This window comes from Balearica regulorum, chromosome 2, assembly GCF_011004875.1.
Source record: "Balearica regulorum gibbericeps isolate bBalReg1 chromosome 2, bBalReg1.pri, whole genome shotgun sequence".
In the NCBI taxonomy this organism is placed as follows: Eukaryota; Metazoa; Chordata; class Aves; order Gruiformes; family Gruidae; genus Balearica; species Balearica regulorum.
In genome coordinates, this window is record NC_046185.1 from 93506369 (window position 1) to 93759858 (window position 253490).

Genomic DNA, 253490 nt, shown 5'->3' on the forward strand with positions numbered 1-253490 from the left:
ATATTAAAACCTCAAGAAAGCCTACAGCAATTTCAATCTATTAACATGTAAGTTAGAAATATCAATCTTCTTTCATCATTCGGGCAAAGCATAGCTGTCATGCCATTGATTTATTGGTTGCAGTGAATGCATGTCCCAAATAGAAAACCAGGGGTGTTAAGGATCTTAGGTTTCCTCCTGTTATTCAGAACGCATCTTGAGAAAAGCTGTTCCTGTGCTTACAGAATAGCTGCTGTTTCCAAGACAGGAGATGCTCATCTTCACCCTCCACCAAAAGGTAGAATTGCATCCAGCACGTAAATCTGCCAGCATCTTAGTCTGGTAGCGTATTCATAAATACTGTCCTCAACAGCACATGCACAGGCTTGGTGCTCATTGGAACCAATGAGTTACTCGTGTGCATCTGAAGGTAATTGAGATTCTTTTCTGCGGGTTTGTTCTTAGGAGCCAAAAAGGTTGCATGATCTGGTGGGATTTTGTAAAATAGGCTGGTGTTACAGAATTTCCTCATCCTTTTGCCCAAAATAGCCCTGTAGTTTCCTGAAACATGTTTTTGCCATTTGGGGTTTAAAGCTTGCCTTCCACTCCACTGCTGTACTAGAAAAAATAGGTTTAGGTTTGACTTCATGTTCAGTCTTTTGGTGCCCCCAACATATGGTTAATGAAACCTCAGAGTGAGTTGCAGATAAATGCTGAGGATTTCATAGACCTGGGCCAAAAGGAATGTTAAAAAGCTGCCTGATCCATCTGATTCAGGGTATAGTTTGAGGTTTGGCATTCCCATAAAGAACATTTCATGAAAACAAAGAACCTTTAATGGGAATATTTGGGAAGACTGAAATATACTTTAATCAATTCTAGCAGTTTATAAAGGAATAAAACTAAGTGAAAGTCCGGGTCTTATCACCAAAGATTCAAATTCCGCAGAATTCAGTCTTGAAATCCGCTTGAAATCATGGGCATTCAGTTACCTCTGAGATAAACCTGCTTGACCTGAATCAGTATGTAAATTTAAGTTGGATTTTTATTGCTTCTATTTGTTTATTATTTAAATTGATTTATTTATGTTAGTTAAATTTACTTGTTTATATTAACTATTGTTTCAAAAAACCGACATCATTTCAACAAAGCACATCAGAAGATTATTTTTTTTTTACTCTAAATTAGTTCAACACTGATGTCTCTCACATAAAGGGACATGCTAAAGTCAAGATTGCTAAATCACATTAAGGATTAAAAGCAGTCTGTAATTTTACTACGAATAGTATTAGCAATCACAGTTTAACATCTGTGCAGTATATGAATCAGAAAGTTTTTATTTTTCTGTCAGAGAAAATGTGCAGTAAAATTAATTTCTCTCCAAAATATGTTGGAGACAGAACAATTCTTGAATGAGAAGTAAAATGGCAAACTGTTTCTCATTTTGTTTTTTCCTTTCAAATACGAATATTAAAGCAGAGCAGGTAGAAACAGTTTGTATATGTTTCCAAAAGATCTTACCATGTTGTCTGGCACAGGAGGTGTGTTCTTTGTTGATTTACTTTTTGATCTGGTCAATACTAAATATGATAAAGGTGATACGTTGGAAAATGAAAAGAGCATTAAGGCCCTTTGCAATCAGTAATGCAAAAGGTTCTTTGTTTTGTAGCTTCATGTCAAGGCAAACGTAAATATTTTTTTAACAGTGCAATTACTCACTGCAGTGTCTTAAACTCACTATTTCTACCACAAGTTATTACATTTCCTACAAAAATTGTGGAGTGGGTTGGTGTTTTGCAGGAAGGCACTGTGGCTGATCATTGTGTTGCCTTCTGGCCACAGATTTTCAAAGCCTTGAAAAGTTTCAGCTTGGCAAATGCAACCGAGGACATCCGCACTCATTTCCCTAACCTGGCCTTTTTGCAAATGGCAAATTTATTTATGTGTAGGGAAGGTGCTAGGTTAGATTAGGGGCCATTTTGTGATTGCAGTGTTTTAGTCTGCTGTGATGTACTTTTACATTAAGCCCAGATGTTATGTAGTAGATGTAATATAAATAAAATAAATGTGTTTCAGCTTGTCCAGTATTGGATTCCCTAAGCTCTGTGCAGATGCCTCTGCATAAAGAGCAAAATTCTTTTTGTGAAATGTGGTCACAACGAATGGGATTTTTAGAAGGTAAAATTACGTTTAGCTTTATTCTGGTGACTCTGAAGTCCACCAAAGAGTCCCATCAGCTTCAGTGGAAGCAGAATTAGGTCAAGAGGGAGGGTTTCTGACGGACTGATCTTAAAGCAGTAGCTGTTTTCTGTAACAGGTCTAACCTTTCTGCCTTCAGTCAGAACTGGCAGTCATACTCTGAGTTGCATGTCAGCAGTCTAAGGACTGCTTATTTTCTGACCTGTTCTGTGATACTTCAAAAGAGAAAGTGCTATGTCAGCTCCATTGCTTTCCTTCTGTTGTTTTTTAAACAGAACCTCTGGAACAATGACTCCTGCCCACGCGATCGAAGCTTTTCCTGAAAGCATTGCCCAATGTTATGGTTTGTTACAATCCATCCCCTCATGCGTTCACTCTGGTGCCCATATGGCCCTGTCGTTGTGTATTTGGACACCTCACAAATGTTTGTAAATAGGAACAAAAGCAATATTTCTTTGGTTTGGCCTGAAACATATCCCCAGCCAACAGAGGGCATAGGTGTGCACCAAGGCCAGCTGCTTAATTGATAATATGTGTACTCAGAGTTTTCTCTGAATAAGTATGGGTTGAAAGATAAGCCTGTGTTGGAATTGAAATATCATGAGGTTCTAGTGTGAGCATCACTCCTGAATAGCAGGAGTGCTATTCCCCCTTTTAAGAGAAACAGACTTGAGCATTGATTCTCCTTTCCCCAAAAGCAAAGCAAAAGTACGTCTACTACCTTCTATCCTCATCGATAAGGATCCCAGGATCAGGGGTCCATCATGAATAGAGGTCGAACACATTTTTTTCATCTGTGCTGTCAGTGTCCATAAACTGGAAAGTATCAAAGCTATTCCTGCATGTTTACGTTAGGTTCCTGCCACTCAACTGCACAAGCAGGGTGGCTCCTTTCACTCCCTGGGTCAAGGTTAGTGTTTTGAAAGCTGAGGGTTGTTGTGAGTTCTGGTTATACACGGCTGGCCTCTAAGTGTGATGTCTGCTTGTACGATATGCGGCTGTGAAGTGAGCCAACTGCATCTTGCCCAAAATGTTTTCCAAGCACAGATTGTGGAGGCCAAAACATTTTGGGGTTAAAAAAAAAGGCGGCGGCTAACATACTTTATAGAACCTATTATACACCATACTTTAAAAGTGTTCTCAATTCACACTCTAATAATTTGAAACCTTATTAAACATTGCATAGAAACCATATGAGGGGCCAAAAGATATCAAGGTCTAGAGACACAACTTTGAAAAACTCACTGCCTTTTTTTCATAACTCTAAAATATTTGAGCGTCTCTGAAGGGCACTTTTTAAAATTCTTTCTTCTTGCCACTCAAGCTTTCCTTGAAATTCGTATGAGTCAGAAAAATAATTTTGGAGAGTCTGAAAATGTAGTCATAAGATCTGGAAGAATAGCCACATAAAGCATTCTGCTAGCTTAAGTAAGATATGAGACAGAGAATTTTCAATGAGCCAGTTTGAGAAAAATGTTGAAATAATGAGTGGAACCTATTCTTGGATTTTCATTGTTATTATTATTACTATTAATTATTATTAGAGTGTATGCCTCTCTAGTTGCAGTTACAAAGGAGGATGCATTCAAGAGTTCCACCATGTCCGGGGCTGTACAGGTGAAACATGCATCCTATGTGTTAGTCTCAAGTCTAACCTTAGCATTAAAGGTATCTCTTCATGAAACATCAATGTTTTATCCTAGCACACCTTCTAGAACCCATGGTGCTTCATAAAACCTAGCAGTTCAGAGGCTATAACACAAAATTTCAAGGACGGAAAGTCTGAGTGCTCTCTGTTTCTGCCAGCAATAATTTCTACCTGTCTATGAGCTGCTGGCGGTCTAGACATTCATGGCAAATATCTTAGTCAATACTTTCGTAGTATTTCCCATTTCCTGTTTAAGATAGTAACCCTCTGAAATGATGCTCAGGGCTTATACACAGCTTCATTTCAGCTCTTAAATAATAAAGACCCAGGCTGTTTGAATTAATCCACACCGTCTTGGGTAAAATTAAAATAAATAATATAAAAATCTTTTTCCCTACCCTCACATAGTCTCATAGTCTTTTTTATTATTATTATTTTACATACAACCATATTTTGTTGAAGTTAATACAAAATTAAACCGTTGCAGGGCAGAAAACTTGCTGCCCCATTCTTGTGCTGCAGAACTTCCCGCCGTGGCACTTGCCAGCTCTGGTTTCCCATTGTAACAGGGGCTGGGCAGGCAACCGCATCATACGGTGTGAACTTTGCTCTGGCTGGCTTCACCTGATCAGGGCAGAGACTCTGTCCTCCTGCCCCTTCCCTTCTCCCCAGCAAATCGGTGTTTGTCGCTGTTGGCATGAACTGATGCACCCCGTGCCATCATGTTTCACCTATACAAAAGCATCGGAAACACCAGTACAACAGAATTTGCTCCAGTTGCTGTTAATAATGCTTTTCATCTATTTAGCCCTGCCACAGATAGCTGTTCAAAGTGGAAATCAGAGGAGAAGAGGAAATTTTGGTATGGTTTGTCTGGTTCCTTATGATTCCTTATAAATTCAGGGTGAAAAACCCATAAGTCATTTTGCTAGTTCAGTGTTTTTTGTAACGTGATTCAGGGACTGAGGCTGGGAATGTAGACATGGTACCATGGCCACGCTGGAGAGGGTGGCTCCATCTTCTGGGAGCTCAGCTTGAGCATCCACCACCAAAGCACTGTGAGACGTACTTACCATTGGACACATCCAATTCCCAGCTAAGCACTTCAGCATGTGCTGAAGCTCTTGGGTGACCAGGGAAGGATTATTAAGATTTTTAGGTGTGGTTATGAACTTTATTGAATCAGGCTGTTGTTTCCTATGTACTTTTTTTTTCTTTTTTTGGTAAGAGGAGCACGTAGGTGTCTCCTACTTTGTCCGTTCAGTTTGAGCCTGAGCACCTTTTAGAGCTGCTGAGCACTCTCCCTTGCAGGAAGATTCAATAGGAACAGCAAATGCAGAATGTTTGCAAAAATCAGATCTTTCCCAGAAAACAGCAAAAAAGAGCTGGCATTACTGAAAATTTCTGTCTTTAATGTATAAAACAGAAACTGGAAAAAACAAATCTAGCAAGCTCCACTCTTAGTGTACCAACACAGTATCTCTGATTTCAACCAGGCACAAATAAGCATGAGAGGATACAAGTTTCCTTGAAGCTCACTTAAGATAGCAAGTGATTTATCACCATCTTCAGGCAAAGTGGATTTGAATGAACTTCTGTGTGCCCAGTCATCATTTGGATTTGACTCGGGGCCTGCTGAGCTCCGGGGAAATCTTACTGACCCTCACCAGGTCAGGTTCTCCTCCTCTTAATGGGAGTTTTGCCTGCATTTAACTGGGAGCAGATTCAGGCACAAAAACTCCCCCCACACATATACAGCGTACTATAAATAGAATATACGTATTAGTGAATGGTTTAATTTCAGTATATATTTCCCAGCTCTCAAACAATGGTCTCATAAGAAATAAGACTAAAAGCCTTAATAACAGACATATGCTTTTGTAAATACATAAATAACATGTTTAAGTTATTCTTTAGCCATGTTTTAAGACTTGCCCTTTCTAGCACCCCAGCTTTCCAAGAATGTTTCTCAATTAATTGAAAAGAAGGGTGCGGTACAGCCCCGAAAGCCTTTTGTCCACCATATCCCAGTGCTTTCCTCCATTTCAGTGGTAATCATAGGTCCCAGATGCCGAGCTGTCCTGGGTATGTTTCCCCAACGAAAACATCTGGCTGCCTGGCAGAACCTTTCAGCCTGTTGCACTGACAGCTGTTAAGTCCCTTGGACTTGCTTCATGCTCCAGTAGCAGCACGGCTTTGCTATTCTGGGTCTGTCTGAGCAACCACGCTCACATGGATGCTGTTTGCCTTTGATCCTCATAGCTTAGCTCTTGGTCATTTTCTAGTTCTCTGTAGAAGTACAGATCTCTCCTTGGGATCCTTGGGCAGCAGTTGTCATGCAAAAAACATGCCAGCAGTCACCATGTACATGCTGTAGTGTCCTCTTTGGTGGGGACTCGTGCCTCAGCCCTACCAATGGGCTTTTCAAACACTGGTGCCACCTTTCTTTCCTAAAGTCCAGGTTGCCTGGATAAAGGCAAAGCTCCTTACCCCAGCCCTGGGCAGCCACAGAGGCAGGGTCTCTTCGTTGGGATGCTGGGAAGCAGAGGTCAGTCTGAAAAAGGCCTTGTCTGAGGAATGCAGCTAGGAACACTGACAGAAGCAAAGGAAGGGAGGGAAGTATTTTTTTTAAATACATACACGTGTACATATGTAGATATATTTATATTTGTGTGTGCCTGCATTGCTATCAGCTAACCATGCACTTCGCTGGCATCCCGAAGGCTTTGGGTCACCTTTGCTGTTGCTTCGAGCAAAAAAAGAGAGTAGAATTGACTGAAATTTTCCACTTCAGGCCTTGACTGGATTTTTTTCTCTGAAACCTTTAGAGGTGCATTTGCAGCTTCTTTCCTCACCACCTCCTATTTGCAACGAGCTGTAACAGAGGCGGGGGTGGAATATTACAAGCACCAGGAGCTGTGCTGGGTATGGAAGAAAGGGTTAAGGGAGCTGAGGTCTGAGAGGGAAGGTGCAAGGGAGTTGGAAGCTGAGCAGTATGGAGAACAGCCAACCATAGAAGAATCTCATCATTTTTGCCAATAAAGACTGAGGTGTCTTGTACCATGTTTGGAAACAGAGGCACATGGCAGGCAGCAGATAGGACGTGCTCTACCTTCACAGCGCTGCCGTGACCAAGCAGTTAGAATAAGAAAAACAAACTTTCTTCTTCAACCCTTCAGCCACCTCTGAACCCTGTTAGAAACCCTGTGCACAGCAGCCTTGTTGAAATCTTGCTCTGACACAAGTTTCTAGTCTGGCTCCAGTCCTCCAAAATACAGAGTCTGCTTAATTTTATTTGAAAAGTCCCTCAATTTTGAGCAATTTCTTATGCAAACAATGATTCCCAATAAAGTTTTGAAACTTCCCATGGAACACATCCTTCTAAAAGTATTCTGGTCATATCCCTTGCCTTTGATGGAAAAAGGCTACGGCTGTATAAAAAAATACCAGTCTGATTGGGAACATATTTGAGCCAACCCACATGCTAATATTAATCCGCACAACTCCACTGAACTGGCATAGCCTCTTCTAGGAAAATATAACCTAGAACTCGGTTCCTCACCGTTGCTTCTAGCAATCAAAGACTTACAGCAGTTCTCCAAGGATTTAGAGAATTGGAGCAGTGTTTCAAAGCTTTTGCCTGCTAGAGCATGAGATGCTCACATTTTCTGCAGGGATCAAGAAACCTAAAAGTCATGTTCTTCTGGAAATTTGGAAGAAGTTATTCACTGCCTTCATGTCTGTAGCTATGTAGTACATAAACGTCCACGCATGTACATGTACAGACACATCAAATGGGGAATGGATGTTGAGGAAGTTTGAATTTCCAAATATTACAGTGAGCTGGATGTAACTTTTACAAGCGATGGCACCCCACTCTTTAATCTACTTAGCGTCATTAGCTTTGGATTTGTGCCCAATTTCAGCAGGTCAATGCCTCACCAACTTAACCCCATCTTTATGTTGGCAATTGCTACCTTGACAGAAGCATGGTTGTGAATTTTCTCCAATCTTCTGTATGTTGAGAAATTCTGGACATAGCATGGGCTGACTCAAGTTTAGATTGCAACCATCACTCCTGGGGAAGGGGCAGAAATGTTTCTAAATTACAGCCATTTTATGAGCAGTCAGAAAGAAAGACAGAACTTCATATTCTGGAGGTCATCTTTTCTTATCTCCAGCATTGAAGTTCTACAACAATTATATGACTGGTTTTCTAGTTGAGACACAATAAAGCTATAACAGTGTTTTAGATAGATATGATATTGCCTCATCCTGTACAAACAAGTTGTATAGCAAGTGATATTATATTCAGAGCAAGTAGTTATTATAACTGAGAGCAGGAGAAAAGGTTGAACATGGAAAAGTTCATTATATTGCAAATGTCTTATTGTATTTACAGTGCTCTCGTATTTAATATTAAGAACAGTTTGTGTCGCAGTAGGGGAAGAATATGTAAATGTTCTAAATTATAGAAAAACGTGCAAGTAAATTGTTTTTTCCAAGCTCAAACAATTCTAGAGCTGGTCAGAAAATTAGAAAAATCTTTTTTTTTTTTTGTTTTGTTACATTTATTTTTTCAATTTGCTAGACTATTGTAAGTATTAACTGTATTATTGAATTTGTTCTTCTGATTAAAAAACTGTTAGGAAAGAAATCCCTCCTTAAAAAAATTATTTATGTAAGGCATAAAAATATATGTGGGGATGTGTTTATAAGTGTATATTTTCTTTACATGAAAAAGAAAACCAGCTGAATATTAATTAAAATATCTTGATTATTAAAATGCTCTAATTATTACCAGAAACACTGGCCCTGGTTCAGGAAAGTGTTTAAACGCATGTGGGTTTACTTTTTTCAGTCTCAGGGACTTTCCTGGGTTCTAGTACGTGTGCATAAGCATTCTTCCCAATTTCAGATCCTCTCCTTGATTTAGCATTGGAACAGTCTTGTCTCCACATGCAAAGAAACCCAAGGTTTGTAACGCAGGTTCCGTTAAAATACACCATTTCTGTAGTCTGATTCTGCAACTCCTCGCTTGGGGAAGCGAAGACCAAGATAAGTTCATATTATGCAAAGTTGCACGTTTAACTCACTGTTGTTTTAACCCCCCTGGAAGCTTGAGGCTGAAGTCTGTTTCCTTGCTGCTGCAGAAGCTTTTCTTTTCCATTGTGTGAGTGTCCTGGGTTGTTATTGCAGGGTTGTGATCTCGGGCTGTTTGGCTAGCTGTGTTTCTTTTCTAGTTTGAGTTCAGTGAAGCATTTGATCTGAAACAAAGCGAGCTATGTGTGAACTGAATTAAAAGAAGCTCAATTTTTTTTCTCCTGGTACCACTACATCCATAATTTCTGGGTAATATTTTGGGCTCACTATATGCATAATTTCTGGATAAATTTTTGGACACAGAGACACATTCCCCACACGGTAAATTCGCTGGTTAGTGGGGTTGCTTCGGTCCCCGCTCAGCCCGAAGAAATAGCCTGCAGTGCATCCCTCGTGGGAATTTGAAGGCAAAAAAAAGTGAAACTTCTTGCCCAGCTTGCAATCACGTTCAGCGCAAACCTCGCGAGCAGATTCACCTCAGCTCCTTAATCGCTACCTAAACGCAGGCGGGAATAAAAAGGCTGCGTGCGTGCTCCGTTACGGTGCCTTCGTGCGGGCAGCAGCCTGAGAAACCCCCATCACGGGGAGGGTTCACCCGGCTGCCCCTCACCCCCGGGACAGCCCGGCTGTCCCTCACGCCCGGCCCCGCCCGGCTGCCCCTCACGCCCGGCTGCCCCTCACCCCCGGGACAGTCCGACTGCCCCTCACGCCCGGCTGCCCCTCACGCCCGGCCCCGCCCGGCTGCCCCTCACGCCCGGCTACCCCTGACCCCCGGGACAGCCCGGCTGCCCCTCACCCCCGGCCCCGCCCGGCTGCCCCTCACGCCCGGCTGCCCTTCACCCCCGGCCCCGCCCGGCTGCCCCTCACCCCCGGGACAGCCCGGCTGCCCCTCACGCCCGGCTACCCCTCACCCCCGGCCCCGCCCGGCTGCCCCTCACGCCCGGCTGCCCCTCACCCCCGGCCCCGCCCGGCTGCCCCTCACCCCCGGGACAGTCCGGCTGCCCCTCACGCCCGGCCCCGCCCGGCTGCCCCTCACCCCCGGCTGCCCCTCACCCCCGGCTGCCCCTCACCCCCGGCTGCCCCTCACCCCCGGCTGCCCCTCACCCCCGGCTGCCCCTCACCCCCGGCCCCGCCCGGCTGCCCCTCACCCCCGGCCCCGCCGCCGGCACGTTCCGGAGGGCTCGCCTGCCCCCTGGCGGCTGCGCCGCCGCACCCCGCGCCCTCCCGCGCCGCCCGCCTGCGCTGCCCACATCTGCCTTCTGCATCGCCTTCCGCTTCTCTCTCCCCGTCATCTTAAAGCAATTCTAGGGCTCGGGCTCATCGCTTCACGAAGGACGACTTTTGAATCCTTGCGCAGTTGTTGGTTTGGGGGTTTTTGGGTTTTTTTGGTTTTGGTTCCCCCCCTAAAAAAAAAAAGCGTTAAAAACGCTTAAAATTTAAAATTTTTAAAAGAGCTTTTAAAAGCGTTTTCTATTCCAAAAAGATATGCAAAGAAGAAAAAGTTTAAAATTTAAAAGAAGTGAGCGTCTCCAAATTATGTCGCAGAGAAGGTAGCAATGCAATAGATGTCTGCTCTTAAGAATTCCTATTACGTAAACTCAATCATCGCCTTCTTTCCGGTTTTCTTTGAAAACACAGCAAAAAGCAAATATTCGTTGCTTTTCAGCACACCTAACCTTTTTGACACTCCGAAACAAAAGCTTTGCAGGTTTTCAACAGGTTTTGGTTTTTGTAAGAAAACAAAGAAAACTGTTGGAAAATTTTCAAAAGAAAGAAACTGATTTTTGAGTAGTTCAAATACCTGCGAATTCCTTGAATTAGGCGGACACTTTGTGCTCAGAGAAGGAGGAGGCGGAGCAACAATTAAAGCAAGGAAGAAGAAATTAAAAAAAAAGAGGAAATGTAGAAAGAAGTGAAATGATTAATATACCTCCATACTAAGATTTGTTTTACGGATGTATTCTGAGCAACCCCAAAGAAAGGATCTGGTTCTGTCTTTTTTTTGCCTAAGTCAGGAATGAATGGATTTACTCTGGGTGTTATATGGTGCTGATATTATGCAAATGCTTGCAGATCCAGTGCTGCTTTGGTACCCAGGACCTGAACACATCTTGTGTGTATAATGTTTGGGTTTAGTCTCGCATACACTAGTTTGAGTAGATTTGCCATATAACTTACGTGATGTGTATATAAATGAAAAGAGAATTAGGTCTTTTGTTTAGTTTAGTTTTTAATACAGAAAATCTGTAGAATTAAGCTGAAGCCAGTGGAATAACAGTGGATTTGCACTGGTGAGCACAACAGCAACATGTTACATGTCTTGCAAAAAAGCATCTCCCAGTTCTTTTTTTTTTATTTCTGTTCAGGATTACAAGATACATACAGTACGTGTAAGGAAGCCTTCCTCATCTGATTTAGCAGTGCCAATTTGTTATGTCGCCATCTCCTTCTACTTTTGAAGGGACTTGCTGCAAAGGAAATCCCACAATCTTGTCACAAATATAAAAATAAGTAACATTCCTACTGGATTCATGATCAAAGAGCTCAGTGCAGTTGTATTCTCACATTCTTATTTCTCCTTTCAATGTATTCCAAGCTCTTTTCTCTTTTTTTTCAGTCTGGAAGTGTTGTATATTTTTCATGAGACCTTTCTGACCAATTCCCACTAAATCAGGAAGGTGAAGTGAACATATCTGGCTATGTGACAACCTTCTTCTAGTGGATCGTTTGCAAATCTCTGCATTTTTCGTATGAAACTTCTAATTGTGTTAGAACCGCAGCACCGAAGTTACCTGATTTCTGCGCTGGTTTTTCATGCTGCCACAGTTGCCTGTCTGACGGAGAAGCGATTATAGCAAAGCAGCGATGGGCTCAAGCTGCAGCCTCTGACAGAGAACAACTCTTTCTCAGCCCGTATAAGCCCAAATCAGGTTTCCCATCCCCTTGTTGATGCCACTGGAAAGCTTAAACTGTTTGGCACATGTTCCTGTACGGAGTGCTACCCGCTGCTTGTGTGCTCTCCCATTCCCTGGCCGAGGTGCTCTCAGATGCTTTGTATGTACCCTGCGAATGCCACTGCCAGCTACAGCACTGTGGTTGGCTCTAGGCTGAGGCTACCAGCCTTTGAGAGGGGGAGAAGCAGGACTGTGTGTATGTACCCACAGAGGAGTAAAACTATCCATGAAAAGCAGGCAAAATGCCAAGCAGACGTTAGGGGGGTTCGATGCAGTTTTGCCTTTTCAGTTGTGCTCATGCCTTCTCACCAGTTCTCTTTACACCAAGTGTCTCCGCTCAATCAGTACTGTTATCTAAATGTTACTCAGAATTTGGCCCAAAACTATTTAAATGACTAAATTAGAAAAGTTTGTTTATTGGCAGCTGTACTTTTTTTTTTTTTTTTTTTTTAATTGTTTGCTTAAGAGATGGAGGCAGACTCTCAGTTCCTGGAAGTTATGGAGCTTCACTGTCTTCTTGTGGTATACCTTGTACTGAATAAGGATGAAACTGAGACCCTTTAGGTTCACCTCTGCCAGATCTCCCAGCTGGTGGGTTCCAGCTTCGTCCCTGTGAAGTGGGTAAGCTCTTATCTCAGAGATCACTTATGAGGCATCATGCTCACACCGCACAGATGTAAAGGATATCTCTGGGCACTAATAATTCTAGTTTTATGGCGTCTGCGTGTCCTTTGAGTTTGAAGAATTATAATCTTCGGTTTGTATTGCTATGAATTGTATTGCTAAGATTGGATTTTGTTTTATTAGGTAAGCTAAAATCCATGAGCTGTGACTTTCATAAGGCCGTAGGCTGTAAACACTATGCCATTTCATACCTGATGCAGACAAGGTATGAAAGTTGCATTTAGACAAGTCTAAAGCTGCATTAGCAGTATAGTTAGGCAGCAGAGGATGTGGCTGCATATAAGAAAGATGACCTTCAGGTCCTTGTTAGGTTTTATCAAAAATCAGGTGTGTGGCAGTGTTTATCTGCTTGAGGGTAGGAAGGCTCTGCAGAGGCATCTGGACAGGCTGGATCGATGGGCCCAGGCCAAGTGTATGAGGTTCAACAAGGCTCAGTGCCGGGTCCTGCACTTGGGTCACAACAGCCCCATGCAACACTACAGGCTTGGGGAAGAGTGGCTGGAAAGCTGCCTGGAGGAAAAGGACCTGGGGGTGCTGGTCGACAGCCAGCTGAATATGAGCCAGCAGTGTGCCCAGGTGGCCAAGGCCAACAGCATCCTGGCTTCTATCAGAAATGGTGTGGCCAGCAGGAGTAGGGAAGTGATTGTCCCTCTGTAGTCAGCTCTGGTGAGGCCGCACCTTGAGTCCTGTGTTCAGTTTTGGGCCCCTCATTACAAGAAGGACATTGAGGTGCTGGAGCGTGTCCAGAGAAGGGCAACGAAGCTGGTGAAGGGTCTGGAGCACAAGTCTTATGAGGAGTGGCTGAGGGAATTGAGGGTGTTTAGCCTGGAGAAGAGGAGGCTGAGGGGAGACCTTATTGCTCTTTACAACTACCTGAAAGGAGGTTGTAGCCAGGTGGGTGTTGGTCTCTTCTCCCAAGTAACAACCGAAAGGGTTGTCAGTCATTGGAACAGGCTGCCCAGAGAGGTGGTTGAACCACCACCCTCGGAGGTATTTAAAAGATAAGCAGATGTGGTGCTTAGGGACATGGTTTAGTGGTGGACTTGGCAGTGCTAGGTTAATAGTTGGACTTGATGATCTTAAGGTCTTTTCCAACCAAAACAATTCTATGAGCCTGATTCTACGAAGCTGTGCTCTGAGGAAAGTGGAGTGCAGGACGGAACCAAAGGTGACAAGGTTCTCTCTGCTCCTCATTTTAATCAAGTCTTCAAATAGAATAACTGTTTATTCTTGTCCGCTCTTGTAAGCAGAAAAAGTATTTTGGATCTTTAAAAAAAACCCAAATAATCCATTTCATACATAATTAGGTGAGGATCTATGAGGTACAGTGTGAAGAAGGTCAGCCTTGGCTGACTGAGCTGATTCCCTCCTGGCCTTAAAAACTGTGAGAAGTTGTGTGCTCCTAGTGATCCCTGATGGTGTTGATGAATCAAGTTAATAGAATTTTTAATAAAAGATACAACCACTGGAACTGAATCCACCACTGTTTTAAAACATGAAATAGATACTTACCTTATAAAGCTAGAAAGTGTTTGGTTGGTAGCCATGGCAATTTACAGGTGTTAAATTAGTCACAATGGGGTTGCCTAGTTCCCTGATGCAACAGAAATATTTTGAGACTTACAATGAAAAAAATTAATAAAGCCCTGCAATATAAAGAGTGTAAAGTTCAAAGAAGAACGGAGAGGGCAAAGTTATATCTGTATTTCTATGAAATTTCATAAAAAGGGATTTTACACTGCATAATACAACCTGCTGCTTCAACTGAAATAAGGGACTTGGTTTGATATTTTCATTAAATGCGAAGTATTTGTGGATACTGGTGGCAATTAGGTGTTGCAAATGCAGTCATCAGTCAACTGAGCATATAAAAAGGTATTTTAATAAAAAAATACAGTCACCTTGGTACCTGAATCTACCCTTATTGTATTGTATGGCAGACACTCTCTCCATTAGACTGCAGTCACAGGTTAACAAGAAGGGAAATTTCAAGGCATAGAATTAGCTACAGGAAAGCTCTCCTATTATTGAATGAATGCAATAAAGACACAGCAAAATTTACAAGGAAAAATTTAATAAAATATTGACTATAAAGGCTACAACATTCTATGTCTGCTTCGTAGCTTATATCCAAATCTATGCGTGTTCAAAAGTCCATGCAAATTGGACTTAATTTACTTTGCTTTTTTCCTTCTTCAGGAATATAAAGTGAGCACAATAATTTTCCTTTATTTTATCTATAAATGGTTTCCTAAATAGGAGCTTATGAAAGAGAAGGCAGGGTTAGGCTGTCCAGGATGTTAGACTGATTATGTCTTGGCAGGACCAGAAGAGGCTGACTCCAAGGGCTTGACTGTTAGCATCTAGCCAACACTCTGGGTTCCTAATCAGCTTAAGAAACATATGGACAGTGACAAGTAGACTCTTTTCCAGCTTTATTTTTGTCATTGCTGACAACTGCCAACTGACAGTTTTTGGTACGTTATTTATCTTTGGCTGTGTAGAGGGTTACTGGAATTGCCATACCCAACTCTGCCAGGGATCCCCAAGTTTCTGTGTTACCTTTCCATATTAAACAGCAACAACAACAAAGTTACTTTCACTGCAAATGTTTCTATTGTGAAATAAGAGAGGAAAAAAGAGAGAGCTTTTGAGGGAGGCTGTGCCTTCTGTTCTTTTTCTCGGGTAGAGCTCATAAGAGGTAGGAGACACAAATGGCTGCTCTCTAGATGGTTTTTAGGAAGGTAAAGATCCGATCCGCAGACACAAAACCTAAGCCGGTTTCATGTTGTGTCTCTCAGACCCATAATAAATTTAGCTAGCTGTAGTTTAACAGTTGGTATGACATTGCATGACCCCTCATCAGCGTGACAGGCTGGAGCTGGCTGAGGAGAACTGAGTTTGCCAGCTCCTACCTGTGCGCAGAACTGCTCTGCAGCTTGCAGCTGTGGTGCAGTCTCCTCTCTGGCACCCTTAGGAGGAGATGCGCCAGCTCACGGTAACCTGTTGATTGCACTATTGCAGACACTCAAACCCCAACTCCGTGTAAACAGCAATACACATATACCTCTTAAGCATCTTGAGCATATAAAGAGCAACAGATCCATCCAAATTGTCCCAGAGAGGTCTGGACAACATTCCTGGGTTAGAAGTTTTCCTGTGATCTCATAGGTTTCTGGAGGACCTACATATCAGGGGACCTGCACCTAGCTCGTACCGTCATGGGAATAAATTTGCCAGCTCCATAGGGATAACGTGTTAGGGGTAGTGGTAGCACATTGTCATCCACGGGCCCAGGTTTCGATGTCTTCTTCCGGAAGAAAAAAAGCCCTTGGAAGCCAAAGGCAATTATTGGCCCAAGGGAGGCACTGAGTATGAAGTGTTTTGCACAGTTTTGTTTCTGCATTAGTTTGTAGATGAATGGGGGAATAATGACAGGGAAAGATACGTAACCTCAGTGTAGACTGGTGCAAGCACTTATTTCTGAGCCTTATCTGCTGTTTCCCTGCAAGCTTCTTATCCTACAACCCATGGTGGTCCACAGTGAGTTTGCCTGTATACTCGGCCACTAGGCAAAGTGACTTCTATTTATTTTAAAACCTGTGGTGTTGGTGTGCCAGCATTGTCAGTGACTCAGGCAGTGATTAAACACAGAAGTATTTTTCCCTGCATTTATGAAACATAAAGATATTTGTTTTGATTCCATCACTGTCACCTCATTAGGCACCAGAAAAGTTAGGTTATACATTGAATCAGTTTTGCACTTGGTTTTGTTTACTTTTCATAAATTAACATGGTAATTCCCTGTAATAAAATTCTTCGTTTACACAAAGATATCAAAAGGCATCGTCCATTATTCTCCTTAATGTTACAGCTTTAGAATGTGCAGCGAAAAGCTCTGTTTATATTGCAGCTCGATGGAGCACTTACCACAGAGCGTCACATCCCAGATATGCTCTGCTTTAAGAAACAGCAGAGAAATGCCAAATAATGAAAAAACCCCAAAACACACAAACACACCCACCCAAAACCAAAAAAAACCCCACTTCCTCCATTAAAATGTCTCCCATCTTACTGAATTATCCTAAATTCTATCTCCTTCCATTTACATTCCTTTTTCTTGGTCTAGCATGTAGCAATGCGGTACACTCCGACAGACAAGAGGAGGCTGAGTTCTACCGGCTGCAGTGTGCAAAGGGGCTGCCCACAGCCATCAGAGCAAGAAACATCTGCAGCGAAGGCAGCGCAGCATTTGGACAGACTGCGCGCGTCTATCTGGCAAACAACTGATCCTTTACCGTCACAGGGCATGAAATGCCTTTCAGTCCCATTATGCTTTAGCAGGTTGTGGATTCTGGGTGCCCTTCCCTACTGATCTAAAGAGAGATCCAAGAGAAAATGGTCCGTGCTGCCTCTAATTTCTGATGCTGCTTGGCGTTTGCCAACATATTATTTCATTCTGCTATGCAACTGTTCCTGGAGTTGCAGGCTAAAGAAGAAATTATCCAGCTTACTCACTTCCCACATGTGGAAGTGAGGTATTGAGAGCAAAACAAAGCTTAGTTTAAGCTTCTGTTTCTTCTTTTCTCTTTTAGGACTGTTTATGTTTGCATGAGCTGCAGGGGAACTGGAAGTGTGCTAGCTGATCTAGCAAGGCACAAAGCCCCAACAAATATCTATGTGCTTTATTTGTGTCCTCTCTGAATTTTTTTGGGGGAAAAAAAGCAGCCAGAGAAACGGAAGGATCTGATGGATTAAAAATTCACTAGTGTGCTTTACACCAGTTGACATTCTGGCCTGTACTTGCACCAGACTTAGATGATTTTAATGAATGGAGAACACACGGCGGATGACATCCGGCCATGCTTTGCCATAGCATACAACAAAAGCATCTGCAAGAAGAGATCTTCTTCAGTGCAGTGATCCTATGATGATTCTTAAACAAGTACGCTTTACTGGGTATTAAAAAGGGCTTTCAACATTGATACTTTAAAAATCAGGAGGGACATTTTGAAAGCCCTTTTTTTTTATTTTGAGAGTTCAGAAAATTTTTGCAGAAGTTTTATGAGCATGTACGGAACATATACTGTTAGGAAGATGTTAAAAAATCTTGCAAATTTAATTTTGAGGATTTAAGTATAAAGATTATGGCATTTAAAAATAGGCTAACAATTAAACCTTTCATCTAAAAGATAAAAAATCTTGTCTCTTTTGTGCAGATGCAAAAATCTTGTGTCTTTTGTGCGCTGATTGATGGCATGATGACGAATAGTAAATTTTATTAACTTCAATATTATCACCCATTCAAGATAAGGAGCAATAAATTAGCTATGCTCCGGAAATCAACAAGTTATAAAGAGATTTATCACACTGTTTCCAACATCTGGTTTGCGGAGCACTGGTCGTACATCAATTACTTGCTGGCAGTCTTCAGCCAACACAGTGGGTTTGACAGTAGCCGTAATGCAGGACGGCTCTAACTCCTCCAGCAGACAGGAGTGGCGATGGTGGATGTGGAGGGCTGACCTAACTCCTGCAGCGGAGGCTACGGCTACAACCGCTGCAGCCCCGCCGGCAGCGCAGGCGAGCGGTTGAACTGCGACGGGGAGGGTGGTCGCTACAAGCAGATCTGAGATCTTCAGCCAGCTTAGGAAAAACACAGAGCAAGAAGTATTGGGACGTTAGGGAGGAACCATACCCAGGGAAAGCTCTCAGCACAGGAACGGGTTTTGGCAACCTCTTCCTGTGGAAGGAGCCTCTCCATCCCAAGGGTCGTGTCCTCAGGCTGGCCAGAGGCATGTTAGCAGGTGGCTGGGGCTGTCCTCCTCCACCCAGATGGTCCCACTCTGCCCTCCCACTTCCAGAGAGACTCCTCTTGCCATGAGGGCTTCTCGTTGGACTTGATCCCAAATCCACACAGTTTATGGAAAGATTCCTGCTAAGGTCAACTGCTTTGGTTTGAGTCACTACACGGAGGCGCTCTTGAATTTCGGGAGTTCAGAGTGGGGTCCTGAGCCTCCATCAGGTGTCAAGAGAGGTGGGTGGGGGATGGTGACAGGCATGGCGATGCCTGTGAAGGGCCAGAGTTGCTTGAACTCATTCTCTACCTCCCCCCTCCTGCATTTTAGGGATTTTTATGGAAAACACATTTGTAATGTATTCAATTGCATCTATGCAGGGGAGAATTAGATTGGCATAAAGGTAAACAACTGGCAAATTATTCATAACTCAAAATCTGCCCGATGCCTTTTTGTTCCAAAACTTTAGAAATTAGAGACTGCTCACCAGATGTTATAAAAGAAATTACTAATTTAACTGCTAAACTGCTAAAAGGCTCACTCTGGTAATATTTTCCTGCAGAAAATGTCTGTGTCTTGTTAAATGTTTATTGAATACTGTAATTATATTACATTTGCTGTTAAACGTTATTGACGTTTTTGAATAAAAAGGGGGTTTTCTGTTGGTTTTTTTTTAATCCAGGCAGGATCTATAATGTGAACATCTGGTTGCAGCCTAATGTGTGGCATTGAAAGAAAAAAAAAAATCTCCCCGCCCTCAAAGAAAAAAGCTTTCTGCCAATGTTTTTCTCCATGTATTATTTTTTCAAAGTAGCTCCGGCTTTTGTAGCACCAGCTATGATTAAGTACCAGGACTTTCTCACTATCAGCAAATGTTTAAAGGCAAGTGACCAGCAAAGCTTCAGCAAGCTGATGGCTGGTGAAGTAAGGATATATTTAGCAATGAACCAGCTGTTTCTTGAGCAATAACCCAGCTGTTTGGCTTGGAGAATACCTGTTAGAGTTATTAATCATATTAAAAAGTAGAAAAACCCTCCTGACTCTGGAAGGCATGAAACAGACATTTTAAGGGCTTTTTTAATAAAAAGGTGGCTTTGTCACTATAAGGAGTGCAAGGAAAAAAAAGGGAGGCAGAGAGGTTGGGAATCTTTTAGAAATATATAGGTATTTAAATAGATGTGCTTAATATTGCTGCCAGCTACCAACCAAGTTTCTTTTCCTCATTTAGTGGATGATGCTCTTGTACAACACTTGCAAAATGTATAATAGTGTTTTCCGTAGCCATTCCCTCCCCTAAATCCTTCTGTTGAAATACTGGGAAGGGTTCAGATGTGAAGTTGGCTAACTGCACCACTCTGCATACATTTATTTTTTTCCCATTTCCCAATAGGTAATGGAAGACAGAAATTTGGCTCCCTTCGGCCTTGGGACCTATCCATAACTCAAAGAATGTGATTTCTACTGGAGGCTAGAGTAAGGAATATGTATAAAATTCTACCATCTAGCTGGAATGTTAAAGACAGACTTTCTTTTATAGGGTTTCCCTGTCACGCAGTGGATTTCATCAAGAGAACCAGTCAATTACAGTATGCTTGTGCTGAACAGAAATGAGACACAACTCAAGTATTTAAATTGCAGCTTGTGCTATTCGTAAAGGTGTTGCTGGCTGGGAACATCTTCAAAAGCAAAAGTTTCCTTGTATGTAGATAGGGCCCAATTCTGACTGCTGTATAGGCATAAAAAGTAATTCTAGTGGCTCCATTGTTATTCCAGGTGGTCCTACGCTGCACAGCTGGAACCACCACAAGAAAGACCTATGTATGTACAAAGCACATGCTCTTTGGACAATGCATTAATTCACTAAGAAGTGGACAGATACATTTCTTTTGGCTAGGTTTTGGAGATTTTCTGACTTAGGGTATTTGAGTTTTCTTGTTCTTTATGTCTCTTTAAAGAATAAGTAAACAGAATAAAACTCAGATATTTTAAACATCCCAGACCTGAGCTACTTTTTTCAGCTGGAACTGAACACTGGAGTTTTTCTTAATCAGAATGCAATATTTTGGCCTGTCGAAATGTTTCATTTAGGGGAATCTGAATTGGAGAACAAAGACAATCTAGTGTAGTTACACTTTTTTATTTATATCATCAACTTTTATAAAGCCATCCATATGAACAGAAATCTATCTGTCAACAATGAAAATAGCTCAGACTTCCATCAAAGAATTAATTCATGCATTAAAGGCTACATGGACTATCATAGCTAAAATCTGCTCCCATTTATCATGGTTTACATTTTTTGTCTTAGAGTAATCTGCCTGTTGTACTGCAGAATGACTTGAGGGTCTGGCACCATTCCCCCACAGCCTCACATGATATAGGATGAATGTACACGCTTTTGGCCTGGGGCTGGACATACATCCCTCGCTTCACTGGATACAAGCTTACCTTTCTCCTTGCGGTCCCACGGCTTCTGCGCACTTGAGAAGGTTTTGGGAAGGAGGCAATTAGAAGAGCACACCGTGAGCTCTTCTTTGGCCACCGCCAGCATTAACCTGTCGATGACTCCATGGCATTTAGTAGACAGACCACTTCGGCAGCTAAGTGTGTGATAAAAATGTGCCTGGACTCAGTAAATATCATGCCAAGGTATCATGTCCATACAGACAGAGTTTACAGTAAGACAAATCAGCACCAAGATAATTGTATAGATCAATGGAATTATTCTTAGCTTGCAAAAGGTATTTGTGTTTTCAGATTCTCCTTCTCTCCCAGAACACCACCATGACCTAGCTTCCAGTTGTATTTTCACTGCAAGGGTTTCTTATAACTCAAAGAGAATTCAAAACTTGCATTGCAGGCAATGCAAAGGTCCACATTAATTTCAGGCATGTGGGTGGGTGGAGATTAAATCTGGTCCTTACATTCAGGACGCCAAAGAGTTGTGGTTTATCCTGTAGTGATTTATACACACTGGCATTATAGTACCTCACATAAAGCTAACATAAATGAGCCACGGAAAAGGATGGCGTAGAAAAAATACCAGTCAGTGAGGACTAAACCTTGTCTCCTTCTCACACTGCGTTGTTCCACATCTCCTTTCAGGGTTACAGGTTTCATCTGAGGCCGCGGGCCCCTGCGGCAGAGAAATGAGAGGGCAGAAGACATGCTTTTGCAGTGGGTACCAGAGGCCCTGGCAGGCTCAGTGAGAGTCTCCTGCTGGCTTCTGGAATGGGCATCAGCTACAGGAATAAAAAAATTGGTCTCAATGTACCACCATTACCAAGAGGTCTGAGATGCTGGCTGTTTGTCCATTTTTTTTCTCTCTTAGAGGAAAATTAAATGCTGGATATAATCTAACACTGCACACTGTGTTTCTGCAGCTCTAAACAGGATATGGGAACATAAATGGCTTGGAAAAAAGCCATCCCTTTCTCTGCAGGTAAGTGTCCATCAGTGCTGATACTGCACAACATTTTTCCTGGGTTGACAGTGGAATTTAAAAAGTGGTTTGTAAACTGAAATTTGTCATGTCAAGAGCTTATCAGAGGTTTTGACAGCCACCTGGGATTGAAAGGTCTTAATGATAAAAGTAACTTCTGAGATACTGCAGAGCTTCATGGATTGTTCAGCAGGGAATGGAACTACCAAGTTCCTGGAGACTCTCGTCTGATGCCTCCAGCAGGGACAGAGAGCGGTGTGAAGTGGCAGGTCTGAAGTACAACCCTGCTGACTGGATGCCAACTCACAAGCTGTGAAGCAGACCTCATCACGTCGCTGTCTTAGGTCTCTATCCTCTGCGTTTCCTAAAACCAATAGGAACACCATTGTCTGTGAAATATTGAATTGGATTGAAACTGGCCTGGGAGTTATTGGGATAGAAGGAAGAAGGAGGTCCGACCACACAGATAGCTCATCCCAGAAGATTCATTTCTTTAGGATGCCTCACTAAAAACACTGTTCTAATTTTGATGACATATAATAAACACGCACGTAGATATAACTTCTACAATTCCATAATTTCTTGATGGATTTTTAGATGTATAGGGAAAGACCCCATGTAAATAGTCTTCATATAAATTTTATTATAATATTATTATAGCGTAATTATTGTTATTAAATTATTAGCGTAATAAGTATTGTATTATAATTCTATTTATATTTGTATAAGTTATATTCATATATATGGATACACACATATATGCACATTATAGATGCGTGTATATATATTTTACAGAAAGATAAACAGAAAAACCTTGCTAATATTATCTACCTAAAAACACTAAAAAAAAGCAAAAAAGAATTTAATTCCCTAAGTGTAATTGAGAAAATTAGTTGTTTGTTGTTTCTCATCTGCCTGTTCTCATCTCCCATCCTGAAGCTGGATAGTCTGGGATAGTCTGCCTATGTGCCAGTCTAACAAGAGACAAATAGTAAAAAATGTTAAAAGTCATTGCCATAACATAATATTTTCATCATCTGTAAGATGTTATCTTTTGTGAAGTTAGGCATTCCAGCAAATTAACACTATATTCATCCACGAGAAAAATTTGAAACAATGAATTTATCTCTAGTTTTAGCCCCTTTTTGTCCCCATATTTCCAGGCTGATCACGGTTGGAATGTCATTTTGCAGAGCTTTACATTTGTGTATTGATTTCAAATGCACAGCATTTGCTATTACCTTCTTTTTCACTTGTTGCTGGCCAATTGAGAGCACTGCTTCTATTGCCTGGCTGGATCAGTGCACAAGAATTCCTTGTGAAATACTTAATTACATTAGAATGGGAACAGAGTAGTCACCAAATGGTGTACATTTATTTTTAAAAGACTGTACCTTAGTAACATTTATTAAATCTCTGCCTCCTCATCTAAATTCTAACAACATTTAATTAGTGTTCTTATTTATTTATTTACTTTTACAGAGCAAGGATATGAAGCTAGGCTTCAGGACCCAAAGCTTTGTCCTATGTACAGTTCCTAAGTGCAGCTGAATCCAAGGAAAAATATACTAGAAAGTAGAAGGTGCCAACTGGTAGGAGCTTTTTTCTCTTGGATAGTTTTTATTCAGGTATGTTTTTCTTTTCATGAAGAATTCAAATATGCTTGCTTAAGCAATGCCATCTGCAGGCTTTCTAAAGACAGTGATGTTGTTCTTTCAGGTCTCAATTCTTCAAAGATTTAAACCCATCCTAAATGTTACACTTTTGAGTTTGGTCCCATTGACTTAAACAGGACTACCTACCAGCCAAAGAGGTAAGCAGTGGGGTTGCAGTGGAAAGTCCTCGTTTGCCATCCTTTGCCAAAAGATGCATCAGAAAGATAAAATGAGCCATACAAATGTGCACTGACCAGCAAGATGTCTGTCGGCCTCCTAACTTCCCGCTGCTGGAGCAAAAATCCTGTCAAAAGCAGCTTGACGCGTGTGACACTGAGACAAAAGGAAAAAAAAAAAATCCTGTCCCCTTCAGTCTCTAGGGATAGCAATCCCCAAACTTCTTCTGAATCAGGAACTGTAAACAGGGACTCCTCTTGAACAGCGCACACGACAGACAGGTTTTGCACCTCTTTCTCCCAGTAAGCCTGTACAAGGGGGGCAGAGATTGTAACCTTGTAGTTCAGCTCTCTCTACAGTTTAACTTGATGCAGTTAAGGACTTTTTATTCTTTTTACCTGGAGAGTGATTCTATGCTCTAAATCTTGCCTATTTTTTCAACTATTTTAGTTAGTCTAATAAAAGATTACACCTTTCTCTACACACCTGGCCTTGTTATACCCTTAGACCATCATAGCTACAACTCTACTTATAAAACATGATGCATCTAAAAAATAACACATTTCTTATGAAGTTGAAGAGAAGTGTCAACATTTTTATAATCCATGAGTACCAAGAGCAAAAGCAGTATGTAGAAATGCTGGTGGTCTGATCCCTACTTTGTTTAAAAGGCAATAAAGACAGATTGTTTCTTTTAAGATGCTGCAGTCACTTTCTTTTCCTCAGTCATGGTACTAATCTCTCATACCACTGACAGTTCTGCTTGGGTCTGACTCCTTAAAAAGGACCTTATAAAGCTTTGTAAGTCCAAACCAGCTTTCTCTTAGTACTTACTTGTCCTTGTTAGAATCTTTTTCACCATATCGTGAAAAGTGAAAAATTAAAGTCAATTAGTCTTCTTAGCACTCTCAGCCATTACGCCTGTGAGCTAGGAGGACCAAGGCATGCATGAATACATTATTAACTGCATTAACATTGTAGTGTTAGAAGGAGCAAATGATACCCAATTCTTGAAGTCAATGGAGGGACCACTGGAAGTCCAGAGAAGGCGAAGCTGTTTATCCATGTTCAGTTCTTTTGTAGGCACTGGGACAGAGGCAAGTTTGCATCTGAAATGAAATGCAGTACACAGAATAAATATAAATCAGACATAATGTCAGAAAATGTGGATGGAAACAACTCTTCTTGCTACTAAAGCTAGTTCTGAGAGAAAGTCCTGCTAAAAGTCCACACATAAGATCTTTAGCATAGGGGTTGCTCTCTCCAGCACAATAGCATTTGCTGGGAAGGCAAAAAGAATTCAGTGCTTTTGGTCCATGATGGGAGTAATAGGAAGTTGGTGGAAGTTTAGGATGTTTCTTTGAGGAACAGGTCTCCATGACAGCTGGAAGAAAAGACATTTTTTGAATGCACTGAAATCAGGTGAGTAGAGAAACTGATCTCTGAAACCATCTCTGGTTTGGATGCTGCAGGTGTAAACCAAGACTGCAAGAATAAATGACATGTCTCTGGGTCAGGCTAGGCTTATGCTGTAGCTGAAGCACTGACTTCAGATAATCTAAGAGTAGAATTAAAAAATAAAAATAAAAATAATCTGTCTGTCTTTGTTTAGGAACTTGAGGCATGAACACTAAATCTGACCTAACATTAGCACCGCCTCCAAAGGTCCGTTCCCAACTGAATCATTCTGTAATTCTAAGTATGATCTTCTTACACTATAGTGTCTTTTGCAATACTGGTGAATTACAAAAATTTCCAAGTTAAAAACATTCTACATCATGAGGGATTGTTGTTGTTCAGCAGTTTATAGAATGGTGGCCTGGACACTAGCTTCATCAAATCATATTTTGCTATTTTATTGTGCATGCTCCCTATTGCAGAGTGGTTTTTTAAGTCTTACAACCAAAACAATTTGTTTCTGCAGCTTCTCATTTCCTCTCTTCTCTTTGTTTCTTATACTGTTTTATTGTATACACACACACACAAAATGAGCACCGCTTGCAATTCTTTGTTACTAACATCTACATGTCAACAGCTATCTGCCAGTTATGCTCTTTATAGGAACACAACTGTAGTCTTTAGAAAGTTAACGATAAGCCTCATTTATTTCTTTCAAGACTTGGAAGGACTTACAAGTCATCACAATGGGAGCTAGTAAAGACTATACTAAGCCAATATCAACCTGATGTAAGTATTTCTTTGACAGAGCCATCAGCCCTCAAACCATTATGCTCACTGCTTATCGTCTAGTATTACAAAGCTATTTTGGCTAGAATATATGGAAAACTATAGAAGTGCCTTTCACCTGATATTGTGATATTTTCATTCAGGCTTTTATATAGGAGGGTGGTCATGGCTATAGCATGGGGGAAGAAGACAGAAGAGCTTGCTTCATTCCCAGCCCTCCTCCAGATTTTCTGCAGGACTTCAAACAAGTCATCAGAGGTGGTGGAACTGGATGGACAGCAGAGAGTTGGCCAGAGTTCAGTATACACAAACTCTGCGAGGGTAAGAAATGAGGGAGGCAAAATTTTCTCTGCCTTGGGCACCTACTTTCCTTGCCTTAAAGTAATGGGATGTACTTTACTCTTTTAAAGATGATAATTAACTATCTTACAGTTACATCACTACAGTAAAGGAATGTTTTCTCAATTGCACTGCATCACTGTCTTTCTATGAACTTCTGGAGATAACTGCATGTGCCTTTTCCTTGTCTTTTTTTCCTCTCTCCTTCTTCTTTTCAAGTTATCCAGGAAGCTCTCAAGAATCTTTAGACCTATCACTCTAAAATGCATTGCATTGCCTGGCATCAGAAAGATAAAATGCCTGAATCCATCAAATTAACATTTCACCATTGACAGAATGAGCTGTATTGTTATCAGAGATTTACCTACTTACTCATTGCTATTGCTCGCATAAATATATACATGTTTTTTTCCTCAGTGCTTTTATAAACTTCCCAATGAGGTTGATTCCTTCTGCTGAAAGATTTAATTGTTGGTATACGTTTTCCATGGGAATGATGAAAGTCAGCTAGAATTACTGCTGAGTGAACTAGAGCGATCCAGGATTATGATGAATGGGAGTAGTGAATGATCAGTGACTGATGTAAGCAAAACGTTATTGAGTTTGAAGCGCCTCTAATTAGAGGGACATGATACTTCAGCTGAACATTGCCATATGAAACATGGGACAAATAGGATATTTGTCTTTAAGTACTGGAAGCTTTCGAGTGAGAAATGAGTTAATCACAAAATGGCATGTGGTTCTTACACAGCAAGCTAACTCACCCATTGCATAGCTTCAGCAGACGAGGTCTCATTTACCTCAGGGCTGAATTTGGCAAGTCAGAACTAAAACACTGGGAAATGTTCCTTCAGAGCTTGAGCTGACCCTGGTCACACAAAGTCCAGCCATCCCATTACAAAGTTTTGGTCTTGTCACTAATCAAGAAGTGACCCTTTTCTCCTACAGCTTCTCGTACCTGCTAGGCTCATCTCTGAAATACCTCAGGAAACATTATTCTGTGCTCAGGCTGCTGCTTGGAAACAACTTATTCGGCCCCTTGAATTTGAATCAATAGGTCATTTTTTTAATTATTTCTTTGCCCAGTACAAGCTATAGGTCACAGACTACGGGCAGTTATGTCAGGATATGTCAGGCGGCAGCTGGAAAGCTTACCTCTGAGGGCAGTATTTACAGAGCTGATGATCATACTTAAAAGGATGTGACCCATATACAGGAAATCATGGAGATGAAGAAACCCTGTTTTTCTAATAAAACTCATTTCTAGTGAAATCTAAGTGTTTCTGAGGCGTAACTCAAACCTGATTGTGGGCAAGAGTAAGTAATAATAGGACATCGCCTCTGGAGGAGAAACCAAGCAGGTCAAAGTAATTGGCTTTAATTAGAGGAGACGGAAAGTGGACACAATATTGGTTTTTGGAGGCAGGACATCAGAAGTGCAGATCTCTACCTCCTGTACAAAGCAGTATGTATAATCAGAGTATTGGTGGCATAGAGTGGACCTTAGGTTCACCCCAGTCCTCATTTCCTGAGGTTCTTTTGACACCACTGAAGTGTATTAAAGACAATCTTCTCTGGCAGCATTTCAAGAGAGAAGGGATATTATGAAATGCAGCAAGAGCGGAGAAAAATAAATGATCATCAGTAATGTCCTTTTAACACTGTGTGTATAGACAGGGAGTGCGAGCATGTGCACACATGTAAGTAATCTGGATTTAAACTGATTTTAGGTTAAATGCTGTCAGATGCACAAAATGAACAGAAAAAAAATGTTTCTGTTCTGCATTGTCCGCATTTGGGTAAGCTTGGCTGGTAACAACTCTATGTAGAGAAAAATACTAGAAGAGTGATTCATATTGGTGCTGCTCCTTTAGGAGAAATGACTGGTAACTGGTTGTGGTGTTTCACACAAGCTTTGTTACATCTCTTTCCTTTTGCTTCTCTAAAGGAAAATAGATCAGGGCCAGCACACTGTATATATTAGCAGGTTAACATACTGGGCCATACTTGCACTTTATTGTAAATGTTTTTGGTACTTCTTCTAAGTCTGTGTTTACCTTGGGTATTTTCTTAGTTCACACATGTGAAATAGCAGCTGGGACTTGCCAAAATATAGCAGTCAAGTGCTGTACATGTAGTAGCTTTAAAACTAACACAGGTGTCCTAGATCCCTTACGCAGAATAAACAGAAGCACACGATCAAGAGTGTGCCTAACTGCTCTCTTCTGGAAATGACGTGTCTTGAAATGCTTGATCTGACAATTGCGCTGGTCTCAAGAAAGATGCATCACATGGGTGAAATGCTGTGGATTTCTACAAACAAGTACAACTTTTTTTTTTTTAAAATAGAAATGTAGTATCATAACCTGAATCTACTGACTTCCACCCTTTTTCTGTTTTTTTTTTTTTTCATTTAATGAGCTCAGTTCACTCCTGGGTCACACCAGGAGCTGAAGGACAAGACCTCCATCACTGGAAAGACCACCCAGAGAGGAGGAAGCTGAGCTTGCCCAGGAGGGAGGTAAGGCAAGAAGGTCTCAATGGTTTTCCTCCAGAGCCCAAGGCATGGGTACCAGCAGCCTTGCTGGCAGAAGCCCAGGGGTCCCGGCCATGCAGACGGGGCCTCTTTCTTTTCAGTGTGAGTACACCTCGTTTCCTTTGCGCTGGCAAGGCGAACAAGAAAATACAAATGCAGGGAGATGCTTGGGTTTTTTATGGTGGCTTTTTCTTTTGTTGAGAGTTTTTGTTACCATGATTTTACGCTGTGCTGCTGTTTCTATATCCGAAAGAGAAATAATACAGGATATAGTACAGCAATGGCAGCTACTATACACAGAGGAGGAACTTGCCATAGGTCTGCACAGCTGTAGCCAACTGGGATTGAATAAGCACTCAAGAATCCCACCGATAATACGCAGGAGGAGTGGGAATTCAGGACAAAATTCAGGGAATTTTGTTCTCAGAGCAGTTTTAGCTCCACAAAGATGGCATACATAAAAGTGATATGCCTGTGGGGACACCTGTGCCATCTTGTTGCCTGCCTAACTGACTGGAAGTAGATATGCAAGCCTAGGCACGCAGAAGAAAGAAGAGCAGCTGGTTGCTTCTACCAAAGCAGTATTGCTTTGCAAGGATACCATTCAGAGTAGCATCCAAAGTATTGTAAGTGAAGACACGGACTTGGCAAGTTCACTCAACAGGAAGTTGCATTTTGCACAGTAATTTCATTGACCTACACTTTCTCATGAAAGTGTATGATTCATATTGTCTGTGAGGATAGGAATTAAGCTGTCGGAAAAGAACCGTCAATTCTCTGGAATCAACATACTCAGTTTAAGAATTTGTGAGACTGGACAGAGGTTTCCAATACTAAAAATATAGCTTATTTTGACAAACACATTTGCATTATTAGCTCTAGCATACAAGATCCTATGGAATTATCTGGGGTTTTGCTGTCATCAAAATAAAAGCTGGGAATTTATTTCTAATTACATCATGAAAATGTTTTCCATAAAGAGTATAAAAAAATCGCCTTAGAAAGGGTTAATTATGTAAATGTTCAATGCCAAAAGACTTGTTTTCCCTGCAGGACTAATCTAAACTAAACTTCAGATGTTGCCCATAGCTGCACTGGGTCTCTGTGCCTGAAAGGTTGTCTGCTTTTTCCCAGCTTTATCAGTTGATCTGATGAAAGATATTGCTTCTCCTCCGAGCTTACCTTGCTGTTTTTGTAGATATCGCAGTTCAGTAAATCTTACTGAGTGTTTTGTCCTGACCTTTCTGTAGAGGTAAAAGTGTCTTGGATTCAGATCTAGATTCCTGAATACTTTTCTTGTAGATAATGTATTACGTTTAGTTTTCCACATTGTGCCTGAGCAGGACAGGATTAGCACGGCATTAGTCGATTGCAGGAGGATCAAGGAAGTGAATTAGAGCTGCTTCACATCCAAGAGAGATGATGATCCCGCAGGTAAACTCCCCCACTTAGGGACGGGAGATGAAGAAAGCAAATTTAATGAACTGCTTTAAGAAAAGGGCAAAGCCACTCTATGTCCTAATTTCCCAGTATATTCCAGTTCTCCCTTGGGATAACTATATTTCAATACAATGCCTGCTTTCTTTTGAATATGATCCTTGAAATTTCTTGTAGGCCACCTAAAATGTCATGGCTTTTTCCTTCATCAATCAAAACATATTTTTTTTAACTGCAGGATGTTTGTTCAGTAGAGCTCGCTGTTTTTCTTTCATTGATTTTCTTTTTAACACACAGTTGTTGAAAACTTAATTTTGAGTTTAGTCAGCTTTGTTCAAGATGCATTGCTGTTCCAAGTAGAATTTGTGGTATGGTTTTTGCAGTCTGGTGTAAGGGACGTACGGCATGATGGATGATGTTTGGAATGAAAAGCTGGGTGAATACAGGCATTACCAAAGCTGCTCTCTTGATCTGAAAAGAGAAATCCCTTTCTTTGTTACTTCTTGATAAGGAATTTACAGCAACAGTGTTGGAAAAAAATTCCCTTTGAAAAATAAACACTACTTTAGATTTAGCAGTAAGATGCAGTTCATGATTTTTGTCTTTTATATAAAAACCTTGCCAACATAAAAACATTTTAAAAGGGGGGGGGAGGGGAAGGGGCTAGGGGGATGTTCCTATTTTGATCTTATAGTCACTTACTAATCTTTCTACGTAAAATTGGCACTTCATCCCATGGAAAATTTTGCTCCTATCTATATTACTGTTGCCCACCCAATGTCAGTAGCAAGCACTGGTTATTGCTACTTTTTTATTCCTCCTTAGGAAAGCCCATACAGTCCTCTAATGCCTGACAGATTAATTTGCTGCCTTAGAAAACTACATATAGTGACCAAAATGTATGGTGCTAAGCTTTCAGCAAGGCAAGAATGTGTTATTGTCATCAGATAATCTCCTGAAATTCAGCAATTTAGGGATTTTATCTTATTCTCAGATGGGGGAGAAAATGACCAGCTTGTCCCCAGGGTCCAGGGATATGTGGCAGAAGGGCTCTGTGTTGTGGCAAAACCAGATTTTAGGTAATATGGTGGGAATATTGTGTCACTAATTCATCCCCTCTGTCTTATTTGGCTGCTGGGCACTTTTTCCCCTGGGGATAATTTGGAGGAGGAACCACAGCTGATTGCCAGGGCGTTCCCTTTAGCAGTAGCGGAGGAGCACATACTCTCAGTGACTACTCAGTGTCGTACATTTGAGAGCTGTTGTCTATATTTGTACTGTTGGAAAATAAGCTGTAACTGCCTAAGCACAACACCAGTTTGGGTGGGCTTTAAGAAACCAGGAACTGTGGGCCACAGCCCGCTTCTCGTACCCGCTCTTGAGAGCAAAGTAAAACAAATTTTAAAACTGATTTCCATTGCCTCCATACTGTTAGCAACTGGCTTGCTTCAGAGAGGATATAGATGATGTTCTTTAACCTATGACTTTTGATCTGTATTCTTAGATCACTAAGAAAGCGAGCGTGGTGTTGGTAGGACTAATGTCACGGTATCAAGTCAGTGCATCCAAGGACATGGCAGAGCAGCCAGGACTGAAACCCGCTGAGCAGAAGGGATGCGGCTCTGTAACTGCAGGATGGTGACACGTGGGAACCTGTACACAGTTTTTCTTTGTGTTCCCTCTCAGTTGTGTGTGTGTATTTGAACATGAAAAGCATCATAATGTTTGAGAATAAAAGATACTAATGAAGTGGTATCTTTCAACACCACATCAATTTACATGCTTAATTTAAATACTGCAATTGTCTGCCCAGTGGCTTAATTAGCATGGCATGAAATTAGCATGAAAAACTGCAAGTCCCTGGTATAAAAAAATCAAACAAACGACCTTTTCCACAAGCACATTCTTGTTATAATTTTGAGAGGCTAAATCCTCAGCTAGTGTGAACTCACATAGCCCCCCCCCCCCCCCCCCCAGTTCCAGATGTTGTTTTACACCAGCTGAGAATCTGGTCCCAATAGCTTTATGCTTCCTGCCCTAATAGTGCTGCTTGGTAAAGAAGTGATAACGGCCTTACAAACAGGCAAAGCATTAGGTCATAAGGTCGTGGAGGTCCTGGAGGAGAAAACACAGCCTTCCAAGCAGTTCGTAGGCTGGAGAAGTCAAAGCACGCTGATCCAACAGCATAATCTTGAAAATACAGTGACAAATAGGAGAGTTAACTAATAGCTTCATTCTGAATTGCTGAGCACAGGCAGATTTGGCCTCTGTACCTGCAGAATAAGTTGTTGGCCGATGTGATTATCTTGCTGATAACACAGAAATCTGCCAGGGAACAAGCTGCACCTGAACCACCACTCCAGCCCTGACAGGTCCCCCCCACACCTCTCCCCTCACATCCACACTCTCCTTGCCCTCTCTCTTTCCGGGTGCTGGTTGCCTGTGAGGGGCAGGAATAAGGTGAACTCTCCGTCTCACGTGAGGAACTGTCACAAAGAGCTGGGAGCTTCCCAGGGGATGACACTGGTGGCTTCCCAGAGCAGCTCCCGCCACTGATTTCAGGAGGGTCCATTGCTGCTCTCCAAGAAATACATTTCTAGCCCATGTGGCTGTAGACAAAAACCTTAAAACCTAAATCCCCGACAGCTCACAAAAGAGGATAAATGAAAGGAACCTCATTTTTTTAAGTCAAAGCTGTTTGGCTTTTACTTTCTTGCTTTCCCTCCAGCCGTGGCTGAACCCCAGGGCTGCTGCTCTCTCAACAAGAGGCGGCCGCTGGGGCTGGCGAGCAGAGCTGGGGCGAGCTGGGCCTCTCCTTCCTCTCCTCTTCCCTCAGTCCACCCCACACCTGTGGGCAGGGGATGGGGTGAGAAGCCCTCCCGCACCACCCCACAGCTGCAGCGTGTCGAAGCAGAGGACGGGAGGAGGCAAGCGCGGAGCTGTGCGCACCAGTGCGGCGGGGACTGCACAAATGTGGCTGCGTGCTCTTGGCTGGACATCGCCAGACACGAGAACGTGCCGTTTCCCAGAGGAGCTTTTTGTCTGTGGATAAGAAGCCCAATGCCCGCTCTCAGAAAAGGCTTTCAGATGTACCCCCGAAGAGGAAAAAGGAAGTTTTGAAAGGTGGGATCTGAGGAGAGGAAGTGACTCATGGGCTCAAAGAGAGATGGGCAGGGAGCGACAGCCGGCCGAGGCAGCAGAAGCGATCCCCAACTGTGCCGAGTCGTGGGAATGGGGGTGAGGAAGGAGCCTGAGGCTGGCGGAGCCGAGCTCCAGCAACAGCTACAGTCCTACGCTCGCCTCCTGGGCATAGGATTTTTTAACACATCTGCCGCAGCCAGCTCCCAGGCCTTCTGGCGTGTCTGGCTGTGCCACACGTGTGGGTTTGGGGGTGACTCCAGCTGCCCTCCCCAGCAGCAGAGCCCCATGTCGAGAACGCGGCACCCCTGCCATGGGGTGCTGCCTTCCCAGCTGTGTGGGCACACCATCGCCCGCCGCAATGCTCCCGCCGTGGCTGCAGCCTTTCCCGGGATGGTCCGAAGGGGAGGAAGGGTAGCCGCTATTTGGGTGAAGAACAAGAGGGGTTTTGCCCTCATTTTACATTTTGCAAATAGCCATCTTTCTTCGCTTTAAAGCAGTAAGAGCAGACGTGGCTTGGGTTTTACGGGGTTTCATGAGAGATGAGACATGAAAGTCATGTTTGGGACTTTTGCACTGGCCCTTGCAGAGCTTGTTTGTCAGGGTGGACTTTTTTCCACTGATGGGATGCCCTCTTTTACCTGACTGGGGCATGAGCTCTTGTCCTGTACCCACTTCTGCACCTTGCAATCTCTGTAGCCTCTGGTTTTCTCTCCTAATGAGGAAGCTCTAACAGTCAGGACTTTGTGAAAACTAAACGAGGAATTTCCTGGCTTTCAAACAATTTCCCCCCTTAATTATGATGTTCTAATAATGTCTTTTTTTTTTTTTAATTAACTGATCTCTCCTTGATCCCTCATGCGGAGTACTCAAATAATAAACCGGCTGCAATTCTGTACTGTGTCTCCTAGAAAGGAAGCGAGGCCAGAGATAACATGATGTTACCTTTTGTTCCTTTCATTTATTTACTATTTATTTATCTTTAATGAGTTGTCCTATGGACCAAGTAAGGTGGATCAGATGAAAGTGCTCATTTTGCATGTTGAATTAGACCCTTTTTTGCTGAGATCAGTAGTGTTACAGGACTCACTCACGCCTGTAGTTGAGATGTGCACTGCAGGAATATTACCAATCCAAGTTTTACTGGCTTTTGCTCTGTGGCACTGACTAGTTATTTGTAATGTGTGTGTAAACAGAACTGCATATTAGTTAAGCACTTCAGGCATTGTTTAAAGCATCTTCTTCCCCAGAGGACTACAGAGCTAGAACTGGGAAAGAACTATTTCCTCCATCACTGAGGTCACAGGAGTGGAATTAAAACAAATGGTAAGACTTTGCTGTAAAAGCTGAAAATAATGCTCTACAATTACATCTGCAAAAGCTGTAGGTAATTATGTTCTGTGTGCACCTCCAGAACTGAAGTGTCACAAAGACACACAGCTTCTCACAGACAGCTTTAGCCAGTTATTAGTTGCAGCTTGGTTTGAAAAATGTTGCAATTAAAACCTGTGACTATTCATCAAGGGAAATATGTATGCAAGATGTCTTCTCTTCTGTGCCCAGAAAAAAAGTCGTGTGTTGCAGAGCCTGTCCTGAAAGTTAATAAGGGTTAAGATTCAGTTTTTGGCTACAGCAAATAGAGCTCATCTAATCTTCATTAATTTTACTTGGTTATTTAAAGAAACAGTGTTTTCATGTGTCAGGTCCTGCTATTGAATCTTACCTTTTGTCCAACTTCCTCTTAGGATTTTCTGTACTTTTAGCTTTTAATTTTTCCCCATATTTACAGAACTAGGACACGCATCCTGAAGATATTGACCTGGGAAGGGCAAACAGATGATATGCTACGTGCTGTATCATCATGCCAAACTTCTTGGGCTTTTCCTAGGATCTACTATTGTTTTAGTCAGACCCTACTGAACTTCAGGCAGAACCTTCATATCAGGTAATTATAGTACGGAATCATGACTTATACTTGATATTTTTACCCTTCTCTTTTACCCCTAATCGTTGGGTCTGATAAGTCCATTTGGACCATCTGCACTGTTCCTTACTTATTTTGTGTTCTAGTCAAGGTAATGCTCAGTTAGATCAGTCAGTGACGAGCTGATTGATAGCCAAATTGGTAGCAAGTCATACAGTATGTCAGTCCAGATTTTGAAGTACTTCTCTGCGATAGTCACTGCAATCACTAGGATTTAAGGTGTAGACACTCATGGGATCACCTCAGTGCTTCATGACACCGTGTCCCTCACTCTTTCATCCAAAGAATCAGCTCTTCCCCAGTGATTACCTTAGCCATCAGCACTTGCAAGGGAGTAGACCCTGGCAACTGTGTGAAGCAGCCCCTGAGGCCAACTTGTAAATAACATCACTTATCTTTTCATGCACCTGATGGTGCCACACAGATGCAGCAGCAAAGCACAAAAGTATGTTCCAAAATGATCGTGCATTTTATGGTATTGGGCTGCCTACATCATTTCATCCTCCCCTCTATTGTGTGTCTTTTGGCATACTAGAACTATTATGAGTTGTATTAATAATTGTCAGGTCCAAATTCAAGAGGCTCTTCTAACGTAGTTCTATGCGTATCAAGTGTCACTGTCCAGAACTTATACCTCTATGTGGATCTCAGTGAAGCAGCAATTAGCATATTTCTTTGAAACCCAAAGACAGCTTAAAATTCTTACTCCCATTTTTTCATTGCCAACCCCAACACGCCTTCACTTATATTTATGAGAGGTTATGGGCTCCCTCTGGTGGTTTTTGAAAACCAGAAAACTAGTAGAGAACACAAAAACAAAAAACCAAAACCCAGTAGTTTTGTGCATAAGTTGTTGTTGATCATTTGCAGAAGGCTGCATGCCTAATTACTCCTCTGTCTGTCACCACACTTGTTTTTAAGTTGAGCTAGTTTTTTTGTTGAGGCATTTTATTGTGGTGGTGTATCTTGAGAGAGGAGAAATGCATATTGATATATCAGAGAGCAGTGAGGTAGATAATTCTGCTAAGGGCCTGTGCTTTCATTAACGGTTTCACCAGCAAAACCTGCATGTGTCTGCTAGTTTTTCACCTCCTTCTTCCACTAGTTCTTCATCTTCTGCACTGGATTTGAAATGAGTCCATAGCTATTTACTGTAGCAAAATAGTGTGAAATTAGTTTTTCTTGGTAGTTACTGTGAAAATTAATGATAACATAAACAGAGAGTCATGCCCCGCTCTTAAATAGCCATTTTCTCAATGGAGTATTTGTACCTGGAGGCTGAAAGGGAAACAAAAAAAGAAAACATTGACATCAACAACGAGTTTCTCTTTCTCCCCAGGCTCGAATACAAGAATATGCCTTTTGCTGGTGAAAAGGGAACTTGTATAGGAATGTTCCACATTAATTCACAGCTAATTACAAACATACAGAACATGCAAGGTGAAAATTGCTTCTAATCATGTTCTGCTTCTGCGGAAGTCGGCGCTGGCTTGCAGGCGGTCTGGCGGCAGGCTAGAATTTCAGTGCAGGCGCACGCGTGGGGGCTGAAGCCCAAACTCCACAGCCGGGATGCTCGGATGCCGGTTGCGCATCTGCTGCCGGAGCGTTTGGGCAGCCAGGTGATGATCTGAGCCCAGGAGTGTCTCTGTGACAGTCCCCTCAACCTTTGCTATGATCACTCCCCAGTTTGTTTTTTTTTTTCCCAGGGCAGCTGAATGCTGGTCTGGAGAGGAGAACAGGGAACTTCCTTTGATCTGCAGGAGTCCAGAGGCATCGTGGTTAAACTTCCTATAGCTTTTCCTGCCTTCCAAAGTAGAAAAGCTTTGTTCCCATTGTGTTTGACATCAACAACAGTTGTAGGGAGGGCAAGAAGGGGAGGAGACTCAGAACTGAGAAAGAGTTCTACCTGTGCAAAGGTGTGTTGCTCTGTTCAAAATACCTCTGAATTACTGTAAAGTTTTGTCTGACTAATTTGATCCTTCTGTCCCATTTGATTAAAACTCAGGAAACAAATCAGTTGCATTAAAATAACATGACTTCCACCTTTTTTATTTTGATTGTATTAAGCAGATATTACTGGATAATTTGGTCACTGGCCATAGGAAATTGCCATTTAATTTAATATTAGCGTCAAATTGGGAGTTAGAAGAAGGCTCCAAATCAGCCAATGTCATGTAATAAGGGATGAGCAAAATCCTGGCCCCGTGACAAAAATGGCAATGCTCCCATTTTGTTCCATGGAATCAGGATTTTTACACCAACGACTTAACTAAAAGTCCCACTGTTCAACTTTGCATGTATAATTATATTTCTAAAATCTCTAGGTAGCTCCCATTAGGTGGCCTATTCCTTCTGAGGGTAAGTATTACAGTTTTGAGTTGCATGCTACAATTTTTTTTTCTCCTTTAATAATAATTTTTACCCCACCTAAGGAATTTGTTCAATATTCAAAGTCTCTGTCCCAAGTGCCAGCAAAGGGCTCAGTCCTGCAAGGTGCTGAACACTCTGGCTCCCATCCAGCAAGGCACTTAGGCATGTTCTCAATCTTAAACACGGGTCTAAGCCCCAGGACTTCAGCAAATAGAAGCTAAAGAGCTCAGTACCCTGCAGATGCGACCCCCAAACCTCCTCCTCATTGGTCTTATGCAGAGCTTCCATGGTTTTGTTATAGTAATATGGTAAGAATTAAGCCAATGGCATTTAAGGTATTGTTTTAAAAATACTGCACAAAGATAATACATGCTATATCATACAGTAGATCAGTTTTCAAACTGGGAAAATGAAGTTTTCTGCAAGCTTCAGCTCCTTTGTTTTTTTCGTACAATAGGGAACACTCTTGTAGCATCTTATGTGGTTTTGATTATAGTATTTGTGATTCTTTAAATATTTATTCTTCAGCAGTTAAGAAACTTGGTGAAGGGGAACTTTATAAACATTTATCATGGATCAAGTGTTCACGTGGAAAGGAAATGAGGCTCTCTCTTCCTGTAGGGAAGAAGTACCTTTTCATAAAAGCTGTGGCCTGAATTCGGCAGAGCTTCTTGATTCAGGACAATGATTGAGCACATACCCAGCCTTAGGCACATGTCCAGGTTCTTTAAAAGTTGTCCAGACTCCCCAAAACACATAAATGCTGCCCTGAGTTGGTGCCTCCTCCACTTGGCTGCCAACGGATCACTTCAGCGTTATTAGATGCGCCACTCGGCATTCACAGCACGCAGCTCACCAGAAGACAGATGAGTAAACTCTCCCTTCACCACCTGAAGGATTTGTTTGCTTTGTGGTGATTGGCAGTGATGTCATGTGAAATACCACCAGGCAAATTCCATTTGATTAAATAATTATCGCATATGACCAAAAAATGTACCATTATGTGCAAAAACAAATTAAAACTCCCCAAATTCTCTCCACTTCCTTCCTTGCTCTGTTAATTGCTCTTTCACAGGCAAGTGACACAATTACTGACTTTAAACTAAAAAGCTTCCAGGGTAGGTACAGTACTTGGAACTTAAAATATTCTCTGATGATTAAAATTTGTACACAGCTTATTTAAAACAGCTTCCCTGAGAAGAAGTGGAAAGTGCATCACTCGATGGACCCCAAGTCGTTTTCAGCACATTCAGTTCCACAGAATTTTTCCTAGGGAGGGGCTGGAACTGCAAGGAGATTGTTTCTACCTCCTAATGCAAATAATTAGGGTCTCCTTTTGTGTCCCAGTTTTTCCAGGGACACATTCTGCCCAGTTTTTCTACCTGGGCAGAATTCCCAGTGACTTTAGTGCAATTAGGACTGTTAAAAAGACTCGCGGGATAGCTTCCAGTTGAAAATGAAAATGAAAAAAGCTTCCAATGAAAATGGTGTGTACCTCGTAAATAAATATGATCAATCAGGTACAGGCACGGCTGTGATTTAAATGGGTGCCCGGGGGCCAGGGCAGCACAGCTAGGCACCGCTAGCTGCTTGCTGTGACACGGGATCACGCCCATGCTAGTAGTGGGATAAAAACATTATTAAGACTGCCTGCTGGTATTAAGATGGATGCACAGAGAAATCTTGGCCTCACAGAGGCTTATGGAAGACACACCATGTTCCCCACTTCCGCTCACAGCTACTCTTGTTTTGTGTGCTCCTCTGCCAGCCGCCCTCTGAAACGACAGACGAGGCAGCACATGGGTCTGGCTGGTGGGATAAGGGTCTCTTGTGATGCTGCAGTGCCACCCTCAGCTGACAGTCGCAAAATCAGTTGGATAGAGTAAAATAGGAGGAAGTTTGTAGAGAAAGGTTGGCTAGGTTCTTTAGCTGGACTGGTCTTTAGATTTCTTTCCTTTTGCATTTTGTTCAGGATGAAGGTCCGGCACAGCTCCTTCTGCCGTCAATGGGAACCCTTCCTCTGACTTGTAGAAAGAGATATAGTGTCATCTTAGGTCCTTTTCAGTTTTTCATTTTACAAAATGCTTTGTCCACCTCAGTCCTCAGACACCTTCCGCATACCACTTTGTCTGTAAAGGCTGTGCTAAAAGACAAGAGGTTCATTCATGATGCTGTGTGTGTCTGCTTGACTGGGCAATATTTCTGGATTCAGGGCAGATTTACTCTGAAAGTGGTATCACCTCACCTTGGCCAATATCTGTTGATGGCCTTATTCCAGACAAGCCTGACCTGTTGAAATGTAATGTTTCTCATGCTAGGTTCCCAAACCAGTGAGGCCGTTGCTGTTTCAGGTGGCTTAAAAATATGTGCACAGTTTGTACTTTGAATGTTTAATAAGCTTAAAACATGAAATATATAATGCAGCTTGAACTTTCTGGTGTTATTTCATCACCAAAAAAGCAAAGTCTTGAGGCTCAGCAATTGCCTTTGTCAGAATGTAAATTCCAGCATGTAATACCCAGGCTGTATGTTTCAGGAAATCAGTATTAACCTATTAGCATGCAGTTTTCCTTGGAGAAGAGCCATCTTCACACTGAGCCTGTATTCCTGCTTCAAACCTTCCTGTCACTGTTCCGTATCCACGACCCAGCCTAAGGCTGCCTTTGACGGTTCTTCAGCCATTTCCTGCATACTGCACTAGCACTAATTGAAAATTTGGGTGGCCTTGCTTATTTATTTTCCTGGAATGTAGTGGGTTATATTTTCATGGCACTTTCTCAGCAGTGCAACGTTTCAATTTCAAAACCGCTGCAATATGAGGAAAAGTACCCCCCAAAATTAAAAAAATAACAATAAAAACCAGCATACCTTTGATTAATTTTTACAGTAGTTCTTTTGTAAAAATATATAATGGAAAAAGAATTCGGTGTTGCTTTTGTCTCTCAAGATCAGAGGCAAGAGCAGCAATTTAAATATATGTACAAGATGATCACATGCAGACACAATGAGGCATGAAAGTTTAAATGTACAGATGCCATGGAAATGAAAAGATAATATAACGTGTATTCTTTGCAAGTCTTGCAGAGTTCAATAGCTACATAATGTGTGTGGAGGGAAAAGAGAAGCAGCCCCCCTGCACTCTCTAGGAAAATTCCAGCCATGTCTGGATGGGCCATTGGCACTAGCGCCGTACTTTGCCTCCCTGGATTTCTGCGGGAATGTAATTCTGCGGCAGCCAGGGTTAGTGTGTCACTGTTACCTCTGTGCTTGTAGGTGCACGTGCTTGGGTATGAGTGTCTGCGTTAGACTTCATGTTTTGACCAAATATTTTCCCCAGTCCCTCCCCAAAATTTCAAACCTACATACTTTTTTTTTTGTCTTGCCTCACTGTTTCATTTTATTGCATCTATTTTGTGTGTGCAAAAAGTACAGGTTGGTGCAACCAAGTCAACATTAACAAATAGTATCCTGTTTGTTTTTTTCCTAATACACTAAGTACAACTATTGAAGTCTTCTGGGAATCCAGTTTTGTTGCCTGGAATGCAGGCATAAGGAAATGTTTAACAACAAATATGTCATTAAGATGCTGATTTGTATCTTAGAAATTATTTGGAGGAAGTGATGGAGCCTGTTTTTACCTGCAGGCACACACCTTATTTGAATTTATAGATGTTTCAGAATGGAGACAAAACTGGAGGCCAAAAGGAAAAGAAATTTTAAAAAAGAAAATGTCTGCTCCTATTTCTGAGTTTTCAGGATGCCATTTTGGGGTTTTACCTATCACTCTGAAATTTGGAGACTTTTTAGTCAAGCACCAAACATTTTCTTGTAAGTTAGTAAAATAACAAAACGAGTAGGTTTTTGTTTGGTTTGGTTTGTTGTGTTGTTGTTGTTTGGGGTTTTTTGTTTTGTTTTGTTTTGTTTTAAACAGAGACAGTCTCAGATCAAACCATCAGCCCTAGCATTCCCACATTTCCATTTCCTTCTTTGAAAAGTCTAGATCACCCCACTGAGGAAGTTCAGATTTGGAGTGGAGCTCTCCAGCCTGTTCCAAATGCTATTTCCAAACTCCCTCACTATATGTTTCCCAGAGAGAAGGTTGATTTTGGCAGTTAAAAAGTGCCCCAAGCTAAGGGTAGTGTAGCAATCAATCAAAGCGCATCTCGCGTGTGCATCCTGTGCCTCGTTACAATTAACAGTGAATTCTGGCTCAGCTGGATGTTACAAATTCCCTGAAGTGTAACACAAGTGATTAAAAGAACACTTCCCTTTTTATTTATGGCTGGTTAATTTTGCCTTGTAAGTGTGAGCAGTAATCAATTAGGAAAAATGAGGCAAAACGGAAGAAGATGGCGCTCACCTGGCCTCATCTCTCCCCACTGAGGGTTTCTGCCCCTTGTCGAGGACGCAGCCACGCTGCCAGCTTGGTGTTTGGCACAACTGAGGCACGGCATGGGATGGGAGGGACTGGGTGGTGGGCACAATGGGCACTTTTAAAAGTGGGTTTGCTGCCCACAGAGGAAATCTTTGTTGTATAATCACCAGAGCATAATCTACTTTAGAAGATCCTTCCTCCGGGTTTGTTCCTTTACCGCTGGTGAGGATGGCACCATGGTGTGTTGGTTTTGGTGGTTATGCTCTGGAGGAGAAAACAGGTATTTTAGGTGCAGGTTGGATCTCTTACAATCGTGAACAATAACTAGTGACTTTCACATTTGCAAATGGCCATCACTGTACTAAATCCTCTAATTTTCATTTTGTATTTTCTCTTCAAATACTCCTTTAAAGAAAACAGCTGGATTTCTGTTAGATCATGACTGATGTCATCTTTAACTGCAGCTGATAGCTTTGGGAAATGGAAAAGGGAAATGGAAATTATTCTGGCCAGTTTTCGCATGCCATCTTTTTTTGTTGCTAGAAATACTTGCGCAAGAAAAAAAAAAAAAAAAAGAAAAAAGCCAGTCTAATTCTGCTGCTTGCTCATAACTGAATCGTGACACAGGTCCTAAGTGGGCAAATGCAAGGGTACCAGTGCAGAACGCCAGCCAGTACATAGCAAGAGCCAGATACAAGCCTGACGACAACACTGATAGTTGCACGGGGCTATAAGGCACATTAGGAACTTGCCTAGTGCATCCTGCCTCGTGAGGAACCACCGACTATAGCACCAGGAATAGCATCATTCCTGGTCGTGCTTTATCTGGCCAGTTCTTAAAGGCTTCCAGTGAAGGAGGTTCAGTCCATTTCTTAAACAACCCATCCCCATATTTCACTGCCCCCAGTGTTACCGTTCTTCCTAACACCTCGCCTGAATGCTCTTGGCTGCAGTGTCTCCTATTTATTGTCCTGTCCCTCCCAGATATAGAAAACAGACTCTTAATCACTGCTGTTGGACTTCTATCAGGCCTTCAGAAGTGGGTGAAGAGTGCCCGGAAGTTGGATCTGGATGTGCAAAACACAAGAAATAACAAGTAGAAACAGGACAGAATAGTCATTATAACTGTATTCAGATATTGACCATAATGTATATTTCAAAATGCACATCTCAAAGTAGGTTCTGAAAGTGTGTCTGACGGGCCCTTCTGAAAAAAAAAGCCCTGAAATCTGTAACTTGCTCGAGTAATTTTACTGCTATGACCATTCCCAGGACCGCAATAGGGTAAGACAGGCGAATAAAGTGAGTCGGGGTCTTAACTGTGGGCAGAACGGGACTGGGGGTTTATATAAGGCTGAGTCCAACAGGCTACAGAAGTGCATGCTTAACTTTAAGTATTTGAGTTCCGTTCTTTGGGTAAAGTGAATAATAGGCCTGAATGTGTTTTAAAGTTAATGAGAACACGTAAGTGCTTTCTTGGACAACAGCCAGGTGCTCAGCACATTGCAGGGCTAAATACAGATTTAACAGTCTAAATTTAGGCCCCTATGTTTTAAAACACTGACCAACATTCTTTTCAGAAATTTCTGTGGAAATTGCTGTAGATCTGAAGTCAAGGCCAAACACCTCTCTCATGGAAATGTACTTCTGCGTCTAAGAATAAATGTCAATAAGAAACATTAAAGACTAAAACTGTAGTTCATTAAAATAAAATATTGTCATGTATTTAATGGGTTTCGGATTAAGCTGTCTGATCTTGTACCTTTGATCATACATTTAGGGCACAGATCAAAATCCACATTTTAATGTTAATTGCCTCCCTGATATGTTAAAATAATTTTTGTCTTTAAAAGGAATTTCATAATTATATCTAATTGATGTAAAATGCAACCTCTTGCTAATAGCATACAGTTGTGATACTAATTTGAACATAAATTATCTAAAAAGTTAATTTTTGAAAGAGCAATTATACTTGGCCCAGATTGCACAGTTTAACTAACTGGTTTTTGGCATTCTTGTTCCCTTTTCCTCGGCCCTAATTTGTAATTTTCCCTCCCTTTTTCAGCATAAGAGAATTAGAGATCAGGAGGATGGAAAGAAGAAGAGAGAAGGAAATTTAGGGAGAAAACCATTTCCAGTCAAGAAGGGGTTTAGAAATAGATGGAATCTGTATTTGAATCATTAAACACAAAAAACCCTCACATAATTTCCTTTAAAATAGATGTGGTTTTGCAAGTATGTGTGTATGCGGTACACTTATTGTGTTATCAGACTTGGTTATTTATTGTTGCGTATCAATTGTCATTGTACTATGTACCGAACAGTTGTAATGGCAAAATGAATCTGTCCCCGAAGTGCATGCAAAATAAAGCCACGTTCCTGCAAGAAACTGCGCATGCACGTGAAATTACAAGCTGATTGGCACTCTGGTGAGCGAACATTGGTAGTGGCAAAACCCACCAGACCTTGGGCCGCTTGTTATGTCCTCTCTCCACAACCACGTGTCAGCAGAGCCACTGAATGAGGCATAGTGGGGGAAACAACTCGGTTCCATCAAAATGAGCCCGACTGATAATTAGATAACAGTTCTTTGCTACACAGGCTGATTTTCACTAGGATGCATCAGGAGCAGAGGTATGCTCGCTTCCAGTGGAGGGGAGCTGGGGTGTGCAGGCAGCGACGAACTGTCCCAGAGGTACAGCTCGACTCAGAATGGGAGATCCCATCCCTGCTCCCACCTCAACATGGTTTCAGAAGTATGTGAGAAAATATCTAATGAACAGCTTTTCCCTGCTCATCCTCAAAAGCACAGAAATGAAAGCAGTTTGGTCTTGTGGAAAAAAGGGATGGAATTTCACCTGGAATTTGAGGGACAAAAACTCTGAAATGGTCTTTGAAGTGTTGGTTTTGGTGGTGGGTTTTTTTTCCTTTGAGAAAGAAATGTGGCATAATTTTAAGTTGGCTTAGGTTTCAACCTTTTTCCTCCCCATTTATTGTTTTAAAATACACTCTGTAGATAAAGGTTGGTTACAAGAAGTATTTAAACTGATGCAACTTAGTAGTGACACATTTGACAGAGCTGTAGTACACAACATTCAGTATTCTTAGCTGCACAAAGTAATTTAATAATTTGTTTTGTTGGTGCTGTTTAGAGAAACAATGCCTCTGGGTCAGTAGTGCACAGATTCCTTGGACAGGCCTTGAAAGGGAAGAATCAGGGTGGTGTTAGCCAAGAAAATAAAACAGTGAGAGAATTTTGTGTACTGTTGGAAATGGTTTAAAGTGCAAAAGACTATATTTTTTGTTTGATGTGGAAAAAGTGACCGTACATGTTCTGGAAGAAAACTCAAAATACTGTGTGCATTAACTTATATATTGTTTCTCTTGAAGCATACCAGAAATCATCTGAGGGAAAAAAACAATCAGTAAGTTGTTTCTTTCTCTCCTGCCTTTCAGCTAAGATAAATATATTTCACTCCATAATGAAGTTTTCTGGCTTAAACTCCCAGGTAACAGTCAAAATGCTGCTAAAGTAAGAAAACTACACCTATTTGTTCAAAAAAGAAATAGAATTATAAGATTTAAGTATATCACTTCCTGGATGTTGGTTTCCCAACACAGATCCAGGTGATTTTCAATTTAGGAGGAAGCAGAAAGCAGGTGGGTTTGGGTGCATAATACAACACATGAAATCTGCTTGGAAATTGAAATATCTGTATGAACTTTTCACAAAATCTATGGCAGCTGCTAGAAGGCAACATCTGCAGGAATGGTCCTTTGATGGATCAAGAAAATAAAGGGAAGTGGAACCAATGAGGTGAAGAAAGGTTGTGCAAGGACTATAGATTTGTTGGAGCAGGCCAGGACAGGTTGGGTTTCTTGGCTGTGCTCCTGGTTCTACTGCCACGGCTTTGGCAAGTTACTGATCTCCACTTCAGAAGGCACCTCTCACGGGCATGGAAGCAGCCTTCTTAGTTTCAATCAGGCTTACAGTTAAGTACACATATTAAAAAGGAGGAGCTGGTGAGTTATAGATCAGGTAGCTTCAGTTTGTGGAAAAAAATCAAGCAAACCATCTGTAAGCACTGGAAGACAGACAGACAAGTAACGACGAACGTGGTTTTGTCAAGAACAAATCCTGTTGAACCAATCTGATTTCCTTTTACAATAAGGTAATGTGTGTTACACAAAGGTGAGGAGTATTAAAAAGTCACACATCTTCATTTTAGTAAAGCTTTTGGCAGCATTTCTCAAGAATAAGCAAAGACAATATGGTCCAGATTGAAAATCCCATGGGGTGAGAAAAAGCAGGGCTGAGGAAGAGTTAGCAAAATGGGGTCACTATCAAAATGGAGAGATGTATTGAAAGAGGTTCCTCGAGGGTCTATCCTGTATCTGATACTACTTATAAACATCTGAAAACAGAAGAGAACACATCTGAAAACAGAACAGAGACTAAGCATGTTACATTTGGAGAGGACATGAAGAAGAGAGCAGCTAAAAGTGTGTTAGAGAACAGAATTAGAATTCAGAGGGATTTTGTCAAACCGGAGATAGGTTTTTTTTAAGAAACCCACAAAAGACAGTATTCAATAGGTGCAAGTGTAGTTTATTAGACATAGCATCATCAGTTCCGCAGATAGAGGAAGGGGAAAAGTAAACAGGATTACAGTTGCATAGAAATAATGTAGAGTGAATCACAGGCTAAACACGAGTCACTGCTGTTACGCCGTTGTAAAAAGGCAAATGCCTATCGGGAAGGTGGGAACAGGAAGACAGCCTGCAAAACAGGCAAAGCAATTATTTTGCTCTGCTAACCCGTGGTAGGACTTCAATTTTAATTTTTCCTTTTTTAAAATCTTTTTCACCTGGAGCATGCTGGCTTGGGGCACCTCACGTATGACACTGAGTGACTGGAGAAGAGTGCAGTGGAGATCAAGCTCAATTACAAATCCAGAAAACATTAAAGATCAGGATGCTAATGGGACTGTTTGGATTAATGAGGAAAAAAACATGCAGGGGACAGAGCCTTTAAATATGTAAACGGCTGCTACAGGGAGGAAGCAAATAGTTGTTCTCTGGGCCCAGCAAAGACAGACATTTCACTAATGGACTGAAATTTCAGTAGGGGATATATTCAGAATACACATTAGGAAAAAGACCTTTAGTGGTAAGGGTAGGGAAACACTGGGAAAGATTGCCTGAGGAGACGGCAAAAGCCCCGTACTGGGAAGTCTTTAAGAACAAGATTGAAAAAACAGTTATGTTATAACAAAGGAGTAGTTGATGCAGTCTTAGGGCAAGGGAAAGGACTAGAAAGAGTGATTTCTTAAGGTCATTTTCAACCTCACGCTTCTTAGTTTTTTTTCTGTTCCTTATATTTCCCTGCTTATAATATTCACCTTCAGAAATTCAAACAGAAGTAGGGAGAGGTCTGGTTTGGACATTGACGTGTCAAAAAAAGTAAGGCAGCAGCTGTAAGCTTGAAGGCATTCAGAAAAGAGAACAATACTGGAAAGGCAGTTATACAATGCAGAATCAAAGTTTAATCCGTACAGTTTATCAAGAGAAGGTGAAAGAGTAAATCTGCTGTATTTTACAAACATTTTCAAAAGGAAGTTATTTATGTTAACAAGAAGCAGGCTTGCAATGGACAGATGCTGCAGCTAGATGAATTTACCTTTTCAAACAACATTTATATTTCTATCAGTTATGTTTTACATGTTAGGGTAACCACCGAGAAATCTTCTGAAGGGGCGTGATGGATTCACCATTTCTCCAACACTTTAAAATAAAATGAAGATATCTTTCTAAGAAACAACTACAGAAAGAGCTTGCGTTGGGAATGGCTGGAGGAAATCCTACAGCTTTCAATATTCAGGTTAGACAAGATGATCATAATAATCTCTCTTGGCTTTCAAATCTGTTTATCCAACTTTGTAGAGAGATGTAATGTTTACAGATCACTGTCAAATCTGCATAAATGGATTAGAAAAAGGCATGAATGAGCAATTACTCTTGTGATCTCTATGAGGTATAATGCTTACTATTTACCAGGTCATTATATTACAACTTGTCATTTCTTTCCTCAGTTTTAATAGCATAGATTAATCTCTTTAACGGCATCTGGAGTTCCATGGAGTAATATATTTATATTAGCAGCATTATATATGACAGCAAATATATATACTATATATTACGGTATATACATTATAAGCTATATATATGTAATAACAGCACTAGTTTTTCTCCTTTTGTTCTAAAGAGATGTGTGGGGCAGTGTTTCTTCTCTCCAGTGGGTCAAATCTACATTCAGTCACTGTCAGCTTTGTTCTGGAGTCGCTAAGGCATAGGTGATGGTTACCACATGGTCACCACACATCAGCTGGGAAAACCACCCACAGTAGATTCAACAAAGCACAGCACACAGAAAGTTCTTCATCGACAATATTGTCCAGAGCCCCTGCTGATCATAAGAGTACCGGATGCTGCTCTTGGCGACAGGAGGATTCGCCTGTGTGGATGCCCGTGATGAACCTACACACACCATTTCTAAGGCTTCTGTGGTTGCAGAGCTTAGGCTGGTTGCGCCGTTCTGACGGGTTCCCTTGGACCAAGATCTGGATAAAAGCACTGCTAGGCAGCTGTTTAGAAACAGCTTGTTTAAACCTCCTCATGGGGAGGCTAGATGACATTTTCAGAAGCACAAAGGCCTCATAGGTTTTTCTCACTTCAGCTAACATTGGGTGGTTGTCTTAAGATCAGGCTCCCTCTTCTTAATGATTCACCTCTTTAGGTTATTGGCATTTCCAAGAGAGGTGAACCAGCTTCACAACACAACTTCAGTCTGGCGCTGAAGTTTGTCACTTCAACTAAATCTAAATTCATGGTTGTTTACTACAAAATCTTCTGGGCAGACGGTTCCCTTTACGGACCCCCACTGAAGTCAACGGGCATTTTGGGCACAGGTATCCACTCCCAGAGGCCCTAGGGCAGGGCTGGGACCCAGGAATGTGGTGTGCTGGGTGGGGCCTTCGTTATCAACCAAGCCTTTCAAAGTCGTGGTTTTATTTGGCACATCAGATGACAGGCTTTTAATGAGCAAATGCAAACAAGCTATCATTGAGGAAAAACATCATTTTGAAATGGGTGACAAATAGTTACACTTTTTTTTTTTTTTAATGTGATGCCAACTTTACTTTTCTCAGAGGACTGAAGAGCAATCTTTCTGCACCGGATATTAGCGGAAAACTGGAGAGTCACTAGCAACAACTTTGGAAATAGAAAAGATAGATACCAAGCACTCTCATTTTTCCCCAGAGAGATGCTGTGTAACGTTTTACAGAGCCTAGAGGAAAGAGTCAGAAAAGCACTGTGTATTCATGTGACAAGATATTTCAGCCTACTAATTTAACTTGGGTTGCTTTAACCTCTGGAAAATAGTGATGAAAATGATGTTTCTTGGCCATGCTGCTTTTTATGGTGCTTAAGTTCTTTGAGGTTTTATGAAAGGTAATTTGTTTTCCTAGTAACATCCTGTTGTAAGTCTGATATGGCAAAACTGAGCAAGGGATTCTTCCTTCTGCATTTTTTCTCTCATTGCTTTTTCTCTCCTTCCCATTAAGATTTTGTCTGAACTTGGCTTTGGCAACTAGATTTCAAACAATCCTAGCAAAAAAGGGAAAAGGGAGATCTCCTGACCCTTTCCAAAAGGAAAAAGAACCTCTGTACAGAGGCATGCCAGGTAGATAGCCAGTTTGGTAAGAAAAATTTTTACATTTTCATTGGAAAAGGAGGACCAATCTGCATCATTACTCAGTGCTGACAGCACTGCCTGCCCACTGGTGCAGCGGCCAGAGAGCCTCAGTTCCCACAGCAGCCGGGTCCTGCTTCTGTCCACCTCCACGGCCCTTCCAGAAAGCCGCTTGCCTGGGAGGTCAGGCTGCTAGGGAACAACCTGGGGTAGGCAGCAAGAACAAAAGGCATTTTAGGGACTGACGGTGCTAACCCTACTTGGGGGCCTGCGGCCTCACCACAGGCCGTGGCCCTGGCATGCCTGACATGGCCAGTTGCACAGAGATCGGGCCAGAAGCACCCGCTTCGGGTTCAGCCACGGCAGATACACTTCATGCCATAGATTATTTAAAAGCGGTTTCTGGAAGAAGGGTGTGTGAAAAGCAGCAAGTCCCCCACACCACGGCTCCGGCCCCGACCCTACAGCAACCTGCAGAAGTGGTTTGGCTGGGGTGTTTCTCCTTCCCCCTCCCTTCCTCCACCCACCGAGGCAAGCGCCACCAGGCCTTCCCCTCACACCACAGCACCGGGGTCACAATGCTGCCGACACCCCTGGATGAGTTGCTGCCCGGTGGGATCAGGATGCAGCGCTCAGGAACAGTTTTACTATCATTATTTATTATTATGGTTGTTGTTGTCGTCTTTGTTGTTGTCACTATTGTTATTATGATTTTATTCTTCCCTTGCTACTCTTCCATGTGGGGCCCAACTCCCGCTGCCCCCACCGCCTTTGTCACCACCCGTTCAGGGGTGAGAAGGAGGGAGGGAGGGAGCGCTCGCGATCGCGCACGCGCAAGACGGTGCCGTTAAGGGGGCGGGGCTTGGGGGCACGGCGGTGGCCGGCAGTGTCTTCTCTCCCGTCCTCGATTGTTCTGCGCTCCATCGATTTTCTCGGGCAGCGGCTGGAGGTGCCTGTGCCCGCCGGACGCGGAGGCGCTGCTGGGAGCGGAGCTGCCCCAGGTGCCGGATACGAACTCGGCGGCGGCGACGGCCGGTGAGTGGCAGTCTGTGGCCTCCCGCCCCGCTCTTCCTCTGCCGGGCTCTGCGGAGCCGGCTCTCAGCGGGGCAGCTCCGGCTCCTTCCCCCCCACTACCCGGGGCGGAGGCCTCTCCCCTCCCTTCGGCCTCCCCCCTTCTTCCTCCCCCGCTCCCCGGGAGGGTCGAGTGTCACGTCCCAGGCCCCGCCCCTGCCGCGCGGGGGAGCGGGGACGGAACTGTCGTTAACGGCTGTTGGGGTGTGGGGGGGCGTCGCCGGTCTCCTGCCGTCTCGCGCTTGGCGGCCCCTCCTCGGCCTCCCTGGAGGCACCTGCTGGCCCCGCCCCGCCCCGGGAGTGCGCCGGTACCGGCCCGCCTGCGCCGGGATGGGCAGTCGCTCGGCCTCGCTCGTCTCCGTGAGGGCAGGGGCTGGGGGGAGGATGGCGGCTGGGTGCCGGGCCCCGCGAGCCGCCTGGGGAGTTGGGGAAGGGGAGGGCGGTGGTGACTTCCCGGCTGCAGCAGCTCGCTTTCCCTCCTCCCCCAGCCCCCTGACAGGGGACGGGGTACCGGCGGGGCGGGGGGTTTCCCGGTCACCTGTGAGCCTCCCCGGGGGAGAGCTCACGGTGTCCTCTGGGCGGGTGGGTGTCTGCCGGGTGACGGTGGCTGTGAGAGGTTATGCTCGGGCCGAGGAGCGCCATGTCCCGGCCGTGGGCGCCCGTGGGAGGGAGCCCTTGGCGCTGGCGGGGCTGGCGCCGCAAGCCAGCGGGCAAGGCAGCAATTCTGTGGCTCTTGCCTTTGTTTCTCATGGCTGGCAGCGGTCTGTCCGGAGCTCCTCGGCCCGCTGGGTTATGCGATGAGACGAGGATGGTCTAGAACTGTCTTAAACCGTTTAGCTTAATGAAGTGTTTGTGTGTGCTGGGTGGGGAGTAGAGGAAATAAGTAGGGGAGAGGTGAGGTCTGACCTCTGAAGAGCTAGTTACTTGCAGGTCTGACTTTTATTTTTTTAAAACTTTGCATTCAGTGGTACTGCAAAGTTTCAGAAATAACACCCCAAAATGAGTGTGTACTTACACAAGTACAGTAAGAAAGCATGTAGTAAGGAATGTGGAACAAATCAAAATGACATTTACTGGTTGAGAGATAATTGCTTTCATGGATATCTAACTGGAAGTGGTGTTACACTTCCTCTGTGATGGTTTTTTTTTTTAAAAAAAAACTTTCTACCCAGTTCTACATTTCTTCCTCACTTGGACTGCAGTGCAGTCCAGAAGGGTCTGTGAGCTGGATGACCAAACATCTTTCCTCCTTGCCTCTTCTATATCTTAACTAGCAACCTGAAAAGGATCTCTTATCAAGGAGAGTAGATGTCCAAAACCAGGGGTGATCCTATTTCCAAAAGGGAGTTTCCCATTCTGTCCAGTTTTACTGGCTTTCAAAATAGCGTTCCTTCTACACCATCAGCTTTTCCTTCTATTTTTTCCTCCTCCTCCCCTCCCGACATTTTTTCTATTTCCTGCAATTTGCTTGCTCGTTGAGGATTAACAGCTTCTAGCCATGCACTCAAAAGCTTTGAATTGAAAGCCAGTGAAGTATTAAGCCATCTTAGCTCTGACAGAACATCATATTAAATATAAACTACAAATATTCATTCTTTAAAGTTTAGTTTAAAACCGTAACCTCACTTCGACTTTCCAAGCTTTCTGATCATTCTTAAAATAAGTAAACATCTCTCTTCTCCTTTAGTGATTTGTGTGCATTTCATTATTGTAAGCTTTGTTTTGGTTTTGCTTTTGATAGTTGTCAAAACAGTTAAAGGACTTCTGTTTGTTATTTTAATGTAAACTGCAAATAAACAAACTTGTGCCTTAGGAAAACATGTCTGTTTTCTTCCTTTACCTTTTGCTCACCTGAAGAAGAAAAGTTCTATAAGTCTTGGTTCCCTAGTTCTATAGTATCTATCACAGCTTGCACTGGCAGCAAAAGGCGAGTCCTGCTGCTATCTTCTGTCCCATGGGTAGCTTAGTTTACGGTTTTTGTGATTTATGCCCACCCTTGGACAACAATGCTTTTACTTAGATGGGATTTCTGTTGTCTTAAACATCATTTAAAACAGGATGCAGTGATTTTCATTATACTGGTATGACTTATCTCAGTGAAAATACCATCAGTTTACATTGTAACAGCTAAGGGTTTTTTCTGTATGGAAAATGTTACTTTTTTTAGTATGTGTAAGAGGTGAAACTTTAATTAAAAACATGTTACCAATCAAAATTGTACTGTTGTGTTTTTTCTTTTTAACAATGTAAAGTTATCCTGTGTTTTCATGGCCTTCATTCAATAAATTACAATATTTTTGCAGACTTGATGAGGTACTTTAATGCTTTATCAGATATTAGTGCCGAGTAGCAGTCTAATGATAATTTAGTCTAAACTAATAATAATTTTTAGAATTCATTTGAAAACCTCTTAAAATTCTAAGTCATGAAAAGTCATCTTAAAAAAAAGGCGTCTTTTAAATAAAATATTTAACATCTTGCACTTTGAGTGGATATTGTGTGGAGAAACTGTTTCATCTTCAGTACAAAAGGTACTGTTCGTTAAGTATTTTTGAATCTGTAGTCTTCAGATCTTTTTTTTTTTTGAGTTGTAGGATTTCCTGTGAATATGAGCAGAGTTTTTTGCTAGCTGTTGAGAGTATTTGAGGCAAAACCAGACAATAAAGATGTTAAAATACGTAATCCACCAATTATTTTCCCGACGTCCTATTAAAAAGAAACTATCCACTGATACAGTCCATTCTTTATTATGCTTTTCCTCAAAATGAAGCTGAACTAAAGCAATGTAAGTGGGTTGACTAGAAAGGCAGAGGCCACTGACCTCTTTTAGTGATGAAAACTTTTAGATATGTTATGTTAAACCGTGCTTAATCAACGTCTTTCAATGTACTGATATGTTTGGCTGTAAATCCAGTAAGTCTTAAGCACTGTACTCGAAACTAAACATCAGTTTTGAGTTATTTTACTTCTGTTGATTCTGTTTTTCAATTGTCCTACTTAAAAGCCAAAACCGAAAAAAAAAAGAAGAGAGAGGAAAAACAGTAATTCTTGATACGATTGTGACAGAAGATTGGGTATGAAATGTGTTTTTAAAAATGTGAATTCTGACAACTATTGAAATTGTCTGTGGAATAATCTACAATTGAGTTTTGTCCCCAAGGATAAAACAGCCTTTGAAGCACAGACAGACACTACCTGTTTTGAATGGTTGCACATCACTACTTAGTTATGCAAACAGGCACAGAAAAATTTTCCGCTGGAGAAATTACTAGTACTTAATTTTACAGTGAAGGACTGGAAAATAATACTCAGAAGACTGTACATGTTACGGTGAACTTATTTTCTACATGAACGTTTCAGTAAGAGTGGAATCTGCTGCTGTACTTAAAAGTACGCTGAAGGTTCAAAATCTGAAAACAGCTAAATTAATATCTTTTAGCAGAAGTCAGATGTTAGCTCTTCAGCTTAGCTTTGACCTTCTGTCTTAGACCACCTACATTCTGTAAATCTGTGCTGTGCAACTTTGTCTTTCAAATTACTTTTCCCAGGGGAGAAATATGGTGCTTGGTAATGGGGGAAATCTTGTTTGTAAAGGTGCTTGTAGGATGAGGGATGATTAGACAGCACATGCATAGTGCAGTCACGTCGGAGTAATGTTTGATCTTTTGCGCTGAACGTGAAAGGAAAGGTCTGTGTTTACAGCTTGCAAAGTATCAATTTAAAAATAAAGCTGATTAAAATTTTTGTACCTTAATCTGAAAATTATTTTCTAGAATTCTGGTGAGTATTTCAGTTCAAAAACAGTTGGATTGTTCTCCCAGTGTCAAAAGTTGGAGGAGGAGGGAAGAGCAGGAGGAAGAACTCATTTGTGTGATCTCCTGGGGGGAAAAAAAAAAAAAAGAACCTGGAACAGTTTTCCTAGTAACTGAGTAATGAGAGAAATGCCTGCAAATAAGGATTAATTGTGTGAATGGTATGTTACACACTTTGCATAGGGGAAGGTAAGCTAAGTATTTAATATTTTAAACAACACTAGGTTAAACACCTTCCCTCCCTCCTATGGAAAAATTGTTTGTAATTGTATGTTTTATATTATTTTGGAAGTATTTAGTGCTTTTTCTTCAAAAGGAAGTTGATCCATGTAGCCTTTTTTTGATAACAGAAGTTGTTAATTAATCAGTGCAGACAGTATGTTCAGCATTTTCTACTGAAATGGGTGTGAAAACCTTTCTAACTTTGTTTGTTTTGTTTTTAAGGAAAACAAAATCCTGAGACACCAAGTCCTTAATGGGTCTGGTTTTTCTCTTGACCTTAAGGGAACTACAGATTCCCAGATTTTCAGTTTAATTCTCAAAGGCAGACCTTAGGTTATATTGTGCAGAAGTCAGTGGGGACTCTGGCAGTGTACAAGTGTCTGTGGATCAGATTACGATATAAATCAGTGATTTTTAGGTATATTTAGACTTGTATTTTTTCTTTCACTTCGTGGATGACCCAAAAGCAACGTACCCTGTATTTGGAAGTTCATCAAAAAGCCTGTAGTAGTTAAAGATTTAGGGCTACGCTGAGCAACAGTTCCTTTTTAAATGCCCACTTTTGTATTCAAGACAAGCCAAACTGATTTTCTGAGGTAATCCTGGAATGCCTCAATTAGAAAAGCAATGAGTTAAATTTTCTGTTTAAGAATTCTGTGAGTCTTGTGACACTTCGAATCTCACTGTGGTTTTGGCACATGTACCTTGCTTCTTGCTGGAAAACTGAACATTAGATTTTTGGCAAAAAGTTAAGAAGCTGTGCATATAGCTGATGGTTTTTTCTTGTGTTTCCTTTTCATCAGCATAGAAGGCAAGTTGTCTCAAAATACAACTTCACTACTCTGAAAGCATGATAGTTCCATACAGGAGGTGGGATTTTAGGTGGGTGAGTGGAAATGAAGATTGAGAGTATGTAAGGCTAAAACATGTCAGAAAAATACCTGTGCGTACAGGCTGTTGGACAGTGAAATACTTGACCGTGCGTTTGACTGTGTGATTAGAGAAAGATGCTATAGCGTATGGCTCAAGTGCTTCCCTGAGCAGGCGCCAGGACGAGGTGTTTAGGGAGAGAACGTGAAAAATACAGGAATCTTGGTAACTCAAGTACATGTATCATCTTTTAAATATTTTTGAAACAAAAGGAACTGCCAAAGAAGTCACACGGCAAATGTTAAATTTAGTGTAGCAGTCCTACCTACAAGCACCCAAGTTAAAACTTCAACCATGTGGACTGTGTGATTTCAGTGGTTACATAGTGTTTTTGTAAAGAATATTGTGTATGGTTACAGGGCTTAGCAAAAATCTGTGTTGTCCTGTTTCTTTTCTCTAGAAAAAAATAAACCTCATGCCATTGGGGTTTATTTTTCTGAACTTCTGGATCTTTATGAATGCATTTGCATAAACATATTTGAAAGTTTTTGGTGCTTGAAATATTGTTTTCAAATTTCTGTCTGTGAATAACATAAGGTAGAGGGATGGTGAGGGTATTAAGATTCTTTACTGTTTTCCTAATAACTAAAATAATGCACCAAATAACTTCAGAACAAAAGAGGGGTGAAGGGTTTAACTGGAGGACAGTAAGGAGAATGACTTCTAGATGAAGCAAACTTTACTGGATATTGGGGGTAGAAGCAGATGTAGGAAAGCATGTGCTTTGTGAGAATTTAGAAATTAATGGGAGATTTATGGCCATCTGTGATATGGTTTTGTGTAAAGCTGAGTTGACTTTTTTCTATATATATATGTTTATGTAGAGATGTTTAAGCTTTTTCTTCACAACGTCGCCAGATTATAGTGATGTGTCACGTAATAAATACAGAAGCTTTTAACCGAGTAGATGACTTAATTTCTGGGGAGTTGTAATGCAATTTATAATGAAAAGAGCAGAAATTTTGGGGAGAAACATCTGTGTTCAGACTTTCTTGAATTAAATTTTCTTCTACGTTATCACCCTTTTCTAGCCAATTCAGTATAACCAGGTCAGATGTTCAGAAAACTTAAATTGGTTTGACTTGAGTCTTGGTGATTAATAGGTGCTGTGACATTGAATATACTAGCAAAAGTGTTCATTCAAGAACTGGTATAAACCAGCATGTAGACCTAATTAATAAATTGGGGGAATAATTTATTTTCAGTGTGAAGTTGTGGAACTTTAAAGCTAACTTTTTGGAAATGTATTTGCTAAGATGAAATATTTTTAGGATTTTTTTCTTAAGGTTTTTTCCCCAATAAAAATGTCCTAATCTAAGTTTATAGGGCTTATATTGACATTTGGATAATTGTAGTATTGATGGTTTTGTGTAGTGGTGTCACTTGGAGATGTCATTGTCACTTAGGTAAATAGATTTTGAGCTGAGGTGAAAATGTGACTGTGGTTCTGGGCTGTTTAGACTGTGCATGGATTAAATTAAACTTGTGTGCTGGTGAGTTTGATGGAGCAGATATGTGTGTTCATGGTAGTAGAGTGGAGGGAAGGGAAAGTTTTTTTTTAAGTAGACTGACTAAAATAGATTTTTAAATTCTTCAGATATTTTAGTCAGCTTTTTCTGTTTGAACAGGTGATATAATAGGCAGATGAAATGATTTTCTGAACTAAAAGAAACAAAGAATTCCCCCCCGGCTCGCTTCCCATTTTAAAAGTCTCTGTTCATCTGTATTATAGATTAATGTTCTTTTTAATCTGTTTTTAGAGGTTTGCTATTTTTACTTTCCGCTGATGGGTCACAAACTCAGTGTTATATGTAGGCTCATTAATTTTCTTCAGGTTGTTTATGGTGTAAGATAGTAATGAACAAAACCTCGTTTTACAGTGGAGGGTTTGTGGAAGAAGTCAGTGTTTTGATGCTGTAATGGCGTTTGTGCAGTTAATTGTCCTTTGTGGAAATCTCTTCCCTCCTCAAATAAATAATGTACCAAAATTCCTGATGTAAAAATACATCAATATGTAGGTATGCTGTGCATCATAACTGATAAGGTGCTGGCATTTAATATGCACAAGGGAATGGTTTTGTACTAGTCTAGATTTTTTTTTTTTGACATGTGATAGATAGAAGGTTAATTGATGTTAAATGGCTGCTTTGTTAGCCCTTCATCAGCTACTAAACTAGTACAGGAGGAGTGCAAATCATTACTACAAAAGGCCAAGACCAGTATGTTTTCTTAGTGAGGTTTATAGGTCTTTTTTTTTTTTATCCCTCCTTCCTTTCCCTCCTTCCCAACTGCACAAAACATAACCAGCTGTAATGATAGGAGGAGAGAGCAAGCAGCTTTTCTAAACACACACAGACACACACTCGCACTCCTGCCCCCCTTTTTCCTCCCCATACCTCAGCAGAGTGACAGCTTCTAGATGTTGCGTGCGAGTGAGTTCAGCTGGTGCTGTGTGGTCTGGGTGTGTGGTCTCCAGCTCAACCGAGAGGCTGCTAACAGGGTGGATGAGAGAGAGCAACACTGTTTACTTTAATTTATTTCGGATGCCGGAACTGTGCCCGGAGTTTCTCCTGAGCTGGGTTCCACAGTTAGCGGTGTCAATCCCTCGCAGCTGCAGCCCGGGCTGCGACGGACGCTGAACTCCTCTGCCCAGGGTTCTCGACGCATCTGCCTGGGGTCCGGCCTTTTAATCCCTTGTGACTCAGAAATGTTAATGGCATCGCTGAGTGCTGTGATTGTTTTGCTTTCGTTCTGTCGAGATATATAGCCATGAAGATGTACCTTGCTGGGTTAAGGAAAGCAGGACCTCTGAGATACAATAGCCATACTTGCGTATTTCATCAGTGAAAGCAAAACTGCCGCGCTTACTCCTTGGCTACCCGAAAACTATAATCTCTAGTACGCCCTTTGTGACTGATTGGAATATTCAGGAGCCCTTTTAAAAAGAGAAGGGTATCGGATTATGTCATTTAATACTCCAAATATTTTATTTTTTTTTATTTGCCCTTTCATTACAAAACTTACACATCTTCCCAAATTGAAACTGATCTTGGCATGTAGCGTTGTCCTGTGGGTTAACATGTTTGTCAGTGTTAATGTTGGCTTGAATCAACATGCCGGATATGACAGGGCAAGACAAATGAGGCTTTGTTTTTCCTGTGTGATGGTGAAATTACCCCCGTTTTTCATGTTTGCTCATCTTTTCATTATAAGTAGCTTAGTGGTGTTTTGAAGAGTTTTTTTCCCCCTTAAATGTAAGATTCGTGAGCACTTCTTGTTTAAATTGACAAGTCCTCTTTTATTATTTAAATAAACATGCATAGATTCTTAATATCACTTGGAATTTCAGCATTGTTTAGCTTATTCACTTCCCAGTCTTTTCTGGCAGGCTTGCAGGAATGGACTTTATTATTAATGCAGTGTTGAAGGCTGTGGAAATTTTAGGGCACTGAAGATCTCCAGAGGGGTTAATAAATGTCAGTTATTTTCACAGTGCTGCTTTTTGGATGCTTTTAAATCTTGGTTTATGTAGATTGTCTGTCTGAATTTATATTGTTGGGAAGATAAAGCACAGAAAAGGTTGCAATAGTGTTTTTCATCATTTCGTAATGGTTTTGAGTACAAACATGTAGGGATCTTTTTGCTTTGTCGTCCTTCTTAGGGTCATTTGCTGTGTCCCTTCACTGACTGTCATAGTGTACTCAGGGGACTCTTTGGGTTTTCTAGTGAAAACAAATTATTAGATTTATTTAGTAGAAGCACAAGTTTGTGTAGTTTAAGGTGAAAAGGCCATCACCTAGGTTCTGGAATCTGAGTATTTATTGCTTGTTTAAAAAAGGGCATTTCATAAGTCTGTTCATTTGGAAAGCATTTAATGCTCTGATGTTAGTGTAGTAAGAGTACCTCACCTGCTGGTTTCAGGTTGGTTTGTTTTTTTTAAAAAGTAAACAACAACATCTGAGGCATACTGTGATTTGTACGTGGGTGATGTTTTGGTCATTCCTACTGTTCCTGCCTCAAAATTTTTAAAAATTGTATTCTGTCACACATATATGAGTGAGAACAAATAAATACTTGATACCTGAAGACTTGCATGCTTGCTTGTAGCTTAGACCTTCTCAGCGATGACAAATAGGCTTTTTCTTTCCTCCCTTCTTGACAGCTTAGATTCCCTTTGCTAGATGACCATGGCACTTGCATTGACCTTGTGTCTGTCTTCCTCCGAGAGAGTTCAGTGTCTGTGACAAAGTACTGCTGAAAACTTTAACTTAACTGAATTTTAAGTCACTGGAACCAACTTGCTATCTTCTTTTAGAAGTCAGGAACTCCTTTTGAAAACATTTCAACTGCCAGTTTTTCCACTGCTGAAATTTATAAGGTGGCACCTGATTGTTACTTGCCTTCCAAAGTTCCATGCCTTCATGATGTTTGTAGTTTTCCTTTGGGATTTCAATTTACCAGGCAATTTGATATCCTTAAATCCTGAACTTCTGTTGTATCCTTATTTCATATTCTGGTACTTTTTCCAGAGTGGTAAGCAATACTCTGCTTTACAGAAGAGATATGGTAGTTATTGGCATTTTACTTTGTGTTTCTTCTCTGCTTACCATTGAAAGTTGAATGGGGAAACTTACTTAAGAATTCTTGCTTTAAACCAACTGAAGGTTTACAAGAGTCAAAAAAGCAACTAGACTTGTATTTTCCCTTATGTTAGGCCATATTATGTTTCCTCAGTAGTTGTTTTTAGAGTGGCTTTTCTTCAGATAGAGAGTGAAGATGTCCCTCTTTAACAAGCTTGTAATGCTTAAATTGTCTGGTTTGTGGTTTTTTTTTTTAACCAAATCTTTGTGAGAGGACAGTTTATTTGAGAGTTCATGTATGGACAAAGATGATGTTTATGAAAGGCATTTTTCAAGATGGCTTTGTAGTAGGTGGTCTTTGCAGAGGCTTTCTAACTCCTTGCACTTTCATAACAAGAATTATGACAGAATAATAGAATAATATGGGCAAGATCATGAGAGCAGTCAAACAGATGTCATCCATGTTAAACTGTTGGGGAGATATTGCGAGGAAATGAAGTTTAGAAAAAAAAAAAGAGTGGGGGGCAAGTAAAGAGGGAAAGAGGCAGCTCTTAGTGTAGAAGATGATTGTCCATTGCAAAAAAAAAAATCATAAAAAAATAGTCTTGTTAATGCTTGTTCAGTGAGCCTGGCTCCTCAGAAGAAATGCCTTGTATAGAAAACTGTCTTTATACAATCTCCCCTAGTCTGTATAAGAACGAGTCTTTCAGTAAGAAGGCTGCTTTTTTGTATTATTATTATTTTATACATAACATGTATTTGTAAAGAATAGGACTTCTCTTTAGGGCACTGTATAAAATTGCAACAAAAGCTCTTAATTATATTATTGTATCTTTTCATGAAACAAAAAAAGTAATTATTTTTTCAGCTTTGCCTTGAAGATTTTTAAAAGAATTGGAAACTTGTTTTGGGCCACAGTAGTATACTGGCTAGGCTTCCCAATAAGCAGTTCAGTCATTTTAACTATTGATATGTTTGTCATAAGAAGGAGGAGAGGAAATATAAATGAGTTGAAGTCTCCCAAGCATTTGTTTGATATTTGTAGTAAGGACAGATTCCACAGAATTCCTTTACTTACTCTTTGCAATAAATGAAACCAATTGCTGTTTAAAAATAATAATAGAGCATCTCAGTGCTGTAGTGCTTTTGTGATGTGTTGAGATTTACTGTGGTCTTCTCATTCCAGTGAGGTATTTTAAAGCAATTCTGCACTAAGTATGGAAATACTTTAGAAGAAATATTAGACCTCAGGAGGCTCAGCATTTTTATTACATTTATTCAGCTCATCATGAGGGGAGATCTAGTGCCAATTTCTGAAATCCAGAAAAATATGCTGTAATATTTCTTTTGAGTTTTGGTATCGATTCAAACCAATTACCTGTGCGCCTAGGTATTTTGAAAGAAGCAGTGGCTGCAATGCAACAGAACCATAACATTTGGGGCGGGGGAAGAAAATCAATCAAATAATACCAAAGTAGCTTCTATTTTACGTGTTTTCCTCAAGAATTCTTCCTCTCCATGTTACCACTGAGTTCCTGAAGATGGCTTTTTACATCTGTGTTACTGATTAACATTCTATATAAATCTCTACAAAAATTGCTCGAAAGTAGAAGAGGTGTTTTATGTTGTCTTACTGGTATCTAGACAGATGCTGCTTCCTGCAGAAGGTGACTGGGTGTGTATGTGGGCACGTAACCCCACTGTTTCTTTACAGCTGGTGTATATCTTCAAGCTCTGCTGTGGATCTGTGAGAAAAGCTGCAAAGACTACATAGATAGGATGCTCTAGGTAAACTTAGGCACCTGATTCTTCTCTAACATCCTCTTAGCACAGGACTCCAGAGGAAACTTCAAATTCTGAAAGGTCTGAACTTGTGTGCATATGCATCTTGTAACTGTATAGGAAAAACCAAGACTTTCCCTGCAATTTCAGATTCCGATTGCTCTAAGTATTATTAGGTTTAGCAATGGGAACTGGGAAGCTCTCAGTGTGGGTGAGAGGAGAGCTGTGTGAGCCTTGTGACTCCAGGACTGGGGATCTTGACAGAAGACTGGGTCTTTCATTGTCACCTGTGGCGAGGAAGTGGCCCAACAGTAGTGCAGGTGGGTTGTCTGGACAAGAAGGCTCAGGGTAAGGAATGGGAGGTAAGGGGGAGGAATTACCAAGGCGTCCAGATTTGAAAGGAGAATTGGGATGTTAACACCTCTCTCCCTCCCTGCTTGAACTCATGGATAAGAAGTCAGAGGGAAAATCATCAGGATAGGGGCAGGAAATAGTTTGGCTGCAAGACTAGGACCTGGCCTCAGTTTTGAAGTGGAGACTGTCTGCCTCTGCGTGAGGGCATGGAAACTGGCGCTGGGAAAGGAATAGGAACAGGGCAGGAGGGAGGGGACTCTGCCTGCCAGAGCACAACCTTCTCTTCTGTAGCTGGTTTCTTTGTAATCTGCTGATACAGTCCTCCTCTCCTTCAGTGCTGTTCTACCCACAAGGTTATAGACTGCATCTGTTGACTACTCATTTCTCTAGCCTCATGTTGGGTTCATCTAAAAGGTTCCAGTATTTTACATACAGACTTGTAAGAGCATCCATATGATACTATATAACTGAATTCCTTTTTCATCATTTTGTTGTTTGCAAAAAACTGGTAAATTAATATTTTATTAAAAACCATAATGTAATTTTTCATGTTGTGAAGTCAACCAGTCAAGAAATATAATGAGGTTTGCCAGTTAAAAACACAAAACCAAAACAAACCACCTTAGTTCCAGATGTACATTGTATATTTTCTCATGGACTCTTACCAGGCTTCCTTCACGTACTGGATGTGGCTCACATACTGCAACTTAGTGTTCTTGCGTGTTCAACAGGAATCTACATCTCTTACTTATTGCATGCTCTTCAAAGGTAGTCTCAAAAGATCTTAATAGTTCTATGGTGTTCAGAGCATGTAAATGCCTCTTCCATATTAATGAATTTGTCTTCAAAATAGCTTTTGAGATGTGTGATAGCATTCCTGTTTTAAATATGTGAAACTGAGAAACAGACATTAAAGATCAAATGTATTTATAGATTTGAACTGTTTATTTAGAACCTGAATATTTCAGAGCATTGTGCAGCATTCCCTACATTCAGAGTACGTTTCACACAGACTTCAGCTGTGGCTGAGGGCTCTGAGGTTGGACACCCAGAAACTGAGAAGAAAGAATGTTAAAGTTTTATTATAAGTGAGAGAGAGATCTTCCTCCTTATTCCTGCTGTTCAGATTTCTGTCTTCATTTTCAGTGTGCGTTCCAACTTCACGAAGATAGAAACCGGTCAGTGGCAGCTTCTTTGATCCTTGGGGCAGATCTAGCTAGTAACACTGAAAAATTTGGGGAGGTTGTGTAGAAGCATGGTGTATGATGGTACAATTTTTCTATATGCGGAAGCAGATGAAACAGAGATAGCTTGCTTAATCCTGGTATTTCCTAACTGCAGGTGCTTGGAAACTGCAACTTTACTGCGGTTTATTGGTAGGGATGATTTACAGAGGTTCTGGGTTTCATGGACTTGACTATTTGCAAGTAAAAATAGGAAATATACCTCAATCCAAAATAAAAATAGGTAAGAGAAGCCTTATGAAGCTTGGCTTATATTTGACATATTTTTTACCAACCTGAACTTTTAAAATCATATGCCTAAGGTTTTTGAATACTGACCTGTTTAATCATTCCTGGATTTTCTAAGAAATAAAAACATTTCTTCCTATAGGTTGTTTCTGGTGTTCTTACCTTTCCAATGCAGATGAATTCCTATTAGAAACTGATCATAGATAACTTTGTAAAGTTCCAGAATACCAAATGAAATTTTTTTACTAGGAATTTTAAGGATGTTGTGTGTCTTAGTAGAATAATTCAAGAATCATGAAGTGGGATAGATGATGCAAAATTACCGTGAAAGTCCTCAAAAGAAACCTTTTTTGCCTTATGACTTCTGTAGGACCTGTTTACCTATGGGCGGGCTCTATGTTTAGTAAGTGTTGCAAATACGGAGAAGTTGGTGGCAGCTAATGTGCTTCAGGTTATACTCATCTGCTTCTCATAGCTGCAGAGCTGCAGAAAGGAAATGGCTAATAAGCCATAGGAATTTGTAATCAGTTGCATAGTAAAGTAAGTGTAGGCTGCATAACAGGCGTAGCATATTGGTGTTTGTATTACAGAGCTAGTTAAAGTGGTTGAAGTTGACTCTTAATTTCAGATGCAAAGGAATAATCTTCTGGAAATGCTTCTTTATGTTTTTGTTGATCTGTCGGGATATTATTTGTTTTGTTGATGTTCTCTGCTAGTGTAGTATCTGTAAGTAATGTTTTAATTTTCTCTGTTTTTTGTAAATGTTGATGCTTTATACAAATAAGTGCTGGGGGCTTCTTCCCATAGGACTATCTGTGCCAGTAAGTCTAATTTTGATGGGGAAGTTATCAGTTTATGTAATCATAGCCTATTACTTAGCTTAGCAATTCTAAAGTTTCTAAGAAACTGGTGGGCTGACCCTGGCTGGAGGCCAGGTGCCCACCAAAGCTGCTCTGTCACTGCCCTCCTCAGCTGCACAGGGGAGAGAAAATATAACGAAAGATTTGTTCGCGGGTTGAGATAGGGATAGGGAGAGATCACTCACCGATTACCATCATGGGCAGAACAGACTCAACTTGGGAAAATTAATTTATTACCAAGCACAACAGAGTAGTGAGAGATAAACCCAAATCTTGAAACACCTTCCCTCCACCCCTCCCTTCTTTCCAGGCTTAACTTCATTCCCGATTTCTCTCCGTCTTCCCCCCCTCCAGCAGCACAGGGGGACAGGGAATGGGGGTTGGAGTCAGTTCATCACACGTTGTCTCTGCTGCTCCTTACTCCTCAGGGGGAGGACTCCTCACACTCTGCCCCTGCTCCAGCGTGGGGTTGCTCCCATGGGAGACAGTACTTCACCAACTTTTCCAATGTGAGTCCTTCTCACAGGCTGCAGTTCTTCATGAACTTCTCCAGTGTGGGTCCCTTCCACAGAGTGCAGTCCTTCAGGAACAGACTGCTCCAGTGTGGGTCCCCCATGGGGCCATAAGTCCTGCCAGCAAACCTGCTCTGGCGTGGGCTCCTCTCTCTCTCCACAGGGCCACAGGTCCTGCCAGGAGCCTGCTCCAGCGCAGGCTTCCCACAGGGTCACAGCCTCCTTCGGGTGCATCCACCTACTCTGGTATGGGGTCCTCCACAGGCTGCAGGGGAATCTCTGCTCCACCATGGACCTCCAGAGAGGCAGCCTGGCTCACCATGGTCTTCTCCAGGGGCTGCAGGGGAATCTCTGCTCCGGTGCCTGGAGCATCTCCTCCCCCTCCTTCTTCACTGACCTTGGTGTCTGCAGGGCTGTTCCTCTCACATCTTCTCACTCCTCTCTCCAGCTGCAATTGGTCCTGGTGTTTTTTTCTTCTTTTCCTCTTCTTAGATACGTTGTCCCAGAGGTGCTACCACCGTTGCTGATGGGGCTTGGCCTTGGCCAGCGGTGAGTCTGTCTTGGAGCCGGCTGGCACTGGTTCTATTGGACATGGGGGAAGCTTCTCACAGAAGCCACCCCTGCAGCTCCCCAGCTACCAAAACCTTGCCACGCAAACCCAATACAGGAATACAATAATAACTTTCTAATAGAGGATTGAGTTAGGATCATTTGAATTCTGACATAAGTGATTTGGAGTGTGTGTATATAGTTTCATTAAGCATTTTGAGTGTTTAATATTGTCCTGAATATACTTTTCCTTTACAGTTCAGAACTAGAGCTATACTTAAAAAAAAAAAAAGGGAAGTACAAAGAAGGTGTAGGTGTTCTGTATTGTTTTATGACTATGTGGTAAAAAAGGCTTTGAGAGTGGTGTTCGATATTTACATTCATGTTTTTCTCTATCATTTTAAAAGAACAGCTTAAAAGATTTGAAATAATTTTTACATAATATAATTATTGTTTTTAAATGATTGTTTCTTGCTGAACAGATAAAAGCAACTCAGTTTTCAGTAACTGAATAGACATCATGTCTCGAGCACGGCAGCCCCCACTTGTAACTGGCATCTCTCCCAATGAAGGCATCTCATGGACAAAAGTGACAATTAGAGGAGAAAATTTGGGGACTGGGCCTACAGATCTCATAGGTAAGTTGAAAAAAACCCTTGTTTTGAGACTGTAGAATGTCACATTTAGGATATGATTAGAGATAATTTTTTTGCATGGTAGAAAGAATGCCCTTTTCACAAACATGCACTCAAATCCATGAAATCAGGGATGCTGCCTGATGTGTAACTCATCAGAATGACCATACTTTGCTAGATGAACCCTTAGCCTGACTCCACATCCTGCGCTGAACACTAAGGATGAATGCCTGTAGGAATGTCCTAGAAGAGGGTAGAGGTAACGAGATGCTCCTTTGTTACTTTCCCAGGCACTGAGAATTTCAGCATGGAGACTTGCCTGTCAGAAGTATTTTCAAGGTATTGGGAAAGTCACTGAGCATTGCTGTTACTTGAATTAGTGTAAAAGTCAATTTGCATAGCCGCAACAGTTATGATAAAGCGGGTTCAATGATTTAGCTACGCATTCTGTGAAGAACCATTTCCTTCACCGTTTTGATTTTTAACGTGGTGACTTCATTTGAATCATCATAGTTCTTGCATTGAAAGAGGGAACAAGCAGTTTTCTCTGATTCTTCTGACCATACAGATCTCGATCATCACTGCTCTGTTGCCTCTTTTCCAGGCTGAAAAGTCCTAGCATATTTAAATTTTCTGCATGTATCCTTGACCCTTCCTGTTGCTCTTCAGTGAATCTGTTTTGGTTTCACTACCAGTGGTGGGTGAACAATAACTTGTTACATGCAGTGTTCAGAGTGTTAATGCACTGTGGCATAATACTGTACTCTCACTTTTGTTTTGTATTTTTTCCGTAGGATTCTGTTTTTCATATAACTCTTACTAATGTTTTTCATTGTTCTGCTTATTCTAGTCCCATGATTAAATGCTTGAGGGTTAGTAGTCATTTTGAGCCTGTCATCTGTGAATTTGAGGTTTTGTCTATGTGCATCATATCGTTGTTCCTTGAATTTCAGCTGCTGTTTTATAGCATCTACATCACAATGCATTCACTCAGTCTCATAAGGTCTGTTCTGCATTTTTTCTAGTTTTTACATTCTGAATAAATTAATATCATCGGCAAACTTTAACCTCTTTGTGATTTATAAATATAGTGAACATAAGTGATTCCAGCACATACCCCGTGGAAACTTTCCTCAGTGAAAACACACCATTTACTGTAACCCTGTTTCTTTTAACAAGCTGTTTATCCACTTGAGGATCATATCCTATAGCTGCTTAATTTTCTTAAGCCTTTCGAGAAAGACTTTGTAAAATCTTTTGGAAATCCAAGTTAACTATAACAGCTGGAATTTCCCTTATTTCTTTTGTAAGTTAAGCATATGCGTACTTCAGTATTCATGTTAGAGACAATTTATCTAATTGGTTGTGGAATGATGACTCCTCTGAAGTCCATTGGAATTTTGTTTGGCTTTGCTAGAAACAGTGTTTCACTTCATGGCTGTAAACCAAGATTCCTGAATTCCACTCTTGGCCACCACAATGAACTTTATGGCCAAGCATAAGCTACTACAATTTTCCCCTTCACTTCAGTTTGCTGTCCCTCAAAAGGGGAAGTAGTATTTTTCCGGAGCTGCTAGATGAGGTTGGGGTACACTAATGAATCTTGATTGAGAAATAATCAAATACTTCATGATGTTAGAGGTGAGTATATTTCTGTGTATTTGTGTGGTTGATGTACTTCAATAACCTCATTAGTTCATTGGTGTAGTCCTCTTGGAAGCAATCAGTGTTAGGTTCTTGAAGGGAAGACGTTTCCTGAACTGTGCCTCAGTATTACAGCTCATTAACTGCTAATATTTTTGTCTCATGTTTTTTTCGGAGTAACTCTTGTAACACGTAGCTGCTAATAATCTCATGCTTTGAGGTAAAAATAAAAACATAAAAAATGAATTGCTTTATTTTTTTCCTTAGCTCAGTTCTCAGCTTTCTCCAGTAAGTGACTAAGGCCCCAGACATGTAAAGATTTCTTTTCATGGTTGAATTAGGCATGTAAATATTCCCTGTGACCTGAATGGAAATACTGGCAAAAGTGAGCCTTTGTAGGCAGGAGATTTAAACAAGTTTGAGTGAGGGTTTTATACAGTTTATAATCTGCTATTTGAGATGCATTAGAGTAAAATGAAAATAAATGCTTTTATATATAAACAGAATATCACGTAATAGAAGAATATACCTTTTCGTTTCATTTAAGAGAGCCTTCTTGTAATCTATTTGTATCTTTGAAACCAAATAAACTTTTTATTTGTAACTCTATAGCTCACAGTAGAAAAAGCCAAATCCAGGAGATACCTGCAACATTTGTGCTCTCAAGGCTTAGTTTGTCTTTTAAGACATTTGCAGCTGCATTTTATAGGCATTGTAAAATTGTCAATATATAGGCTTAAGCAAAATTGGAGTCTCAATAAGAGAATTACTTGTGCCTATTTATTGAAAGGCACATAAAAGCTATAACCCCAGTATGATATTCTCAGAGATCTTTGTACCATGCAACACATTAAAAAAACATTTTATTTAAAGGGAAGTTTTCTTGTTTTGGAGAAAAATATGCTGTATGTGTACTATCAAAAGGTCTCCTCCCAGCATGCCTTTATTTGTTTTAGAAATTGTCTTGTGCCATTACTATATTTAGTATATAACATGTTAACAGAGACTTTCTTTTACATTTTTAAGATACATACAAAGGCTGTTTCGTTCTATTTCAGAAGTGTTGGATCTTGTTCTCTGGAGAACTTTAGGAACCTCCAACGAGTAGAAAATAATTGATACAAGGATCTTCAAAACAACTGTTCAAAATTGTTTACCCTACTAAATTGCTGTAGCTCAGATACTCATTTTAAAGTATTACTTAATTTAAGTATGAATTCAGACCTTTGAAATTCTAGGGTGAAAACCTCTTTATGAATGGTTCAGACAAATTCTTTCAGTTAGTCTTAGTTCCTACTGCAATCTTTTTTCCTTCAGAGAAGTTGCTAGCATAAAATCAAAAGAAATGTAATAACATAACCTAAGGTTAAAACCCATGCATCATAAATCTGTGATTTTTCTTCCCCTCTGAAAAATAAAAACTGGCCTAGTTAAAATGTTGCAAATAAATAACATAATATGTTACATAATAACATTTTTTATTTAAAGACTTTTTTGTGCACGCATCCTATTTTCCCCCCACATACACTTTATTCAAACATTTTTAAAGAAACAAATGTACTGTTCTTGCTCAAGTAAAATTGCCTACAGTTGTGGTAAGATTCAGTGTCTTTCTGGTTTTTATTTTTTGGTTTTCACTTTCAAAATAGTTTTTGGCAGGGAGTAAGGCATTTTTACATCTGACAACCATGAAAACTGCCAAATTTGTCTGCTGTGTAATGTCAGAAACTTAAATCGTGAGAAAAAGTAAGTGTGAAGCTTTGGTATTGAGCCACATACACTGACCCTTTTCTGTCTGTAAGTTTTTTTTAAATTGGTCAGAGCTTTCTAGAAATTAAAAACATAATCCAAGCCAACAGAGGAGGAACTTCTAAGCCTGACTAATTTATGCTCCAGTACAACCAACACACTAGTACAGCCTTGTCCTTTTGGAAATGTTTCTGGGCAAGGGTGTTGCTTAAGAAGAACCTAAGGAAGTTGTTCTCCAAATCGATACTATGGAAATGAGGATCTTGCCAATTCTTCAGGACATCGAAACTCTGATTAGGAATATGGGAATTGTTGTTCTAGATCTGAGAAAACAATCCATGTCTTCCAGCATCCGGAGTCCTGATCTGACCAGAATCAATCAGATTGATCAGTCAGATTAATCAGTTGGTCAGACTGATCTGAGGTGAAGCCCCAGGAGCCTTGGACCTTACATTAAGGTGTACCTTGAATCCTAAATGTTAAGAGGTGTTCTTAAATACTAAAGCTTTTAAAGTTTTAATATGCTACAGTGTTTTCCTACGAGAGCGCTTCATAGCTAAATGTTTGTTGTGTTTTTATTTTGTAATTTGTCATTTGTACTTCTGTTATGACAAAGGTTAGAAAAGGAAATAGATGAACATCACATGACTATCCTTTCATGCAACAAGGGCAGTTTATTCAGCAGAATCATTGCATTGTGGATTTTGTACAGAAGTGATTGGAACAGAATATTTGTCAATTAATACTTTTTTGACCAAAACCCCTTCTGTGTCTGCAAAAGTACTGCTAAACAAAGAAGGTTGAAGAAACATTGTTCATTATGAATATTTTGCAGAGTTTCTTTATTTGCTATGCAAAGTCACACAGAGGGAACTTATCAAAGATTTTTTGCATGCAGTTTTGATGGAAATGTCATGTAAGTACAATACTGAACAGCAGTTCTCTAGTGTCTGGCAGACAGAAGACCTATTGTACAACATGAAGTACAAGTTGCAGTAGCCCATAACTGGTGGAAGAGATTAAAGTAAGCTTCAAGCAGCACTGCATGTCTCGCGAAGTAGCATTATGACAAAAGACCTTAAGTGACCTAGTGAACATCTGAAAAACGTATTCATGACTCTTTCACTGTAGCTGGCTATAAGGGACTAGAGAAGGGTCATATATTCATGTAAAACATACAAAGCATCATAAATGTATTTGCATTATGGAATTTCAAAAGATACTCCTAGTCACAGTAGGATATTTATCTTTTTCTTTTTTCCAGGTTTAACAATCTGTGGGCACAACTGTCTGCTAACTGCTGAATGGATGTCTGCCAGTAAAATTGTGTGTCGAGTTGGACAAGCTAAAAATGACAAGGGAGACATTATTGTTACTACAAAGTCTGGTGGCAAAGGAACTTCAACTGTTTCCTTCAAACTGCTTAAACCTGAAAAAATAGGTATTTTTCTTGTTCAAATTCCTATCTGTTTTCTTTGCTAAACAAATATATGACTGATTCTTTAAATAAAATGTATGTTTAAAATGGATCTACCTCAGGACAATCCTCAGTTGTCTGGAGAAAGCAGAGTATATCAATAAAATGTGCAAATATATACATAGATAAACTCATGGTATATGTGAAATTAATCCTCCTATCTCAGTATCCTGATAAATCCCTCAATGACTAATGAAAAGTAGCTCTTTATTTTTCTGTAAGGAGTAACATTAAACTTCTAAAATTTAAAAAAAAATCATAACAGATCCAGGAATTACTCTTTAAGTGTACTGTATCAATACAAAATATAAACCAGCTCATGAGCTTTACACCTAAATCCTGAGCTGATAGTTAATCCTTTAAAGAAAGTTGAGTCCTCAATGCCGTTTGTTATTTGTAATTCAAACCATGCTGCAAGACAGAAAGTCTTAAGTATTTCTCATGAGATGCTTAATCACTGAAATGATGTTGCCAAGCAGTCCAGGACCTCTGTTTAATCTAGAATCCAGTCTAAATACCCTCTGGACTGAACACATTTCTTAGAGAACACCTCCATTGATGAAGTTGGCTAGTTATCTTTTCCAATGCAGGGGTTCCCGCAAAAGCTATTGTAGACTTTTGTTCTCTGCGGTTCAGTGACAGTAAAATAACGCATAATTTCTCCCAAGCTGTACTAAGTTCTTAATAACAAAAAGATGAATCGAGTGCAAATGCTACACAGTGAAGCTTTTTGGGAGAAGAGAATTGATATTTTAAAAAACAAGTAAGTGTGAGGATAGGGGTGACTTCTGGTGTTGAGTATCTGATGGGTATGTTAAAGAAGGGCATGGCCAAGAGTATGGCTGGCTGCATTTTTGACTGAGGGCCAAGACTTACGGTGCCTCACCTTTATGCAGCGTCTATGCTAAGGCTTTGGAAACAAAGTTAGTCCTGTGTCCATGTGGCCCAAGGTTGGTTACTTACTTGGTTAGTGAATGGCACAGAGAAGGGATCTTCCCTAAAATATGCAAATAAGAGGACCTCTAGGTAATTGTTCATTTTGAAAGTAGTAGATGGCAAGGTTTGGACAGATACCGAAATACTTGAAGGAAAGAGAAATACTAATACTCCGTGATCAAGCAAATGCTCTTAATGTACATGAAACTGTGCAGTCTGTAAGAGGTAATATTTGATGCTCAGCCACAAATACCTTTTCAGCAGCTATAATGTAATTTAGCATAATTGCATCCAGGTTGTTTTGCCGTGTATCTTCTAATATACTACCTAGGCATGCATTTTATATTTATCAGGATTTTTCAAATTAATTCAGTATGTTAGAAGTTGATGGTGCTGGACCGCCCTTGTTGTTTTAAGGATCTGCACTTTGTTTTCTCTAGGTATCTTGGATCAGTCTGCTGTCTGGGTGGATGAAATGAACTATTATGACATGCGCACTGATAGGAACAAAGGGATTCCCCCCTTGTCCCTACGTCCAGCTAATCCTCTTGGTATTGAGATAGACAAGTGAGTACCAAATGCCTTTAATCCACTTTTTTAGTGGTTTTCTCTCTATGTGCCTCTGTGAATTCCAGAAAAGTTTAACGGTTTATAGGGCAGGGAAAGATTTAAAAATACATATTATTACCTGTTGGTGTGCTACTGTTTGGTAGTCAAAAGAGCTGTTGGTGCACATCCTATCCTGCTTCGTAATCCTCACTTTTGGATCATCAATTAGAACTGTAGATAATCTAAAAGCCTGATATATTGAACCTCAGTGATGTTTAGATTTTGAGGACTGGTAAATAACCTAAGGCTTTGGATTTATACATTGTAGTTATGGAATACTTACTGTTGCATTTGAGTTTCATGGGGCTTTTAAGGATGTTTAGATTGCTATCTGTTTCTAAAATTGCACTGTAAAATGTTATTTATTATACCACTAGTTTATTTGATTGAAATATTAATACTATTTTCCAACCCACAGACTACTTTCGTTCATAAGTATGGTGGAATTTATGACACTTTTTTCTGAAATAGAAACTTTATAGTGAGTGATAAATGGGATTAGAGGGCTTTAAATGGGACACTCTTAAGGCTCCAAACCTGACCGATTCCTAGAAATAACATCAGGAATAATATTTCTCTTGATCAAGATACCAGCTCTACCAAAAACAAAGGCTATTTAAAATTAAGCTATTACTTATATTCTAAATATTCTCTAAACTAAATATTCTCTTTGTCAGGAGTGCATTGGAGAAAATTTGCAGTGTCTGTTGTTATCTTGTTCTGATGGGGAAACCGTACTTCCCCAAAATCTGCATGGGATCCATCATCAGCTTCCCAGCCTCTGGCTGTGCATTTCTTTTCTAGTTTGAATATGTATTTTTCTTCAAAGTACTAACCCAATTTTTTTTTGTAATAAGCTGAAGATTTTGTCTCTTAAGTATTTTTCTCCAGCCTCTGATGTAACTTCTGATAGATAATTCTTTCATCTTCTCTAGTTTTCCAACCCTGTTAAAATGTGAATTCTGGGACTGTGGACAGACAGAAGGCTTCCCATCTCCCCGCCTCTCTCCCTCCCCATTCATAAATTAAAAAAACCCATAATAATCCTTTTTACCACAGTGCTGCACTGGCAACCAGCAGTGAATGGCTTGTTAGCTGATTCTCTGGAGTTGCTACATTTGCTGCTGGCATGGTTGCTTATGTAGGGATGGCCTGGATTCCTTCATCCTAGCTGTTATGTTTTTGCATTTGATGGTGTTTCTCTATTTGTTGCTTCCTTGACAAGTCTGTTTTCTCAGTCCAGATGACAGTCTTTCTTAATATTTTTGCCAGCTATTTATAAAAAATTATTGGTGATAAAGCTATTATCAGTATTTTTCATTGGTGATGATGCAGAGTAATGTGGGCTTTAGTAAAACTTTACCTACAGATGTTCTCAGATTTGCTTCTCCATGGATTTGGGCTTTTTTTTTTTTGATAGTTCTTTAATCTTCATGATGTATTCTATTGGCATTGCATAAAACTGAGTTTTTAATCATTCTTATGATAGCAAGTCTCTTTTAAAATGATGATAGATTAATTTTGTCTAGTCACTTTTTTCAATGAAGTACTTAATCTCAAAGCCCATATAATATGTTCTCAAACATTGTATGAAACAGTTGTAACTGTCATTAAAACTAATTTTTGCTGCTTTAATTCTGTATTTGTTGAACCCTGCAACAGCTTTTCCGTTATTTTATCTGAGATTTAAGTCAAGATAACTAGTTCTATTGCATAGTCCTCTATCCATGTGTATCTCATGATACTTCTTTCTGTAAATGCAATGGCTGTGATGCAGTTACTTTTGATTTGTTCTTATTTTAACAAAATTTCTAATGTAGTATTTGACTTCATGACCAAAATTGATAGTTCTTACAGTTAAGACAGTGTCAATGTGACAGATTAAGAATTATCTTCCTGAAACCTTAACAGCATTAGTTTAGGATTTGTTTAATTTAGAGTTATGTTTGGATGTTTGTTAAATAGGAAACCAGCAATATTATATTTTTAAACGTTTCATCTGAAAACATTAGGAAACATCATTTTAATGAAACCTCATATTGTGTGAAAAAGAAATGTCAGAAATATGTAAATACAGATAGAAAATAACCTTTTTGGGGAGAGGGGGGAATAGGGAAATATTTGGGCAAGCATAATACCGAGCCTAGTTCATTGATCTCCAAGTTCATTAGAGGTGAAGCATGAAGCTTACAGCAAGCACTGGTGTTGAAAATGACCAGGTTGAGAGAAGGAACACTAGTCAGTATAGCAAGTAATTGTATAGAGGGATTGAGGGGTAAATTGTGGAGAGGGGAGAGAGAGAGGGAAAGAGAGGAGAAGCCTGATTTGCACTCATTTGTTCTCCTGCCTTGCTAACAGTTGTTTGTTCATCTTTTAAAACACAGAACTGATCCAATTAGATAAGGGTTTTTTTACATTGCTATTACTTAGTGCATATTGTGTGTATGCTATGAAGTATTTCATTCACACCAGAAAACAGGTATTTACAATACTTTCAGATCTAGTTTTTTAGTTTTCAGAATGGAATAAAAACTGGTACAAAGCTTTTAGTTTTCTATGACTGTCTTTATACTGGCTTTCAGTGCAAAGTAAATCTGTGCCACCTTCCCCCCCCCCCCCCCCCCAAGAATATTTCTGGCTGTGGTGTAAGGCAGATGTAGCCAGAAACCCTTACAGAAGGCTTAGATAGCTTACAGGAAGAAAAAGAGTATACAGAGTGATCACCTCAGTCTGAGAAATGTGGGAAGTTGCTATGAAAATGCTGACGTTAACAGTGATGTTGCAGTACTTGGGGTGGTTTTAGCAGTTTCGAGCTGTTACAAGAGCAGGTTGGTAGGTTATGTCCTACCAGCGTAGGGTTCTTCAGGATATTGAACAGCTCTGGGAGAGAGTATGTGATTCCTGTTTCATAAAGGCACTGGTTGAAATCTGTTGGTGGAAAATTTAGATCTACATAAGATTTGTGAATGAATTGCTTGTTCAGATGTACCACATACTTTTCCCCTCCTGCATCACAAGTCCTGGTTTAATCAAAGGTTCCTTGCTTTCTCTACCTACTTTGTCAGACTAAAAAAAATCCATTCTTTGCCAAGCAGTAACAGCAGTCAGACCTAGTGGTGGTTAGAAAATTTTTGAATAGTGTTTGTTGTTGTGCATGTAGCAGAGGTCATTATGGTGGATCCATCTCGTACATGAAAGCAAATACTGACATGCTAAGTACATTCCGCATACTTCTGTATCCACCCACTCAATACAGATGCTTCCCTCTTCCCACGCCAGCTTCCAAAACAGTTCATCTGGGAGGAGGGAACAGATGATCTTACGCTGCCACCTAATGGTAAACATCAGCTTGCTACCATGAGAAGACGACGACGACTTTCTGGAGGCTTTGATATTTATTTATTTTGAAGTGGTTTGTATGGAAATGCAGTCAATTTCATCCTTGAATGTGATGGACTTGTGGAAACTTTTATCTCAGAGATGCGTTCGGAAAAATTGTGAAACCTGCAGGAGAGAGATGCAGTATATAGTGGTATATAGTCCTAGTTTTATGATGTTAAAAATTGTAGTAACACTTACTGCATGTAAGGCTGACGCGTCAGTTGTGGCTACCAGCCTGTAATCTCTTAGTAGATTTCTCTTATCACAGTCTGCCATCTTTCATATACGGTTGTCATTTTGCTGTCATATTTCTGATAAACTCAATGCTACTAGGGAGTAATTGCCAGAATGCATCCTTGTCTTTAGTTGTTGGAGAGACCTGTATTAACACCTTCTGATCTCTTGTGTTTAGTCTACTTCAGTGTCCCTTGTGCTGGTCTTCTTGTGTGCATGATTAACACAGTACAGCTGGTACAAAGCCTGCTTCTGGGAGTCTGACTGGTACCAGACAGAGGAGGGAGATGTACAGGAGCTCTGGCTGGAGCTTGTTTATGCTGGTTGCTATTCAGAATCTGTGTTTGTTTCAAGTTACTCTTTTTGACCTATAAACTCTTGTGGAATTGAGGTTCAAGTTACCTTTTGGTGACTGTATCCTGCCTGTTTTGGGACCCGCCTTTTATCTGCAAATATTGTCATATATGCTGAAAAGCATACTACAACGTTGTGGAACTCTGGGAGCTTTCTAATCTTTACAGAAAAATTCCAGTTTGCTAAGGTGTGTTCATAGTCGGGCTCTGTTTGTTAGTAACCATTGCATTTTGTTGCCATTACTCGCCTGTGACTGCTTGGAGGCTGTGGTTTCCCAATGGAGATTACAGCAAATCTTAAACCTCTGGAGAATATAAATGCTCTGTATATGCAAAAGTTCTGTAGTAGAGCTTCGTAAGAGCTGATACATGCTGTGATGTTAAATTAGATTTATTGAGTGTCAGGCTATACAGAACCTAAAGTTTGGGTTAGTGGAGGGGGGGGCTTGTATTGATGGATGCAAGTGAATTGATTGTACCCTGTGTGTTTTGAATCCAAAGTAAATGTGCATGCCCTTTATGTGGAAGCAAGGACCGCTACATCTAATACTGTGTGACTCTAATAGATACACTCAAAATATATTTGAGGGAAGTGAAAGTGTGTAGTGGCTTGAAACCAAGTTTATTTCTGTTATAGTTCTCATGAATATGAACGGTATGTGAAATCTTAATTACTTTTATATTTAAAATTGTTGCTTGTGGATGAATAACACTACTTTAAAAAGTTAACTGGAGGTCTAGTACCAGATCTGGTTCTGTTTTAAATAAAAAGTCTGTGTAGCAGAAAGTACTACTATATAAATGCAGTATGTTTACCTTTGCTGAAACTGTAAAGATAACAAAATACATAGAGTTGTCAAGGATGATAAACTACTACTTCTGAGGTTTTCTGGGTTCAATTTGTGGTTCCCAGTTTCTTTTACAGTGATTGCTTTTTAATCAATGATTAAGTATTCAGGGTTGCTTCCTGAAGTGATTCTTGTATAATGAGCAAATCAACAGGAAAATGATCAACAATTTAATTGCATGTCAGCATGGTCTCAGCTTTTGCTACTAGTTCATATTTGCCCCATAATATTGAAATGAGTAAACCAGAAATATTTTCTCAAGTCACATATGTGCTTGTTTGTAAGTAAACAGTAAGCAAGTTTTCATGAGAACAACTTCCAATGACTTATTTAATTTACTAATGGAAGCTAATGAAACAAGCTTGTGTGTATGTGGAGTCAGTCTCTTTTTAGATGCGTCTGGCCAGACGTTTTAGAAGTAAAGTTGCTTTCAGTTTGAACTTTTTAGTGAGCAGCTTGTTGTGAACACAGCTGTAGCAAGTCATTCCAAGCTCCCCATATCTGTTAGTGGAAAAACTACTGGTAAAATTTATGATAAAAATAAGGATACTACACTAGAGTATAACATATTGTTAACATACCGCACACATTCACATTCATGTTTCTACTCTGTTGTGACTATGTCTAAAATATGTCCACACAGATAAAAGCACCCATAAACGCATTGCTAATTTATGGTTCTGCACAAATACATCTGCTGGAAAAAAGCTCCTAATAACTTTTCAATGCAGACAAACATCAAACTGAAAAAAACTCCTTCATTTCTGTCCCACTGTCTGTGGGTAAAACTCATTTGCAGGAATTTATTACATCCCTAGCTAAATTATTGATCTTTATCTCTCTCTCTCTCTATATATATAAAAAAAACAGGGTTGGGTTTTTTTCCCCTTAGGAATTGTATCACTCATGCATAATCTTAAACTGTCGTGCGTATGCCTTACAATCTTGCAATCATAAGTAGCATTTGGTAATGGTATATTTGTTGAGTGTGTGTGCTTTTTGTATTGTATGTTTCTTTTGGCTTCTGAGGAAATATATTGAAGTTCTGAAAATATGAACAAAATTCTGCTTGTGTATTGTGTACATACACTTACATAGTACTTGCACTGAAGGTCTGAGCCTCTTCTGAGGTACCTGAAAATGTTTTATTGTTTTTGGTTTTTAGCATTAAAAAAATGTAGTTTACTACAAAGATGCCACCATGCGTGGATTTAATATAAAAGCTTTTTTGGACAGTCATGCCATGTATCACATGTGAAGTACTGTCTTGCAAATTCATGTGCCTACTGGGCATTTTTGACTACTTTGAATGAAAAATAAGATATCTTAAAATGTCTTTAAAGGAAGAATAAATCAAAACTTCCTTCTCCTTAAATCCGTCAGGGTTTTCTGCTCACTAACTGGCATTCATGAATTTAAAGGTCATTGGTAATCTTGAATCTCACTACTTGTGTTTACAAATTTATAAATTAGCATTGTCAGTCTTTCTTTGAACACAGAGAAATGCTGGGACCTTCATTTTTAGTTGCTACATTTGTTTCTCTCACTATTTCCTCCCCTCCTTCCCTTTTCATATCTGTCATCGCTTTTCTTTGCATGTCATTTGATTTTTTTTTTTTGGCTTGTTTTTAAAAAGTATTGTTTCATGCCCCTGCTGTAATCAGGTGCTACTGATGAAAGACTTCTGTGCCATGTCATTATATATGTAGGTCATTTGTACCTGCTTGTGCTAATGGCCATTTGGATACAAATAGAAACAACTCTTGTTTCTGCATAATTGTACTTTTTAATGCGCCTACCTTTAGATTTGCTTCACTTAATCTGCTGTTTGCTTTTTGTGATAAAAACAGCTTTAGTTATCTTGAAATATGTTCAGATTACAGAAAAAACAAAACTAATGAATCATTGCTTTCATGTCCATTCAAATGGCTTTTCATACGTATTAAATGTAATTTCAGTAGCTGACTCTCGATCGCTACCCCCACCCAGGTTTGATCTCAAATGCCAAATGTGGCAGGTTTGCATCTGTGTACAGTGTACTTCATATAGCAGAGCTCACCTACCTTGTGAGCATCAGAGAAGGATTTTACTGACTTTTGAGTTTGACATGGTGATCCAAAAATGACATAGTAAATTTTTAGGATAGAATAGAATATTTCAGTTGGAAAAGACCTACAGTGATCATCTTGTCCAACTGCCTGACCAATTCAGGGCTGACCAAAAGTAAACTTGTTTCTGAAGATGCGATGCAGCTGGTGGTAAAGAATAGAGCGGTGAGTGTGCCTGGTGATGTACTCAGACTGCATGGTGTCGTGAATATGGCCAAGTGTTAAGTGTGTGTCTGGACTGAGGGATGAAGATTGTTATGTTTTCATCAAAAAGCACTTTAAATATTTTAATTACACTGACTTAAAATAAATGGAATACATGTTCTGTATGAGTATCTTAGAAGCTACTTATAGTTTGAAAAACACTGTTGTAGAGAATCTGCTTTCACAAGGAATTAGCTTGCGTGCTATCCCTCTGCATTGTAGGACTGAATAAAAACAAAAAACCTTGCTGTTTCTCACTCAAGACTTGCCCACTTTTTCTTAGTGTTTTGTATACTATGAACAGACAGATCAGTGTATTCTGTTTTGCAAGAGGATGAATTTAACGCAGGATTTCTGTCAGGGTTTGTATATAATGGAAGTATGCTCTGTGTATTTTCCTTCATGTTTGTGTGGGACTTCTGCTGCACATGGACCAATAGACAATGATGGTGTAAGATCACTTACAAGCTGTCAACCTGGTGATGTCCTGTCATTTTAAAGTTAGGTGGGTACTGGTTCATGGCTTGCAGAGAATATTCTTTCTTATTTACTTGGTTTGGTGTACTGATTTTCCTGTTTAAAAGGTAGAGTTGACTTTGAGTACCTTCAGCATTAGTGGTCCCGCAGTTGCAGATTAGCAGTATCACTTCGCCTCTGTCTAGTCCCATTTTCTGAAGGCAGCAGTTCTCTTTCTTTAGAAGCATTTTGTACAGGCAGCATTTCTGTCATACGTGTGATGGTGAAATTAAAAATGTAAGATTAGTTTTACTTTATATTTGAGTCTTTCCCAGTCATACTACATGTGTCTGTCGTACCAAATTTAATTTCATGTTGAGTTTACATTTATATTTACATCTTGTTGGAGCATGATTTAATTTGTTAGGGTTTTTTTATGTGACACTTTTAATTGTAAGCTGTTCACCAGAATATGTCTTACTGAAGAAATGAATATTCATTTTTCAGAGGCAGATTTCCTCAAAAAGATTTAGAGGCACTGTTTCCTGGGATGAGTGCTGACTTCACCAGTGAAAACTTTTCTGCTGCCTGGTACCTGATTGAGAATCATTCAACAACAAGGTTTGTTGCTGTCAAATAAACAATTGTTTTAAATGCAAGTCATTTGACATTATTTTATTATACAATAGATGTGTCATTGGTGGTTGACACTTACAGTAATAGACTTGTAGTCTCTACTACTTGTGGTATTTCTGCTTGGCTAGAAACTTGAGTCAGCCAATCTGCTCAATGTATTTATGAGGAGAACTTAATTTTTAACCAGACCTAATTTATGGGCCCTTTTTTTTTTCTTTTTTCTTTTTTTTTTTCCTTTCTCCCCCCATGTCAGATGGAAGTTGTCTTGCTTCATGTTAAAGCCCTTTATGAATGAAGAAGTTAGACAGCATGACCTTGAGTGAAAACTCCAGACGTTAACTTAAGTCATGACTAGAGGCTCAAGATAAGGGCACTGAACAGAAGACTAAGAGTAAAACTGTTAGTAAGGAGAGTTAGCTTTTAGTCAACTCTTGTGGAGAATGGTATAGTAGAAAGAAGGTGGACAAGCCAGTAAGATTTTTGAGGTAAATCTCTTAAAATCTTGACCATTAACTTCTTCATTTTTAAATCTAGTTCGTAATATGTACTGAGATTAATGCATTAGGTAAATATATTTGTGCATGTATAACTGAGTTCTGAAACTTCTGTCTACTGGTGTTCAGATAATACTGGAAGGCATTTTTAGTAGAGATGATGAGCCTTTTTATGTTGTTGTTTTCAGCTAGGTATTCTGGTTAGCACTTTGAAGGGAAATACCGCTTTGCAAATTATTTTTTTTTTTTAAATAATGGTAGAAAAAGGTGTGGGTTAGTTGGGTTTTGGGGGTTTTTTTTGGGTGGGAGGTGGTTGGGTTTGTTTTTAGGAGCTCCAGAAATAACCATTAATCTGCTTGGGAAATACTGTAATTTCCTCTCAAAGTGATGGTAGATTGAAGAACCAAAACAACAGCAAAAGAACATTATTATCTAATACACACATAATGACAGCATCTTTTGAAATCAAGTAACTAAAAGAAGAGTGATTCAAAATGGAATGTATCTATCACAATCTGATAACTTCAGGGATCATAAGTTTTTTAAAAAAGCTGAAGAGGTAATGAAGTTGGAAAGAACAAACAGCTTTTGATGTGTTTAAGCAATTTCCTTTACATTTGGCCCTTGGACTGTTGCCATTTTGTCGCTGATTCGTGAGGGCACCAGTGATGCTGCCAAGAACGATGTAGAACAGATCAAGAGTAGTTGCAAAGCCCTGGGGACAAAGGTGAAGAACATGTGAGCCTGGGTATTTTTGGATTTACAGGTGAAGAGGAAAAGTTCAGGTAGTAGTGGATGCATCCTGTAGGTTCACAGCTGACTGTACCACTGGTTTCACAGGCAATGTTTTTACTTGTATAGCCATGGATCCATTACTAAAGAACAAGGACTGCAACTGAGAAATTGAATTCATTTGAAAAAGATGGGTGGGAGCATCTTTGCCAGCAGGTTTGCAATTTGGTGGCGACGACTTCAAACTAGGAGTATCAGGGATGCAGATAACAGCTTGCAGTTAAATGAAGGGACAGAGATCAGAGGGCTACGTGTGTGGTTCAGTGATGGGGTTGGGAGCACTGCTGGGAATTACAAAAATGGTTGGAAGGGACCAACCTCAAGTGCTTTTACACACTCACATGCAATTAAGAGGAGCCAGAGCCCCACACATGGGATTAGACAAGTATATCACTGGAATAGTGGGATAGCCCATATGCATGGGGTTCTGTAATGGATCGGAAGAGGTTTTCTGAAAATGATACTCGGGAAAGAAGAGAGGGACTTGACCTTTGTGTGAAGGAACACTTTGAATGTATGGTCCCTCTTATGGAGCAGGTAGCAGAATGGTTGAGAGCTTGTTCAAGAAGCTGGAAAGGGTGACATAGCAGTGGGATGAGGAAGTAAGCAAAATCTTCCTTAGGTAACTTGAGGAAGTCTCCAGAGAGCAGACCTGGTTCCTTTACAAGACTTTAACCTCCCTGATATTTGCGTGAAGGGCAGCAATCCAGGAGGCTTGTGGAGAGTTCTGGGAATGACTTCTAATGTAGCTACTAGGTGGGCAATCAAGGATGCTGCTTTCCTGAATCGGATTCTTGTAGGCAAGGCAGGGGACATAACAGCAATCATGAAATAGTTGAGTGCAAGGCCCAGCAGAGTACACACCTGGGGTTGGGCAACAGCAGTGCAGAAGACAATCTGTGTTTGTAACATGCTGTAAATACCAGTTGGCTATGTAGTACAAATCATCATCTGGGGTGTATCAGCAAGACTGGGTTATGTAAGATACGGGGATAATTATTCTGCTCAATGTTATTAAAGCCACAGTTGAAGCGTGCTGCCCAGTTTTGGCCACTGCTTTAAGAAAGATGTGAGACCTGAGCCACAAAAATAAAAGCATATAAGAATTGGTGGGTATACAGCTTGAATGAATTAGGTGCTTAGAAAAGAAACACAATTAATCCAGAATGCACGTTCTGGACATACGTAGTGGGTAGTTCAAGGATAGCCATCAATTGTTGTTGGTTTACCAAGAATAGAACAAACTAGTTTTGCAGCAAGGGAGATTTAGGTTAGACACAGATTAAAACCAATATTAGATTGCTTAAGCCCTGGGACAGCATAACTTGGGAAGCTGTGGAATGACCATAACTGGAGAGTGTTGAGATTTGATTTGACAGCTGTCATAAATGGCCTAGGTACATTTAAAAATGCTGTGGATCCAGAAAATGAATTAAATGACTTCTTAGAACTGATTTTTAACTTGTACTATGCCAGTGGGTCAGTACCTGAAAGTCTGCTTTCATGGACATTCAAGCTTATTAAGAAAAAACATTTTTAACACTTTGTCTAGTATCAGCTTAAGTTCTTTATCTTTCTTGGACAAAAAACTTTAATCGATTTGTGTCTTTGCACGTCAACAGTTTCAAGTCATGGTCCCCACAGTCCAGTGGAATAAAAAGTATTGATTTTTGTTTTTTAAATGAAAGCTGTTTCCATATTAGTTCAGTTTATATTGGTTTATAAAATCTAAATTTTTGAAGGTGGAAAAAGTGGTGTGAAACTCCATAGGAAGAATGACTCAAAGGGTAGGGTGAATCCAATTATGCTTTGACTCTAATTATAATTAGCTTTAAATAAAGAAGCAAAATTGATTTATTTTCTTTCCTTCCTATTTCAAAATGTGTAGTCTTAGAAATATTCTGGAATTGTAGAATTATTTGCCTCATATAATCTGTGCTGTTTTTCTGGAAACACACAGCAATGGTTTAGTTCTTGTCCTCTATGTAACCTCAGGTATTAGGAGTGCTAAATACGTGGTGCACTGATGTTTTGGTTAGCTTATGTCTGTTTTTTCCTTGAAGGAAGTTATTTTTAAGCAATCAAAATAGCATCTTTTTTTTTTTTTTTTTTTTACCCTGGCAATATCCTGACAAATATAAATAAACTCCTTAGACATACTGTTAGATCATCAGATAACATGAAACGGTGCTTAAAAAGAGAACTGTACAGATTTCTGTTAGTTTGGAAATGCTGCTGGTAAGTACTTCTTGTATGGCCAAGTAGACCAATCCAGCTATTGACTAATGTGATTTCTGATCAGCCGATGGAAACAGGAAATAAAATGTTACGACATCATCAGTATAAGAAGAAAAATGCCTGTAAGTGCACCAGTGGTTTTTTGTCTCCCAGCGGGTGGTGATAGCCTTCTCACTGCCTGGGCTACAGCTTGGTTTGTTCTTTTAATATGTCTTTTTTTATCACTGATTAAAATGGACAAAAGCTACTGGGGAAATTGCCTTATGTCTTAATTTCCTTACTTCATTGTTTCCCTCCCCTCTGTGAGGTATGGATCAGTTTTTCGTTTGATTCTTTTGTATTAGGGCGATGAGTTTGGCCTGCAGGTAGGAGAAAAGACCTTAAGGATTAAAATTATGAAAAATTATCTGAGCTTGTTTGTGATAGTGCTTTTATAATGAATCCAGTAGCATAACCACTGGGTTCATATTCATAGTCATCAACAAAAAAATGCAAGTATTGAATAACTAGTTGTGATGTAGCACTTCTAAAAATAATTGCAGCTGCTTGCAAAAAATAAAAATGTGAAATCAAATGTAAACTGGCAATAATCTAGAAATATTAGGTAACTAAGATAAAAAGAAACCTACCATACAAACAACAACAAGTTAGTGATTAATATTCCCCTATGAAGTCTCTTTCAAAACCAATTCAGTGGACTACATATAAAAAACATACTTTCATAAAGCAGGAATTTTTTCAGCTTTTCTTTATTTTTACACTAATGTTGTGTTCAATACTGAACTGTACATCCAAACCACATAAAAATATTGAAGGAATTCAGAAACCGAAAGTGAAAAAGCATTGTGAACTAAACTGCAGAGTTAAACAGATGTCATTATTAAAGAGACTTCTAACATCCCGGTAGTTAATCTAGTGTACTAAGTGTAGTGCAATGTACTATCACCTATTTAAGGCATGTACAGGCAGGTAGCTAAGAGCAATATTGCCTGTTTAGAAGAAATTTCTGAATTAATTTGTATTATAAAGAAGTCTGTTCCATCACAAGTGATAGGAGCCCTGCATTTAGGATTAAAACTAAAACCCAAAAACTTTTTGGACTAAAAGTAAATAATCAGTGTCGAGAAGCACACTTGTTAGCAATTACTTCATCCTTAATAGTTGTTGCAAAAGTAGCTGCCTTTATTGTCCAAGTAGTTTTTTCTGTTTATTTGTTAGGTGACCTTATTCATTGTCTGAATATTATGGGGATTTTCTTGTTTATTTTCAGTTTCGATCAGCTCAAAACGGCTGTTGTGAATTTGAAGAAACAAGCCAATAAGAAAAATGAGGGGAGTCTAGCTTATGTGAAAGGAGGTCTCAGCACATTTTTTGAAGCACAAGATGCTCTGTCAGGTAAAGATGCTCTGCACTTACTAGATACGGTATAAAAGAAAAGACAATGTCTACATGTATGGTTGAACTTAATATTAAAAATATTATTTTTCTTTGCAGTCTCTTCTAAAAGTGTATAATGAGTCCAAAATCTGTATTACATTGGTCATAAGCTGGGACTGGCTGACTGATTGTTGTGCTATATTTAGAAGAGCTGACACCAAATGTATTGGACAGGAATTGAAGGGATTTGATGAAACTATGATTTTAGACCACAAATCCAGAAGAAGAGAGAAAATGTTGAACTGGAGGTGATATTAAGAGAACTTACAAACTGTAGCAATGTAAAAACTTGATTTTATGATGCCTTTTCGCATAGTCAGACTGTAATGTTTACATGCATGTTCAATACACTCTGACTTGGGAAATCAGACGCCTTTATGTTCTGTTTGCTGTAGGGAAAATGCAGCACACTAGTGAGATTACCTTATTCATCTGTGCCATTTTTATGCATATCTTTATTTTTATATATATAAAAGCATTTTGTGCTTTAAGTGTGTGTATATGTACATACACTTAAAGCATAAAATGTCTCTTAGGCAAAAGCTCATTGTGGGCTGCTGTCGTAGCCCTGTCTAGTTAGGGACTGTGCTGGACAAGAAAGTGACAAAATATGTCAATAGGTTTGACACTACCGCTATGCTGTTCTCAATAGCTATTGTATATTGCAGGATTATCACTCCTGATCATTGATCCTGTCTTACAGGTACCACAGAGTAAGAAAACTTGTATCTACTCATAGCCTCAGCCAAGCTAGCACTTCTATTGGCTTTAGTAACACTGCTTTGTGGAAGTACCAATTTTCTCTTGACCCACTTGCAGGCCAGTCACCGTCTGATAGCCACTTCCATGTGTTGGGGGAAAAGGGAAGACCGTGCTGTTTCACCTGGTGGTCCGTCCATATTCCTGCCCCTGGCAGATTAACCTGTGACTTGCCCTTCCGATGACAGCATTTTCAAAAGTGGTTGATAGCTTTTGGCTACCTGCCTAATTTGGTAATTTTTAAGAGAACTTTTTCCCCAAATGCGGATGTACATGCTTTGGTAGGAAAGACCTCTTCTTGAGACAACTGAAGATTCTTCCTGTGAAGAATCTTAACCCCTAAGCATCTTTATTACCCTACCCAGAGCTGACTTTTTACTGATCAGTTTTGGAAAACCTTAACCTAAATCTAGATAGGTTCAATAACAGAAGTATTAAAGGATTTAGTGGAAATACTAAAAAATGTGGTGGTAGTCGTAGGAAAAGACACTAAGAAGAATCAGTATTCGGCATTCTTTAATTTTTGTTTTAAGCTGAGTTTTTATTAAATGCCAGGAAAAATTATAATAGGCTATTTCTTTGTAAGTCTTTAATGTCTTGAAAATATTGAAATGTTATTTTTTTTCATAAATAATTCAGACTGCTAAATAAACCTGAACAAATACTGGAATGTGACTTGTTTTTCACAATCAAATCGGCTTTGCATATACAGTATCAAATACTCTAAAAGATACAGAGTTCTGTTTTCAAACAGTTACTCCTATGGATAAAAAGTAGTGCTGCTGGGTATCCGTGTTATCTTGTAAGATTATTTTTTGGACCAGCAAAGACTTAGTGGGATTTACAGAAAGCTAACGCAAACCATAAATGTTGTGAGGTTTTAGAAAGACTGAACACAACTGACTGATTTTTCTCTCGTCCCATCAATTAAAGTGTAGGCTTCTTGCTTTTGGAGACCGATTTCCCCATAAATGGATAAGTCGGAGAACTAGTAGGAATATAAAAAATACTAATAAAATAATGATAGGGAAAGCAAACTCATCTATTGCACTAAATACTATGTTCTCAACTTTTTTTTTTAAAAAAAAGTAAATTCTAATAGATGTAGTAGTGTTTTGCACCTCTTATCTGTATCAGAGTGTTATTTTTACCTAATTAGAGTTAATCAGTGCAGTCCTTTAGGTAAATTGTGAACTGAAAATTTCAGATGACTCATGTGGTTCTTGGTGCCACTTTTCACCTGTAACCAAAATGGCTTGGTTTTGTCTTTGTTCCAGTGATCCCCCTTAATTGCTCAAAAGGAAGCAGACTTGTAGCTTGTGGTGTTATAGAGTGAATTAAAATTGACTAGGAAAGAATGGCCTTGATGCTGTTATAAATGAAAATTAGAGTGTTGAAGTCTTAATCTCTTAAAAATTCAAAGCTGTAACACAGGAGTTCAGGGTGCTTATCAATACAGTATTTCGTTTTTAAAATCTGAAACAAAATTCTTAATGAGGATGCAGTGCAGGTCACAGCTGCCTTCTGTAGCATTTTAATATGCATTTGTCTCTTGAAATTTCCTATTAAATTCACATACAGAAGTGGTTTTGATTCTTTTCAATCAAAACCCAACTTCTTGCATATGAATTTCAGCTTTGTGATGCAGAACTGCTTATTTGCCCTTTCTTCCCCCTTATGCAGAATATTTTTTGAGGGAGCATAGCTGGAAAAATTGCATATCTTTGGAAAGACTTGCAATAGGTACAATCTACATCTAAGTTGGATGTGGAGATGCTTCCAGAAGCAATAAGAAAAAAGGGTTGTCTTTGACACCATCATCCAGCCCTTCTGCCAGATATCAAAACTTTTCTCCAGAACATTTTATCGCTACAGTTTTCTCAAAGGAAAGATGACAAGAATTAAGTGTAAGCATTATTAGAATTGTTCTAAAGAAACAGCTCAGATGCAAAACTTAAAAAAACCCAGCAACCCAAACAACAACAACAAAACAAAACCGAAAAAACCCACCCTCAAACAAACAAAACCCCCGTTAATTCTTAGGCATGCAATGACGAAATTCAAGCTCTTTAACAGAAGAACATTAAATTTAAAAATCCCATTATACTCTGGCTATACAGTGTTTGTGCAAGGTGATATAACGGCACTTTTCTGTCCTTACAAATGTAAGGGTGAATTTGTGTGTCTTATTTTCTCCTTTCAAAAGGTGCAACTAGAATTTGTATGCATTTAAACACAGCTACATGAAGAATATTTCAAATCTGAAAGATTGTTTCAGCACAAACTCTTAAGTTTGTTCTACAAACTTGCAGTATTTGATGCTGAGTATACAACTGTCACAGATGAAAAGTGACTCAAGGGAAAATCATTATTGAATACTGTCTTCCAATATGATTTAAATTTCCTGAGCTGCTTCGTTTGGGTTTGGGATTTTTTTTTTTTTTAATTCACTTCCTCTGGGAAGATCTTAAAACCTAATGCATTTTCTGAAGATACATTTTTGTTGATGGGCAAAAATGTAGGCTCTCAATTTTCCCCTCCAGATATCCTAGAGTAGAACTTCCTTTAGAAACTGTAGGTCTGTTCCATTGTTGCTGAAGAATGGAGCTATCTGTGTACAGTTATTTCTCCTAGGTCTCCCTAAATTGGTACAGGATGTTGCTTTTTGTAGGAGGCTCACTTTAAGAGGTATAACACTTGCTTTACCAGGTACTTCATATTTGCACATCTGTTTATACCTGGGGGTTTTTTCACCTCATACACTTTTAACAATGTTTAACAATGTTTGTTTCAAATACGTGAACTTGATCTGGGAAACCCTGAATTGCTGATTATGGTGCAGCTTTTTTCATTAGCTGGGATCAGTAAGAGCAGTCTGATCTTAAGCATGCTATCAGGCTCTATTACACATTTAAATGAGTATTAATATTTTCACAAGTAAGCAATAAAAACCTTAAGAAGCTAGCCTGATATATTTATTGTATTTTGTGATTTAGAAACTGTTTACTAAGAAAATAAGAGGTCAAATAGGCCAGAATCTTTGCTTGTTTGCTTTAATTTCTTGGAAAATAGAATTGGCTTATCAGATCCTCATGTCTCTGCCTGTTAGCTTGGCTGACAGTTTGACAGTGACTTTGCTGCAGAGATGTTCAACAGGAAGTTTGTTTCGTCAGCAGAAGAGAGCTGGAAACTGAGCTGCGGGGAACTGGGCTCACCTCAACTTGACCCACTTGTCGAAGTCGGGGAGTTCAGCTGATTTATTTCCCATAATTCTAATTGCAACCTAGAAAGTAGCATTCCTAAAAAGCCTGCTGTTATATGCTTGTAGACATGTCGCATTTTATTCTCATGAGCAAGTTATGTCCTGCACAGAAGTCTTTGGAAAGCTAGAAAATTAATTTGCTTTGAATATACTTTTTCAGAAGTGCTCTTTACAAAGAGCCTTAGGCTGCAGAATTTCTTTTTATGTAAGTGAAAGGAAAAAAAGGGAAATGACCACTTCACTTGCTCAGTTATGCAAAACCATGCAAGTATGACATCCATATTGACAAGTAAAGAAGATGCTGTGTTGTCTTTGAAACACAGAGATGTTGAACAAATTTGAGATTTAGATATGACTCTCTAGTTTGTTGTGGCAAAAGTTCTTCTTGTGCAGTTACAACTACAAACACATCTTACATGATTTTCAGAAAAGAAATCTATACAAAGGAAGCACTGCTGACTATTACAGCTCTATTGCTTTTTGCCCTTTTCCACTCCTGTTCAGATGTGTGTGTGTGGCTTATGGGAATGCCAGTATGATGGGGAACTTAGGATGTGGTTAGCTTTTTGTCTACCTTACTTCATACTTACAGTAGAATAATGTTTACCTGGCTGAAATGATCCTATATCTATCTGGTCAATGCCTGATTTTTGTTGTTCTTTTGGGGTGGGTTTTTTCCCCTTCCTATAGGATATTTTTATGCTTCATCCTCTAACACCCATTCTAGGATGAGCATGTCAGTGATCCAGGATCTGATTGAGTATGAATAAGCATATTCTGTTGCCATTATGGCTGTTAAATTAATCTTCTCTGAAACTAAAACAGAAAAAAACCAAACCACTGGATCTATATTCAATTCTGAGTTAGACTGGGAATTTGAGAAACTAAAAACTGGTACTTGTCTGTCATATAAGTGTCCCTTTGCTTCTGGCTTTTGAGGAGTTATGTCATGTTTGAATTCAAAGAGAGTACATACAGCCAGTTTTTCATTAGTGATTCTGTTGGCAAACTAGACTGAATACTGTCTAACTTTGAAGTGGTTTTATATTGCTAGTTCTTATCTCAGTTCGCTCTCTTTTGTCTTTTTGTCTATTTGTCCAATGAAATGTTAGTCCATAACTATTTTTGTTAGGTAGTATGGCATCAGACTGTTATACCAGGTTTTGCTGTTGTCATGTTCCTGTTTTGTAACATATCTAATTCACAGTTTTGCTTTGCTTCGGTCTCAGATGCATTTTCCCAAATAGTATGAATTCTCATTAAACATACAGCTTTGAGTAAATCAAATTCAAACATAGGATTGCTGCTTAAATGTTATACAGCTGATTTGAAATGGCTAGAATAGCTGTGTTGAGAGCTCTGTGTGGTGTGTGACCTTGACAGGTTTGAGAGGTGGGCCCGCGCAAACCTCATGAGGTTCCACAAGGCCAAGTGTAAGGTCCTGCACACGGGTTGGGGTAATCTGAAGCACAGCTACAGGTTGGGCAGAGAATGGATTGAGAGCAGCCCTGCGGAGAATGACTTGGGGGTGTTGGTTGATAAGAAGGTCAAGCCTGGAGAAGAGAAGGCTTGGGGGAGACTTTATTGCAGCCTTCCAGTACCTAAAGGGGGCCTACAGGACAGATGGTGAGGGACTGTTTATCAGGGAGTATAGTGACAGGACAAGGGGGAATGGCCTTAAGCTGAAGGAGGGTCGATTTAGATTAGATGTTAGAAAGAAATTCTCTACTGTGAGAGTGGTGAGGCACTGGAACAGGTTGCCCAGAGAGGTTGTGAATGCCCCCTCCCTGGAAGTGTTCAAGGCCAGGTTGGATGGGGCTTTGGGCAACGTGGTCTAGTGGAGGGTGTCCCTGCCCATGGCAGGGGGGTTGGAACTAGATGATCTTTGAGGTCCCTTCCAACCGCAACCATTCTATGATTCTATGTTATCTTCCTGATCCCGCTTCAAGTTATAGAATATAGTATTTGCACGGTAAGAACAGCCTGCTACTATAGGTATTAATTTTCAATATGGTAATTCAAAGAGGAATTTTCAATGTAGTAATTTTCAATATGGTAATTCAAAATGCTTGAAAAAGAACAGGGCCATGGAAACAAACTGGCAAGGATAAACTAAGATGCTGCATGTATCGAACAGCATATCAGTCACTTCTGAGTAACAGTTTACGTGTATGTATGTGCCCCACAGTAGCTGCAAGTTAAAGATCATGCCTCCAGGTAGTCATGAAGCAATAGCTGAGGTATTCTAAGCTCACGGTCTAGCTTTCCAAGTGGATGCTCATGTCATAAGGCTTGAGTTATCCTTGTGCTACACTTGAACACAAAAGCTGAGTAAGAAGCGATTGCACTATCACTGCTACATATTTTGCCTTTATGTTGACGGGCCTTCTCATATATGCATAATGAAAAAGTAGGCATGCTGATTTAAGTTTGATTGTTGAAGATTTGCATTCTGATCTTGCAGTGCTAGGTAACAAGGGAGACATTGCAATGAGCAATGCATGCTGAAAGATGACCTGACAGAGGAGTGCCAGTAAAGTATGTCAGTGGTGGTAGGTAGCTTAGTCTCAGTCTTTCTCATCATGTGATGTCTATGGTCAATTTCTGTAGCAGACCAATTATTCTTTTAATGCAACTCTAAAAAAGCAAAAGTTCTGTGATCATGATTGATAAAAGGCTCAAACTTCCCTTTCGTGCAGGTTCTAGCATAGCATTGTCTAGTGGGTGTTTTTTTCAGTGTCTCAAGCAAGAAATGGTCTGATTTGAAAGTGTGAAATAGCCAGAGTTGTCTCAGTCCATAGTGAAATTTCTGTGCCCAAGCCTGTACCTGGTTTTATGCTGGTTTTTTAGCTTCTTTTAAGTCAGTAATTGTTTTGGAGATGTAGCTAATTACCTGCAGAATTTCATCAAATGGATGCAGTCATGGCAGCTTTTAGCTACTGTGTGGCTGTCATGTTTTATGAATTTGTGTTTTTCTGGTAAGTTAAATTTTTTTCTTTGCATTTGAAAAATAGCAAAGCGTCAGAAAGATTAGTTTTGCAATTGCAGTTTTCAAATAGCAAATAGTACAACTAATTGCAAGTGTACAAAAAATACCTACTACTAAATTTGAGCCAGACTTGACCTACAAGCCATAAAACCAGCTTAATTTCATGTTGCATCGTTCCATTTTGATTTCAATACCACTTTTAAAATACATGTAACATTTAAAAGCTGCCTTTATTTCTACCATTAGCTTTCATAGATCTAGAAGGTTAGTGCTGTGTTGGTAAAAAGAGAATAGCATATCCCATACTCTAAAATTCTGAAGTATCCTGGCAAAGACCTGGGTCTAGTCCCAGAATTTTTAGTGGATTTATAAGCAGAATAATAAAGTCTGTTTTCCTATCTATTTCTGAGATATTTGCCTAGAAATGTCACACTCACTTAAATATAAGCCTGTGTGAGAACAAAGTTATCAGACCTCACAATGTTGTTAGACTACAATTTTTGGTCTCTTATTTCCATAAAAGTCTACTCCTAGCACTGTGCTGTAATATTTTTTGTTGTATCATTTTAAGTCTGTTCATTTTCTTTGGTTTTTGCCACTGTGTTGGGTAAGCAAATTGAAAAAATGCTAGAGAAACAAAACACAGAAAGGCAATTAAAGACAATAGTACATTTACTTCATTACTCTGTAATTTTTCTTGGATTAGTAACGTTTACCAAAATAAAGCCAAGTTTGCCATGCAATTTGCAAAAATATCTAGAAATCTCAGGGAAAAAAACCCAAACCAAAGCAAAAAAACCCGCATTAGTAGTATTGACTATTGGCTGTAGGGTTTTTTTAGGTTTTCATATTGTAATGTGTTACCAGGTCTGTTCGTGACATGCTGTCTTTATTGCTTTGCTCATTATATACCGCTGTGCACTCCTGTTGAATCCATTCAGAAGATGGTTTTACCCTATGTAGGAGTGCTGTCCTCATCAATAACCTTCTTATGTTTTGTTCAAATTACAGAAAACGATTAATTTTTTTGATAAAGGAAACCAAAGGCATTCTTATTCATGCGTTGTCATGAATCCTGGCAGTGTGTTAACGTGTTCTTCATCCCTCTGTTACTGTGCTCTGGTGCCAAGTTCTTTATAGTTACCACATCGGATCTTCAGAATACTTTGCTAAGTCAGTCTTTCCTTTTTTGTATTTCTTTTCTTCTCTTATTTTCTGCATTTGACTAAAAGTTTTTGATTCATTTCAGGTACTTTTTTTCTTTAGCCATATTTCTGTGGAAATGTGTAAGATTTTCAGATATACCAAATGCATTTCTAGCCATCTTTTAATCAGAAAATGGTAGAAAGCTTGCACCTGTGCTGCTTTGAGCTGAGTTAGGCTGAGGAAATTTTGAGGATACCACTCTGGTGCCTGTCTCAAAATATGTTTTAACAAATGTCTAATGACTAAATCAAGAATGAAATTTGCAAGTCAAAAACTGCATGATCCTGACAAGGGTGGTTTAATTTGTTAGATTTACGGCTGCCAAGTAGAAAACCGTGTTCTTCCTTAGATTAAATAAAATTGTTTTCAACATAAGCAACAATGAATTAATTGCAGTTTATTTTACTACAAGGCCTGTACCATGGCTTATTTGCCAGATTGAACTTTTTGCGTGTGTTTTGACCAAAAATAACCAATTGTGAAGTATTCAGTCACAGTTTAGAGACTGAGCTCTAAACTTAGTCTCTTCACTATTATTAGTATCTCACTGCAGCTCTGAAGTTTGCAAGCCTTTAAATATTCTGACTTAGCTGGGAAACTTAAACGCTTTTGGCAAAGATAATACAAAAATAGAGTTAACTTTCTGGCCTTAGTTGAAGCATCTAGACCTAGCTTCTCATTTTTAGTTATTGTATGCTCCCTACAGTAAAGTTCCTCTGGAATGGTAAACAGGCTCTTCTAGGTTTCCAGCTGCTGTTCCAACCTGTATAGTTTGTATCAGGTGAGTCCAGGGTGACTGGCAATCCAAGAAAAAACCCTGTCCATCCTTTACTTCAGGCCTTCAAAGACCTAAAATTTTCTCCTTGCTCTTCTTACTGCAGCCAGTGATGTGTTGAGGGTGTGAAGTTGCATTTGAAGTTAATCTTGACTGCTGACTACTGTGAGAGGTGGAGGCTGGCTTTCCACCCACCCTTGGCCATGTGCTCCTTCCTCTTCTCTTGTATTGCAGCAGCACAGCTGAGGCAAGGTTTGGACAAGCTCACTGGTCAATAAAGAAGTGTCTGTTACTGAGTTAGTTTTCCACCACATTATCTCACTATGGTTGCCCTGCAGCTGTGTGATTGCTAGATCTAGCAAAAGGAAGCATGTGGGTGCAAGAGAATGGGGATTGTCCCAAACACCACCATCCCACCATTGTATGGGTTTAGTACTCCTAGATAAAACAATAATTTGAGTGTCTCTAAATTCCTTCCAATCAGATTAGGTCTAAAGATATTTATCTTGACTGCATGTAGTTTTGCTTGTCTAAGCTTTTAACTCAGAGACTTTTTGTCTGGTCCCCATGGAAGGAACATGTACTTAGCTTTTTAAAAATGAGTTGATGCAAACAAAGTAAGCTTGGACTTTCTGATAAAGCATTTTTCATAACATTTTTTCACTATGAAAACTGAAAACCTTTTTCTTTTTTTTTTGGTAACCCAACTTTGGTATACAAATGAATGCATTTATTGCTAAATCTGAGTATAGTGTATAAAAATAGCTTCAGTACACAAAGCAGCATGTTAAACATGTAGAAGAAAGTACATCAAATCCTCTTGTGTGTATACAGAGTAACTCAGGTAGTAGGTCTATACTCTTTTTAGTATGTCCTAAAATACCTATTTCAGACAATGGTCAAAAAATCCCTCCTGTTTTATGCTGTTACATACGTTTAATATGCTTTTTTGTGTACTCCATAGTGTTTTCCACCTTTCTGGAACCTAATACCTTGTTTTATTTTTTCCCCATTGGCATCTTTTTCTCTGTCTGAACATGCCTATGAATTGGCTTAATGTTATCATTCTTCCTGGCTTTACAATACTATTATTTTCACACTAAGAATCTCAAATACTTTATGCTAAGATGCTAAATTTAAGTACTACCAGTGTGAAAAATATTATCTTCCATCCTCTAAAAGGAAGATAAAAGAATAGTATTGCTATTGTATATTCTTACGTAAAGGAGATGAGAAAGAGAACTACTTTGGAGAGGAAAGCTGGAGAGAGGGACTGTTCACAAGATCATGTAGTGATAGGACAAGGGGGAATGGCCTTAAGCTGAAGGAGGATAGATTTAAATTGGATATCGGGAAGAAATTTTTCACTGTGAGGGTGGTGAGGCACTGGAACAGGTTGCCCAGAGAAGCTGTGAATGCCCCATCCCTGGAAGTGTTGAAGGCCAGGTTGGATGAGGCTTTGGGCAACCTGGTCTAGCGGAGGGTGTCCCTGCCCGCAGCAGGGGGTTGGAACTAGATGGTCTTTGAGGTCCCTTCCAACCCAAACCATTCTGTGATTCTAAGATGTGTTTTAAAACTTTCAGGAGCTGGTTAATGATCATGATACAATTTCTAAATAGCTGCATTCAGAATAAAAAACTACAGTTCATGACTTTTTTGAAAGTGCTAACATGTTAAATCATGCTTTTTCAGGACTTCTTGTTCTGTACGTTAACGGAAGTCTTCATCATATTTTACATATATTGGCAACAACAGGTGCTTTGATAGAGGTTTAGATGTTGCAGTTCAGTTTTGGAAGTTCTTAGGTGTGTCCCCTTCAGGAGTAACATTATAGCATTAATTGCTGACCAATTAACTGTGTAATTAATTGTTCAAAAATACGACATTTTAAAAATCTTTGAGGCAATATGTAACTAAGTTTTTTATCCACATCCATTTAGAAAGTATCTCTCAAATATGCTTCGTAGAATGATTTCAAAATACTTAAATTCAAATCAGTGCACTTTGCTGTTCCAGTAGTACTTGCCACATTTGATTTAAAATATCTGTTTATGTTGTGGTTGCTGTTCTGAACTTGCCTTTCAGTATGTAACATTAATTGTAGTACAGTGATTGGTTGCCCAGGACTGGAACTGATGTATATAAATGGAATAATATCATTAGAACTTTTAATGTTTTTGTTATAAAATTGTAGAGCTATTCTTGTAGGTAAGTGATGTCCACATCACATATAAAATATGTGCTGCAGTTAACCATATACCACCTTTTAAGATAGACCTCTGTTCCTTAAAATGAGCAAGAATCTGTTAGTTTTAGTTAATCTCATTTAAGTGTTGATTGTCTTAAGAAATACGGTGTCCTAAATGAGGGGTTTTTTTCCCCTCTAATGACTTTAATAACAAAAATAAAGATGCTCTTCCATTTTCAAGAAAGCAAAGCTTCCTGAAATTCTTTGTGTAGGATCAAGGGATTGAAGGGTCAAATTCAGATGTTTGAGAATATTGGAATTTTTTTTTTCTTTTTTTTCTTTTTTTTTTCTTTTTTTTTAATCACACACGCCCCCTCCTGGCTACACACACCACTGCCACCACCACCCCCCAAATCAAAATTCCTCCTTTGAAGGAGGCTGGAGACTCTCAAGGGCCGTCCTGTTTCAGAGCAGCCACCATCTCTCACTGCTTACAGTAGGACTGAGGCCACAGGGCTGCCTTACTAAAGGTAGTTTCTGTCCATGTTTGCTTATTCTTAATATGCATCTAGATAACATGGGCAAGTAGGCATGGCATTGTAGAAGAAACCAGCTGGCGATGGCATCTCTATGTGCACGTTATATGTAGTTTGGAGTGATATTTTAGACTAGCTTGAGTCTCACCCGGTGGGTTGAATTCCAGGTATTTCCTGGAACACATTAGGTATACTCACAGAGTGTACCTTTTAGTTTTGTTGCATCTTCAAAGAATCCCGTTGAAGGACTCGGGTTGCTGTGCCACGCAAACCAGAGCAAGATAAGCTGGGACAATTGGGAGACTGGTTTCAAAATTGTGTGTGTTTTAAATGAAAATATATCGTTACTCGCTTTGTTCAAAGCACTGAGCATCGCTGTTTTCAAGGGTAGCTTAGCTTCACTTCATTGTACTGAGAACCAGCAGTAAGCAGTGAGAGGTGTTTTAGAAGCCTTAATTTTATCTAAAGCAACAGGAACTGATGCTGACTTGATAATGTGGATTTTACATATATTAACAGATTAAAAATTTGAAAGGAAAATAATATTTTTTAATATTTGCTTTATATATGCTGTATGCATATATACAAGAACACTACCTTAAAAAAATAAGAAAAAAAGAGAGGAAAAAAACCCACTGATCTATGCCAGTGGTACTGAACAGAGAAGAGGAGGGAATGAAGGCTGTGTAAGATGGGGGAAGTAGAAGAAAGGAACATCCACACTCCATTCGCTGTTCCTGTTTCCAGAGTGATGTAGTGTAGTCAGGCTTTGCTGGTAAATTTCTCCTTTCCTGAAAAAGAAATTAGAATAAAACAACAAATTAATGCTGATACTGTGTATTTCCACGTCCATTAGTAATACCACCTGGAAACAAGAATTGGGGCTTTTCGCATTTTAGGACGGGGAAAAAAAAATAAAGCAAGCTCCCCTCTGTTTTCATGTTGTTTTGAGCAAAAGCATCACAATGTTTCTGTGTAATGGTTAATGCAGGATGTTGCTACAAGATACTCTTAAATTGTCTATTTTGAGAGTGCATTTTTATAGATGAAAAAAACTGGTAGGGGAGTGTTCCAGCACTCGATTTTGGTCATCCAAATTCCCCATGACTCTCTTTCTACACTTTAATTATTAGTAATTCCTTTTTGGTGAGATCAGTGTAAAAACTCTGCCTTACAAAGCCAAAGTATTTTGTGCTTAAGTGCTACTTAGTTTTCAAAATACTAAATTGAATTTGCACTTGTACTACCAGATAGTTAATTGGGATTATTCTCTCCACGCTTTTTTTTTTTCCTGGAGGGTTAATGTCTTGTTCAAGAAGATTCAGGAAGCCTGTGTCAAAGTAATGGTTAAAATTCTGCAATGTCTGGCTCTAAGCCCTGTCCTCCACTAGACTCTGCTGCCATGAAGCATGTTTGTATTTTTTACGTCTAACAAGAAAAATAACACTTTATTTTTAATTTTAAAAATGTTTAAAAGTGTCACTTTGATGTAATGTATTCCTACCTATTAAAATGTTCTGCATTTTAACTAGACACTTTATTCCAGCAATCCATCAAAAACTGGAAGCGGATGGAACGGAAAAAGTAGAAGGATCCATGACGCAGAAACTGGAGAATGTACTGAACAGTAAGTTTTGTCCTTCCAGCAGCAACTATTTATGGACTTTGGACTTTCTAACAAGCTTTAATATATTCCTAGGAATATGGTAGCATGTAGAAAACAGTACAGGCTCTCTTGCCTTTTCCTGTTTGATGGTAGTGATTTTAGGTGTGATAGTATACCTTTTGAAATAAGTGGCAGCTTTTGCCCTGACTTTCAGTGGTGTTCGCGATAGCAAAGAGAAGGAATGTCAAAATAAAGGAGTTCAAAGGACTTTAAATGAGTTCTGGTGGCATCTCAATTTTAAGTGTACAAAGAGAGAAGGAGCTATACGGATAGACAGAACTGTAGAAGGATGAGTAAAGCTAAATTCCAGGATTGTGAGAATTTTGAGCAAAAGAGGAAAAAAACAATTGAAACTGTTTGTGATAACAAGGTCTATGAACAGAATCTTTTTCACTTAGTGTGCTGCCATTTAGGCTACTTGGAATTGTCATTATTTTTAGAAACTTTGAAAAATTGTCAGTACTTTCTTTTCTGTTTCTCTGTATTAGCTGTAGGATTGCATTGAGACATGGCTTGAATTTACTGCAGTTCGGTATGTGTTTCATCAGATCAAAAAAGTTACTTTTTTTAATTCTGGGACTTCTGCCAAGATAATTTTACTTTGTTTCATTGTGATTTTTTTCACAGAGGAAGGGATGTTTCCCTTAGTGCTGTATCAATAAGCAGGAATGACATGCGGATAGCTGACTCAGTGTTGGAAAGTCTGAGTGTGTTTTATGAAATCAAGAAAGTGGCATGGAAGTTCACTGTTTTTCTTCTCTTGTATGAAGAAAGCAGTGACTGTATGTGTGTTTGTGCGGGGAGCACAAAGAAAGCAGGGGGTTTTGCGAGCAGCTCTAGCTCTTTTCAGTAGAGATTCATTAATGCTCACAATAAAGGTGTAGTTTGAACATTGTTATTCCCCCATTTTGTTGCCTGGAATGCAAAAAAAACCAAACCACAACCAAAAAACAAAAAAACCAAGAGTCACCAAAAAGCCCCAACTAAAAAACCCCACAAAAAACCTAACACAGACTATATAAAGACTATAGGGTGTGTCCGTGTGCAGAATATTTGATACGTACAGGGTAGGAGAAAAAACCATTTGCTGAAATTTCCCAGTGTGATCCCCAATGCTCTGGGCTCTGTATTTATGCCATGTCATGCACCAAGCACAGATTCCTTGGAGTGCACTTTCCCTTTGGCAAAACAGCGTGACAGATTTTAAACAACAACAACAAAAAAAAAGTTTCGGCCTGTGACATTTTCCTACATGCACTATTATGAGACAAATCTACCTATAATATATAATCGCTGTTTGATTTGATAACTGGTGGCTGAAATCTGTGTGCAGACTGTCTTTTTCAAGCTGGATCTGTAGAGGAACTTGTGCCAGGCACTTCAGAGTGGTATTAAGTTTGGCTCTGCTGTGAAAAGAATTGGCTGCTTTTCCTCCCCGTACTTTGCAAGTCATGATGGGTGGGAGGCAGGGAAGTAGGAATACAAGGATTTAAAAAGAGTAAATAATATTATGCAAAGTAGTTTAGGATCAAAGCTTTGTTTCTTGTCTGGCCATTGAAAAGCTTCCATAATCCACGTCTAACAGGGCCTGCTTTCAAAAATTACTTCCAATCTTTAGTTGAATTTTACATTTTGTGGACTGTAGGTGCGTATTGTGAGAGACAATTGGTGGTGTGACCTTGATTACAACGCCTAAGAATAAAGATATTTTCCACAACGTCTCCATGATTAAGTGTGTCAAATTATTGGATTGAAATGGCATGGGATAATAGAAGCGCAATCTGGTGTTACAGGTAGAATTATAAATGTTTGAAGTTTTTGTTAAATTGCTAAATTTAATTGTTCAATAAGCTGTTAAATATATATTTATAAAAACATATGGAGTGCTATAATGAATTTCACAAAGAAATGTATCTTAAGGGCGGTCAATCAAACTCCATTATGTGGTGTTTTTGTCAGACACACAACTGTTGGATAACTAGAGCTTTATTTTGAAGTAAAAAAATCTGCACGCAGTAGATGGATCATCTATTTTGAAAACATAGTCAACATACGACCTGAGTCTTTATCCATGGACTTTATTTTTTTGAGGTTTAGATTATTCATCAGTGATCAAGGGATAAAGATTGCTAATGTAGAAAGGATTTGGAGGGGTGGGAAGGAATAAATTTTACATATTTTTTTTAATTCTAAAAAGACAGACCTGTTCTGCATGAAGTGTTGAATTTCCTTTAGACACTGATGAGTAATTTGAAATATTTCAATGTCTGTGTTAAACAGAAAAAGTGAATTGAGGATTTCTGCGGCAAATTAATTCTTAATGATATGAAGGCGTGTAGTTTTAAACTAATGATGGAACTCAATCTGCTATTCCTGCAGTTGTCAATTACCTTTTAAAAACATTTGTATTGAATTAAAAAAAAAATGCTTTGTGGCTATAACTCTTAATTCCCAGATATAATACATTGCTTCTTGGCTGTTAAAAGAATGGACAAGAAACATATGAATTCAAACCAAACAAATGTTACTTACTTGAAGGATTTACAAAACAAGCATTTCTTATAACCTCAAGAGAAAAACCATACTTTATCAGTAGTCTCTATTTAAATGTCTAGCTAGCTGTTTTCATTGTATATTTCTCCTTAATGGATTAAAGTATTCTATGCTAAATAGTATGCAGTAGAAGTAGCTATCCTGACAAAACTTTTTTTACATCAGGGCTTCAAAATTTCAACAAAGTTTAAACATTATTTAGATATAACAATTATTTTACAAAGACTACTTTTAACATGAGCAGGCCACCCACAGTGTTGACTAGAGAAAATGGCATGCAAGCCACCCAGCGAGACTGATGTAATTTTTTTTCATCTTTGCTTAAAGTATAGTCACTAGACCAGATAATGTAGAAACTTCTACACGCAACGATCAAAAAGGCTGAAACAGTTCCTTTTTTTTTGGTTAATTAAAAATAAGCCACAAATTGAAAAATGCAAATATTCACATGCAATGTAAATCCTTCCTACTATAAATGAAATTCTATTATCCTGTGTTAGGAAATTACCTTTATTACAAAATAGAATGCTTTTTAGTCTGGGTAGAAAAGGTTTTAAGGCAATATTTAATGTATTTATTGAAGAATATTCACAGATAGTATAGTAACTTAGTTGCGTGAAATTGTTGACCAGGGCTTGGTCCTGGATGCAGTGAAGCCAGTAAGACTTTTAATGCAATGTGAAGACAATTTGTATTCATTCTGTTACAGTGACTGGCTAGTTAGACTTTTTTCAGTCATGCCGTCTTCTTTGACTGAATCATTGGTACTTTTAAGTGACTCAAATATTAACTATTGTTGTTAATTCTTAAGAATTAATTTGAAAACATGAAAAAATTGTTTGCAAAACCCAGTGATAACTCTTAAAGCTATGATGTTAATTAACGTAATGAAATTATACTTGTTAGAAAAAGAAAACTTTCTATGACTCTTTCCATATCCCGAGATGCATAATTTAGTTGTAAAATGTAGATCTGGAGCCAAAGCAAACTATAAAATATCTGCAGCAAAGTTAAGCATTTGAAATAGGAAAGAGTGATTATTTTTAATTGCACAAGGGTCTTACCACATTAAAATGCTAAGTGCTTCACTTTGAAATAGTATTTCATCGGTTGTAAAATGTTAACACAGTTGAACAAAAAAAGCATAAAAAATGAGCAATAATTACTCATTTGCTCTAAAAAAACCTTGAATGACTCATTAAAATGAGGAACACTTGTATGTCATTTGAACTGGTTGGTTACTCTACTTTTTCTTATTTTCATCCTTTTTAAAATAGGAGCCAGTAACACAGCAGATACCTTATTCCAAGAAGTGCTGGGTCGCAAAGACAAAGCTGATTCAACGAGAAATGCACTTAATGTTCTTCAGCGTTTTAAATTTCTTTTCAACCTTCCCTTGAATATTGAAAGAAATATCCAGAAGGTATAATCCTTTAAAAATACTTTTCTATTTGCTGAAATTGGTCTGTTACCTTTTTTGGTTTCTACAAGCAACAAACTTTTATATTTGTGTGTGGTTTTTTGTGATTTTTTTTTTTTTTCTTTTTAATAGGGTGATTATGATGTGGTTATTAATGACTACGAAAAAGCCAAGTCACTCTTTGGAAAGACAGAGGTTCAAGTATTCAAAAAATGTAAGACTGGGTTTTGTTATTTGCACTTTTTTTTTTTATATATATAACTTAAAGGCTAAAAAGCACATAAGCAGTCTAAAGAGCTTTATATGGGTTTAATATGGATTTTAATCCATAAAAATTATTGATTGGTAAGAACCAATCACTGTAAGCAATATTTCTGATAAGTTCTCTGAGTGACACATATACTATAAAATGTGAAATCACAGCCAATTTTATTTATTTGTTAAGGCTTGGTATTACTGGACATAAAAAAAAAAATTACCCAAAGTCACATTTTAATTTCTGTATCTCTCACTGGTGTGTTGTTGGAAAGACTTCAAAGTCCAATTTTCTGTTTTTGTAGAACTATTGCATTTAAAATTTTCAGATGTGGCTTGGTATAAAATGAGTTATATTGATTTCCACATTAACTCCAGAAGTGTCTGATGTCCTAGAAAAATAATTTTTAGTTCGTATCACTGCTGAAAGCACACATTGAATTTATTTCCTTTCCCTGCTCCTAGATTATGCTGAAGTTGAAACCAGAATTGAAGCTTTAAGAGAACTTCTGTTGGATAAGCTGCTTGAAACTCCGTCAACATTGCATGATCAGAAACGTTATATAAGGTAATCATTTGACTAGTGTCTTCATCAGACATATAGTGTTAGATGTGTATTTAAATTTGTTTCCTAAATAGGGTAGTGACTATTTTTACTATGGTTTAAATACTAATTTTAAAGCTCTAAATAGACTATTTTGAGATTTTATGATTTTATAAGCAATGGCAAGGGATTGGTTCTTGATTGTTTATTGAATGATTGAAAAAACAGTTCTTGAATGAGAACAATTTAATGAAAGATAATTGAGATTGAATTTAATTTTTTAAAAATCTTTAAGGCATGTTTAGATTCTGTTGCTTCCTCTAAACCATCATATTGCAAGCTTTGTCTGAAATGATCACTCACAGGTTGCAGATCTCAAAATAGATTCCTTATGAATTTGTCTTACACTTCAGCTTGACTTGGTGTTGAAATGAAATTATCCTGAGTCATATAATAGGGAGGTTTTAATCCAGACTGTCATTTAAATTTGGTTTTGGCTCTTTTATTAATCAATCCAAATAACGTAGTTCCTTTATATTTCATGAACGTGAACCAGTTCCCCAGTTTTCATGGAAATTCCTATCTTCTGTCATTCACAAAGCTGAGATCAAAGTCTGTTGTAGGCATACTGACATGAGTTGGTTGGACCTTCTTCTAGTGGTAGACCTTAACCTACTTTATAGCCCTTGGAGCCAGACTTTAGAGTGCTCTGGAATGTTTGATGGCTTTACTTAGAAAACTTTTGAGTTTTGGCTGTTACTAGAGCTCCTAGTGTGTCTTGACATTCTCAGCGCTTTTTTCAGTTATCTTAAAAGATGTAGACCAAATGCACTGTGTAAGAAGCATTCTTAACATTCTGACACCTGTGTGAGGTCATTGATGTTTTGTTTGTTCCCTAGGCCTAGTCGCACAGGACAAAGTGCAATATTGGTATATAGGTCCCCTTACCTTATGTTAATTTGAGGACCATGAGCAGTGTACACTTGTAGAGTTCTTCTCATTCTTCTGGGTGCTATATAAATATTGCCTATTTATTGGAATTACGTTTTAAGGTGAATAGTTAAGTGTTTTGTTTATCTGAAGAAGACATTACTGTTTCCTTTCTATGTCAATCTTGAAAACCTTAAAGAGCAACTTCTTTATCTAAGCCAAGTCTTATGACCTGTTCTAAGGATTCTTTGAAAGAGTCAGAGTTGTATATGTGTTTGATTCTGGGGTTTGGTTGTTTGGGTTTGGGGTGGGGTTTTTTTTTTTTTCTTAGTTTTTCTCTAGCCCCTTACCCTGAAGTATTGAATCTCTAAAAATATCCCAGCCTATGTTAAAGCAGACTGTGTTAATGTAACTACCAAATATATTCCACATGTAGAAGAGTATAATGAAGGAGAGCAGGGAGTGGACAACTGTGGAATAATTTAATTCTAATGAATTAACAGAATCCCAGCATTCAAAGCAATTATATTAATTTCACTATTCTAGATGTGCTAATGTGTTTATACTAGTGTAAATTTTCTGGAGGCAGGATATAAAGAAAGCTTTCTTCAGAGCACTTCAGCTAAGAGGAAATTAACAAAATCGTAATTGTAAAATTATTTGCATAAAACCTGCTATTTTTATGAAGTTTTTTTTCTTCCTTGATATGTTTTGTTTATTTGTCTTCAATGTCTAAGGCTGAGCAAGACCTGAAATACTGAGGCTTTTTCCCTCAGATATACAATGTTTATAATTAGGCTTCAGTTCATATTTTCCTCTCGTTTTATTATAGTATTTACACTGATAATTATTTTATACCTTTCAGAAACAGTTTACCATGTCACATAATAGCCAAATAGATGTATTTTGTCCAAGACCAGTGGTAATTTTATTTTGTGTCTAAGCAAAGACTAAAGTCCCCCTTAATGCTGAGGAATTACTTGAGCTCATAATTTATAAATGTCACCCTGTCAAAATGGATGGGTTTGTAATATTCTCATCCATCCAACCAATCCTACTTTGACAGTTTATTTTTTGAGTACTGCAGACAGTTCTCAAAGCAGACAGAATTTTGCAACACATTCCTAATTAACATTGGGTATTACTGTAGTAATACAGCTTTTGCAAAGGAGTTAAACATTCCCTACGCTGCTTAAGATAATAAATCTTCACCTTGAGCATCTTGAATTTTTGAATCTGTCCTGAGTCTCATTAATGCAAAATATAATGGAGCGCATTAAATAGTAAAGCAGCTACTACTTTTTGAAAATACTCTTTGGAAAGTACTGTTGTCAGATTGTCTTGAAAGCCATATGTTAGTCTATATTACTTCTGTGTTCTCCTGAAATCACAACAGTGAGCTTCTAATACTCGTCTCTCCCCAAAGACAGAGGGTGTTTTTCTTCCTCATATTAGAAGCCCCCATCCTTTTCATTCTCTCTCCCCTCTTTTTTATTTTTCAGACTGTGTGTGCATCCTAATGGAAGAAAAAAAAAAAAAAAGACCAAAACCCCCCCCAAAACAAAACAACCCGGAGCTTGGTTTACATTTGTTTGTGCATGCGTATGCTAAAATTAATGAGCCGCCAAAACTTAATTCCTTCTGTACTTACTTGTTAAGGTTACATGATGATACAATTGGGACATATAAAGTGGGAAGAAAAATACCATATTTTATGTGCTTGAGATGTCATCACTGATTCTAAGTGAAACACGAAGTACTGAACTGCATCCTTGGCAGATAAAGAGCTTGGTTTCCCAAGTACTTTTACTAGAGGAACAACTGAAAATACATATTAATGTAGTATTAAATAATTGTGGTTTTGTTTATTTCTACAAGGTTTTTTTTGATGGAATTTTGCTTCACTAAATGAGGAACGGAAAATGCAGAGCTTGTGTTTGCACTGAGTATGAGTGTATCTTAACAACTATTCTTGCATTTTTAAAATTATGTAGAAAAAAAAAGAGAAGAAAGTATTTCTTAGTATATCTTTGGTCTGCTTTCATGAGGCCTTCAGTGTGTCAAGTCAGAACTGTGATTTTTGGACTGGGTTTTACAGATATCTTTCTGATCTTCATGCGCCTGGGGACCCTGCTTGGCAGTGCATTGGTGCTCAACATCAGTGGATTCTGCAGCTCATGCACAACTGTAAGGAGAGCTATGTTAAAGAACAAAAAGGCAAGGATATATTTTTGTTTTATATATATATATTTGACACTTAGGAATTTGGCATTGCCTTTTATTTGACAAGTTTCAGTGTACAAATGATATTTGGGGTTTTTTCCCATCAATTTTGATAGCTTTTTTCAAAGTTGAATACTGACTTGTATTTTTTCTTTATTATAAAAACAAAACAGCAGTTGGAGTTTCTTTTTGTTTTAACTTTTAAGCTCTTTACATGGGAAAAACATTAAATTTCAGTCATTTATCTGAAGTTTACTGTGCTCTCGAAATACTTCTTTGAGGTCACATGAAGTTTGGATTGTTGTCTGAATCTGCCAGTTAGATTTCTTTGTCACAAGATATGCTGTTAGTATATGGATATGGAGGGCATTGGGGCATAGTGGAATAATATGTGAGTTCTTGATATGCAGTGAACGATAATACGGTGTTCTTTTGTTTGTTCATGTGCAGTTTCAAAATTCAGATTGCGCTGTTTGGGCACAGACCTCTGAGTTGGACAAATACATTTAGACAATGTTATATTAAAACCAGTATGAATACTCAGCTATATTCTTTGTCTTTGTTGCTCCTCAAAGAAATGTGTGCTCATAGGTATCGCTTTCAGGTGTGGCAGCAACTCGGCTACCAGTTAATGTGATTTATCACATTAGCGTATTTTCAAAAGGGAATAGGTGGGAGGCCGTTGACCTGGCATTTCTAGTAGTAAAATCTGAAAACTGGATTTTTAAATTAGAAAATTACAAGCAGTGCCTTGTTTCTCAAGAAGTCTTATCGAGTTTGCTGCTGTTTCTGAAATGAGTAGGCATATTGGAATCTGGCCTCTCTTGACTTATAGGTAACTCCCATGTTTAGTGCATGTGTATCCCAAACCAAATAACATGTTCTCTTCTGAGAAACCACAAAAATTTCACTGAGTTGGAACTGCTGCAGAAATGTGCTGTAAAATTGCTGCAGGAAGCTTAAGCTCTCTTTAGCAGAGGTTACGATCAGGTGTAGAGTTCACAGGGTGCAACGCGTTTGACACTTAATTCTAGCTTAAAGTGTGCACAGACCGTCTTTGTTCCACAACACGGTGCGGAGTGCTGCAGGTCCAACTGAAACACCAGGTTGGTTTCTTGGACTTTTGGTCAGAATTCAGAACACTTCCAAAACCTGCCCATCTTCCCTCCTCATCAAAAATCTTGAGATACCACTCCCACCCCCCAACAAAACTCACTTGTAAAATCACCCATGGTTAACAATTCTAACAATTCTTTTTCTCTGCTCACTTGCAAAATGTTAGATCGCGATCTCTCAGCTTCTTAGCAAGAAAAATAGGGGTGCGAAGATACTAAGTGCTCGAAACTTTGTTGTTGTAGTAGTAGTAGTCTGTATAATTTTTGATATGCGTGCTCCAGTAAATGAATGGAAAATGTCTCTAACTTCCTAGGCTTGTCTTGAAAATCTCAACCTGTTTGGTGTTTTTCTTGCAACAAATCTGCTTACCTCAGCCTTAATATCAAAGGGGCTATTATGTTAGCAGCTTTGTTTGGCTCACAGAAGGGGGAATTTAAATAACTTGAATGACCAGTAAATGCATGTATGAATAGGTAATACTTAGTGCATATATGAAACAAATGCTAATATATTTTCACTTTCATTAAAGAGCTCATCAAATTTCAGTAGGTTTTTTCCAGCCTTGTATGTGGTCCTTACTAATGTAGTTTTTGTACAGATTGTAAAATACTCAAGAATTGAGCCTAGTTGATGAATTTTCTTCTTTTCAAGTATCTAGTAGGACAAAGGAAGGATGCTAAATGGTTTTTTTCCTTTCAACAGATCTTTAATTTTAGCATATACCAGACAGGAGAAGGAGAAAAGAAAACTTGGAAGAATTGGTATTAACTGCCAAGTAGTACAATGCTGATTGTGATGAGAGACATGGAATGTATTTTGATCTATGGATGTATGGATGTATTGGATGTATGCTTTTCAAGCAGGAAGAGTGTGGGCTTTCACTCATAGATATCAAACTGGTTATGCAAGACTTTGAGGAATCTAATCAAATAAGTCAGAAATGTGGTTTATATGTTCATAAATTCACAGGCTATTTTTAAGAGAAAATACTAATAAATTTTCAAACATTAAAGTCCTCCGCTTAAAACATGTTTCCAAAAAAGATTATTTTGTATATGAAGCATTTGGAGGAAGAGGTGGGTTGCAAGGTTGATACTCTAATGAAAAGGGCATTAAATCTTTTTCTACGTCTCCCTTTTCAACAGGGATAATAGGTATTGTTTCTAGCAGATGGTAATCTTCATATTACGATGCTGGAATAAGCAGACAGCAATTACATTTCCACTTTGAGCAATACCAACATTTTCTGGCTATTCTTAGCTTAGTTCTTCTGCTGACTATGAATCTGTGGGTTTAAAGTGACTGAGTCAAAACTCTTCAGCGTGCTAAATTTAAACCTCAGTAGCAGATTGTATCTATTTTTGCATTTATGCACAATTTTTCAAGTCTCAACTGAGTTTGTGCCAAAGCATTTTGCTGCTAGTTTATTAGCTTTCAATGCAGAGCTGTGCCCTGAGTCATTACACATGAATTTTACTACCCAAAATGGATTTGGAATTAGACAAAAACCTTTGCTTTTCTTACCTGGAAAAGTCTTTGTTGAAAACTCTATTGGACATTCTGGACAGGATTTTTGTAGCTGGTTGTCAAACAGTAAATATTATCAAAGAATTTATTTGCTGGACACGATGTATTCAGGAAGGGAAAGTTAACATTGCAATTATTTGCTAAACAAACTAAAACCCAAACCTAAGTGAATTCTAAGGAGAACTTACTCTAAATTCAGTCATTGATATGACAAGCGAACAGTGTACTCTCAGTGGGACAAAATTGTTCCAGTTGTCTCCATACTACTAGGAGGTTGTAGTCATTTAGTCATTAAAACTGAAATAATTTCATTTTCTTATATAGAAATAGCATCTTCTCCTATCGTTTTTACGAGATTTAGTGACATACCATCTCATGCAGGCCACTAGTAATGGCAGTCAGGTCAAATCCCTAATATTGATAGAAAAGTAGATTTACTTCTTATGTCCTCTGTACGTTCCTTCTCTTTGTCTGATGATTGTTCTCTTGTTAGTAACTACTTTCAACTCTAAGTTGAAGAGTGGAGTGAGCTAATGCACATGCTGAGGTAGTTGAAGGTGCTATCAGAAAATTGTGTGTTAGAGGTGTATTTAAATACATGTTTATTTTGGGTTTATGTCTAAGTATATATTTTTGATTTAAATGTGAATCCTTCAGTCTCAGTAGTACAATCATATGAAAATGTTGTTTGTTTGTTTTTTTAAAAAAAAGCTTCTATGCTTGAATATTACTAGAGATTAACTCCATTTTGTAGAAATACTCTGTGGTTGTAAGTATGTCCTAGAACTGTAACATATCATAGCATAGTACAATCTCTGATGCAGCCTGAAAGAAGCAACTGTGGCAAGTTTATAGGGCTGTAATGGTCTTCAGGTTCTCTCCTGGAATTTGTTTCAGGGGTTAGCAGCAGTCCTATGTGTTTCAAATACTGTCTGTTTTCAGTTAATCTAACTTGTGTTAATGTTATTCCAAAACCTGAAAGGTGTATCAAGCTGTACTAAGCTTTGCCAAATAATCTGGCAGTGTGGCTTAAAGGCTGACAACTACCAACAGCAAATTAATTCAATTGGATGTTTCCTTTGATTTTAATAGATAATTATTAATCATAAAAGATGCAGTAATCTGATCATTAGTTAATTGGTTGCATTTATTTCAACAGGTACAAGTAGGATGGGGATTTTTTTCAAGTCCTGTGTATGAAGTACTTTACACATTTTAGAGTCTGTTTCCCTTGAGGAATATCTATGTGTGTGTATTAATGTACTGTTTCCCCTCAGTCTTAAACAACCCTGTTGGTTTGCTGATTAGTCTTGAATTAAGTAGATTAATGTTTCATTACATACTTGGATATGGCTGTTTTTACTCACCCATCATTGCCTTTAGCCTGTCTATCTCTTGCTGCGTAGCCATAGCAGACCTTCCTCATTTGTGAGGTAAAAAAAATGCAGGCAGATGATCCTCATATTACAAGAAACTGTTGGAATCCAAGCCCACATGTTTTAAGGAGTGAGTGAATGTGCATATATGACAGCAGATCAAAACTTTTCCTGCTTTGAACTACTCTACAGTATGAGCAGCCAGGACAGAGACCTAAGAGCATAGCCAAAGCCATAGTGGAAGCATGAGGCAGTACAGGGCCTGCCCAAATCATAAAGCTCCCGTGCTCGCGCCCTTACATTAAGCCATTCCCCCTTCTCTGATGGTCAGATTCTTCCATTAAAGGTGCAGCCATAGATACAGGACCCATGTGCAACTGACTGGAGCTCTGGCTCTGCTGATATAGTAATACTTTTTAAAAGTATGGATTTATTAACTTTTTGTGTTTATCTACCTTACTAATGGAATAGGCAGTTGTGCTCTTTTTTTTTTTTTAAAACAAACAAACAAACAAAAAACACAAACCCTTTTTTTTAATGGTTATGAAGCTATTTCCAGAAGCACTAATGGATTCCTTTCATAAATTTGATGTCATCCCACTGTTGCTGCCCACTGGCAGGACCTGAAGTAGGTAAAGCCAGTTTGGTGCTGTTACTTAGTATGTAGATATGTTAGAGGGAGGGACATACATGAGACTGAATAGACAGGAAAAAGAGCATTTTTGAAGGCCGTGAATATAAAGCTTAACATGAAAGAGCACTATGCTCACTCAAAACAGTATTTCTTAAATCTCTAGCAAGAGAGAGTTGAATGGTAAACTGAATTGTGCTGGTCTTTCATACCTTGTATTGGCGAAAGTCTGAATTGCTCCTTCTGATCTTTAAACTTATGATTGGTACAAGTCTGGGGACTATCAGACCTGGTACCTGGATAGTAAATGTTTTCCTTCAATTAAGATTTTACATATTTGTAATTTTTAACTTTACTTGGCAATTCCCCTATTATTAGGGCATAATCGTAGTTTTTTCCACTATGGTTTATGTTTCCTAGACTTGTTGGAGTACAGGAAACATGGGGGATATAATGACGTAAAATGACATGAAAATAAATGTAAATAAATGAGGTTTAGTTTAAAATTTGCCTGGGGCACTGGGCAGATAGCCAAAATGAGTTAAGCAATGGGATTCTTAACATGAGTATTAGAGAAAGAAGCTATGGAGGTGAAGACCGTTTGCTGTGTGGCCAATGGTTATTTGTTTAGATGTTAGTAGTGGTTTAGTAGGTTTCATAATCCTTTGAGCTAAAATGGATAGGGACTCTAAGCCAGTTATTGTCAAACTGACTGAAAAAGTCTTCATTTCTTAACAGGTCTTTCTGAGATATTACGTGACATTATTGCAAAGAAGCTATCTGTTAATATCCATTAGAAACAAACTGCAGATGGAAACACTAACACAGGTGAAGGGTGATCTTTCTGCTGCCGTGTGGGTTGCAAAATACATAATACACAACCTATTAAAGTTCCCAACATGGAGACAGTTCTTAAAACCGAAGTATGCTAGTTCAGCCACTGTGATTTTTGTTGTAGTTCTTATTGCTGGAAAAAAAATATACAATTTTCGCAGCACTTGGAGCATGATGCACAGCTCTCCAGATATCATAAAAAACCGTGCGGGGTTTTTCTGTGCCAGAGTAACAGCAGCTGTATGTGGTGTGAAGGAGAGATGGACGCGTAGACCGTGTTGCTTTTTCTTCTGTGTCACACTGAGATTCTATTCACCTTGCAATGAATGATCCATCTTTGTTGGATCAGACAGGCCGGCAAGGCTTATGTCAAAAGGGCCTTTTCAATTTGTTATCCTAGCAGCTGGTTCTCTTCCATTGCCTTTGCTTACTGTACATCTGGAAGAAGACTTCTTGCAGCTGGGAGCCATTTCATGTCTAAACCACATCCCCTGTCCATAGCAGAAATACCCCTTTGACAGCAGATGTCAAGCAAACCCTTAATGGGCTATTAATTAAAAATAAATAAATAAATTAATTAATCAGTGCTAAATTTGACACTGGATTTGTTTTTGTCTCTTACCACCTGTATCTGTAACTCTGCTGTTATTTAGAATTTTTAGTAGAGTCTGACGTGTTCAGAAATGCAGGGGGCATTCTTATTTTATATAATACTTTAAGTAATTTTTAAATATTATAAAGACAGTAAATATTGCAATTAAAAAGCAGCCAGTAAATACTGTAATTAAAAAGCAGTACAGGTACCTTAAAATCAAAATTGAAAAGATATTAGTACTACCAAAGATAAAGTGAAACTCTTTTGTGGCCAGCATTTTACCTTGGTATCTACTCTAGTCTTTTAAGTCCTTATTTGGGCAATTAAGTAAAAGTGGGTTGTTTTCAAAGTTGCTGATGATCTTAATGTCCACTGGAGCTAGTGCTAGTAAAATTATGTCATTTTTATTTATGTGCTGAGCTTGAAGTGTTTGGCTCTTGCTTTAGTATTTTTTTGGCCTGCAGGACTGACAATAAGACTTACCCTTAGGCTGTGGAATACTTATACCACTAGAAATGATAGGCCCAATTACCCTTTTTGTGGTAAAATGAAAAATAGTTTCATTATAAATATATTTAGTATTATGAAAACTAGCCTTAAGATTTAAAAAGCATTCACTTTTGAATGTATTCCACAAACATTTTTTCTATAAAGTGCAGCAATTTTAATCTTCTGCACTCATCTCTCTGCTAGAAATATAACCCATTTTCTTCCTGATGATCTAAAAATGTCCAATTTGTAATAAATGTAAGGTTAGAAGGAAAGAGTACTCAAGAAAAAAGAATAAAATGCAGTCATTCATCTGTTGAGCAGGTTAATTTTTCGGTAATTTCTCCTGTTCGCCTAATTTCTTGCCTAGACAAATTGAAATTCTCAGTGCGGTGTCCTTGAAAGGAATCTTACCCTGGTTGCGTCGGTGCAGGCTCCAGGCACTGTGTGTTTGGTCAACAAGCAACAGTGGGTGGTCAGGCTGTAGCACAGGACAAGGGCCCGCTGTGCACAGGAAAAAATGTTCAAAGGTGTTTAAGGGTGGTAAGGAAGTCTGCCACCCTTCAGAGAGTCCGGAGGCTATAGAGCAGCCTTCCCTCGCTATTGTAGCCTGTGAGAAAATTCACTGTAAGATACATAATGGATGAAAGAATACAGTAACTGTATTCACCTGGTTGCACATCTGTAGGGTCTTTTATTTTTAAAATTTAATCTTGCTTTTATACACGCTGTATATAAGCAAGTCTGTATAATGACTGATGTTCCATGACTTACCATGGAAAATCGCACTGAAAAACTCCTCAGCCTGAGCTTGGTCACTTGTTAACAATTTTCTTTGTCGCTGCAAAAAGTACTGGTACTGTATTATCCTCTGATCAACTAGCAGCTTTTGTAAAAAGCTTTAGCTGAATGTCACTGAAGTGATGTACAGGGCTGGCAGAATCGCAGAGCGGCTGAGGCTGGGTGAGGGAGGGGAGGCGATAGATGTGTGACTCCCACGAGAAACCTCTGCCTGTCAGACTGCAAGGCGGGGTGGGGGGGGAACCAAGCAGAGTTGTGGATATTGCAGAATAATTTTTACACTCAGTTTGGTATTAGTTTTGAAATAAGTAAGTAAAGCTGCTTTTAAAGATTTAAATCGTAGACTGGTTTGCAGCTCATGGAAAAATTCATTTTAGGCAAACTTCGTGTTAGTCGTCTTCTCACTGAGGCTGCAACGCACTGCGTGCAGGTAACATCTTGAAAAATGGGGTCAAGGTATGCACGTGAGCTATGGCACATAAGTACCCTGTAACAATTCCAGTTGCTTAGAGAAAACCTGCAATTAGGGGTCAGCACAGGTGACTCTTGATTTACCAGAAGTGAAAGCACAAATTAAATAAATGACCTCAAAAAGCATTGTGCTTTTTTTCTCTTTTTTCTTTTTTCTTTTTTCTTTTTTTTTTTTTCCAGATCCTTATTTTAGTGAGATCTTACTGCACTAGAACAGAAGAGGTCTGAACAAAACCATTGAACTATTTATATTTCGCACAGTATTTGAATGTTTTTGTTTCATTCTACATACCTTTAAAATATCTCTGCACAAAAAGTTGAAACCCAGTAAAATCCTCTTTAAAAAAATTTTAAAGCAACGTTAAAATCCTTAAAACTTCTTATTTGATCTTCTCATGATTTTGCAGTGGTAAATGTAGTAAGGCTTTAATTATACTTCTGGTTTGTCATGACTGTTTGGTAGAAGAAGAGAATGTAGTGCATTTATTTTTCCTGTGTTTCCTTGGTTAAATATACACTTGGCACTGGAGTCACTCACAGATATGCTCCATCTAGATGCTGTATTCTGGAAAAAAATACTTCTGTAACTTCAAAGATGCAGTATATTTTAAAAAAAATGAAGATCTGCCAGGAATGTATTGTTCATGCTGTTTATACAACATCTGAAAACCCGTTAGCACAGTAAAAAGTTAATTTCTTGAAACTTTAGATTGTTGCTGTGCTATATTCAAGATCTAGGAATGTAGAAATGGTACACAAATTTAATAACTAATAGGCATTAAATTATTATTTGGGTAGTCTATTTAGGTTTATAAATATTACTGTCTACAGTCCATACTGATATTAATTCATTGTATTACATTATGCTGCTAAATTTAAGCTGCTGGCTCCAGAGAGGGAACGAGTTGGGATGGGAGAAAAATTGTTTGTGGGTTAACTCTCACTTTCTTATAAGACCCATGTGTTAGTGTGCAGTCTTCAAGCGCTATCTTCTGGTCGGGTGAAAGCAAAATCAGCTTTGCTAATGTAGTCCAGATGTTTATTAGTCCTGAGGGTATATGTGCTGTTGTAGTTCCCTGCTGCTGTGTTATACTTGCTTGTAATGCTAGACAGCCAATTAAGAAATTAGTTCACGTTAAACTTTCTTCTCCTGGTATGGCTGCAAACTGATGATGTGGTTTTTCTGGTGGAACAAGAGAGTATTCTTTATGTGTTTTTTGTTAGTGGTGAATATATAAACCATTTGGGTGGCGTGGAGTTAGTGTATCAGCAGCAATACGGATTTTCAGGTTTTCAGCTACTTTAGGCAAATGGTTTTGATTGAACTAATTCACATTAAGACGTTTTGGTAAGTGTATCTGTTTTTCTGAATTCTGAGGTTTAATTGGCACTGTCGTTTTTAGAGACCATCTGTTTACAAGAAATTCTTCATGTTAACAAGGTGTTTGAAAGGTGAGAACCTAAATTCTATGTGAAGACATCAGAGAGGGAGGTTTTGATGTATCATGGCTTTTTCTAATTGTATTTTTTGTGAAAACAGCATTGCTGCACTCTTGGGTTTTTTTAGTATATGTTTTAACTAGCAGTGCCTGTGACAATTCTAATTTGTCCTACTTGGCATACATTTTTTTTTTTTTTGCCAAATAAAACACAGATATGTTGAATCTGAGTCAAATTATGGAAGCCCAAGAACAATGTGAGGCACTTAAAATTTCTCAGGATCTTCTATACAATTTTCTTTTTATTCTGGGTAGAATCTCTGTAAGATACCGAATGCGTGGGGTTTTTTGTTTGTTTGTTTGTTTGTTTTTTTAATCTGGAGAGGAATAAATTTGGGATTTTTTTAAGGTTGCTGGAATTTTTTCATAGAAGTTAGTTAATTCAAATTTACAACACTTATGATATGTTTGAGAAGTCGCAGGCGTTTAAATTGTAACTGCTGATGTGTGACCTTACACAGCTCTGTGCTATATGGATAGTTGCATAGTATGTGTCCATAGTTAATTATTTGCACTTGCAGCATACACATCTACTTAAAAAACTTCTGAAAGTGTTAGATTTTTACTTTCTTACTATTTTATATTTTTATATATTCAGAAGGAAGAGTCTTTCCCCGTATACTTGTTGTTCAAAGGCATTGTAGATCTTGTCTGTGGTGATGGTGGATAATACGCTTAAATCACTGCAGCGGATTCCATATTGCTGAAACCTCATCAGTTTTAAAGGTGTCGTAAAGATGAGTTGGTTTTAGTAAGTGATGTAGGACTTAAATAGTGAACAGAGTCATAATACAGACTAAAGATAGCACGAATGGATTCACCAAGTCAGTTAATGCAACGTGTCCATCACGATTGTGAATGATGTAGCAAACAGGATCTATTTACTTAGGCGTCTTATAGTATGAACAGTAACGAGATGAATGGAGGAACTGACAGTAGGCTTGGTAATGACTATGCCACAGTGAAAGACCATAGGAAATCTCCTTAAAAGCTACTAAAGAATTATGGAAGAACTACTACTGTTACCTGTTGGAAGTTTGCAATAAGTTTCACAATACTTAATATTGCTCTTTAAGCCCCAGCTGGGGAAGTAAAATGACTAGGTATCTCTTTACTGCCATACAGGTCTGTCAGCAGCATAAATTCAGAATAAATATTCTTCAAATCCTTTTTACTTTGTGTTAGGCTTGAATCAGAGTATTGCAGTGTTACGGCTGGTGCTCTTACTGTGTGGCCTTCTTGTTATTTTAAGTGAATGTAGGTATTGATGGAAAAGATCAAGCAATATAAACTCAAACACTGATTCTCACTACAAAATTCAGCATGAATTACCAGGAGAGGTTTCATCATGATACAAGAAATTTGTTACTGTGAGAACAATCAATTGCTGAAGTAGCCTCCCCAGGGATATGGTGGAGTCCCCATTGCTGGAGGTTTTCAAGACGCAACTGCGCAGGGTGCTAGATAATCTCATCTAGGCTCCCTTTCCCGTGAAAGGCTGGACCACATCATCTTTCGAGGTCCCTTCCAACCAGGGGTGGCTTATAATTTTATGAATTGTGATTCATTTAAGTTTAGCTGTTACAGTTCAGTTGGACAGTGCTGCTAAAATAATTTTTGATTGTTTCTTTCAGAAATGTATCTGTAAGGTGAAATGCATAAAGCAGCAATTTAGACTTTAAAAGAAATATTGGTGGTGTTACAGTACATTAAAAAATCATCATGGTCTGGTCATTATTATATGGTTGTTTTCCAAACCATCCATTAGACTCCAAGTATCCACCTCTGTTAGATTAGATCATTGCTTAGGACTTGCTAATAGTGACCGACATATGGACAGGCACCCAAAGAAAAAAATAATTATTTGATACACTGGGAAATATTTTGTGCATTTAGATATGCATAAGTACGGGGTGTTTTACAGACATGCACAAGCATACAGTGCCATTAGTTCATCTGCTTCACAATGATGGGTTCTTTCTACCTGAACTCTGTAGAAGTCAAACAGCTAAGTAGTAGTTGAACATCCTTAATTGCTTCAGCTGGAGGCACAAGAAACTTTTGCTGTTGAAAAGTATATTTACACATACACCGGAAAAAAAATGTGTGCCTTATCACTAATGGCATAGATACATATTTATCCGTGGCTTTCAAGCAACTAATTGTAGGGCATTAACTAAGGTAAAAACAGAGAAATGTAGAGACGAAAGAATGATATTTCCCACATAGTATTTGTGGGTTTTGGCTTTGCTACAGGAGTCAAGAGCGGTGTTATTGAATAGTGTTAATGTAGATGAACAAACAGGCTAAATAAGCGAGATTAAGATTATTTTTGCTAGATAACTTTTTTTTGTCTGGTATCATTTCAGAATTTAATTAGAATTCCACATGCAGCGTGCAACTTCATGTTAATTGATGTGCCAAATCATTATAACTTTTTTTTTTTCCCCCCCCTCTCCTTAGGCAACTCGTTGCTCCACAGCCCCATGTTAGACGTGGACAGTGATGTGCGTCCATCGCCAATTGGCCATCTTAGTCAAACTGCTTCATTGAAAAGGGGCAGCAGCTTTCAGTCTGGCCGTGATGATGGTAGGCATCTGTTTTATTTGGAAAAACAAAGCTGCAGTTCCCTATGTCCAGTGTGTGCTGTAGTCAAAAAAGTCGAAACAGAAATCCACATTCTGTGTGTTTGTTTTGGTTTGTTACCAAATGAAATTCTTTCTTCCCATGTGTTACCGTTGCTTACTAAAGGGGTCCTCTGTGTTTTTTGCAAGCAAAGAGCAGTTTGTAGCTGAAATCTGCTTCTTAAAATGTAGTCAAAGTAATAACACTCTCTTTTTTTTTTTTTTTTAAATACAAAACCAGAATTTTTTATTTTTTTTATAAGTAACCACCTACTGCCTACCACCTTTTGCTGCTGTTAGACCTTTTGTGTGTGTTTGCTAAGATGGCTCTCCTTGCATTTGCTCCTTCTGTGACTTCACGTATCTGGTCCTTGTTCTCTAATTCTCTAAGCCCAGAGAGGGAAACAGAAGTGCGTGACTAAGCTTGAGCAGTGTGTCCACAAACAGCTGAGCCCATGTATGTCGTAGGTGTTTTCAACACCCTTGTCCAAAACTACTTCATCTCAGGAGTCTTTCAAACATGACATTGCAGGAAACAGAAAACACGTTTTTTGCAGGATAGATCATTTCTTACCAAAGTACTTTTTTGCAGAAAGTGGGTTTTTACGAAGCACTTTTTGGCTTTGGTCAGCTTTGATGTTGCTCTTTTCCCAATTCTGTGGACTTCCTTGAAAAACCATCTATAAATATCTGATTTTTTTTGTGCGAGAAGAGAAATGAAGGGAATCTTTCAAGAACATAGAAAGAAGAATAACAAGAATTGTACATTCTTGTGCTGCCACAGTGTATCTTCACATGCATGACAGTTAAATTGTGTCACGGTTTGAGGTTGAATGTTTGTATTTCAAAATATGAATTATACGAACTCTTCAAAATATACATCTATACCAAGTAATTACGTTACTGTATTACTGTTACCCTTGTCCTTTGTCAGCCCAAACTTGCATGAAGTTGATTAACAAGTGTTACAGAGCAAAACAATAAATTGCTGGTGATTGTTGGATACCATCCACTAATATACATGCCACACTTAATGTAGCAAGCAACATCCAAAATCCAGTTTATTTTTCCCTTGTTTGAATTCTTTTGCATGTGTGTCTGCTTAAAAAGCTGCATCTGCAGAAGGCAATTTCAATTCAATTGGTTATCTGTGCTTTTAGATCCTTAGTTATGGATCCATAACCTTTTACAAACTGGAAAAGGTAAGTCTTCAGCAAGCTTTGCAGATTCTGTAGCCAGCAGTTTAAACTAAGATTCAAAAAAAAAAAACCTGGAAGATCTGAGCATCATAATACCTTAGGAGCCCAATCCATCACAAAGACCCTGGACTTAGAATGAGTTGCCTCCAAGTTGCGTCCATTGGTACTTAGGTGCACGTGCCCACTGCTGTTTAGGAGCAGCTTACAGCTCTACCATCCTTGCTCTTCTGAGTGGAGAGCCAAAGCAAACCAACCGCTTATGATACCTGTGCAGGAGCTGCTGTTCCAGATATGCCATGATGTGCTCTGTTTTCAGGTTGCTTGTGCGTCCTTTTGGTCTTTAGCAAATTTAAGGAATGGCATCTCTGGGGGTTTTTGGTGTTTTGGTGTGTTTTTTTCCCTGCAATGTGATTGACAATGCATGGGATTGTTTGAACAAATTACTTTGAATTCAAAACTGCAGCATTCAAATAACATTCAGCTCTTGCTTGAGCCATATGTTCATGAGGATATGTAAACAGTAGCTCTAGTTTCATCTTTAGGATGTTATAACACAGATTATAACAGATTAAATAGAATAAAAGAAAATTTCTGCTTTAATATAGGTTGGCATTTTCTCTTGCAAAAAAAAGTCAAAATATCCTGAATTTATGGCCAGAATGTCCTTTTGACGTGATGTGCAGTAGCTGCTTCTAATAATTATCTACTGTCTGCAGACCCTGGACCAAGGCAATCTCTGAAATAGGCCTGAAGTATGCTTCCTGGAGGGGAAAAGAATTTCATACCTGAAGTAAATCTGGGCAGTGTGTTTACAGTTAGGAACAGACATCCCTGGTTATAACCTTGGGTTGGTGTTGGAAATTTTGGCAAAGATGAGGTGGTTTCTTAAAGGAGCTGAAATCTTTTGGTTAGAATTTGGCGGTTGTTGGTGTAACAGAGCCTCTGTTACTCTAGCAGCATTGGCACAGCTTCCTGGTATAGTCACAGTCTGTGTTAGAGGAGTTTTTCTGCTATTGGGTCTAGACCAGTTCTCTGACAATCATAAACCAAGCTGGCAAAAGTAGTGCTCTGACATCCTATCTGTGTCCACACTATGAGCTTTGCTGGTTGAACTTTCATGAAGTTTTCGTGCGTCCTCAACAGATGCATCACTATCAGCAGACTTACACTTCAGTTATGACAGTCTCTTTCCAAATTTTGGGCTTCCATTGTGATTTTTTTTTTTTAATTTCATTTTCAAATACTAATCCAGAGTCCCTGTTATATTATCTGTATACCCTGTTTTGTTAAAACGTCGTAAGAAAGTTTCAATGGAGAAGGCAGATGGTTGTAGAAAAGTATTTCACTTTCCTTTGTTTTCTGTATTAATTCCTACCTTTCTTCTGCCCCTTTTCAGCTTTCTCTTTACCTTCTCCCCCACCACCTTCCTTTGCCCCATTTGATAAGAAACTGAGAAAAGTTATCTACTGCCAAACTGTAAGCTATTTTCCTGATGTGTTTTAATAGCCTGTGTACCAGACGTGTAAGTAGGTTCATGAAGTGAGAGATGCTGCAGTATTATATGTCATGATTGTGTTCTTCATCCAAGAATCTCAATATATACTTAGTGAGATGTTTATTGAGTTTTAGCAAAAGTGTTGGAATCTCCCCTGTTTTTCAGATAAAAGATTTTACCAAACAAATGGAAATGAAGAGGAGAGGTTGGCAACTTGCCCCAGGCCACAATGGAAATTTTTCTGAACTTTAAATAAAGCAGATATTCTAGTTCCCATTGTTTGCCTTGATTGCTAGCATATCCTAGCAGCCCTGTTTCTTCAGCGTACCACCTCATCATTTGAAACTTTTAATGTTACCTTACCTTTTAGAGTGGTTTGAAGTCAGAAGACTGGCTGAATGGCTTGTTAGGTGGATTGCATTAGATACCCCTACAAAGGGGCCTATTCTTTATATCCTGTGATAGTGCTGGCACCTTGTAAGCATATGAGAAAAGAAGAGCGAACTTACATGTGTACCAGTTGTGTCCACATATGTGGACCAAGCTTTAAATTTTTCCACTCCTACCTGAAAGGTTTTATATATACACTATATAGTCACTTGTGTAATACAAAGCAGTAGCAAGCTAGTAGTACATTTTTATTATTATTAATTCAAAGTTTTTTAATTTTGCTGTTTCCTTCCTATCTTCCCTTTTTAGCTTGGCGATACAAAGCTCCTCAGCAAGTTGTTTTTGTTGAAAAGTTGACAAAACTTGTTGTAAGTCAGCTGCCCAACTTCTGGAAGCTCTGGATTTCTTATGTGAATGGAAGTTTATTCAGTGAGGTATGGATTCTTCTGTATATATGACTTTTAAGTAACAAAGCTCCATAATAATTATGTTTGAGGTATTATATTTTGCTGGAAGAAGTGACTGGGCTTATTTTAATCAGGGAGGTTTATAAAACGGTATGTAGACTTTTATACATTTGAGAGGTAGTACCTTAACTTGTAACCTGTCTTGCAATACTAACCTATAGAAGTGAGACTCTTAATTTTATTTTTAAAAGAATAAAAGTATACAATGGAATTACTTAGAATTCTACCAGTGGTGTGTCTGTGTGTGTTCCAGATGCCGGAGTCACTATCTGTGTGGTTTCACCTCTTACTCATAGCTGGCCAGCCGCCCTTCATTGGTGATTTGAAAAAATAGCAAATTGCATGGGGGATATAGATATGTAAAGGACAGTCATACAGAAAAAAAAATATTTCCTTTCTTTGGAACAAGAGTACTCATTTCTTGAGCTTTAAATATTTGGAAGTGAGGATAGGATCAAGACCAGAGTGGCAAAATGCCCAAGGCCCCGAGCGGTGTGCACAGACATACTATAGGGAGTGTGGGCTGGAAGTGCAGTCAGCTTCAATCACCTGTGCTTCTAGTCCTTGCTCAGATGATTTGTTTTTTACAAGTTACATAAATAAAATCTTGATAATCCCAGAAGCGGGGGGGGAAGTAATGATTGATTACATGTGCTGTTTTTATGTGCACGCTATTAACAGATTCTGAAAGGATATATTTCATAATTAATATGGGTCATATGCAGTTTACCATCGTAATCATTACCAGATAAATACAATAGCTTTTGGGGTTGTGTTATTGCTAAAAATTGGTCACAGAATTACATTATTTTACAGAGAGTTCACTTCTGGTCCTCAAGCCACGTTATTTTTTCTCCAGAAGGAGAACTGTAGTGATGGCATACTCCCAAGGAGCAAGTCTGACAGACAAACACAGGATTGAAGTGTAGTGAAAGGCAGCGCTCTCAGTTCCATCAGCAGGTGATAAGGCACTAGTTCACACCTCATCTGCATAGCTATCACTGGGAAGTCCTGCTGACTCACTCGTTCTGGGTCCTAAAAAAACTCTGAAGACAGTCTGTAGAGAGATGCAGAGAGAGTTGGGATAATACAGAGCAGGTGGAAAATAAGCAAGCTTTTGGACTTGCATATTATTCAGATCAGCTTCTATATTGAACCTAAAAGTTTGTGCATCAAAAACTTCTCTGTTTAACTGTTGCTATATCATTTCATTTGTTGAGATTGGTTTTTATCCTGTCATGCTTACAGTGTCCTGCTATACTTAAATCCTTGTCACCATAGCTACAGTATTCCACTACAAAATTATCCCTAAAGCAGAACTACAGCCATAGCTATCTAATATTCTTTGGAGCTTTAGTAGAAAATAAAACTAATTAACCTTGGGAAAAGGAAATTTGGAAGCTTATTTTGTCATTTTCCTTTTCTCTAACTAAAAAATTAATTTCTCAAGTGGTCGTTCTATTTATTGCCGCTGACTGTAAATCAATATAACATTTTCATATGATGATACTAATAGGTACTATAGCTCTGTATATGTTGAACAGAATATACAGAGCATTATAGCTCCAGTGAAATAGATTCTATTCATCATCGTCATTTTACACGATAAAATCAAACAAAAGTTATGACATTTACTCATAACATTCAGTGAAGGAAGTAGAATCAAGAATAAACCTTAGTACTGTTGGCTTTAACAAAAATAATTGATTTTATAGGGAAATTGACAACCCTTTTATTTGACAACAGTACCATTGGAAATTAGACTTTACAAATTCACCTGTTATTGTGATTTTTTTTTTCTCTGAGTACAATGAGAAAGCGATTTCTAGAGAAACAGACACTTGAACTGTAAACAAGGTGGAGAAATTCTGCTCATGAAAATGACTGCAAGTGGAAAATGCAGTGATCTTATGTCATGTCTGAACAAAACATTGTTTCCATGTATTTAAAAAAAAAAAAAAAGAGGAGGAGGTAGTTTTCCTGTTAGTCTCTAAGATACATCTACTCTTCTTCTGTGAGGCCACATTCTGAGCTTGTAAGAAATTAATCCACATACATTTGATTTCTTCTGCTCCTTTGGTCCTTATGGAAGCCCCCCAAGTTCTTGGGGAGAGAGGAGGGATGGTGCCCTCAGTTCCTCTTGTGTGTTCTATGCCACAGTCAACTGAGGAAGAGTGGGAGGAGGGGGTGGCATAAGCCAGAAGACTTCTTCTGAAGCACCTAAGAATATCTGTCAGCACATCACATTCAAGACTCAAGGTTTATATGTTTTTCTATCAGAAACCATACAGACTTTAATTATCCATGAAGAATTTTTGTTACCGTGTTGTTTGCTATGTACTGTCATTCAGGAAGCAAGGTGATTGCTATGGGTTTTTTAAGAAAAGTCCTCTGAAAATGGTATAGAGGGTCATTTCAGCTTATTCAAGTCTTTAAGACATTTTAAAAATGTGGAAAGAAAATCCCCACATATGAATAACAATCTGTATTTATTTTCTCTTGTTCAGTTTGTAAGTTTTTTTTGGGGGTGTTCTTTTTAGTTCTGAAAGGTTAGCTACATGCCTTAAGATACTGTCAGTTAAAGATTTACGTGGTATTTTCAACAGTTTAAAAAGTTGAGTTCTTTGAATCACTCTAGGTGAAGTAGCATATGTGAGTAGTAACCGTTGGTCTTACCACAAGATAGTTTTGGTCTGTCTGTGCAGGAAAGGTTTAAGATTGGTCTTCAGCAAAACCACTAAGAAAAAAAAATATCAAAGATCTGTGAATTTTTTTGTTGTTCTCTAATCCAGCTGTAAAACAGTGAATTTTAAGTTGATACCTGAGGTTTAAAGGAATACCACTTATTTTCTTTTTAAGACATTAGGAGAGAGAAACGGGTATTATATGCAGTGATAACTCGAGTGTTGTTCTTATCTGAAACTGTGTAATTCAGAGTTTTAAATTACAAATGTTTCATAGCTATATATTTTCCAAAACTCTTAAGCAGTTTTATTTTTCTCTATTTTTTGCTCATTGAAAATTATTTATTTTACCTTCAAAATCTGAAATGCTTTAGCTAAAGAGGGAATTTGATAAATACAGCATTTCAAATTAATGACTTCAAAGTAAACCGATTCTCTTAACACTTTTGTCAGGTTATTACACTTCTTGTCCAGTAGATGTTGCTGTACATACATGAAACAGGAGATTTTCTAACTAAAATTCTATATCTGTACTTAACCCAGTATTCGAAGTAATTTTTTCAGTATAATTTACTCCACTGTGTTCTCAGTAGACTCCACAGAAGGCTAGAACTACAAACAGGAAGACTATTAGTCAAACCATGTTTTTTCTTCAACTGTAACTGTCTCATGCGAAGCGTACTCATGTTCCTTGGTTTTTAAAGAAGTGAACTGTCCATGAAGATGCTGATTACTTTGCAGAGTCTCTTTTACAGTTAGTTGAATTATTTAAAGAGCATTTTCAACAAAATGTTGTTCCTAAAAACAAACAAAACCCCCTCAACCTTCCCCTCACACGTTACAGTTCCAAATTTTCTTCATTCCAAGAAGTTTCTCCCACTTCACATCAACATCCTTCTCTGGGCAGGTTCCATGCTGATAAAATAGTTTCTTCTTATAAACTTGATGCACAGTTAAACTATGTAAGTTTGGCTGTCACTAACATTGCAGTGAGAATACTTTGACCTCATGAAGTTCATATTGCTTGAGCTATTCTTTTATGCTTGTGTGACTTGCGTCTGAAATACACATTGTTTCTCAAAATTAAACATTAGCACACTGACCTACAGTAAGTAGAGTTTATTTGTATATAGTCTTTGCTTATTGAGATGCCATGAATTAGTTTTTATAATTGCATCATAAACTCATCGGTTTTCACTTCTTCACTTTGAAACCCCCTTTTTCAGAATTATTTTAACAGTGGTTATGAGATACTTACACTTTTCAATTTTCTCATTTTCACAAGACTGCTGAAAAATCTGGCCAAATGGAAAGATCAAAGAAAAACGCTAGGCAAAGACAAAATGATTTCAAGGTAAGTTATGGGGGGGATAACTTTGCTTTCTTTCAGTTGTCCTTCATAGCAAGATACTTAGTGTCCCACCTTGAAAATCAGATTTCTTAAATCATCTGTGTGGCCTTATACCTCCTTCTCCTGTAGTCTCTACCAGGTGGAGCCACCTGTAAATCTTAGATTCCAAGCTGTTGTGTATAGCAAGTACATGGCTGCTTACATACATCGATAGAACTTTTTGCTTGATTTTTTCTTTCTTTCTTCTGATGCAGAAAATGATTCAGGAAGTGATGTACTCTCTGGTAAAACTTATCCGTGGAGCTTTGCTTCCATTCAGCCTCAGAGAAGGAGAATCAAGACAGTATGGTGGCTGGGAGATGAAATCTGAACTTTCTGGCCAGTGGCTAACACATGTTATCCAGACTGTAAGGTAAATAGATCTGGGGACCTATAAAATGATGCTATTCCTGGAATATGTGTGCTTTAAGACAAATTGTTTTACATATTGCATTAAAAACCCTGAGTAGTGAAAATGTTAACACTTTCAAAAATAAGATTATGAAAAAATTGCTTATAGCAGATTTAGGATTCTATGTGCAAGTGTAATTAATAATGTCTCATGATATAGCCTTATTACGTAATGATACATTCATTCTTTTCCATAGCATCTTAGGGTAACATTTGAATAAAATATTTGCCTGGCAAGGCATAGACACTCCGTGCATGAAACAGGATTTGATTCTTTAGGGTAGAAAGCAATTATCTGCTTCATTTGCTACATATCTTCCCACCTCTGCCAAAATGGGTGAAAATAGCATGCTTCTCACCATAGTATCATTTTTAAATCATAATTTACTTTTACAGTTGCTTTATGGAGGGTTTTTATGTCATTCTGCTTATAATTATGTGTATAAACATAGTAATGTGCACATAATTAATTAGAAAATGTTTCAATATACAGAATTCCCTTTCATTTGTCTATGGAGGATATAAGAATTATGATTATCTTTCGTAAATTTGAGTAATACCTGGATATGATTCCCTATTTTTTATCTGCAGTTTTCAAAGTAGGTAACAAGTAAAGCATAGAGGAAGAAAAGAAAGGCATATCATCACATATAGATATTCTTATTGAGGATGGAGCTAGCAATGATACATACCTGTTGTCAAATTTAATGCTTTCCCGAAGTCTGTTGTCAGTTACTTTATCTGTACTTTAACCATTCAGGAAAAAAAAAAATTCCATGGGAAGTTTCTTATTCTGGCTGACTTTTATGGAATGCTTCTAATTTGAGAAGGAACTGACTTGGCATTTGATGAAAAGATGTAAAAGGGCAAGGGAACAGGTTTTGGCATCACTGTTGCCCTTTTGTGAGAAGCAATCCAATGTCACTCAAATGATAAAATTCTATAATTTAACACTTGCACATCTGTAATATTGGCTTGGAAACTTAACTAACAGATTCCTTAACGGTTGGTTGTGCTTCAGAGTCCTACCACTCGAGGTGTCATCCAGGCTGAGGTTATAGGATACGTGAAGGCTTTTTTTCAAAGAATCTCCTTTTGCTTACTGCCCTGGTAATGAAAAACTGAACTGAGAGCTGGGGAAATTCTCTTTCCTTCCCACTCTTTTCCCCACCTCATGTTCTTAGTGATGCCTGTGCTGGCACTTTACTAAACTGAGCTAGACTTTAATGCAAAGCAGCCAGAAGTAGAGAAGAAAAGGGGCAATCTGGAGAAGAGGAACTGAAGATACCATGATAGGGTATGAACTCACCAGTGATGACCAGGTCAGAACTACCGCACTACTTTTGCAACTACTGCAAGTTCTTTTCTTTTCAAGCCCCCATACTTTGACAATTTAATAAATTCTTGTGACTCTCACCAACAATGAAGGTGGGCTCTTCTCATGAAGTCTATACATTGCATAAAAACCTTATTTGTTGCAAACCTACCTAATCGCTAAAGTCTTACTTTTATAGTTCCTAACAAAGTCATTATGAAGCACATGATAGAATTTTACTCTTTTCAGTCATCTCACAAATGATTTTTTGAGCAAAATACATTTTCTAATTGTATTTAAGAATGCTAAAACTTACATAATTAGATAACAAGGAGTTGGTGTTTATATGTATCATACAGCTTAAAGTGGGGTGGTTGCACGGTCTTTCTCTTGTACCCCATTCTGTCATTGCCCAGTATGAATTGGTCCCAGAGGATAAATTAGAGCTCTGTGATAAAGTGAAGCTGTTGTTGGCAAGACTTTTGCCTTTTTGTAAGGATAGAAAGGTGCGTATTTGTTAGGGTGAGTTATATCAGAAAAGATGGGTTTAGGGATGCGACAGCTGCATGCTTCCTTAGAATCAACTCTAAGTACAGGACTTCTGCGCAGTCTAAAGTCCCTTAAACTTCTCACAGATGGGTATTTACATCCGTTGTTTCCTGGATGGTTGAAATAGTGCAGATTTAGGTAATCTGCTAATTCAGTAACTGTGCTAAGGAGATAGCAGTCTGGTTAATGATGGCATTTTTATGGTTTATGCTTGACACCAGGGGTAAGGAACCAGAGCCTACAGATTCCAATTGGAAATGTTCCACTAATTACTCCAACTTGCTTGTGCCTTCCTACTGTTCTTTGGTATTTTCTAGTACCTTTGCTTTGCTTGGTATTGGCAGTAGCGCTAACAGCAATGACTGCATTTGAATTGCCCTTGCTTAAATATCCAAGAGTTGGATAAAAGCAGTAAACCTCACCTTGTGACCCAGACTGTGTCTGAGCACAACTGCAGCCTTTTAGTTAAAAGCCAAAATACTATTCCATGTAAGCAGCTGCTGTGTTGCTATATCTAAAGGGAAACATGGAAATGAATGTTTCCATCCTCAGCTATAGTAGCTGGTGATTTGTGCCTGGTCAGAGCTGGGAGCAAACCTGAATGAATTCACTCTTCGCTCCACAGGTGATGCAGCAGCTGTATTTGGCTCCTTAAATGTGTGTACTCTTGGCAATCTGATGCACAGCCACATCAATTTATAGTAGCTTGGTGGCTGTTACTGTTGTAATGTGGGTAAACAATATCTCAGAAACTACATTGTGGACCTAGGATTTGATCTAGTCATTGACATAAAAACAGCAAAAAAGCTATTTCTGCTCCAAAAGGATTATTCTTGGACCATAAGACAAGAGATGGGTGCAGAAAGGCAGGCGGGGTAGTGCAAGAGGATAGTGGGAAAAGTTGGCATGTTGCTGTGATACTATTGTAATGTTACAGAAAAATAATTATTTGCTTAATTCAGAAGCTTGCAAACACAGATTTAATCTTCTCTCAATGGGGTAATCAGTTTTCAAAGACTCAGTGTGGATGGAGCTACTGTATTCACATATACTGAAAACATCTAAAAAATTCAATGAAGTTATATAAGCTTATAAAACCCTGCAGTTTTACACTTAAGTCTAACTTTATTTGCTTTGCAGGCTTAGTTCTGAGTCTCTTACTGCACTCGAGATACCCAATGATATGCTTCAGATTATTCAGGATCTTATTTTGGACCTCCGTGTACGTTGCATTATAGTGACCTTACAACACACAGCTGAAGGTAATAAAAGGCTGCAGGTCTCTTTGCTTACTAACGTTATTTCTTTTGCCTCTGATTAGACCAAACCATGCTCTGGAAGATAACCATGTTTGTTACAGGTACTGTAATGGCAGTGGACTCCTCTGAGTTCTGTAATATCTCAGAAGAGTTCCTGAAGTATTTCACTTTTCTGATAGAAATGTGTGTTGTGAGTCTTTTCTTTCCTTATTCTCATGAATACAGTAGATAAGAGTTGTTTCCTTTGGGTTGAGACACTTTTACAATGCAAATGATTTATCTCATGATGCAGCTTTTCCATAGTGGAAAGACTGTTTATTTTCTTTTTTGAGTTATTCTATAAAGTGAAGAATTAAATAAGCAATGTGTCCCCCTCCCCCCCCCAAGAAAAAAAATCCACAGCTCTTTATGAAGTATTTTAGTTGTGTGTGTTTCAAGGCCTTTTACTAACATCATAATCCCCAGGCTTCCTACTGTGTACACAGCTTTTGCCATAAATGTCTGGATTGTCAAGGCCAGTAGCACATTCTTTAAATCTAATGTGACTCTATGTGCATCAGAGGCCATTCATTTTACCGTCTCTTATTCAACTCTGAAACTTGAATGTCAATGAAGTAAACCTTCAAGAAATAAATGTTTCTTTTAAAATTAGGGCAGATTCATCTACTAATTTGGTTAGCATGGTCTTTTCCCAAAAGACTAATTGCCTTCAATGTTAAAAAAATTAGGACTTTTTAATCGTACAATTTAATCAGGTTTTAATCTTTAACATATGATTCATTGTTATTTTGTAGGCTGACATGAAGCTAAGTGTTTTACTCAAGCCTTAAGTATGCTTAGTGCAGGTGACTATATTAAGCAAATTTTTAAACCTTTTGGTGACAACAAATCATAAGGCCTCTATAGTTAATTTGATATAATGTTGATATGAATTTTACTCTTGGCTCTTAATTCTTCTATTAAATCCCATTTCAGCATTAACATTATTTTTCTGCATTAATATCAAGCTAGTTGGCGATACAACTACATAGGTTGTCTTGTCTCTTTAAAACTTTATAGGGAAAGTATTACCACTATTTCAGATTTCACTTAAAGTATGGAGAAGTCTCTTTTGCTTTTCTTCACTTAGCACAACTGAGATTTTTTTTTTTTAATGGTAGGTGAAAATTTATTTATTTATTTATTTATTTTAAATTGTGACATGAGGCTGTCCTGTTGGACTGACTGCCCTCTGTCTAGGAATTCAGTGATTCCACGGATTTCCGGACTGTTTCAAAGGAAGGAAGTATCTAGCTCCAAACCATTTTGCTGACAATCCTTAGCTTATCAAATCTCTGTGAGCTATTGTTGTTCTCTGTTGAGCTGTCCACCTAGCTTCTCCAGTGCAGTCCAGAGAGCTCTGGTACGTGATTAATGATGAAGCTCTCGACCAAAAAGTCTTCTGTCTTACTAGTTTTGCCTACTTGTTGCATCATAACAATAGCCCAGTTCTTTGTTCAGAGCCAGTGCTTCTGCTTCTTAGTCCTGATTGCTGGCCACATACCTTCTGTGGTGGAAAAACTCTTGTGGTAGTCTGTACCTTAGATTTTTATTAAAGCAGATTTACTAGTCTATGTGTGAATGATTTTCCATTTAGTCTGAATATCTTTATTCATACTTTTCTTTCTTGAATCAAAAGAGATCAGTTTCCTTAAGATGCTGGTATGTTACATTGAGTGGAGAATAGATATCTCTTTTATCTAGCCTGTAACAGCAGCCACCTTTGACTGCTTCTTCTGTCCCCTGTCAGTGAAGCAGTTCTGTGTATTGGCTGTAGTATCAACTAGTATCAACCAGGAGAAGAGAAAAGATGTCTGCCTGTATGATGACTCTGATTCCATATTGTTGCACTGTGTGCCTTATGGGACACCTTTTTTTTTTTTTTTTTTTTTTTGGCATTGTTCTTTACCAGCTAAATCAAAATTGCATATGTTGAATGTGCAGAACTGTGCCAGTTTTTCTGGACAGGACCAGGTTAATTTGGCCCTTGGAGAAACTGTTATTTTTAGGGAACCAGTGAAAGAACAGTTAATGGATATTCTCATGGAGCCATGTAAATGGATCTCACGTGTAGTTATATCTGTAATATATGGCTCCTCCTGGACTTGAATCTCACCTCTATAATCTCTCAGAAATATGAGCTGCATAGACTGCCGATACAAAGTTCAGTCTCATCTCTTGTTGTGTGTTGTAGGTTGGTAAAGGTATTCAGATTAGTTAAAATTTTTAATAGAGCACTCTACCATTAGCTATTTAAATAGGACAAATCTGCCCACACACAGAGTTTTCTTGTTGTTTTATGATAAACACCGTGTACTCATGCTGGCCCTGAGAAGCAATCTGTGTTCTTTCCCTCTCGTATGTGATCACTGGTCATAAAGGTCATGAAAGCCAAATTATGTGAATGCTAGTCTAGACTGGGGGTTTACATGAATGTATTTGACTGGAATTTGGTGAGCAGTCAAATATGAAAAACAAATTTCTTTCTTTTGTATTTGTATTAGCTCAGAACAGAATGCAAAAGTGAACAGCCACAAAAAATGTGTAAAGGCTGACCAGTGCAACCTAAAGAATATCAGTTGAATTAAGTTTACTAAACAGAGTAATTATTCTGCACAATCCCTTAATACTTTTTATCCTCGCAAAGCCTATACTTCCATGATGTAGGATTGCAGGATATGACACCATAACCAAGCTTCTTAATTTAGCTAATTAAAGCACCAAGATAGTGAAGATACCTTTCAGCATGCATTAATTATCTTCTTTTCTTGGGTTTTGAGGAGAGATGGTAATTCACTGAAATCTTTGCTCACTTAAAAGGGAGTTTCATGATGTACAGATCAGGAATTTGTGTGTGAAAACCTGTATGTCAAAGCCCCCGCAAACTGCACACAGTTCATCTTTGTTCTGTTTATAAGTTGATTAAGCCCAGAAAATAGTGATGATGCAAAATGAACGCATCCATAGAGGAATTTTGTTTACAGTGCATGAGCTTTGGATTCACATCCTGACTTAGCTCCTGTTAGCTTCAGTAAGCCTGTAGAAGTTGGCATCTTTTGGGTAGCGGAAGAGTGCTTTTTGCGTGTGCCTTCATCTATTTTTGAAGAAAGTCTAGCACCACAGATCCTCAACCCTGAGTGGGGACACTGAGTCTCTTTTATAGTTATTAAATATTAATTATATGCTGTCCTTTCTGCTTTGCTAAAATGCTAAGCAATTGTTTTTTCATTTTTAATTAAGAGCTGGAGTATAATAGACTAGAGACTTGGGTTCTTAAATGCAGTATTTTATGTTGTGATTAAAAATTTACAAAATAAAAACAAACCCAAAGCCTTCACAATATTCCATTAATTTCAAGCTTTCCAGTAAAAGATGTGCTTCATGCAGCTCTTGCCATGTATCACAGATATGCTTCTCTATGTGGTGTCACCAGCATACCATGTACAAGTTCCATTCTTAGTCATTTGAGAATGCTGAAAGCTTTGAAGCTTTTAGTGCTATTTGCTTGTATGCTTAGTCATTGCAGTCCCAATGTCTGTGGTTTGTCTTTTCAAGTTCAAGGAGTTTTTAATAATGAAAATGAATACCTCCTTTCCTCCCTCTCTCCCTCCCTCCACACACAGACACACACGCACTCCCCCCCCGCCTTTGCTTTGTCTTACAGATGTAAAGAGGTTAGCTGAAAAGGAAGACTGGGTTGTTGACAATGAAGGTTTGACATCGTTGGTGGGTATACTTGTGTGTCTTGTAGACACTTTCTTTGGATTTTTTTTTTTTTTTGCAAGTGTAATGAAAGTGGTTTCCTATTCTCCAAAAATTGATTTATTTTAGACTTTCTCTATATGTGTGTGCATACATAGTTGTCTATAGGGTTGTGGGTTTTTTTAAATATGAAAATATAGGAAGATAAAAAAATACCTTTTTTTTTTTTGTTCAGATGGTTACTTATTTACAGTATTCTTAACAGATCCCATCACCAAACACAAAGGTGTTTCTTCTGTTTTTCCTTTTCCAAAATTTTTATTTGTACTTCTTAAACGGCTTTGTCTGAAGTAACTTTAAATGATAATGGTGCTACTAGACAGCAACATTTTTGAAGTTGCAAAAAAAAATGCAAAGTTAGTAATACAATAAAGTAACTTATTAAGTGTGCTTGGATAATCAGAGAAAGTTATTCTGATATTTTATAAGGGGTAGTACTGATTAAAAAATAAAAACCAAAACCCAAACAAACACCAGAAATAAAAGCTTTGCAGATTTGTGCCATGTGTTGACAGACAAAAATAAGTAAGATCAAAATAGGCATCGCAACTTTTCTACCTTAAGTAGGGTTATTTAAATGCATCAGTATAATTACTGCTGACCTCTGGTATGATTTTGCTGAGATAAACAATAACTTTCATTGTTAAGCATCTTATTTTAGGGATGGTTTACTGAAATATAAAATTATTTTTGAGGTCACAACAAGTTCAGTTCACATCAAAATGCTTCATAACTTAGTAGGCACACTACCATGGAATTGGTCTGTAGCTAAATAAATAGGTCACTTATATGTTATAATGAGAAATTGAACTGAAAAACAACTAATATAGGAGGTTGCCTACACACAAACAACAAATGACTTGAAACCAAATTCAGATAAATTAGTGAGATGCTTTCTGGAAATAAACAGTAATGAGTAATGCCTAAAACATAGCAAGCACGTTGTAGGTGTGACTTAAAAACAATCTGCGAAAGCAGAAAGGGCCTGTGGGAGGGAGAGTTGCTTTGTGTGTATTATCTAAGAGAATGCTCCACAGACCTTTTTTTCAGTTTTTCTTATTTGCTTCTATAAATACGTGTTTGAAGTTGAGTAGGAGGGCATTAAGCAATCACAATATACACATTGTAGGAAGGAGAGTTGTTGGGCAATTGTAGTCTTATAACCAGATTTACAGCTTCTGGTCTTGGTTTCAGTTGCCGCTGACTTGGGCAAGTCCCCTAACTTTTTCTGTTTTTTCACTTCTATTCATCTGTAAAATGGAGGGAGGAGGAAGGATCTTCCACAAAAGCTTCTGTTCCTTTATGCTTTTGCTGTGTCCTAACCCATCTTTGTTTAAAAATGCTTAAATCTTTCTTTGTGTTTCTTTTTCTTTAATTTAGAAAACACCCATGAATTTCTTGTGTACAGCACTTCCCTAGATGATACCTTTTGAGGCCATGGTTGAGATGTGCCAAATTTTAATGGTGGCAGTTGTCTATCTTCTGTCATAGCAAAGTTACTGATCTACTAGAGTAGAGTTCATTGTGGTAATACCACAGAAAAATTGTAACAAAAATTAACCAGTATAAACAAGGGCCAGACAGTCTCTTTGGGGAGTTTTAGGTTTAAAATGGAAACTGTATTTTAAGTTTGTGGGGTTGATAACCCCTTTAGCATTATATTCCAGGTAAAAGATACAGAAAGATGCAAAACGACTTTCCTCAGTTCAATAATATCCAAAGAATAATGTATCTGAACAGCTTTCTTATCCTGAGGTGTGATGTTTTATTATGTGGAAACAAAAACACAAGACCAGCACTGTACTGCTGTTCTTTTTCTTTTAAGTCAGTGCAAAAATAATAAATACAGATTGTCTTAGTGACTTTTTTCATGATTTTCTGGTTGCCATGCAGGCATCACTTTCATGATCCACCTCCATCCCAGCATTTACAGAATTAAAAGTTACTCCTAAGCCGAAAGTTGGTGACGTGCCATAAACTAACTGCTGGATGAAAAGCAGGTTTATATGGCTTAGAAGCCTTTTTGTCCACCTCTTTGACCCAAATCCAATAGGATAATGTGCCTCTTTTCTAGAGCAGTGACACCTCTCTGCTTCATGTGTCCCTGTAGAACAGCTTCCTGCCTGATATGAGCAGGCAGCCTCATTAAAAAGAAAAGGTGTGACTTAACAAGGAAGAGAGAAAGACAAGGAAAAACTGACTAATGACCCTGATGCTTTGAACTCATTTGCACTTTCAGAGTGTAATTGATACATGCATCAAGACATTCATACTTCAGGTTTGGAAACCTGAAGGTAAAAAAATAAAAGCCCTCCAAACCAGTGGGTTTTCTTCTTCCATGTGAAAGCAATTTCAATCCGTTTTTCTTAGAAACCTTTTGCTGAAATAAAATGTGGAAATACCAGATATCCCAGGTGAAATTCTATCTCAACTTAGATCAAAGGCAGAGGAGGGAGGGTGTCACAGGCATCTATAATGTAATTGTCAATATATGCTACCACAAACAAGCTATAAAAATCTTTCATGACACTTTTAGAGGAGGTTGTTTAGTGTAGAAGTCTCTCATTGAGATTAAAAAAAAGTATGTTGATCTATGGTAATAATTCTGTAGATAAGTACAAAAGTACATCACTACAAAAGGGTCTTCTGGTCATATATGCATCATGACCTTCCCACCCCCCCTTATTTGGGATAATTTGGAAATGAAGATCTTACCATACGGCATGGAAGTTTTTATATATTTGTGTAGTACATGTTTGACATGCTTATGTAAAGCTAACAAGTCATTTGCCTTTCAGCCATCCCAGTTTGAACAGTGCATTATCCATTCATTGCAATCTCTTAAGACTGTGCTGGACTGCAAACCTGGCGAGGCCAGCGTAAGTTTTGTTTGATTTATGTTTTTAATTTCGTTCTTTTTATGTAAATTACTAATAGGTTTCAGAACAAGAACTTTTAGGGGTATAACTTTCCTCTTCATTTTTTTCCATGTACACCTTTTCATTGCTGCTAGCTTTTAGAATTCTGTTTGTGTTTCCTTTGTCAAGGGACAGATTGGACCTATATTTAAATCTTTAAAGCTGTACTTTTGGAAAAAATGCTACAAATGTAATTTTCAGATAGAAATAGATATGACTTTATTTACATGAAAAAAAAGGAGGGGGGCAGCATTCCTAGGAGTTACTCTTCCCTTACTGTTGCATCCAATCTACTTGCAGAACTTGAATTCAGCTTTTTACTTCGTTAAACTTTATTCTAAATCAGGAGTGCTGATTGTCCCTATCCACTTAGTGCCTTGAGGCTCTGATTGATTGTGATACTGATGTTTTCTTTCAGGTTTCAGTGATCTAAGGAAGCTTAACATTTCCAAAGTCCCTTGGGCCCCTCTGTATGGGTATTGCTTCTCTCTCCTCCCTTATTTTAATTTTTATGGCTAGCTTGTCTAGTTTTTTAATGAAGATTATTCAGAAGAATCTGCAGTGCATGGTGAATCCTTCTTGTTAGGGTGCAAAGATCTTTGAATGTCCTGGGAGCTTTTGCTGCAGTTCCCTTAGCCAACAGTTATATGTATCACACATACTAGGTACTAGGACTTCTTTCCTTTAGCGTGTTATCTCCTCATGCTTGTCAAACTGTTTCCTGGGACTTGTATTCTCTCTCCCCATTTTTAGCATGGGGAAAAGTGGAATTTGATCCAGGAGAAAACACTATGTCCCAGCAGCCGTTCCTAGAATTGTGTCATCTCTTTAGGGATAGGTTACTCTGGCTTTCCTTGAGGATAAGGACATGTGAAGCTGTTCTGCTAAATTAATATGCTTGCATCTTCAGGTTTTCCAGCAGCAGAAAACACAGGAGGATGTCTGCCAGCTAAGCATTGGGATCATGCAGGTAACTCGAGCACTTTTAAGTGTGAAATTGTGAACACAAGTCATCAACAAAAATGTGTGCTTTGTACCCTGCCCACCTCCCAAAAGGTAGCTTAAGCTGATGACTTTCTTATTCCTCTGAAACACTCTGGGATGCTGAGAAATGTTTGACTTTAAAACTATGTAGAACTTACTCGCTGAATCTGATGATATCAAATCCTCAGGGGGTAAGTGACATATTCAAGTATTTTCCTGGTTCTGACTGTTCAAGATTTTACTGATGATTGAGAGACACTTGCTGAGCTGTCGTCATCTAACATCGATATACTGCAGTAAAAGGAGCAATGCTGATTTTCATCAGCTGAAGATCTTGCTTTTAATTTTTGTATCAGAAAGCAATATTCTTTGTAATACAATCTGGTATTTTTCTAAATATATTTGAAATTAGATAATAGCATACGTTAGGCTTTTGAGCCATTTTTACAGTCTTCTCAAATAAGAAATCATGAGCCAAAGCAAAAAATGGATTTTAGTGATGCTTCTACAATGTTTACTTGGGACCAACTGTTCAGACTGAACACTTGAAAACTATTAAAAATGCCTTCTTTGCAAATTAGCAGATTATCACTGCATAATTATAGCTATGCATGATGAAAATCACTTAGCAGAATTACTTGTGTTTTACTACAAGTAAACTGTGATGCGTATAAAATTGAAAACATGCATTCAAAAGGTGTAGCTAAAATGTTACTGTATTTATGTAAAGTTTAAGACAAAGATTGTCATAATGATTGTTCTACTTCTATTAACTGTAGTAAAAGTGAATTTAAGTAAAAGTGAATTTAAGTGAATGAATAAAAACTTCCATAACTTGCTTTATTATTTCTTAGGTCTTTATAGACTGTTTGGAACAACTGAGCACCAAACCTGATGGTGACATAGATACAGCACAGTAAGTAAAATAAATAGGGCCTAGGTGTTGTATTCTGAAATTGTGGGTGCAAGTCTCAAATTTCAGTCGTGGTGTGGTTTTATCCTCTCTGGTATTTCACATTTCTTGTGAATACTTTTGCCTCTGGTTAGTGATGCTTTCGACATAAGAGCAGATGCTTTTTATGCCAAACAATTGAGTGACATCATGTAATAAACATTGCACAAGATAATGAATATGGTATTACTTATACCATTTTTACTCAGTGATGGGAGTTGTGTGCTGTAGAAGCAGGTATGTTGTTTTTGACATGACCTTACATGGAATGACTTGTCCTTGTCAATAAGTAACATCTAGTCATGGAGAAACAGCCCCTGCCTTCCTTTTCTTCCCTTCTGTTTTGACTGGTTCCATTTGTATTTCTGCTAAATTCTTGTAAGTTTGTTCAACAACTGTGTGTGAGCTGCTTATTTTAGAGACCAGAACAAGTCAGAATAGCCTGAGTTTCCAAGAGTACCAATCACTACTTTGTGAAAAGCCAGAGACTTGGTAAATATTGGTACCTGCAACATGCATTAGAAAAAGGCAAATTAACTGTGTTCCTAATGCCACTCTTTTCTTTTTCTTTTTCTTTTCTTTTTTTTTTTTTTTCCTTTTTTGAATGACTCTGTTGGCTGGATAGGCGTAAAAATGTAATGGAATCTCTGGCAAACCAGAGAAATTGTAGAAAATCAAAATGCTTTAAGAAGGAAAGGTCTGTAGCTCGAATAGTACTGTCTGTCCACAAAGCTCCTGCAGGCTCAGATTTTCTTTGCTATCTAGTGTGAGGGGCTTGAAACAAGATTCCAATCTTCTGTTCCCACTGTTCATTTGAATCCACTATGTATCAGATAATCAAAAGCACTATACTACTCACTTTTTAAACAATATTCCTAGTCTTTCAGTTGATGTTTCATCTCCAGATTTGTTTGGAAGCATTCATGAAGACTCAAGTCTTTCTTCAGTAAGTTTGGCTTCTATATCTAAAAGCTGATGTGAAACTTAGTATTTCTCAAGGTTATAGGAATGTGGTCTTTTTTTAAGTGTCTCAGGTTTTTTTTTTCCTTTTTTAGAGAGCAATTCTGTATTCTAGAGACATTTTCTAGATACATATGCATATAAGCATAAGAAAATACAAGGATATAAGGCTTGAATATAAGGCTCTTTTTAAAAGCACTGTTTGTTTATGATTTCTTAGTATATCATCTTAAGGTAACTAATGAAGACATTTTTGAAACCAGGTCCTCCTCAGAAACTAAAATGGCACCATTGAAATCAGTGAAAATAGCACTGGTGTTGAGACGGCTGAGAATTTGATTTTTAATTTATCACCTTGTTTTAAATTATGAGAATTGGTCTGATTATTAGTTACTTCTTAAAATCTGTGTGAAGACACAGATATTCAGTAATGTTATTTTTAAAAAAAAATTAATTTACTGAGAGTAATTAATTTGTTTGGCTTGTTTGCATTTGGGTTTTAGGGATTTGGAAAAGAGTTTTTTAATATTCTTGACACTTTGACTTTGGTTAATGTACTTTCTTCTAGTCCGGTGTCTGATGAAAAAATGTAGCTGTTTCCTGCAAGAAACATAGTGAGAACCTCTTGTGAAGTTAATATTCCTTAGTACAGGTTTTCACTGTTGTCAGAAGCCTAGCTTTGCCTCATTTACAAGAGCAATAAGCATTCCTGCTGCAATAAAGAATCACAGATTGCCAAGTGAGGCCAAGTTTCTGAATTTGCAGACTATAATAATTAGTTCTTTATATCATTTTATTCTTGCAACACATAGATTTTGATATTAATTGTTGACAAAGTATCTTCTTGTGGCTGTGACTTCCTCCCATATGTCATAGGTATGAATGTTTAAATAAAAAAGAAATCAACAATTTTAGACAATGTTTGGTTTCCATGGTATCATATTAATTTTTTTCTAAATCACAGAACACTTTATCTTCTCTTTACTGATTGAGTAACGAGAACAGAGAAAGTGAGTGACCAGAGTAAGATTTGTCACTGTATTTTTAAAATTCTCATTTTTTGAATAGTCTGATTATAATTTAAAGTAGTAGGCAACTGCACATCTCAATACTAGTCATCATATTACTGGAATACAAAACTGTCAGGAGTTCTTCTGGGTTTGAAAACCAACACCATTTTTAATGAGATCTGTACTATTACGATTACTTCATTGAGAAATAATTTTTTTTTCAAAACATTTGCTGGTACTGATTTTGAACTTCCATCTGAGATAGAAAAATGTTTTCCCACTGGGAGAAGGAGAGGGAAAGAGGAAAGGCCAAATCTGTTTAAATAGTAGTTCCATCTTGTTTGGCTTTTTTGTCTCTTTGCAAACTACACCTTGTTGCACTAAGGTCAGGGAAAGGCAATTCTGGTATCTCAACTCCAGAATGTATTTGACCTTCTTGTAATTAAACGTATCGTTGAAGAACAGAGAGGAGTTTTAACCACCTGGAGGTTTTTTTTTTCAAATTAACTGCTGAAATTATATATGTACTGCTGAACCTTCTAGTGTTTTAGGATGGGTGAGTGCTTTAGTTCAGTACCTGTTTTGCTTCCCTTGTTTTAGCCAGCTTCATATGAATGTGAAGATGATCTTAATTTAATTCTATGATGGTCGTAATTCTTAGCATATTTCTTGAAACAAAGTAAAAGCCAGAAACAGCTTCCTGGAAGGCTGTCCAAACCTAATTTTTGTAAAGAAGTCTTAACCACGGTTCTGTATTAGTCACAGCTATTCCAGTCAATGCTCCAGATCCTATAAAGGAAAACATACATGTTCAATCATCATACCTGATATTCACTCAGTTCTTGGTGGTTTATTGACAAAAAAATATTTGTCAACTCCACTTTATTTATCAGCATGTTTATCACACACAGAGCGTCAATAAAATACTATAGATTTACAGTATTGACCATGCTGATACTTCTTTTTTCTAACTATTATACTCTTTCTTCTCTTAAAATAAATTTTTAGGAACAGAGGCTTTTAATTGCACTCAGTAACTGCCGTTATCTGGAACGTCATACCTTCCTAAATATAGCTGAACATTTTGAGAAGCATGGCTTTCAAGGTGTTGAAAAAATAACACAAGTAAGTGAGAGCACTGGAATGAAGTATCATTGCTTGAAGGAAACAGCTTTTATCTGTTTTACTTACTGTGGAAATTAAATGCAAATGTTCAGATGGCCAAAAGGACTCTTGGCTGAGCCTTCTACAAATGAGTGGGACTCCAAGCATCAGTTGAACACAACAACAACAATGATATGGTTGTATGTGTTCCTACAAGGCTTAAGTAGCTGGTAGAGAAAATGTGACCTCTTATTCAGGACTTCTATGTTCAATGCCAAAGCTTATCAGATTTCTTAGTAAAGCTGTTTAATGTCACCGTGTTTTCTTAATGCAGAGAATAAAAGATCGCTATCTCAGAAATATACTTGATAAATTATTTCATCTGGCAATCTGCATTACTGATAGCTGTTGTTCATAAACTAGTTCAGGTTTTTTTGTTGTGTTATGTTTGGTTTGGGTTTGTTGTTTTTTTGGGGTTTTTTTGTTGTTGTTTTTTTTTTTTTTTTTCAAAGAACGAAAATGTCAAAGTGGGCGGCAGTAGCTGTCTCATTTTCCTGCCTTTTTGTAAAGATTAATCATTTTTTATGAGAAATGTTGTGACTTAATCCTTAGGACCATAAAGCTAGTTTATTTCCAGAAACATTTGTTGGTTGGAAGTAAAATGTTATCTTTTCCAGTACAGCATACAATATTTCACTCGAACTGATGTTTCTACTATGTAGTACATCCTTAGTCCCATTCTGCCTGAAAGTTGTTTGAATTTCTGTGGCTGAAGTGATTCTGAATAGCATTAAAATGGGGTTGATATGGTTTGTATGGTTAGTACACTATACAAAATTACTCTGGATATTGCTGATCTTTGCTACTGAGACAACTGAGAGTTGAGCTATGTGCAGGTAGTGTTGTCTATATAAGCAAATAACGCATCTGTTATGTGTGTAGTCAATGCTCTGTCTTGTACAGTCGTATCAAAGTATTGCCATTAAAAGTCTGGTAGGTTTATAAATGACAAAATTCAAATGGTGAAGTCTCAGATTAATTTCAAATCTGTGTTAACCCTTTGAAAGCACTGACTGGTGTAGTGCTGCATGTATGGGACACGTCAATCAGTAATGCTGGCTGGAAGGATTGGGATAATTAGAGGGCAATTTTTGAACCTTTCATTAATTTTAAGAGAGACTAGAAGCTCACAGAGGTTTAGAGGGATTGGTTGATTATATCAGTTTTTCTGTCACCTAAACTTCTGTAAGTGTCTTAGTTTATTTAATTATTTATTAGAGAAAAAAATTTACAATAAAGAATTGACAAAATTTTAGAAAAATAGGATCTGTTTTTATCTGAGAAGACTGAAGCGAAACTGTACTTTTAAATTCTGTTAGCTTTATACATTGAATTTTAAAGTGAATTTTGTAGTGTATATTGGTAAAAACTGGTTGATTTTTTTTTTTTTTAAAGTTGCCTTTGTTAGGGAAGTCATTATTATCTAGTATTTTGAAAATAGAGAAATCATAAAATGGTAACCAAGAAAATTTCCTTATGTTCTACATGTTTGTTATTTCCATATTTTTCTTAGTGTGCCAAATACAGAGTTACATAAAATGGCCAAACTTTACACTCTGCTTTAGCACATGCCATCTCGGCACATACTTAAGGTACTCACCAGTAATTATATTTAATTTCCTACATAATTCTTTTAAGTGCTTCTCTGTGGAGATTCTTTAAGTCAACTTTTTATCATCAGTTTAGTCAATTAACAAGTGGGGGGAAAAAAAATATGTATCCCATAACGTTCACCCTAGCTTATCGATTAAGCTTCTGAATACAATTGTTTCCAGAGTTCTGATACTTAGGTAAGGCAGAGGGATTACTCAAATTGGCTTCAATACAAAAATTGAAGACTGTAGTTACAGGGAAGTTCACAGCAGAAAGATAACAATGAGAGAATTGTATATTTTTATGAGCATTTACCCCACTTCAGAGTCAGGAAAATGAGTATACACAATGGACATTGTTGAGGACTTACATTCCATTTCATTCCTCTATCTTGGGCTCAAAATAACATTCAAATGATTTGTTCATTCTTTCTTGTAATCTATTCACCAGCTGATACAAGGTTACCCACCACTGTCTTATTTGTGCATTGAGCTTGAAACAAGTTGAAGAGGACTTGCATGAAAGAAAAAACCTGTACTGAATGTGCAGACGATCTTTTGTAATGAACGACTGGAGAAGTGGAAGGTGGAATTACTTACTTGGAAAACACTCTATTAAGGACCAGTGAAGCAGTCGTTTCACAGATTCTTTGAATGGGTGCATGTTTGCAGGGACTTCCCACTGGAACTTGTACTTTATTTTTCCCACTAGCTCAAACCTGAATAGGAATGGTCTAAGGATAGTTATTATACAAAAATCTTCATGTTTAAGGGTCAAAATTATTATGGGCATATTTTAAAGTATTGACAAAATTCAGTTGTTTACTTGGTGCAGATTAAGACCTCCTGACATGCAGGAAAAAAAAATTAAATCATGCCATTGGATAATTACGGAGTGATCTGTCTGCTTTGGCATTCCTTGGACTTTTCCCAAAAATGTCTGTGGCTGAGCACAATAAGAAAAAGAAAAAAAAGATACTGGGTGGGATGGATAGATAATATGGAAGTTCTTAGTTTTTATATATGTAATTATGAACTGAAATGTGTAAGTAATTGCTACTCTTTACCGAACATTAAAGACGATGTGAGGTAAATTTTTTTGGGTACGTGATTTAATTCTTGTAATTAATGACTATTTATTATGTTCTTTCTCTTTTTATTTTTTTGTTTTGTTTTTTTTAGGTTAGTATGGAATCCTTGAAAGAGCTGGATCAAAGACTGTTTGAAATGTACATTGAATTCAAGGCAGATCCGATAGTTGGGTCATTAGAACCTGGCATTTACGCAGGATATTTTGATTGGAAAGATTGTCTTGTTCCAGCAGGTAAATATCTGCTTATCAAACTCTGAAATTATTTTAACAGTGATTGATAGGAGCTAAAATATACTGTACAATTAAAAACTTTTTTCTGATCTGTGTTTTTAACTTTTGACATGTTCTTATTATAAGTTCTTTCTCACAGATTTTACTTAATTCCTAAATCATTTTTCAAATACCCCCAAATGATTAAAGCAGCTTTTATCATTGATAATCTCTTTAATACTTGTTTTTTGTGATTATTTTGCTTCATTGCTTATATATAATAGAGAGAATTATAAAAGACATCTTTGCTATTTTCTTATGAAATTCATTGAGATTGTTTGGGATTTTTTCCAGAGAATCTGGCTACTTTTGTAATAGATGTAATTACAGTTCTGAAAAGGTAAAATTGTGAGAAAATGCATACTATAACAGTAGTTCAGCAAAGAATGTTAAACCCTTGAAGAAGGGCAGGTATAAGGTATTTAGAATGACTGAGATGTTAGTCATTATTTAGGTGCTTTAAGAGCCTCTGTTTTAAGGAAGTATGATATAAATGAGTCTTTTTTTAAGTGGTGAATAGTGTGCACATCTTAATGTTTAGGTCCTTTTGAACTAGGTCCTAATTTGTCGTGTCTAAAACTAATACATCTAAATCACTTATATGAATGCCTGGTTAATATCAAGTAGAAATTGGTTGCAGTAACTTAGTAAGTGGCATTTTGAAGGTGATTGTGTATTAATTTTTGGTAAAACAATGATTGACGTGACAATTTGTACTTTCTCACTTTGATTGTTTCGTAGAGTTGTATATGGCAAACTAGTAGAAATTTTGGGGTACTTTAAAATTTGATAGGGAGGTAATTACAAGAAGCAGACTTGTAATCTGTGAATCGAGAGCTGCAGTGCTTGCTCACTGGGTCTTAAAAACGCAAAGATCTTAGGGCTTATTACTTTAGAAAAAAAGTCTCTCCTCTCTTTTGTTACTACTTTTGTGTTCAGAATGTATCCTCTAATACCATTTATAGCAGAAATAACTTAGATTTTAATCTTGCACGTTCAGATTTATATCTGAATAATACATAACTTGTCATCATGTTTGAAGTATGTTTTTGCTTGGCATGTTTGTATTCCCATCAGCTAACAAAGAGAAAGAAATTGTTGTCAGCTTTTTATGTGCTCATCTCTTGATCTAGTGTGTTGGGATCTACTTAGTAGACTCTCATTGCCCTTAGGATTATTTTGTAGTATTTTTTTGTTTAAACAGAATATTGAATTTCTATTAGATGTGTGCCTTAGTGTGCTTGTTGTCCAATTTATTGTTGGTTTTATGTACCTTGTCTGCAACTGTTTGGCAAAAATCAAAGTGAAGATGGTGAACATTAGAGACTGTTCTTCAGGGTTACGTATCATAGTGTTGGCCAAGCGGTGCCAATTTGAAGTAGTAAAAAAGTTGTTTGGGTTTTGTTGTTGTTCTTTTTTTTAATCCCCAAGCTAGACATGTTAAGAAAGGACATACAGTCACTTATTCCATGCTTCTCCACCTTGATGAACTATCTTTCTGATGAGTAAATTCTGTCAAATGTACCCTATTGACTATTGGTATAAAACAGTAACTTTGTGTACCTTCCGTTTTTCTGCTTATAGCAATGGTTAGTTGACCCTGAAAATATTTGGTGCTCTGAAGATAAAATTAGTAAGTGACTGGGAAAGCCTCCCTCTTGGAGTAGGTAGATAAACTTCATTATTGAAAAGGACTGGAAAAAAAAAACCAAAATAAAACACCTCTTCGTGGGACATATGAGAATCTGTTTCCAGTATTCAATTAAAAAAAAAAAAAAATCACCCAGCAGGCATATAATCGCTTTATTTTTTTCCAGTAAACTAGTATTTGCAAACAACATTAAATCGTAGAATCGTAGAATGGTTTGGGTTGGAAGGGACCTCAAAGATCATCTAGTTCTAAACCCCCTGCCGTGGGCAGGGTCACCCTCCACTAGACCAGGTTGCCCAAAGCCCCATCAAACCTGGCCTTGAACACTTCCAGGGAGGGGACATTCACAGCTTCTCTGGGCAACCTGTTCCAGTGCCTCACCACCCTCACAGTGAAAAATTTCTTCCTCGTATCCAATTTAAATATACCCTCCTTCAGCTTAAGCCCATTCCCCCTTGTCCTATCACTACACTCCCTGATAAACAGTCCCTCTCCAGCTTTCTTGTAGGCCCTCTTCAGCTACTGGAAGGCTGATATAAGGTCTTTCTGGAGCCTTCTCTTCTACAGGTTGAGCAATCCCAACTGTCTCAGCCTGTCCTCATAGGAGAGGTGCTCCAACCCTCTGATGAGCTTCGTGGCCTCTGGACTCTCTCCCACAGCTCCATGTCTCTCTTGTACTGGGGCCCCTAGAGCTGGATGCAGTACTCCAGGTGGGGTCTCACAAGAGCGGAGTAGAGGGGCAGGATCACCTCCCTCGACCTGCTTCTTTTGATGCAGCCCAGAATGAGATTGGCTTTCTGGGCTACAAGCACACATTGCTGGTTCATGTTGAGCTTCTCATCAACCAACACCCCCAAGTCCTTTTCCTCAGGGCTTCTCTCAATCCATTTTCTGCCTGGCCTATATTTGTGCTTGGGAATGCTCTGACCCATGTGCAGGACCTTGCTCTTGGCCTTGTTGAACCATGCAATTCGCATGCACCCACCTTTCCAGTCTGTCCAGGTCCCTCTGGATGGCATCCCTTCCCTCCAGTGTGTTGACCACACCACACAGCTTGGTGTCGTTGGCAAACTTGCTGAGGGTGCACTCGATCCCACTATCCGTGTCACCGACAAAGGTGTTAAGCAGTGCCGGTCCCAGTACCGACCCCTGAGGAACACCATTTGTCACTGGTCTCAACTTGGACATTGAGCCGTTGACCACAACTCTGAGTGCGACCATCCACCCAATTGCTAGTCCACCAAGTGGTCCATCCGTCAAATCCATGTCTCCGCAATTTAGAGACAAGGATGTCATGTGGGACAGTATCAAATGCTTTGCACAAGTCCAGGTAGATGACATCAGTTACTCTTCCTTTGTCCACCAACGCTGTAACCCCATCATAGAAGGCCACCAAACTTGTCAGGCACGATTTGCCCCTCATGAAGCCATGTTGGTTGTCACCAGTCGCCTCCTTATTTTCCATGTGCCTGAGCCTAGTTTCGAGGAGGAATCTGCTCCATAATCTTGCCAGGCATGGAGGTGAGACTGACCGGCCTGTATTCCCTGGGTCTTCCTTTTTACCCTTCTTAAAAATGGGGGTTATGTTTCCCCTTTTCCAGTCAGTGGGAACTTCACCGGACTGCTATGGCTTCTCAAATATGATGGAGAGTGGCCTGGCCACTTCATCTGCCAGTTCCCTCGGGACCTGTGGACTTGTGAACCTTCAGGTTCCTTAGATGGTCTTGAACCTGATCTTCTCCTACAGTGGTTGGTTCTTCATTCTCCCAAACCCTGCCTTTGCCTTCTGTGACCCGGGCAGTGTGGCTCAAGCACTTGCCAGTGAAGATTGAGGCAAAGAAGTCATTGAGTACCTCAGCCTTCTCCTTATCCTGAGTAACCGGGTCTCCTGTTTGCTTCTGGAGAGGGCCCACGTTTTCCCTACTCTTCCTTTTATCACTTTTGTGATGCTGTACAACAAGATTATATTTGAAAAAATACACTCTTCTGTAATCTAAAAGATGCCATTAGTACTGCAATAGACATACTATCTTTTCATTTTCATCTTGGAAAAATCGAAACCAAACAAAGTTCTACTTTACAGTTCATCTCCAAGTACAGCATGAAAATTACCTACTTTATTAAACTAAAATAGCATATAGATGACTGGGAGCAGGTCACGCTGAGTCCAACACACAGTTCACTCAAAGATTTATTAAAGATAGACACAATGATTTGTTGAGGGAAAAAAAATTACTTGTATAGTAGAGCAGATATTAATTTCTATCAGTAGTCTTTATGACTGCAAAATTTAAAAACTTGATTTGAGTCATTTGTCTGGTTCAGATCTTGACTTTTGTAGCCTTAATTTTAAAGAAGAAAAAAAGTTGATGGTGTTGGCAAGGTAAAATATTTAGGCCTTCAGTTGTGTTCCTGAGTGGCACTATCACTGACGAGTAGTTTTACATAATTAATGTTACTTAGTGTTCCTTAGTGGATACAACTATGCCCGATTGCCAAGATGTAATAATTTGGCCTGAAGTTTGGGGTTTTTTTATGTATATACAGTGTTTCTGCATTAGCTTTGAAACAGTGCTAGTGATAGTAAAAAGGCATTTTTGACAAGAACAGTTCTTTTTTTGAAAGAAAAGAAGAGAGGAAAGACATCGATTTGCCCATATTTAAAAGATAAGGTAAAAGGCAAATAACTTTCCTGATGCAGTCTGCAACTTTCATGCATTCCATCCAGTGATTGAAAATTTGACCAGAGTGGAGGCATGTTGATGCCACTGATATGTCTTTTGCAAAGAGCATTTTGGAAAAATGTGAGTACGGAAATACTCGGGAATCAGTTAGAAATAATATTGAGAGTTTTTTGATGATGAATTTCCCGTGTTGCTAGTCCAGCCCAGAGCTTCAAGACTGCAACTCTTGAGCTATTGTACTGGTCAAGCAATAGCAAGTATTCCTTTCTTGATGCTCCCCCTGCTGTTACGGAGCAGAATGAAGAAGCTGGAAGGCTGAACAAAATGCAGAGAACGCCTGATCTGGACTATTGGGAAGATAGTGCTTTTGGGTAGATGGAATTGTTCATGGGGAGGATACCAACGCTGATGATAGGAAATAAGGTACTGCAAGGGAGGGAGCAGACTGGAACAGGAAGCTTGTGATGAAGACTGGTATCAAGCAAGGAGTGAAGGTGGAACAAAGGGGATGAGCAAGGTAGAAACGTATATTAAGGTGGGATTTAGAAATGGAATTACCACAGAAATGGATTGAAAGAAATTATACAAACAGGAGGCAGACTTGAATTGCAAATAAAAGGGCAGAGAGGTCTGATGCTCACTAGATCAGTGAGTTTACCAGAAGCTGCAGTGTAATTGAAGAAATCCCCTCAGTCTCGCACTTTTGTCCTCTAGGGATGACAGCCTTTTAATGTTACTGATCACTGTCTTTGCACAGCTGGCAGAAGTTATGTATATATTACTATATACTTACAGTAACGCTACAGGCGATGCTACATGCTATATATATAGGCAGTACCACTGAGAAACACAACAATGGCCTAAATGTTTTGCCTCACCAATGCCATCAACATTGTTTATTTTTTAGAATCAAGGCTACAAAAGTCAAGGTCTACAACATCAGCCAAATGACTCAAATCCATATAAATCTACTGTACAGAAGTTACATGTATGTATTGCCAGTTCTGTTGTTGAGCTGTATAGACCAATGCAGTAGGAGAATTTTCTCATTTCTATTCTGGTTTTTTGTTAGCTTTCTTTTCAATGTCAGTAAAAATTATGTACAGAAAAAAAATACACAAAGACAAGTATAATTCAATCTTTAAATAATAACATTTTTACCCACATGGGTGCACTTGACTTGCTTCATGCAATGGAGGCTGCTTTGGAGATAAAACTGTTTTGTAATCAGTGGAGCCATTAGAGGCAAAAATCTATCCTCAGCTGTTACAGATTTTGAGAAATGAGTGAAGCATACTCTGGGAGGGGAAGAGGAGTGGAGGCAGGGTTCTGTCCCTGCCTCTGCAGGGTTTTCTATGTCGTATTAATAACTCCAGCATTGTTATCTTTATCTTTAAAACGCCTTCTTTGACTCCTGTCAATTTGAACACTCTTGTTTAATTTGACTACATCAAGTCTTGTAGTATGTAGAATATTCAGAAAAATCTTATCCAAAAACCTTGACAATCTATTTATCATTGGCAACCTTGGGGTCATCTGTCTGTAAGTGCTGGCAACAATACTTCCTTGCATCATATAATTTGTGGGGAAATAGAGAGGAAAGTAGAAGAACTGTAATAAATGAACAGTTCTGAAGAATAAATTGGGATGAAATTAAGAAGCCTGTCTTTTGAGCAAGCTTTGAAAAATACATAATGCTAAAGTTGTGTACCATGTTTCTGTCAGTGTGGAGAAAGCATATGCTTTGCTCTCTTAGGCAATTGTTCTGTAATTATCAGATATTTACTTATACATATGGTTTTTGTTAATAGTTTTAAATAAAAGAAGGGCAAATTGTTTGCATGGGGCAAATTTTAATTTAGTGTACGTGCTAAAACTTTTTATTATTTTGTTTTTCAACTTACATGCTCTTTTCAATATGAAAGTTCTGAATGTCAGAAAGAACTTGGACACAATGTAATTATATTTGCCCCTTTATTTTGATCTAAGGTGTGACTGCTGGTGTTAGAAGGCAGTATGATTACCTTAATTAGTTTTATTGTTAATAAATAACTTTCATTTAAATTTTCATTTTAATTTCAATGTTGACTTCTGAGTCTTTACAACAAAGATTTCAATTTTAACATGCAGCAGCAATAAAATCTAATTTGATTCTTTTTTCTTTGAAATGTTCTAATTTAATCTACAATATTAGCAGAATTAAAAGATTAAAGGGATAATGGAAAACATAATGTTAATCAGTTGCTGAATATGTTTTTAGATTTTTTTGTGTATACTAGTCAATCAGCTAGTTCAGTGTACAAGGTTTGTTTTTGTTCGTGTTCATTCTTCTCTCGGTAGTAAGTTGTGTTTTGTTGGGTTTTTTAAAATTCTGTTTTAAATGCATATATTTTTTTCTTGGTCACCTGACAAGTAAAATTAGGCTCTATGATCTCTTCTGGATTCCAAGCCTATAGTCTTTCAGAGGGTTAACAAGGTGGTTGTGTTACTCTAAATTTGCATGGAAAAGATTTCTGTGTATTGAAGTTTGTGCAGTACAAGCAAAAGTAGTTGTGTGGAGGCATTCAGTCTTTTAGATCATTGATGTGAGCTTTTGCATGCAAAAGTCAAATTCTTTTTAATAATGTGGCAAGTTTAATTATATTTTATTTGTTTAGATATACAACAACTACATAAATTTGAGACTAGGAAGTGTGCATTTGTTTACCACACAAAAAGTGGGTGTTCGTTTATTTTTCTGAGGAATTCAGATAGGTGATCTCTCTTCATAAATTATTTTTTAAATGCTGGCTGATGTGCAGTCTAGCCAACATTCACTCAAAGTTCACAGCATACAGAGTTGCAGAGGCTAGTCTAACAATCTTTTTAAAATGGGTATCTCCTGTGTTTCATTGGTGTTATCAGATATTGAGTTTGGTTTTTTGTAGTGTTTAAAATTTCACATTGCATTGAAAGTTTCAAGTGATTTCGCACTTTCAGTTGAAAGTTGATTGTTTGTGTTTTTTAGATATTCATTCTGTACTTGGCATAAATTGAATATAGTAGAGTTAAATCTGAATTTCTTCTTATTTGGCATGTTAAGGGAACACTGTTTGAAACATTTCAAATATATCAAATGCCACTCTTACAGGAAAAGATTAAGCGTGTCAGATCTGCTAAACCATATTATATATACTTGTCACATCTCTTACCTGTTGTCTAATTTAAAAATCTAATAAAAAACTTCTAATGGCAGTAGCCTGATGAAAAGATACTCAACAGTTAAAAATGAAATATCAAAAGGCATATTTAATTTGTAGTTACACAGCGACATACTTGTCAACCCTAACTTTTCTTCTTTTGTTTAAATTGGGGCACCAGCACCCTGCTTACATGAAAGATGACAAGTGCATTTACATCTTAAAAACACTTGGATATAGTAGGTTGTTTTTTTTTTTTTTTTTGAGAATAGGCAATTACTTTTTGACTGAAATGTGCAAAATAGTTTGGTTTGAAATCTCTGTAACCCTTTAGATTTCTTTGAACACTTCAAATGGATGGCTTCAGCATTCTCTTACTAGATGTAGACGACTCTGAACTCCAATAGATCGCAAACTATTGATGATCTGCATTTAGGAATTATCTGTCTTTTAATGCTTTAGTAAGGTGAAATTCTGCTATTTTGATGCAGGGGATATAACGTGCCAGTTAGTCTTTGTATGTGAACAGGAAGAAAACAATGATGCTTTTGCAGTTCTATTGCATGTAAGAAATAAATGCCATAATATTAAAAAAGGGGGAGGGGGAGTGTTCTGCATTGGCAAATAAAGTTGCTAAAAGACTTGTCAGTTGTGCTTTTTTTTTTTTTTTTTTGTTACAAAATGCCAGTTGTTTAACTGTTCATGACACAGTCACAGGTATGTTCCACTAGGTAGTTACTTTTGTCTAGCTACTGGAGTAGGAGAGGGTACAGGCCAAAGCCTTACATGTCTTACAGGCTGCACATTGTTGCGTTGCATGCCATTGTATTCCATTTTTTTGCAGTGTTTCTCAGGTTGCAGTTTAGAGTGCATAGGGGGTTCAGAGTTGGTGAGAGTGCCAATATTACTGAAAAGGGAACTCGGCTTTAACTGCTAACAATTCCAGCAGCAAAATTATTTTTTTTACTTTTTTGGTTTGTTCTTTTCAGCAGGTAAGTATAAAGTATAGCCCTGTCTCTTTTTTCCTACATCCTGAAAGAACTGAGCTGCAGCAAGCTCATCTGGAATGGGGGGGGGCGGGGGGGGGGGCAGGGGGAAGGGAAAAAAATCAGGGAGGAGACCACATAAACACAGGGTTGCACAAAAGGGAATCAACACTTGAAGCTGTATCTGTGCTGGAGTGTTGTGCCTTTGTGGAGAAACCTTTTGGAACACTATGGTGTTCTTACACATGGTACTCTTTATAAGTACTCCAGTTAAAATATGCTATTTCTCATTCAAACCAACTGCATTTGTGACATATGTTGGTAAATTGATATTTTATTAGGATGAGCTGAATTCAGCATCTTTTAAGTGACCTGTTCAGCCAGGAAGTATGACAATCCATGTGTTGCGTGACTGTAGTTCTTGCATTTGGTTTACTACACATAAATCTTCACAGAGGAGAATAATGTACTAAAATTTTGAACTCGGGTTATCATATTGCAGCATTTGAATTAATTTTGAAAAAAAAATTATAATTTGCTGCTTGAAATACAAGCACAAATTTCATTGCATGTTTCAAAATACCTTCATTTGTGTAGCTTCATTTTAACCTCAGATTTTTCTTCAATTTCACTTTCAGGCATTCAGGTTTCATTACATTTCTCACTTCTGACAACAGTGAGATTTCTTTTACATATTACACTGGTGTTTGAATTATAAATGTTAAAGATCATTCTAGCTGGTGAAATGGAATCGACGTTGTACTTTCTCTGTCCTTGGGAACTGTTGCAAGAGATGAGAACAGGAGAAGAAACTGTTTCTCCAGCTTCCTGTAGTTTCTGCTAGCAGGTTATCTTTAATTTCTGACTATTCTAGAAACCTCAGTAGAAACTATCCTGGAGAGACATTGCATTTTCCAGGTTGCTATCTGCCACATACTGCGTTGCACTTGTTTGTAGAGTTTATTAGATATCTCCTTGTGCTTTCACACACTTCTTGCATGCCAGATTTTGTGCTGCTAATTTTGAATCCAGTTTCTTGTTGGCTGGTCTCAGCAGACTCTAGGCTTCACATGTGCAAGCATGCAGTAGAAGTTCATTTGCAACTTAACTATTTTATTTATTATGCTTCCTCTTGCTTTGCACATGTCTGCCTTCATGCACAGTTCTGCTTTTTAGTGTTTTCTGCTATTAAGCCTACCAGTTGCTTACCCATATCCCTCCCAGCTTCTCTTTGGCTTTACCTGTCAAATCCCTTCCTACAATATCATGTGGCATTTCTGTCTGTGCTTTGCTACAGACTGTTAAGCTCCATGAATTAAGCTCCAAAAACATTTTATCTTTCATTTTTCATTAAAAGTTGGAAAATCTGCATTCTTCTCAAATTGCAAAATTAAGTGGTCAGCAAATTTGTAAGCTGCCTATTTAAATCAGAGTATATTTTAAAAAGGGAAATAATGGGGGTGGGGGGGATTTTTCTCATCTGAAAATTTTGAAGACCTAAGACAGGCTTCATTTATATTACTTGAGGGATGGGAAGAGCATGAGCACAAAAGCTTTCTGTGTCTAAAAAGAACTCTTGATGCAATTCCTTGGTCAAACTGTATCCTAGTCATCTTGTAGCTTGAGAATTGTGTCTATTCACATACCCTTTCTAACTGATGGTATTAAAAGTCACTCCAGTTACTTAAGATGATAGTTATCGCAACTCCAGAGGATTTACTTATCAGCAGTGTCTGACAACTCGGAAGTCTCTTTGGTTGTCTAGCCAGTTGTAGGAAGTTGTATTATACTTGTCTCCAGTTTGGCATTTCAAAGGCCAGTTTGATCTTTACCTGGGAAACTTGTCATCAGTTCGGTGTTTTGTAGTTCACGCAGTGTTAGTTTGCAGTCCATCTCTGAGTAGACATGTATTAATGTCAACAACCTTCTTTTTGTTGCAAGGAAACCTAAATATCTTTTTAGAGCCTCAAGCACACTCTTCAAAAAAACTTAAGCTATTTTAATATTATTTAATATTTTTATGACTATCTTTGATAATAGCATCTGATCTCTGCGTTGCTCAAAGCAGAAGACTAATCAGGGATTGGAATCAATGATAATACATAGAAGACAAAGGGCAAACATAATTTCTTTTCCTCTTCCAACACCCCTTATTACATGCATGAATGAGGGGAGATCCACACAGCTTTGGTACTGCCTCAACCCCTTCAGTAAAACATAAGTAGTAATAAATCATGTCATTAGCAGAACGATACTCAATGGTCTAACTTGTTGGCATAGTGAATGCTTTCATGTTTACTTTGCATTTGATAGGCACAAATGCTATCTTGACGTTTACTGTTTGGTTTACGGATTACTTTGTGTGTCCCAATGTTGCTGGAATGAGGCAGGAAACAGTTTTGGAGCACTGGCACATTGAGTTTACAGATTGGATAAGTGAGTAGGGATGGATGGGTGGAAGGGTGGGAGAGGAAGAGTTCAATGATGCTTCAGATGGATTTGGGAGCCAGAACTGAAGACCAGGGAGGTGAGGAAGGTACAATAAGGTCATAGTGTAAATAGCCAAAAGCTTAGAACTCCAAATCAATAGTCACTATTATTTTAATTTGATTACTAGCCAAAAAAAATTTAAAACCTTGGTTATGAATGAAGTGTTTGAGTAAGCTCAGTGTTAGACTGCTCCTTCAATTGTTATCCTTAGAAAATATATTTTTATTAACTTGGTAATCTCAAAGTAGTTTCTGCGGCAATCTTTAAGAAACTGAGGTGTAATGAAACAAGTGGAGTGTGGAAAGTGAGTCACATGAAGGGTAAAATTACCTGTAGTCCCAAACTGTGGTGTTGGATATGTCTCAGACTCCTTAGTTAAAGCTTTTTAGCTTGGGCTTATTCTCTTCCTACAAAGATTTATTTCCACAGGTGTGCTCACTGTAGATGCTTTGCTATTTCTCCCATAATATCCAGTTGGGTAGTGTTTGCTGCTAAAAGATCTTGGGACTGCTCTCTTCTTGTACCCCAGAACTCTTCTAAAGTTCCTTTGACAATCTCTAGCTAGATCCCAAAGGCATTCCTCCTTGAGCTGCTGTTGCATGGCTGTCAATTAGTGTGTGGGTCTTGGCCTTCTTTATTGACAGAACTAATTTTTTACTGTACAGCATTTATCTGCTGACAGATTAAAGGTGCTCTCAGGGTTATCTCTTTCTTTATTTTGTATTTAAATGTATTTGCTTGCTTGGAACAGTTGCCTTTTTCATTGTATGCTAATGCATACAATTATATTTCCTGCTTTGAGGTTATCAGTGCTGCAGACAAGATCTCATGGAAATCAGGGCATCCATTTTAAAAGCTGGGTTCAAGGCAGACCGATGCTGTAGAATCTGTGGAACTTTAAACTGTGGAATGGTTTATTAGATCATATTGAGGTCATAGTTTCAGAAGACAACGTGAGGAGCACTCTGAGGTAAAGAAGCATCTACAGGTCGTGATTCATATTGATGTGCGGAAAATTGGACTCCACAACTGGGAAAGTTGTAAAGTAGGTATGTTTATTCAGCGCTGGGCAGCACGGGGGATCATCCCACCAAAATCGTGCGCACCTTGCGGCAATTCCTTTTGAATTTTATACAACAAAATGTTACATATTCAAAAAGCGCCTATACATATTCATGATCTTTCCGTGGAAAGGCAGTCTTATTACAATGAGTTAATTTCCATTGTCTCCGCCTTTAACTCCTCTCAGCTGCGCACGCACAGTGCCTCTTGGTGGTCGTGGGCTGGGGTCTTAGGGATGAAGGCCATATGTCTTCCTCACTGTGCACTTTTCACCTTCACCACAAAACTTACTCAGACCGGTTCCTAATTAGCAGAGAATCCTCCGTGTTCATTCCATTCTGATTTACTACCTCCTTATCTTGTGATTGGTTACAAAAATGCAAGCAGAGTGAAGGGTCATCTTGACCCTTCCTTATGCTAGTTCTTGTTAAAACATCTTACGTAAGGGTTAAGATTACTAGATATGTGGCTTAAGCTAGTTAATGGATCTGCCATTTCCCTTAAGTGTTAGTTCTCTCTATCAATATTTGGGAAACTTTAGTGTGTTATTGTTACCTACTCATAGGTGACTGTGGCTTTCATTTAAGGCTAATGGTTGATCTATAGTTGAGGTTTGTCTGCTGCTGTTTGTAGCTAAGTCATAGTCCTCTAGCTCAAATTACAACAGTTCAGAGGTTTGTGCATGTTGTTTAAATGGGAAGTTCCAAGTTAGAACTTTGCTATTGGTCTAAGTAAACTCAGCTGCATCAAAATTATCAGACTTGTCCATGCAGGGAGCTACCTGTGTGGTTCCTATAATTCACACTACCGTGCTTATAGTAGTTTTGTCATGTTAACCTTTTTCTAACTAGTACTTATGTGCTACAATCTATAACACTGTGTTCTCCCTTGGTAAAGGTGCTTGGTGTCTTGTGGTGGGGATTCTCTGAAGGCCATACAAAATATAATGCTACGGTACCTCCTGTATCACCTGTGCAGATGCAGAGAACCATCTTAAAATTCCTGGGGTTTGCCCCAGACAACTCAGCAAGGGGGGGGAGGGGGCAAAAGCCTTCATGCCAGTAGTAAACCCCTGTGTCATTTCACATTCTTGGCTACAGTTTAAAATGTTGCATAAGGGGTTTATGGTCAAGCATAAAGCCAATACTGAATTCAAGATGAGAGAGGAGTGATAAAAACTATAATTTTCTAATCCCTGAATGTGTACAGTAGTTAAGCATGTCATAGTTCTTAACATTTTAAATACACTGATGAAAATAGTGTCCAAGATCTACCTTGCCCCTGGGCAGCTAAACTAGCAGAGTGAGAAAATAGCTGTCTACTCAATGCTTCAGTAACACTTTCTGCCCAGGGGTGCATGCGTGTTTTTCAGTTGAAAATTTTAGTGTCACAAAAAGTCTCGGCTTTCTATAGAAAATTTCTATATGAAATTCAGCCTGGAGCATATACTTTCTGTAGCCAAGTTATCAAACCCTTGAACTCTTACTTTTTAAGTGGGAAAATATGATAGACTTCTAACAGTACAGCAGATCCATTGTAGTAAAAAGCATTTCATTAGCTTAAAATTTCTTTACACGACGAATAGCAATTTAAATTTAATGAAACACTTAAACTTTATTGATGTGTGGATGAAATTATAGTGCTGGACTTGTTCAGCGGTTGAAGTAATTCAAAATTATTAAAATCCTTTACTTTGAACTGTGAAAAATCTCAAGCTTTCCAGTTATTGTGGGTCAGTCCTGAGTCCAGATAGCTTCCAAATGTTAATTTTGGACTTGAACAATTTTTAAGGATCTATTGTTCAGGTCATGCAAAGACATTCTTCATTTCAAATCCATGCCCTTTTCAAAATGCTATAGGGATTCAGTGAAACTTGGAAGTGAAAAAACTATGAAATAGTAACATTGGAATCCAGTGCAAGTTCTCACCTTCACTCTAATAAATAGGATAAATGTGTGCTCTCACTGAATACTGTATGTGCCCTGCATTTTTTTTTTTTTTTTTTTTTTTTTTTTTCTTTTTTTTCTTAGCAAAGTAGAGGGCAGTAAGTGGGGAGGGGGGAGTTTGGTTTGGGATTTTGGGGGTTTTTGTTTGGTTGGGTTTTTTTTTACTGCAGTAACATCTCTACAAGCTGCTGTGGTCTGGTTCCAACTCACTGTTTATTTAAACAGATAAATAAAACTCTACATGAAATTCATGGGGTTTGGCATAAATTTAAGGTATACTCTTATGAGTAATTATTACTGATTTGCTGATCTACATGCATTTGACTGCAGTACACAATGCAGTTTTAAATACGTACATTGGTAGAAGTAACAACTGGCTGAAAGTCAAAATGATGACTACCTCATCAAGGTCATCACATATTACCAAGTCTGAAAAATAGACTAGATTTTACCATAGAACTAAAATTTGGTGAAACGAAGCAGAGCACCACCTCCTACGTCTTCCAAAGAATCCACCGCATCTGTAACCGAGGTCCTCAGTCAGATCTTTCCCATGACCTTGATACTTCCACCGTGCCTACAAAATACTGCTACCTATAGCTGTTTGCTTGTAAGCTAATACCCTGGCTTTGATGGAGTTGCCAACTTGCTGAATTTGGTTACTAAAGACAGATAAAAATTCCATGTATCCACAAATGATACACGAAGCAATTTGGAAGAAAGTAAAAATATTAAAAGCCAGTCCTGTGGTTTCTTTCAGTGTGGTGACTGCTTGCATTTTTTAAGAACATTCACAGATCTTTGCAGTATCAGATTCCAAAAGTATTGGGCTTTTTATATTATATCTGTGCCACATCTTTGAAAAAGTCATTTTGGCCTGCTTGTTACCATTGTACTTCTGATATAATTCAATAGAAATAGCAACTTTAAAAAAAAAATCATAATTATAAAAATCATTAATTGTACTAACAACCATAGTGTAAAAGACAGGAAAATTGTGTATCTTATTGCTGCTAGCATTTTTTTTTTCTTAAAGCACCACCTTTAAAGTTTCTTACTTTAAAAAAAAAACCCCACCAAAAAAACCAAACCTCTTCTAGAAAGTCCATACTCTATTTCCTTTTGCCACGTTTGCTTTCTCTTTTACTTAAAGTGTATTGTCTTAACTCACTGTAGTAAACATAGGGTGTGTTTTACTGATGACTAAGGTTCTTTTTCTTTAGCTTGAAGGTTAGACAGATGCAGAACATAACTGGACACTAAAATAATTAGTGTCTGTACTGTTCCAAATACTTTATTTGTGAAATTGGTCTCTCTCGGATCGGTTGGCTTCAGTTTTCTCATTTCTCATAATAATAATATTTGAGTGACAACCGAAGTAAATTCATAAACATAGTATATCTCTAAGCCCATTCTTCGTTTATGAAATTGCTGTCATTTTGCATATGACAGGCTATTATTACAATACCAGTGACTTCAGGAATTATGAGAATAACACACAGTTTCCTGAGTGAGTCTGTGTTTTGAAAGGTTTTAATAATTTTAGGTTTTATAAAATCATGAAAGGACACCTTCAGGGTGCCTTAAAAATGATGTGTTTGAAAGAAATAAATGAATATTCTTGCAGACTATGCTTGGTTTGTGTTAATGAAAGGAAACATTGCTTGAAATTTTTGGATTCAACTGTTCTCAGTTTTGATAGAGATGTTGATTTTTAGTATACCTTACAATTAAAGAAGTGACTTGCTTTTCCCATTGAATTGGTCATTCTGTATCATTATAGTGCATATAGCTACCCTCTTTTATCTGCGTAACACATCTTTTTAAATTGACGCTTCTCACCGTTATATAAAGCCTCCTGTATCAGGGTATCTGGGGACAGTGTGAAGAGGTTAGTCTGCGTTGCTGACTCCCACCCCCCACTAATGCCCAGTCCACCACTGGATGTGTGACTGGGCCTTATTAATCTGCACACCTGTAAAGTGAGAGATGTGTCTGGGGTTGGCAAGGACTACCAGATATGATGAGTTACCACACTCAGGCTTTTGGAAGTCTCTGTCAAAATTGTGAAAGGGTGCAATTGGTTTCTTTTTTCCTGCGTGGCTCGCTTGTGAAGAATTTGGAAAATGGTTTAGGTAAATGACAAACAGGATACAGTACTGGAAATGATATGAGTACCAGGCTTCAGAAGAACATGGGTATTAGTTTTACAAGATTATAATATTCTAGTATGTCCACTACCCACCAGCTGCTCTGTTCCACAGTTTCTCTATTTTTCTGAAATCTGAAAAAAAACCCCAAAACCAAAAAGAGCTTTTAGGTAGCAGAGCAGTTTCTTGGTCAGGGTGCTCTAACTTTATTTCATGAGAAAACTGTTGATTCAGATGGCTTTTTGAAAATATGTCTAATATATACCAAATATACATATGTATACGAAGCAATCTGTCCTATCTTACATGCAATATTGTGTCTTGTCTCAGTGTTTCTCTTGCTCACAGACATTGGAAAGTTAAGAACGTATTGCGGCCAGAAAACAGCAATTAAGTTCCCGCTCTGCTGGATATCCTGATATACACAGAAGGATCTCAATCCTGCCTTACAAAGTGCTAGAACTGGTGGGAACCTAGTCATACCAGGGATGTGTGCCCTGTTGATTTTTCAACACCTTACATGCAACTTATTAACACTCTCTGTTTTATCAAAAGAAAATCCTTCAGCATTAAAATTGTTCTTAGTGGAAATTTGGTGATAACAGAACTTATATACGTAATGCTAAGACTATTATATGCTGAAAATGGTGAGGGGCAGAAGATGGGGAGAGAATTTGTTAAAAATTTAAGAAATTTTCCTCGGGGCGAATGAAGCAGTATTTGCTTAGAAAGCCATCCTACAGCTAATGGATTGCTGGTAAAAACCATTCAGGTCATACTGAAGCGTGCTTAGATGTATTAGTTTTCAAGTCAAGATGAAGGGTTTGTTATATCTAAGAATCTTGCACATAAATTTCATTCTGCAGAACCTATTTTTTTCCCACTCAGGGAGAAAAATGGTTTTGTAGTATATGTTGTGTTGTAGTCGGGTGAAATGTCTTTTCTCATAGTGCAATTTTTTTTTTAATCTACCTCAAATCAGATACTTTAAATATCTGATAGTTGTGATTATTTGATACTGTTGAGTTTCTCCTAAGTCAAATATGTAGAGCCACTTAATTCAATGCAAAAAAGAGTCAACAGCCCCAACACTATTATTGCTGCAGTGGAAATGGTGAGATTGGGGGTTTTTTTAAGTGCTGCTAAATCTGTAGGGCCTCACACTGTTGGCTGTGAAGTGTTTGAATTCTGTCTCGTTTGTGTTCACAGGTTGCAGCCACACATTGATGAGGCAACTGTGCACGTAGAGCACTATTTAATGGCTACAACTGTGCCAGACGCTGTTGTTAATACTTAACTGACAGCTTTTTCTGTGGGTCGTATATCTCAGGTACTGGGCTCAGCCAAGGGTTGTTGATGCATTTGTTTACAAGTGGTGATTTGGGTGAGCTGATACCTGTGTATGCTTAGATGAAGAGGTATGAATGGCCAAAGTAGGTGGTGGGGTTTTTTACATTGGTGCATAGGCCTTTGGTTTAGAGGGTTTGGATTTTTTTCTTTCCTTTTGCCATTTACATTCTTGTTATCAGATGAACAGGTTCATATTTGGCTTGTTCTGCAATAATTCAAGTGATTTGAGTCTTCATGGTTCAATTCTCAGTACAGTATGCAGCATCCTTTGCTCATGACCTTCAGGTCTGGGTTGGTAAAAGGCTCTTTACACTTTCTGTTACTGTATTTGATGGAAGAAATGAAAGTAAATCCTTCTCTTAACAAAACTCTCTTGATAAAATGCATACATATCATTCAGCTACACCTGCACGTCTTTTAAGTATTAGATGCTAGCAAACATCTTTTCTTCCCAAGTGAAGCACTATTGGGCTTCACGTTTCCTGTTGCAGTCTTTGGCCTTTACAGGTTTTGCTCCTTATCTTTAACAGTAAAGTAGATAATATTCTGTCCCAAGAAGCAGTGGATTTTAACGTGTGTGGTAAGGATCAGAAAGCAGCAAGTATAGTTTGGATTGCAGCCGTCTTCAGCTGTCCCTCAGATCCTTCTGGCAGGTTTGGTGGAGTAGCAGGAAGTTCAGAACAGCCCCAGCAGCTTCTTTTTAAAAGACATCTTAGTTTGTGCTATGCCCAAGGGCACAGAATCAGTATTACTCTCTTTTGATGTTCTCCTCTTGTAGTCTGAAGTTCATGCATAGACAAAGGTATTAATCACGGTATTGGCAGTCTTTAGAGCTCTTGCTACTCCAAGCTAGCTGAAACACAGAAGCTTTCAGGCTCTTCAAACACCATCACATAATTTCTATTGCTTGAATTAAAATAGTTCAAAAACTACAAGTAACATAAGTCTTGAAAGCCTTCATGTTTAACAGTTTTGGAATGTAATTTTGTGGCTACTTGTGTCAAGTCCTTTGAGTGACATTCACTGTTTAACATCAACATGGTGTCATGGCTGAAAATAAGAACAAGGCAACTAATTCAGAGATGTAGCACTCTAGCATTCAGATCTCAAAATATTTAGCTAGGTTCTGACTCTCACCGATCAGGCTCTGTCCTCCCTTGCTTCAGAACTGCACCTTGTAAAAGCATTTTCCCGGGTAGATTACCGGTAATTTCTTCATTAAACTTGAACTACTGATAGCTATTTTTTAGGTCACTATTAGTTCTTACGACTTTTTCTCTGATTCCTAAGGCGCTGTATATTTATAATTACCATGAGTTATGCAGAGAAGAATTTCAAGGAAACATTAATCAGATTCACAGTTTAATTAGTATGGAGCTAGTAAGAACAATAGATTTATCAAAACATTTTCAGTTTTACCAAGAAAGACCTGCTAATAAGCTATTTATAGCGTGCTTGTATCTATTTTTGTCAGTAGTCTAAGGACTGACTTAGGACAACGGGTTAAAAACAGGAAATGTGGTTAAATAAGTGGGTAATCTCTCCAGAGAGTTTCCAGTTTGCCTACACGTTCACATTTTCTTCTGAATGTACTCTCAAAACAACACTAAGTACAGTACCTTGAAATCCATCTCCGTTTAAAGGAGGGAATGTTTCCAGCAATAGCAGGAAGTGGCCTAGAGAAAAATTTTACATTCTTGGTTAAATTCAAATGAGGTTCTGGAGTCACTGTCTGTAAGTGGTTTTTTTTCTGCTTTAATAGCAGTGGAGCAGTTGTATGACATTTCAGTTGGTTCAGGTGTATGATATGAATACATAAAAGTCAGTCAACACTGTAATTGTATGTTTGGTTCTAGATTGGTTTTAAATAATTGTTTTCCTCCAATTTTACCCTTTCTTTTACATGGGCTTATATTTAGTTGTTAATATACTATGCACATGGTTTTTTTGAAATATATATAATCGTGTTTGGAGGTAGTAAAAATAATATTATTAATCAAACTGCATAAATCTTACTGTGAAATAAGGAATTTACTGAACATGATGATGTCCATTTAATTCTCTAAGAGGAAGTGTCCATATTTCTCTGGGCAAAGCAGAAGCAATAACTAAATGGGAGCCTTTCTTTGCGTCACTCATTATTTGGTTTTTGACAGCTACTAATTATTAGCTTTTTTAAAACCAACTTGAAAATAATTTGTGAGTTAGAATGAGGAGAGAATATAATAAATAAATCAGCTTAAGTGGTGGTAAAGGTTATGATCTGATGGAGCTCTTATATTTTTAGACCTACTGCCAGATATAAGCGTTCTGCTCTTAGCATCCTAGTTTTCTAAAAATGTTTTTATCCAGGGCAAACAACAAAGTGTGTTTCAAAGAGTGATAGCAAATACGTTTTTAGTAATTAGAAAGAAACAAACAGGCTTGGCTAGCTACCTTAATTTAGAAAACAGGCCACTGATGGTGTACCGGTATTTGAAGCTGACTTCTTACCAACCGTATTTGAAGGGGGAAACCTGTGTGCTGTTGCAACAAGTGGAGACAAGCTGCTCTGTTAGGTCCATGGGGAAATTCCACGTTACTTCTCTACTTTTTTTTTTTTAACATCTTTTTAAACATCTGCAAGATGTCATGTTAGATTATATCACTGCGTGGGTGGGGGCACTTCAGTAAAATAGCATGACATACTCATGTACCAGTGCTGCAGATCATGAAAGGCTCATGTCTGCAAACAAGTTAGGTTTCTGTCTATTCCACGGTTAGGAGACTATCTTGAGGGGTATAGACTTCTTGGAAATTAAACCACTACTTCTCTAAATAAGATATTGCATTCGCTATAGTAATTGCAAATAGTAGCTACCTTTTACAATTATTGTCCAGAAACAATAATAATAATTTAGGGTATTTTCTAATGAGGCAAATATGGTTTGTTGTTCTAGAAACATACAAAGTTTTAATTCATAATGGAATCGTAATTATTTCAGTTAATTCCTATGTTTGAAATAAACAAGCTATTGGTCACATTAAATTTTCCCTGGTTAGAAATGTTAGCTTTCTAAATAGTTTTGGGGGACAACACCTTGATTCAAATGCATTTCATGTAGCCTCAGACATGCTCTTAGTCCTCATAGGTAGCAGATGCCACCCTCTTCTTGTCTGTCATCCTGAGCACTTAATTCTAAAATACAACGTGCATGTTTGGTTGGTTGGTTTTTTTCAAATCCAAGTTAAGTGCTCTGAAAGAGTCAACAAATAAATTTATTCAAAATAGCTTCGTAATACCAACATAATGTAAAACAATTTTTGCTATAACATACTTCATAGTTCTGTAGCCTGAGTCTCTGAAATACTTTACATGCAAAGTATATTATATATCATGTTTATTTGGAAGGCTGCCTACTAAAAATAAAAATACTTTGTTCATTTTAATTTTCACTTTTCATCTGTGCTACCTCTTGTTCATTTCTTGGGATAAGTTAGTTGATAGATGATCATCATGCTCTAGGAGGTGTCAGTCAGTCATCCATAAGTATGGGAAGCCTAGAGCTATTCAGTAGATCTTTTAAATCAAAATTTGTGTATGTCCTGGTTTCAGCTGAGAGGATTGATTTTTCTTCGTAGTAGCTAGTGTGGGGATATGTTTTGGATTTGTGCTGGAGACAGCACTGATAATATAGAGATGTTTTTGTTCTATGGACCTGTTGTTGAGCAGTGTTTACGCGGGGCCAAGGCCTTTTCTGCTCCTCGCACTGCCCTGCCAGCGGGACGGCTGGGGGTGCACAAGGAGTTGGGAGGGGACATAGACAGTACAGGTGACCCAAACGAGCCAAAGGGGGTATTCCATACCATGTGACATCATGCTCAGCATAAAAGGGGGCTAGCCGGGGAGGGGCAGCAGCAGCTTCAGGACGCGTGGCTCGGGGACAGTCCGGTTTCGGGGCAGGTCTGAGCGTGCGGTCTGAGTTGTACGGTCCTCAGGTGAGAAACTGCATTCTGTATCACCAGTTTCATATACTCTGTTAAGTACTGTTTTGTTTTGTTTTGTCTTGTCTTCCCCTCTCCCTTTGCAATCCTAGTAAACTGTCCTTATACCAACCCACCAGGTCTTGTCTTTTTTTCTTCCCATTCTCCTCCCCATCCCACTCGGGGGGGGGGGGGGGGGGGGGAGTGAACAAGCGGCTGCGTGGTGCTCAGCTGCCGGCTGGGGTAAAACCACGACAGTGTACCAAGGCATATCTTCACAGGTATCTTTTTTAAATTTTTGTAGCAGCTTCTGCATGAGACAGTGCTGACTACTCTGCTGACCTGCTGCAACCTCAGACAGTGTTTCACTTTTTAGTGCCTCTTCCCCCTCCCACCCATTTTTGTCTCACCTGTTTGTATTTTTAGTTTTCAAAAAGAGATTACTTGATTTTAGTCGGAAGTTATGGGTTAGGTTAGATTGAAAAGTGAAATTCTGTGGTGTGTGTCGGGCAGTCGGGCAGCTTGGTTTGTCAGGAGGCATCCATCAAACCTTGAAACCCCCAAGCAGGCTGCACGGGGCAGGACGATGCTCACTTGGTGTATTGCATAGCATGGTCTGCCTTTCCAAGAGCTGCAGAAATATAAATAATAGGCTGCCATCCCACAGGGTATCCTGCTAGCCCGTAGTGCTGCTTTTGTAACATGAGTTTCGTGGAGGAAAAAATGTCCTGACCGCACTGGAGATCGTGCTAGAATAATTGTAGTTAAAGCAGTTAAATACTGCTGTTGCTGCTTCAGCTGCGATGCAGCCAGAACCTAGAGGAAATTTAACAGTTAAAATCAGACTGTTTAAAGAAGTTACATGGCTTTGTGGATACCATTCATTAGTTTCTTTTTTAATGTGCACTACACAGCACTGATTAACGACTTGCAGTAGATGTGTGCAGGGTTTTTTTTCCAGCAGTTTCACATAGCAGATTAAAAACCGTAGAGAAGAGCTTCAGGAGCTTAACTGACATACAGTTCAAAACACTTTGTGACTTGCTGTAAAGTTTGGTACCACATATATGAAGCTTGGAGATGAACATTTCCAATATCGATTCAGTTAAATCTGGCAATAGGGTGTAATGTAACTGAAAAGAATATATATCAAATAATTTAAAAAGCAGGTGCCTTCCTCAGAACAGACCAGATGAATTATTTTTTTTCCATTTGTCCTCCTCTAAATTTACTATCAGTATAGCAAATGAAACATCTAGGAACAGTCAAGTATCGGTGCTGTGCAGCTAGGTATGAAAAATAATAATCTCTTTAGATCACCAAATTCTCTTAGTTGTTATTTTTGAGGAAAGTTTTTATTAAAAAGCAATCAGGCAAAAAAAAGTTTTTAGACTGATTGACTGTTTCTGGCATAACTCACCAAACAGAACAATAAATTGTAAAAATATTGCATACAAATGGATGGGTTTAAAATTTGAAATTTCAGACTCCCAGGCATCAGTTTTCCTAGCTCTACCAAGTCATGTTCAAGCCTCAAGGCCAACAAATTTAGTGCTCTCTTTTCAGAGGCACTAAGAAACATTGCTACCACCAGCAGCAGTTGCTTGCCTGTGCAAGTACTGGCCTCCTACAGAGGCCAGAATGCTCTCTGTTCTTTCCTGAATTGGTGGCTCTGTGCCTACCCAAGACTCATTTCAGTGTCAGTCCCTCAGAGCTTAGGTTTCTAATAAGCCAGTCAACTCAGTCTGGAAGCAGGACTGGTAGCTTGGTCAATGTATAAAGAACCATTCATTCCTCTTTGTTGAATCCTTCTCTTTCTTTGCTTTTCAAAAAAAAAAATCCAGAATTGAGTGACAGCTATCAAAGTATAGAAATTCCTGGGGATGGCTTTTCTAAATCCTCCACAGAAGAGCAGCAGCTTTTAGTATTTCTGCCTGATTTTTATTTGACTGTGAATTTGCCTCAGAATTTTTTTTTTTTTGACCCTTCATATCCTCTCATTCTTGTGTCTGGTGCGGTTTACTGCTGATGAGCACCTACTGACACCACCTACTTTTTCTAAATAGTTACATGCTTTTATCCTCCCTTCTTTCTTTTTGCACAACAGGCAAGCTGAAAGGCTTGTTCAGAGAGGGGAAGTGGCAAAGTTAGCTTCCCAGTTGTCCATCTCAAACGAGGTTCCAATCTCACAAGAATTAAAGTATGTCAAACCCAAGTTGCCTGGGTTAAAATTCCCCGTGTACTTCAGTTGTCCTAGCTGAACTTCAGTTCATTCTTTGAACTCTTGAATCTGCAGAAGATGTAACAATATTTGACGGTCATATCATTTCTTTGTGTATCAAGTTACTCTAGAAGGACTGGGAACATTTGAAGACCTGTGTTGGCTTCTGGCACAGAAAAAGCATCCTGATAAGTTCAGTTTTACTGTGTGTGCAACTTTTGCTCTATTTGTGCATGCAAGTTTTTGTAGCCTCTTTGTGTCTTAAAATTACGCATATGGTATTGCAGTTCCAGCTTTTGCATGCTTATTCAGTCACTTTGGAGGTTTCGTAGTAGAATGCTGTCATCTAAGTACTTGGGGGAAACATAGCTCTGAGAACTACATGTGGGACAACTGGTAGCGCTACGCCATCTGAAGATCTCCTGAATGACTCCTGCATTGGCAAGCTAGAAGTTTAGTTTCTGTTACTCCTCAGAACCACAAATCTTTTTCCCTTCTGCTTTTCCCATAGTTCACACAGTCATCCTTGCTACAGCTTTACAGTATTGTTAAAATTGCTTGTAAATGTAGACTTTCTGACAGATTTAATTTGTTAAAAAAAAAAAAAATTGAATAGGTGATGTAAACTGGAGATTAAATTTAGTGGATCATCTTGTTAGATGTTTCACCAGTAAAAAGTACAGTGGAGAGCCCAAAATTGGAAGGCACTATTTTAAAGTTTCTGTCAGCCATTGTGATAGTTGATGGCTGAAACTGTCCTTCATTTTTATGTCTTAAGTCTTCCCATCCATTTTTCTTTAGAGTAGTACTGGGGCTTTGTTAGTGGCAGCTAGAATTCCAGCAAGTAGAGTCTTCGGTGTTAAGAATAGAGTGGGAGTGGAATGCATTTGTGCTGTAACAGAATAATAACATTTTCCTGAGAGAAATTGCAAGGGCTTGTTGAGACTTTCTTTAACACATTTCTGTCAGAAGCTATGGAAAGGCATTGTATTTGTGCTTCAATATGCTAAATAAGAGGTATTTGAGACTCAAGAATGTTATGTTTCACTTGATTAGCCTAATAGTTGCAACCTACAGTTATATGGTGCATTAGCTTTCAGTGCTGTATAATAGGACTGGCAGCATGGTGTCCCAAAAACTGTAATTGCGTAGGCTGCTGAACAGTCGTAGAGCAAGCTGCACAAAAATTCTATTCTAGACAGAATTTTTTCGCTTTTAAATGAATTTCACAACAAATTCACAGTTGGATGCCACTGCTTGTATTTCCAGTGAATCATACTCCAGAAAAGTAATACTTTGCTTCAACAAAGCCTGCCACAAACAGTGCAGTGATATAAATCAGAAAGTGGATATTTTTTAATTGTAATTTTTCAAAATATAGTACAGTTATTAACTATGCCTGCAGGTCCTGACATTTAGATATGTTTGCCTTTGTCTCCACATGCAAAAATGAAAATCCTTCACAAGTAAGACAAAAAGAAGGGCTGAGGGGAAATACCCTTTTTACTAATGCTCTATTCGCGATAGGAAACTGACTCCCTGACAGCAATGGTTGGCACAACACCGCATATTTAACAGCATAGTCAGAGCAAACCTGTTACCTTCAATTTCCAGGCTAAGTTTACTGATGGTCAATTCATTTATACCTTCCTTTCTTGTGGCCGTATTGTTCTGCAGCTTAGCTAATTCTCCCTTCTCTCCCCATCTGGTTCCACTTACTGGCATTTTTGGAGTGTAATTGCATCTTCTTTCCATCTTTGGCTTGTTTAGCTTACCAAGACAAGGTCTTTTAGACCGTTAGATGCTGCAATTAAGGCAACTACAGTTTCATATACACGGACTGTCTCTAAACTGCATAGCTTTGCACAATTTGTGCTGAATTATCTGCTCTTAAATTGCAAAAGCTGTCTAAGAAACTGAGGAAATACTTGAGCTTGTGCTGAGCCCCCTGATCCTGCAGTCATAGCAGAACTGGACCTGCTATGAAAGGTCAGGAACACCTAATTATTTCTTGCAATCCCAGTAGCACTAATCTCTTTTAAGCTCTCAGTTCACCCATTTCTCCTTGTACATGGTGCAAGGGTGCAAGATAAAACATGTCTGCTTATGCCCTTTCACTGAGGTTTAAGTTAATTTTATTGTACAGCTGGGATAGGCTAGCAATGTGGAATACTTGGCTGCTTCATTTTTACCATAGGTTCCATCTCAATTCCATTTAGTCAATTCATTCTGAATTCTTCAGTTAGAAGATGTCATAACCATTTGATATCTTAGCTGTGCACCACCAGACAATGATGTTTAACACCTCGTGCTAATGTTGCTGACATTAGTATTTTATGCTCGTAGAAATTAATGGCACCTGTTTGAACTGCGTGACTGACTCTTAAGGAAACGTGTTATGGAAGGTTTCCACAGACATGGTTGATAGGCAACTTTTACTAGCACAGTCAAAAGTTGTTTAATTTGGGTGCTCTCAGCAGCAGCAGACAAAATTAGCAGCTCCTATCGTGAGCCAAGTTGCAGGAACGCATGAGAAGCAGCAGCATGCTACCTCAGGGGCTTAGGTGGGATGGGTGGGAAATGAAGATTCTTCCTTAGAACCACATCACCCTCTTTCACAATGTGAAAGTATCTATACATTCCAGCTTTTCACTTGCCTCCTTGATAACACTTCTTCCCAGGTCAGCCAGCTGGTCTCCTCTCTGCAGGACACACACCTGCCCTCTCTGTTTGACATAGCAGCCCCCTCTCTGTCCTTCCATTATGGCTCCCCAGCTGTACCAGGGTTTGAGTGAGATGCTTCATTAGAGAACTACCAGTTGAGGCAAAGAAATGCTGCTTCGTTCACGGGTGAAATCTTGACTGACTAATGAACATGCTCTGGTGGTGCTCAGGCCTTCATAGAGAAGGGAGACCATCAAAGTCTTAATCTTGTGCGGCATTTGTGCAAAGTAAAAACACAATTTCCACGTGAAAGATCGTACTGTCACAAAATGGGGCAGGTAGGCAACCAAAAACTGAATACTCCATAGGTTTGCAGACCAAAATCAACACTTTGCACCCTGAGGTTAACTGAAAACCAGCTCCCAAATTCACCCTGTACCTCTTGATGTGATTTGCAAACCATCGGTGCCTGGTCTAGTTGTGTTTGCTTGTGGGACATGATAGAAGTTTTGTCCTCTCTGATATGAAGCCTGCAGAGGATTTAAACTGGGGCAGAGTGCAGCAGAAGGAAGACAGTAGAAGAGGAAAAAGGAAGGGGGTGTTGTATTTCCACATATACCTGTGATCTTTTGGTGTGGTTCAAGTACTGGTGTGTAGCATTCTTACTTTGTTTTGCAGGTTACAGGGGAGGAAAAGAAAAAATCAGTTTCATGAAATTTCTGATATTGCTGTAGTCTTCCCTCTCTTCTTCCTTGTTGCAAAAAATCACTAAGATAACATGAAATTATAAGCTTGCAACCTAGTATACTATGCTGTTTGACTTGTTGGTTTAGTTTAAATGGAAAGAGTGACTGAGATTTTTTCAAGGAAAATAATAAAGATGGCAAGAAAAGGCATTAGAGATATTTTGGAATGTGTGAGGAAAGGCTTGTATTTTTCTTTACCTTTTGCAGTTATTTGCATCTCTTCCAGAGTGGAAATAGAACATTCCTTCTAAACAGGCCTTGATTCTTTTGTATCTTCAGAAACAAAACTGCTTTTAGTGAGAGCAGTAAAATCTTTGACGCTTGCCTCTTCGTAATAAGGTTTTGAAACAGAGACTGTCTTGATACACGGGCCTGGGTGCAGAGCTCAGCTACATCCTGGTTGCACGCTGGAACAAGAGTCACTCTTCAACATCTCTCCCTCCGCTTTCTCCCAAGCACCCTCGCTTCCAACAGGAGACCTGTGATGCCCTCCAGAAGCACCCTCCAATGTAAACTCCAGGCTGCATCATGTTGCACAGTGTAGACGCAGGCGATGAAAGTGTTTGTGCCTCACACAAGGGGGGATCCTGTCATCCTTTCATCCTACTACATTTGTAAAATATTTGTCTGTAATTGTCTAATTAAGAAAGAACAAGTGTCTCCTTTTTAGATCTTGAGGTGAGTTGTGGGACCAGTGGTTAAAAAAATGAGCACAACTGAGACGGCAGTTGTGAGACGCTACTCTCTTCTCCCATAGAATAACTCATTTTGATGTTGGTTAACTCCCTTTAAAGCTATTTTTCATAGCAGGATTAAGTTGCTGCATCGGTGTTATCTGAGGAAAGGTGGAGCAAGTAAGATGAACTGATTAAAGGTTGACTCTCTGATTTTTATAACAGCAACCTTAATCACACCATGATCTCTGAGCTGTGTGGTCTCACTAGTCTTTGTCCACGATTCTGATCTTTTACTGTCGATTGAATACTGAAGGGAGTGATAGGGTCATTGAGCTTCCTCTGAGTCATGCTAGAGTAATTGAAATCAGAAGTTAAGGTCATGTGGGTCAGTAACCCTCTCTCATTACTTTGTGTTGCACTTCCAACATTTATGCATACTTTAATGAGTTAAATGCTTTCTAATGTGCCTTTGCCTACAAAGTGAAGTACCCAGAAAAGCAAATGGGGCAATTTTAGATTATCACCTATTTTAGATCTTAGACAGTGGGAGTCCAGGTCTGGGAGGTTACTTCAGAATTACAGCAGCGTAGGGGACTAAGAGGCTGTCCTAATTAAAGCATACCCTGCTGGATGTCCTTCCGTTTAGAATTTCCTTTTTAGTATAAATTAACAAGCATTTCATATACTTAGTAAATAAAATGCTTATTTGACTTCTGCACCCTCCCCAAGAGGAAATTTCTACTAAGGCATGACATCTTCTCTAAACTCTCATGAGTAATATCTTCTGAACCACTTTCAGAGAAACAAAAGTCTTTGCTATTTCTATCTATAATAATAATTTACAGCCAGAGAAGCTGATAAAGTAGTAAAATCTTTTGAAGGCTGTCATACAAACAAAACCCCTTGTCTTCTCTGTTTCTTTAGAATTTATCAAGCTGTAGTGCATGTTCTGTGCCATAGTATGTGTAGTCTAGCAAGACATCCAGAATTTAGTTTTTTAACAACACTAGGTTTTTATTAAATTGCAAAGTTGGTGAAATTGGGTTGCCAGAGAAGAAGAATACTGAAACAGGAACCTGCTGGCTTTTTTAACCTTTTGCTGTAAGGAAATGTGCCTTTCTCCATTTGATTTGAAAAAGGAAATAGACTGGTGGTGTGGCTATGGAACTTTCTCTTTCTGCCTCTGATTGCAAAAGTGCTAGTGAAAGAAAAGTACAGTATTGAACAGTAGAATATTATGGCTTTGTTAAGACAACAGAATGAAAGTAATTAATTATCCTGCTTGTTTTGTTTCAGGTGTCAGAAACTATTTGAAAGAAGCATTAGTGAATATCATTGCTGTACATGCAGAGGTGAGAAAAACTTCAGATTGTTTCATGCTTACATTCATACAAATAATTTCAGTGTACTTTGCATGGTAAATCCTGGCTTTCATCACCCCTGAAAATTGTACCTCTGTCGAAGTGTCTTCATTATAGATGTACGTGCTTTGCGTTAGGTTTAGCCAACCAAGTACACGACTGCTAACTTTTTTTTAAGGGCAGAAGGAGATGAACAGTTCCTGTTTATCCTCAGTAAGACTCCATTACACCTTTTTGTTTCCGTTATCTGATAAAGAGGAAAGCCAAAGTCTAAAGCTCAATTCTTCCCTTTTCATGCAGATTAAATATATATAGAGAGAGATATATAGATAGCTATGATGCTCACTTTCTCTGATTAACTTTATTTTCCACAACTTATGAAAATGAGCTTGTGCTTTGCTTTGGAAGAAATGTTCAACATATGCTACTTGGAGCGAAAAGGCAATACATGTCATTCTTGTACATAGGATAAAAAGTGAAAATGTAAAACCAGAAAGTTTTATAGTCTCTGTACAGCACAGATTGTGTTTGAAATACTGCGGTAGGTAATGGCTTATGATAGGGAGTGCATATTAAAATTAAAATATTATTATTAAAATAATATGCTTGCAAAGCTGAAGTGATGTGGCCTTTTCTGATAATATGTAGGAATTTTCTGTAGTCCTTTTAAATTACAGCCTTTTCCTTCTAATCAAGAGTGTTACCAGATTACTATTGCTCCTGGTACAAGCATTGATAGTAATATCACTCTTTCCTTTCGAAATACCACAAGTACAGCTGCTCTACCTTTTCCATCTACTTGAAATCTGATGAGATTCACTTGAGGTTTTTGTTTATTTTATTCACCCTTAAATTACAAGGATTCATATAAATTAAAATATTTTCAGAAACTTTAAATATCACTTGCAATATTTTTGATTCCATTTCGGTATTTACTTATAGCAGTTTTCATAGAAGCATTGCTGACTTTACCAAATGCTTACAAATGAGGGAATAAGCAGCACCAAAAATATATGCCAACATGTAATTCATTTTTAATGTTGTTTTTCAGTGTAGTGGAAATTAATAAAAATGAAAATGAGAGGTTTTGCTTTAAGAAAGTCAAAGACATTTGTGACTTATTGAGCTGGTCCTGTAAACATGCATACTCGTTAAATTACCGCAGCAGAAAGGTGCACTGCCTTGCTGACTTCATTGAGACCGATACTGATTTTGGCCCAAATAGCATTGCCTCACAGATTTCTAGACGTGAAATATTACAGAAATATGAAAATGTGTGTCAAGATGAAACTCCCATTTCCACTGTTTTCTGGTGAAATTCTGTAAGCTGGGTCAGATTTAAGTTTAGTTAGCAAGGCTGCAAGTTTCTGTAGTTTGAAACAGCAAAAATTAACCATCAGCTGAACAGCGAGTATGGATGAAGTAGAAAGAAAATTGTTTCTCTGCCTTTGAATTCAAATTTAACTGAAATCAAAATAAGGGTTTCTTATTGCAAATTTGTGATGATTCACCATTGCTGAGAACTTTTTTTTTTTTCCTGGATTCTGTATAGTAACTTCAAGAGTGCTTGTTGTGGGTGCAAATATTCTCTTCTCAGTAGAAGATTTTTGGGCGTGTTCCTAGTATGTTTGCGTTGAATTGCTCAGCAATATTTGCTGCTGAATAAGATGACCCCATCCCAAATCGTTACTGGGTTGTTTTTTTCCTTACCATACAGCTAAGTATGCCACTAACTTGGCTTTTGTGGGTCAAAACAGTTAAAACAGGATGTGTGTTTGAATTAACAATGATGACAGCTGATAGCTGACATATGTGGTCAGTGTACTTAGCCTACGGCACAGACCTGCCTTTTGGAATGGTCAGCTTTATGGGATGCCTGATACATAATTCATTACTTAAATCACTGAAAACTGTGTAGGAATCTTGCGTTTCCTCCTCCCCCTCCCCCCGCCCCAATTGCTTTTACGCATGGGTATGAATATCGTTTGTTAATTACTACATTTCCTTGTCAGACATGAGACCTAAACTTCACAGCAAGCAAAGGTATTCTAGCAAAAAATTATTCCACTACTTATTTTTTTAGATCGCTTTAAAGCAGAAGTCAGAGGGGGGAAGTGTTTAAAAACTCTACAGTAGTTTTTCCTTCTTCTACCACTGCAGTCACATCATCTTCAGTTCCTTGTGTCATCTTCTCCCCCAATCCTGTGCAGTTTTAGTGCAGACTTATCATCACCTTTAAGTCTTGACACAAGTTTGGTCTGTTTAACCTAGAATCTCACTTCCTCCTATATTCCAACCTTTTGGCTTGCATTTTCCCCAATTCTGAGTAGAAAAATCATACCTTTTTTTTTCAATTTACCAACAATTTCTCGCTTCCTTAAAGCTCCCTTTAAGGAAGATTGGTTTCTTCATGCTTTCCTTCAGGCATAAATCTAATGTTTAATTTTGTATTGCTATTGTGTTGCAGTTTGCTATTCTGAATTTCAAATGGACGATCCAAGTACCACTTTAAAAAGTTATACAAATAAGCAGTGAAAAAGATGGTCTTGATGCACAGAAGAAACAGTGAGGTGTAATGTTTTTGCCAGGGAACTAATAAATGGCAGCAGTGAAAGAATCTAAATGAAAATCCATTACGCCACCATATTCTCAAACCCTCTCAAAGGCTTATCTCTGCCACAGAGCATAAAGACACTAGCCATTTGACAGTGGTCAAATGTAAAGGATTCTAGAAGAAATAGCAAAATACATGGGTAAAAAGTGGCTGAATGTGTAATTGGGTCAGTCACACAACCCTAAATTAAAAGTTCTATCTACAAAACAGCAGTCTATGTACGACCACCTAGCTACTGCAGCCATCAGTTGAGAGCACATATTTTGAGGTCTAGCTGGTTTTAGGTATTGCAAGAAAGTTGTCATTATCACATACCATATAGCTAATGTTGCCATTAACAGAGGTGATTGGTCAAAGCGCAGGGCAAGGATCAAAAGAAATCCTTCATATTCCAGTTGCTTTTGAAAATGTTTTTGTCCATTGATAAAAATGAAGCGGTCCTTTCAGTCAAAGTGTTTAATGCTTTTTACTGAAATCTTACTGTAGAAAATATTTCTTTTAATATAGCTATGGTGCTCATGATTCTTCTTTCATAAATATCAGGTGTTTACCATTTCCAAAGACTTAGTTCCTCGGGTAATGTCAAGGGTTGTAGAAGCAGTCTCTGAAGAACTGAGTCGACTGATGCAGTGTGTTTCATCCTTCAGCAAAAATGGAGCTTTACAGGTACCTGAATATTTTGTGCTGTCAGGCATCTGAATCTAGAAAACTGAGAATAACAGAGAGGTATAATCTGTGTGTTTGTTGGATTTATTGTAGCAGTGAAAGCAAGGAGATAAAAAGAATTAGTACACACCCTATTTCAGATTTATGGCTGAATACTCTTTGGGATACTGATTCCTGGGTTTGATTATATTTTAGTGTTGTCTTTGTGTCTGAGTGCATAAAAGTTACTTACATCCTATGAGCTAAAAAACCACCATGATGATGGTACCTGTTTGAAATGTCGTTAAATACTGTCTTTGGCTTGTCATCAAAAAATACTTTAAAAGAAAAAGAAATTTTGTGATATTTTGAGATTTAAAAATCTTGAATATATGATGCGATGGGATCTTGCAAGTCTTTGCAAAACTAGTTGCTTGTCTTGTGCTATTTCTACATTAGCGCTTTGTTGCAGTATGGGTAGAGCAGATACTCTTGCACTGCTGCCTTCATTTACAGCTGGATTTGTAGTTGTACTTGTTATTGGCTAAGTTTTAAAGGGCTCTAAGAACATATCTATAAAACCAAAAAAAAATCCCTTTGAGTCAATGATGGCTATGGCTATAACAGGCAAGAAGAGCAAACTCCCAATTTTCATTGTACATCACAGCATTCTTGCATTATGATGGGAAAATAATTATCCAATTGCAAGCCTTATTTTCCAATTGCTGGTAGTAATTGCATTGGACAGAGAATTAACGTGGGAAGATTGCAGCCAAATAACATTGCCTATTTAAAACCAAATCAATGAATAGCAACAAAGCTACCCGGATGTCATTTTTGTTTGACTAGATGACCCACCATATGAACTTGCTGCCTAAACCCATAATTGAAAGAATTTTCTCTCCCTACTGTAAATTTGTCACTCTTGGTCATTTTCTGTTCCTCTGAACATAGAAAATCCTGTCTGGCAGACAGCAGCAGTGTGACAGTGAACTGAACCTGGTCAGACTGATCAAAAAATGCCCATTCCTGAAGAGAAGCCTGAACCTGTGTTCCCACATCCCATGACCCACAGTTTTGCAGGATTTGCCCTTCCACCATGTTTATTTAGGCTATGGTACCTGAGAACATGATGCTTCCCCATGGTACCACTACCTCCTAAAATGTAGGAACAACTCCAGAATCTTATGTGTAGGACTTCAAAAAGTCCAAGGCTGTTCAGCTTGGGGCACCATGCAAAAAGAGGTGAAACATTCTGTGGTGAGAAAAGCATTTCTTATGAGTATAAAATTGGTGGGTGGCTATGTCATATTTTCTGCCAGAAAATTCTGGCACTAAAAAAAGCATAAATCTCAGCTGGTTTCCTACCTAGGAGATAGATGAGGAGAAGACCTAAAAGCCAAAGCCCTTTCATTATAACTGGAATTAGATGTCTGTGTTGCATTATAAAAAGTTTTGGTTTGGAAGATTAATGTCACATTAGTTGGGTCTAAATGTAGATAATTTTCTGTAATGGCTAACTGGATTAAATTTTATCTTTGAACAAGAACAGAATATGAATTTGGATGAAGTTCACTTTATGATTTTAAATGAAATGACTTAAAGTATTGATCCCATACAGAATGTTTCTATTTCATATAAAACCTGTGATGATAATGATTGTTTTTCAAAGACTAAAGGACAATCTATGATATTTGTTTCATCTTTGAGTTCATTCTCCACTGTAGTTTGCCTAGGTGAAAATTAATACGTAGACATACAGTACAGTGCAGGAGTAAAATCCCCAAGCATGTATGCCCACCAGGTGACAGACAAGAAGCAGAGTGCAACCATTCAACTTCCTCATCTGATGGAAAAAAATAAATTCAACAGGAAAACCAAGAATAAAATGTGTATTGACAGATTTTTTGTACTCTTGTGTTTCCTTCCTCCCTGGTCAAACCGTGGTGTGAGAAGTTAAGCTCACTGTATTCAATTAAAAATAAAATAGTAAAAGACGACAGACAAATTAAAGTTGCATCCTTGTATCTTTCCATCACAGTACAGAAGAGATGGAACAGAATTGAAGATTTATTACTGTTACTGAGAGACAAACCAATGTTTTTAGACTGCTACATAGTGACCATACAAACAGTTTGACTTGAATCAAAAGTATGAAATTGTTCCTTCTAGCAGTCTCCTGACACAGCAGCGTGGCAACGAAAAATACAGGAAACAAACTGTTGAAAGCCAAGGCTGCTTACAAATGCAATATGTAATAATATTTGCCTCTAAAAATGATGAAGCTTTGGGATACTGGTATTCACTTGATGAAAGTACATTGTGTCATTGTTTCAATATTTGTATTTCTGTCTTTAGGCAAGGCTTGAAATCTGTGCGTTGAGAGATACTGTGGCCATATACCTAACACCTGAAAGCAAGTAAGATGTGCTGTAATATCTGTTTTTTCAATGTAATGGAATCCTTGGTAAAGGTGCAAAAGCATATAATGTAAATTAAGGATTAAAAAATTTTGCTTCAAATAGAATATGTGATATGCTAGGTTAATATATGAAAAACAGAATACTAACAAAGTTTTATCAGTTGAAAGAAAATAATTACTTTTTTCTTTACTTGAATTTTTAGACACAAACTAGTATTTGCCACTCAAAAAAAGAAAAAGTAAAACTTCTTAACAGCAGTTCAGCTGCTGAGGAAAATTACACTAAAACAAGACAAAAACAGATGTCACTGAGTTTTATCCAGATTTTCCCAGCAATCTCATAAAGCGCACAGCAAAGAACCTGCCAGACACATCAGAGAGGCTACAGAACTGGACACTGGCAGGATCCCCTTACAGGGATATGGAAAATTAGGGCTCTCCACAGGCTTGTACAATACCCTACTCCTTTTCCACACACCTAATCAGGGAAAGTGAATTCAGCTTCACACTGTCTCTTAGAACAAGAGCCTTCAAAAGCCTTTCAGCAATTTATAATTTCTCAGTGAGGTGCAAGACCAAAAATAAATAGTGTGGGACACGCTCACATTAATATAAAGGGAGAAAGAAAAGCCTTAGCGGCATCAGTGGTTGATGCAGTCAAGGCATGGAAAGACAGACTGTGATGACTGTCAGCAGTTTTGAGTAAAGTTGATCACTTGAAATTTCTAGTTGATTATGTTGGGGATTGGATATGGGCAGGTTCATTCGTTATTTTACATGCACACTTCTGTTAGGATTTTACATCTGCACTTCTGTTAGGATTGCTGTTACATGTTCCCGCAGATGGCAATTTGATCTTCTCACCTGATCAACATTTCGTAGGAGAGGTTGCAGGGCTTGAGGCCCTTCACAGTGTCACAGATAGCATCCTATGGTGTCACTGCGTTCTGTTTTAAAAGACTTGCTTCCCTATTCTGAGCATCCAATAATGATGAAGACCTTTAAGTGAAAACTGTTTGGGACTGGCTCAAATTGGATAAAATGGAAGTGGCATTGTCTCTAGTCAGCGTAGGAGCAAAGCACAGTGAACCCTGGAAGCTGGAGCTTCATGGCTGCCTTTTTATTCGTGGACTTGTCACTAGTAATAGTTGCCACAAGTCACCGTATTAATCTTTTACTGACAAGATTGTTCGTATCTGTGCAGATCCTGCATCATTGCCTGCACTTCTGTTCCACATCTGTTGCCCAGAGAGGGGTGGAAACCCCATCTTTGGAGTTACTCACACCTTGACTGGATAATGCCTCAAGAAACCTCCTTTAACCTTGAAGTTGGCCCCACTTTTAGAGGGGGGTAGGACCTGAAGACCTCCAGAGGTCCCTTCCAACCTATATTATTCTATGAATCTATGAAGAGTCCAGGATGTCAAGCATATTCTTAAATCAGCTTAAATCATCAACATTCCTGTTGATGTCTGGTATACATCACATTAGGAGCATCAAGAGGCCTGCTTGACTCCCCATGACTGTTTTATGTTCAATTTGCACATGAAACTCAGGTGTCAGGTTAATATTTGGTTAATTTATTGAAATAAGAACGGATAAAATACAGCATATCTCCGTGGAACTTACAGAGAGAAACTGTGAATGCCGAGACCTGTACCAGTGGTATATGAGTATTCTTGTTTTCCTTGCAGCTCAAGCTTTAAGCAAGCTTTGGAAGCCTTGCCTCAGCTCTCAAGTGGAACTGACAAAAAGTGAGTAAAAATGCACCTTCTTGTCTCCTTTCTGGTCTCTGGAGCCACTGCTTTTTACTCTTGTATCAGAACTTTGTTACAAGAGGGTTAACGTTCACTGTATTTGACCCATCCAAATTACAGAGCAGAAGCCTCTTTGGACAGAGTTAAGAATAAGCTAAGTACTTGCTCATCACGGCCTATTAAATTACACAAAAGAGACAATGGCTTTGTGGCATATCTCTCTCACCCCTCCTAGTCTTATCAGTTCAGTGTAGATTTGTATTTATTTTGTAGTTTATTTTAGCCTTCCTTGTTCATCTTAAAGTTTCTGTGGGGTCCCACTGTCTTGTCTTACTGAATTTAACAGCAATAAAAAAAAAGGGCCAAGGAACAAAGTCCAAGCTTTTGCTAGCTGATATATGAGGAACTCTCAAAATTGGCTTGTTTCATTTTAAAAACAAATAAGAAGGATCTGTGGGTTTTTTCTTAACATCAGGACGAACAGTTTTGGGTTCTTTCTTCCCCACCATAGCAACCTTTGACAACCAAGCTGCTTTGCTGCGTCCAACCTAGTATTTGGTAGTCTGTTTTACAAGCATAGCTTAATAGAGAAGTATAGTAAAACTAGGATGGATTTGTAATGAGTATATTAGTATATGTATAGATGTTTTGAACTTGAGATTGGTATTACAGTACTTTCAGGAACTGAACTGCATCAAATCAGTTTGCACTTGACAGTCAGAATTTAGAATATTTTGTAGACACACGAAGAGACTGTTTGTGCAGCCCGTGGTCTGCAGACTGTGCCTTCTTCCAGATGTTCTCTGTCTATTTATTCAAAGCTAGTCCTCACTAGCCACAAGAAGTCTCAAGATACCTCCTTGCCTTACTTAACTCTTATGCTTTATTAAAGATAGGAATCAGTTTTGAGTAAGGAGAGTTCATTCAACTCAGACTTTCCGAAACACCTGTAGAATTTTTTTTTTTTCACTTAGTCACAAGCATTTGAGTTTCACAGGACAGATGAGAAGCAAGAACTGCATCATTTTTACATCTGCTTAAGAGTTCTGAGCCCTAGACAGTGCAAAACTTGTTCTGTTTCCCAGGTTGTTACACCATAATTGTCATCATTGCAGGCAGTTCATTGTAATCTACACGTATTTGTGCATATTTGTGCATTGATTTAGAGCTGTTCATTTCTGTTCATTCACAGTCATTACTATGATAGTAAATGATGAATGTAGCCATAGTCATCTTCCAGAGGACCTGCTGAGGAAGCAGATACTGATTTTGTGGTTCGAGTTGTTGTTCTTGGGTTTGTTTGCGTTTTTTTTAACATACAGTATAATTTCTTCTGTTACCAGCTGTTCAATAATCACAGCTTGCCAAAAAGTTGAGGTGATACATGTCTGTCCTATCTAACTTGGTTGTGAAATAGAGCAAAAAGTTCAGAGAACACATTCTTCCCTAGAATACGGGCAAAATAAAACCCACAGGCAAGACTGTAAAACTTCATAAAGCACCGCCACTGTTAAAATAAATATGTCGTACAAGAGCGCCATCAACACCCTTGGTCCAACACCTGCAGTTTGTGGATTATAATAAATATTATCCACTGCACCAAGTACCTTCTTGGCAGCTATGTAGATGTAAACAAACCAAATGTAAACATCCAAAATGAACTCATACATAGTTTGTTATCTATGAAGGACAAAAATATATGGTTGCCAGTAAATTAATGTTTCTCCTAGAACAGTCATACTATCTCTGATCTTTCAGCCATGATACTTAAGAGAAATGAACGAAATGCCTTCCAAAGACAAGTTTGAGAACTGAAATTCACAATCTGGCTGCACACAAAAAGGCCATGGCCTTAATGAGGGATACTGGGTTTATGGTACATAGTCTGGCAGTTTCTGGGTCTTTCCTTACAGAAGTATTTATGACATTCTCTACCGGTTCTTTTGCCATTGTGTTTTCCAAATATGTTTTGAGATAATGATCTTTATCTGGAAGTAAAGACATATAAAGGACTATTTTATCACCTTGATAAAAACTCTGTGTCTAAGTCCTCCTCTGGCCACAGATCATGCTGACACATTGGTATAGTTCTAAATGTCTGTAATATTCAGATATTTAAATAGGTCCAATTTTGGGCCCTTTATTTAAGCAGACAATGTACTGGAAGTCACAGGCAGAATAGCCAAAACTTTTGGTAATTGTTTCCTTTTCAGAATCTGCCAAAGTTATAACTATTTTTCCTTTTGCAGGTTACTAGAAGAGTTACTAAACAAATTTAAAAGCAGCATGCACTTGCAACTGACCTGTTTTCAAGCTTCTTCATCAGCAATGATGAAAACATAGACAACGACACAATGCAGGCAACTCAAGACAAATGTGCCTAAACATCACCCATTTTTTCTGTACTACTTCAATTCCTTTGAAGACTCTGAAGAAGACAAAAGGAATTTCACTGAAAAAGAAATTATAAGATAGAAGTCTTTGAGTAATGGTATGGGGTATCCTGCTGAGTGAGACTTCTGGTCATAAATATCTTGATAAAACGGCTTTCTGTCTACTGTATTTCATTCTGTAGAGGAGATTAAGCCAATTTTGTTTACATACACTCTTCTTGGCTGTATGTTAATTGAAGAAATATTCATTGGTGTGCTGCAATCCCAGTTTCATTTGTTAAAAATACATTCAAATGTATTTTTTAGCAAATGTCACCTTAAATTTGAGTATTACTCATGTTGTTCAGTATATCAATCTGTTACTTTCTAGATGTAGAGTAATAGTGATGTGTCTGGAAGACTCAACTTCTATAAACTATTGAGAAGGATGTAATAAACATTACTACATACAGATGACTAATAAGTGTTCAGATATTATATGGAGAATGGCACTGCTGCTTTTGAATTTAAAAATTATCACTTTTTTCTGTTATCTACAATTTTAGTGGTCATAAGTCTGATTTCTTGGGAGGCTTTTATTTTCTTGCTTCTTGTTTAATTAAATATGTTCCTACCTCTTTTGTTTCTCCCTTCTATTGGAGTATTGATAATAACCTTCACATTTGAAATGAGCTCTCCTTTCATTGGCAATTAACAGAAGACCACTCCGAGTTTGTAAGAGCAGTAGAAGTTTTTTTTAAAAAATGTTCAAGTAAAATATTCTTTAGTGTTAAGGAGTAGAACAGTTAATCACCTCTCACATAGTCAGAAGTAAGGAGGAGCACAATGTGTCATTGTTTTTGCTGCTTCCTTCCTACTCACCTTGTCTTGTTCTTACAGGCTTACTACCACTGTCTTCCCCTTCCCTCTTGTTCATCAGTCCTATTTTCTCACTGCTAGTTAGTGAATTTGCATGGAGGGGAATAGGGATTAAGAAGGAAAGAAGAATCTTGCTGCCATTAAGATGTAGTTACACAAAGGTCAACAACCATCTTCCCAACAGGGAAAATTTGGCACTGTCTTTCATTTTGGGACTTGATATAAGATGCAGGAAGCTATAACAGAAAGTGGTCATCTTTTGGAGGGTGGGTTTAATTTGATAGCTGAAATCATGACTCGCAAGTAAATCGTGCAGAAATAATGTATTCTTTCTGTATTTACAGTCATTTTGAGTGGGACTTTTCAGAAACAGTGCACTGAGTTTTGAAACATTTTTTTAATGTCAGCTGGGTTTTTTTGCTACGTCAGTTACATGCTTTAAAAATACAGCATACAGTTCCCATAGTATGAAATTCTGAAGAAACAGTTTGATGCACATGTATTTACCCATAAAAAAATTGTGTGTAACTAGTAATAGCAAGTTGAATGGAAGTTTGAAACTTCAAATATATGTCGTTATTGGCTTTCAGGGAGAATTGTTAAACACTTGGAGCAATGTTGTTTTGTTAAATGTTGTCCATTCTAAGCTGGTCATGGTCTCAGCTGCTGGTATTAACTGAAATAGTCATCCTGTTAGCTCAATCTGTAAAGGATTTCACTTCAGAATAATAAAATATTAAGAAAGATAATTATAAGCTCTTCTTGAATTCCTCACTTTCCAAGAAAAGTAATTTCTTTATGAATTTTGCCAGTCTACGTTTTCTACATTTGTATCAAACATGTTCCTAAGTATTGAAAGCGTATTTTATCATCTGTACTGAATGAATATATATTCAGGCATCTCTTTATTGTAACTTTGTTCTCCTTCTTACTCATCTTCTGTTACAACAGTTCATTGCTTGTCTTTCAAACCTGAAGTCAGATGTTGGTGTTTCGTTGCCTTTCTGAAGTAACGCTTCTGACAGCAAGGAAGAGGATAATGTGTAAGGGGTCAAAATATTACTTGAATCCAACCTGATATGAAATAAATGCTCACAGTCAAGTCAGATCACTGGATTTCAATAAATCCACTTGATGGAATTCATGCTGCAACAGGATGTATTGGAATCCCTTTACGTGGAAGGAGAGCTGGGATTGCCGAGACTTCATAGCCAACGTACAGCAGGCTGCAGTTCACTGAAAAAAAGATTACAAAAAACACGAAGTGGTCAGTGTGGTTTTTGTAAAAAAAAAAAAAAAAAAACAAAACACACCCAACCCTGTTCAAAAATACAGAGAGTTTTAAAAAATACTATTGGAAGTGGAAAAAGAGGGGGAGACCGCACCAAAATACATAATCAGTTAGGGCTTGCAGAGAAAAGAGAGGCAGCAAGGAAATCAAAGTAACAGAAGTGAAAGACTCTGACATTTGAAGCAAAGGTAAGTGCTGAAAGTAGGACAAGAGAAAACAAAATTATGTATTACATGATCTTTGAACCTGTAGAAAAATCTAAAGTCAATACAGACTGGGAAAAAAATTGACACTGAAATAAAAAATCTGGAGAGCTTTATTTCTCATTTAAGAGAAAAAATTAGGAAGTAATAAGGCTGTAAAATATATCTTTCTAAAAGTAGGTAAAGACTTATAGGAGAATTCAGCCATAATATGCTGTGTTGTGAAATTCAGCCTCTGGAGATGTTGAAGCATTTTCCTATTACTGTATTTTGAATATTTATATTGAATAGTCACGAGTAGTTTAGGAGGTGGGCCAAGAAGTAATAAAAAGCAAATGATATATCAATGTAATGGGAGAGGGGGACACAAAGAAAAAATATTTGTAATCCCCCAGTAAAATTATGGAAAAAATAGGGAAAAATTCATTACATGCCTGGGTGTTAATGAAATGGATCAAATAAGTAGCATTGAAACAATGAAGAAATCCTGCCCCTTCTTGCCCACAAAATGTCTCTTTTTTAATTGATATTTTTTAGAAAATATGTTTATGAAATGTGTTCATTGTGGATCATTGTTGAACTCCTTTTCCTACAGCTTTTTAAAAGCCTCTTATTTTAAAAATACAAAAAGAACCACAGTCCTGCTGAGTTTCATGCGTGTGCTGAATTTCAAGCGTATGAATAGACATGAGACTACTTGCTCGGAAGGGCTAAACCCCTTGCGTCTGCCTCTGGGTGCATAAAGAGGCCCAGGACTCCGAGCAGTCTAATGTCACTGTGTGGCGACAGAGAAGGAAATGAGAAATCTGTGCCGGGTGCTGCCGGGTTGTGCTTCGTAGGGGCGCTTCTGGCTGCAGCAGTAACGTGCGACCAACGGCTTGTCAAAGTAGGCCCAGGGTCGCAGTCATTGCCAAAACTATCGCATCTCCCTGAAGAGAGGTTACTTTATGTTGAAGGTGAGATTTATTTAATTTTTTTTTTTTTTCTTTCTACCCAGACAGCCCTTTGCCATCCAGAGCTAAGCAAACGTTTCTGAAGTAACAGCATGTTTCTGTGGCTGTGTTGGTAAGTAGAGAGATGCAGATAGAATACAGCCGTAAATACTAGTGTAGTACTGTACAGAGCATGGAGCTGAAAGATAAACTTAGTTATTGCTTAGTCTGATTCTACTTCAGTTAAAAATACTCCTACGTATGTTTAGAAAACAATGAGTAAGAATTGATTGAAGGTGTGATTGCAATTAATGTTTAAAAAACATTATTATGATAGAAGAATTTCATGGAGCTTTTTGACTGCTGAACCTACTAAATGACATGCAGGAAGCCCCTCACCTGCAAACATCTAATGCTTAGCTAGGCAAAGCCCTAGCAAATACATCAATTAAAATACTCAAAAATTTAATTCCTTTTTAACCTTGATTGTAGTGGTAGACATTTTCTGTTTCTAATCCAAGAGAAGGTAGAAGATTGCAATTTTCTAGATACAGTTTTGGCCTTGTGAAGAAGGAAACATCAAGTCAACAATCTTTTGCCGTGGTTCCACACAATCATCAGAGACAATGCTACACAGGGGATTTATACTGCCAAACCTGCTGCCAGACCATATTTAAGTCAACTCCAGCCAACTTCTTTGGTCCTGTCCTGCTAAAATATTCTTCAAGTGCTGTGATTTTCCTGAGAATATTAATTTGATACAATATTGATTGTATCGAGGGATGCAAATACTGATCTTCGTGTCCAAGTAGGTGTCTGGGCTCACTAGCAATGAGGATATTTACATATTTTACACACTATAAACATACTGCTGTTTTGCTCTTCTCAGTCTATAATATCTCTAAAAGTTAGAAGGAAAAGATCCTTAACCTCATCAGATTACATCAAAACTGAAAAATGAATGCAGTCCTCCTGATGAAGCCTGAGATTCAAAATTCATATTGGGATCTTTACCATTGTTTAGCTTTGGCTCTCTGGATCTGATTGATCGGGTGCACCTCATCTTGGGACAGAAAGAGGGACACCAGAGGTGTATAACATCTGCAATCTCTTTCTCTCTGTTAGGAATTGTAGTTCCTGCGTGGCACTTAAAATTTTAGCGTCAGTGAGGAGTTAGTAACAGGCTCTGACTACTGTCAAAACAGGCAACGGCACATTCATTATTTAACTAGCAAGACACAAATATGTTTTGAATTAGTCAGGCTTCCAGGTAGGTTGAAATATTGGGGGATTTGTTAAACATGATGATAGACTTCAAATAGGACTTCAGTCCTGTCATGGTTTAACCCGGCTGGCAGCTAAAACAACCACACAGCTGTTTGCTCACTCCACTCTCCCCCTTCTTCCCCCCCGCCCCCAGTGGGATGGGGGAGAGAATCAAAAAGAAAAAAAAAGTAAAATTCATGTGTTGAGATGAAGGCAGTTTAATAAGACAGAAAAGGAAGATAATAATAAAAAGACTGTACAAAACCAGTGATAAACAAGCACAATTTCTCACCACTTGAAGAAATTCTTCACTATGAGGGTGATGAGGCATTGGAACAGGTTGCCCACAGAGGTTGTTGCAGCCCTGTGGTCAAGGCCAGGTTGGATGGGGCTTTGGGCAACTTGGTCTAGTGGAGGGTGTCCCTGCCCATGGCAGGGGGGTTGGAACTAGATGATTTTTGAGGTCCCTTCCAACCCAAACCATTCTCTGATTCTATGAAGCTCAGCTAGTTCCCGAGCTGTCCCGCCTCCCAGCCGACCCTCAGTTGTATATGGAGCATGATGTCATACGGTATGGAATGTCCCTTTGACCAGTTTGGGTCAGCTGTCCTGACTGTTGTCCCCTCCCAGCTTCTTAGGTACCTCCTGCCTTCTCATTGGCAGGGCAGTATGAGAAGCTGAAAAGTCCTTTACTGCCTGGCAAAAACTAGAATATCAGTGTGTTATCAACATTATTCTCATCCTAAATCTAAAACACAGCACTACACCAGCTACTAGGGAGAAAATTAACTCTATTGCTGCCAAAACCAGGACAGTATTCACCCCGTATTCTATACCATCTACGTCATGCCCGCCCAGGTCCCACACTTTCCAATATATTGCAATTAATCACAATCACTTTTCCTGTCTTTTGATATATACGCAAAGATATCATTCACTTAGTCATTGGACCACCCCTGTGAAATGTCTGTAAAGTGTTCATAAATGTCCACAAAATGCCCATTGAGTTCCTTTAGTCCATGACTTTGGGCTCCATCTGTCAAAACAGACTCTCAGGGAAGGAGAGACAGTGTGATGTGGATTGTTATATGCTGCATCTGGAGCTCGTAGCTGATGTATCTGGTGCGGTCCATGCTCGTGGTCTGCAAGCTGAAGATGTCAGTCTGGAGGAAGTTGCCAGGCGCTCATTGCTGAAGCCAGTTCTGCTTTCATTGCCTCTGCACCTTGCTTGGTTTATCAAAGTTCATTCTTCATTAATCTTGGGAATTCTTACTGTAACACCATTGTTATGGCATATAGCAATCATAATAAAGATGACATGCATTATTATATAGCAATTAACATTATAGAATTTAAATCATTGGCTATTCTCACGTGAAATCAAATCCTATTGAGGTACACATTGGACTGTCCCATCCTTCTGCATTGCCCACCAAGTGCACCCAGGTCCTTGAGCAAAAGCAACCCCACCCACAGGTTTGCCTTTGTCCAAGGTACTAGTAACCCAGTCTTCCCGAACATATTCTTTATGTGCACTGTAGGAACTTTATCTCCTTCTACAATATGTAAAAGTTTTGATTGGGCAGGCCTCCCTTCAAGAAGATCATAAGTACAATCAGGCCTTTTGCTCAGTCTGGGGGGCTGCTCGCTGGAAACTGGAGCAGTGTTTTTCTTGGAAGAATCCCCTTTTGTGATTGTTTTTTTCTTGCAGCTCATGTACTCGTACCTGTAGGGTTGAGGTAGGTTTTCCATCCCACCTCCTCATGTCCTCTCCATGGTCACGCAGGTAAAACCACAGAGTGCCTCATGGTGTGTTCTCTCTATATCCTCTCTCTTGAACAGAGGAACGCTTACTCCTGGTAGCTGAGATACTGCTCCATGCAGGTGGGGAGTAGGACCTATCCTCTTTGAGTTGCTGGACCAATTTTTTCCACAGCCAAGATGAGGGAGAAAGAGAGACTTTCTTCATATTGCCAGAGTCAGCCAGCCACTTTATCCACTGTTGGTGCCTCTTCGTCTTCCCAGTCCATCACTGCCAATGAGCTGGTGTACAATGATGATGCACTCCGTACAAACTTCCACTACATGGGTCAGCTACGTTGGACTTCATCGGGATCTGCAGGTAATTGCGCATTGTCCGGGTCATAATAAACCATCCCCCACACAGCTAATCCCCTCAAGTACTGGACACCTCCCTCCATGGTCGGTCCACTTGCCTGAACGACATAAACATCTTCACTGAAGGGATACCTTTCCCTCACACTTGACAGGAGTCACCTCCAGAGGCTGAGGGCTTGTGTCTTTTTCCCAATTGCCTTGTCAATGCCCCCTTCCCTAGACAGGGATCCCAGCTGCTTGGCCTCCCTGCCCTCTACTGGCCCCAGGCTACTGGCCCCGTAATAATAATATGCTCACCTGGATGGTGGCAGAAATCTTGTTGCATATCTCACAGCTCACTCAAGGACAGGGATTGGGTGATTACCTCTGGTTCTGCCTCTTCCTCCTGTTCTCATGATAGTCCTGCTTCATCATCCCTTACTAAGCGAACCAATTTTTTTGTGTATTTCTTCTTCTGTACAGGGGCAACGGGTTGGTTTTTTGGTTGAGCAGCAGTGCCTGCTACCGGGGTTGGAGTGGCCGCTGTGCCTGTCGCAGGGGCTGGAGTGGCCGCAGTGCCTGTTGGTTTGTCGTTGGATCGAGATCTTATCTTCTCCTTGAGGGTACTGAATAGTGTTGAGCAGAGCTCGGTAGGCGTAGGCCAGGCCCCAACACGTTGCAGTGTCTCCCTGGAATTGCCAGGGTGACAACATACTTTTTCCAAATATTCTACTTAGTTTTTCAGGATTCTGCACTTGTTCATGGATGAAATTCCAAAGCCCTGGAGGTGCTCACTGCCCTAGGCACTTGCCCGTGCTATCCCACACACCCTGCCACTCACAACTATCCAGCCTTGGGGCAGATCTCTGGATGATATATTTAAATAGTTGTTTAACCTTAAACAAGACCTGAAACACATTCAAGAGACCTAGCAATAGGAATGTGCTGGTCTGAGCATCCCAAGGATATTCAAAATTCTCAAGAGCCTGAAGGAGAAAAGGAAGGTGAAGGTTTTCTCCCCCATCTCCCCCACAGATTGAAAAAAAGTTGGAGAATGTGATTATTAATAATTCCTGAGAGATAGCACCCGAGGTAGGGAAATGACAGCAATGCTGAATACACAGACCAAAAAATTCTCATGGCCAATAATGTTATCTTATCATAAGTGAGTAGTACACAGTGCAGCAAAAGGAACATTCTCATCCAGCTCCCAGAGACGATAAACAGCATCGTAGGGAACACCTAATGCAAGTAAGACTTACATGACACAACCATGTGAACAAATAATACAACATTGTGACCAGCAACTATTAAACTAATGTAATGAATGCTTACCATGAATTTGTTTTAACGTGTTCTGGTCAGATCTGTTGTTTTCTCAACCCTTCGGGCCCCACATTGGGTGCCAAAAGGACAGTCGTGGTTTAACTCGGCCGGGAGCTAAAACAACCACACAGCTGTTGGGCCACTCGTGTCCCCACCACCACCACCCCGCCCCCAGTGGGATGGGGGAGAGAATCGAAAAGGAAAAAAAAAGTGAAACCTGTGGGGCTGAGATAAAGACAGTTTAATAGGAGAGAAAATACTCCAAACTCCAAATAGGACTTGGAGATGTGTGTGTGCCTGCAAGGCTGTGACCTTATTGGCATTACAGAGATGTGGTGGGAAAGCTCCTGTGACTGGAGTGTTGGGATGGAAGGGTACAGGCCCTTTAGGAAGGACAGGCAGGGCAGATGAGGAGGGGGTGTCACCCTCTACACTGATGACCAGCTGGAGTGCATGGAGCTCCACCTGGGGATGGACGAGGAGCTGACTGAGAGCTGAGGGGTCAGAATTAAAGGGAGCACTGGGGCAGGGGACATCATAGTGGGGGTCTGCTATAGGCCACCTGACCAGGGAGACCAAGCGGATGAAGCCCTCTATAGGCAGATAGGAGCAGCCTCATGTTCACAAGTCCTGGTCCTTATGGGGGACTCCAACCACCACGACACCTGTTCGAGGGACAACACAGCGGAGCAAAAGCAATCCAGGAATTTCCTGGAATGTGTCAATGACAACTTCCTCCTCCAAGTGATAGAGGAGCCCACGAGGAGAGGTGCCATGCTGGACCTTGTTCTCACCAACAAAGAGGGGCTGGTAGGGAATGTGAAGCTCAAGGGCAGCCTTGGCTGCAGTGACCACGAAATGGTGGAGTTCAAGATCCTCAGGGCAGCGAGGAGGGCACACAGCCAGCTCACTACCCTGGACTTCAGGAGAGCAGGCTTTGGCCTCTTCAGGGATCTGCCTGGTAGAGTACCACGGGATGAAGCCCTGGAAGGAAGAGGGGCCCAAGACAGCTGGCTAATATTCAAAGATGACCTCCTCCAAGCTCAGGAGTGATGCATCCCAACAAAGAAGTAGTCAGACAAAAACACCAAGAGGCCTGCACTGATGAACAAGATGCTCCTGGGCAAACTCAAACACAAAAGGGAAGCCTAGAGAGGGTGGAAGCAAGGGCAGTGTCCTGGTTTCAGCTGAGAGGATTGATTTTCTTCATAGTAGCTAGTGTGGGGATAAGTTTTGTATTTGTGCTGGAGACAGCATTGATAATATAGAGATGTTTTTGTTCTATGGACTTATTGTTGAGCAGTGTTTGCACAGGGCCAAGGCCTTTTCTGCTTCTTGCACTGCCCTGCCAGCAGGATGGCTGGGGGTGGACGAGAAGTTGGGAGGAGACACAGACAGGACAGGTGACCCGAACTGATCAAAGGGATATTCCATACTATATGACGTCATGCTCACTTTATAAGGAGCTTGGGGGAAGATGGGGGGGGGGGGGGCGGTGGCATTTGGAGCGATGGCGTTTGTCTTCCCAAGTAACCATTATGCGTGACGGAGCCCTGCTTTCCTGGAGATGGCTGAACACCTGCCTGCCCATGGGAACTGGTGAATGAATTCCTTGGTTTGCTTTGCTTGTGCACACGGCTTTTGCTTTACCTATTAAACTGTCTTTATCTCAACCCACGAGTTTTCTCACTTTAACTTTTCTAATTCTCTCCCCATCCAGATGGGGGGGAGTGAACGAGCAGCTGCGTGGTGCTCAGCTGCCGGCTGGGGTAAAACCACGACAGGCAGGTAGCCTGGGAGGAATACAGAGAAACTGTCCGAGCAGACAGGGATCAGGTTAGGAAAGCTAAAGCCCTGATAGAATTAAATATGGCCAAGGATGTTAAGGACAACAAGAAAAGCTTCTATAGGTATGCTAGTGGAAAAAAGAGGATGAGGGAAAATGTGGGTCCCCTCCCGAATGAAACAGGTGACCTGGTTACCCAGGATATGGAGAAGGCTGAGGTACTCAATGACTTCTTTGCCTCAGTCTTCACTGGCAAGTGCTTGAGCCACACTGCCCAGGTCACAGAAGGCAGGGACTGGGAGAATGAAAAACTGCCCACTGTAGGAGAAGATCAGGTTCGAGAATATCTAAGGAACCTGAAGGTGCACAAATCCATGGGACCTGATGAGAGGCATCCGCAGGAACTGGCAGATGAAGTGGCCAGGCCACTCTCCAATATATTTGAGAAGCCATAGCAGTCCGGTGAAGTTCCCACTGACTGGAAAAGGGGAAACATAACCCCCATTTTTAAGAAGGGAAAAAAGGAAGACCCAGGGAATAAAGGCCGGTCAGTCTCACCTCCATGCCTGGCAAGATTATGGAGCAGATCCTCCTCGAAACTAGGCTCAGGCACATGGAAAATAAGGAGGCGACTGGTGACAACCAACACAGCTTCACTAGGGGCAAATCGTGCCTGACAAATCTGGTGGCCTTCTATGATGGGGTTACAGCGTTGGTGGAAAAGGGAAGAGTGACAGACATCATCTACCTGGACTTGTGCAAAGCATTTGATACTGTCCCACATGACATCCTTGTCTCTAAATTGGAGAGACATGGATTCGATGGATGGACCACTCGGTGGATAAGGAATTGGGTGGATGGTCGCACTCAGAGTTGTGGTCAATGGCTCAATGTCCAAGTGGAGTTCAGTGACAAATGGTGTTCCTCAGGGGTCAGTACTGGGACCGGCACTGTTCAACATCTTTGTCGGCAACATGGACAATGGGATCGAGTGCAACCTCAGAAGTTTTGCCGATGACACCAAGCTGTGTGGTGTGGTCGACACGCCGGAGGGAAGGGATGCCATCCAGAGGGACCTGGACAGGCTTGAGAGGTGGGCCCGTGCAAATTGCATGAAGTTCAACAAGGCCAAGTGCAAGGTCCTGCACATGGGTCAGTGCAATCCCAAGCACAGCTACAGGCTGGACAAGGAATGGATTGAAAGCAGCCCTGAGGAGAAGGACTTGGGAGGTGTTGATTGATGAGAAGCTCAACATGAGCCGGCAGTGTGCGCTTGCAGCCCAGAAAGCCAACCGTGTCCTGGGCTGCATCAAAAGAGGTGTGACCAGCAGGTCGAGGGAGGTGATTCTGCCCCTCTACTCCGCTCTTGTGAGACCCCACCTGGAGTACTGCATCCAGCTCTGGGGGCCCCAGTACAGGAGAGACATGGAGCTGTTGGAGCGAGTCCAGAGGAGGGCCATGAAGCTGGAGCACCTCTGCTATGAGGACAGGCTGAGAGAGTTGGGGTTGTTCAGCCTGGAGAAAAGGCGGCTCTGGGGAGATCTAATTGCGGCTTACCAGTACCTGAAGGGGGCCTACAGGAAAGATGGTGAGGGACTGTTTATCAGGGAGTGTAGTGACAGGACAAGGGGGAATGGGCTTAAGCTGAAGGAGGGTCGATTTAGATTAGATGTTAGAAAGAAATTCTTTACTGTCAGGGCGGTGAGGCACTGGAAGAGGTTGCCCAGAGAAGCTGTGGATGCCCCATCCCTGGAAGTGTCCAAGACCAGGTTGGATGGGGCTTTGGGCAACCTGGTCTAGTGGAGGATGTCCCTGCCCATGGCAGGGGTGCTGGAACTAGATGATCTTTGAGGTCCCTTCCAATCCAAACTATTCTACAATTCTATGATTCTATGAAAAAGAAGATAATATAATAATTATTATTATTATGAAAGACTAGACAAACCAGGTGATGAACAGCAAAATTTCTCACCACCTGAAGCCTATACTCAGGTAGTTCCTGAGCTGAGCCACCCTGCCTCCTGGCCAACCCCCAGTTATATACGGAGCATGATGTCATATGATATGGAATATCCCTTTGGTCAGTTTGGGTCAGCTGTCCTGGCTGTTTTCCCCTCCCAGTTTCTTGCGTGCCCCCTGCCTTCTTGTTGCCAGGGCAGTATGAGAAGCTGGAAAGTTCTCGACTGCTTGGCAACAGCTAAAAAAAATCAGTGTGTTATCAACATTATTCTCATCCTAAATCTAAAATACAGCACTACACCAGCTACTCGGGAGAAAATTAACTCTATCCCTGCTGAAACCAGGACAGGACCTTCAGCCTTTCAGCATTTCTGGCCTAGCCATGTACCTGAAGGAGTTCTGAGTGACAACCCTTAAAAAAAAAAAAAAAAAAAAAAATTGTTGTAACTTGTAAATTTGTTTAAAAGATTTTTAGGAGAGAATATGGGGGGTTTACAATTAATGGGAACAAAAAAAAAAGCAAACCAAAAAATCCTGGTCAAACATTTATCACTAGTTACATTCCATTCTATCATACTGATAAAGGGATGGTTCAATTTACCTGCTATATCCTCATTAACAGTTTTTCTATTCCTCTGCATTAAATGTTAGTGTTAAGTGTGCACTTTGTAGCTTTAGGACTGCGTCTGCAGCATTAACACATGATATTGTTTCTTTTAACATTGTTAAAGAAAACCATAAAAAAATGTGCTAGATGGTTAATTATAGGCAAAATAATTTTGTACAAGCCATGTGATATGTTAGAGTATTTTGGCTTCATGTGGTTTGCAGGTTGTTCTCTGACTTTGCAGTACGTACTAGAGGTTTTTTTGGCATGAAATGAAAGGGAAAACTGGGAATAACAGGGAACACAGTTTCATTAGGGAACATGATAGCCATTTCTGTCTTCACCTTGTTTAAGTTCTGGTTTTGTATAGTGCTGCTATAGGTTAAAGAGGAGATTTGTGCAATTCAGCTCCCTTGCTCTTTGTGCTGTTTGAGCTTCAGAGCTCTAAAAGCTTGTCTTTAATGAAGATATTAAGCGAGCATGTTCAAAATGGTGTATTTATTTCAGAACAAGGTGTTTATCATGTAAATTATATACTTCTTTCAGTATTACTTGACAGCCCAAGGGGCTTTCATCTGGGGAGTCATCAAGGCACCCTTGAAGTCTTTTAAAATACTGTGTGTTGGTGAGTAACCTAAATGACACAGTTTGCGACATTTATCTTTGCACGGAACAGTGAGGGGAAACTTGCTGCTTTTGGAGTAGCAGCACTAACAGATCTGCTGGGTTTACTTTTGGGATCAAAGAGGGGGGCTGGGAGGGTCCTTGATTGCTCCTATTTTTTTTCTATTCTGAACATGCAAGATGTCTCTGTTCCTTCTCTCTCATGCCCTCCCTATTTAAAGGCTTGAAATAGATTTTGTACAACTCTTCTGCAAGCAGTCCTCCTTGAGGTCAAGACCAAGTAAGGGAAATCTTCAGCCAAATTCCTTTTGAATTGGAAAATTTAAACAACTTGAGGAAAAAGGAGCAAGACAATGGAAAGTAGAATCCAGCCTTATTTGTAACAGATGGTATTAACGCATGCTTAGTTTTATAGCCTATTTTGGCACCCTTTTGCCTCTTTATTCTGAAATAACTTTAGTATTAAAAGTTCATTGCCAGTCCCAGGCAAAAGTGCCTAAATAAAATGGGCTGATAGTCTCAATATACCTCATTAAAAATGCATTAAATATACAAGTTAAGAATTAAGAAGTATCTTTTCCTTCATTCCTGAAATGGACTTGGGGATGCAGGTAGGGGGAAGGACAACTTTGCTTAGCACTTCTGTGCAATTATGGCACCTGTGCAGTGAAATTAATGCAGTTCTGATGTGGCTGCAGATACCCAGGAGGTTCTGCATAGACTCAAACCCGAGGCCCAGCATACCTAGCTATTTCTAGATACACAATGATTTAGAAACAACCACGAGAGTCTTCGTTTCAGTGGCAGGGGGTTTTATGCTGCAGTACTAATGCAGCAAAATTCTTGTGGCCACAGATTCTGCTTCAACCAAGTGGAGTACGTCCCTTGCTTTTCTTGGTTCATAAGCAGATTTTTAGCACAGAATGTCAAATCAGATAATTTATAAAGTAAAATTAGCAAAATGAGACAGTCTTCCTCACTGCTCATTACTCATTTTTCTGATAAATTTCACTCATTTAACTAGATTGTACTTCTGCTCACAGAGGGGCTTCCCCTTCCAGCTAATCTTTTTAGATATTCAGTAGATAATTAAAATTCAAAATGGTAATGGTGCTACTTATTTTTAGAACCTGACATAAATATGGGCAGACATAGATTTGAAAATAAATGGAGACCAGAGAGCTCTGAACCATTGGGATAAAAAATGTTAGTAGACACATGTTGCAACCTCTTTGGTACAGCCTGCGTGGGGAAGGGAATCTCCATCCATGTCTCTTCAGACATCTCTGCCCACCAGCACTGGAGAGCAAGAGAGGGCGATACCTCGGTGCAGAAGGCGAGATGTTTCTCTGTAATAATTAAAATGCTACAAAACTGAACAAAACAAACCCCAGCAAAATTTTCTGTCTCACAAGGATAAAATCTATTCTATATTTTGAAACTTCCAAAAAGTCAGCAACACAACTTGCCTAATCCTGGTACAATCTCTGAGGAAGATATCTCTTGGAGGCACGTTTTACCCTTGTACCCAGTTGTCCTTTTTGAGCAGTTAAGTTTTTCCATTGTGTCAAACGGGAATGCTGATTTCTAGCTCACGTCATCAGTGACCACTTTACAAACCCAGGTCTTTCATGGATTAGTTCATGAGCAAAATACAATTTTTCTGAGGGTCCCAGAAATCCAGAGGGTTGAATCTCTTTTTTGAACCTCAATAAACTCCACTCCTTCAGGACCCTGGAAGCCAGTACAGCGTATTCTGTGTGTATGTGTTTTTCTCCTCCAGAGAGCACTTGCTACGGAGACCCATCTGGATTGTGTTAATCCTATCATACTTCGGTCCAGACTCCTGAATGTACCTAGGGACCCTTTTCATAGCCCATCAGAACTTGTGTATTTACTTTTCCAGTACCGATCCCTTAATTTTTTATGCCCAGCTTCACAAACACATTTTAGCAGCTAAGATGGGATGTGGGCAAAAACCAGCATCTCCTTGCCGGTGCCTGCAACTCCTAAACATGGTAGGCAAGCATGTGGTTACCATCGTATTTGCGAGGGGAGGGATGTGTGTGTAGCTGCCTGCAGTTGAGCACTGCTGGTTACCTGCAGGGATCCCCCTCACACCCGAAATGTAACTGCAGCCCTAGAGCTGAACTCCTCCTGTGCCCCCCTACAAGCCAGGAGCTCCACATAGATGCCACAGTCTGGATCTTCAAGACAAGACGCTGGGTACAGTATATTGTCAGGTAAAGGACCTCTGATTTAGTGTCCTCCCTTGCCTTTCACAGCCATGTCATAGCTCCTCTGCTACAGGCTATGCTGGGGTAAGGAGTCCCCATCCCAATGGTTTAAGCTGGGCAGGAAGGAATTCAAGGTTTCTTTGGTCAGAAAGAATGAGCAAAGTGGTGTTTGTTTACCTAAAGTTATAACTGAGGACAAGGAAAGACCTACAATTTGGCTTTGAAGACTGTTGAAGCGTTGTGGCTAAGGAATGTTTAAAGGTAAACTCCCGACTAACAGCTCATGTAGGTGCCTCTTCGTTCAGCTTATGTGCTCTTGAGACACCTTGTTAAGGTGCTGTACTTAAGGTGTTAGGAATGGATTCTGCCGCAGGACCGAGGCCTTGCAAAGTTGCACCCAATGCTTCAACGCGCAGCTAGAAGCGTGAGACTGTTGCATCACCATCCTGGTCCAGTCCTCCACCTTTTCCTCAAATTCATCATCGATTGCATCAGGTTGCTCAGTAGATGGTTGCCAAAACAAAGGACTGGCACAAGGAAGAGGACAGGCACCAGGGACAAGGGACATATGGTCCAGGGCAGGATGGGCTGAGAGCAGCCCTGCTTGAGGTGGGACAAAGTGCCCCCTCCTGGCATAAGATAAACCTCACCTGTGACCACATGCATCGATGCCTGAGCAGAGACATGAACCTGGAAGTCCTTCTTGAGCAAAGTCATGGTACTTCTGGTTGGCTAATACATGGCAAGCCTTTGATGCTTCAGTGAAGGCAGCAATTACTCTAACTCAACCGATACCTTCATGTGCAACCCATGGGCATATTGAAAATTCAGTTTACAAATCCAGAGTAGCACCCTAGGCCTTTGAGCTCTGACTCATGCATTTTGCATCACCAGAACCTGTGAAAGCCAACGGACATCACCTATTGGCTTCGGTAGTCCCAAAATCACGTGCCTGGCGCTAGCTAACTTAAATAGCAGAGCTGTCCCACCAGGTACACCATGGTCTCCCCAGGAAGTGCGGAGCAGGGAGGTGACTCACCCCCAGCAAGCTTTTGAGTCAGTGCCAGCGGCAGGGATGGAAGTGAGATATGCAAAGCCCTGGGCCTCTGCTCTACACAGCAGACTGCACCCTCCAAGGTTTCCTGCCAGTGGTGAATTTTGTCAAGTTTTATCTGTGAGATGGGTTTGAAAGAAAGAAAAAAAACCCAAAACAAACCCCCACACACCCCCAGTTCTCATGAATGAAAAATTATCCAAGCTTCAAAAGCTTTCTCAACTTTTCTGGGAGCAGCATATCACTCAAATAACTGAAGAAATACTGCAGGTTATCTCTATCTCTCATGACCTTTACTCTGACTAGCTAGCTTTTACCAATGATAGTAAGTGATAAACGTTCACTGTTAAAAATGGTTCAGCCTTTCTGGGGAGCCTTTTTTATCAGGTTGACCACTTTGGGTTGAACAGCTCACAGATTTTGGTCTAAGTATGATGGCTCCAGTGTACTACAGAAATGAAGGATGAGTCAAAAGCCCCCCACTCCCTATATGTGCCTATATTTAAGGAAAAGTAAAACCAATACAACACTAGGGCTGTAATAATCAGACTTGTAGACAATATGGTCAGCCCTGACTGACCACGTGGTGGTAAACACTCATCTGGAAACAGGTGTTTGAGGCTTGCTTGGAGGTCTTATCAGTATTCATAATGTTACATTTTCTATAACAGAGTGTTTTTCCCATCAGCCAGGTCCAAGATGAAGTGTGTTTGCAAGATCAGATCAGTCTGGTTGCTTTACCAATGTTGTTCTTCTGTTTTTTTTTTTTTTTTTTTTTTTTTGTTTCAGCTTATACAAATATGAGTGAATCTCACTAAATGACTCCCCTTTGAAACTGGCTGGTGACCAATCTGCCATCGAACATACTTCCTGCGTTTTATTGTGCTGCAGAGAGTGGGGAGGGGAACAAAGCCGCACAGGGCTGGTGGAGCATCGTCTGAAGTGACTTGTCACACCATAAAATGTTAGGCTTTTGGGAATTATGCCCCAGGCATTTATTTCCTTCTGTTCTTCACCTTGGGGGGTTTTTTTTTGGTTGTTTGTTTTTCCCACTTCCCATATATGCATTTTGTTTGGGTTTTCATCTACTCAATTCACCATCTGTCCTTTAGTCAGAGTTTTGGGGCTGGTTGGCCCATTTGGATTTTGTATTTCTTTTGTTTTCAGTTTGGTTTAGCTTGCTTGCACTTTTATTACATTATTTATGTATTTATTTGATTTATTGGAGGAGGATGTTACTTGAGGGGTATTTTGCAGTGGCAGTGTCTTTTTTTTTTTTTATAAAAAAATCGCACTTCTCACCATTATGTTATTTCAATCTTAACTTCAGCGTAACAAAGATTTTTCTCTCTGGCAAAAGGGAATCTGTTTTATGAGATCTGTTATGTGACATAAGATATTGTGCCCTTTTGACCCTGGGAAAGAAGAGGATGTGCAGTGGCAGCAATGCTGGTGGGAGATAGGAGTGAACAAAGGCTCAGTCTCCTCAGACCTGTCCCATGGTAGATCAACCCTTGTTCACAGACACAAACCCACACTTTTCCTTTTATGTTTGCCCCACAGGATGAAAACTCAGGGCAGGACTGCTCTAAAAAGCTTGATGCCTTCCTGAGTGTGAGGAGAAGTGTTCCAACTTTACGGGCCATAGCCTGTCCTTCCTGCCTACCTGGTGGAAGGTTTCGCTACAGCATCCCTGCAGTTCTTAATGTCTGCACAAAATTGCATCAACGTAGCTTTTTCCTCTGCTGCACTGCTGTACTTTTCCCATCAGCACTATGGATGAGGGGAAAGGGGTTGACTTACCAGGCTTTTATTTTTTCTGCTGAACTATTCCCTCAGCAATACTTTGTGCCAGTGAGTCCACAGGTTAACGTTAGAGAGTGAACAGCTACAAGTTTTTCTTCCTGTGCTCGCCTGCCATTTAGACTATTATGCTAACCTATGCAAAGAAACGCATGTAGCAATTTATCATATACAGTCGTGCCGCTTTTTCCTTGTGGGGGAGAGTTCTGGTGCTCACCGTACCATCAAGTACGGCTAAGCGTACTGGGGTGCTGCCGTTCCCATGCCGGAGCCTGCCCTCGTGTGTATTGGCTGTTCCTTGATGAAGTCATGGTGGTCTTGGCCCACAGTCTCCAACACACCCCTGATGCTTCCTTTCTCTGTCCCTTGCCCGTGGGCGCTGTGCAGGTCAGGCTGCATTTCTGGAGGCACTTGTGCTTTCTGGGGAGTTAACCTGTTGCGTATCCTTCCTGCTGCCCACCCTTCCTGGCGGTGCCCAGGCGGTAGCAACGAAAGGGAAAAGAAGGACTAGGACACAAAGGGAGGTTACTGAAGAGAAAGAGAGAGAGAAAAGACCTGGAGGAAAGCGATGGAGATGAGTCAGAAAGTGTGTGGGAGAGCGAGTCAGCCAGCAGCCTTCAGGGCAAGCGCAGGTCATCCCTGGTGAGCAGTCCAGGAACACCTTTCCCATTCCAGCTTGGGGAAACAGCCCTTCGGTGCCCAAGCAGGGCAGGTGTTGCTGCCCAGGTGGCCAAGCCTTTCCCCAGGACATCAGAAGGAGGGTGTGCCAGCCAGGATTGCAACCCCATGGTGTGACAGGGAGGCATCCCTCCTGCAGCCTGCACCTCCCAGGGCATCCCACTGGCCTCAAGGAGGAGAAGAAAAAATATGTAGGATTGGACTCCAAACGTGGGGGAAGGCAACAAAAAGCATGGCAAGCCTTTTCCTGGGGCTGCCCAGAACCTCCTCAGATGCCCCACCAGGTCCACAGGACTCGCTCGGCCAAGCCAACCCAGATGGGACGGTTGCTTGTTACCCTGCAGACAGTTCAGAGATAAGGACTGGAGGCTCTCAAACACATTTCATGGAAGCCAGCTCAGAATAAAAGACTGCTCTTCATTTCAGGAAACCTCATTTTTCATTTGTAAAACACTTTCATTCAGAAAAAAGGGTGGTGGTGGGGAGGGATAAAAGCAGAGTGCTACTTCCCAACTATAGCAAATACACCTGCACAGCAGCTTTCATTCTTTGAAAAAAGGTAAAAAGCATGTCTTAATGGGGCACCAGCAGATCCAGCAGTTGTCTGTTGCTTCCTAACTAGTATTCCTTGTAATTTGTCAAATGACAGCTGTTTGGGCTAAAACATCCCAGGTTGGAGTCTGCCTTAGTGTATTTTCTCTGCCTGGAAATTTTAAGTGGTTGCTGATCATTTAGCTGGAAGAAAATATGATCTTTTTTCCTCTGTCCTTGCTTCAAGAAATTTAGTGACCTTTTATTCATGTCCCTAGGCTTGGGAAAAAGGACTTGAAATAAGGCAGGATTTTGGCTTGTGTGTCAGGAGTGTGCTGCTTGCCTGCAATAAACCTCTAGCCAACTTTTACCAAGTTATAAGCCTCTGAAGAGATAACTCATTTTGCTAACAAGCGCTCACTAAAGCTGTACAGCTAAAAAGAATCCTCCCTAGTTTTATTCCAGTCTCATGGCTCCCCATGACACCCTCAGCCCCCCCACTCTGAGGTCTGCATCTGAGCCCCCCCCCCCCCGTGTGAAACTTAGTGCTGCAGGCCAGGGGCTGGGGCTTGTTGGGCGTCTCACCTGGGAGGAAGGTCCCACTGCCACGAGCCCCCACAGTGCCAGGCAGCAGCAGCAAAGGAGCAAGTGCCTGGAGCGGATGGGGGTCATACTGGATGAGGACTAAGCATGAAGATGGCAACTCTGAGTATGAGCTGAAGCAGCAGGCTAAAGCCAAAGGGTCCGGTATGGTGTAATCACATTTTGTTGCTTCAGTTTGCTCTCCCTTCCCCTTCTGTCTCCTTAAGCTAAGGGAACCACATACCCAGACACACAAACACCAACACAGACAAGTTCAGTGCTGATATTTCTTAACTTTTGCTTATGTAGCCTTCATAATTTTCTCCTCTGGCTGCATAATATTGCATGGGAAATGCAAAACAACAAAAAAAAAGAAAAAGAAAAAACAACCCAAAGCAAATAAGTGATCTGAAACTTTTGTGATTAAAGACACTTCCTACGAGAGTTCAAGGTGAGGCACTTTCATCAACAGGCTTTGTAAATAAGTGGGCTTGTAAATGATGAGTGGGTTTGTAAATAAAGGGTTGGCTTTCTGACAAACTGAACACCCACCACTTCAGACAGAGCCACAGTGGTGACCAGCACCTCTGAATCACGAGCCACGAGGCCTTTCTATACTCTGAGATGTGTGCCAAAACCATCTCCTATCTCTGCTCTTCTTTTCTAGTTTGACAGAGAGACGTTTCATGTGCTGCAGTTGCATTCTTCCACTCTTTTTGCCTCCTCTTGCACCCATTGAGGTACTTGCCACTGGGAGGAGGTGGTGGGTAATTCCTCCAGTCAACCACAACCCTTGTCCAGAATTATGGGATTTCCTTCGTATTTAGGATAATGGATGCAATTGCTCATAAAAATGTGTTGTTGGGGGTTTGGGTTGGTTGGTTTTACTTTAGATAGGTCTGTTTTCATCACCACTGCCATTCTGGTACTTCCCTGTGGGCCCATCTCTCCAAAGCGTGATGCAGAAACCTTCCACTGAAAGGCTGCAAGGGACCTTGCTTTAATTCCCAGCTTAGCTACCAGTTTTCCCCTGTGATCATTAGCAAGTTGCTCGGTTCACTCAAAAGCAACTTCTAAGGCAACCCTAAGCCTACACCTACCTCTCATGGCCACCACACAAGTGCTAGGCACCATCCCACCACCAGTCCAGCCAGCACCTCAGGTTTCACAGGACTGTGAAAGTCCCAGGTTGTAAAGTGGTCCCACAAACTTTCCACCAACCCCACATCTCTCTACACTGTGTTGAGACCTTGGCTGGCAATGCAGGGCTGCAAAGGCATCCTGCCAGCCCTGCCTGCAGCTGCAACTGTGCCTGGTCCTTCCTTCTTCAGCTGTCTGTGAGCGTGGACAGGCAGGGAGAAGAAGTAGGACCAGCTCCTGGAAATGCTCCCTTCGCTACCAACTAGGACAGCACTACCTGGGCCAGGGCCATGTCTGCAGCTGTGAGCTCGCCATGGGGACTTTATGGGGCCTTTCTGCTGGGGCTGCACCTGGGCACCTGGAGGGCTGGTTACTGCAGCCCTGCGTCCCCATGGAAGATGCAGGTCCTGTGCCTAAGACTGCAAAGAGGTCCCTGGTGGGATTTCCAGTACTTCTAGGCATATGACTCTATTCAAGAAATGTCATCCATATGTTGAGTAATTTTTTCTTTTTTCTTTTCTGGTTTTGTTTTTTTTTTTTGTTAATTATCAAAACCTTGATCTTTTTGTTATCAACCCTTTCTTTGTGTCACTTTGTTGAAGGTGGCTGTGGAGGAGGGATCTAGTCAGTAATGCTTCCATTCTCCTGACACTTGCCCCATTGATTCAGACAGGAAGCTTCTGAGGACAAGAAATGCCCTTTAATATGTGCTACTGCACCAGGTGACCTCATTTTGGTTTGGTGTCTAGACAGTAAAGCAGAGGAGACCATTAATAAAAACTGAGCACTCAAATGCCTGAAAGTTCTTGTTTGATGGTCTCATTGCAGGTGAAGCCAAACCTCTGAGTTTTTTGAGGGTTTGTGTTAGTTTGGGGTTTTGGGGTCCTTTTTGATTTTGGCTCTGACGTGAAAATGAGCTGATTTGTGTGTGTGTGTGTGTGTTTGCATGTGTGTCCGCGCTGCTTTTATTAATGGAAGTAGGAACCTTCAAACAGACATGCTGCTTTTTCAGAAGTCACATGGTATCACTGGAAAAAGAAAAATCAGGTCGATTCTTTAAAGTGACCAATATGGAAAGATGTCCCTCACTTTTAAATTCCCTAACTCTGAGTAGAGCAGCCTAGTATCTAAAAAGAGCCGTTTCTATTTATCTCTGCTTATAACAATGTGGGCCAAATGTTCATGTCTATGTGAATCTTTTCTAGGAAAATACTTCAGGCTGCTCCAGTGATGTCTCTTCTGGCTATTATGAATCTCTGTTTACGTTGCCATAGCTTTGTAAAAATGCCAAGAGAGAAAGAAACTGGCCTCCTATTTATGTGCGTTTTGAACTGCTGTCATAAGCAGAGGCCTTGATTTAGCGGTTTGAGAATCTATGAAGTAAATGCAGCTCCAACTTACATCATCATGAGGCATGCAGGGGAAAGGGTAATGGGAACGCTGTGTTTCCTCGAGACATTTGGTTGATGAGTCTGGGGATCTTCTGAGTTGCAGACAAACTGAAAGCAGCCTATTGCCGCCTCCAACATCAAGGTGCCTGAAGGTAAGGTCAAACCACCATTGCTCTCTTTCCTTCCCTCGGAGTGCAGGTTTTGAGCTAACGCGGTTCTTGCAGGTGGCATCAGGCACCTCCCTTGAAAAGGCTGGAGGCTAATCCAAGTGCATATAGCAAAAGCCATGCATTGCAGGGAAACAAAGCTCTTAGTTTTGCAGCTTGGCTACGTTGCTTAAAAAAAAAAAAATAGAGAGAGAAAAAAAAGGAAAGAAGAAAAACAATAAAACAGGAAAGAAAACACTAATGAAAAGGGTAATGGTCTATCCCTGGGGAAAAAGAAGAGACACAGATTTCATTTAAGGTAATAATAGCATTTCCCACACACCCCCCCCAACACACATCTGGTGGATGAAGGCTGCTCTCTGACACAGCTCCTGCAGAGGGAACTCCCCACATCCAGCAGAAAACCAGCAGCTCCAGCTTGGCCAGCAGTGCTCAGTTATCCCCGCTCAGTTATCCCTGCTCCCCTTCCCCTCCCCACCACTTCTGAGCTGCAATTCATATAGTAACTGCTGAAGTAAAATCAGGAGAAACAGCGACTATATATAAAAGAGCTGGAGTAAAGGCGAGTGGCACCTCAGTTCTGCTTCTGAGTAAGTCTTTTGTTTTTAGAAAAAGCCGGGTGATGCAGATGAGCCCCCTGCTGCAAAGCTACCAGGAGCCGCTGGCTTGCAAGGTACAGTTTTCCCTGCAGCCCCTGCCTCACAGCCCGAGCACTCGAACCCACGCTCCTGCTGAGTCGTGCAGGACCAACTCCAGCTCCCGGAGAGGCGTCCCACCGGCTGGGCTTCCCTCCAGGCACCCGTGGGGCACAGCCCCGGAGAGCTGGGCAGCAGGGATGCTGCCAGCAGGGCTGAGCCTCAAAATTGCCACTCTTGGTAGGAGTCAAGGGGTGTCCTCCCCACCACCACCGAGCCTCTCCTCAATCAAGTTCAAACCTCCCTTGCTTGGCCTTGGCTGGGGAACGGAGGCGTCCAGGCATCCCAATGCCTCCGCTGAGCCACCTGCACCCATGCATGGCACAGGTGTCCACACTAGAGCAGGAAAGTGACTAGGGAGACTGGGCTGAGCCAGAGCCCACCTCCTGATTTCCAGCTTCCCTACTGGTGTGGAGTGCTGTCCAAGATTTTGAGCGGCTGCTCTTTGATTTCTATTTATTTATTTATTTATTTATTTTCTTTTTCCTTGTTTGTTGGAGGTTTTTTTCGCGCCAGAAAAAATCCTAATGAAATTTTGCTCTCCCCCTACCCCTCACTGAATATAAAAACCAAAAAAACCCAAACAAACCCCTGCCAAAAAAAAAGCCCAAACCCCAAATGTCACAAAACTTACTGCTGCTTCTGCGCAAAAAAAAAAAAAAAAAATTCTTATTGTCCAGTAGCCCTGACTTATTGACAGGCAAAGGCAAAGCAGACAGACCTGTGACACAGTGGGGGGGGGGAAAAAAAGAAAGGAAAAAAACCACATGAACACCCTCCCACGTGGGATGCAGCTCGATTCCCAAACACAATGCCATGGGGCTGCAAGGTGCTGGCAAGTGTGGGGCTGCCTTCCTGTCACTTGGAACAAGGGCTTTCTACGTCCCACAGTGTAAGAGGGGTATAACACGGTGCAGGGCCATGCAGACACCAGGTAGTCTATTTTCCTACTATATGAGGCACAACCCAAAGCCAAAGCAGTGCAGGCAGTGACAATGCAACTGCTGCAAAAAAATAAACGCCAGCAAGCCACCTTGCCTGCCTCCCTGCCTGAGCCCCCATCCCTGCTCAGCCAGTAGTGCTGAATTACAAAGAGGCAGAAGCAGTAAATAAATATTAAAAAAAGGTGGGGGTGGAGGGAGGGAAGAGCGGGAGGTAGCCCCATTCAAACTGGGTAAGAGAAAACAACAACTTCTTTAAAAGAAAAAAATCACTGGTGTGAAGTTCCTGATGCCAACCACGGAACAAAAGGAACTGCTCTTTTACGTAAGTAAACGTGGTCAAGTAGCTGCTGTCTTGGTACGGTTGGTTCACAACGGCTGCAAGGGTTTTACCTGGAGGTGAAGCATCCTGGTCCATCCCAAGCAGTGCCCAACCCATGCAAATCCCATTACTAAGCAGCAGGAGCTGCCTTTCCCAGGGGTGGGAATGAAAACTGTTTCAGACAACCAAAATGTCCGGTACCATCAGCTGCAGTCATGGTTGGAGAGCACAGGACTGAAAAGCCCTGGAGCAGCTGGAGCTGTGCAGTATGGCCACATGCATTGCATGGACACACTCTTGCTAACTTTGCTTTGGGCATTCCCTTAGGTTACGATATTTTTTTAATACGAAACCATCTTAAGGGATCTGGGCACTCATTTCAGTGGTATTAGGGCATCTCCAATTGCACGGGAGACTCTCTGCTTCTCCTCTCACCCCAGTTTCCCAGGGACGAGCCAAGGCTGGTGGCGGCAGGCGCTGTTGCAGGCTCTCCCTTCCATAACAAGCAGCAAGCTTGTGCTTCACGTTATGCCAGCAGGTGTGTGACTGGTAATGTCCGGCAGATCATGCTATAGCAATGCTAGTTCTTGATGCATTTGTTATATATACCCTGCTGCTTTCTCCTAGCATGGATTGTCCTCGTGGTGTGGCACCATACATAGCTCCCAGCTGGGCCTGTCGCTTCACGGTGCTTAGTGATAGAGAAACATACATGCACTGTGCCAAAGAGTTTGTAGCCTATAAATACGAATAAAAAATCACCAAAAATAGCATGGAAAGAGCAGGATGGGCAGGGGGGAGGTCAGAGGTAATGCCAGCTTAAGCCTGAGCTTTTCCAGATTTACGCAACTGTATTCATCTTTGAAATGACAGAGGTAAGTCTAGAGCATCTCCCCTCTGTTTAAGTTAAGTTCTACATATTTATTTTATTTTTGCTGTTATGCATTTGAGGAGAAACAAGACCTGTTAGAAGGCTGAGCCTGAACTACAGCGAGGAGTTTGGTACCAGTCAGGGCTGGTAGATTTTGGACTAGGGCAAGAGCTGTAAGTAGGAGCGCAGAGCTGCAGTGGAATCCCTGCTCCAGTGCGAGAGGCAGCATGTACTTGTAAGCCGGTGCCTCATCAAATATTGCCCAAATTTCTGTGCCAAGAAGCTCCTGCCCCCTCCTCCGCAAACACATACTCAGTTCCCTGCAGACATGTAGCGGAGGCAGCTACAGCCCCGATTTCTTCCCCCGGGGCCTCCCTTGCAAAAGCAGGGCGGGGGGAGGTTTGCTACCCACCATTTGCAGCACCCCTCACTGCTCCCGGTAAGCGGGGAGGAAGGCTCAGTCTCCAGGCCGCTGTCTAGCACTCTCTCTGGGGCATGTCGTGCTCCCCTCCATCGCTATACGCTCTTATATAACCCCATCAAACCGTGCTCCTGCCAAACCAAAGGTACCCGATGGGCTCCCTCCCGGCTCACAAAGGGGGAACCAGCCCCTCAGGGGGGTACGCCAGGAATATGAAACACCCCCCCGTGGCAGGCAAGGGCTGCCAGCCACCCTCACTGCCACCCTCCCGCCCAGGAGCTGCCCCTCTCTGGGTTGCACCTCAGTTCTGTCGCTCACTCTCGATGCTGACTGGAAGGTCAAGCCGCTGAAAGGCTGGAATTAATTATTTATGGGCAATTTTCTGTTAAAGTGAGTTTTGCTAAAGAAGTATTTTCTCCTTATGCAAAGTCATCTGAGGTGGTCAGGAGAGAATTTACACGCTACGGGCTGTCCAGCGGAGCACCCAACTCCGTTACAGGCGGCCTTTTTAGCCTAATAACGAGGGAAAGATGAACAGACACATGGAGGCAGAGACGAAAGAAGATGCTATTACACAGTGCTGGGTTATCACGTCTGATACGGCCATCAGGCAAAGCGTCTGATTCACTTCTGGAAACGCTCCAGTCCGACGCTGCAGCCAGACTGCTGAGCCAGTGGCCGCGGCGTGGGCCTACAACTGCCACAAGTCTGAAGTGAATCAGCCATGCCATGGGCAGCCTTTTTCTAGGTACAAAGAGAGAAAGAGAGCGAGAGCAATTCAGCACTCCCGGCAGACAAACTACCATCTCCAGCATACCCTATGCACAGCAATAATTTTATTTTTTTCTGTTTCACCCACAGAGACTTTGTGTGAGTACCTGCCATGCACACGCACGCTTTGCAGGCAAGCTCAGGGCGCTGCCTGTATGCCGCGGCAGCCCAGCGTCGTTCCCATGGAGGCCCCTCATCTTTTCTTGTAAAAGAACCGATTCAAGTAAATTCTGACTCTATATTCCCACCTTTGCTTGACAAACAGAACAGGGAAATGCCATTAACACGCAAGCGTTCCTCAAACCACCTTGTTTTTGTTAGTCGCTCACTGCCAGTCACAGTGGAAACAACACCACTTCCTCCCACATGCTGTCAGTGCCTAAACTGTAGCTATTCGCTTTTAATTGAATTAGCCAGCCCATTGCTTTTTTGTTATCCTATACAAAGCAGTTACATTCTGCAAACACCTTGCCGGAGTGACTAAATCAGACGGTGAGATAATTATTTCCACCACATCACTCACTTCAGTTCCAAATTGGCCATCAAAACACAGGCCTGGTTGTGAAGTTCATGGGATGTCCTCGGCAGATAAGTAACATCACAGACCTACTCCCAAATAACTGAAGTCATCTCTGTTTTTTATAAAAGTCAGACTTTACTATCTGGGATGAAATCTCAGCCCACAAAGTCACTGAAATCAGGTTTTCAAGCCTCCCCACCCAGCCTTGCCCCATTCCAGCTTCTCAGTCTATAAGCATTTCACCAACACCTGAGTTTCCACTAAAATAATACTTATTGCTGTTGTTGTTACTGCTGTCATTAACATGATTGAATACAGCTCACAATATTCCTTAGAGAGAAAAGAAAATCTTTGCTTTAATCATCAGTATAAGAAGTGATAAATGGCACTTTTGCTTTGTGTATCTATCTTAAAACTCACCTGCTTCCAATGTGTTTAAAAGCATATCTAAGTAAGTTCTCACAAATAAACACAGGACTATTTCAGAGGCAGAAGGACGGCTTTGGATAGCCTTTAATCATGGGGTTACTCCGGACCTACCACAGATTTTTATCTGCCCCTCAGCAAACTTTGCCAAGCGTTTCCCCACACACGCTGAGGGAGGACAGGCCAACCTTCCCTCTTGCCAGGTAGAGGACCTTGCCCCGTGCTTGTACAAGACCCAAAATACAGGGGCTGTGAGTTTGGAGAGGTTTTACAGGCACTACAGTCAGCATGAATCCTTCTCCAGTGTCATTTAGATGCCCCTTGCCTGCTGCTTGTGGCCTCTGCCCATGCAGCAGAGGAGGGGAGCAGCGGGTTTCCCCAGCCCGCAGAGTGGCTGCCAGGGGCTTGGAGGGAGAGGGAGACACTCAATGTGTGAGGTTGGCTGCCTGCTTGTGGAAAGGAAAAGACCATCTCTGGTGGGACAGCAGGTTAAAAGCAATCCCATGCATGCAGGGCGCATGCGTGTCCTTGCACCCATGCAGTTCACAGCAATGCCTTCTGCTGAGTCATGGCATTGCCAGTCCAATGAGCTAGCATTTCCCAGAAAAGAAGAAGTGTTGACTAGTCATGGGAGCTGGTACTTTTGCGTCATTGGCAATGAAATTAATAATTAATTGAACTATTCATTACTTAAAAATCAGCCTTCCTGGCCCACTAAACCCTTTGCAGCCTTGACGGGATTCCCTGGTGGACGGAGCAGGAATTGCTGTCTTTGTTCCAAAAAAATAGCCCTTGCCTTCTCCTTTGGAACACGGAGCTGGAGAGAGCTGGACAGGAGCTCCTGGGTGGCTGTGGGGAGATGCTTACATGAAGCCAAGGAAGCTTTGCTTGATTTTGCTGAGGAACCAAGGAATTATTCAACATCCCACTTTCACTAAGGCTTCACCACATCAGGACCACTTGTTAACTTTCGCTCCTCTTAAAAACGTTATTCAGTCTACGTGCTGCTCCTTATCTGATCTCTGGGCTCTCAGTTCCTTCTCTCTGGTCACCTTCTCCTCTCCCTCAGCATCATCTTGTCTCTCTGCCTGGCCTTGCCATGACCTCAGCTGTATCACTGGCCACGGCTCCGCTGCTGTTTTCAACCTCCCCTTGCCCCTCTGCACAGCTAAATTCCTTCAGGACCTCTCCAACAGCTTCAAGTGTCCTGCTTTCCTCCCACTATAGCACCAGATCCATTCTGGTAAGCTCTATCCCAGTTCAAGATCCACTTTTTCCCATTCTCCCAGTGTGGCTGAAAGCCTCTTGGCAAGGCCCTCTGATAACTCTCTCCTCCAGCTCCTCTAGACCTAGCCACATGGCATTGACTCCCCTAAGCACAACCAGCTCCTTATTTCTGACCATCTCCATCCTTCTTTGCTTCCCTAGCCTCCCTTCTTCCTGCTTGCCAGAGCACCTGCAACATCCCTTGCTGTGCCTTCTTCTGACCTTTCCCTCCCTCCAACCTATTCCTCAAGCTTTCTCCCCTAATCTATGCATGACCTGCTGCACCATATTCCCCAAACTCTCCCTCACCTTCTGCTTATACCTCTACTTAGCAGCCCCACTGCTGCCTTCCACCTTGGCCAAGGCCTCTGCTGCCCCTTCGGCAGCCCTTTCGCTTGCTGTGCTCCTCTGCACTGGTCTCCAGGCTTGCTCCTGGCCCACTCCCTTATGGTGTCCCCCCCCTTGCCCCTTGCAGACCTCTTCCTGACCCCATTACAGCTCCCATTGCCCCTGCCCCTAGCCCCCAACTTTCCCTGTGCAGCTACAAGCAGTAGCTCATACCTGCCCTCTTCTTTTTCCAGCCCATTTTAGCTTCTCTATTCCTTTTTGGTGGGGGGGCTAAAAAGAGCGGGGAGAGCTATCTTTATGTATTGACTTTTTTTTTTTCATGCCTTTCCTGCTCCCCACATCTGCATGTGCTGCCTTATTTCTGAGAAATAGCTGACTTCTCCTCCTGTCCAAAACCCACTTCTCCACTCCAGACCTGCTTGCCCGTTCCCTTGTGAAAAGCAAGGCTAATTCACCTTAGTAGCACGTATTAAATGGCCATAGTGATCACCAACTAAACCTGGCAAGGGAACTGTCCTCAGCCAGCTGCCCTACTCCACACTTGCTCCTTGCAATCACTAGGTCCGTGCCTGCAGCCACCCTGCTCTGCCTTGTCCACCTGAAGACAGAAAGTTTTCCTGGGGAAAATGCAGTTTGGACAGTATGGTAAAGAGCAGTGTTGATAATCTTTGCGCCCTGCCAGACTAATTTCAGTACCAGCCCATCCACAGGTATGTGCTGGGGAGGCTGGAAGGAGCCGCTGCACATGAGAACTCCCCTCCCCCCACCAGAAGTCAAGCCCATCTCCCCAAGGTGGTGGCCAGGGGAGGGGGTTGGCGGTACCAGAGCTACTGCCTTCATCCTGTGAGCACCAGGCATGTGGAAGGAGGATAAATGGGTTTATTTGGGCCCTTGGAGTACGTGATTTGTTTTCCCTAAGATCTTGCAGGAAGGGTAGAGTTTCAGAGCAGCACAATTAGTTGCCCATGGCCTACAGTGCAGACTCCGGGGTTTAATAAGGCATGAGGCATCAATGGACACTCCTCCCCAGGTGGAGTCTAAAAAATTAAGTGCCTAATGCATGTCAAGAACCTGCAGCAGACGCCCATTTGCACGTGCCCTCTTGATCTTTCTTTCTCTCCTCTCCCCAGCTCAGTATTTTCATAAAACTTCTAAAGCACCATTAGCATCCTTTTTCTCACTCACATGGGAATGATCCTGGTCAAATGTGTAAAACGTCATTTTAGAGGGGTGCGAGTGGCTTGCTAACTGTGCGCACACATGCACACACACACACATGCTGTATGCAAAACATTCATGTTTTACTTAATGATTCTGGCTTTAATATAAACTTTGCAAAGAAAAAAATTAAATCAGCCTTCATAATAAAAATGAAGCTGAGCCAAATAACCTTGTCAAATATCTGCACCTAGTAGGCTGCAGAATGGTAAGCAGCATAGAAACTATGCTTCAGATTTAAAAAAAAAAAAAAAAAAAAAAAGAAAGAAAACCTTTCCCCCCAACTTCCTGCATTAATCCTCTTCACACACCCCCCCCCTGCATGCTGAAGCACCCACCACCACTGCCTCCCAGAAATGAGCTCATCAGTTTCCAGAAAACGCTGCGTCGTCCCCTCCCTGCAGCAGGGATCCCGGGTGCCTGGGGCACCTTTGCTTTTCTGTGGGTGCAGGTGCCCCCACGGCACAGGTCTAGACTGCTAGACGTGGGCCAGATCCCTGGCGAGTGGTGGCACGTGGGTATGCGTGCCAGGGAGCCGGTGGAGAGCTGGGACGGGTGGGTCGGGTTCGGCAGCTGTGTGTCACCACCATAGTGGATGGTGAAGGTTCAGCAGGGTCCCTCGGCAGGAGCCGACCTATCACAGCTCCAGGCTGATTTCAAACTTCCTTTTTGCGGTTTACATCGCCTCGATTTATTCATTTCCTTGTAATTTGCAGATAGACATCAATACTTGCTATATTTAAACAGTGCCTGTATCTGTGTGGGGATTGTAGGTAAGCCATTTTATTCGTAGAGTGATGTTTTTAAAGGAAAGTGACACTTCAGAGTCACCATTCAGGTCGGCACCGTCTCGTGTGTGGGTACGGGTGACCTGCATCTGCGCCCAGGGATGCCAGGCAAAACCGTCCCCGGCCCATGGTGCCTGTGACACACCTCTCGGCTCCTCCACCCTCCTGCCACCCCACCACAGAGCAGGCTTGTCTGCCTCTCTCCCATCCTCTGCGCAAAGCCCAGTGGCCATCCAGGCTAATTAGTGCAAATAATACAATTGTTAAGGTGGTGCAATGAAAACTTCCAGGATTTGGTTCTACTGGGGATGGGAGCAGCTCTGGAAGGAAAAAAAAAAAAAAAAAAAGGTGTTTAATTTAAAAGGAAGAAAACATTTTCCACGATTCCCATGCAAATATCTGTCATTTGCTTCACTGTTCCCTTTTGGGATGTCCAAGCCTGGCAAAAGGTACTGTAACCAGTGCTTTCAGATGGTAAACTATGTTAAAAATCACACAGTAACGACTCCTCTGGATGGACGGTTTCCAAATATTTGGGGAAAAGATGAGATAGGGGGTGAGGATAACATGAATTCTTCAAACCCAGTCTGGGTTTTTCAGCTGTGTTGTGAAAAACCCCTTGCTCTCAATAGCTCTGACCTTTCCTATTTCTTGGAGACTGACGTCTCTACAGTAGATACACGATGAGGTCACTCACTTTGTTTTTGAAGTCTTTCTCTCTTGCTACTCCTCGCATGGGTTTTTTCTGTGGGAGGGGACAGTCATGAAGAGGGCTAAACCTCTTGATCATGTGTGAAAAGAGGAAATGAAAATGAGTTATTGGAGATGTAACTAGATCTGACCCATAACTTTGGTTTCTGAGGATATAAAAATCATGAAACCTAGGAGAAGTTTGAAAGGAAAAAGGTAGGGCATCTAGCTCTAAAAGCGATTTTATCTGAAGTTAGATGCTCTGTGCTAGAAACTGGAAATGCTCAGCCTTCACTTTTATGAGAGAATTATGAATGGCTGTAACAGGAGCGTGAGAAACAATTGATTCAATCACCTCCTTGAGAAAAAGTAATTTGAATGTGGTGGCTCAGGCTGAAATAAGCTGCACACCAGCTTCCTACGGGAAAGCCTAGCATAAATGATTGCCACGATGATATTCTGATGAGCATTTTATGGTTTCTAGGGTGAGAATCACAACTAGCAACACTCAAGAACATCCAACTCACGATTATAGGAATTGTGGTGTTGTCTAGAGACTCATCTTCAAAGGTGGTGCCCCATCATGCTTGGCACTGCGCAAATAGTAAAAAGCACTGCCTGCCTTTAGATCTTGCTATCAGTGTAGAGGAAGATTGAGAGAGGATCCAAAAGAAAGCCGAAAGTGTTAGCCAGACCCACAACAAGGTATTTAGCAATGCACATTACTAGGTGGCTGCAATCACCAGTAAAGAAGAAAATTTCTTCATGAGTATGTGCCAAGGCTGGTACCTATATTAGACTAGGAAGAGAAGGCATAAGACTACATAAGATAAACAGTCCCCTGACATGTAAGTAGGACTTACCCATGGATAGAGATAGGCTAATTCATTTTGGAGACAAACAGCACAAGTGCTTGAACCTGAAAGTGTCTGACCTCTCTGCCTGTGCTGCACTGATCATCCCTGGCTCGGAGACAGATTCTGCATCTTGCAGACCTGAAGAAATCAGGGCATTCTTCTAGCTGCCTGATTCAGATTTAAACAGCTGCTTTTCCCAAAGGAAGTGAGAAGGAGCAAGGTGGACAACATGGTGAAGATGAGATGAAATGTGTTTCATGCACATGGTGATGTGCACGTTGCACCAGTACTGATACAGCTGAGTGAGCTTGGCAAGCATGTTTCAGCTAAGGTGCAAGTATCTGCTGTAACCTCACCAGGTTCATGTGGACATTCACAGAACTTTCTCTGGTAGGTGCTTTCATTGATATTACATGGACACCATTTCTGCCTGGCCAGGAAAGGGGTTAAAAACTGGTCTGAGCAGCCAGGCCAACCAGAATCCACGTTTTTGGATTTCAGAACGCAGAGGCCTGTCTTGAAACCAAAACAGAGCAAACCCAAGGGTCAAAGATGAAACCACTTCCCAGGAATACAGAGGACACGCATTACCTGTGATCTGTGCAAAAGTCACCTAAATCTCTCCGTTCTCTTGGCTTGAGAGGTAGAATTTGGGCATAATCCACGACCTGTCTTTTGAAGAGAGCAGGAAATGATAGCCAAAGCCTGGGAGACTGATTTCCGAAAAGTGCCCAGCACACAGTCCCGTGCATGGCCTCAGCCAGCAGCACTGTACCTGGAGCAGCAGGAGGCTGCCAGCTGGCCTGCAGAGATGTGCGAGGCAGCCATGCTACGCCAATGCTGCAGAAACAATAAAAACGCATTTGCAAAATGAAGTCCTGTGTTTCAACTCCATAGTTTCCCAGGGCATGAAGCTACTCCTATCTAAGAGCTGAAAATAGGGACTGGGCCCTACCCTTTCTTGACTATTGCCCTTTTGTGAAACACCACCCTGTGCAGGGCCACACATCAGCTTTCACGTCAGGCTCTGCCAGCGCAGAGTGGAAAAAACAAATCCAAGCCCAGAACCAAGGCATCTGGCCTGGTTTTCAATTCCCATGTGAGCACAGGCGATTGCCTTACCCTCTTGCCGGTTGCCAAAAGGGCAATGTCAACGCATGCACTCCTACCCCAGCGTGTTCATCAGTTATTCAGTGTCTACAGTTCAAGGAGTGTTAGTCTGAGATATCTAGCTCCTCCTTGACTGTCATTTCAGCACGTTCAAGGCACTGGGAATTTTGGAGGTATTCGGGCAGTTGTTACCTGTAGCCCGCCAGCAGAGCTGGTTGTGGGGTGCAGTGGATGTAACCACCCCGCTGGGATGCAAAGAGGATGTGCTACCTGGCTGCAAGCTTGAAAGCTAAATGCTTGAATGAGCTGCACACCAGCTACCTCCCAACTGCTCCGAGTCACAGGGACCTGTCAACTTCTCTCTGGAGCCGACCAAACTTGCGAGCACTTGATCACAAATAAATAACTCTTAGCCTCCTACTAGCCAGATCAGAGTTGAGATAAAAAACATCCTGGCAATCTTTAAAATCTTGCCGTCCGAGTTCGGCTAAACTTGACATACAGTTCTGCCTGGGAAAGGAGATATTGTGATTGTTTCAAACTACTCGGCTTTTTTTTTTTTTTTTTTGGTAAGTACTCTTTCTTTCTCACCCCCTCTGCTTCTCTACAAGTATACACAGACAATGATCTGAGAGCGTGTAAGAGAAAATGTTTTACTTTTTCCTGAAAGCTCTCTGCTGAAGATGGTGTTTCCCCACCTCCACGCTGCTGACAAACGCTGATGTAAACAGCATGCATATGCCCGTCTAAAAGGCCACAGGGGTTTTCACGTGAATCCTGTGTTTTTTCCACAAACCCCATTACACTGTATTTCAGCTTAAAAATACATCTCCTCGTTTCTGGTTAACCTACAATCCCTTTAAGCCTAATACAGTCTACAGCAGTAGGCAAAACCACTTAGCAGAACCAAATTTTGAATATAGGTACTTCAGCTGCAGAGCTCTGGCATGAAATCCTTTCAATAAACAATTGCAAGTGTGGCCATATTAAAATCAGAGAAACCAATACTGACACAAATCGCATGCTGAAATCATTTGAAAAAACACCAGCTATGCCTTCGGTGTTGATGGGAGTAAAACTTGTCATTTATAACGCCACCGAAATCATAACAGGAAGGAAGTAGATCTCAGAAACTATAAACAGAAGTTAACAGAAGTAGGAAGGACTTCAAATGCTTTCACATAGTGACTGTAAAAAAGATACTAAAAGGAGAAAATGTTTTCAGGGTTTTTTTCTTGTTTGCCTCTTTTTTTCCACTTTACGTATCCATTAGCCGTTTTGAACAGTAAGAGAAGGTCACAAAAGTCAAATGCAGCTTTAAAGTCCTCACACGCAAAATAATTTATAGTACAGCTTGATTTTCCTTCCACTCCCTGCCCCATTCCTCCAAGAGAAATATCTCAACCTCTTTGCTTGGTTCAAGTAAGTCTACAACTTGCATCTCTCTGCCTTCAAACGAAGCAAGTTGTGTTTGGCCAGAATGTAGATGGTGCTCTTCTCTCACAGTTGCTGACTTTAAACCATGTTCCTTCAAGGAAAAGAATTAAAAACTCATTCCAAAGCCCAAAAATCGTAAGACACCTTCATAGTCAACAGAAGCTTTCACATAAAGAGAAAATGCACACCCTCCCCCGCCATCTTCAGACACTTCTCAAATCTCGCAACTACTTTTCACACCTTGCTCTGTCTGTAAGCTACTGCACCCAAGGACCCTTCTCAGGACCCTGATTTCCAGTAAATGGGCTGCCCGGTGAAATTCACTCCTATTCTTAACTTCACTATTTTAGTTCACTTCTCACCCTCCTTTTCACCCTTTCCCAGCTTTTCTCACTTGACAGCACTCTAGAAATCATAGCAACCAGTAACCACCACCTCCAGCTCCGGCCACCAGCCCAGCAAGCTGCGGGTCAGAGGGTCCCCGAGCACTGGGCTGGGCAGGGGGGTCACCAGCCCGGTCCCCAGCCTCCGAGGGGCAGGGGCAGAGCCCTCAGGTGCGTCGCAGCGCCAGATCCCCAGCTGCAGGGCTCTGCTGTATCGTCCATGGTCCGGGAAACCAACAGCCAAAGGGCAACCTCCTCGTTTTCCCTTTTTCTACTAACCGTAGCTAATATCACAGATGTTTTTGTAAGAAAAAAAATCCTTACCTTTTGACCTTTCGCTGCACCTTTGGCTGAGAACACAGTTCCCCATAGCCTTAGCCAGCAGTGCTGCCCAGGTTCACAGCGCAGAACCCCGCGCGTTAGATTTGCCCCGCTACTGAAAACAACACATGTGAATCGAGTTGGTAGGGAATAAGGACTTTATTCTAAGATGTGAGCTGAAGCAATGAGCATATGAAGCAACGACCACTAGAAAAAAGTGAAAAAAACATCAAATATTTGTATTGTACCGGTTCAGTCTGAACACAAAAGTCCCTTTCAGTAAAATGTATGCACAGGCCAAAAGCATACGCAGAAGCTCTGAAGGTCACCTAGAGCAGTGCCTTTAATGTTTAAGAAAGAGGCCTCCCCTATGAAAATCTTTAACCCAGGAAAAACACTTCAAGTAACAAAGAACACAAAAGTAAAAATGATTTGTTAATTCCACTTGGCACTATGGAGAGAAGGAGGGGGATAATATATCCCAAAAGAGTATGCATCTTTAAGATGTATAAATTCAAAGTCCCTAGAACACAAGTCTGCTGCCAGACCAAGTACCGATTTTTCTTCCTCATTTAGAAAGTCAAGTGAAGTATGTCTGTTAAGCATAGGGAGATCATGTTCTAGAGTTAAAGCTACTAAGATCACACGGTCTGCTCCCAGCGAGGAAATTTCACTGGCATGCATACCCAACAGACTTCTTCCCTTTATCTTTATAACGGCACCCTATCATTAAAAGCTGCAAATTGCATCAAATTATACTGTAAAATTTTTGAAAACAAACATTAAAACAAGCATTTCCTTGACTGTCTTAATACAGGGGGCCAAACGCTGCTCTCCTTGAACTCTCCCTTCACGTTCACTTCAGTACCACTAGAAGGAAGCTGTAAGTGCACATGAAGAGCAAAGCTGGCTCTGTATAAGTCAGAAGTGGTGGTTATTTTAACCTGGCTCATGCATGTGACATCAAAAAAGGGCTAGCAGGACCATTTCTGTGCTATTTTCAAGGTTTTCCAACTTATTCTAATGCATATATATATAAAAAAAAATATATAATGCATAGTAGCTTTCAGTTATAAGAGAAATGTAATTTATTTTTAAACTTGCTCTTCGGGACTCTAGAATTTTAGTGGTTAATCCACTACATCCACAGGTAATATGAGCTGAATGATCACTTTTCTTAACACAGTACCATAAATGCATCACCTTAGAAACTGCTATTATGGGGGCTAATCCAATAACAACAGTGGCAGCAACAAAATTCATTGTCAGGACAAATGTCAGTCAGGCATTAAAAAAATACGTCTCTGAAGAATTGCATTGTTTTTAAAAAATACGCTGAAATATTCTATACAAGAATATAGGCCTCACATTTATGAATCTGAATTTATAACCACTTACATGTATTAGCTATTCTCAGTAAACCACCTACGTTTGCTACCCACCTATAGTAGCTACAAATTGGGAACACCGCAAATTTATGTACCTTCCCTGAGATCAGTAATCCAAAATAAATAGCCCTGCAAATGTAACAGTGTAAACTCTGGATTTAAGTCTTCGGTAAGAATCAGTCCTCAAAACCCAAGGAGAACATTAAGCAAACGTAAACATAGCAATCATTTCGTCAGTTTTGAGTTATTCTCAGCGACAGTGGAACCTATGCGAGATGTAGCATCCAAACGTTGAAGACCCGTCATTTGTATCATACAATATGGTTGTCCTAGTTCACTTTCCTATCATTGAACCCCTGAACACATCCAGCTGTGATGTGGATCTCCAAATTGCGACCCAGATCTGCTTCTCCACTCTCCACAATCTCTACAGTGCTTTTGAAAAACACTCTTTCTGAGGATCTTATTCTTGAATAGAGGAATGGCGAATAGATCTGTGATAATCCTCTGGACTAGTCACAAGTTCTGGTAAATCATAGCCTCTCAGAAGATGTCCACTGTTTTGTTGAGCAAAGTAATACAGCTGCCTGGCAAACATTGGTTCAACCTTAAGAACAGACAAAATGTTAATTAGACATGTGACAAAATTTCATTCTCCTCATCTTAGTTATTTACGGTGGTTTTAAGTTAAAAAACAAGGCAGGACAAAAAAAAAGTTCTGCTTACCAGAATGGAAAAATTATTTCAGCGGTCTCACTAATGTCTGTCTTAAACTAGGCCTTGCCTATTCTGCTGCCAAGTGCCTTGCTAACACTCCTTACCTCCACGGCCTTCATTTAGAAGGGCACGTACCAGTGACACACATGATGTATTAGCAATTGCAGCCCCTTAGCCAGCCCCTGGGTGTGAGCAATGCCTGCAGGCCAGACATCTCTGTGGCCACTCGACATGTTCAAATGCATATACAAAGCGCTGAAAGTCTCATCTGTGTTGTAAAGTACCTTGAGGACTTAACTTGAAATGCTGGAGCCCTCAGGTAGACTGAGATACATCACCAAACGACTGTGTTTGAAATTAGACTTCAATCTAACACCAAGGTTACTCTTGTTTCTGTTCATTCAAGTTCTGATGAAGAATCTGTTCAACCACCAAGGAAGATTTGTATGATTTAATGCTGCCTTCACTTCTGTCTCTTCAGAAACTACTGTTCCCCCTCAGGGCTTTGGGGTCCGATTGCAAATATTTAAGTTGCACCCTGAGAATAAACACCTGAAGTTCTCCTTACTCTCAGAGGATGGACAGGTTGGACAACTCTTCTCCAAAACCCTCTCTCACTGGTCAGGCAACCCCTCCACACTAAGACATGGGCACCATTTCAGATGAAAAATATGCTGTCTGTGGGTCCCACCTCTGGGAAGGGAGAGAACCAGAAGGGACTGCTTCCTTGGAGAAGCCCCACTGATCCCCCTTCCCTTCCTGTCATCAGTATTCAGAGGTAGCTGGGCACCTCCTGTCCCGTCATGGGGGAAACAGGAAGGCAGCAGGGCTAGGAAGGAGGAATGGAAAGCTGGAAAGCCAAAATGGAGATGGAAAAGAGTTTAAGAAGAGACGGGGATGGATAGCTACCTCTAACCAACCATTGCATAGCTCGGGATGGATTTGTGAGCTTCCCACCTTCCACCTCAGAGACTCACTAAGCAGTGGTGTATCAGTACAAAAGCTACTCAGCTAAGAGGAAGCCACGGCTTATGACAAAATTCTGATTTGGGACCTGTGCTGCTAGCAAAGGGGCTTTTGAAAAAATAGAAGTCACCAGTTTTCTTCCCAAGGATGCAATAAGCTAAGCCCTGCCGCTAACGTGTGCATTACCACCTCTCTTGTGGTTTTATGGTCCAATACAGCCAATTTAGAAAGTACCTGGTCTCAGTCTCCGTCATCACCCTCTCTCAGATAGCATCCTGAAACACTAGCTTTGAGTGTGTGTGAACTGTGGTCAGTCAGCCCATGAGCTTGGCAGCTACTTTAACTCTGAAGCTGCACAAGCAGTCCCTGCATCTCATTAAGGGCTGAGGTCCCTGAGATGCAGGCAGGGATCCTGGAGGACCTTCGGATGCAGCAGTTGAAAGCACCACGTCCTGCACCGGCCTGGCAGCCCAAGGAGCTGTGCAGCTGGGCTGGCGATAACCACATAGCCCAGCTCTTCCAGGATACCTTTCAGCTTTAGCTTTTGAAGGGATTTGCAAGAGACCACAGATCACACTTAACGCTCTACAGAGAGGGAAATGAGGTGCTCTGCCCTACTGAGGGCTACCAGTCAGTCCTTGGCAGACCTGGGGATTCAACTCTGGTCTAGATGGTGCTGCATTTTCAAGAATTTATTACCTCCTTCACAACCTACACAAGGTAGAAAAGCCTGACTGGCAGATTCATATCCTCCAAGGAATATGTTTCTTTTAGGTAAGGCAGAAGTCCTACTTACATGGGCTGTAATTAGTTTCCTCTGCCTCTGTGGATCTGGAAATTCCTCCCCAAAGCACAGAGCGACCTGGTATCTTGGCAGCGGACGTCCATGGTGAGCAAAGGCTTGCAGCTCTGGGAAGAGAGAAAGGGACGTGTTGTGGGTTAACCCCAGCAGACAGGCAAGCACCACACAGCTGCTCGCTCGCTTCCGCTGCTGGGATGGGGGAGAAAATTGGAAGGGCAAAAGTGAGAAAATTTGTGAGTTGAGATAAAGACAGTTTAATAGCTAAAAAAAAAAAACAAAAAAAAAAAACAAAAAAAAAACCCCAAAGAAAAACAAGTGATGGAAAAAGCAATTGCTCACCAGCAGCCAACCAACGCCCTGCCAGTCCCCAAGCAACAGCAACCTCTTGCAAACTCCCCCCCCACACCCAGTTTTACTGCTGACCACGAGGTCATACCATATGGAATATCCCTTTGGTCAGCTGGGGCCAGCTGTCACAGCTGTGTCCCCTCCCAACCTCTTGTCCATCCCTGCCTATTTGCTGTGGGGGCAGAGTGAGAAACAAGAAAGCCTTGATGCTGCGCAAGCACTGTTCAGCATTAACTAAAACATCCCTGTGTTATCTGCACCATTTTGATCACAAATCCAAACCATAGCACCACATGGGCTGCTATGAAAAAAATTAACTCTATTCCAGCCAAACTCAGCATAGGCTGGTAAGAATGACTTTATGGATGGCTGAGCTCCAAATGGAGGACCCTGGAGCACAGTGGGAGGAGATGAAGTAACTCCAGGGAGGATGAGAGGTCAGCAAAAAGGCAAGAGGTAAGGAGAAGACATTGAGTTTGGAGACTTTCCCACAGATCGGGGGGGAGCTAGTTATAACACTGCAATTTTTCTATTTGCGATTTTTCTATTTGTCATTTCATTTGCACAAACCAGGATGTCTTCCAATCAGGATTTTTACTGAGCTTCAACAGCAGAACCCCCTGGAGCAGATGCCAGCAGTAGCCAGGACTCACTCAGGCGGATGCCCAACAGCAGCACTAAAACCAATGGCTTAGTAGAGCCAGAGACTCAAAGTACTGCCAGCCACGGAATTCAGCCTCAGCTAGACACAGTCATGGAGCCGCTGCCATCCTTGTGCCCAGCGGGGGACAGGGAGGCATGGAAAGGTGAAGGACCTTATTTAAGCCATGCACTGAGCCAGCAAAAGAGCTTGTGTCTGCTGCACTCCTGTACTCCCTTCACTAACCCACACTCTTGCACAAAGGCAAAAGGTCACATTATATTATTACTTCAATAATCAAAGTGGCCCATATGAAAGATAGTAGGGGATGCCTGTATAAGTGACTTCCACTCAGACCAAAATCACTATGTTGTGGTTTTGACACTGTATTTCCTTCCAGAAAAAAATAAAATTGCATTTAATACAATATCCTCTTTAAAGTCTGAATTATGCAAAGTATTTCTACATAGCTGATTGGTAAAGATTTCATTTTCATTCACGACCCTATTCATGCTTTCTGGAAAAAGCTGAAATTAATGTTCAAATCAATGCCTTATAATGAAGCACCTCCTGCTATAGAGGGAAAGGAGAGTCTTCAAACTTGGCATGACAAATTCACTTTTTCAAAATACACCCCTCCCATTTCTGCTCTAGGCACAAGCTTTCAGACCAAGATGTGAGTTCAGTAGCTATGACAACAGTGTCCCAACCTGGGCTTGGGATTACTGGTCTTACTTGGACAGTCAGTTATAAGAGTAAAACAGTGGTCAGCTCACTTAAAACACAGAGTAAAGCACAGTTCTCCCCAGGATCTCCCTTAAAACCCCATTTTCCTTTTTTTTTTTTTTTTTTTGTTCTCCCCTTTTCCTCAGCAATTCTCAAAATCCTGAATACTTGTGGGAGTGCCACACAGCAGCCCACAGCATGGACCTGGAGAAGAAAGCCCATTCTTTCCCACCAGCAGGATAATCGGGGCTTAAGGTCAGCCTTGCGCCTCTCCAAAGCCCTCCACTCACTCCGTCTCCCTTTCCAGGCCCAAGCACCTCCTCCAACACCACAGGGCTCCCCACATGCCTCCCCAAACCCTTCCCATCTCCTGCTACTCCAGCTCCAGCCATCCCTCCTTCTGCCAAGCCAACCCTCCTGCAGCTGCCACCCTCACCCTCCCAAATTCTCTTCCTCTATGCTCCTACTCTCCACCCAGCCCAATTTACTGCATTTATTACGCAGTACTCCCCGGAGACCATCCACCTGGTTTCTGATGTATTGCCATTTTAGGCTTCTCAACAGTACAGGCTGCTCAATACAGTCCTCGATGCTCCGGTGCAGTTTGCATTGCAAGGTCCAGCTCCTCAACGGGGTCCTAATAGCTGTGGTCCATAGCAGTTCTGCATCTGCCCCTTTCTCTGCTGTTCAAGATTTCCTCTCCTACTAGAAATCTCCTGCCTCTCTTCCCAAGGAAGGCCCAGTTTCCTAAAGGGGGAATCCCCAAGCTTGCCTGCACTCTGGGACCTCAGTACATTCAATTAACATGCAGATGTGATACGCCCATGGCAAGTCACTTACTTACAAACCTAGCTGAGCATCAACACATGCAAAAACTCACTTTGCACACACCACAGACTATGACTTCAACCACATGCTTGGGTTTGCACAGGCATTGGTGCATAAGTAATTTAGGAGGGGGAAAAAATAACTATTGCTTGAGCTTATCTTTGGGGTTAAGTGTCTAAAAAGAGATGTCCTGTGAACCATTTGGAAGAACCCAGAGTACATCTAAAAAACCACCTGAGAAAAGGGAAAGGGATTTCCAAAACCATCATCAGAGGCAGAATTATACATCTTTAAATTAGCATGTGATTGAAGACCAAGCCAATACCCTGACCTCAAATTCCCCTTTCTAACTGTCAATTCTCACATCCATATGAGATTTCTCTCTTTAAACGCATTTCTTGCTTGACCATTTTGCTAGGATGGTGCATCAACCTTGGAATATAAAGTAGGCTAAAGCTGTTGGTTTGGATTTGGTGGCTTGGGTTTTTTTTTAATTTTGCAAGGCATTATTCTCCTAAAAGACTCATGCCAGTGCTGATGCCCTGTTCTAATGGGAGAACACGCCAAACCATAGACACTCAGTGCACCTCTAGTGATGCCACACATCTCAAAAAAGGGGGAATATATTTCTGTTGTCCTCTGCGACAATGACCAGCTCCCTCCAGTTTCTCTGTGTGGACACTTTTCCTCCCTCTAATTGCTCAGAAGTGCTGGGAAGTGGGGTTGAGGCTCTGCCCCTTCCCTCCATGGGCTGGAAGGTGAAGGCACCATCCTGAAGCCCTTGCCCTCTCTGTATGGATGCTCCCAACTGCCCTGTGCAAAACAAGACCTTCCTGCATTGCTCTGAAGAGGTAATACACCTCCCTGCTTAGAGCAATCCGGAAACTCGAGAGCTTGTGAAATCCCTTCACCCCCCCCCAATATCTTTTAAACACTAGCACAGACTGAAAAGAAGGCTTTCTACTGAAATTCACAGTGGTATTTGTATACTCTGGGCAAGATCTCAGGCTTGCTCTGGGTCAGGTTGAAAGCAGCATGAGTGCAGACAACAGACGTACCCAGGACTTACACTAGCAGATCCAAGATCAGGATCCACTTTCCTCTGTCACCCAATACATGGAAAGACTATTTTGTTGGGTTCCTCCTTACACTTCTTAAAGAGACGTGATGTTTGGGGTGTCACCAGCCGAGCATCAGTTCACTCCTGCTGGTTTGTGCAGAGGCATTGAATGTGAATGGAGAGCAGAATTTGACAGGATTATTCAGGAGTCAACTACCCCTTGACTGTGCTTGCCCAGAAGAAGTAGTGAGGGTTAATTCTTACTGTAATTCATAAGGTAACACAAAAAGAGCACTCCCATAAAACTGATGTGGAGAGTGACTGGGTGACATTTCCAGAAACGGTATCAAAGCCATAGTGGGAATTACCTGCTAAAAACTGCTGAGTATCAAAGAGCTTGCATGTTTGGTCCCGCTCCAGCTTGTTGGGTCGGTCGCTGCAGAGTGCCAGAGGCCCATCCCAGTAGATCCTGCTTTGGCAAAGTCTCTTAGCATAGAGGCCATCAGGTGCCATCCACAGTATTACTCCTCGTTCCAGGTGGTTCAGTAGTTTTTCTATGTTCTTCCTCTGGCCATTATCCTCTGGATACGGGAAGATAACTTGCTCCAGGCTGCTGACCTCATAACTTTGGCCATGGGATATCCTACAACCCTCAGGACTAGAAGTTGTCACCTCCTTTACAAGTATTTCACGGTAATATAAGCAGATGTGGAGCCGACAATCTACAAGGAGAAAAAAAAAATTAAAAAATGCTGTGAATACATTAGTATGAATGTTTTATTTTTCAGATCTGTACTAAGGCCAAGAGACAAGCCTGCATGAAATTTCTGAGCCTGGTGGTCACCATCACCCAGAAGACAGGCTCACATCGGTAAAAATCATCTAAAGAATATAAATACTAAAACTTTTGGGGCACAGCAGCATTAATGCTCTCACATTTTATTATAAGGGCTACTGATGTGGGAATTTGGTAGGAACTAACATGTCACAAAGTTCACATTTTCATTTAAAAGGAAAAATCTGCACACAAAACATTATTGTTCGTCACATTTTCCAAGTTCACGTCACAATTAAACCCACCAGCTCAGTACACTTCCTCAGATTTAATCAGGAAGTAGCTGTGTTTCTCCCTAGATTTTGCATAAAAAGCTTCTGTGCCGGGGACCTACAAACTTGTACTCGGTTGCCCAAAGAGAAGTAACTTCTGGCTCCAGCTCCAACAGGGCTGTACCCAAAATCCCCAGCCTTATTTTCAAATGGCCATTCGGTCAACTTGGCTGACCCCTAAGAACTCACGCAGCACTGAAAATATAAATATATATATATAAAAAATACATGTGTGTGTGGACAATGTATGTTTTTACATATACATATACACAAACCCACATACATACAGATCCTGATTCAGGTGAACAATCCTGCCCAAGAAACCTGCTGAGCATCACATTATAGGTTTATCCATTATTTCTGTGAAAAGCACATTCCCACACCTTTTCCCAGAGTTATTCAGAAAGTCCCCCAGCATCCGGACATCTGCAGACCTGGCTGAAATAACTTCCCTTTTCTTTCCCAAATGCCTTTTTTTTTTTCATCAGGAATAAGGAAGCAGAGTAAAGCCAGATGTGCCAGCAGGAGCACAGCAAGGTACCCAGGTAACACCAGCTTTTGTGGAGGCTCCTCCCAAATGAAAATCTGAGCTAAAAGCCACTGACCCCCCAAAATTTCCAGACTCCCCTGGGAAAGCCTGATTTGGTGGCTCACCAAAGCCACCAGCACTAACACCGTGAGCCAGCGAAGCGCTTCCATTAACTTTAACCAGAGTCCCTCGACCCCTTGGAGCTGGGGCTACAAGTGCTTAAGTATCCCAGCAAACAGAGGCTTAAGCCCGTACGCCAATTTCATTCATTAAAGAGGTTTCTTTTTTTTTTTTTCCTTCTTTTTTCTTTTCATCAGAAAGGAGAGACAGTACCAGGGCAAGTCAGAAGTGGGAGTCTCTTGTCAAGCTCCCCAGAAAGCCCGGGGGGTTATGGACCTTACCTGACAGGGCGAGGGCTTCACCAGACCTTATGCTTGGCTCAATCGGGATGCCAGGAGTCTGGGACTCAGGAGGGGCACAAGCATAAAAGGTTCCTGTCACCTGACAACCTGTTTTCACAAACAAAAGTCAGTGACAGCTGCCTAAATCCTAAAAGAAAAGCTCAGGCAGAGATCACAGCGATGCAAAAGTGAGTTTTTCTGGGCCCCACCAGGAACTCTCTCTTTCCCCCTCCTTAAAAAGGTCTTATTTCCCAAATTTTCCAGGTATGCCAACTCTACCAATCTCTCCAGATGTTATTTGGACTGCATTTTTATTTGGGGCTGTATAAAATATTCCCTTAGCATTTCAGTATTCACCCTAGTACTTTTTCCTTACCTAACGTGTTATTCTGTTATAGAAATAAGTTACATTTTTAACTAGACTACAGTGCTCTTAAAAGTTGCCTGCATACACTAATCCATTTTGTATAAGGAATTTTACTAAAGGCAGGTATAACAATAAAGCTGGAATTAACACTGTTTAAAAAGTAGGTAAAGAAAATTGTGCAGCAGGAGATTATTAGGGTTTTATTACCAGGACTACTCTTAGACTGTTCCAAGAGACGCCTATCAGTAAACGGATCATAACATGGGCAACTGATGTTTTCCTCTATTTTTTTATGTCAATGAAAGTCTCGGGAGGATGATGCAAGTGACTTGTAGACAAGCGCACGCTACCTTCCCCAGCGGCAGAACCAGCCACGGTCAGGAGCTGGAGCGATGCGGATACAAAACACCCGCATCTCTTGGAGAAGTCTTAGAGCCCAACAAGAAACCCAATACCAGCCACTAACAACTGCCTCCAAATTCAGCAAAGCATCCCAACACGTGTTTAACCGCTGCAGAGGACGTACTTCAGGGTAGAGTTCATTCAGCTTGCTACCTCGATTTTTTGTTAGCAAACAGCTCAACAAAAAGCAGAGAGCTCTGCCTAATAATTCCAATACCCTGCCAGCAAAAGTTGTAGTGCATTGAGCATTTACTTTTTAGCAGACCCAAGAAACAGAAGTTTATTTCTCTGCACCAAAACCTCTAGAGAACTGTCCTCTGAAAATGTAGCATCTGCTTTAAGAAGCCCTTCCTCGCTTCCCATCCTTTCCTGCCCTTCTGAACCAGCTGCTTCTCCTCACGAAGCAAATGCCTGTGTCCTCAGGTGAGTTACCCCGCAAGGGTCTACGGCACACGGTTCCCTTTCTCCTACGTTTTATCCCCCGCAGCATTACCAATTTTCACAATTCAGGCTTTTTCCTAAGGATGCAGAGCTTGGAAAGCCATGAGTACTTTAGGCTCTGGTACTGTGAGATCTTTGGGGAAGGGAACGTCACTTTATTCTGCTTCTGCTGTACCGGCCCCAAGAGAGACTCAATCCATGACAAGTTGTCCCATTGCCACAGAACTAAAATAAAGTAATAATTTCAGCTTTCCTCTTGGGAGAATAAAGCCATTCTAATCCACAAGACTGGAGGGAAAACCTCACTGATGTGTGCCTCAAAAGGTCCAAAATCAGAAAGCAAAGCTAAAGAACACATGTTCCCATTTGGGGTTTTTGGGGGGGCTGGTTGCCTTCTTATTGCTCAGGGCTTTTGAGACAGCTGAGGACTTTTGAGGGCTCGCTCGCATCAACTCAGAGGACTGCGTAGCCCACACACCACACGTACGGTGGCAGTGAAAGCCATAGCCAGGACAAAGTCTCTTGCCACAGACACCGTGCCTCTCTTTGAAGGGAGCCCAGCACTCCTCTCCAGCCACTTCTGTTAATTCCAATCAAAGCCACAAACAAGAAACCTGAAATGTGGGGTCCTTCTAGGTGACTGACCTCAGCAAGCAGCCCTAAACGGGAGCGTCTTACCATTTTCACAGCCAGGCCCTTGCCAGTGATGACCGCGAGCTGCGAAGGGGACGCTGGCGCACTGGTAGGGGATGTCGGGATGCGGCTGCTCTGGGGCAAACTCCCTCCAGTTCCGTTCATGGGGCATCATGTAGTTTGGTACCTATTCAATTTAACGAGATATTTTTTCACTCGGCAGCTGTCAAAACTAATGCTCTGCGTTGCACCAGCTTTCACATTTCAGCTCTTTGATTTGCTCTGCCAAAGCCCACAGAGGTCTAAGCATTGCCCAGGCTACGCGAATGGCACTTTGCCACCACCACCAATGAGGCTTTCAAATGAACTTCTCACCACTGGTGTAAATAATAAGCAGGGCGGAATAACAAAAGGCAGTCAAAGCGTTGCTGGTTAATGTCTGCTTGGAAGAGCAAGGCTTCATTGGGTGCTTACATTCTGGCATCGAGAGAATGGCAGTACACTAGTATCTATCAGAATATCTAAAGAAAAGAGCTATTACAGAGGGATAAACACCACCAAGGGAAATCGACTGCCCTGTGGCCTCATATGACATTAGAAAAGTTGCTTCTTGATTTCTCAGTTTTCATAATAAAGTTTCTTCCCAGAGAGAACCAGAGCGCCATGCCAGCAAAGACAGACATAGCACATAGCACAGAAACGATGCTGCTCAATGTACAAGCACCAAGCGAAACACATAACTGATGTTATACCTGAGATGGTAGTGAAGTGTAAGGAGATGTTATTGGAAAGGGATGGTTCATCATTAACGGTTGCTCCTCCATGCTGATCTGTTTTGCACCTATGTTCACCAGAGGGATGCAAATAAATTACGTCAACCACATCTTAAGGAAATCTGAAACTGGCACATTGAAGACAAATCCATAGAACCTGCCTTTGAACAAGCACAGGACTAAAATGCCCCCCAGCGCCTGTTTGGGAGTGGGTTGCCAGCCCTCCCTGGCAGGCAGCTCCAGGAGGCAGTCTGTCCCGCTGGGCTCCCCACGCCCCACAGAAAAGCGCTGCCCAGCCGCACCCAGTGCGCCACGATGCCCGCCCCAGGCCCCGACAAGCCTTTGCCTCCCACAAGCCCTGCCTGGCACCAGGGGCTTCTTGGAGAGCGGGCACTGCCCCAGCCTCTGCCCAGGAGGCTGCAGGCTGGGCACCTCTCGCTTCCAGCTCTTCCCCCCGCAGCAGTTACCTACTGTCCAGCTCAAAACACTTCTGCTCTTCCCTGCATTCAAAACCTAGATCCAGCAAGCAATTTTTTTTTTTTTATTTTTTTTTTCCCCTGTCCCTCAAGCCGCTTGCTTGGCTCCCTCTACACAGAACTGTCAGGGAGGCTCCAGCTCAAAGAGCAATTCCTCCAGTGATGTGCAGGGCGCCTGTCTGCATCTTCTGCAAGGGCTCCCTTTCAACGCTCCGACTCAAATGCCAGCAGTCCTCCCGCAGACACAGCCTCTTAAGTCATTAGAACAAGCTGCACTTGAGCCCTGCATTTTTGCTCCTTAAAAGACTTAAAAAGACTGCAGGGCCATTCCAGAAAAGCACGCTTCAGTCCTCATATGCTTACAATGAGACATATTCACACTCTGTTACACAGGGAATTTGAGATGCGTTACCTTTTTTAGCTCCTTCTGGCACTATTCTGTACACTTTATAGGGATCTGAGATGTCCAGCTGGCTTCTCTCCACCAGTTCTTCAAAGTCATTGCTCTTGTTCAAAGCACACCTTAATCTTGTCTTCCAGGTAGGGGGATCTGGTTTATCAATGCCTTCTCTGAACTTTCCTTTAAAAAGAGCCCAGGCCTGGAAACATTTCAGATAATCAAAAGAAAAAAAAAAAAAAAAAAAAAAAAAGAATCAACTACAAGGTACAAGTCTACAATGCTTTAAACAGCATATATGTATGTGCTTATATGTGCATGAATTTACTCCCTACAGGTTTAGGCTGAGAAAAGAGCAGCATGGTAAGATAGGAAAAACAGTTTAGCAGGCATAGGGAAAGGGAGAAAATGATCCAAGACAAATGTGGAAATAGATGTGCTGCAGTCCCACAAGCATTTAGCTCCACACAGAGAAGTGCGAAAGGGCGGGCTGCGTCACCCCGCAAACACAGGGGCCACCAGGGCCACCAGCCAGGCAGCCGGCGGCAGCGGGCACCCAGAAGAGCCAGCCTGCAGAGGCGGGTGGCGAGGTTGGGGTGGTGAGGGGCCACTGCAGCAGCCTACGGGCATCCCTCCTGCCCTGGCTGTGTGCCACAACCCAACCCTGGGCTGAGCCCTACCTTGAAGAGGGCGGCATCCTCCTCGCGGTTGTAGTCCTGCTTGCCAGCATGCTTCCAGGGGATGCGGAAGATGCTCTTCTCATCGTTCTCCCATACCAGCCCTGGGTACTTGCCGCTGTCTATCTGGTCAATCAGCCACTGGCGGAGTTTCCCGTTGCCACAGCTCACCGAGTTCATCCCGCACTCGCCCGGCTCCAAGTTCATGCCACTTGTGTCGGGGGTCGGGTGGGGGGTTTTGGGGTGTCTCTCCGTACACGCCCAAGTACCGGCTTTCTGCAGGGCTGCAGAGGAGGGGGAGAGGGGCAGGATGCAGGGAGAGGAAAACCCACAGGTCAGGCACTGGCTGAAGTCCTCCCTGTATAGCCCCGCCAGCGGTCCCCAGTCGCCGGTGCCAAACGGCAGCTATGGCTTGCAGGGGGGCCGCCGGGGGGGCCGGGAAACACGGTACAGAGCCTCAGGAAACCGGGCACAGCCCCCCACAGCCCTCCCCAGGCACCACTCGTGCTGCAGACTTTGACAGACTTCCCCCCTGTCCCGACACTGTTTTGCATGAACGTACATGGGTTGTTGAAATTTTCATTGCAAGTGACTTAAGCCACAAACCCCTTGTCCTGGTCAGAGTTCAATTGGGTTTTTACTTTTGCAACCAAAAAATTAAAAAATTGCATAAAAATGTATTTGCATATGACAGTGCACATATGTAATAATGTTAGACATATGCGCACAATTTGGAGGGCTTCACATACAGTTTATGATTTATACGGCATCTAACTGTAACATCAAAGTAGTTTTCACAAGCTCAGTTAAGTAAAACCCATTTGAACGCATGATGTCCTATACATATCTCTACCTCTCCAACTGCTCCCAACATGCATATATAGTCACATTCAAATCTATACATTGCAAATACCTCAAAGTGGCAAGACAGCAACCTACGGAGCTTGGCACGAGGGCATTGTCCCCAGGGACGTGGGAGCTTACAGCCAGCCACGCAGAGACCTGGCTACACGCAGAGGTGCACGCATGCACTGGGAGCAGCGCGGCTCTGCAGTGATGGGCACCTGCTTCAAAGGTCCTAACATGAGGACACCGACACCAGTGATGGGGACCTGGCGCCAGATTTGTCTCTCCACTGTGAATAAATGCTTGAATGCCCCAAAAGTTGAATGGGGTTTTTTTTCCCCCCATTACATCTGATAAAAAAGTGATTCCTCACCCACAGTCTTTGCCTCTATACAGAGGGAGACTTTCAGAAACCCTTGTCAGACAGGTGCACGCTACTGTGGGCAGATGGGCAGCTCTGCACCCCTTACACCCCCTCCTCAGGCGGCAGCATTCCCCCCTCCCGTACACCAACCCGATCCCCCAGCTTCTCCCCTGGGCACGATGTGCCTGGGGGGAGGTCGGGGACGTGGCTCCCCTGCGCATGGCCCACCGATGGCCCTGCAAAGACCCCCCAAAAAAAAGTCTTTCCCCCGGCTTAAGAGAGCATGAAGCAGATCCCCCCTACCCGGTCCTGTGATAGCAGCACCGGGGGCCGGTGCGCGCCTTCACCTCGGGAGCAGAGAGCGGGGAATTATTATTATTTTTTTTGTATTAAATTAGGAAAAAAAAGAAAAAAAAAGAAAAAAGAAAAAAAAAGCCAAACGGCTCGCTCAGGTGCCAGCAGCACCAGAAGCCCAGTCGGGGGAAAGCCGAGGTGCCCGCACTGCCCACCCCCGTCTCCCTCCCCGAGCCGTCGGGTCCCGCGGCGGGGCCGCTCTCCCCGGGGTACCGGCGGGAGCGCTGCGGCGGCCCGGCGGGGCGGGAAGGGGAGGGGGGGGACGGGACCGGGAGGGCTCCGCCGCTGCCGCCGCTTACCTCTGTCGCGGCGCTGGGAGCGGGCAGGGGCCGCCGGCTGCCGGGGCGGCTGCTGAGACGGGGCGTACCGCGACTGGGCCGGCGGCACCGGGAAGTTTCTTTATATGATGGAGGGCGCCGTGCCCGGGGGGGGGGGGGCGGGGGAGGCGGGCCCCGGCCCGGAGGTGGAGCCGGCGGAGGGGAGCGGGGACTTTGCGAGCTGGAAAACATCTGAGGCAGTGACACATGCCTATTGCTGGTAAACACACGCCGCGGCGGGGGGGGGCGCGCAGCCCGGCGCCCTCTCTGCGTCCGCGTTGGGTTTTTTTTTTTTTTGGTAAATCTATACAGACAGAGACATATACATAAATAGCACGGGGAAACTCCTACCTATGGTAGCCAGGCGGCTTTTACTGTAAAAGACCCAGCTAGATACACCCACCAGAAACGTGCTAGACGGCGCCGGCCGGGCCCCCGGGCGACTCGGGGAGACGGCGAGGGCATCCGGCCCACCCACTCACCCACGCCAGGAGCGGGGCCGGTACCACCTGCCCGCACCCTCTGCGACCCTGCCTGGCTTTGCCCGGACAGCCGAGCCGGGATGGCGGAGGGGGACGAGAAACCCAACCGATGCGAGGGAGAGCAGGCAGGCTTGGGGCTCGGAGTCTCCCCCGGGTGAGCCTGCCCCGCGCTTTGCAGCCCGTAAGATGTGAAAATGGGGGACGAGGTGGGGGGCAGCAGCAGCCGGAGCCGGGGGCAGCCGCCAGCCCCGGCCGGGAGCGGCTCCGGCCGCGCTTTGCTCAGGGGATGCTGCCCCGGGAGAGCCCGTCTTAAGTAGCGGCACCAGAGCCGGGGCTGGATCGCGGGTAACCCACTCGCTCGCCTGCCTGCAAAGTCCCCTGCCCTAACGTGGTGGGAGCCGGGGGGGGGGGGGGGGGGTCGAAAGAGCGAGGTCCGGGCTTGCATTAAAGTCTTTCTTACCGCCTTTCAGGTTTCAAACACGTGTTTCATGCCACGACACTTTCTTGTTGTTGTTCTTTTAACGTCTCCAACACACATCCACATCCTTTCTGCTGTAACGTATCAGATCAAAAAACCAGTCATCGCGCGCAATGCTGGCAGGCCGCCGGTGCAGAGGGTACACGCAGAGTTTAGGATATTAATTGCAAATCTTCAACGCCATCTTCTGAAATTTAAATGTAATTATCGCCACGTTTTGAGGGAGAAGTGAGAAGTGCAGGCATTTTTAGATATCGGGTTTATAACACACCATCCATCCTCTAAAAAAAGAATTGGCAGCGCCCATCCGAAATCTTTTCAGTCCCAAGTTAAGGCACATTCAAAACATTAAAATACGTCTTTGAGATTGGAGGTGACTGCCACCATAAATCAAGAGGAGCAACCACAGCTTTACCAAAAGGCATCTAAAAGGCTTTCTAAAAAACCAATTTCTGGGCCTAGGCGCAAGACTGTGTGGTACTCAGGGTGCCAACTGTAATTTCATTAAGTATAAAACCATCTTGAAATACATCACTATAAAATGAACACTTCTAATATCTTCTTGCTTTTGCAGCTTTTAAGACAGCAAATTCTGGCCCAGTGTGAAACACGCAGATTTGATCCGCATGAGGTTAAACATTTCAGGGGAAAAAACTCCATCTTTCTCAAATGGTGGAGAATATTTTGAAAAAAATAGTTGGTCTTGTCCAAAGAAATCCATGTATAGATAGAGAGGTGGCTAAGTTTCACATTCAGAAATCTTTAAGAGAAGACAAAGTCAATCATAAAAACCCCAGATGGTACATATGTGGGAAATTACCTGGCTGGGTGGTTGGTTGCTGTCTTTGTGCAGCAAAAACTCTGTTAGAAAACTATCTCCAGTTGCTTAAATTTTAGAGGGGATGCTTAAAGCCAGACCCCTACATGTGCACTCAGCCTTTGCAAATAAGTCTTCTCATGAGTAAGACATGCTAATCTCGTTAGCTTTGCTGACTTCATTACTCGGGGTTTCTGGACATCAGCCATTTCCATTTAAGACAGCAAAAAAAATTTAGGACCACTGTTTCGGTCTATAAAGTACAAAACTCTGATCAATAACACAACTGTGGTGTCTGCATTAAATTCTGCAGCAGTGCGCCAGTAAACTTTTGTTGGGTGCTTTTTGCATATGTGAAGAGGCGATTCCTCCCTAACCAGCCTTCCTGGTGATCAGAACACTTACAGCGCCTCAAGCCTGTTCATCTTTTTCTAGTGATTTCCTCACCATCGTGAGTGCCTGACCCTTCAAACCTCACCCAAAAGCCCAGTTGCCTTCATGGAAGTTTTCTGTGTTGCTGACCGAATTGAAGTCCTCTTGTGAAAAATGCTCTTGCTGCTGTTTAACCACGACAGTCACCACCAGGCCCACTGTTTTTCACACTTTTAAGGTCATACTGACTAAAGGCATGCCAGGAAAAGTGACTGTTTCTTCTCAACAGTCACTTGCAAGCCCTCAGCACATAGAAAGCTGGCTTCTGCTTTCACCAAACCCCTCTGAAGTCCCAGCTGAGTCACCTGGGAATTGCACCCAAGGCAGAAAAGCAAAGAGTGACGCTGGCTCAGATCAGCTGCTGGGGGCTCTCTGAAACCTTTCCCTGTGGAAAGGTGCAGTGCTGAGCCAAAGGGCACACGTATCAAACGCTCTTGCACTCAGGAGTTTACTCCTCCTTTCCTTTAGAAAGGTTGCCCTTGCTCTCCTGGGTGCAAAGGCTCTCCTGCCTCCCTAAAAAAACCAAAGGGTGAACCGTATCTCTAAGCCAGAGGGACCTGCTGGAAATATGTCAGAAGCAATATGTCTGGCAGCAGAGGCTCTCTGAGGTTTGCTGCTCGTTCAGGGGCTCTCCCCGCACTGGAGACCACGAAATCCCCTCGGGCACCAGCGCAGGGGGAGTTCCTCCGTGCAGAAGTGGAACCTGCCGAGGAGGAGCGGGGGGCGCCTGCTCCCTCACCTTGCTCCCACCTGGGCTGAGAGGGCTGCGCTGGTTGCACCGGCCCTCCATCTGCCCACGGATGTGGTGGGAATGTGCTTGTGACGGCAGGTCCCAGTGGGCCGTGAAGCTCAGGGCCCCCGCGCCCTCACTGCGGGCCAAGCACAGGGCGAGCTCAGCGCTTGCTAGCTGAGCTGGCAGCCAGCACAGACCCACCGGCGAGCAGGAGCGCGGCAGCGAACGACCTCCTTCCCCAGTGGTCCAGCTCTAGTCTTGGGTGAAGACCCTGACCAGTGCTCTTCAGGAACCCAGCAAAGCTTCTGCTGAAGCCCTTGACAGGTGACACCAGCAAATGCATTTTTCGGAAGTGGATTAAACCCCTAAAAGTGGTTTTGAAAAGCCTGCAGCTGCCTGTCTACGTTTTTAGCTGCCCCAAAACCCCTTTTCTGAGATGGAGGTGTTTGAAGAGCTCCGCGCCTTGCTGTTGGCACCCATTTCCACCAGCTGCCTTCTTCCCACAGAAGTCCTCACAAATCCCTGGTTGCAAGTCCCTGTGAGAGGATGCCCTCCGCTGCCCCAAAGCAGCGGCGCAGTTCAGACCCCTAGAAGCGGCACTAATAAAACCTCACAACCCCACGCTACAGTCAACAGCTCTGAGGCATGGAGATGAGTTCACAAGTCACTTACACAGCAGAAAGACCTCCGTGCATGGCATCGATGGAATTCAGAGACATTGTGGAGATTTGGGGCAGATTCCAAATGACTTTGATTTATTCCAGCAAAGCACCTGCTCTATAAGCAATCTAAGGCGAGTTGCAGCGGGTGATTTTAAGCATCCTCTGTTGTGGTAACTTCTGCTGTCATAAGCACTCCCTTCTCATTTTGGGCAGTTCCTCCATTTAAAATAGTGACTCCTGAAACGGTATTAGTCTATCATATATCTTCCATATTACTAATTACGTAGTCATTTTAAACAGAAATAAAGCAAACCAGCAAGCGTGGCCATATCTCTGTACTTTTAAGCAGAAAAGTCTCACAGTCCAGTTGTGATTATTTTGGGAGGATTCAGTGTACATTTTGTTTTCTTTTCGCGTACTTCCCCTCCACTTCGTAGCCAAGAATATTTCAAACCGCCTTTCATTAGGCTGCCTTCGTGCCTCTGTACATCAGCCTGTGCCTGGGACTGAAACAGCCTTTCACCGCACGTCCTAACACCCGAGATATCCTGCAGCTTTTCCTTTGAAGAGAAAAGGTTGGTGCATGCGTCCAGCCAACGCGGCACACAGATAGCAAGGCGCCCTTCCCCAGTGCCAGGAGCTGGAAACCCTGGCTTGACGCCTTCACCCCTGGAAACCAACAGCAAAATTTTTACGGGCTTCCCGCTCCTCAGGCCCTCCTGGTTGAGCAGCAGGCTGCTCGGGCAGCTTCTGTTGGGCTGGGGGTGATTTCTTTATAAAACAGGCGCTGGAGGGCTGTGTTGCTGGAACTGGGGGACGAAAACCTTCAGCAACGTAAGCGTCGCTGCCCCATCCGCGCCTGTCAGCCCAAGGGCTGGGGTCCCATCAGGCACCTGAAGGGAAGGGGGATACCCTCAGCGTTACGCTGCCAGAAGCGAGAGCTCCACTCAGAGCAATGCCGTTTGCTGGATGCTGGAGACTGCTTTGATAATAATGTAATCAATATATTTGCATCTAACGGTACTTCTAAGCATTAATTTACTTTTTCTGGATATCAGAGGTATTTCCATAATCTTTTTTTTTTTCCCTTCTTATTTACTCTTTCCATGTGTTTTCAGGGATCTCTGGTGATTCTTGGATCATTATTAACCCCCTTCCCACTGGTACCTCAATAACATTTCCATTTTCCCAAATGCCATGCTGAATTGCTGAGGATCCAGAGGGGTACAACTGAACAGCCCCTTCGTGGCTGAACAGCTCTTTCGTGACTCGCTTTCTGATGCTTTCCAACGCTCCCCACGCTGGCTGGGAAAGGAGATACAAGCAGAGCCTGTCTTATGAGCAGATTTCTGAAACAAGGAATAACTCAAGTTCAGATTTATGGACTGTTTTCTTCAATATACAGAAATATGTGAAAAGCCACATGACTTGGAAACAACCGTTCTAAGATCGTATCCTTGAGGGCAAAAGCTGCTGGAGGGTTGCTAGCGCATATTTGTTTCTATTACAGGTACAAGAGGTAATTAAAAAAACAGTGCCATCTGAGGAGAGTGCCAAGTGCCCTGAGCTATTGCAGGGAAACCAGATGTTAAAGAAGGGATTTTTTCCTTTGGGAAGCCTGAGGAGCAAAGAGGAGTATGAAGGATAGGGGTTGGGTACTGCTCCAGTGTCCAAACGGTTTGTTGTAGCCATGTGGAACCACAAAGCGTGGACTACTTCCAGTCTGAAACTAATGGGACCAGGTGGCTTTACTCTTGAGGTCCTTGAAGTTTTATTAATTTTGTAAGGGAGAAAATCCTTGGATTTTGTGTGTCTGCACACGTGCTCACGTTGTCTGCATTTTGTAGGGTGCTGGTAACAATGCCAATTTTGCTAAAAAGTATTTTTTAAAGCTCATTCTGCACTCCTTGACAAGCCACAAGGCTCACTGCCTGCTCGTCATCATTCCAGGCATGACAAGGTGGAGCTTCCTGAAAGTTAAAAAAACCACCAAAAAAACAAACAACCTGCAATCATGTTTGTGCTGGACACAAATCTGATGATTCCACCAGCCTGAGGAAATGAAAACATGTGAGTCGTGTTGCGAATCAAATCATCAACATTGTGAATAAAACCAATATTGAGAGTTTGTTGCTGAATGCACAAGAAATTGGACTTCTTGTATGCCAAGGTTGGATGTGAAGTGCAGCAGCTTTCCCCAGAGCGGCATCCTTTCCCCGTTCTCTTTTTCTGTGTTAGCTCTGTTTCTGAATATGGCGTCGTCCTCCCTCCCTGTCTTCTTAAAGCAGTTCAACTTATGCTAGACCAGCCACTTTCATCAACAAGCAGCAGTTAGGCATCTGAAAAAAAAAAAAATCATGGGGGGAAAAAAAGTAAAAAATTATAAGTAGTTTTCAAACAAAAAAATAAGGAAAGAGTGGTTGCCATCACTGAAAATTTCTGAAGAGATATATAAATGTATTTGTGAAGAATATGTTCGCTTTGTCTTGAAATAGTGCATTTAATGTCTTGAAATAATGCATTTAATTCCTAGGCAGTCATTGCATATTCATTATTGACTGTCACCGCCTGAGCAGCTGCCGTGTTGACGACCTTTGCCTCTCTTCCAGCTCTCCCCAATGAGTTCAGGTGATGAGGCGGGGAGCCGTCTCCTCGGGGAGATGAGCAGAACAAGGACCACGGTCACTCACCTGGTGCCGGAAGGAAATCTCTGCTCCCGCCTGCTTTTGCTCTTTCTTGTTTCTTTGCTTGTTGGCATTTGGTTGAAGAAACCAAAAGCTTCCAGTTTTGTGGAAAGGGGAAACACTCAATTTTTTGAAAAACTCAAATTTTTACCAGTCACCATTGCCATTCTTTAAAATGCATTATGTTAAATAATAGTAAGTATCAGTACCAATCCCTGTTTTGTAAAGGATCACCCCCAACACAAGAGCTTTGGAGAGATAACCTCTCCTGATGAAATCTGGGGAGGGCTCTGGCCCTTAAAATAAAATCATAAAGCTGAACATGATGTATTGTTGCAAGAATTTAAAATTTACAACAACTAAAAAGCTCTAGGTCTTGGACACATATCAAGAAAAAAGCCAAATCTTTTTTCTGACTACTTTTCAAGAAGAATAGAGAACATTTTGTAAAAAATTTTTCAGTTTTCATATGAAAACTCAAAATCTAGGGTGTTTGATATTTGAAAAAAACAGAAAAAAATGAAAAATCTGTTAGAATTCTCTTTTCAAGGCTTTAAAAATTTGTTTTTATTTGCTTACCACTGACAAAATATTTTACCATTATTTTGATGTTCTCTGGTTTGTTTGGTTTTAAGTGCAAAAAATTTATTTTCTAAAAACCCCCAGTAGACAAATCAATCAGCTCTGCCTCATGTTCTGGTGCTGGCCAGGAGGTGCTGAGCACAACCTCTCCCTTAACTCAAATAATTTGAGACTTGCATCTGTGCAGGGTGGCTATCAAGGACCGCCCGGGACTGCTGGTATCGAGGCGAGGAAACCACGGTCCTTTGCCAGCGACGTGGGGCACAGCGCGGCCACGTGTCTCCCGCTCTCTGGAGTAACGCACCCATCTCGCTCCTGCCTGGGAATTCGTGCTGCCCTTCACCTGGCTGAGGGAGTAAAGCCAAATCACAAGAATTATTTCATTCTAGGTTGGTTTTTTTTGTATCCAAACTTCTTTATTTGGATGAAAAAGACAGGGTGGACAAGGGGTTAGGTTTCAGACCATCAGCCCACCTGGCCAAATTTCTTCAGCTATGTTGTACCCTCAGAGCATTTCCCATGAGTGTAGCTTACACACTGCACTAGAAGACATCCCAAACAGCAGAAGTTAAACCAAACTGGGGGTGGTATCTCACCAGAGTGGAGAAGTGGGACCGCTCCTGAGGTGGTACCCTATCTAAATATGATTTATAACAGTGAAGAACAAGGGGAAGGCTGAATTCATGCCATTGGTAAAACTCTCTTTTTGGAGTGCATTTCCAGACTGCGGGACACGCAGGGCGAGGGCCGGGCCGGCTGTTGCGGGATTGGTGGGACAAGGCATCACCCGGTGAGGGGGGGGCTGCCAGCTGGGTGCGTGGGCTGGGGTGGGGTGGGATTCCCCGGGATTGTTCTCGAGTCCTTTCCTCCGGCAAGGAAGAAGCTAATTTCCAGGGATTTGGGGAGTGGTGAGCACTGGCTGGCGTGTTGGTTTATTCCTGGCACATTTTGAGCTTGTCAAGAGTCTGTGGGTGGATGACACCCCAAGTGTTGGACCTCCTGGGACGTTGTGAGAGCCCCCTGCCAGGGGGAAAGGAGGCTACGGTTGTGACCACTTTAAGTGTTTTTTTTGCTTTAAGCAATCTTTGCTGGCTTTCATACCAGCATAACGTAAGTACTGTGATTGGGTTCATTTGTATCTAAGTTCAAACCGACATCATTTCCTGGGTTCAAAAGATCAACTTGGGTTTGTATATTTTTGGGGTTGAGGTTCCACTTCAAAGAAAAGGAGCTGCAAGAAGCCAAATTAAATCAGAAAGACATGGACAGGGAAGGGATTAGGGTGACACAACAAGAAAAATCATTGAAAACTTTCCACTGAACATTATAAAAAAAAAAAAAATCCGTAAGATCTATACCGCCTATGTATTGCCCATTCTGCTCCCACTACCTACTACAGTCTTCTGTTAAATATAAAACTGTCTGGGTTTTCTGTCCCTTTGAATTGGAGCATCTTTGTGAAAAGCAACGCAGAACAGGAATTTAGATGATAAAGGACTCAGAAGGGTGGGAGCTTTGGGAAGTTTCACAAAAACCATAGCTGTGGCTGCCGCTGAGATTTCCCTGCTTTAAAGAAACTGGGAGGCTCTTCTCTTGTCTGTGCCTGTTGTAGGGTAGAAATCACTGGTGGCACATACATCCCTTTAGAAATAGATGTTTTGGGGACCATAGGTAATGCATACCACGTACAATTTCAAACCTGATTTGGTTTCATCCTATCTTGATTAGTGAGGGGTAAATCCTCAGCCTGGACTTACTGAGCAGATGGTGATGAGATGCAGATGGTCGTGAGAAGGAGGTGGTGGCAATGGTCTAGCAGTTTGTATTACCTTCTTCTTTTTGATAGACAAAAGAGGAACTCACAGCCCCAAAGGAAAAATATTTAGTGAGCAAGGAGGGCTATAATCTAAATTATTTCACAAAAAAAAAATCCACTTATTAATTGCTCTTCCTTAGGCAGCAACAAAACAACCTGCCTGTGTTTTTCTGTTGAGGAGAGGACTGACTTGTCATTCACAGCGGCACATGGCAAGTTCAGCTGTATGCTGGGAGTGAATGCGAGCCCTAAATGAATGTACAGTGGTATTTCACTTTGAAAAGAAGCGGTTCAGCCCTATTAAGTGTGCAGAACAATGATTTAAATGGAAACAAGTCTTTGTAAACAAGGATTTCGGTGGAGCGCAAGAATAGGGGATAGCGAGTACATCCAGTCAGAATTTCTCCTGCTATCAGTGATCAGTCTAGCACACACACATAAATCAGAGAATGCTTTCTGAAAGTTTTCAAAAACACGAAACACCTTTCTTAGCTGCCCCGCCAAATGCAAGCTAACCGCTGTACAGCACGGTGCCAGATGAACCGCTGGATCCTCAGCAGTTTCAGCTCCAGCGCCCGGCTCGTGGGGCAGCACAAACCGCTCACCAGGCCAGCTGCCCTGGGCGGAGGCTTTGGTGCAAGTCTTGCAGGAGGGAAATCGTCCTTCTGCAGCCCTGCGACAATTGGGACATTTGCGTTACGGCCCTCCTTGCCAGGTGCCTTTGTAAACAAAAGGGAATGGGAGCGTGGAGAGTGCCTGACGCGACAAAGTTTTAACAAATTGCTCAAACTGATCTACCAGCACGGTTCTGCCTAGAGGACCTTTGACATGGGTTTCCCATACCGTGGAGCAGGGTGGAAGGGGCAGCGTAACCGGGCTCCTCCGCTCCACCGGTACCTGATCGCCCCGTGCCGAGGTTGGAGCAGGACTCCCCAGGGCTCACCTTGCGTGCGTGCGTGGAGCCGGCAGGGGAAAGCTGGAGGTGCAGGTGCTCTCCAAACAGCAGGCTACTGCCGGGGGCTGGGCGGAGAGCGACAGCTGTATCCTCCTCCGCTGAGTACCAGGCACGCTTCTCCCCCATGGCCGGTAAAGCCTGACGGAGGGAGGCTCAGGGATGCTTCCCCAGTGCTCATAAAGCCTTATTTCCAAAGGTGCTGAGAGCATACCATAATCTGCAAAGAACAAGCAAACACCTGGGTGATGGAGGATAAAACTAGTAAATGCGAAGGAAAATACACCAGAGCTGAAATGTTGTCAGGAGGAAACTTCACAACGCTGTGACCACTTTGGAAAAAAAGAGGCTTGGCTGCTTTTGGATATGTCTCCCTGAACAGTGAATATGTGAAATTATAATAACAATACCTTATTACATCTCCTCCCACCTTTCTCCACTCCATATCACAGCAGCTTTTGGTATCGCCACGTAAGGAAGGGCCGTGGCAATTGTAGCGCAGCAATCCGCGACGGTCTTGTCAGGAGAATGAACGTTTGGGACCCCATGAAGTTTAGGTAGAAGAAAATCTTAGACCAGGTGCTAGACTGCATGGGTGCCGGCAGGGAGAACTGGAAATGCCCTGCACAAGCGAGAGCGCGTGCGTGCATCCAGAGGGTTTCCTATGGGCAGCATTTGGTTTTACACTTGCTTGCTCACGGTGGCTGAAGCAAAGCACTGACCACCAAGGGGAGATTTGCAAAGTTAGGGAGGGAAATTTTCAGTGGCAGTGGGGTGCTGCTTTCCTTTTAGCAACATAGGAAAAACTCCCCTTTTAAAACACATTGTCCACCTCGCTTTGTTTCACTTTATCTCAGGAAAATTCTGAACGTTCTTTGAATTTCACCTGTCAGTTGATGCTGGCCCACACTACCTTCTGAGGGGTTAACAGCTGCAGCGACTGTTGACAGCTGATGCAGCCTGGGTGGCCTGTTGCATTAGCTTTTGTACCAGGTTGCTCTTTTCTAATGGTGAAGAAAAAAAAAAAAAAAAAAAAAAGATGTCTGCATGCATGGCTACCCTTGGTTAACATGAACAGGAAGGTTACTCTGAAGGGTGACTTACTAGCATGGGCGAATGCTTCCCTTTTGAAGCAAAATAAAGTTTTTCACATTGCCAGTGATGCAAGCTTAGCCATACACATTTCAACTGAAGGTGCTGCGTGCTAGAAAACGCCAAGAATTTCCCTCACCCACTTAGCATTACTCATTTTATTACATAATTTTTTTCTTTTTACTGTCGATTGAGTCAACAAATACAGGTCCTGTTAAAAAACCTGTCTGCCGTGCTTGTTGATAGCTAATGCAATTCTGGCCGTGACTGAGCGGGAAGGCACCATGGGCTACTGGTCAGAGCAAGAGGCTGGCACGGGTGGCTTGCTCTTAGTTTTCCTGAACACCTCAGGTCCATCGTGGGACAGATCATCCCTCCTTATTATCACCTCTGGATATTCAGACCTACCAGACTTACAAAGGCTTCCAAAAATCCCCTTGCAGTGTTATCAACACTGCTAGGTGTTATAAAGCTTCTCTAACCCTTTTCTTGCGCAGACATTTTGTCCCTGCAGACGAGTGAATTTATTTGTGATAGTGCAATGTTATGAGAAGTAGAGAAGCAATGCGATTTCATCTTATGTAAGGCAAAAGCCTGTTACATCTCTTTATTACTACATTAGCCTTTCCACCCCACTGGCTGCCGGGGGAGGGGGGGAGAAAAAAAAAAGAAAAAATGGCCACTTGGTGGCCTTAACAAACTGCTACTCAAAGCACCGAAAGCCAGATCCTGCTGTCTCTGGGCTGGGGAGGAAATTCCCCACTGGCTTCACTGGGGGCAAAGCGTCTGGGCCAGGAGCCGCCTGTTGCAGAGCACCCGACAGTCCCGGTCCTGCCAGTGCAAGGGGCTGCCTGCTGCTATACTGCCCGAGCGGCTGTGAATTATGAGGTTTCCCTCCCCAGCTGCAAGGCAATGACTTTTTAAAAGACTTTTTGAAAAGGGCAGAGAGCAGCATTTAAAGGGATGCGGACAAAACTCCCTGTTGGCACAGTAATAGTAAACGCTCCGCAGAAAATGGCACACGTACCGGGGCTTCTGAGGCATCTGCTGGGTGAGGACTTTACTGGCACAGTTACTTCCGAGCCTCCACAGCATTGGCTGCGCCGTATTACTAACGGCAGTCCCAGGACACAGTTTCAGTGATGATGTTCCCTATCCACCTAAACTCCAGCCTGAAACCTAGAACAGTATCCATTTAATGTGTAATGCATCTCAATATGTTAGAGAGAGCCGTGTCTAGATACTGCGGTAATCCTGTGTTTGGGATAGGTGTGCATTTCCACATGGGACGGATAAAGTCCTCTCTACTAAGGACTGGGATGCTCCAAGGACTGGTGCTTAATTTTTGTAAGGCCAATGAGGACCATACCACCATACTGCTGGAGAAGCAGCAGTACAAGCTGTCCTCGTTAGGAAAAAAAAAAGAAATGTCTGACAGGGGCAGGGAACTCAATAACACCATTATTGCTGTCCGAGGCTCATTTGGAAACCCATATTACAAGGGCTGCTCCAGCTTTGCTTGGGACCAATTCTTTCCTCTTCCCTCAAAGGTCCCCTTGAGCCAAGTTCCTATAATTTTGACACTCACCATAGGTTGAAAGGATCCTTTTGGAAACTCCCAGTCTATAAAGTTACATTTTAAAATACTACCATTTCCAGAGCACAGAGACCATTCCATGAAGGTCCATAAGGCAGAACAGGGTTGTTCCAGCATGGAGAAGTGATACAGAGTGACACAGAAAAAGCAGGGAGTCACCTTCATTTCAGTTTATGAATGCACGACACAGCTACGGTGCGCAGGATCGACAAGCGTAGGCGCTTCCAGTGCCTCGGGATGAAGATAACTGTTGGTGCCTCTAAACAGCAGGGAAAAGAGGAACTATGTTATACCTGCAGAAGTCAGAAAAATTATTCAACTTAGTGCATAATTTAATTGAGGTCCTCAGAGCTTAAGGGAGCAGAGGTTTTCCACCTGCAGCATCATCTTCCAACTGCATTTTTGGCTTCCTTTCACTCCTCCGTGTAGGCAGGACTTTAAAGTACAAAATATCAGTACAAAGAATGGAAAGATGGGGCTAGCTTCCCACTGCTCAGGAGAACATCAGATGTCAGCATGGGCTCACATAGTCTAAGCCTGCAAGCCCTAATTCTTCTTTCCCGGTGCATTCACGCTCTCTACCGCTATTCCCACTCGTCACTAGAAGCATTACAATGGAGCTGTAACCATTGCACTGCCAAGCACAGGTCGCTAGCAGCCAGTTTGTCTATATACTCTGGAGTAAAACCATCAGTTTGGTTAGTCATCGTGTTTTCATAATTGTATTTTTTGGTACACTGAGATACAATAGTCAACGTAATTTTTGAAGAAGAGTTCTTTTCCTTTAACCTTTCTGTTTACACACGATATTAACCATCTTTTCTGGCCTCTCAGAAAATCCAGAACAAAAACTTAACTCTACCTCACTGTATCTTTCTCGGGAAACTTAGGCAGTTCCTGAAAGTTCCTCCAAGTTTTCCTTCCAAGTCCCACAGGTGCCGCTATTTGCTTGTAGAGCTTTCCCCTGGTGATAAAGCATCAGGAAACCAACAGACCAAAATCAAAGCCTTGCTTGGCTTTCTTCTAAGAACAGCATAATGCTTTTCTCTTGCCTTCACTGCCTTGTTCAGATGAGGTTATCTGTTATGACTGTTCACCTTCAGGGTCTTAGCAAGCATGCTTCGTGACTGTCCAACACACCAACAGTGACAGAAACTGAAAATCATTGGTGCAAAGCTCTAGAAGATTGTAGGAAGAGAAATTTGATGGCAATCCAAAGTCATATGACTGCGAGCTTTTCTTTTACATCGCATTTTATGTGTTAGTTTCAAAGACGATCACAGTGGACATCTGCATAAGTCAAACAACTGTCATGTTCATTGTTCAAGCTACCAGATGCCTGGAGGATTTTTAACACACCACCTTGCTGGAAGTTCTTTTGAAACCTTAAGATTAGGCTATACTCCATCAGTAGTCTTGTTTATGTAAATTACCCCTCTCTAGAATGTAATCTTCATAAAATCTTCCCCCATCTAATTATTATTGACAGGTGGAAGGGAAGGTATATCAAAACAAAGGTCTTCCTTTTTCTGACTGCTACGACTTCCCTCCAGGAATGCCTTTGCATCTGCAGGGCCTGATAAAAATCATCCCTGAAATGCAATGCTCCTGTTTCCTAAAGCTGCAACAACATGGGACAGACCAGGAATATTGATCATTTCCCTTTGAAGGGTGGCTAAAAAGCAAAACCGCCCAAGGCAATGTTGACTTCTGAAAATGTGCATTAAAGGCTTATCTTAGGATTGCACTTGATGTTTAAAGCTTCCCCTCCAGGTCTTCAGGCTAATCCTCTCCCAAACAGAACATGTTCAATATTACCAATGCACAATCAGCTCCCAGTTGCCTGGGGTACGGTTTATCCAGTTCACCAGTAAACCACGGCACGGGTCTGTGCTCAGCTCAGCCTGAGCTGGGCAGGGTCATCAGCTTAGCCCTGACCTGGCTCTGGCATTTGGACCCGGCTGCACCCGAGCTCACGAGCCCTCTGGGAAGCCAAGGCATGTGCTGTGCTGATGCACAGAGCCAGCTGGGATGCTCACGCAGTCAATCCTCCTCGCTGTGCACGTTTTACTCTAGGTGGTAGATACACAATCATATCTATTACCATTTCCCAGGAGAAGATGGCCATTACATGCAATTTCATGGTCAGATGCTTCCTTAAGGCATCATCTTGGTAGCTTCTATTGAAATGGGATTTCTAGTGTCTCACCCTGTCCCTTCTCAAACAAAAGTACTCCTTAACTGCAATTAGCACTACTTACAGAAGCTCCTGCTTGCTTTAATTGCAATTGCTTCCTTAAAATACCCACTGCTCATTTGCCCTCCCTCTCCCCCCAACATGCACACAGGTGGAAATTCTCTTGCTCAGAGGTTCACAGGACTTCAAGAAACATGAAATTAGAATAAGGCTTGTTTAAAACAACTACTAATGCCTTTCTTCTGTGGCCCACAAAGTGTTCTTGTAACCAAAGCCACAAAAAAGGAGGTATTTTTAAACGAGCCGTGCGGATTGATTCACTGATTACTGTCTCTTCCTCCCCATTATTGTTTCCCATCAGAGCTGGCAAATTATTCTCAGAGCACTCACCAAACCATGCTCTCCCTACTCTTACCTCAGCTATTTCCGCAGCCCAGCCCTCACGTGGGTTATTTTCAGCTAGGTAAATCATCTGTTCGTTTCTAACCACCCTAATATACACACTTCAAATTAAAAGTGGGTAGAACTGTTTGACTTCATTGAACAAATGAACACCACAGAGTTCAGCAACCATCGTCATTCGGTCTCGAAGGGAGGGAGGGAGGCCAGCCCGGTGGGACTAAACCAGTCCTAATCACCCAGCTGAGTCCTGGAGGCAACCAGAGGGAGATCCAGGAGACCTTGGCCATCAGTGGAAAGACAGAGGCTTCTCTGATACACAGTCTGGATCTACTCTGGTTCAAAGTTAAAGGGAATTTTCCTTTTTAACAGAGGTGCCCACACCAGGCGCTGCAAGTTCCCCAACCCTGCCTGAAGTTCAATGTGTTTCGAGGCACTGAGGCTCCCAAATCACTTAAACTGATGAACGGAGGGTTGGTCACCACGCACTGACCTTCCCCCAGAAATGACCTGAGAAGCAGCGCTGACTGCATTTCACGCAAGTGCAATGCATTCAGAGAAAAACAGCTAAGTCAAGGGGGAGTCCCCTTCCTCTGCTGCCTGGAGTTTCCAAGCTGTCTTTGGAAATGAATCAAATTCATGTCTTCCATGAAACAGTCCAAAAGTAGCAGCAGCAGCTTGGCCAAAGAGGCACTAATTTTTTTCCTCCTCCAGTTCTCATCTGACAGAGCAGCTTTTATTAGATATATTCTCCATATGCACTTTCTTTCCAGAACAAGCCTAGGGGAAAATCAGGACATCGCATTTTTCTGGTGTCATAATCACACATCCAAAGTATAGAAAATAGTGGAGATTCCCTTTTTTTTTTTTCTCCTCACCTGCACACTTTTTCCTGGAGTGCACAGAGCATCTCTCAGCACACTTATCACAGGTCCTTACCATGCTACCTTCAGGTATTCCAATGCTCTAATTTTTCCCATATGCTATTCCTCCATTCCTCCTCCACTTGCCCCCCTCCCCTCATCATTCTTGACATCACAGGTGTGTTACATATTCCTACCATTTAATTTTTACCTGAGATTTTATGTTCAACAGATGCACCTGTGGGATGAATTTTGTCTAGGGCAGTCATAACCAGAATTGCTGTGGACATCTTCAGCTTCACTGCACCTTTTTATCATGTAGAAATGACGACATCTGCATTTCATGTAATTCATGTTGAAATACAGCAACCCTGCAGAATCAGACCTTGATTTTTCCTGATTCCCATCAGCACCCAACCACCACCCTGTGCAGCACAGCACTTCTTCCCAAGCAGGTGGGGACTGAGGTGTTAGGAATAAGCAAGAAGCCACCAGAGCTCCTTGCCTGCTTCGGAATCTCTGTTACAAAGGTATTTTAACGCCCCTCAGACGGGGAGCAGATACCCCATTTAACAATACACAACCAACAGCGATGCAGTGCTTTTCATCGGAGGCTTCACAGAGCCATACCAGGGAAAATCGTAGCACTTCTTTCTTCCCCATTTTACCGGGAAAATTAAGCAAACCAGAACGGAAGCAACTTGCCTAGTCACACAGCAGATTGCAGATTTGGGAGCAGAATCCCAGCTGCTTGTCAGTCCAATATGTTATGGATTGGACAAAGGTGGCTGCCTCTCAATACGCCTTCTGATAAGCCAAACCCCCAAGACTTTTGAGTCAAAAAGGACTATTGAACTTCCTAGCCTGTCTTACTGCATCACAGGTGCTCTTGTAACCCTTTCTATGCCACTTTGGAAATTTATGTGTGTATCAGGGATGTATAATTCTAAGGGAGAAAAGCCTGGCTAGAAATACGTGAGATCTCGCAAGACAAACATTTCCTCCAGCGCAATCAATGTGATGTAAGGTGACCACCCCGGGGCAATGAAGGTCAACTCTAACCGTGTCAGAGGCCTCACCTCAGTCCCTTGAAAGGAAAATGCGGTTAAGGAAGAGAAGGAGTATTTAAGATCCTTCCAGTGACAGCAAAGTCCAGAGTGCTCTTGCAGTGAATTAGCGCGTTACTATACCATGCTCTGGTGGGTTTTGTATCGTGACAAATCTTTTCCCATTCCTCCCCCAAACGGATGGTTAACAGTCATGCAGCCTTACCCAGCTGAGAAACGATAGAGTTATACTTGCACAGCCTCCAAGATCTGCAGAAATGCAAATGGTTTTCAGTATGCTCAAAGAGAAGAGTCATTTTTTTCCCCAGGGTAAATGGTAGCACTAGCCAGTAAAAGCCCAACCAGTTCACTTGTGTGCAACGGAGACACCTTCTGCATCTTGCAAATGGGCCCAGGCTGCAGACTTCTGCAAGAGTGATGCTTTAGAGGACACAAGCTGTTGTATGACTGTCGTGGGTTGACCCTGGCTGAGGGCCAGGTGCCCACCAGAGCCGCTCTATCACTCCCCTCATTCACTAGACAGGGGAGACAAGGTACAATGAAAGAAAACTTACAGGTCGAGATAAGGACAGGGAGAGATCATTCTCTAATTATCATCACGAGCAAAACAGACCGAACTTAGAGAGGGAATTCATCTTATTTATTACTAAGCAAAACAGAGTAGAAGAATAAGAAATAAAACCAAATCTTAAAAACACCTCCCCCCACCCCTCCCATCTTCCCGGGCTCAACTTCACTCCCGGCTTCAACCTCCGCCCCCCCCAGCGGCACAGGGGGACAGGGAGTGGGGGTTACGGTCAGTTCATCACGCGGTGTTTCTGCTGCTTCTTCATCCTCAGGGGGAGGACTCATTGTTCCCCCGCTCCAGCGTGGGGTCCCTCTCACGGGAGACAGT

General features: G+C 40.6%; 2 protein-coding genes across 3 annotated transcripts; one reads left to right on the forward strand and one right to left on the reverse strand.

The window, feature by feature from the left end:
* The first annotated feature begins 50607 nt into the window (after nt 1-50607).
* Nucleotides 50608-185879, forward strand: EXOC2 (exocyst complex component 2). Of its 2 annotated transcripts, none has more exons than XM_075744935.1 (28): nt 50608-50793; nt 66385-66540; nt 71195-71371; nt 72784-72910; nt 81044-81157; nt 85967-86091; nt 99395-99475; nt 103345-103490; nt 103620-103701; nt 104208-104310; nt 107315-107433; nt 119242-119367; nt 122796-122920; nt 126923-126991; nt 127243-127400; nt 130443-130564; nt 134265-134326; nt 137161-137241; nt 138191-138250; nt 139119-139180; nt 140096-140162; nt 142195-142311; nt 145125-145266; nt 174371-174426; nt 177593-177715; nt 180053-180114; nt 181811-181870; nt 184123-185879. In XM_075744935.1, exons 2-28 carry the CDS (start codon nt 66423-66425, stop codon nt 184214-184216), a joined length of 2778 nt encoding a protein of 925 aa, XP_075601050.1. In that variant the 5' UTR covers nt 50608-50793; nt 66385-66422; the 3' UTR covers nt 184217-185879. The 2 variants fall into 2 exon arrangements, with proteins under 2 accessions (XP_075601050.1, XP_075601048.1); XM_075744933.1 differs by having other exon boundaries at nt 50645-50803; nt 66392-66540.
* A 34446-nt stretch (nt 185880-220325) lies between these two features.
* IRF4 (interferon regulatory factor 4) lies at nt 220326-235801 on the reverse strand. The gene is made up of 9 exons (XM_075744936.1): nt 235725-235801; nt 233865-234145; nt 233200-233386; nt 232291-232379; nt 231584-231725; nt 229696-229803; nt 228027-228380; nt 224051-224163; nt 220326-222178 (listed from the first exon to the last, which is right to left on the reverse strand). The coding sequence occupies exons 2-9, from the start codon at nt 234066-234068 to the stop codon at nt 222035-222037; spliced, it is 1341 nt and encodes a 446-aa protein (XP_075601051.1). The 5' UTR covers nt 234069-234145; nt 235725-235801; the 3' UTR covers nt 220326-222034.
* Between the last annotated feature and the right edge of the window lie 17689 nt (nt 235802-253490).

Bases quoted from the DNA above. Each gene is read 5' to 3' on its own strand.
- EXOC2 (XM_075744935.1), top strand. From the start codon at position 66,423: ATGTCTCGAGCACGGCAGCCCCCACTTGTAACTGGCATCTCTCCCAAT. The intron at 86,092-99,394 runs GTAAAGATGCTC...ACTTTATTCCAG, and splicing joins AGCACAAGATGCTCTGTCAG to CAATCCATCAAAAACTGGAA. The intron at 99,476-103,344 runs GTAAGTTTTGTC...TTTTTAAAATAG, and splicing joins ACTGGAGAATGTACTGAACA to GAGCCAGTAACACAGCAGAT.
- IRF4 (XM_075744936.1), bottom strand. From the start codon at position 234,068: ATGAACTTGGAGCCGGGCGAGTGCGGGATGAACTCGGTGAGCTGTGGC. The intron at 233,387-233,864 runs GTAGGGCTCAGC...AAATGTTTCCAG, and splicing joins AGGATGCCGCCCTCTTCAAG to GCCTGGGCTCTTTTTAAAGG. The intron at 229,804-231,583 runs GTAAGACGCTCC...TTGTGAAAACAG, and splicing joins AGGGCCTGGCTGTGAAAATG to GTTGTCAGGTGACAGGAACC.